Below are 281,512 nucleotides of genomic sequence, written 5' to 3'. Positions count from 1 at the left end.
TAGTAAGTAGCTTTGCCAAATACGTGAGCTTTCAGAAGGGACTATTACCTTTCACGACTATTGGCTGTTATAGATTGGGTACAACTTCATTGGTTAATTTTCAGGTTAAATTTAATTATTGATCTATCCAGTTAACTTCTAACCAGATATTAGACATTAACATTAATTTTATTTCCCTTTAGTAGCTAACACATTTATTTGGACTGAGGTTATTCATTCCGGCAAGTGCTTATCTTTTTTAAATGCTGGGACTTGCTCTTGGTGGAACTAGGATACATTCTCTGTTGGCATATGATGTAGTCCAGGCTACTTGAGAGAAACTGAGGTAGCAGGATTCAGCAGTTAAGACCAGCCTGGCCAACATAACGAGACCACGTCTAATACAGTAACAACAGAAAAAGGCTGAACTAAAGAAAATGTGGCAGCGGAGATGGCTCCCTGGGTAAGGGGCAGGGGAAAGGTACAGCAAGAGGCCCACTGGTTTGCTGGCCATTAGCCTAGCCTCAAACCCCCAAGTTCTAGGTTCTCAAGGGAATTAACGCAGACAGCGAAAAGACTCTGAGTGTGGACATGGGCATATCCATACTCACGTGTACACATGTGCTCTATCTTTCTCAAACAAAATGGAAATAGGGTTGGTTAGGGCAGTGGTGGCACACACCTTTAATCCTAGCACTCGGGAAGCAGAGGCAGGTGGATCTCTGAGTTCGAGGCCAGCCTGGTCTATAAGAGCTAGTTCCAGGACAAGCTCCAAAGCAACAGAGAAACCCTGTCTCGAACCCCTGCCCCACCCCCCAAAAATATTAATTTTGGCTCATAGTTCTGAAAGTTCAGGACTGATGAATTTGCCTAGTGTGCTGAGCTCAAATCAGGTATAATATTTTTTAATTGATACTGAGCTCTACTTTTTTCTCTGCTCTCCTCCCTGCCTCTCACCTCCCCCTTTCAATCCTCCCCCAAGGTACCCATGCTCCCAATTTACTCAGGAGATATTGTCTTTTTCTACTTCCCATCTAGATTAGATCTATGTAAGTCTCTCAGTGTTCTCATTGTTGTCTAAGTTCTCTGGGATTGTGGTTTGTAGGCTGGCTTTCTTTGCTTTATGTTTAAAAACCACTTATGAGTGAGTACATGTGATAATTGTCTTTCTGGGTCTGGGTTACCTCACTCAAAATGTTTTCTAGCTCCATCCACTTTCCTGCAAAATTCAAGCTGTCATTTTTTTCTGCTGTGTAGTACTCCATTGTGTAAATGTACCACATTTTCCTTATCCATTCATTCTTTGGTCGAGGGACATTTAGGTTGTTTCCAGGTTCTGGCTATGACAAACAATGCTGCTATGAACATAGTTGTGCACATGTCCTTGTGCACGATTGAGTGTCCTTTGGATATATACCCAAAAGTGGTATTACTGGGTCTTAAGGAAGGTTGTTTCCTAATTTTCTGAGAAATCGCCAACTGACATCCAAAGGGGTTGTACCAGCTTGCATTCCCAACAGCAGTGCATAAGTGTTTCCTTTTCCCCACAACCTCTCTAGCATAAGTTGTCATCAGTGTTTTTGATCTTGGCCATTCTTACAGGTGTAAGATGGAATCTCAGAGTTGTTTTTATTTGCATTTCTCTGATGACTAAGGATGTTGAACATTTCCTTAAATGTCTTTCAGCCATTTTAGATTACTCTGTTGAGGTCTGTACTCCATTTTTTTTATTGGATTATGTGTTCTTTTGGTGTCTAATTTCTTGAGTTCTTTGTATATTTTGGAGATCAGACTTCTGTCTGATGTGAAGATCTTTTCCCATTCTGTAGGCTGTCGTTTTGTCTTGTTAACCATGTCCTTTGCTTTCCAGAAGCTTTTCAGTTTCAGGAGGTCCCATTTATTAATTGTTTCTCTCAGTGTCTGTGCTGCTGGGGTTATATTTAGGAAGTGGTTCCGTGTGCCAATGCGTTCAAGTGTACTCCCCCCTTTCTCTTCTATAAGGTTCAGTGTGGCTGGCTTTATATTGAGTTCTTTGATTAATTTGGACTTGAGTTTTGTGCATGGTGATAGATATGGGTCTATTTTTCATTCTTCTACATGTTGATGTCCAGTTATTCCAGCAGCACTTGTTAAATATGCTTTCTTTTTTCCATTTGATATTTTTTTCTTCTTTATCAAAGATCAGGTGTTCAAAGATGTGTGGATTGATATCTGGGTCTTCTATTCGGTTCCTTTGGTCTTCTTGTCTGTTCTTATGCCAATACCAGGCTGTTTTCAGTACTGTAGCTCTGTAGTAGAGTTTGAAATCAGGGATTTTGATGCCTCCAGAAGTTCTTTTAATTGTACAGGATTGTTTTGGCTATCGTGGGTTTTTTGCTTTTCCAAATGAACTTCTTTCAAAGTTTTTGAAGAATTTTGCTGGGATTTTGATGGGCATTGCGTTGAATCATGTATAATATTGATAGAGGCAACAAGCATGATTTGTGTGTGCTTTTGTGTGTGTGTGTGTGTGTGTGTGTGTGTGTTTGGTCACACTTGTCGTTAGGAAGCTGCCAAGATTCAGTGGGAACTTCATTTTGATGACCTTATTTTAGATACCCTCCAAAGGCCCAGCTGTAAACACAGTAAATTAAGTTCCCATCCTAGTAGCTCACATTGGGGATTGCATTTTAAGTCTTGAATATTTGAGAAATATTTACACCATTTCTAAACCATGGCATGAGAGAACATCCTAGGAGAAGGCAACAGCAGAGGCCTTTGTATAAGAATGTGTGTGGAATATTCAAGAACAAGCAAGGAGGCCAGTAGCCAGAGTGAGAGGAAGCAGAGATTAAGGAGCTCAGGATGAGCAGGAGCCAAGGCCACTGAGATTGACATTTCCCTTTAGCTGGGAGCCCAGTGGAGAATAGTGAGGTAGAGCGTGATCTGACCTCCAGGGGGCGCTCTGATTGCATGGCAAAAATGCGCCGCAGCTTTCACAGATGTGGCTAACCCTGTGAAATCCACTGTATTTTGCAAGTGGAATTGCCAAGACTTGTCAATAGATTATATATATAGTATGAGAAAATTCCAAGAAAACACAACCTCAGTTTCTTCAAAACACAGAATTGTTTTTGGAATGTGATTGCATGCTCCTCCCAGGTGTAGCAGATAGGAGTGAGTTTACTTCGGATTACTCATTATTGCTTGCGTTGTTATTCAATTAAATGCTTAAGCCATCCTTTATATTGCCTCTTTAGAGTGGTCCTCAGCCTTCCTAATGTTGCAGTCCTTTAACATGGTTCTTCATGTTGTGTCCCAACCATAAAATTACTTTCATTGCTACTTCATAACTAGTTTTGCTGCTGTTATGAAATGTGGTATAAAAATCTGTGTTTTCCAATGGTCTTAGGCAACCACTGTGAAAGTGGTCGTTTGACACACAAAGGGTCTTGACTCACAGGTTGAGAATTGCTGCTTTATAGAAAACCATGTTTTTGCCATGTGTGGCTTGTCCTTGTATACAGCTGAACTCAAGAGAACTTTACTTAGGTGACCTCTCTTAACCCTCAGAGTATAAACTGTCTGCTGCTCTGAATAAAGCTGGCTATTGTGTGAGACTTTAGTACACCTCATTTATTGGCTCCATTCTCCCAGGTCCCACCACCTCTAGAGCAATGGCAATTATGAAATGACAATTACCACAATCAAGTTAACATATCCAGAAATCCTTACAAAATTAAATCACATAAAGCAGAGTGGATTCTCAACAAAATTAAAAAGCTATCATGATATATGTAACTCCCCAAAATCCTCTATAACAAAATCAGTTTTCTCTAAGTCCAAAGTCATCCTCACGTTGGCCATGGATGAGAGATGGTGTGAGCAAGCAAGGCCACACTGAGGCTGGTGAGTGCACAGAAGCCCTGAGAAGACTGAAGAGCATCTCTGAAAAGAGTCATCTGTGTCCTGTGGTAAAGTCGACTTGTGCTTCATCATGTGTGGGACTGACTCATCCTTAAACTGGACATTCCTTACCTCCATCAAATATGCCTTCCATGCTGTGACTTTTACACAGATCAGTGTTTCTTTCCCCGCCCTTCCGGTTGACTTTGGCAGTGAAGGATTCTCGGTGTGAACTTGAGTGAGGCTCTAGTCTTTAGACAGGAGGACGGACAAGGCCTGCTTTCATAGCTCCTAAGTTTAGTGATGGGCATGTAGGTTTTCAGTTATCAGCCTGATGCAGTTTAGGAGTAGACTTGTATATAATAGTTAGGTTCTGCTTAGGTCTTGCTAGCAACCCAGGCTGGACTCAACCTCTTGATCTTACTGTCTTAGTCTCTTAAGTACTGGGTACACCATGCTTGTTTAGAGTGAAATGTATTAGAAAATTGAGTTTTGAGACCCGACAGTAATCTTCGGCTGCATCCTTCACTTCTGAATGACAGGAGAGAAGGGTACTACCCACCTCCAATGAACAATCAAGTATTTGGACTGAGGGTGCCTTTCCTTCACAGCATTAATCACCCTCAGATCCTCTTCATCCAGGAGCCAACTGAGCATCCCGAGCCTGGTGAGGCTGGGCAGACGGGACACACACTGACTCAGAGCCTTGACAGTGGTGGCCTGAACTTGGATGCGTTCTGGAAAATGCCGGGAAATATCCAGGTTTTGCAAGTTTGGCAGGTTGTCCAGGACTTGAAAGAAATTTCTGTACCCTTCCTCTGTGATCTTGTGATTCATTGAAAGATCTAAGTTTTCAAGTTTCTGGAGACCTCCGCTGGTTGCTCCCTTGGCTGGAAAGAGAGCAAACCAAAATATTTATGAAGACTAAATGCCAAGGACTTGGATAAAGTTTACAAAGTTAGCTGGGCGGTGGTGGCGCACTCCTTTAATCCCAGCACTCGGGAGGCAGAGGCGGGCGGATCCCTGTGAGTTCAAGGCCAGCCTGGTCTACAAGAGCTAGTTCTGGGACAGGAACCAAAAGCTACAGGAGAAACCCTGTCTCGAAAAATCCAAAAAACAAAAAAAAAGTTTACAAAGTTATTACCCACCTATCTCCCCCCGCCAAGATCCTACTACATAGCCCTGGCTGGCCTAGAACTTATTTGAGGCTGGTCTAGAACTCACTTATGTAGATGAGTCAGGTCTAGAACTCACTTATGTAGATGAGTCTGGTCTAGAACTCACTTATGTAGATGAGTCTGGTCTAGAACTCACGCAGATGAGTCTGGTCTAGAACTCACTTATGTAGATGAGTCAGGTCTAGAACTCACTTATGTAGATGAAGCTGGTCTAGAACTCACTTATGTATATGAGGCTGGCCTAGAACTCACATCTGCCTACCTCTGCCTTCTAACATCTGGGATTAAAGGCATGCGCTAAAATGCTTGACTTTAAATATGTTTTAAAGATCATTCTTTGAAAACCCTAAAGAGATGCTTGGTTGATTCAGGAGGAAGCAGAAACCAGGAAGTCGAGCATGGAGTTTTGGCTGTTAGGGCAATGTGGACTGCTCTTCTGGTCTCACAGAAGGACATATGTCAGGGCAATGTGGACTTCTCTTCTGGTCTCACAGAGGACGTAGGTCAGGGCTATGCAGGCTTCTCTTCTGGTCTCACAGAGGACATAGGTCAGGGCAGGGCACGCCTATGGAACAGGTTATAGAATAGGAGACTGAGAAACTGTGCCAACAGTGTCTCCCTTTCTGCAGAGAAGGGAAGGTGACAGTCCTAAAAGCTTGTCCTTTGACTGTAACTGCTCTTCGGTTTGCCCAAATGACTTCCTGGTTACTTAGAGTTCTGTAGAAAATGCAAGACAGGGTAAGGTCTCAACCCGAGTCCGTGACTGGGAGTGGGGACCTAGCACTGCTTTTGCTTCAGTTTTAATTGTCAGAGCAAGACTCTGCTCCCTGCTCTGTTCATTGACTTTTTTTTTTTTCGAGACAGGGTTTCTCTGTAGCTTTAGTGCCTGTCCCGGAACTAGCTCTTGTAGACCAGCCTGGCCTCGACCTCCCAGAGTGCTGGGATTAAAGGTGTGTGTCACCACCGCCCAGCTCATTGACTTTTTTAGACAGGCTCTCACTATGGAGCTCTGGCTGGTAAGGAACTCACTGTGTAGACCAGGCTGGCCGTGCACTTCTACAGAGCTCTACCTGCCTCTGCCTCCTGAGTGCCGAGACTACAGGTGTGTGCCTCTCTAACACACTCCTGAAGTGCACCCCAGTAGAACCTCTCCTTTCTTCTCCAGTCTGTTTTAGAACTCCTGCCTCTCACTCCTGACACTTCTGGGCTGTTTGTTTGTTTTCTTTTTTGAGACAGGGTTTCTCTGTGTAGCTTTGGAGCCTCTCCTGGAACTTGTCCTGTAGACCAAGCTGGCCTCAAACTCACAGAGATCCACCTGCCTCTGCCTCCCGAGTGCTGGGATTAAAGGTATGAGCCACCACTGTCGGGCTTCTAGGCTTAGTTTTAAAAGTTCTTCAAATGGACCTGGTTCCGGGACACAAGTGATTTTACTATTCAAAAATGTCCCAGTGCCTCCTCTCCCAACCATGCCCCCCCACCATCTTATTTAAGGTCTTAGCAGTAACCTCACATCCACAGACCTCCCTGGCCCCAAATCAGGTTCTGCTGTATGCAGAAGGAAACAATGAAGGATAATTTGGCCAATGTATTGACTAAAACCAACAAAAAGCTGTCCAGCCTCAGATTCCATCAGTTCCACAGGCCCCCAGCTGGGCACAGCTGCTGTTTCAGTTGGCTTGGTGGCCATGACTATGTCCAAGTGCAGTCACTTTGGGGTTCGGACTTCAACCTATGGACTTTGGGAAGACAAAATAAAGTTTATGTTGACTGCCACAAAGCATAGGTTCTAGCTCTGGCTTCTCTGGATACTGAAGCAGGAGGATCAGGAGTTCTAGGCCAGCCTGGGCTATATAGTGAGACTCTGTTAGAGAGAGATAAAAAACAAATCTTAAGAACTACTGAGCTGGGAAAAAGACCCCTCATGGATAAGGACATCATATCATGAAAACACTGAGAACTGGCACTAAACAAACAATGCAGGCAGAAACCCAAGTGAGAGTGACTTCAGAACAGAATGTGCTGGGAAAGACTTGAAAAGATAACGGCAAAAGCCATTTCCATGTCGTTGAAAGGGGAGAAAAGTCGTGCCCAGCTGACCCAGAGTAAAAGAAATGGTAACAGAGCCCTTCAGGCAGAAGGACAAGGACCCTGGCGAATGGGAGCGTGGTAGGCTCAGGAGCAACAGCAGCCGTGAATCAGTCCATTGCAGCAGACACGGAGGTGGGACGGCCACCGCAAGTTTGTTACCAGTCTGGGCTACTACATAGGATCCCCTGTCTCAAAACAACAATAAATAATAAACAAATAATGAATGAATAAGCCTATCTAGTTTGAGAATACTAAAGCCAGAACTATTTAAAATACTGGTTGAAGAGTTAAAATGACTATAGAAACTGAAAAAAATGACATGCAAAAAGATAGAAGATGAGTATAGGTATTTTTATTTGTGTGTGTGTGTGTTTCCGTCCGCACGCCACAACATGTATGTGAAGGTTGGAGACCAATCTTGGATAGTCAGTTTCCTTCATGTGGGATCAAACTTAGGTCTTCAGGCGTGGCCTTTTACCTGCTAAGCCATCTTGACAACCCAGATAAATGGAACTTAAATATTCCATGGACACCTCCCAGACTTATAAAGTAGTAAAATATTCATTTGTATATTAATTTATATTATTAAAATTGCAAATTTTTATATCTGAGAATGCACTAAAAGAGGAAACTGTGGAGCTGGAGCTACGAAGGCCACAGCAAGCCCTGAGATCGGAAGCAGGACGATGGCTATCAATGCAAAGCCGACTTAAAGTTACATATAAGTTTGAAACCAGCCTGGGTTGCAGAAATAGACCCTACCTCATTACCCCCAGAGTAAAAGAAAATGTGTAATGAATAAATTAATAAATATAGGAAGCAAAAAAGCAGAAAAGAACACATATCCTATGGAATAAATAAAGAAACCAATACCAAATCAAAATACAAATGCCTGCCATTCTCTGGGGAGGCTGAAATAAGAGGATCACAAGTTCAGGGCTATTGAGGGCTACATAACAAGGTAAAGACCAGACTGGACCTATCAGTCAACAGTCACTGTCTCAAAAAAAAAAAGTAAATATTCAACTATAGTCACAAATATATTCAATGTAAATTACAGGATTAATGAATTGAAATTTTTACCCTTGGTTTTTTGAGACAAGGTTTCCCTGTGTGTAGTTCTGACTGTCTTGGAACTCTCTCTGTAGACCAGTCTGGCCTCGAACTCACAGATATTCTCCTGCCTTTGCCTCCCAAGTGCTGGGATCAAAGGTGTGTGCCACCACTCCAGGCTGGATTGGAATTTTATTTTAAAATTTCTGTATGCGTGGGGGGTGTCGGGGGTGTGTCTGATGCTCATGTACGTGTGGGTGTTTGTGGGGACCAGAAGTTAATTGATAGATGTTGTCTCAGTTACTCTCCAGCCTACTTTTTAAGACCGGTCTTTTTATTTTTTATTGTTTTTATTGAGCTTTATAATTTTCTCCGCTCCCTTCCCTCCCCCCACCTTCTATCTTCTCCCATGGTCCCCATGCTCCCAATTTACTCAGGAGATCTTGTCTTTTTCTACTTCCCATGTAGATTAGATCCATGTGTGTCTCTCTTAGGGTCCTCTTTGTTGTCTAGGTTCTCTGATCTATGGCCATACCACCCTGAACGCACCCAATCTCATCCACCAGAGAGTCTTTTGCTGAACCTGGAGCTAAAAACTCCCTTGGATTGTCTGGCTAGTAAGTGCTATGGACTCTCCTGTCCTCAGCTCCCTAGCGCCCCCTCCTGGGAGTTTGTTGCATGTCTCACTGAGCACTCCATACGGGAACTGGAGTCACCTTACAAACAGGCATCTCTGCAACCTCAGATTTGCATCGTTTATTATTTTGGTAACTGTGGGTTTGAGACAGGGTCTCCTGCAGCACATGCAGGGCCTTAGATCACAGTCTAGGCAAGGATCAAGAGCTGGATGATGATGGTCCTCTCACCTCTACCTCTCGAGTGCGGCCATTACAGGTGTGCGCCACGATAACCACTATGCCTGTTTGTATGTTGTACTAGGGCTCAGGCCCAGGGCTTCATGCAAGAGCTTTACCAACAGAACTCCTTCCTAGATTCAACCTGTAAAATCTAACTATGGAACCATAGAAGAGACTCACTTTAAATTTAGGTGCATAGATTTAAAAGCAGGAAAAAGACATGGACACCCATGCTAATATACAGGAAGTGGGAGTAAGGCAGGAGTCGCCACCACAAGTAAAAAGCTGGTCTACCAGGAAGATCTCACAGCCCTGCATGGGTTGTGCACCCAGCTTGGAGACAGAAAGACAAACTAGAACTATAAGGAAGGTAGAGATTGGCAGAGATCCATTAATATATCTTTAGGGACTAAACCTAGGCTTCTGGCATTGGCGGTGGTCTGTGTTCCAGTCCTGGTTTAATTGTACTCGGATAGCAAAATTTCTAAGACTGAACTGGAGAATCTTGTTCAGCTCTTCACTGCAGACTCTTACAGCTTTCTATACATATTGGAAATACATACCTAATAAAAAGAGTATCTTGCCAGGTTTGTGAAACACCATACAGATTTGTGGGGGCTGTGGTGAAGCATAGGACACTGACCTAGCATGCATGAGTGAGCCCTAGCACTGGAAAAGCAAACCCACAGACTGGATGGCTTCTCTAGCTGCCCCAAAGAGGCTGTCGGCCTGCCCAGTCTGACTGGGATGAACCCAAACCGTGCAGAAGGATAGGAGAGGCAGCAGCGTGAGAGCGGAAGTGAGGAAGGACACTGGACTGTGGGAGTCGGGTGTTCTCATAGACACTTGCAGCAGGCAGCTCAGCGATGATGCTGGCCTTTGCCCAAGAGGAAACCTTTGAAACTCACCGATTTCCATCACACTGTCGTCATCCAAGGTCTCCACGAAGTAAAGAACTCGGAGACGCTGAAGCTGCAGACACTGCAGGACAATCCGTCTGGCCACTTGCTGGATCCCGTCCCCAGTGGGAAGGAGCAGTTCCTCCAGGTTCCTGAGAGAACCCAGAGCCTGGGCTGAGGGAGAAACCACAAAGCCATCCTCAGCAGCTGTCCCATCGTGAGCAGCTATGACCTGGACGTTTGCAGCCTAGGAGCCCCACCCTCCTGGTCACTTCCTTTCCACGGAAAAGAGAAGGGGTCAGCACACAGCTGTTCCTGCTGCTCTTTGCAGCTGGCTTCTCCGTCCTCCCTAACCTGTCTCTCAGCACAAGTCCAGGCTGTCTCTCCATTCTACTTCCTTTCTCACAACCAGGCTTCCTTTGGTCTCAGGTCACACCACTGACTCCACAAGGCCTCCACCCCAGACCCTTCTTCACCATCCCACCTCCCGCCACCACCCTAGTGATTGCACACTGAGAAGACCCACACTGGGCATTAAAACATGGTCCACCACCATGGCAGCCTTCCTTCCCTCTTGCTTAGCAGGACACTGTATGTCACATGATCACTTACTCTACTCCTGAGGCCCCACAGAAACTATTTTTGAAAACTTTCTATCATGGACCAATGTTCTAGATTTATCTTTGGCTTTTCCTGTTTCAGTTCTTGAATGAATCACGTCTCTACAGAACTCCGATTCTTTTAAGACTGGGTATTTAGAAATCAAGTCAGGCGGGGCTGGAGAGATGGCTCAGAGGTTAAGAGCCCTGGTTGCTCTTCCAGAGGTCCTGAGTTCAATTCTCAGCAACCACATGGTGGCTCACAACCATCTGTAATGAGATCTAGTGCCCTCTTCTGGCCTCCAGTTGTACTGCAGACAGAGCACTATATACATAATAAATAAAATAAATCTTTTTTTTAAAAGAAAGCCAGGTGGTGGTGGCGCACACCTTTAATTCCAGCGACACCCTGTTCTACAAGAGCTAGTTTCAGGACAGGCTCCAAAACCACAGAGAAACCCTGTCTCAAAAAAGCCAAAAGAAAGAAAGAAAGAAAAAAAGAAACCGAGTCCAGGGATTTGGCAGGGACAGAGTGACACAGTCAGTGCTTGATTAGCATGCTTGAGACCCTGGATTCCATCCCCACATCCTTGACCTGCACACAGGCACACAGTCACAAACGTACTCAATAACTGAGCCTTGTCTTTACACTATTGTTTCTATAAAAGCAAGCATGGTAGCCAGCAGCTCTCCCGAGCCCGAGACACCTATGAAAACTCAGGGACTTTCTTGTTCTTGCCATATCTGCTTAGAGCAGCAAATCTGGTTATACAATTTCAGTTCCCATATGTACTAATAGCACTTATATCAGTATGCATGACATAAGATTCATCAGTTGGGTTGAATGCTTTGTTTTGGGCTTTTAAAAGACAGCTCAGGCTGGCTTGGAACTAATAATCCCCCTACCTCAATCTCCTAGTGATGGGATCACGGGCATGTGCCACCACTCCCAGGTTGTAAGTGCTCTTTCTCAAATGGGTTACTTAAGCCATCTACTCACTGAAAGAAATGATCCTAGCTCTGTGTATGGAAAACAGAAAAGAAGTGAGCAGCTGAGCACTGGTGTCTTTTACTAGTAAAGCACATTCTGGTCTCTCGCGTGACAATCCCAAGAGATTCCTGTGTAGAGAAACCTAGATTTCTATATACATATATGGACGTATGTTTATGAGCTAACAAACTGAGTCTGCACCAATATTTCCAACTTGTGATTCTTTCTTTCTGACATTTAAAAAACAACTTAAATTACATATGTGTGTATTTATCGTGTGTGTGTGTGTGTGTGTGTGTGTGTGTGTGTGTGTGTGTGGCATGGTATGGGTTTAGGGGTTTAGAGGCAGGGGACAGCTTGCAGAAGTGGAATCTTTCTCCTTCCATCATATGGGTCCCAGGGATCCAACTCAGGTTGTCAACCTTGGAGCCAAGTTTCTCCTTGCTGGCACCTCCCGTGCATTTTTCCTGAAAAAAATCTATATTTTTGGCAGAGCTCTCTGAGGAAAATTCTCAACTTCACTTTGCAACAATATTTATGCACTCATTTTTAAAAAAATAAAAATAATTTGCTTCATTAAGGATTCATTCCAAGCTGGGTACCGGAAGCCAAATACTTGTGTCCTTCTGTCTGGGCTAACCAGCCTCCTATTTTAATGTTTGTAAATTATTACAAATAATAATTTGTAATATTTGGGGAAGCTCTCATTATAGCCAGCGTGCAGTCAACCTGTGACACATGACAGTAACCTGATGTTGTCGCTGCTGCTTTACCACACCCGACTACCAGCACCTCCAAAACCGAAGAAAACACACATCAGCTGCCTCCACAGAAGGGAAGAGAAAGGGGTCAGGCCCTCCTTATGCACACTAAAGTCTGGGAGCGCTGTGAAGACAGAGCTGTCTACCCCATACCACCATTGTCTCCCTGCTCATGTTTGCCAGCGAAGCACATTACTTTTCTAAATGATTTTTTTAACTCAAAAAAGTTTATAATCTCTCTACACTTATCATTTTGCTCAGTATGATTTATTACAGATTACTTTTTTTTGAACTAAACAGAAGTCTTAGTATGTATTCTGAAACCATTGGAACAAACAGGATATAGAATATTTGGAGAGGGACAGATGAATTGGCATAGAGGTCATGGTCAATTTCTCTCCTAAGAAGTCAGTGACTCTAAGGAGTCAATAGTGATATTGAGCATCATTATGGTGTCCTCCTAAGGACCAGCACGGCTGGTACAGCTGACCCTCTGTATCAGCAGATTCCACCAACCACTGGTTCAATTTTTAAAAATTGTGTCTGTGGCAAACATGTACAGATATTTTTCCCTCATCATTATTCCCAGAACAACACAGAGTAACACCTGTTTACATAGCATTTACATGGCATTAGGCACTGTAAGCAGTTGAGAGATGTTTTACAGTATATGGAGGATATGTGGGGTTATGGCTAAAAAGGCACCATTTTATACCACAGAGTGAAGGATCTTCTAGTGTTTACATTAGCAGAGGTCCTGGACCCAGCTGCCGTGGATGTCAAGGGACACAGCTCACTTTGTCATGAGTTCACTGAAGGAGGACGAGGAGGGAGGATAAAGAACACATTAAGAAACACTGTTTTATAAACTTACCAAACTTTTCTGATGTTTCCTTATCTGGAAATTGTTGGCATTTAAGATCCAATATCTTCAGTGAAACAAATTTTGGCAAAATAGTGACTAGGAAAGGGAAAATAAATTTAGTTAGTTCAGATACGTTTTCTGTGATATGGAGGAATACTTTGGAAATAAGAGTATCTCAAAGTGATGAAGGTGACATGATATTCCAATTGAATTACTATGACTAGGCACAGGGAATGTTTACATTGTAGACACAGATCATTGCTGGGAAAGCCTCACTGAAGTCAGTGCTGTCATGGTTTCTGTGACATCAGTTGCATCTGAACTCTAGAGTATTTAATGACTTTGTACACAAGAGTACCTGAAGTCAACACTGTATCGTTCTTACCAAATGGCATGGTTTCAAAGCATTGTCTAGAAAACTCAATCTCTCTGAGTTTCTTGCAGGAAGCAAGCGCAGTCACGAGAGATTCAAAATCCGAAATGAAAGTATCTTTCAGACGGAAAACATGAAGATTTGGAGAGTTCTGAATCAATTTAACTGGAAAAGATGAAGGAGTTTCAGAAATTAGAGAAGGTTACAAATTCCTATCCAATCTGGCCTCCCAATCCATAATCTCCAGCCACACCAATTAAACAGGCAGTGATGCAGTGATCTAGTGCTCAGGCCACGGTGGGCGTGTGCTCAGCTTCTGCAGCTGACTGGAGAGCAGATGACCTGGGCAAGTTCCTGGCCCTCTCTGGATTCGTTTTCTCCTCTCCATATTTCACCTGCAGCATCAGCACCCTGATGTCTCTGTGTTTGCACACTGCCCTGACAGAGCAGGAATTCTTCTCAGAGGAATGAAAAAGAGAGGACAACTCTGAAGCACAACTTAAAAATATTTTTTAATGTAATAATTTGGTGTGTGTGTATGCACACGCATGCACGCATGGAAAGACACAAAAGTGCCGTAACCCACAAGCAGTTGCCAGAGGACAACTTTGGGAAAAAGCTCTTCTATCCTTTTGCTAAGGGATCCCAGAGACCCCACTTCTTATTGAGCTTGGCAGCAAGCACCCATTGACCCAACTTGTTGGACAGATTTTTGTTTTTTGGCTTCTTGGTTGGTTTTGTTTCTGTGGGTCATGTTGCCCTGGAAATCATCACATGGCTAGGCTGTCGCTGAAGTTGTGACAGTCCTGCAGCAGCCTCCCAAGTGCTGTGATGACAGGCATGCGCCACCAAGCCCCGCCTCAACCGCTATTGGCCTGCTTGTCAGCTCCAGGTTTATATTTCTTTAGTCTTCAGTGAACAGAGTTTACTAAATGAAGGATCTGAGGGTGCCTGAGTCACTTGCTAAATGCCGTGTTCTAGAAAGATGGCTGCACAGCTGCCCACCCACAGGAGGCTGGGATGGAGGGAAATGGAGAAAAGGTCCAGGTGGCCGTAGTTCAGATTTCCTTTTCCTCAGCAGGCAGATCTGCAAGTGCCACTAAAAACAACAGCAAAAGGAAAGAACCCCACAAACTGCCGCGGAGAGGAAGTGTGTTGGGAGTTTAAAGCTCAGGCCGTGGACTCAAATCTTCTCCTTTGAGGAAGCATTTTCTCAGCTGGACAAACCTGAGCAGTGGCTGACCTCAATTTCCCAGCTGAAAACCGGCAACAATCATTGTGCTTTCTTTCACAAGGGGATGAAGGGTGAGTTAGCATTTATGAAGAGCTCAGGGCAGTCACAGTCATGTCAAGAACTCAGGGTTACAAATGATTGTCTGCCCTCTTCCTGAGGAAGAGCGCTGTTCCTACACCTTCCCAAGGACGTGGTTCATGCTGGCAGGCCCACAGATGTTTTAACTAATGATGATCTAGTTATTTTTTAATAATTTATTTTTTTATTTAATGTTTATTGGTGTTTTGCAGGTATTTCTGTCTGTGTGAGGGTGTCAGAAGCACTGAAACTGGAATCACAAGCAGGTTGAAGCTGCCATGTGGGTGACGGGAATTGAATCAGGTCTAATAGAAGAGCAATTAGTGTTCTTACCCACGGTGCCATCTCTCCATCCCAACTAATTATGATTTAATGATTCTAACAATTATCAGCTAAGAAGCTTTTCCAGCTGAAACATGATCTTGGGAGATCCAGGCACCATCCTTACCCAGTTTGGAGATGTCAGACTCTGTGGAAGTCTGGATGCATAACTTCTCTATGTGGTGGAGGCTTGGGAAATCTCCAGGGATGACTGAAAGCACATCTGGTTTGCCAGTTAGACTCACTGACAATTCCTTCAGGTTCGGGAACCTGTCCAAGTTAGCGAAGAGCAGGTCTGGAAAGCAACACATTGTTTGTAAGCAGAGAATGCTTGTCGGTTACCCAGACCCAAATAATAACACAGAAACTATATTAATTACAACACTGTTTGGCCTATTAACTCAGGCTTCTTATTAACTAACTCTTACATCTTAAATTAACTCATTTCTATAAATCTATGTATTTTCACAAGGTTGTGGCCTACCGGCAGGAGTCTTTCCCTTTTAGCAGCTACATGGCATCTTCTTGACTCCACCTACTCTCTCTCTCTATCTCTTCCAGCCTGGCTATATTCTGCCCTGTCATAGGCCAAAGCAGCTTTATTCATTATCCAATAAAAGCAACACATATACGGAAGGACATTCCACATCAATAGTTTCCATCACTCAAGAATCCCAAGTGAGAGTTCTCAAGTGTGCTTTGATCATTAAATGTTTTCAGAACAAACCTTCCCAGAGGTCCTAACATCTTTTTAGAAAGCACACCCACGAAGATCCTGCCATCAGCAGCATCTGCAGATCATAGAGCATAGGGGGAGCCCTGTGTTGCTCACTAGACTCACAAAATAAATAAGACATCTTGTTGGAGGCATAGCATGAAGTATCTTGCTCCCAGAGATCTCCAGAGAAACCAGGAATGTTAAGCACACAGGACTGTCTTTCTAATGGGAAGGGTGTAAAACCTTCTTTCATTCAGAAATCTGGGAACTGGAAGTGATTAATAGCCTGATTGTCTGTGTCATCTGTTGGGCCAGGCCATATCAAGCTCCTATAGCCAAGACTGGAAGTGGATAGTATTCTAAATGACCCAGTTGCCAGAGGTTCCCCCAACCTTCCACAACCAGGACCAGAGGTAGCTAATAGCCCAAATGACCTCTATGCTATCCCTATGACTGAGACCAGGCCAGACCCTTAGGCCCTTAAGCTAGTACTGGTAGCCCATCTCCACAATCCATCATTTAGGAAGAAATGACATGTACCCTAAGTTGAGTTTCAATGTAATTATGCTTTTGTGTGCAGTGGGGATTGTATTATACCAGAAAACTTTTTTTTTTGCCAAATTATAGTTGGGAATAAACTGCCTGTTATTAGACTCCTGAAGTCTGATCCATGCCGATGGGGTTTTCATTCTTATCTCTTTTCATAGTCAACTTCCCTGTATGGCACCTGGAGGGATCCCTTCAACACCTCCCCAGCCACTAGTGTGAGAACAAATGGCTTTGCACAAGAAAAAGGACACAGCTAGATTCTTTTTTTTCTTTTTTTTTTTTTTTGGTTATTTTCGAGACAGGGTTTCTCTGTAGCTTTGGTTCCTGTCCTGGAACTAGCTCTTGTAGACCAGGCTGGCCTCGAACTCACAGAGATCCGCCTGCCTCTGCCTCCCGAGTGCTGGGATTAAAGGCGTGCGCCACCACCGCCCGGGCCACAGGTAGATTCTTGCTTCCAACTCATAAAAGATAACTCAGAACAAATTAATGACAAATATAAGAGCGAACATCAACGTCTGGGCAGGTAGGAGAGCTGACCTGTGGTCATGCAGGAGAGCCAACCTTGTAAGTGGTGGTGTGGGTGAACTAGCCCTGATGTTATAAACATGGGAGAACTAGCCCCATTTCTCATCTGGCAGAACAGCCTTACAGCTTCCCAGGCCCAGATCCAGGGCTAGAACTTGGGCAGCCCAACATCCACCCCATCTATGACCTGCTAGAGCACATGAAGGAAGTTGACTTGCAGACCTTAAGTTGTAGGATCTCCATGACACAGGACAACAGCAGGACACCCAGGAAGAGTCCTAGTAAAGACCTGGTATCCGAGGTACAGTAGAAACCAGAGGCCTCAAACAAGACTGCTGGGGAACAATCTTTGTACACTGCAAATATGAATTGCTCTTATTGTTAATGAAAAGCTGATTGGTTGATAGCTAAGCAGGATTTTGGGGGCAGAGAGAATGCTGGAAAGAAGAAGGGTAGAGTCAAAGGAGTCACCAGCCAGATGCAGAGGGAACAGGATATATACAAAATGAGGCAATCAACAATGAGCCATGTGGTAGCATGTGATTGATTGAAATGGGTTAATTTAAGTTGTAAGAGCTAGTTAATAACATGCCTAAGCTATCGGCTGAACATTTATAATTAATGAGTCTCTGGGTGGTTATTTGGGAGCAGCTGAGCAGTTACAGAGAAATTCCGCCTACACCAGACCAATGACTTTCTTTAATGAACACCTGCAAGTAAAGATATATGGACAGGCGGATCTCTGTGAGTTCGAGACCAGCCTGGTCTACAAGAGCTAGTTCCAGGACAGGCTCCAAAGCCACAGAGAAACCCTGTCTTGAAAAACCAAAAAAAAAAAGATATATGGACAAAGGGGTTGACAGTGTGTCTTACTGTGTCACACCGCAGTGTGTCACACACAATCATGACAAGATTTTTAAATTTTCTGTTTTTTTTTTCTTTTTTCTCCTAAATGTTTTTTTTTTTTATATATATTCATGGGGACGGGAGTACAGGGTGGAAGGCAGATGTGAGGGGATGGGGAAATGACTGGGATCAAAAATTAATTTAAAAAAACCATAGAACTCTTAGAAGCAAACAGGTAATGTAGGGTAAAAGGGCCAGTCAAAGAAACCTACCTTGACCCTGAACCCAGAGCCAGTGAAAGAAACACACCCTGTCCCTGTTACCCAGAGCCAGTGCCATTCTAGGGATGAAACCCAAGGCCTTGCATCTGTAGGCAAGTGTTCTCCCATTGAGATACTTCCCTTGTAAAATAGAGTTTAATATTCACAATACATAAAGAACTCCTATAACAGAATAATTTTGAAAGGATCTCATTCTATTGCCCAAGTTAGTCAAGAACTCACTTTCAGAGCTAGCCTCAGACCATGGCAATCTTCCTGTCTCAGCCTTTGGAGTGTCAAGATCAAAAGAACAACCCAAATCTTTTGAGGCAATTTTTTTTTAAATTACAAAGAATTTAAATAGACATCTCTAAAACTAAAAATAAAAGATCACTATGAGCTATTGAAAATATAGTCAGTCTCATTCAGTCATAGGATAATGTTGACTTATTAGAATATGTTCCTGATTCGTACAGCAAAGCAAAGGAAAAATGAGGCTAGGGCAGAGAACATGGGGACTTGCACACGGCAGGTGGCAGGGTAAATGGTGTAGCCATGAAACACACTTGGGAATTTCCTCAAAAGGTTAAATGCAAGGAAGATGTGGTGGCTCACAGATGGAACACTGGTGGCTGGGGGTGCGGAGGGAAGAAAAGTTTCATGAGTTTAAGGCCAGCTGGTGTTACATTGTGAGTTCCAAGAATAGCCTAGGCTATAGAGGAAGACCTTGTCTCAAAACACAAGACTAGCCATATAAACAGGCAATTCTACCACTGGAATATACCCAAGACAACTGAGATGTTTTTAACCCAAATGATCATTATTCCACATAATACCCAGGAAATGGAAACGACCAGGGTTCATCAATGGCTGTGAGGAGAAGCAGAATGGAACACACGCAATGACACACCCACATGCCCACACCCAGTGGAATGTTATTGACTACAGAAGTCCTGACCCTCTTCTCGTCCCGAGTGCTCAGACTGCACATGTATCACCACGCTCAGCTCATGCAGGGCCGCCGATTGAACACAGGGCTCTGTGCATGATAAGGAAGCACCCTACTGACCAAGTGACATGCCAGCCCTGTCTTGTCTCTCTTTTACACAAGGCAAGCAATGTCCTTTTTGAATCTATGGGATGATATTTATTATCAGAATCAAAAATAGTTTTATTTTCACAGAGACCAGATATTGGAGCATGCCTGTAATCTGGCATTCAAGACTTTGCAGTACAAGGCTCAGGCAGTTCACGGTAATGATCAAGGACACAACGAATTCACAGCTAGTCTACGCTATATGAGACCTTCTCCTACGCAGGAGTAGGGTGTGGCGCAGGGATATGACTCCAAGAGAAAAAGTACTTGTTCTAAGTCTGCCAGCCTCACATGGTGGATGGGAAGATGGCAATCCTGCACTTGTCCCTTCACCTCCAGATACATGCTGTGGCATAGTCATGTACCGATGTACACATTTGCAAACACACACACACAGGCACCTTGCACAATTAAAAAATGTAAAACACAGATATAGACAAGCAAAGCATTCCAAAGCATGTAACAGATAGTTAAAAACAAAAGATTGGATTCGTTATGATTATAAAAAAATTTAAAAACCAAGCATTATCAAAACTCATAAGTACTTATAAACAATTTTAATAAAAGGTAAAGTCTGTACTGAAAACTATTATGTATTACTTAAAGGAAGACACAACTAAGAGGAGAAATTTTTGCCTGGTTGGTTTCTGTCAACTTGAAATAAGCTAGAATTATCTAGGAAGAGGAGCCTCAGTTTAGAAAATGACCCCATCAAGTTCCCTGTGGGCCAGTCTGTAAGGTATCATCTTGAATAATGACAGTTGAGGGAGGGCCCAGCTTAGTGGGGACAGTACCCCTGGGCTGGTGGGCCAGAGCTGAATAAGAAGTCAGCTGTAGAAGCAGCCACAGAACGAAGCCAGCATGCAACATGTCTCCCTGGTCTCTTCTCTGCCTCCAGTTTCCTGCCTGAGTTCCTGTCATGGCAGCCTTCAGTGATGGACTATGAGAACTGGGAGTTGTAAGGTGGGAAAACCCTTGCCTCCTGCAAGCGGCTTCTGGTCAAAATGTTTGAGATAGCAACAGAAACCTAAGTAAGGCTTTATTGTTCCCACTATTGAATTCCTTTTTGTGGAGAAGCTAAAAAGCCTCCTACTTTGATAGCCAAGGAAGAGATGATTCTCCAGCCTCATCTCACAAAGAGTGCACCATTTACTAATAATGAGTGATTTAAACACCTGTAAAAGCCCCTCAAGCAACGTAATATTGATGTCAGTGTTAAGCCAACTCTGCTGGAATTATGTTAAACCCATCCTATGATTCAGGGCCTTTCACTGATTTATACACTGCCCCGAACAGTGAAAGTGATCAGATCTCTTCTCTCAAGACACGTTTATGACCTTGTGCCTGAGAAGCTTCATTCATCTAAAACTCAGAACGAGAAAACACAGTGTCAGCCAGAATGGGTGTGTGACACTCAGTGTTACCTGGTAACTGGTTTGTTCCTGAGACCTCAAGAGACTGCAGGGCAGGCAGGGTAAGAAGCAGCTCCTGTTCTGCTGCGCTGAGCTCCAGTCCACACATGGAGCACTTGGTGACAGAGGACTTCTGCAGCTCCAGAGCAGGGCGGATGCTTTCAAGAAAGCCATTGCTGTGGTTCAAATGGAGTTCGATATTCTGTGATGCTGAGAAGACTTCCATTAGGAACTGGAGCAGTGCTTGGTCTGCGGGATCCATGTTGGCCACTGCAACTTCCAGCCTAGGGATCTTGTACTGCTTGGGTGACAGTTTCCAATAGCCAGCACTGATGTTGGGTGGAGCCTGGTGTTGGATATCCACATAGTTCTTTATTATCGCCTCTTTTTCAGCTAAATTTTTCTCACATTCACTCATTGGTTGAAAGGCAGAGGCATAGTCCTCATCAATAGTTGGTGGCTGTACTTTGGCAAAACATTTTTCCATGAGTGAAAAATCTATTGCCCTTACCCTGTTATTTCCACTTATGGAGACCTCAATACTCTTCAGTAACAGTAGACTTTCTGGGTAGTCCCGAAAGTACTGAAAATTCAGACAATTCAAAGCCAGTGTTCTCCCTCGAAGGAATTGCAAAATAAATGGAGAACATGCAGCGACCGCCTTGCTTTCATAAGCAAAGTTTAGAGCAACGCTCAATAAATTTTCTGATATGAAGGAAAAGAAAGACTCAGGAAATAACTGCCACAATCCCCTAATCAACTCTATCCTTTCAGAAGTTTCTGGATGGAGCTTCCTGTAATCCTCATCTTCAGACATGTTCTCCAGCGACTCTTTATCATCCACCAACTGAAGCAAGTGAGACACAACCATTGGCGCTGCCTTTGATGAAGGGTGGCTGGAGACATACTTCCAAAAATTGTTGTAGACACCCATAGCCTTCAAGGGTGAGTTAATCTGTCTCAAATAATCAAGTCCCAGATCTTGGTCTTCCTTTCTTTCTGAACTCAGGAGTTCAGTCAGCCTCATGGCAGCAAGAAATTCTTGGAACAAAGGACTTAGGAACCGATAGACTGGGCTCAGTCTCTGGGCTGTGAATTTACTCATCAGGCAGGTGGTCAGATCTTCATCTTCATCAACTCCTGCTTCTGTGAGGTCCTCACTACTGAACTCAATGCAAGATGAGAAAAGCCCTCTCAAGGCCAGCTGACCACACGAGGACACAGTGGCCTTGAGAGGCTCAGGCGTAGCCTCGTGCTGTAAGGAAAGGTATTTCATATAGAACTTGAAAACTGCCACATCGTGTAAGGACTGGTCAGAAGGATTTTGAAACCAGTCAGTACAGACTGCTGCCACGAAGAGGGGGGTTTTGTGAATTCCCTGCAAATCCACATTCTTTCCAAAGTAATTTATAAACTTTCGCACACGGATTATATTATGTGAGAAGAACTTCCTTAGTACAAAGACAGTATTATAGAAAGGAAACTCTTGGATCTCTAGGATTGTATCTAGGTATGGGCGAATGGCCCTGGCCCTGTTTGTATGGACAGCGATCAATAGGCAGGTTCGTGACAAGTAGTTTTTTGTAATCAGTGTTTGTATGGCTTGGGGCAGTGAGTCCATCCCATGGTAGTCATCCAACAGGAACAGCACCTGCTGCCTTAGCTGCTGTATACTGCTGCTCAGGCACACGTCACTTATGCATCCTCCTGCCTCAAGGAGTTGGGCGCTGATGATGTCGGCCAGCCCCTGGTCTGGTCTGGTGGACCTCAGGGAGATGTAGAAGACCAGCTGGAACCTGTTCAGCAGGGGACAGCATCCTGATGCCCAGAGGAAAGCTGTTTTCTTCAGGAAGGTTGTCTTCCCACTGCTGGTCTCCCCCTCCACACACATGACAGAGCTGAGATTGGTAAAGACCTCAGGAAGCATCATGGCCTCTTGCACTGGCCTGCTGATGTGCTTTGAGACGATGGACAGATCACACCCAAGCAAGTGGTCAGTGCCTAGGCTGGAACACACCTCTGGCAAATCCATGTGGCGGAAAGTGGCTTTGGTGTAGGCTCCTCTCAGCTGCTCACTCAGACTCTTTGCCTCTTGAAACCACTGGGCTTCCCTGCGATCCAGGTCTGTGGAGAGGAAGGAGGCACAGCGGAAAACACATTGAAGTCTGACAATCTTTTTTTTTTCTTTTTGAGGCATGTCTTCCCAGTGTATCCCTGGCTGTCCTGGAACTAGCTCTGTAGACCAGGCTGGCCTCAAACTCAGAAATCTGCCTGCATATACCTCCCAAGTGATGAGATTAAGGAATATGCCACAATGCCTATCAAAGTCTGGCAATCCTGATGCAATGATATTAGCTCTGCTAATTTGATCCTGCCTGTCTGCTGTGGATGGACCGCCCATGAGCTGTCATTGGTATTATATCAGACCTATTCCCAGTACCAAAATGTGGGATCATGTGTCAAGGCCCTATTTGACCTGGGGACTTAGACATAATGTGTACTTATTGGGAACTCCGAATTATTGGCATTCTAATTTCCCATTTAAGATCTCAGGAAACCAGGGCTTGCTGCACAAAGCCTTTAACGCTGCCTGGTTGGGACCTGACACAAGGACTGTGTCATTAGTCCTTAATTCTCAAGATGTCACAGGAATGCTGACACGCTCTCCTCCACAGTACTCTCTATGTCTGTACTCTCTTCTCTAGAGCTCCCTGGACAATCACAAATACACTTTCCTCTCAAATTCCTAGGTACAAACACAAACAATCCCATGCTGCTTTCCAGTGCTCACCGGCCATGGTGGAGTGAACTGCCGCTGGGTCCCCATGATTGCTTTCCCCTGTGCTGTCCTTTGAATGAGAATCCATCATTAAATCAAAACTGGGTCTTAAATCAAGATTGGATATTGATAACATAATCAATATTATCAACCAAATTGATAATACAATCAATCAAAACCCAACATCTTCTAAACACAGCCTACACTCAGTGCTGACTGAAGGAAGAGTGCTCCAGATATGAAAGAGTTAATCTCACACGTCTGCAAGAGTGTGTTCCTAGATGGTGCATGCATGGGATATACATCCTCTCTATGGGTGAGTGCTATGGGGGTAATCAAAATTGTAGCGTCTAGAACAAGAATGGTCCCACTAAAATAATTAAGTGTTGCCTGTATCCTTTGTCATTAGCAACTGCATGTTTCATATCAACGCTGGGAAGCAGAAAGGTTATCATACACACACACACACACACACACACACACATACACACACACATACACACACACACACACTTTTTTTGGAGTTTTGTTTCGTATTTAAAGAGTCTCATGTGGTATAGTTGGTTCTGGAATTCCATATGTTGCCAAGGGTAGCGCTGAACTCTTCATCCTCCTTCTTCAGCTTCCCAAATCTTGTATTATAATCATGTGCCTCTCACACCCCAGGCTTCATTGTCCTTTTTTTTTCATTTTCTGGGACTCCAAACATGCCTCTCCATTCTCAGTTTTGTTCCGTGTTGAAGATTGTGTGTGTGTGTGTGTGTGTGTGTGTGTGTGTGTGGGTGGGTGAACATTTAACTGAGCTACATCCCCTGCACTTGTAGTACCATTTTCAAATTTCCAAATATAAGATCTTTATTAAGTGAACCTGAAATCGCTCTGCTGTTTGTTTTCCTCTTCTCTTCTTCTGTTATTTTGTTGGTGTTTGTTTTGTTTTTTGAGGTGGTGTCTTATACTGTTGTCCAGGCTAATGTTGAATGCCTGACAATTCTCCTGCCTCAGATCCCAGATTGCTGTCTTACAGACATGCACCACCATGCTCAGCTTTGTTTTCTTTCTGTGGGATGAGAAACCGCGTACTCATTACGACAATGTGAGGTGGTTTGTGTCAGCAAAGAACTGACAGTATCAGAGAAGCATCTGGGGTCAGACCATCATTTGACTTCATGATTTTGATGAGCATTTGAATGTGTTAAAGAAACATGTCTGGAAATGGTCGGAGAGCTGGCTGAGAGGATTGGAGCGCTGCCCACAGAGCCCGAGGTCGCCAGTTCGAGTCCCAGGTAAGTGAATACTGTACTGTGTGTCTGTCTGTGTCTCTGTGCTGTGTGTGACTGTAACTGTGTATGAATGTCTCTGTGCTGTGTGTGAATGACGTCTGCGTGCATAATTAATTCGAAAAAAAAAGTTTAGCCAGGCGATGGTGGCGCACGCCTTTAATCCCAGCACTCGGAAAGCGGGCGGATCTCTGTGAGTTCGAGACCAGCCTAGACCTAGTTCCAGGACAGGCTCCAAAGCCACAGAGAAACCCTGTCTCGAAAAACCAAAAAAAAAAAAAAAAAAAAAAAAAACCAAAAAAAAAATGTCTGGAGACCAGGGATACAGCTCACACATAGATTCCTTGCCTAGCTCACACAAGACCTTGAGTTTGATCTCTTGAATTGCAGCAAAGAACAAAAGTTAAATAGGTATGGTGCCACACAATTGTAATTCCAGCATTTGGAAGGTTGAGGCAGGAGGATTATAAGTTCACAGCCAGTCTTGGATTTGAACACAGTAAGTTCAAAGTCAGTTTAGGTTACACAGGGAGAACTTGTCCCAAAATAATTGCAACTAAACAAAATAAAACTTGCCTGCGAATCCCAAGAGAAGTTAAAAAGTCAAGCCTACTGCCTTCCAATGATCACAGGGGGGGCAGTTAGTCTGGATGTTAACAGAAGTAAGAATTTCTAAAAGAATTTCAACAACAGACTTCTCATAGGAGAAGGGGTTGGCTGTGCGTTTCACGAAGCTAGCTAGTGTGTGTCCCTTGTCCACCCGAAGTTCCCGTGTGCATTTATCACCTGCTAGTGCTTATTAAATAGCTGTAGAATTTATTTAATTATGATACATTTACAATTGGCAATTGCTCATCAAAACAGTGTTCAATCATGGGATCATACTCTGCCGATTCTGAGAAGGGGCGGGGTCTATTACCATGGCTTCCAGAAGTGCACAGTGGCTCTGAAGGGCTGGACTCATTTCTGCAGAGGACTTCAGGTTTTGGAGAAAGACACAGCTAAATAGAGGAGATAAGAGTCATAAAACAATTCCATGCAATTAAGTGCTTGTATTAAGATTTTAAGAAACATGAAGATCCGTGGCCAAGAATGAAGAGGAAAACTAACATTTTCAGTGACTCTCTCAGTGTTGGGTCACATGAGACATTCACACTGTGACTTTCAATAACACGATGAAAGTGGTTTGTAAAGTAATGGTATGGATAGCCAGGGAAAGTGTTGTGATGGGTACACAGTTAATGCCTGTCCATGAATCCAGCTAAAGTGAGCTTGAAAAATAAAAAAAACAGTAACCCAGCACTGTGGGAGTAGAGGCATGAGGATCACTGGGGCTTGCTGGATGCTAGCTAGCTCACGTTCAGTGAGAGACCCTGTCTCAGGGGAACAAGATGGGGCTTAAAGAAGAGGAAGCTTGCAGAGGGTGATGGCGCACACGTTTAAATCCAGCATTCCAGAAGCAGAGACAAGCAGATCTTTGAGCTTAAGACCAGCCTGGTCTACAGAGTGAGTTCCAGGACAGTCAGGGCTACACAGAGAACCCTGCCTCAAAAAAAAAATTAGGGGTTGGGGTGTTCCATGTCTCCCTTTGTTCTCTATGTAGTATGCACAATGTATATACTTGCACATACTCATAAACACACATTAACAGAATAAACAAAGTAAAAATAAATAGAAAATTTAAAGAGTAAATTCTATACATTCACATAAAGGACAACAAATGACAGAAAATTATCTAAACAAAATATGCAATTTAGAGTTTAGATAATAATAATTTATTACTGTTATCAATCATTGTCAAACTGTTAAAAAAACCCACAAGATTCAAGTCTACCAACTACATAAAATTCATGTTAACTATAAAAATGTAGATATCACATGGTTAAACATGTTTCTTAAAAGTTTACTACCCGGGGCTTAGAAGATAGCACAGTGGGCACATTCTTTCTTTTTTTAAAATATTTATTTATTTATTATGTACACAATATTCTGTCTGTGTGTGTCTGCAGACCAGAAGAGGGCAGCAGACCTCATTACAGATGGTTGTGAGCCACCATGTGGTGGGCACATACTTTCTAGACAGCCGTGGGGACCTCGGTTCAGATCTCCAGCACCTATGTAAAAGCTAGGCATTGAGGAGAATGCCTTTAATATTAGAGCTGGAGACGGAGGGACAGGAAGATCCCAGGGGTTAGAAGCCAGTCTAATTGGCAAGCTTCAGGTTTATGAGAAACCCTTTCTCACAAAGTAAGTCGGACTGAACTAGATGCTAAGCCCCACTGCTGAATACACAATAAACTTTCAGGATAGAGGGAAATCAAGCAGAATTTATTTCATATTTCCTCCCTGTTGCCTCCCTTCCATAGCACGGGAAGAGGCTTTGCAGTCAGCTGGGGAGAAAGGCCACCACTGGTATCATCCGTTAGCAAACCCTGCATGCGATAACATCATCATGCCAGGCAAGGTGCGTCCCATGGTGAATGTGATGTGAAGGTTGGGGGGCAAGCAACCGGTTTTGGTTTGAATTTGAGCTTGTTTCCCAGGAGAGAATCCATGCTGGCACTCTCAACCTGGCCAAGCTGGGTGCGGTGGTGCAGCCCTGTAATCTCAGCTCTTGGGTGGCACAGAAAGACAGATCTCTGAGATCTACAGGCCAGACTGATCTACATAGCAAGTTCAGGCCAGCTAGGGCTACCTAGTGAGACCCTATCTCAAAAAGAATAAGGAAACAAAAACCCTAAACTAAACCTGGCCAAAAGCACATGGCCCAGGAAGTCACTAAAGTCTTAGTGTGTTTGTGGGGGGAAATGGGTGGGGCTACCAATGTTGTCTGGTTAAATCAAATTTTCTTCTAAATATTTATGTTCATATACACAGATGGGTGTGATTTTCAGCCTTAAATAAATAAGCTTTTCTCTGCAGTGCTAATGTGGAATTCCCCTCTGTAGGCTGTGAATATGTTTTATTACTATTGGTTAAAAAAGAATCTGCTTTGGCCTATGACAGGGCAGAATAGAGCTAGGTGAGAAAACTAAACTGAATGCATGGAGAAAGAAGACAGAGTCAGCAGATGCCATGTTACCGACAAAGAAGTAACATGTCGACACCAGTAAGCCAAAGCCTAGTGGCAATACAGGGATTAATAGAAATGGGTTAATATAAGATATAAGAGCTAGCTAGGAATATACCTAAGCCATTGGCCCCAAAGCTAGAGCGAAAAAACTAAAAAAGGCCAATGAAAGAAGCACAGTTTGACCCCCAAACTGGAGCCAACTCAGTCCCAGGCTATCTGAACACAAAACCAAGCAACGCCTGAGTAGGAAAACCAACCAGTCCCTGAACAGGAAACTAACAAGTCCCTGAAAACAAAATATTTCACCTTGACCCTGAACCCTGAGCTAGTCAAAGAAATACATCCTGGATCTGAAACCTGAGCCAGTGGAAAAAACTTTAGCCCTGAACCCAGAACCAAAGAAACACACCCTTACTCTAATACTGGAGTCAAAGAAACACACTTTGGCCCTAGAACCAGAGTTAGTGAAAGAAATATGTCTTAGTCCTGAAAATAGAGTCAAATGGCTAAAAAAGCGCCAGCGAAAGAAACACGGTTTGGCCCTGAAACCAGAAGCAACTCTGCCCCTGCCCAACTAAACCAACCGATCCCTGATCAGGAAAACTAATGAATTCCTAAGCAGAAAAATCTTCTTCCTGGGAAAACTCCACCCTAAGAAGCCCTGTATACACCCCTCTGCAAGTTCATTTCTGGTTGTCCTTTTCCGCCCTGGCAGAGGCACCCACCATCCTGAATTCCTTCTTCCCTAATAAATCTCTTAAAAGGGTTTGGGTGAAGATCTTTTGCTGGTGCGGAGAAGAACCTTTGCTGAGATGCTCCCTTAGGGAGCTGAGTAGAAAAAGAAGAACCTTGCTGAGAAGCTTCCCTTGGGTGGGGGAGGGGGCTGAGCAAAAAAAAAAAAAAGAAGAAGAACCTTTGCCAAGATGTTCCCTTAGCAAGTCTGAGGAGAGAGAGAGAGAGAGAGAGAGAGAGAGAGAGAGAGAGAGAGAGAGAGAGCAGAAGAAACAGTTCATCTTCTGGGAAACCCCCTCAGGAGTGGAGCAAGAACAGTAAGGTGTTGTCAGAGCCGGAGGAGATTGCTACATTTCTCCAGTGGGTTCCCTATAGCAGAGCAAAGCAGACGTAACATCTTGGGCCTGAACAGAGCAGAACAGAAGAAATGGATCGTTCTGTTCTGATGTTCCCTAAGGGGAACAGAGTAGAGCTCCGCTGTACTGGCTTTCTCATGGAGAGGAGCAGGATTGCTACCCCCTGCAGGGAGACCACGCCCCGCCACACTTCAGCTCCAGGTATAGTCTGACTTCATGACAAGCCAGGATACCTTTCCCTCCAGAGCTGTCCCTTCACAGTTCCGGGTATAGCCTGACTTTCCAATGAATCAGGATACCTCTCCCTCCATATATCTCCCTACAACACTTGAAAAAAACAAAACTCTCTTGATAGTCTAGAGCAAGTTCTAAATACAACTAGATTGCCTCCCAATTTACCATCACAGGGATTAAAAAGAAGGTCCCTATGTTCCCAACAATTTAGTACATTCTACATCAAAAGAAAAAAGAAAAAAAGTGGGGTCTGAAAAAATGGCTCAGTGCAAGAACATTTGCTGCTCATGCAGAGGACCAGGTTTGGTTCCCAACACCCATATCAGATAGATCACAACCTCCAGCAACTCTAATTCTAGGGGATCCAATGCCTTCTTTGACCTCTGTGCATGTAAGTAGTGCACAGATATACATGCAGGCAAAACATCCATGCACATAAAAGCAAATATTTTAAAAATAAGTAAAAGAAAAAGGGAAATGTGTTTGAGCATCTTCTAATTTCAAAATTAGATGGAAATCATCATTTATTTATTTATTTATTTATTTATGTTGAGGATAGGTCTTGTTAAGTAGCTCTGGGTTGGTCCCCAAACATGTGATTTCAGAAGGAAGGGGACTATGGGGAGCTAGAGGGAGATAACAGGGTAATTGGAGGATGATGTTTAATGTGATTGCAATACACTGTGTGTGTATATACGTAAAAGTCATAATGTATGTATATGAAAATGCCATTATTTTATATAATTAACATACAGTAATAAAATATTTTAAAGAATTTGGGATATTATTCCTATTCAATTTAAAGGCTAAATAATTGTTTAAAACTTTACATTTAAGTTGGGCGGGGAGGTGGTGCATGGCTTTAATCCCAGCACTTGGGAGGCAGAGTCAAGCATATCTCTGTGAGTATGGGGTTTGCCTGATATGTAGAGTGAATTCCAGGACCGCTAGGGCTACATAGCGAAACCCCGTTTCAAAAAACTCAAACTAAAAAAAAGCTTTACACTTAAAAGTTAAATAATTAGACTTACATATTTCTAATGCAAAAACAATTTAGTGTAATTTCAGGTATGCATTCAATGCACACAGGACACAACTGTGCAAATGAACAAAGGCTGCAGAGACATAACACTGTTACAGATTTTCATGCCTTCAAAATGATACCATAGCAAAAGATCTTATTTCTCAATTACAAGTGTTTGGTTTTTAAAATAGATTGATTTTACACAATTCATAGTAAAGCATTTAATATAAAACAAAGCTATTTTTTCTTTTTTCAACTTTCTGAGCCTACGATTCCAAGTGTCTGCCACTGTGTCCAGAAATACTCACTTTTCAATCTGTATATCTTGATATTTATCTCTGAAAATTCTAATTACTGAGTTAAAACAACAAATTTTGTTTTGCAATTAAACATTTCTAGAGTTATTTATGTGTAGAAAAGAAATAAAAAAACTTTAAAATTGATAGAAAAGGGGACAAGAGTAGCTCAATAGGAAAGGGATTGCCTAGTGTGCCCAAATCATTGGTTCCATCCCCAACACTGGGAAAAGAAAACAACTCGGAATATCCTAGACAATAGCAATAGAAACCCCTAAAGGATTATAGAAGGAGAAGAATAGGAAAACTAGTTTACAACAAAAATAAACAGAAAAGTGGGGAATTGTCAGACACGTTGGTACCTCTCTTTAGTGCCAACACTTGGGAAGCTGAGGCAGGAGGATCATTGGGTTCCATTCCTACTATGCTAGATAGCATTTCTACAATAGTCTGGACTACATAGAGAGATCCTGTCTTTAGAAGTGTGTATATGAACGCAACCAAAACCGATATCTAACTACGATGAGAAAAAAAGGTATTCTGGAAGGGTGTCATGGGAGGAAAGAGATGAAGATCTGAGCATGAATCCTTCACAACAGGAACCAGAGGAGTGTCCAGAGACTATCCACAGGAAAATTATAGACAAGGAGGGAATTCAAGGTCAATAGAATTCATCTTGCTCACTTGGGAAAAAACTTGGTGTGATCTTCTAATGGGTTGTCACCTTCTTCCCAATTACACATACACCCTTCACAGGAAAAACACCGGACAGTGTCTTTTTTGCCTAGAACAAGGGAATATGGTCAGTTCAACAGCACATACACCTGTCAACTCTCAAGCACATAGCTTCAGATTTCTCTAGTGAAATCCCAATTGCATCTCCAATTGGATTGTGTGGCAAAGTCATGCACAGGTCACCAGGGGGCAAAGCTCACACAGGACTTTGGTCCTTCAACGGGTGGTGGTCAGCAGCAGTCACTGAATGCTCCTGAGTATAATGTGCTTTGATGAACACCCTCTCCCAAATCAGCCATCCTGAGAGATTTGCCAACAGAATCTGAAACAGAAGCTCCAAGAGAGCCAAGATTTCTGTCTGATTTGGACACTAATGACTTTCACAGACATTGGCAATCAATAAGTATTTGTTTAATGAATTAGTCAGAAAGAATATACTAGTAGCTGGGGATAAGATAGAAGAACAAATGTAAAAGCCTCTATGTAAGCTAGATTATGAAGAATCACTTGTCTCTTCTCACATTATTGGGCTGTGTGATAAAGCTTTTGTACACTGTAAAGATTTGTCACTCATATTGGTTTAATAAAACACTGATTGGCCAGTAGCCAGGCAAGAAGTATAGGTGAGGCAACCACACTAAGAGAATTCTGGGAAGAGGAGAGGCAGAGAGGCAGTCATCAATCAGATGCAGAAGAAACAAGATGAGAATGCCTTACTGAGGAAAGGTACCAAGCCACATGATTAAACATAAATAAGAATTAGGGGCTAATTTAATAGGTAGGAGGTAGTTAGTAACAAGCCTGAGTAATAGACCAAACCATTTATAATTAATATAAGCCTCTGCATTTTTTGGGAGGACTGAATGGTTGTGGGACAGGCAGGACAAAAACTTTCATCTACAAATGGCTCCCAAAATGGGGCAAGAATTTCCACATAAAGCCGGAGAAAGATTAACAAAAAGAATTCTAGACAGACAAGAACAGAGTCAAGCACAGCTTCTTGGTAACCATATTTTCTCTAGTAGGCTCTGTTTGCTAGAGACAATCAGAAGTATAGCTCCTTTAAGAGAGGCTTCCTGACTCAGCTTTAGTAGCAAACACCTTGCAGCTCTTTTAAGAGGTCCTGCCACTAAACAATTCGATGGTGTTTTGAGCTGGCAGCATGCTTCTTGGTGGTAGCAGGGACCTACAGAGCTGTGGCAATAAACATAGCTCCTGCCAGTACCTCCATCATGAAGCTAGACTCTCAGAAAACTAAGGAATGTGGTGGAACCTAAAGAAGAAAAAAATAGCTATCCAAAAATAATCACCAAACAAAGTAAAATCTGATTAATGACACCACTTAAATTTGTAAAATCTCACTACCTGAACATACATGCCTCCTTACTTCTCAATATAAGGGCAGTCCCAACTCAAAAATCATAGCTGGCTTTGGAGTTGGACTGTGATTCTCTCCTTCTCTAAATCCAAGCATGTTGTTAAAAGAAAAACTCACTTTCTGTCTCATATTAGGAGAGACACCTGGTGTGAGACAGAAGAAAAAAATCTAGGGACTGATGTTATCAAACTCTGCTTTCACAAATTCTGCTTACTTTTTGTCTTTGTGGTGCCTTTCTTTGAATACAGGTCTCTCAAAATTCAAAATTCAAACTTTCCACTTGATATAAATAATGTTTAAGTTTACCACATTGAATAATAAATTTACCTACAATAATCTCTGAAGTCTCCAGGAAAAAGATGGGGCCCTACAATAATGATGAAACCTGGTTTATATAATGTCATTCTGCTGATAGCACCACTTAAAGATCAGTTTTGGACTAAAAACTGCTCAGAATAATTTTGAGGTGGCTAGCTGAGATGATCCAGCCTCAAAGACTATTCTAGCCAGGACTTGAGACAAACCCTGCACTTTCCCATTACACATAGACTGAACCAAAAAAAAAAAATGATACAACTATCTCTCCCAGGACTTGACAATTAACCCCAATTTTTCTTTTCAGGATCTGCTAAAGATGCCATCACCCCCAGACAGCAGGAAGTAAATTTAAGAATACGATGCCCACATTTCCAAGAGGTGGGGTGGTAGTTTTTTGCTTATTCAATGGATTATGGATATTTGTCATTGTTTAGGGTGGTTGGTTATAAGTTATTATTGGTAATGATCAGGAAAACAGCTAAACAAAGAAAATTATATTCAAGGTCCTTTTTTTGACAAGATAAAAAGAGGATATATGTGGGAGCCCACTTGTGACTCAGTTTCCATCTAGAGTCATTTGTGACTTCAAAGTTATTTGAGTTCAAGCTTTCTTGCTCTGCCTGCTCCAGTATCCTCGAGAGCTGTTAGAAAACTCTGATTAAGCCCATGGGAAAGAATATTTTGCCAATGAGAGAAGAAGACACTATCTAGTAGAAAGAATACTGCTGACGCCAAACCTTAGGGCACATCCAGATAAAAGAAACTGCTTGCTCAAGGACAGGAATTGTCTGTGGTTAGATGCTGACTGGCTGTGCTTGGCTTTGTTCTGTTTTTGGATATAAGCAGACTCTGAAATAAACTCAGGGTTGTCCAGAGTAAACTGGAAGTCCTCCGAATCCATCCTAGGTTTTCTGTCTCAATTTCTCTCAATCTTTAGCTTCAGCACCCCCTTCCAGGAGCCCTGGCTGACTTTCTTGGAGCAGGCTTTGACAGATGTAGATAGGATAGGATAAAAGGATAGATTATGGAGACTACTCAGAGAGAAAAAAGGGAGGATATAGATATGATAAAATAAAAAGGTAGATTATTGAATCTACTTTTAAAAAGCAACTACTAGTTCTAAATATTTTACATTGGATTGAACTTTGTATATTGTATACAAATTTTGTATATTGATACAAAGTTGAGATTAATTTTGCTAAATCATACTAGATATGGTTCTAATCTTGTTAAATATTTTTTACCTAGACAGCTCATCAACAATGCAAGGCAAATTTCTAGTCTTTGAAAGTTATCATTACCAACTGTTTCAGATAATAAGGAGATTCCGGTTAGTAATTAGTTACCTAATATAACTGAACCTGTAGTCACATTAGGTATGTTTTCAAGGTCAAACAAAGTTATGTTTTAGATAGACAGGTCATCTTCAAACACTTCAGAGATCTACAGAATATGGCACTTAAGATGTTTTAATAACATAGGCTCTTTTTTATAAGACTGAGTCATGTCTGCTCCTGGCAGCACCAATCTACTTCAGAGAAGATAATGGGCATCAAAGAAATTCCACATGGAGCTTACTTTCTTTGTGGCAAAAGTAAATCACTGGGCAAGACCATTGCCAGCATGACATCCGTGAGACTCGAGGAAGGCAGGCAAGGAGAGACGAAGGGTTAAGACCATGTGACAAGACCAGCTGTGCCAGTGGAATATGGCTGTTAGCTGAAGCAGTGGAGAGGCCACAAGTTCAGAGGCTGAGCTACAGAAAACTGAAGGTCCATGGGCTCCCAAAGAGATCCATGACAAATGTCGAAGCATAGAGAGAGAGATACAAGAACAGGATTAGAGAATGTGGTGATGCAAACACTGACTAAGGCGGCAGAGATGCTCAGCACTAGGGCACTTGCTGCTCTTGCAGAGGAGATGGCTTTGGTTCCAGCAGCCACATGATGCCTCACAGCCATTGTGACTCCAGTTCCACAGGACTCAACCCCCTCCCCTGTCTGCCTCTGAGGGCACCACACAGGCATGTGCATATGTACACACAGGCAATCACTCTTACACATAAACTTACAAATAAAAAGAAAGCTGGCTCACCTGTGTAGAAAAGGCCTGCTCTGACCAGAGCTTCAACAGCCACAGGTGACGTGTGGGGCCAGTCCTTGAAAGTGTCCAGCCTTAGCTCCTCATTAGCGAAGACACTGTCATTGCAGTAAGCTTGGGAAAACAGATGCAGGTGAGCGCAACTGGATTGATCACAAAGTTCAGGTTAGCGGCATGTGTAGCTGGAATGATCTGATGTGCTGTGCTCACGTCAGAATAAAGGAGGGAGGTTAGAAAAATACAAGGAAGAAAAGACCCAAGAGCGAGCACGTCAGAGCTGCTGGAGCAGAGTGGCGAAGGCTGGGGCATTCCATCCATTCTATTCCTGTCTCTGTGTGACCCATGTGCCAAAATGTAACTTAAGATGGTCTCTTGGTCATCTTGCATCAGGACAGAACAAAAGTGAGAGGAGATTTGTTTCCAGAGTCAGTGTCAGGATTTGAGAAAGGCAATTTCCCCTGGGGCTCCTGAAAAACGGTCATTCTGATGGCTTGCTCTTTGAGATGACCACACTGCAGTCTCCATTAGACTTTCTGCCTCATCCTGGCCTCTGAACCATTACAAGTCTTCTCCATGCTGTGAGGACTTGAAAATTAAATTGCCCTTAACTTGGTTCTGACAAATTTCTCAAGATGAAAGCTTGCCTGTGTTCACACTTAATCCTAGGATTAGGGTTTTGTTATTGATTTTGCTGCTTTACGTACTTCATTGGGGAAGCACATCACACTTAGATTTAATAAAGAAAAAGATCTTTACAGTTTAGAAACCTTTTATTTTACTTTTGACTTCTATTAAGACACAAGGTTATAGGGAGTAGGTCCCACTGCTTTCTTAGTGCCCACACTGTGGGTTCTCTGGTAGGAGCAGGTTGGCACTTCGGACTTTCTTTGGCTTCCTTCTTTATCTGATTGTTTCCTTCCCTATATCAGGAAGCTAACTGAGGACTCACAGTTCTGTGTGTGTTCATGTGTGTGCAGGGACATGCACATGTACAGTTCACACTGGGAAAGTCAGAGGACACCCTTCACTAGTTTTCCCTTGTTAGGGAGGGTTTGTCATTCCCTGGCTAGGTTGTCCAACCCCAGAATTCCAAGTGTTTCTCCTTCCCAGCCCTGGGATTACAAATGCACAACAGTGACACCTGGCTTTTGTCACATGGGTTCTAGAGACAGAACAGAAATCCTTTTGTTTGCATGGAAAGCAGTCTGCACACATTGCTCTGGCCTTTCCCCTTATAGTTCTTAACGTGCACTCAAGAAATACTCAGGAAATTACTTCCCAGTAATCATAACTTTAAGTTGCTTAACAGTGGCAAGAGCATGCCGGGTAACAAAGTAGACTACTTAAGTTTTGCTATGGAAACTTTCATGAGCGGCCTCTTTTTGAACAGCCCATTCCCTATGCCTACAATATCACCATTCTTGTAGACTCTTGCATATGTGGCCAAAGGAACAGCTCTGCTTTCTAAAGGCCTAGAAATAAACATTGGCTGCCTTTATTTTTCCTTTGTGTTTGACATTTTAGCATGTTACTGGACAATGGAGGTTCCAGCCAGAGGATGTTTTGTGTGGTGTGTGTGGGGGGGAGGGTTGTGCACGTGTGTGTACGTGTGTGAGTATGTTTCATACACTTATGCATCTATACGAAATGTGTGCCTGGGGCCCCAGGTGACCAGAAGAGGTTGTAAGATCCTGTCCAGATGGAGTTAGAGCCTGTTGTAATTTGCTACCATGTAGGTGCTTTGGACTGAACCTGACTCCTCTGCAAGAACAGCAAAAACTCTGAAGAGCTGAGACATCTTCAGCTCCATGTTTATGGGGTGGGGAGCACCATGTTTTGCTATGTTTAGCCTAAGCTTGTGATTATTTCTTACTCAATTTTTTTCTTCTGGGATTTCAAGCATGGATCTCTACACTGGCGCTAACCTTGGAATGTATTCCTCTCAGTTTTGTGAGTCAGGATGTCATGTATCCTACACTGGCCTCTAATCCAATATCATTGTCAAGCCTGGACTTGAGCTCCTCTCTCCCCTTCCAAGAGCAGGGATCACAGGACTGAGCCACAAAACTCAGTTGACCATAGAATTCTTGCTATATTATGATTGTTTCCATCTTGTCCACTGCCCTTGTCCCCGTGTCCCTGAATTTTCTGGGACTGAACTCAGAGCATGTCCTAACTGCTATACAGATGCTCTGTAACTGAGCTAAAACCCTAACACTAGGTCTTGTTTTCTTTGGTTGCTGGAGTGGAAACAAAGGACCTTGCTCAAGGTAGCCAAGTGACTAATGTCCTCAGATCTGTCACCTCATCTCAGTGTGAATGTTTCTCAGTTTCCTAACAGTGCACTGGGCCAATTAAGAATGCTTTTGGGACTGTGGCTGTAGTTTAGTTTGCAGAGCGTTCTCTCAGCATTCAGGAAGACCTCGGTGGGTTCCCTCCCCAGCACCCGAGAACTCTGTCTCAGCACGCAACAAGAAGAGGTCAAAGGTCAAGATTATTTGAGTTTGAGGCCAGTCTGGGATAGGAAAGATTCTGAAAAATGCTTCCAAAACATTTTATCCAAGATTTTAGTTGTTTGAAGGGAAACATCACTTACAGCACAGACCATACTATGTTAACTATGGTTACCTACAATAAACACTAAGCTACTCAGTGGTAGCCATGGTGTATAGATGTTTGCCACTAAAGGTGAACCTCCTAATTAACTCCTGGACACCTCCTGGTTGAAGGAGAGAACCAACTCCTGTAAATTTTTGTCTTATTTTTGCACCTTCACACATGGGACCCACTAAGTAATTAACTGAACATAAGTTTTTAAAAATTTTACTTTTAAAGATTTATTTACTTTTATTTTGATGTAGGTGTTTTGTCTGCATGTTTGACAGCACCACTTGTGTGCAGTGTCCATGGAGGTCAGAGGAGGGCATTGGATTCTCTGTAACTGGACTTAGAGAGTTGTGAGCTGCCATATGGGTGCTGGGAATCTAACCCAAGTTCTTTATGAGAGCAGCAAGTGAGCTTGAGCCCAGAACCATCTTTCCCACCCATAAAGTAAAAACAAAACCAATCCAGTCATTACATAGCAGGGAATCACTCATGAAAGTAATTGTTAAAGCAAGTTGATGAGGATTGGAGAGATGGCTCAGTGGCAAACAACACTTACTGCTCTTCCAGAGGACCCAGGTTCAATTCCCAGCACCCACATCACAAATGTTCCCAAATGCATGGAACTCCAGCTCCAAGGGATATGACATCCTCGTCTGGCTTCCAAAATCACCTACAAACATGTGCACACACAGACATGGGGGAGAACAGGGCATAAAAAAGGAAATAAACAAGCAAAGCATTTAGAAAGTGCCTGAGGTTTTACCTGACACCATAGGCAATTCTCTTCTGACCCAGGAATTCAGAAAATGTTCTCCCTGAGGGAAAGAAATTCAGGTTACTAACTGATTTATAAAATAGACGTCTGTCTGTGAGCTGCAACTGAAGGACTCCCCCGCCCCCAAGCACTAAAGCGACATTTCACTAGAGCAGCGGAAGTGTTGGCAAAGCAGACCTTTAGTCCGATTTCTGTTGATCTCGGGAATTTTATGCAGTACAGACAGCAGCGAATGTTTACCTGTGCAAATGGGAGCTTTCTCGGGGTCACTCTCAACAGACACGCAGCTCAGCAACAGAACTGCAGTCACACACACAGATGCATTTGGCTCAGGGGGAACTGCGCCATGGGAAGGAAGCTCTCCTCAAAAGGACCTTTCCAACTGGGCAACTCTCCCTCTGAGAAAACTGCGCCCAGACTCTCAGCCCTGCTCTCTGCAGACACAGCCTCTGGGTCATCAGCCATTCCATTCTCCTTTGGCTTCTGTGTGGGCTAAGTTTCCCACCGCTTACCACTAGGAAGTCCCTACTAATGTAGACCCTAGACAACCAGGGGCGGGAGCCAGCTCTGAGAGCCCTGCTGTCACCAGGTACTAGGACAGAAGACTGGGTCGGGCATCCAGACAGAAGCAGCAGAAGGAAGCGAGGGCAGTGGGCTCAGTCAGTGAAGGACGATGAAGGACCCAACGGCAGCCTGAAAATTCACATATACATGGTTCCAGCTGAGCAAGAGAAGATTTTTCATCTCCACTGTGCAGATAAGATGCGGGAGCTTGAATCCATGAAAAAATTAAACTCCTCAATGACTCCACACCAGTGGGAAGAGTTTGCTGCTGTGAATTACCGTAACATGGACAAATCCCTCGTAGCTTTTAATATACTGGGCAATTTCCTCCGAGGATTTCTTACTTCGAAGAAATTCACACCTAAAACATAATTAAAGTTATCTCAATACTATGATGAACATTTTCTGTATTACAATAAATATTTGCTAAAATCCTATCAAATTGTTGAATTTGATCTTTTAATAAAACTGCCAAAATTTTTCCTCACAGCTTCCTCAGGAGGATTAACATCATGCTGCTAGAAACATTTAAATCATATTACTGATAAGATATATAAATATTTGAAATAAAACCTGTGTCAGTTAGTCTTTTGTCAACTTGACACAAGCTGGAGTCATCTGGGAAGAGGGAGCCACGGTTGGGAAAATCCCTCTATCAGATTAGCCTGTAGTCCAGTCTGGGCATTTTCTCAATTAATGAGAGACGTGGGAAGACCCAGTCCACTGTGGGCAGTGCCACCCTGGGCAGGGGTCCTGAGAAGCATAAGAAAAGCAGCTGGGCATGAGCCTGGGAGCAAGGCAGTAAGCAGTGCTCTTTCATGGCGTCTGTCTGTCCCTGCTTTTGTTCTTGCCCTGATGTCCCTCCACGGTGGATGGTAATCTGGACATGTAAGCCAAATGAACCCCTTCCCTCTCAGGCTGCTTTGGGTCATGGCCCAGCAGAGATCAACAGCAACAGAAAGAAAACAATAGGAAACCTTCATCTTGTTTTAATTTTCTTTCAACACAGGCTCTCCTTCTGTTGCGGTGGTGATGTCATGCTCAAGCACAGCCTGGACTGCAGGCCTACACTGCTGCAGCCGCTGTTCTCTTCTTGAAACAAATAGGCAAGAGAATCAACGATAGTGATTCTCAGTCAGTAGAGTGTGGGGCGCGCGCGCGCACACACACACACACACACACACACACAATGTAAAGAATCCCAAGGGCTGGAAGAAGCAGAGCCTCTGAACACTTACTAAGATATTTAATGGCATTAGGTATTGAAGCTCATCTTTTTAGGAGTCATAATGACACTGTGGTTCTTTTCTCTTTATTAGTCATGATTTAAAGGCATATGCTAAAAGAATAACAAATGGAACCATGCGTTAGCTGGAACGTGCTTTGACATAACCTTATCAGCACTATTCCCAGCAGATGGCAGGAAAGACACAGGATAAATTTGATTCGAGTAGGCCGGGGCAGGTGCTCTCTACTTTGCGAGATAACATGATGAAAGTCTGGAAACTAGGTACAGGAATGAACCTGTATGTTGCACAATCAAAAACAATAGACATAAAAAAACACCACTGAACGCATTATGAAAAATAACTAAAATATGTTCCTTCCCTAAGTAGGGTGAAAGACCACTGTAATTACAAATACTCCGAATCTCTGAAATAAAATACACCTGTTTTCCCTCCTTTGGCACTGCTGTGTGGTCACCTAGGCATCTGGTCTCCTTGTAATTTTTTTTTTTAAACCAGAAAATGGCCTTGAACTCCTGATTCTATCGCCTCTACCCTGGTCATGCTGGGATTACAGGTGTGTGCCACCTTGTCCAGCTAGTGTTTTCTTCGTGTATGTTCCGCAGTAAATGAAACCACTTGCAATATCTTAAACAGTGTTATTATTTTCCTTTATTTATTTATTACTTATTATTTCCATTTCCACCCCTTTGCAATTCACTCATTTGTTAGTTAAGGGAAATCATGTAACTGCTACTTGATGAAACATATTGTAGTATTGGGGACAATAAAACAACATTTAGCCAGGCGATGGTGGCACATGCCTTTAATCCCAGCACTCAGGAGGCTGAAGCAGGTGGATCTCTGTGAATTTGAGGCCTTCCTGGTCTACAGAGTGAGATACAGGACAGTCAGGACTACTCAGAGAAACCCTGTTTGGGTAGAAACAAAACCAAACATTTAGTAACGGCTGGAAGGGAATGGAGAGCATGCACGTCATACTTGCAGAGACGTGAGTTCAGCACCTAGCACCCACTTCTTATGGCCACCTGGAACTGCAGCTCTAAGGTTCTAAGGTGGCCTCCATGGGCACCTGTACTAACTTGTACATACACACCGTCCCCTGAATAATTAAAAACAAAATGCTGGACCTGGAAAGATGCCTTGGTAGGTAAAATACCTCAGCATAACCACAAAAGTGTGATATTGAATCTGTATTGACTCTGTAAATTCAGGACCCAGTCCACCATGTCTCTAACCCTAACCCTGGAGGAATGGAGTCAGGCAGATCCCAGGTTGCCTATCTCAAAATATAAGGCAGAGAATGATGGAGGGCAGGAACCTATACGAACATTGACCTCCCCACAGACATGGATGAATACACATCCATACACTATATACCAACACACCACACACATAAACTCACTCTATACACACCAACACACATCACAGAAAGTATAAAAATGAAAGAATGATAAAGCGAAAATAACATAAAAGAGAAAGAACCATTTAAGTTCATGTGATTTAAAGTTTTCACTATGTGAGCAGATCTTCCTTGTTTGAAAAATTCTGCGATGATCCCGTTTTAGATATGAGAAACATCAGAACTCGTGTGGTACTCCAACAATGTTGGTCTTTTCTCTCTAGGCTCATCTTGCTAAAAACAAACAAACAAACAAATGAAACCAAACCAAAAATAAAAACTGAAAATACAAATGAAGTGTTTGCTTACTTGGGGAACCACTTGGCATGCTCCTTCCAAGGATCGTCTCCTTCTTCCCAGTTTCCCAAGCATCCAGCGCAGGAGAAACACTGCACGGTGTCCCGTTTACCTACAATGCAGTGACGTGTTCTGACTGGCCAGCAATGGCACCAGGTGCGACCTTGGAGCTGATCATATTATAGCAGAACAGACAGACCCCAGCATGCCTGTTCTTCCATGACCCCTCAGGCTGGATCCCTGTCCACAGTCCCACTGCCCTAAATGACCCCCTCTGAGTTCTGGACCTCCGTCCCCAGCATGGCTTTCCTCCATATACACTACCCTCACACGATGGCTTCGCAGACAGAAGCCACTCTTTAGCTTTCAGGATCAAAGGGATGGAGATGCTAGGATTTGCTAAAATGATGCCATTAGAAGGCCTAAGTGTCACGTTTGCTGCATTGTTTCTATGGAAACAGGAACATTTCATTAGTTCTTTGAACCTCAGTGAAGTCACCTGTGAAATGTGGGAAAGGACAAACTGGTTGAATTATAATTAGTGCTCAATCCATGCACAGCTTACATAAGTGGGTCCCCAGCACACCACAGACGCTGCTATAACGTCATCCACATCTCTCCTAACACCTGGTGTGTGGCTAAGGCATTTCAAAGTGCAGTGTTGTCAAAGGCAGCTTGCCTCTGGATGGGGGTTAAACAAGTACAAAGAGCATCCTTCCAAAACTAAAGAAATGAAATAAATCAAGGAAATACACAATTAATAGTATTCGTGAAACTAGAGGACAGTGGGACTGGTCTATCTCATGATCCATTTTCAGCACCTTATGAATTGAACTAAGGTTTTCTGCAGTCTATTTAGCTTTGTTTTCAATTGCTGGCACTAAGCAATGGCTAAGTTAGCCCTCTTGTAATGAGCTACACCCTCAACTTCAGGTTCATAGTTTCTCAGGCCCGCATTTACAGAAAAGATCCTTGTGTTTTACACATATTTGGCAAGATAATAGTGCTACACTAAAAGTAAATTAAAGAGAGAGGAAAACTATTAAAGTGGATGTTTAATTAACCAGATCTCCTCTGCCACAATTAACAAATAAGGAATGATTAACAAGAGGTAGTGGAAGAAGAGGAGGATGGGAAGGAGCAAGAGTAGTCGGAGAAGGTAGAGGAAGAGCAGAGGAGGAGGAAGAAGGAGAAGAAGAAGAAGAAAAGAGGAATGAAGGGATGGAGAGATGGCTCAGTGGTTAAGAGGGCTCTTGTAGGGGACTGGAGTTGGGTTCCCCGCACCAACTTCAGACAGTTCACAATCACTGGAATCCACTCTTCCCAAGGGTCTGATGTTCTTCTCTGGACCCTACGGACCCCTCCACTCACAAGTGAAAATCCCCCACCCCCTCACACAAGTACATATTTTTTTTTTTAGAAAAATGGAAACTAAACTTCATATTTTACAGAAACACATCACACAATGGGATCCAGTTACCTGTAAAGACGAAGCCAGCTGCTGAGAGCACACGTGGCGATGTCCCATGGGCATAGAACGGCCAGTTCTCAAAGGACTCCAGTCTGGCCTCCTCTTCTTGGTACCTTGCTTTGCCGCCCCTCAGTTTCTCTGGACTTTTCACCCTTATGTCATACTTGCCAATGTTCCCAACATCTTTGCCCAAAAGGAACGCACATTCAGGACGCAATTTCTTGTGGCTTTCTATGGGAAGATTCCTGAGTCTGGTGCAAAAGAGGATTAAGCTACAGCAGAAGCACTGAACCCCAAGTTTCACCCCAGTATAGTAAAACCCAGCAGCTGCCATCTCCTGTGGCGTCCATGATCTGAATGTGTCATAGGTCACGAAAGTCTTTAATCGTTTGGCTTCACTGCGCATTTGTGGGTTAAAACCTTTCTTCATTTTCATTCGTAATGCATGGTCTTCTTCTTGTTGTCTTTTTAAGACCTGAAGTGCATCCACACCCAGAAGAGCAGATAACTCGGAGGCCGATTCATCATCGAATTCACAAATCCTCTCCTCAAAGGCTTCTCCCTGGGTGGCCATTTCTAATGGAGAAAGGAAAGCAGATGATTGGTGTCTGTGATATATTTATTATAAAGTGTGTGTCTCAGGGCTAGAGAGACAGCTCAATGATAGAGTGGCTTGCCACAAGCCCAGTGAGTTCAGCTGGCTCCCCTGCAACCTTCATGGTAAGTAGAGGCAAACAACTCTTATGAGCTGACCTTTGCAAAGCAGGTAACCTAGGCCAAAGTAGGTCTGAGGCAACAAATCCCACAGGAGTGGAACTGAACCAGCTACCTAGGCTGGAGTGGCCCTGAGAAAGCAAGCTCCATGGGAGCAGGAGCGGATCCAGTCCAGGGACATTTTGTGGATCAGGACTGAGCCAGCAACCTCGGCCAGAGCAGACCTGAGACAACAAACTCCACAGGAATAGGTACAAGGAAGCAACCACTGAGTGAGTGAGCCAGAGCCAGAGACTGCTGAAGGTCTGGATGTGAATTTGCAACCTCCGAGAGAGTAGACCTAAGCCGGGACCCCTGTGGGTCTGGGCATGAATCTAGGACCTCCAATGAACTAGGCCTGAGCCAGGACCTTTGTGGGTCCGGGTGTTGGTCTGGGACATTAAAGAGAACAGGCAGGATCCCAAAACCTCTGCACGTCCAAGGGTGAGCCTGGGATTTCTGATGGAGTAAGCCTGAGCTAGGTCCTCTGCATCTGAGCGCACCCAAGCCAGGGAACTCTGAGGGAGTAGACTGAAGCCAGAGTCCTTTACAGAACCAATCCCAAGCCAGGGACCTCTGCAGGAATAAATCCAGTCCAGGGATATTTACAGAAACAGGTCTGAGCCAAAAACCTAGGCTAGAACAGGCCTGAGACAACTCCAAGGGAACAGAGTAAAGCCTGGGAGTGCTGAGGGACCTCCATGAACTGTGGCACTAACTGTACCATAAGGAACAGCCATCTGAGCCTTGGATTCACTGGCACCTAGAAGATTAATCAACAGAATCACAAACAGCCCAAACTATACCTATTAGAGGAAAAGATGAGTAGAAAAGGTAAGAACATATGCAACACCACAAATAGCAACATGACACTAGTAAAACCTAAAGACCCTACAACTGCAAGACTTGAACAACCAAATATAGATGAAGCAGAAGAAAATGACCTAAAAATTAACTTCAGGAGAATGATTGAATCTCTTAAAGAGGAAATGAGAAATTCCTTTAAAGAAATCGAGGAAAAGACAAACAAAAAATTGAAAGACATCAGCAAATCCTTTAAAGGAAACCAAGAAAAAGCAATTATACATATGAAAGAAAGTATCCAAGACTTGAAAACTGAAATAGAGACAATAAAAAACATAAGCTGAGGGAATTATAGAGACTGAAATCATGAGAAAATGATCAGGAATCACAAATGTGAGCATGAACAGCAGAATACAAGAGATGGAAGAGAGAATCTCAAACACTGAAGATATAATAGAGGAAACAGACTCATCAGTTAAAGAAAATGTTAAATTTAACAAAGGCTTACCCCAAAATATCAAGAAAATATTGGACACCATGTAGAGGCCAAACCTAAGAATAATAGGTATAGAAGAAGGAGAAGAAGTTCAAATCAAAAGCACAGAAAATATATTTAACAAAACCATAGAAGAAAACTTTCCCCACCTAAAGAAAGATATGCCTATGAAGATTCAAGATGCTTACAGAACACCAAACAAACTGGATCAAAAAAAGTCCCCTCGCCAAATAATAATTAAAGCACTAAACATACAGAATAAAGAAAGAATATTAAAAGCTGCAAAGGAAAAAGGCCAAGTAACATATAAAGGCAGACCTATCATAATTACATCTGACTTCTCATTGAAGACAATGAAATCAAAAGATCATGGTGAAGTGTTATGTAGACATTCAGAGACCACGGATGCCAGCCCAGACTACTATACCCAGCAAAACTGTCAATCACCATAGAAGGACAAAACAAGATATTCCATGATAAAACCAGATGTAACCAATACCTATCCAGAAACTCAGCCCTACAGAAAACACTAGAAGGAAAACTCCAACCCAAGGAAGTTGGCTATATCAACAAAATCACAGACAATTGATGGTCTCATAGCAGGAAATCCCAAAAAAGAGAAAACCACACAAATTAACATTACCAACAATGAAAACTAAATTAACAGGAGATAGCAATCACTGGTCATAAATATCCTTAATATAAGTGGACTCAACTCACCTCTAAAAAGGCACAGGCTTACAGATTTGCTGTGAAAACAGAATCCATCCTTTTTCTACATACAAGAAATATACCTCTGGGGCTGGCGGGATGGCTCAGTGGTTAAGAGCACAGATTGCTCTTCCAGAGGACCGGGGTTCAATTCCCAGCACCCACATGGCAGCTTGCAGCTGTCTGTAACTCCAGTTCCAGAGAATCTGACATCATTATACCAATGTACATGAAATAAGGTTAAATAAAGTTGTTGTTTTTTTTTAAAAAAAAAAAAGAAATACACCTCAACCTCAAAGACAGACATCATCTCAGAGTAAAGGATTGGGAAAAAATATTCCAATAATATGGCCCTAAGAAACAAGCTGGTATAGCTATCCTAATATCTAACAAAATAGACTTCAAGCTAAAATCAATCAAAAGAGATGAAGGACATTTCATGTAAGTCACAGGAAAAATCCATCAAGAGGAAATCTTAATACTGAACAGCTATGCCCCGAATACAAGGGCACCCTCATATGTAAAAGAAACGCTTCTAAAGCTTAAGTAACACATTAAACCCCACACACTAATAGTGGTAGACTTCAACACTCCACTCTCACCACTGGACAGGTCAGTCAGACAAAAAAAGGAGAGAAATAAGGGAACTAACAGATGTTATGACTCAAATGGACTTAACAGACATCTATAGAATATTCCATCCAAATATAAAAGAATATACTTTCTTCTCAGCACCTCATGGAACCTTCTCAAAAATTGACCACATACTCAGTAACAAAAAAACTCAACAAATACAAAAAAAAAATGGAATAATGATGGAGGAAGGTCATTGGCTAATAAAGAAACTGCCTTGGTCCATTTGATTGGCCAGCCGTTAGGTGGAGTAAACAGAATAGAATGCTGGGAAGAAGGGAAGTGAGGTCAGATGCCCTGCCGCTCCAGTCCAGGGCAGACGCGATGAAGCTCCGACCCAGGATGGATGTAGGCTAGAATCTTCCTGGTAAGCGCACCTTGGGGTGCTACACACATTATTAGAAATGGGCTAGTCCAGGTGCAAGAGTTAGCCGAGAAGAGGCTAGATATAATGGGCCAAGCAGTGTTTAAAAGAATACAATTTGTGTGTTGTTATTTCGGGGCATAAGCTAGCTAGGCAGCCAGGAGCTGGGCTGTGGGAAGAGGCCCGCAGCTCCTTCAACAGAATAACCCCATGTATCTTATCAGATCATCATGCTTTAAAACTAGAAATCAACAGCAATACTAATTCCAGAAAACTCACAAACACATGGAAATTAAACAATGCTCACATGAATCATCAATGGGTCAAGGAAGAAATAAAGAAAGAAATTAAAGACTTCCTAAAATTCAATGAAAATGACCACACAACATACCAAAATTTTTGGGATACAATGAAAGCAGTGTTAATAGGAAAGTTCATAGCACTAAAGCCTACACAAAGAAGCTGGAAAAATCCCACACTAGTGAATTAACAGAATATTTGAAAATTTTAGAACAAAAAGAAGCAAACTCACCCAAGAGAATTAGACGGCAGGAAATAATCAAATTGAGAGCTGAAATCAACGAAATAGAAACAAGGAAAATACAAAGAATCAATGAGACAAAGAATTGGTTCTCGAGAAAAATCAACAAAATAGAGAAAACTTTATCCAAACTAACTAAAAGGCACAAAGAGAATATACAAAATAACAAAACCAGAAATTAAAAGTGGGACATAACAGACATGGAGGAAATACAGAGAATCATCAGATCATATTTCAAAAGTCTGTACTTCACAAAATTGGAAAACTTAAAGGAAATGAACAACTTTCTGGATAAATACCACTTACCAAAATTAAATCAAGACCAGATAGGCAAATTAAGCACACCTATAACTGATAAAGAAATAGAAACAGTCTTCAGAAGTCTCCCAACCAAAAAAAAAGCCCAGTTCCAGATGGTTTGAGCTCAGAATTCTACAAGATTTTCAAAGAAGAAATAATACCAATACTCCTCTAATTGTTCCACACAATAAAAACAGAAGGAACATTGTCAAACTCTTTTTATGAAGCTACAATTACCCTGATAGCCAAACCACATAAAGACATTAATAAGAAAGAGAATTGCAGACCAATCTCACTCATGAACATTGATGCAAAAATACTAAATAAAATACTGACAAATTGAATCCAAGAACACATCAGAACCATCATCCACCATGATCAGAAATGCAGGGATGGTTCAACATATGAAAATTTGTCAACATAATTTACCATATAAACAAAAAGAAAAATAAAAACCACATGATCATCTCATTAGATGCTGAAAAAGCTTATGATAAAGTACAACATCCCTTCATGATAAAGGTCTTGGAGAGAGCAGGAATATAAGGAACATACCTAAACATAATAAAGGTAACATACAGCAAGACAACAGTCAACGTCAAACTAAATGGAGAGAAACTCCCAGCAATTCCACTGAAATCAGGACAAGACAATGTTGTCCACTCTCTCCATATCTATTCAATATAGTCCTTGAGGTCCTAGCTAGAGCAATAAGACAACAAAAGGAGACCAAGAGGATATAAATTGGAAAAGAAGAAGACAAACTCTCACTATTTATGGATGATATGATAGTTTATATAAGCAATACCAAAAATTCTACCAAGGAACTTCTATCACTCATAAACACTCCTCAGTAATGTAGCAGGATACAAGATTAATTTAAAAAAATCAGTAGCCCTCTTGTACACAGATGATAAATGTGCTGAGAAAGAAATCAGAGAAACATCACCCTTCACAATTGCCACAAATAGGATAAAATATCTCAGAGTAACTCATAAAATATCTCAGAGTAAGCAAACAAGTAGAAGACTTGTCTGATAAGAACTTTAAATCTTTGAAGAGAGAAATTGAAGAAGACACCAGAAAGTAGAAAGATCTCCCATTCTCTTGGGTATGTAGAATTAACATAGTAACAATGGCAATCTTATCAAAACAATCTACAGTTTCAATGCAATGCCCAGCAAAATCCCAGCAAAATTCTTCACAGACCTTGAAAGAACAGTACTCAATTTCATATGGAAAAGCAAAAACCCAGGATAGCCAAAACAATCCTGTACAATAAAAGAACTTCTGGAGGCATCACAATCCCCGACTTCAAACTCTACTACAGAGCTTAGTACTGAATATAGTCTGGTATTTGCATAAGAACAGACAGGAGGACCAATGGAACTGAATCAATTAATAAATGGGACCTCCTGAAACTGAAAAGCTTCTGGAAAGCAAAGGACATAGTCAACAAGACAAAATGACAGCCTACAGAATGGGAAAATATCTTCACTAACCCCACATCAGACAAAGATATACAAAAAATATACAAAGAATTGAAGAAATTGGTCACCAAAAGAACAAATAATCCATTTTAAAAAATGGAGTACAGACCTAAACAGAGAACTCTCAACAGAGGAATCGAAAATGGCTAAAAGACACTTAAGGAAATGCTCAACATCCTTAATCATCAGAGAAATGCAAATGAAAACAACTCTGAGATTCCATCTTACACCTGTAAGAATGGCCAAAATAAAAAACACCGATGACAACTTATGCTGGAGAGGTTGTGGGGGAAAAGAGAACATTCTTGTGTTGCTGTTGGGAATGCAAGCTGGTACAACCCTTTTGGATGTCAGTGTGGTGATTTCTCAGAAAATTAAAAAAAAAAAAACCTTCCTCAAGACCCAGTAATACCACTTTTGGGTATATATCCAAAGGATGCTCAATCGTGCCGCAAGGACATGTGCACAACTATGTTCATAGCAACATCGTTCACCATAGCCAGAATCTGGAAACAACCTAAATGTCCCTCAACCGAAGAATGGATGAGGGAAATGTAGTACTTTTACACAATGGAGTACTACACAGTAGAAAAAATGATATCTTGAATTTTGCAGGCAAATGGATGGATCTAAAAAACAACATTTTGAGTGAGGTAACCCAGACCCAGAAAGACAATTATCACATGTACTCACTCATGAGTGACTTTTAAACATAAATCAAAGAAAACCACCCCACAAACCACAATCCCAGAGGACCTAGACAACAATGAGGACCCTAAGAGAGACATACATGGATCTAATCTACATGGGAAGTAGAAAAAGCCAAGATCTCTAGAGTAAATTGGGAGTATTGGGACCTTGGCAGAGGGTTGAAGGGGAGAGGAGAGGCAGGGAGAAGAACAGAGAAAAATTTAGAACTCAACAATCAATAAAAATATCAATAAAAGTAAAAAATAAAAAATAAAGAGAAAAAAATCCAACCTCATCACTAGAAATGTTCTGCAGGGGTCCTTCTGGAGTTCTGTCAGTCCTCAGGACACTTGACAATGTGACTCAACAACTGTGATTTTACAGTTGTCTCTGGATAGCCCCACCCCCTTACAGTCTGCCTGGGGATCATGAGACAAAGTTCATGTTCTTTTCTATAGACACAATTGCTCAACTCTTGCATCCTGTTCCTTTTCTTTAGAAGGAACTGGCCAAGACTTGGCAGCCCACGGCTTTGCTTAGTTGCTTTCATTTTCACTAGCACAACCTGTACTTACCGTTACTGTTGCTAGGATAAAACTCCGTGATAAAGAAGCTCACAGAAAATACGGTTTGTTCTGGCTTACAGTTGAAGATACATTTCCACCGTGGCACAGGAGACTTGGTGTCAGGAGCAGGAAGCCAGCCGATCACAAAGCATCAACAGCAAGGAAGCAGAGAAAATGACTGGGAAATGGCACCAGGCTATAAAGTCTCAAGGCCTGTCCTTAGTGACCCACTTCCTCCACCAGGCTCCGCCTCTTAAAGGTTCCAAAATCTTACCAACTAGCAGCCCAGCAGGAAGCCAAATGCTCAAACACGTGAGCTGCTCATAGGAGACTTTTTGCATTCAGACCACAGCATCACCAGACACAGCGTCCTCCCCTAACATCTGTGTGAATACCTCTTCCCACACTCTCCTCCTTGTCTTCTTTCTTTTTAATTTTCTAAAATGATTTTACTGATCATGTGTCTGTGCACATGGACTATTTTTTGATCTATCCTAGGAAGCCACCAGGATCCAATGGAATTTTCACCTTAATGACTTAATTCTAATCACCTTACTTAGATCCTGTTATGTCCAAGTTATTGGTCCTCCAATAAATTCACAAATCCCAGGTCCCGATGCAAATGACATGAGAGTTTTCAATTATATAACTTGAGTTTGGACTACTCCACCATACCAACACAGTGGGTGACGGAAGTGCAGTGGCGAGCCCAGGGAAGGGGCGAACTCTTAAATGGGGAAAGCCTTAATCAGGGGAGTTTATGTCCAGTTGTCTTGGGATTGGGTAAGGAGGGCATAAAGTAAGGTAGTGTCTGAAACCATTGGTCAATTGGGTCATTGGGTATGAAGACCCTAACAAAGAGCCATTAATAACTGACAAGGTATGTTCAAGGACATGATGCCTCCTAGGGACATCTGGACTTCGTTAAATTTTATGGCTCTGCTCCCTGGCTTCTTAATTGACTATTTTCAGGGTATCTGTTCAAATTCTGCTATCACAGCACATTTTTGAAGCTGAAATCGGCCCCTCTGCTCATTATATGACTTAAGATGAAGCCCTTTCTTTAAAATGGAGTTTGCAAAGTCAGGTCCTCACAATCGTACCTCAAAACACAATAAAATTCCCACTCCTTGACTGACTCTTACAACAAGTATTCCATTTCAACAGGACCCTTTGCAGAACACTCAAACCACAGTGGGATGGATAATCTTGGTTCTCAACTTGACCACATCTGGAATCAAGTAAAATGCAAGCTCTGGGCTTTTCTGTGAAGGATTTTCTTGATCAGGTTATCTGAAGCAGAAAGACTCGTCGTAAAGGGGGCAGTACTCTCTGGTGGCAGCACAAGATAAAAGAACATGGAAGAAGGAAGCTGCTTTTCGCTTGAGCCCTCACTCTCTCTGGCAAGTTCATCTATCCTATTGCCACCATGGCATTCCTTCACTGGTACTAGAGCCAACTTCTTCATCATTAAAATGTAGCCTGAAGAGCAGCAACTCTCCAGGATCCTCCAGGACTCCAGGGCCAGACTGGGGCTGCTGAGACATCCAGCCTTGGAGACTGAACAACTACCAGATTTTTGATCTCATGGTGTAAGACAGCCAGATCAGTCATCCCAGCAAGGGAGCTGAGTCCTGAATGGGACGTCCCTCCGAGTGCCTTCCCCTGTGCTACCCAGGCTCAGGAAGGATGTGCAGAGGAGGCAGAAAGAATGTGACAGGAATGATGGGGAGGAGAGCTGTGGGGTGAAAACTGCTGGGCTTGACGTGACCATTGCACCCATGACTCACGCCATTTGTGGTTAACTGTACAAGATGGACACAATCAATCCAGACAAAATTCCCTCATGGGTAAATGAAGTCTTCTCCAGGCCCCATTCCTTACTGAAGAGCTATGAGCAGTTGACAGCTGCAGGAGGAGGAAGAATCATTCTTTTTTTTCTTCAAAGGTGTGAGCACTCAAGCTCCAGTGGAGGTGAAAATGGAAACGCCCATTGGGAAGAGGTGGAGTGAAGAGTCTGAGAATAAGAACACAGAAACGTAGATTCCAGAAATAAGAATGTAATAAACATCAGGGGAATGGGAGCAGGCTGTCAGCAGCTTTCTCAGCATTTAAGGATCAACTGTTAACAGTGGGCTACTGTGCTTTACAACTGATAGCTCTGCCTGCAAAGCTGAAGCAGCCTCTGCAAACTCAGGTCCAGCTTTTAGATAACCCCCGCCACTCATGACCAGCAATGGATGTGCGCTGAGTTAACTTTTACATGATGGGTCTACCTGACTTTTTGGTTGTGCATTTTTCTATAGCCTTCCCTGCTATGTGAAGCTGGCAGTATCAGGGGAGTGCAGAGCTTTGGTAAAGAGCTCTTTGGTAAAGAGCTCCACCATCAGGGAGCCCCAGGGAAAAACAGTGGACTAATTACAAACATTAGTTTAGTTGAAAATCTCTGTAAATGGAAATTGTAAGAAAATGCAATTTGTATCTGAGTTTTACCTCAAGATTGTAAAAATTCCTTTGTTTATGCTTAATGCTTGTTGCTTCTTGCTATAAGAAGGGGGAGTTCAGAAACTGTCCATTGTCATAGCCTTACAAGTCCATCTCTGGCTGTGGTCTCAGCTAGCTGGTAAGATTTTTGTGCTCTATGGAGATTTGTTTTTTTTTTTTTAATTTTTAATTTTTTTTTTTACTGGAATAGAGTTTGCTTCTGGTTTAATAGACTTTGGTGGTCTGTCCCTCATCTTTGTGCAGCCCTGTAGACCCAACAGATAGGAATGGAGTTCTGGAGCTGTGTCTTGTTTAGAGTTGGAAATGGGGACGTAGAGACTGAGAACATAAAGCCATTCAGGTAGATGAGGTCTTCCAGGAAGTGCACTTACACAGTCAGGGGAACTCAGACCCCAGTGGTTAGAAGAGAAACAGCAGAGGGCTGAGCTGGAGCTCTCTGAGGGAAACCAGGAGAGATGCCCTAAGGGCAGATGAAGCAGGTGTTTCACAGAGGCAGTGATGAGCCCATCCCTAGCTCAATGCTGGTGACAGGACAGGCTGGATGAAGACTGCAGCCCAGGCACTGGCTGTACCAATGTGGAGGTCACTGGTGATAAAGAAGGAGCTGCTATGGTGGGACGGGGGAGTTAAAGCTTGGAGGGGGGAACTCAAATGAAAATCATTTACAGTTGAAGAACTCTTCCAAGAAAATTGGTTCTCTGGGTTTCTGTTTTTGTTTATTTGTTTTGTTTTTATTTTCCTTCAGGTGAGCTTTTAATGTTGATATAGGTGTTGGGATTGTGAACCCTGCTGACATTGCATTGATTGTACATTTTATTTATTTATTTGTTGTTTCATTGTTTGGTTGGTTGGTTTTTACTGGTTTCTTTAAAAAAATTCTTTGCAAGTGTTTTCCTCAACTTTCATTTATTCTCTGTGGATTTCACAATATACATCCGGATCCCACTTATCTCCCAGTGCCCTCGCTTCTGCCATCTACCCATGCAGCCTCCCCCCCAAAACAAAAACCAAACCAAAAAAAAAAAAATGGGAGAAGAATCTTGTCATGGAAGCTGTGGTGTGGCCCAGTGAGCCACAGTTTTCCCTTCAGTCCATTCATCTTCACTTGTAAGAGTTCCTTGCTCTGAATCATTGGTCTGGTTTGAGGTCTCTGGCTTCTGCTACACTATCAACAACAACATTCTCCCTGGGGCTCCTCTTGGATATCCTGTTGTTCTGTGTTGTGGGGATCCTGTAGTTTTGGATCTGTACGTCTGTCCCCTTCACGTGCTCCAACAGCTCATAGAGTGGTGGATGTTGGGGTAGGCTAACTCAAAGTCCTGCTTCTGGGCCTGGTAGCTGGGTTGATCACCCTGCCAGCTTTCCCTCGTCTCCACTACCCAGGTGAGCTCTCCAGCATTGCCTTGGCTAGCTCACCCAATGCATCCTGCAGGAATGGGTGTTGCCAGTTTTACTGCCCTCAGGTCTCCAGACCTGGCCCACTCACACGGACACCACTAGGGCCAGCTCTACTGTTTTGTCCAGGTGACTCGCAGGGGCCTCTCTCTGACTTCTACAAGGAGCATGGTGGGGGTGGGGCGGGGTGATCAGCTCTCCTGTGTGCTGTATCTGGTGCGCTGCAGGGCTAGTTCTCCCACTCTTGTGACCCTGGGGTCAGCTCTCTCGCAGGTAGCAAAAGGCAGAGTGATAAGGTCATTTTTCACTCACATATGCCACTACACGGCAGACAGGGACGGGGTTGGGCCATCTCTCCTGCTCTCATGCCCTCAGAGTCAGCTTGCCTGCATCCCTGACAATCCGTCTGCTCTAGTGTACTGCCCAGGTGAGATGCATACCTGTGCTGAGAGGTGGGGCCAGCACTCCTGCTTCAGTACCCAGCTACAGGCGGGACCATCCATCCCAGGGCCAGTGGAGGGTGGGGCTAGTTCAGTGCAGCCCTCAGATTTCTACAGGTGTGGTCTCTTTGAGCAATGGACATCATCACAGACCCCAACTGTAGTAGGACCATGGACCCAGACATGGCCCTTGGCAGCAGCTTGAGCCCAGACATCACCATGGACCCGGTGGCAGCACAGGGCACCCAGATCAGTGTGGCCCTGATGGCAACATGGCCTTCTGATACCAACATGGTCCAGGTGGCTGACCAGATTCTGGGTATCTGAAGAGCCCTCAGTGGTAGCAGGATCCATGGACATCACCTCAGGTACATAGTGAAGCCCTGTCTCAAAATGACAGAAAGGAAAAAGAAAGAAAAACTTAAGGCTATTACAATACATGTAAAACTCTCAAAAGCTTCAAGAACAAAATCAGTTTTCTCTGGGTCAGTTTCTTCCTCATGTTGGCCATGGATGAGAGATGGTGTGAGCAAGCATGGCCACACGGCGGCTGGTGAGTGCACAGAAGCCCTGCAAGCACCGAAGAGCATCTCTGGAAAGGTCTTCTACTTCTGAATGAAAACAAAATCCTAAGGACTTCAATAATGGTGACACGTTATTGGTACCACTCCCACACCACGACGACGAAAGTGGGACATTCTGAACACAATGTCTTAGAGACTGTTCTTAGCCAGCACTAAAGAGCTGCTTGGTTGACAGGGAACCACCCGGTCAAACCACAAGCAGTTTGGAGGAAGCAGAGCTCGGGAAGCTGAGCACAGAGCTTTGGCTGTCAGGGCAATGCAGGCTTCTCTTCTGGTCTCACAGAGGACATAGGTCAGGGCAATGCGGGCTTCTCTTCTGGTCTCACAGAGGACATAGGTCAGGGCAATGTGGGCTTCTCTTCTGGTCTCACAGAGGACATAGGTCAGGGCAATGCGGGCTTCTCTTCTGGTCTCACAGAGGACATAGGTCAGGGCAGGCCACAACTATGGAACAGGTTACAGCATAGGGGACTGTGTGTGGATGCCTCCTCCCACACTCTCCTCCTGGTCATCTTCTTTCTTTCCTGAAAAATGATTATAAATCTTGGTGTGTGTGTCTGTGTGTGTGTGTGTGTGTGTGTGTGTGTGTGTATACATGTCTTAGTGTGAGCTGCTATTGCTCTCATGAAAGACCATGACCTAAGCAACTTGGGGAGGAAAGGGGTTCTTTCTCTCACAGTTCCCTGTTCATCATGAAAAGCAGTGAAGGTGGGTGTTGCAGTTTAGAGGCAGTGAATGAACCACAATGTATAACAAACACACGTGGTGTGTTATTGATAGGGGGTGAAAAGGAGTCCATAGGGAGGCCTGCATGGAAAAGGAAGTGGTGTAGAGTGAGGAGTGGGCAGAGCCTGCTTTTAAAAGGGGGCCTTGATGCATTCAGACAGAGACTTCTGTAGTCATGCAGTACATGAGCATAGATTACATAGTGACTTACAGTCTTAGGGTCCTGGACTAGTAAGGGATTTGCCTGACTACTGACAACACACACACAGCCAGAGGACCCTGGGGCTGGCTAAGCATTTGCCTGAGTCCTGACAACACACGTGCAGCCACAGGACCCTGGGACTGGCTAGGCATTTGCCTGAGTCCTGACAATACATGCATAGCCACAGGACCCTGGGACTGGCGAGGCATTTGCCTGAGTCCTGAAAACACATGTGCAGCCACAGGACCCTGGGGCTGGCTAGGTATTTGCCTGAGTACTGACAACACAGGCACAGCCATAGGACCCTGGGGCTGGCTAGGCATTTGCCTGAATACTAACAACACACATGCAGCCACAGGACCCTGGGGCTGGTTAGGCATTTGCCTGAGCACGGACAACACATGCACAGCCATAGGACCCTGGGGCTGGCTAGACTTTTGCCTGAGTCCTGACAACACAGGCACAGCCATAGGACCCTGGGGCTGGCTAGACTTTTGCCTGAATACTGACACACATGTGTAGTGTAATTATTCAGCCACAAATAAGGATGTACTTCCGTGTTCTAAAGGCAAGCATGTACAGACAGGCCCTCGAGCACAGAGATGCCTGAATGTTACAAGGCCCAGCATGACCCACGCATGTGCGTGTGTGGTTCCATCCACATATGACTCTGCTAAACCCTTGTATGCAAGCATGAGTCTGTCATATGCATATGACATAGTCACACCAACCCCCTGGGCTCGGGTACTAGGCACCTTTAAAAGCTGGGCACGCCATCTTTCTTTCTCTCTTTTTGCACACCAATTCCTCAGGCCTATATGCACCCCATCTAATAAACTCTTAAGCAGGTTTGTTGTGTGTTACGTGTTTCCTTCTTCTTGGAATTTCATTGGTGCCATGACACTTTAGAGACTGTCCCACCCTAAGCCCCTTTCCCGGGGTCAGGATCCAGAACCACTGATTTTCTTCACAACAACCACATGCTCCATATGCCTGAGCACAATTTCTCCCCACAACACCTTCTTCAGTTGTTGAGTTTCCCCATTCTGGTCATCTTAATGGTTTCTTCGAACCTGAGGAATTGACCTTTGAGCTCCAGCAATCTTCTGGTATTTCTAGAAACTGGGGAAATGCCCCAACCATAGTCTTTAAGGCTAAGGTTGTGCCTTTCGCTGACATTCATCTCTGCATTGCTTCCTTTAGTTGAAATTGTGTTTGGAATGGCCCAGGGCCAATCCATCAGTGATTGGGGGCCCAGGGTCCTTCAGATTCTTCCTTCTCTTTTTTCTTGCTCTTTTCTTTTTTTCCCTCGCCGTAAAAGGCCACTGGAGCAGCCTCTGGGTCTCTGGGTCCCAAGTCGCCCCAACCAGATCCAGCCAGGCCTTAACGTCCCTCTTGTTTCTAGTGGATGCCCTCCCATGGTTCTTGTGACAGTCACACACTAGTTCACACCCCACTCACAGTCGAGAGACTGTGCGCCTTGTGGTATTGTTGTTTCGTGGGTTTTCACAGTTTCAGCTATGGGTATCAAGCCATCCAATCATTCCAGCCTCCCCCCCTGGGATGCCTGTTAGTGGCCCTGAAACCCCAGGCCTTAACTCCCTGCCTTCAGATTCCCACACTTGTCCATATTTGTTCAAATAAATGGCCTTGTTACACTTTAGATGGCAATCTAAAGTGGCCACCTAACAGCACCCTTGAGCCCGATATTTTATGGGAGCTTTCTAACTATTGTCAGCACACAGGCAAATCCAAAGAGCTTCCTTACATCCCAGCCTTTTACTATTTAGGCTCTAAACCTAAGCCCTCTGTCCTTGCAAGTTGTTTGCCTGCTCACATGTTGCTGGCTATGCCATCTGTACCTGAAGAACACTCCACTCCCATTCTGTACCCAGCTAATGAAGCCCTGCCTTTTCGACCTCAGCAGGCAGCCACCCCTATCTTTCCAGTTCCTACTCCTCTCCCTTTAGCTCCAGCTGCTGCTCCTTCCACCCTAGTTCCTACTCCTGCCCCTTTAGCCCCTATCACTGCTCCTTGAGCCCCAGCTTCTACCCCTGTCCCTTTAGCTCCTACTCCTGTTCCTATGCCAGTTCCTTTAGCTACTGTTCCAAACCCCGCTAAGGAATCCACATCTTTGCGACCTCAACAGGCAGATACTTCCACTCCTTTACTTCCTGCTGCCTTGGTACCTCCTCTGCTTGCTCTTCAGGTCTCTCCCCCACCTCCCACTACCTGCTCCGGCAGCTGAATCATTCTTCCTATCAGATGTTTGGCCTCAGCAGTCGCCTACCACTGGCACCCACCTTTACCCTTACGCTCGCATTTTGCTATGGAACCCAACCCTAACCAAGCCAAGCCCGAAACAGTTCTCCCATTTTGAGAGGTGGCTGGCGTAGATGGATTGATCAGGGTACACGATGCCTTCTCACTCTTAAAACTCTCCCAAATAGAACAAAAACTGGGGTACTATACATCTAATGCTACCACTTTCATAAAACAATTCCAATATATTACCCAGTCTTATAATCTCACCTTTCATGACATCTATATGATCTCATCTAATAACCTACTTCCTGAAGAGCGCAGGGGAGTTTGGGAGCAGGCCAGACTATATGCAGATGAGATTCAGGAAACTCTTGCAATCCACCCTCCAAGGGCAGAGACGGTCCCAGAGCAAGAGCCTCACTGGGACTGTAATACTCTGGGCAGGATTTTAGCTAGGGACCAGTCTTTGACTTGCCTCCTGGCAGGTCTCTGTAAGGCTGCCCTCAAGCCAGTAAACTATACTAAGCTCTCAGAGAGCATTCAAGATAAGAAGGAAAATCCTGCATTTTTGGAACACCTCACAAAAGCTCTGTTACATCATACTAATTTATATCCAGAAGCCACGGAAGGTAGACAGTTACTCATGACTGATTTTTTAATTCAGTGCTATTCTGACATTAGGGCTAAACTTAGATGTTTGGAGAAAGGCCCTTGACCCCACAGGCAGAAGTTTTAGAGCTGGCTTTTGATGTGTACCATGCAAGGAATGCCAAATTCCACAACCACTGTCACATGCTGAGCATGGCCTCCCAAATGGCTGAGGTGATAGAGCATCCAATCTGTGCTGTCTATTGTATACGGTAACTCAAACAGGGCCCTGTTCCCTTAAGATCCAGAGGGCACCAAGATCATCCACTCTTCCTCTAGTTCCAGAAAAATAAAAGACTCATCCTGACTCAACTTGCCTGTGCCAAAACTCCATACACTCTCCCTCTTCCTCTTTCTCCTATTTGCTTTACCAACTTCTCTGTATCTCCAATGTCATTCTTAAATTTTCAGTTAACCACTCAGCTGTTATACAGGGACCATCATTAAACACAGAGCCAGAGGTACAAGGACTGTCAAAAGTCCAGGTGGTAAGGAACAATAATGAGTTCGCAGTCCCAAACTCCAAAGAAACTCTTGAAACAGACTTTAACATAACAGGTTTATCACTGACTGCAGCAGTGTTTCCTGGATGTTAAGGTAATACCATGATGCTAAAGGATTTACTTCAGGTAAAACATTAAAGGGTCTAATAATTATCCTTTTCAATAATTTCCTCCTTCTTTCCCCATCTTCCATTCTATCATCATAATCATAAACTTTTAATATGTCTAAAATTTATTTCTTTTCAAATATTTTTTTTCTTAAGCACCAGGGAGTCAATTGGACCTACCTAAACGGACCAGACTCACCCAGAATAAGTATCATTTAATTCTTCCCTTATCATTCCTGGTCTCGGAAACCCCTGTGAAATATCCCCCCCACCACCTATCTTCCACCTTGCGACTCTCCTCTCTTAGTCACCAGGATCTAAAATTTTTCCAGACATAATTTTCTGCCTTTCCAGCATCTTGCGAGTCCAAGCTGCCAGACAGCCAGTTCCTCAGAGCCCAGAAAATACAACAGTAATCAGCCACCCCAGGATGTGGTCATGCATCTCAACTCCCTGACACCCACAAAATCAGCATGAAACAGTCACAAGACACCTTATGACGCCACATTCCCACCCATTATGACCCCCAAAGCCCCAATTTTTTGTAATAAACAAAAGGGTGAAATGTAATGATTCAGGGGAAAATAAGGCTGCACTTCCGGGTTCTAAGGGTGAGCACATGCAGACGGGCCCTTGGGTGTGGAGTTGCCTGAATGTGAAAGGGGCCTGGGTGATCCATGTGCACGCACGTGTGGTTCCATCCATGTATGACTCAGCTAAATCCTTGTGCACATGTGTAAGCCTGTCATCTGCTTATGACGTAATCACGCCAACTCCCTATACAGATGCACTAGGCAGCTTTTAAAAGCTCGACGTGCCATCTTCCTCTCTCTCTGCACACTGATACCAAAGGCCTGTATGCACCTCCTCTAATAAACTCCTAGGCAGGTTTGTTGTGTGTTCCATGTTTCCTTCTTACTCACACCCACGTAATTTCATGTAGCCACAGGACCCTGGGGCTGGCTAGGCATTTGCCTGAGTCCTGAGAACACATGCGTAATCACAGGACCCTGAGGCTGGCTAGGCATTTGCCTGAGTCCTGACAATACATGCATGAGTCCTGACAACATATGTACAGTCACAGGACCCTGAGGCTGGCTAGGCATTTGCCTGAGTCCTGAGAACACATGTGTAATCACAGGACCCTGGGGGTGGCTAGGCATTTGCCTGAGTCCTGACAACACATGCGTAGTCACAGGACCCTGGGGCTGGCTAGGCATTTGCCTGAGTCCTGACAACACATGCGTAGTCACAGGACCCTGGGGCTGGCTAGGCATTTGCCTGAGTCCTGACAACACATACGTAGTCGCAGGACCCTGGCACTGGCTAGGTATTAGCCTGAGTACTGTCAACACATGTGAGATTGCCAGAATCCCCCTCAACCCTGACACACTTGCACACTGTGTGTGGTGGGGGACAGGAAATCAGAGGTGGGAAGAAGAAGGGGCCCTTGATGAAGGACAATAGTGGAGGTGGCAGATACCAGCAGGATACTAATATACATTGAAACATCATGAGATTCATTATTTTATATACTAGCTGAAGAGATTATGATTTTAAACTGGGCTGTTAACAGCTGGATACAAGATGGAAAGAACATCAAAAGACACAGCTCCTTAAACACAGAAGTCAGCAGGGCCTGGTGGAACCTGATCATCTGACCATGGTGGCTTCTGGTAAGAAAAGTGACCTTTGAGGTCTAGACAGATAATCTGAGTTCACATGCCAGAGCTGCTGCTAGTAACAGCTAGAAGCCTTACTAATGCCAACATTCACTAAAGTATCCCCAGGAGAAGAAAGTGTGTACCTGGGCCCCCAGAGTTCATGCTTCCTTAAAATGCAGCCCTCGTGTGGCACAGTGTGGGTTCAAAGTACAGACTCGCAAGGCTGCCTGGTTACTCTTTAACCCCATTGTCTGGGTTTATCCATTTGTAAAATGGAAGTAACATACCCGACTTGTCTGGCCTGTTAGAGATGCTGTGCCCAATGAGTGTTGTGACAGACATTGACCTCCGCAAAGGTCATGCTGAAGAACTACAGGATCAGTTACCAAATGCAAACAAGTCACGGGACAGTCTCGTAATGCTTTAAGTAAGCTTAGAACTTTTGTGTAGGGGGTCTTGTTTCTAGTTCTCCTGGACAGCAGGAAGCCTGGGGGTTGGGCTGGCGGGGCAGTGAGGGTGGCCAGGGTCCACACTAGTTCCCTAGGCCCTAGTCAGGTGGGGAGAGAAGCTGCGAGATTACCTTATTTGGGGCCTTCGGGTTTGCATCTGTGTGAAATAGCTGATGGAAGTGAGGCAGAGGAAACTGATGTCTCCTGCACAGACCCAGTTAATCCTCTCTCTTATCCTTCTTTTCACTTTCCCTTTTCCAGGAGTGCCTGGACCCCAAAGGGGACAGAAATCTCCTTGGAGACACTGTTCATTCAGCCCATGCTGCCCTTTGGCTTCTTTCCTTCTTTCCTTCCTTCCTTCCTTCCTTCCTTCCTTCCTTCTTTCCTTCCTTCCTTCTCTTCCATGTAGTATCCACCTTCCAAAATTTGTTGATATTCTATGTGTTGATGATCATTTTTTCTGATTTCTTAATTTTTATGGGTTAGCACATACAAAAATTACCTTAATAGTGTCATATAATATTTGCAAATAATAACTTAAATGTACTTAGAGTGTATTCAGAAAAATAAATCTATTCACAATATTTCTTGGCATCAAGTGAGTGAGTGTCCACATCAATTTTCCAGTTCTCTATGAATACCAACAAGTGTTTCAAGTGTTAGTTAAATTGTGGTAGTACTCAGAGATAGTTTATGCTAAATGACTGTTCCAAATGAACTTCTACCTGCTGGCTTCTACTTTGCAGGTAACTTGGAGTCATTTTCTGAAGTGTTTCTCTGACATCTGTCCCTTTCCCGGGGTAAACCATGACTCCCTAATCTTTCTATCATAAAGTAAAAAGTCTGGATTCAAATATTCAAACCATATAAGGAATGCCTTATTTGTTTTTTGTTCAGTTATTTATAGTTATTCTAATGTTAATTTTTAAAAGGTTTATTTTTCATTAAAAATTTGCCCAATATATTTTTTTTATCATACTCTTCCTTTCTGCCAACTCCTCCTAGAGCTTTCACCCCACCTACTCGGCCAACTTCATATTCTTTCTCTCTCAAAAACAAAACACAAACAACAAAAAACAAAAATCAAACAACATAAATCAATAAGACAAAAATTACCAAAACAAAAAGCACATACACACAAAGAGAGAGAAATACAAACACACACACACACACACACACACACACAAATGAAGTCTTTTGTGTTGGTCAACTTCCTCCTGGGAATGGGGCATATCCTGGAGGGTGGTTGATATTGCCAGTCACACTCCATTGGAGAAAACTGATTCTCTCTTTCCCAGCAGGTACCAATTGCAAATAGCTCCTGGGTCAAAGGTGGAAGTTTGTGTCTATTCCGCATTTTCTGTGCTGGGATTTTGACTGGTTTGGACTTTGGCATGTCTTCTGCATACTGTCACAGACTCTGTGAATTTGCATCCTGTTTCCTTGGAGTCATCCATGACCTCTGACTCTTACAATCATTCGACCTTTTCCTCTGCATAAATTCCTGAGTCTTGAGAAGAGGGGATTGATGAAGACCTCCCATTTAGGACTGAGTGCTCCAAAGTCTGCATTCTCTGCATGCTGTCCAGTTGTGTGTCTGTGTGTTAATCACGATCTGCTGAAAGAAGCTTCTTTAATGAGGATTGAGCTATGCCCTGATCTATGATATAGCAGTATGTCATTAGTACTCATTTTATTGCTTTAGTATAATAACAGAATTAGGTTTTGGTTTTCCCCTAGACCAGTGGTTCTCAACCTTCCTAATGCTGCAAGCCCTTAATACAGTTCTTCATGTTGGGGTGACCACCAACTATAAAATTATTTTCATTGCTATATCATAACTGTAATTTTCTGTTGTTATGAATCATAATGTAAATATCTAATGTTTTCAATGTGACTCATTTGAAAGGGTCATTTGACCCCCAAAAGGTCATGACCCACAGGTTGAGAAGTGCTGCCCTAGATCCATGACCTGTCTATTCTCAGGTTCCAGGTCACTTTAGTAGTATCAGCTGTGGGTTCCATCTCCTAGAGTGGTCCTTAAATCCAATTTTTGAAGTAATTGTTACTTCATAACATTTTTGCCACAATTGCACCAGTGTATCTTTTGGAAAAGTCACTATTATAGGTAGCAGAGCTTATAGCTGGGTGATATTCATGATCACTTTGCTCCCCCAGTCTCACACAGAGGCCTTCTAGCACTATGAATAATAGTCAGTAGGAGTGAAGCTTCTAGTTAGGTACTTGGTAGACTTCTCCATGTTCAATGACATAGTTAAGTGTTGTCTTCAGCAATAGAGCCTTCTGTTAGGTTGTGGAGAATAACTAATGGTTTTGACAATAGCCTGTGGTGTTGTAGGACTGTCTATGGGACCCCTTTGTCCAAAGAATCAATAGCTGCAACCCATTCCTGGCCCTGGTTTTACTTGTTGGCATATGATATCTAGCTGGGGCATTGTATCCCCCATTATATGCTGACTCCGTTTAAATTCCTTTTATTTATGTATATATTGTGGCAAATTTCTTAGTCACTGTTCTATTGCTGTAATGAGTCACCGTGATCAAGGCAACTTTTATAAAACAAAACATTCAATTACAGCCTTGCATATGGTTTCAGAGGCTTAGTCCATTATCATCACAACAGGGGGCATGGTGGCAGGCAGGCAGGCAGGCAGGCAGACAATGGTGCTGGAGAGGTAGTTGAGATCTACATCCTGATCCTTAGGCAGGCGGGGTGAGAGGGAGAGACAGACAGTCACACAGACACATAGATTGGACCTGGCATGGCTTCTGGAAACTCAAAGCCCTCCCCCAGTGACATACTTTCTCTAAAAGGTCACACCTCCTAATCCTTCTCAAATAGTGTCACTCTCTGTTGACTAAACATTCAAATATATGACCCTATAGGGATCATTCTTATTCAAATCATCACAGAAAGCTTCTATAGTAGTAGGTTCCCACAAGGCCTTTGGAGTTGATTCTCCCTCCTTCTATTCCCTCCTTTACCCTGCGTTCTCATTTCCTTCCCCATTTAATCCTCTTATTCTTCTTTCCCCATTTATCTCTTTATAACACTGTATTCTATTTTCCCTCCCTTGGAAGAATCCCACCTCTCCCCTAGTCCCTGACTAGGCCCCTAACCTCTGCAATTATGTGGATTGAAGCACACCTATCTAAAGTTTAAAAACTAACACCCACATATACGGGAATGCATGCAGCACTTGTCTATTGAGTGAATTACCTCACCCAGGATGATTGTTTCTAGTTCCATCCATTTACCTGCACATCTCAAATTTGTGAGAAAGTGTCCCACGTTACCTCGGCTATCCTCAAGCTCACTGTGTTAGTCAGAGATAATCTTGAACTTTTGATCCCTTGGCTTCTACCTCCTGAGTGCTAGAATTGCTGGCATGTGCCTCCTTTCCTGGTTTTGGGGGATTGAATTTAAGTGTTCGTTCATGTTAGTCAGTCTACCAACTGAGCTATATCCCTAGGGCTTTGTTGTTCATTTCTCACCAGTGCAGGGAATGAAACCTGAGGTTCCCACATGCCAGACAACTATTTGATTATAGAACTGCATCTCCAGGCCCGATTTTTACTATTCTGTTTAAAATATCCTAGTTATTAAGCCAAGAATCATTACAATCTGGGGAGAGCAGATGATTGGAGAAATAAAGAGGCAAATGGCAACAGTCCTGGAGAAAGCAGTTCCTGAAACGTGAACATAAGCAGGATTGTAGGAGAGGGTTACAGATATTGTACCAGCTTGAAAGAGTTGGGTAGTGGGTTGAGGAGATGGCTTAGGCTGAAAACTGCTTGCTACACAAACATGAGGACCTGGCTTTGGATTCCAGAACCCACATAGAAGAAAGGGGAGGGTAGCATGCCAATGATTTGGCACTAGGAAGGTGAGGCAGGCTGAACTGTGGAGCTTCTTGGTCAAGAAGTTCAAGTGAAATGGTGACCTCCAGGTTAGTGAGACACCTTGTCTTGTAAAATGGATGAAAAGTGATTAAAGACTAGGGATTCAAGAGAAACCTGAGGTCTATATCAAATTTAAGTTCTCTCATGGCTCATTTTTGTTATTAGCTTCCACACCTGGAATAAATTAAAACCCAAGCTATTGGATGTGCCTAAGAGAGAGCTTCTTGATTGATTCATTTGGAGTGGGAAGACCCACCCTAAATTCAGATCATTTGAGATCAGAAGACTCACCCTAAATCGGGGTCACACCTTCTGGTAGCAGCCCACATAAAAGGACATGGAAGAGGATCCTTTTCCTTTTGCCTTCCTGCCCTAATGCTCATTGGCAAGTTAACCTAGCCAGCCTCAGAGTCTATCGCTACCTATGTGTTGTCAGGTCTCAGGCAAATTCCTAGCCAGCCCCAGGGTCCTATGGTTGCACATGTGTTGTCAGTACTCAGGCAAATGCTTAGCCAGCTCCAGGGTCTTATGGCTACCTCTGTGTTGTCAGGACTCAGGCAAATTCCTAGCCAGACCCAGGGTCATGAGTCTACACATGTGTTGTCAGAACTCATTAAAGGACTTAGCCAGCCTCAGGGTCCTTGGCTACACATGTGTTGTCAGGACTCAGGCAAATGCCTACCCAGCACCAGGGTCCTAAGGCTAGCTATGTGTTGTCGGGAATCAGGCAAAAACCTAGCAAGCCCCAGGATCCTATGGCTACACATATGTTTTCAGTACTCAGGCAAATTCCTAGCCAACTCAAAGGTCCTATATCTACGTATGTGTTGTCAGTACTCAGGCAAATGTTTAGCCAGGCCCAGGGTCCTAAGGCTACCAATGTGTTATCAAATTGGGCAAACACCTAGCAGGCCCAGGGTCCTATGGCTACACAGGTGTTTTCAGTACTCAGGCAAATGCCTAGCCAGCCCCAGGGTCCTATATCTACATATGTTTTGTCTGAACTCAGACAAATGTTTAGCCATCCCCAGGGTCCTAAGGCTACCTATGTGTTGTCAGGAATCAGGCAACTGTCTAGACATCCCAAGGGTCCTATGGATACCTATGTGTGTTAGGAATTAGACAAATGCCTAGCTAGCCCCAGGGTCCTATGGCTATACATGTGTTCTCAATACTCACACAAATTCTTAGCCAGCCCCAGTGTCCTATGGCTATACATATGTTGTCAATATTCAGGCAAATACTTAGCCAGCCATAGGGCATTATAGTTACTTATGTGCTATAAGTACTCAGGCAAAGTCCTAGCCAGCCCCAGGGTCCTATGGCTAACTATATGTTTCAGGACTCTGGTAAATACCTAGCCAGCCCAAGGGTAATATATCTACGTATGTGTGGCAGGACTCAGGCAAATGTTTAACCAGCCCCAGGATCCTATGGCTACACATGTGTTTTCAGTACTCAGGCAATTGCCTAGCTAACCCTAGCATTCTATGGCTATGTATGTGTTATCACAAATCAGGCAAAGGTCTAGCCAGGACCAGGGTGCTATAGCTATACATGTGTTGTCAGGAATCAGGCAAATGCCTAGCCAGCCCCAGGGTCCTATTGAAAGACCTCTGGAGTGAAGAGACTCTCATTCAAGTCTTGGGATAACAGGACTCCCAGGAACTCAGGAGAGACCATCCTTGCTGTAATCACAAGAGGTTTATTGACAGAACAGGTACCAGTGCCCTGGGGTCGAAACTCATTTCTCATGCAGGGATAGAGACTTCAACCCGAGTAGCTGGAGAAGGGGTATTTACGGGAAGAAACCACAACCCAGTAATCCAAAGAGGGTAGGGAGGGCATCACTGGAAAATTCAGAAAATACCAGTGATCATTACAAGGGGGTAACTCCCGGTTTCTCAAGATTATTCTCAAGATTATAATCTAACTTTATCTTCAGCTAGTGCTGGAAACAGAGTCACTGAACCAGCTAACCTAGATTTATGGCTCTATTTTTTCTGCTAGATTATTGGCTCTATTTTTCCTGCTAGAGGAGTCTGGATTTATTGAGGTCTTTCACTATATCTATGTATGTGTTGTCAGAACTCAGGCAAATGTTTAGACAGTCCCAGGGTCCTATAGCTACACATGTGTTGTCAAGACTCGGGAAAATACCTAGTCATCCCCAGGGTCCTATGGCTACACATGTGTTGCCAGGACTCAGGCAAATACCTAGCCATCCCCAGGGTCCTATGGCTACACATGTGTTATCAGGACACAGGCAAATTCCTAGCCAGTCCCAGAATCCTGTGGCTACATGTGTTGTCAGGACTCAGGCAAATACCTAGCCAGCCCCAGTGTCCTGGCTACACATGAGTTATCAAGACTCAGGTAAATGCTTAGAAAGTGTCAGGGTCCTTTAGCTAAACATCTGTTGTCGGTACTCAGGCAAATGCCTAGCCAACCCTGGGGTTCTTGGCTAACTATGCATTATCAGGAAGCAGGCAAATGCCCAGCCAGCCCCAGGGACCTATGGCTATGCATGTGTTTTCAGGACTCAGGCAAATACCTTGCCAGCCCCAGGGTCCTATGACTGCACAGGTGTTGTCAGTACTCAGGCAAATGCTTAGCCATCCCCAGGATCCTATGACTACATATGTGTTTTCAGGAAATAGGAAAATGTCTAGCTAGCCCCAGGGTTCTGTGACTGTACATGTGTTGTCAGTGCTAAGGCTATTGCTTAACCAGCCCCAGGGTCCTGTGAGTGTGCATGTTTTTTCAGGACTCAGGCAAAACCCTAGCCAGCTCCAGGGTCCTGTGGCTGCACATGTGATGTCAGTACTCAGGCAAATGCCTAGCCAGCCTTTGGACCCTGTTGCTACATGAAATTACATATGCACGAGTGAGAAGGACACATGGAACACGCAACAATCCCACATAGGAGTTTATTAGAGGGGGTATGTTATGTACAGGCCTGAGGAATCAGTGTTCAGAGAGAGAGAGAGAAAGATGGCACATCCAGCTTTTAAAACATGCTAGCACAGGTGAACAGGGTCTTGAGCGACTATGTCATATGCAGAATGACAGGCTCTCGCATGAGTGTAAGGGTTTAGCTGAGTCATACATGGATGGAATCACACATGTGTGCATGTGTTTCACATGGGGCCCTTTCACATTCAGGTATATCCATGACTGAGGTCCTGTCTGCATGTGCTTGCCTTTAGAACCTGGAAGTATGCCTTATTTTTGGCTAAATAATTACATTCCACCCTTTTGTTTATTACAAAAATTTTCAGGTTTGGGGGTCTTAATGGGTGGGAGTGGGGCATCATAAGGTCTCTCGTGACTGCTTCATGCTGAGTTTCTGGGCTTTGTTGCTGATTTTGTGGGTGTCGGGGAGTTGAGATGCTTGACCATGTCTTGGGGTAGCTGATTACTATTGTATTTTTCCAGGCTGTGAGGAACTGGCTGGCTGGCAGCTTGGATCTTGCAAAAACTGGAAAGGCAGAAAATTATTTCTGGAAAAAGTTTTATATCCTGGTGACTAAGAGAGAGAGTCCCAAGATGAAAGATAGAGGGAGGAATCTTTCGGGGGGAGAACAGAATTTCACAGGGGTTCCTGAGACCAGGAATGATAAGGGAAGAATTAAATGATACTTACTTTGGGGAAGTCTGGTCCATTTAGGTATGTCCAATTGACTCCCTGGAGCTTATGAAAAAAAATCTATGTAAAGAAATAAATTTTAGACATATTAAAAGTTTAATATTACGATGATAGAATGAAAGATGGGGGAAAGAAGAAGGAAATTATTGAAAAGGATAATTATTAGACCCTTTAATGTTTTACCTGAAGGGAATCTTAAAGCACTAGTTTTCCTTTAGCATCATGGAAACACTGCTGTAGTCAGGGATAAAACTGTTATGTTAAAGTCTGTTTCAAGAGTTTCTTTGGAGTTTTAGCGTGCGAACTCATTATTGTTCCTTACCACCTGGGCTTTTGACAGTTCTTGTACCTCTGGCTCTATGTTTAATGATGGTCCCTGTATAACAGCTGAGTGGTTAACTGAAAATTTAAGAATGACATTGGAGATATGGAGAAGTTGGTAAAGCATATAGGAGAAAGAGAAAGAGGGAGAGTGTATGGAGTTTTTGGCACAGGAGAGTTGAGTAAGGATGAGACTTTTTTTTTGTTCTGGAACTGGAGAAAGAGTGGCTGATCTTGGTGCCCTTGGAACTTAAGGGAACAGGGCCCTGTTTGAGTTACCATATACGAGGGAGTATCTTGAGCTGGAGGGGTAAAAGGTTTAAGATGGGACAGGTGAATCCAATGAGGAAGTCCCTTGAGCTTGGCAGCAGTAGGAGGTACAAGAATTACTTAAAAGGGGCCCTCCCATTTAGGGGAAAGGAGTGAGGGGCATTGGTCTGGGGAAGAGAATAGTTCCTGATCCTTAATTTTAATAAGCGGCAGGTCTGAATTGGCACATGGTTGAGGTAATTAGTAGTCACTAAAATCCCATAATATGAGCAAAGATTGGATAACAGCAGAGTAAGCAGATGACCAGGAAGGAGAGAGGTTTTAGGTGAGAGGCCAGGGGTTAAAACTGGTTGCCCATACATGAATTCAAAGGGCAAGAAGGAAAGGGGGCTTTTGGGAAGGGCCCTAAGCCTTAGAAGGGCCAGAGGCAAAACTTTTACCCAGTCGAGATGATACTCCTGTGACATTTTAACAAGAACATTTTTTAGTTTGTTCTACCTTGCATGAAGACTGAGGGTGGTATGGGATATGAAAATGTCAGGGAATGTTAAGAGCTTTAGACAAATTTTGAAAAATCTGGGAAGTAAACTCTGGGCCATTATCCAACTAAAGAGAGGTTGTGATTCCAAACTGGGGGATGATTTCTCAGAGAAGAACATCAGAAACTATCTGGATCCTCTTATTAGGGGTGGGAAACGCATCAATCAACCCAGAAATATTGTCCATCAAAACCAGGAGATATTTAGCTCTTCAGACTGTGGGCATATGAGTTAAAACCAGCTGCCAGTCAGATCCTGAAAGGGAGCCTCTGGCCTGGTGGGTGGGAAAGGGGAAGCTATGATATTTTGTCTTCGATCTGACGTTCAAGAGATTTTAGAAGAGGCAGTGATAGCTTTTAGGAACTCTAGTCCTCAGGGGTGTGTTGGTTGTAGGTGAGCCTTGAGGAAAGGAAATAGAGCTTTGCTATTAGGATGATAGAGCTGTTGTAGGTAAGAGAGAATTTGCTGGGTATCAAGTGGTGTCTGTGAGAATGTGGGCTGTACTGTATGAACCACCTGAGGTGACTGAGGTAGGGTTGGGCTCTGGAATGTTGCTGATCTAGCTGCTTGTTAACCCAGTTTTTTCCCTTGGAAATAATGGAACTTCAGTCTGATGAGACCAACAGTGAATAAATCCTGTAGCTTTGGGGAGATGGGAGGCTTTTAATGTAACCTGGGTTACTTATGGGTTCTCCTTTTGTTGTAAGAATCCTATTCTCCTTCCAGAAGGGTGTGGGACAGGAGGTTATAAAAGGCATATTTGGAGTCTGTGTAAACAATTAAAGAGTATCCCTTTGCTAACTGGAAGGTGCAGGTAAGAGCTAGTAACTCAGCCTGCTGATTAGTGGTATGGGCAGGGAGTGCCTGTATCTGCCTGTATCTGATACTGTGGCATAGCCTGCTCTATGGGTCCTATCACATAAAAAGGATGTGCTAACTGTGCACCAGGTATAAGTGGCCTGGGACAGTTTGCCCTCCTGTATATGTGAGGGGTGGAGCAGTAGATCCTCTAAGGTCTCTAGGCAGGAGTGAGATGAGGAATAATTAATGCTAGGTTGAGGTAGGAGATTTGAGACATTATGGGATGGGCAGCATAAGAAAGTGAGTGTGGCATCTTCTACTAGTGCCACCTGGAGGGAAAGAAGACAGGAAAGGGCTAAGGTTTGGAAACCATTGTAAGTTAAGTATGGGACACATAATGGTGGGAGAAGACTGTGATCAGCAACCAAAAGTTCTTTGACTCACGAACAAGAATCTCAATGGCCACTAAAGCACATATGCACAGTGCCCAGCCCTGTGTGGTGAGGTCCATCTTCTCTGACAGGCATGCTACAGGTACAAAAGAGGGTCCCAGCTGATGTCCTAGGAGCCCAAATGCATATCTCTCCTTCTCCCTTACATAGAGGGAGAAAGGATGAGTTAAATCTGGGAGATGAAGAGCTGGGGCCTGGATAAGGGCTTGCTGGAGTCTCTGCAAGGGTTTAGTAATGGGATGGAGAAGGGGCTCATGCAGAAAGCCAAGAGCTGCCTTGTTTAAGGGGTGGGCAAGGAGAGAAAAAGAAGGGCTCAGAAATGCAGAAAGACAGCTATTCCTAGAAATGATAAAACCTCTTCTTTTGTGGAAGGAACTACTAGATATTGAATTAGCTTTGTTTCTGTCTAGGATAATAGCTTTTAGGTTTGGGGTAATAGTCAATGCAAAGTAAATGACCTGAGGAGTAGACAGTTGGGCCATAGAAGGTGAGATTCTATAGTTCCTTTTGGACATAAATTTAAAAGAGCAGAGGTACCAGTTATGCTGATCTCCAATGATGGACTGCAAAGTAAAATATCGTCCACATACTGTATGAGTTTAGACTGAGGGAGAGACAGAAGCCAAGTCTGACCAAACAGGGTGTGGGCTTTCCTAGAATCCCTAGGGAAGTACATCCAGGTGAGCTGTGTGGCGACGTGAACTTCAGGGTCAGTCCAGGTGAAAGCAAAGAAGTTTTGAGATTGAGAATGGAGATTAATAGAGAGAAAAGCATCCTTGAGTTCTAAAACTAAAAGTCAGAGGTTCCTGGAGGATGATCCTGTAGTGTAAGGGTTAGACACACAGGATGAAGAGGAACCACTGCAGTGATAATGAGTCAGAGGTTTTAAACAAGGATATAGGTTCCATTAGTTTTTTTAAAAGCAAGTATAGGTGTATTAAAGGGGGTCACAATAGTATTTTTTGTACAAGGTCACAGAAAATACACTAAGCCCCTAAGGCTCTGGAGAGAGAGGGTGTACTGAGGCTTGGGTAATGTACTTAGTAGGACCTTGTAATTGGATAACAGTGGAAGAATGGGGTTTTGCTCTTCATGTGTTGTCAGGATTTAGGCAAATGCCTAGAAAGGCCCAGGGTATTATGGCTACCTATGTGTTGTCAAGACTCAGGTAAATGCCTAACCAACCCCAGGGTCTTATGGGTACACTGTGTAGTCATGACTCAGACAAATGCTAAGCCATTGCCAGGGTCCTGTGGCTGCACATGTGTTGTAAGGAGTCAAAAAATACCTAGCTAGCCCAAGGGTCCATGGCTACCTATGTGTTGTCATGAATCAGCCAAATGCCTAGCCAGTCCTAGCATCCTATGCTACACATGTGTTGTCAGGAATCAGCCAAATGCTTAGCAACCCCCAGGGTCTTATGGCTACCTATGAATTGTCAGGACTCAGGGAAATTCCTAGCCAACACCAGGGTCCTTTGACTACAACGGTATTGTCAATACTCAGGCAAATGCTTAGCCAGTCATAGGGTCTTATGGCTGCCTATGTGTTGTCAGGACCTATGGACATGCCTACCCAGCTCCAGGGTCCTATATCTATGTATGTTTTGTTAGAACTAAAACAAGTGTTTAGGCAGCCCATGAGTCCTTTGGCTACCTATGTGTTATCAGGAATCAGGCAAATGCCTAGCCAGCACCAGGGTCCTATGGCTACACTGGTGTTTTCAGTACTCAGGTAAATACCTAATCAGCCTCAAGGTCCTATGGCTACATATGTTTTGTCAGAACTCAGGCAAATGTTTAACAAGTCCCAGGGTTCTATGACTACCTATGTGTTAGCAGGAATCAGGCAAACACCTAACCAGCCTCAGGGTTTTATAGCTACATATGGGTTGTCAGTACTAAGGTAAATGCTTAGCCAGCTCCAGGGTCCTATATCTATGTATGTGTTATCAGGACTCAGGTAAATGTTCAGCCAGCCCCTATAGTCCTATGGATATACATGTGTTATCAGGATACAGGCAAACAATTAGCAGGCCCCAGGGTCCTATGGATATATAGGTGTTTTCAGTATTCAGGTAAATGCCTAGCCAGCCACAGGGTCCTGTATCTACGTATGTTTTGTAGAACTCAGGCAAATGTTGAAAAAGCCCCAGGGTCATAAGACTACCTATGTGTTGTCAGAAACGAGGCAACTGCCTAGCCAGTCAATGGGTCCTATGGCTACCTATGTGTTGTCAGGAAGCAGGCAACTGCCTAGCCAACCCCAGGGTCCTATGTCTACCTATGTGTTATACTGGAATCAGGCAAACACCTAGCCATCTCAAGGTTTTATGGCTATACTTGGGTTGTCAATACTCAGGCAAATGCTTAGCCAGCCCCAGAATACTACATCTATGTATGTGTTGTCAGGACTCAGGGAAATGTTCAGCCAGCCCCTAAGGTCCTATGGCTACACATGAGTTGTCAAGACTCAGGCAAATGCCTATCCAGCCCAGGGTCCTATATCTCCGTAGGTTTTGTTAGAACTAAAGCAAGTGTTTAGCCCAAGGGTCCTTTGGCTACCAATGTATTATCAGGAATCAGGCAAATGACTAGTGAGCCCCAGTGTCCTATGGCTACACTGGTGTTTTCAGTACTAAAGGTAAATGCCTAGCCAGCCCCAGGGACCTATATCTATGTATGTTTTGTTAGAACTCACGCAAACGTTTAACAAGTCACAGGATCCTATGACTACCTATGTGTTGTCAGAACTCAGGCAAATGCCTAGACATCCCCAGGGTCCTATGTCTACATATGTGTTGTCAGAACTCAGGCAAATGTTTAGCCAGCCCCAGGGTCCTCTGGCTACCTATGTGTTTTCAGGATTCAGGCAAACAGCTAGCCAGCCTCAGGGTCCTAAAGCTACCAATGTGTTATCGGGAATCAGGCAAACAGCTAGCCAGACTCAGGTCTTTATGTCTACACATGATTTGTCAGTCCTCAGGCAAATGCTTAGCCAGCCCCAAGATCCTATATCTATGTATGTGTTGTTAGAACTCAGGCAAATGTTCAGCCAGCCCCAGGGTCCTCTGGCTACCTATGTGTATTCAGGATGCAGGCAAATGCCTAGCCATCTCAGGGTTTTAAGGCTATACTTGGGTTGTCAATACCCAGGCAAATGCTTAGTCAGCCCCAGGGTACTCCATCTATGTATGTTTTGTCAGGACTCAGGGAAATGTTCAGCCAGCCCCTAAGGTCCTATGGCTACACATGTGTTATGAGAACCTAGGCAAATGCTTAGCCAGCTCCAGGGTCCTCAGGCTACCTATGTGTTGTCAGGACTCAGATAATGCCTAGCCAGACCCAAGTGTCCTGTGGCCACATATGTATTGTCAGGATTAGAGAAATGCCTATCCGGTCCCTGGGTTCTAGGACTACTCATGTGTTGTCAGGAATCAGGCCAATGCCTAGAAAGTCCTAGGGTCCTATGTCTACCTATGTGTTGTCAGGACTCAGGCAAATGTACAGCTAGACCATGTGTCCTATGGCTACCTTGTATTTTCAGGACTTGGGCAAATACATAGCCAGCCCCAGAGTTTTATGGCTACACATGTGTAGTCAATATTCATGCAAAATCTTAGCCATCCTCAGGGTCCTATGCCTACATATGTGTTGTCAGAACTCAGGCAAATGTTTAGCCAGCCACAGGGTCCTCTAGCTACCGATGTGTTGTCAGGAATCAGGCAACTGCCTAGCCAGATCCAGGGTTCTAAGGCTACCTATGTGTTATCCTGGAATCAGGCAAACACCTAGCCATCTCAGGGTTTTATGGCTATACTTGGGTTGTCAATACTCAGGCAAATGCTTAGTCAGCCCCAGGGTACTACATCTATGTATGTGTTGTCAGAACTCAGGGAAATGTTCAGCCAGCCCCTAAGGTCCTATGGCTACACATGTGTTGTGAGAACCTAGGCAAATGCTTAGCCAGCTCCAGGGTCCAATGCCTACACATGTGATGTCAATATTCAGGCAAATGCCTACCCAGCCCCAGGGTCCCTATATCTATGTATGTTTTGTTAGAACTAAGGCAAGTGTTTAGCCAGCCCACGGGTCCTTTGGCTACCAATGTGTTACAGAAATCAGGCAAATGCCTAGCCAGTCACAGTGTCCTATGGCTATACAGGTGTTTTCAGTACTAAAGGTAAATGCCTAGCCAGCCCCAGGGACCTATAGCTATGTATGTTTTGTTAGAACTCAGGCAAACGTTTAACAAGTCACAGGGTCCTATGACTACCTATGTGTTGTCAGAACTCAGGCAAATGCCTAGACATCCCCAGGGTCCTATGTCTACATATGTGTTGTCAGAACTCAGGCAAATGTTTAGCCAGCCCCAGGGTCCTCTGGCCACCTATGTGTTTTCAGGATTCAGGCAAACAGCTAGCCAGACTCAGGTCTTTATGTCTACACATGATTTGTCAGTCCTCAGGCAAATGCTTAGCCAGCCCCAAGATCCTATATCTATGTATGTGTTGTTAGGACTCAGGCAAATGTTCAGCCGGCCCCAAGGTCTTCTGCTACCTCTGTGTTTTCAGGATGCAGGCAAATGCCTAGCCAGCTCCAGGGTCCTAAGGCTACTTTTGTGTTATCGGGAATCAGGCTAACAGCTAGCCAGCCTCAGGCTTTATGGCTACACATGGGTTGTCAGTACTCAGGAAAATGCTTAGGCAGCCAACAGGTTCTATGGCTAGGTCTGTGTTGTCAGGAATCAGGCAAATGCCTAACCAGCTCCAGGGTCCTATGACTACCTTTGTGTTGTCAGGACTCAGGCAAATGCCTAGACATACCCATGGTCCTATGTCTACACATGTGTTGTCAATATTCATGCAAAAGCTTAGCCAGCCTCAGGGTCCTGTGGTTACCTATGTGTTGTCAGATCTCAGGCAAATGTTTAGAAAGCCCCAGGGTCCTCTGGCTACCTATGTGTTGTCAGGAATCAGGCAACTGCCTAGCCAGCTCCAGGGTTCTAAGGCTACTTATGTGTTATCCTGGAATCAGGCAAACACCTAGCCATCTCAAGGTTTTATGGCTAAACTTTGGTTGTCAATACTCAGGCAAATGCTTAGTCAGCCCCAGGGTACTATATCTATGTATGTGTTGTCAGAACTCAGGGAAATGTTCAGCCAGCCCCTAAGGTCGTATGGCTACACAAGTGTTGTGAGAACCTAGGCAAATGCTTAGCCAGCTCCAGGGTCCAATGGCTACACATGTGATGTCAATATTCAGGCAAATGCCTACCCAGCCCCAGGGTCCCCATATCTATGTATGTTTTGTTAGAACTCAGGCAAACGTTTAACAAGTCACAGGATCCTATGACTACCTATGTGTTGTCAGAACTCAGGCAAATGCCTAGACATCCCCAGGGTCCTATGTCTACATATGTGTTGTCAGAACTCAGGCAAATGTTTAGCCAGCCCCAGGGTCTTCTGGCTACCTATGTGTTTTCAGGAAGCAGGCAAACAGCTAGCCAGCCTCAGGGTCCTAAGGCTACCAGTGTGTTATCGGGAATCAGGCAAACAGCTAGCCAGAGTCAGGTCTTTATGTCTACACATGATTTGTCAGTCCTCAGGCAAATGCTTAGCCAGCCCCAAGATCATATATCTATGTATGTGTTGTTAGGACTCAGGCAAATGTTCAGCCAGCCCCTGGGTCCTCTGGCTTCCTATGTGTTTTCAGGATGCAGGCAAATGCCTAGCCACCTCCAGGGTCCTAATGTTACCTATGTGTTATCCTGGAATCAGACCAACACCTAGCCATCTCAGGGTTTTATGGTTATACTTGGGTTGTCAATACCCGGGCAAATGCTTAGTCAGCCCCAGGGTACTCCATCTATGTATGTTTTGTCAGGACTCAGGGAAACGTTCAGCCAGCCCCTAAGGTCCTATGGCTACACATGTGTTGTGAGAACCTAGGCAAACGCTTAGCCACCTCCAGGGTCCTAAGGCTACCTATGTGTTGTCAGGACTCAGGCAAATGCCTAGCCAGACCCAAGTGTCCTGTGGCCACATATGTATTGTCAGGATTAGAGAAATGCCTATCCAGCCCCTGGGATCTAGGACTACTCATGTGTTGTCAGGAATCAGGCCAATGCCTAGAAAGCCCTAGGGTCCTATGTCTTCCTATGTGTTGTCAGTACTCAGGCAAATGTTCAGCTAGCCCATGTGTCCTATGGCTACCTTGTATTTTCAGGACTTGGGCAAATACATAGTCAGCCCCAGAGTTTTATGGCTACACATGTGTTGTCAATAGTCAGGCAAATGCTTAGCCAGCCCCAGGGCCTTATAGCTACCTCTGTGTTGTCAGGACTCAGGCAAATGCCTAGCCAGACCCAAGTGTCCTGTGGCCACATATGTATTGTCAGGATTAGAGAAATGCCTATCCAGCCCCTGGGTTCTAGGACTACTCATGTGTTGATGATTGCCTTTGGGTGGGCTACTCAGTCTAGGGGTTTTAACCCACCCGGCAGTCAGTTATTCCAGGGTCCCGGAGAGGCACTACCTGTATGATATGAGCTAGGAGACAGGAAGGAGGCCATGCTAAGTTTGTCAGAGCCTCCGTTTATTAGAGACGGGGTACAACTCTTATAAGGTAAAGAGTTGGGGGATGGGCACAGGGGCCTGGGCTCTTGCCGTGTGGTTCACGTTGGTCACATGGTCCGAGTAGGCAGGAGGTTATCTTTGGTCAGGTCACTGTAGGCCAAGAAGTCACGAGTTGACACACCTAGCTCCCTAGATAGTTTGGAATGTGGGGTGGGTTCAGCTAACAGATAGCTCTCCAACAACAGCCAATTCGGGTGTGGGGTAGTCTCTGTCAATAGAACAATTCGTAACAGAATTAGGGGTGTGGGGTTCTCTGCAAACTCCCCCGGGTGATGGTTCCTGTAATGATTTTAGGAGAAAATTGGCTCCTGACAGATCCCCCTTTCTTTTATAAAGACAGGCAGCTATTAAGTGAAGGGCATCAGGTCAGAGTCCAACCATGGTGTCAGATCTAAAGGAGAAGGGACTGGGACAAGGAGAGACCCTTCTCTCAAATGGTGAAGCAATTTACCTCTCCTGGGAACAGAGGGGTGCCTTATGATTCTTAGGTCGAGTGGGGACCTGGTCTTTATCCCCCTTACCCGTCCTAGGATTCCCAGTATCCTGTCTTAGGTTGGGGGATTTCCTGCCACAAGTCACCCGTCCTTGGAGCTCCTCAAATGAAAGGTATCTAGCGAGATTAAAAGTAAACAGATCACAGGGCGCCCTGTCTTAGGCTATGTGGAGGGCACTCCTCGTGCCTGGCACCATGCCATTGTTGAGCCGGTTTCTACAACCTCTGTATGGTGTGCTGTTCAGGCGAGGGCTCCACACTAACTCCCGTCATTGGGCCCCTGTGTCTATCATTAATGAGAAGACTGTGAGGAGCTCCTCAAACAAAATATAATGATATAATTTTGGGCACCAATAACTCCATCTTCCAGACAAGAAAAAGGGGCGTTTTCCAAACCCAGTATTCACCTTTTAGTCTGGCCTTTGGTACATCCTCCTTCCTAAATGCCTACTCCACATAAAATTACGTGTGCTGCCTGCCAACAATTAGGGCAGTGTAAAAGGGGTCTAAATCTAAAATTTTTAACATATGCATTAAACCCAAACACTTTACAGCGTGTGTCAAACCTTTCCCCACATCTATAAGCAGTTATAAGTATCATTAGATCAAATATAATAAGAGTACAATGACATACATTGTTGTTATTAAATACTACCAGTTCCAGTCTCTGAGCAACAGTGACAGGAACCCTAATCTTCCCCCTTCTTAAGTGAAGAAGGGTTAATATTTTAATTAAAATGAGTTCTGTGTCCCAAAGATTAAAACAGTCTGATGTTTAGTCTGCATCAGAAGCAGCTCAGCATTTGTGCTTCAGGGCAGGTGGGATTCCTGAGTGAGGTGAGCTGGAGTCAGCAACCTGAAGCACAACCTGGCACTTATCTCAGGCTGGTCTCCCTGGACTATCTAGGGGCAGAAATGACACCCTGCAGAGTGGCCTAGCAGCTTCTGTTATCAGGCACTCCTCTCCTTGAGGGCAGGAAAGGCCGGACCAAGGACCTCTCCCCAGTCGCCTCTGGAACTCCTCTGTGGGCATCTGCAGCCTCGACATGAGATCCAGCTTTTATTTTCTTTCTGTGAAAAAAGCATAAACATATCCTTGACCCCAAATATATATAGGTCGGGTGTAGTAATAAAGGCGGCGTGGCTGCATTCCCAGCACCCCGGCTGCCTGCTTGGCTAGCTTATGCCCCGAAATAACAACACACAAACTGTATTCATTTAATCACTGCTTGGCCCATTCTCGTCTAGGCTAATTCTCACATATTAATTTAGCCCATTTCTAATCATCTGTGTATGGCACCCCAAGGTGCGCTTACCAGGAAGATTCTAGCCTATGTCCATCCTGGGTCGGAGCTTCTTAGCATGCGTCTGCCCAGGAGCCAGGAGCATGGCGTCTCTCTCAGGCATCTGCTCCCGAGAGGAAAGCGGTCAAGTCTCTGAGCTCACTTCCTCTTCCTCCCAGCATTTTGTTCTGTTTACTCCTCCCACCTATCCTCTAACCAATAAAATGGGCCAGGGCAGTGCCTTTATTAGCCAATGACCTTCCTCCATCATTTCCCCTTTTTCGGTTTAAAAAAACAAAAAAAAAAAAAAAAAAAAAAAAAACCTTGGGGTGCTACACACAGATGATTAGAAATGGGCTAAATTAATATGTGAGAATTAGCCTAGAAGAGAATGGGCCAAGCAGTAATTAAATGAATACAGTTTGTGTGTTGTTATTTTGGGGCATAAGCTAGCCAAGCAGGCGGCCGGGGTGCTGGGGACGCAGCTCCGCTGCTCTTATTACTAGGGTCGGGTTTTTTCATAATGCATTGTAAGGGCTTTTCCACCTAGCCCTAGCAAAGGTTAGCTTGGTGTTATCAAGCCAGATCCGTTTGTATCAGGATCTGTTTGCAACTTTTTATGAGTTGCTTTCAAGGAGCCTTGTTACGCTCCACAATTTTTTTTTAACCATATATGCACTTCTTCCATTGGAAGAGCCATTTGTAAAATTTAGCATAAAATCCTTTAAGGGATTTTTTGCTATAACATTAGTAAAATATAGTTGTGTGAATTGTAGCAATGATCTGGGAAAAGATTATTGTTTTTGCCTTTGAATTGAGCAAAGACAATTGTCCAGGAATTAATTTTAAAATTATCAATGAATCTATTGTTTAGTATAGAAACATTGATCATAGTCAATATTTTGTCAAACCATTTTTCAGATTTTTTCCTACTCCTTTTGTATCAGACAGGCTACTGTTTTAAATTAAGAGTTTAATATCTTAACTGGCAAAACTGAGAAGGTTTAGCCATAAACAGCATTTTTTATAAAACTGTTGTAGAATAAGTTTTATATGTAATATACATACTTGCCATAGCTGAATTATAATTAATATACTGTATTTGTTGATTATTGTATACTTCACCTGTTGATTTATATTTTACCTGCTTGAGTACCTGTTAGGCAGCTTTCTTTAAGCTCTCTATTGGAAACTCTCTTTTTGTAAGAATTTTACCTAGCGGCTCAAGGTCTCACATAAGAATATTATAACTAGAGCTTTAACCATTGTATATCTAATTAAAAGTTTGTAAGCTCTCCTCCTCTTAAGTTTTAAGTCTGCCTTGCAGATAGGAAAATGGAAAAAGGAAGAATTTTAACTAATAATTTATGCCTCATTAGACACCAACATGTAGAAGAATGAAAATAGATCTACATCCATCTCCATGTACAAAACTTAAGTTTAAATGAGCCAAAGGCCTCAGTATATAAAAATTATGTTGAACCTCAGAGAAAAATTTTTGAAGTACATTTTGCCATGTCTCAAACACAGTCTTAGTGGCATAAACATTTGGAGAAACCATAAATCTCCTGAATTGAGAAACTTTTGTATAACAAGGCTATATAGTGGGAAAAGATCTTTACTTATCATAAATCCATTCCAAAAATATATGAAGAACTCAGGAAATTAGTTATTAAAAATTTAATCCAAAAAATTTGTTACAGACCTAAACTGAAAACTCTCAGCAGATGAGCTTAAAAATGATTGAGAGACATTTAAAAAATGTTCAGACATAACAACCTTTAGCCCTCAGAGAAATGCAAACCAAAACTCTGAGATTTTACCTTATCCTTGTAGAAATGACCAAGAGTAAAAATTATTGGTAACAACTTATGCCTAAGAAAATGTGGGTAAAGAAAAAACTTTATTGCTGGAAGTGTAAACTGGTGCTAGAAGTGCATACTGGCACAGCCACCCCTGGATCATACCTAGTATTAAAAATCCTGGATGAATCCAGACTCTCCCAGCAGGAAGAAAAAAATCTAGGACTAGCCGCTTCAGCGACCCTGCCCTAGGAACCAGCTGAAGACAAGGCCAGACTGCAATCCTGATAACAATCCTGATAAACAGTGAGTCTCCCCAGTGAGATTATCATTGTACTGTTTTAGGAACTAGCCCAAGAGAAAGCCAGACCATATCTTGAGAATAATCTTGGGAAACAGGGAGTTTCCCCCTGCAGGTACTACTGTTTTAGGAACTAGCTGATTACGACCTTGGGAGTGGTCCTGAGAGGCAGGGAGTTCCCTTGTGACCACCATTGGATTTTTGGAATTTATGACTCTCCCTGACCACTGGGCTATGGCCCATTTCCTCAAAAATTCTTTCTCCTGGTCACTCGGGGTCGAACTCCTCCCCCGCCAACCAAGGGCACGTGCATGCGACCTCAGCAAGGAGGGTCTCTGGTGAGCCATGCAGGGGCCCACGCCATCCCGAGACACGAGTGAGAGTCTCCCCAGCACTGAGGGACCCTCATTTTGTCTATTTTTTAAAATTAGGCAAATATCCACCTCAAAACTTAGCAATACCCCTTTTGGGCCTAAATACAAAGTTGTTTAACCATAAGACCATGTGCTCAGCCTTGCTTAGAGCAGAGTTACTTTTTCATAGCCAGAATTTGAAAATCCAAATGTACCTCTTTTACATCTAGGATAAATGAGACATTATCCTTTTAAATATCCATGAATACCACAAAATATCTTGGAGTAACTCCAAGCAAGCAGGACAGAAGTTTGAGTCCCGTCATCTCTGCCTGTGAAGGTGGAAATGTTTTTTTTATTTTTAAGCATTATCACTTATTAGAGTATAACTCTGGCCCTTGATAAATTTAGAGGCCCAAGTCTCAGCAGGCCACCCTGAAGCCACACCTGGCCGCAGGAAAGGACCTCAAGCTGAAACAATAAGACATGAGCGGGCCGTACAAACAGAAAAACTTGTATAAGAACTTTAAATCTTGAAAGATCCCCTACTTTCTTGGGAAAACAGAAGAAACACAGCAAAAATGACAATTTCACTGAAAGCAGTTTACAGATTCAGTGTAATGTCCATTAAAAATTATAGCAACATTCCTCACAGAACTCACATATAGATTTTATGTAAATGTTCATTAAAATTATAGCAAAACTTTTCACAGAACTCGAAAGGACAATATAGAATTCAAAAGAACAATCCTCAACCTTATATGAAAGAAATAAAAACTCAGGATAGCCTAAACAATTCTAAAAATCCTCTGAATATATCACAATCTTTGATTTTAAAACTTTTCTACAGAAACACAGTACTAAAATTAATCTACCTTAGATATAAACTTATACACCTACAAACTAAAGATTTTTGACCAAGAAGCAAGATTTCTAAAATGGAAAAGAAGCATATTTACTGTCTTAAATGAAGCTGCAGCTTTTTGAGTCTAGATTCCTTTTTAGCAAACCTGCCTGTCAGCTTTCGCTCCATATGGCAGGGGGTTAAAGACATAGGCACTCTAGCCCTAGCAGCCAGCCTGCTTGGCAGGCATAGCTGTGTGGATTGTACCCTAACTTCTTGCATCTCGAGGGACTCCCTTTTGAGTCCACAAGCAAACACATAAGGCAAACACATAAATCTCTGTTTTTGACTCTTACTCCTCTCTCCCTGAGTGATTGATTAAATTCCTGTATGAATTTCTCTTCCTTTGAAAGTCTCATATCTTTTTGGACGACAGTGATCCTGCGCCTACCTCATTCTGCAGATCTGTCCGAGTTCTACAGCCGCAGAATCTTCTTTTTTCTTCTTGTTGTCCCGGGACGGCGCGTTGTCGTCCGATAGTTGACCGTGCTCCGAGTCACTGGTTCAGGTGCCACTGTTGATTGCCTTTGGGTGGGCTACTCAGTCTAGGGGTTGTAACCCACCCGGCAGTCAGTTATTCCAGGGTCCTGGAGAGGCACTACCTGTAAGATATGAGCTAGGAGACAGGAAGGAGGCCATGCTAAGTTTGTCAGAGCCTCCGTTTATTAGAGACGGGGTACAACTTTTAGAGGATAAAGAGTTGGGGGATGGGCACAGGGGCCTGGGCTCTTGCCGCGTGGTTCACGTTGGTCACATGGTCCGAGTTGGTCATGTAGGCAGGAGGTTATCTTTGGTCAGGTCACTGTAGGCCAAGAAGTCACGAGTTGACACACCTAGCTCCCTAGATAGTTTGGAATGTGGGGTGGGTTCAGCTAACAGATAGCTCTCCAACAACAGACAATTTGGGTGTGGGGTAGTCTCTGTCAATAAAACAATTCTTAACAGAATTAGGGGTGTGGGGTTCTCTGCAAACTCCCCAGGGTGATGGTTCCTGTAATGATTTTAGGAGAAAATTGACTCCTGACAATGTGTTGTCAGGAATCAGGCCAATGCCTAGAAAGTCCTAGGGTCCTATGTCTACCTATGTGTTGTCAGGACTCAGGCAAATGTTCAGCTAGACCATGTGTCCTATGGCTACCTTGTATTTTCAGGACTTGGGCAAATACATAGCCAGCCCCAGAGTTTTATGGCTACACATGTGTTGTCAATATTCAGGCAAATGCTTAGCCAGCCACAGGGCCTTATAGCTACCTCTGTGTTGTCAGGACTCAGGAAAATTCCTAGCCAGCCTCAGAGTCCTTTGGCTACACATGTGTTGACAGGACACAGCCAAATGTTTAGCCAGTCCCAAATGTCCTATGGCTACATATGTGTGTCAATACTCAATCAAAGGCCTAGCCAACCCAAGGTCCTATGGCTATACATGTTTTGTCAGCACTCAGGCAAATGCCTAGACATCCCCATGGTCCTATGTCTACACATGTGTTGTCAATATTCAGGCAAATGCTTATCCAGCCCCAGGGTCCTGTGGCTACAAAAGTATGGTCAACACTCAGGCAAATGCTTAGCCAACCATAGGGTCTTATGGCTACCTAGGAGTTGTCAGAACCTATGAAAATGCCTAGCCAGCCACAGAGTCATATAGCTACCGATATGTTGTCAAGACTTAGGCAAATGCCTAGCCCGACCCAGAGTCACGAGTATTCACATATTTTGTCAGGATTCATTCAAGGTCTTAGCCAGCCTAAGGGTCCTATGGCTATGCATGTGTTGTTAAGATTCAGGCAAATGACTACCCAGCCCCAGATTCCCTAAATCTACGTATGTTTTGTTAGAACTAAGGCAAGTGTTTAGCCAGCCCACAGGTCATTTGGCTTCCAATGTGTTATCAGGAATCAGGCAAATGCAAAGACAGCCCAAGGGACCTATATTTACGTATGTTTTGTTAGAACTCAGGAAAGCGTTTAACAAGTCACAGAATACTATGACTACCTATGTGTTGTCAGGACTCAGGCAAATGCCTAGACATCCCCAGGGTCCTATGTCTACACATATGTTGTCAATATTCAAGCAATGCTTAGCCAGCCTCAGGGTCCTATGGTTACCTATGTGTTGTCAGAACTCAGGCAAATGTTTAGCCAGCCCCAGAGTCCTCTGGCTACCTATGTGTTTTCAGGATGCAGGCAAATACCTAGACATCCCCAGGGTCCTAAGGGACCTATGTGTTATCGGGAATCAGGCAAACAGCTAGCCAGCCTCGGGCTTTATGGCTACACATGGGTTGTCAGTACTCAGGCAAATGCTTAGCCAGCCCACAGGTTCTACGGCTACGTCTGTGTTGTCAGGAATCAGGCAAATGCCTAACCAGCTCCAGGGTCCTAAGACTACCTTTGTGTTGTCAGGACTCAGGCAACTGCCTAGATATCCCCAGGGTCCTATGTCTACACATTTGTTGTCAATATTCATGCAAAAGCTTAGCCAGCCTCAGGGTCGTATGGTTACCTATGTGTTGTCAGAACTCAGGCAAATGTTTAGCCAGCCACAGGGTCCTCTGGCTAACTAAGTGTTTTCAGGATGCAGGCAAATGCTTAGCCAGCTCCAGGGTCCTATGGTTACACATGTGATGTCAATATTCAGGCAAATGACTACCCAGCCCCAGGGTACCCATATCTATGTATGTTTTGTTAGAACTAAGGCAAGTGTTGAGCCAGCCCACGGGTCCTTTGGCTACCAATGTGTTACAGAAATCAGGCAAATGCCTAGCCAGTCACAGTGCGCTATGGCTATACAGGCGTTTTCAGTACTAAAGGTAAATGCCTAGTCAGGCCTAGTGACCTATATCTATGTATGTTTTGTTAGAACTCAGGCAAAGGTTTAAGAAGTCACAGGGTCCTATGACTACCTATGTTTTGTCAGGATGCAGGCAAATGCCTAGACATCCCCAGGGTCCTATGTCTACATATGTGTTGTCAGAACTGAGGCAAATGTTTAGCCAGCCCCAGGGTCCTCTGGCTACCTATGAGTTTTCAGGATTCAGGCAAACAGCTAGCCAGCCTCAGGGTCCAAAGGCTACAAATGTGTTATCGGAAATCAGGCAAACAGCTAGCCAGCTTCAGGTCTTTATGTCTACACATGATTTGTCAGTCCTCAGGCAAATGCTTAGCCAGCCCCAAGATCTTGTATCTATGTATGTGTTGTTAGGTTTCAGGCAAATGTTTAGCCAGCCCCAGGGTCCTCTGGCTATCTATGTGTTTTCAGGATGCAGGCAAATGCCTAACCAGCTTCAGGGTCCTAAGGTTACCTACCTGTTATCCTGGAATCAGGCAAACACCTAGCCATCTCAAGGTTTTATGGCTATACTTGGGTTGTCAATACCCGGGCAAATGCTTAGTCAGCCCCAGGGTACTCCATCTATGTATGTTTTGTCAGGACTCAGGGAAATGTTCAGCCAGCCCCTACGGTCCTATGGCTACACATGTGTTGTGAGAACCTAAGCAAATGCTTAGCCAGCTGCAGGGTCCTAAGGCTACCTATGTGAAGTCAGGACTCAGGCAAATGCCTAGCCAGACCCAAGTGACCTGTGGCCACATATGTATTGTCAGGATTAGAGAAATGCCTATCCAGTCCCTGGGTTCTAAGACTACTCATGTGTTGTCAGGAATCAGGCCAATGCCTAGAAAGCCCTTGGGTCCTATCTCTACCAATGTGTTGTCAGGACTAAGGCAAATGTTCAGCTAGCCCATGTGTCCTATGGCTACCTTGTATTTTCAGGACTTGGGCAAATACATAGCCAGCACCAGAGTTTTATGGCTACACATGTGTTGTCAATATTCAGGCAAATGCTTAGCCAGTCCCAGGTTCCTGTGGCTACAAATGTATTGTCAACACTCAGGCAAATGCTTAGCCAACCATAGGGTCTTATGGCTACCTATGTGTTGTCAGAACCTATGAAAATGCCTAGCCAGCCCCAGAGTCATATAGCTACCTATATGTTGTCAAGACTTAGGCAAATGCCTAGCCAGACCCAGCGTCACGAGTCTTCACATATTTTGTCAGGATTCATTTAAGGTCTTAGCCAGCCTAAGGGTCCTATGGCTATGCATGTGTTGCCAAGACTCAGGCAAATGCCTACCCAGCCCCCTGGATCCCTATATCTACGTATGTTTTGTTAGAACTAAGGCAAGTGTTTAGCCCGCCCACAGGTCCTTTGCCTACCAATGTGTTATTAGGAATCAGGCAAATGCCTAGCCAACCTCAGGGTCCTATATCTATGTATGTTTTGTTAGAACTCAGGAAAACGTTTAACAAGTCACAGGGTCCTATGACTACCTATGTGTTGTCAGGACTCAGGCAAATGCCTAGACATCCCCAGGGTCCTATGTGTGCACATTGTTGTCAATATTCAGGCAAATGCTTAGCCAGCCTCAGGGTCCTATGGTTACCTATGTGTTGTCAGAACTCAGGCAAATGTTTAGCCAGCCCCAGGGTCCTCTGGCTACCTATGTGTTTTCAGGATGCAGGCAAATGCCTAGCCAGCGCCAGGGTCCTAAGGCTACCTATGTGTTATCGGGAATCAGGCAAACAGCTAGCCAGTCTCGGGCTTTATGGCTACACATGGATTGTCAGTACTCAGGCAAATGCTTAGCCAGCCCACAGGTTCTGTGGCTACGTCTGTGTTGTCAGGAATCAGGCAAATGCCGAACCAGCTCCAAGGTCCTATGACTACCTTTGTGTTGTCAGGACTCAGGAAAATGCCTAGACATCCCCAGGGTCCTATGTCTACACATGTGTTGTCAATATTCATGCAAAAGCTTAGCCAGCCTCAGGGTCCTATGGTTACCTATGTGTTGTCAGAACTCAGGCAAATGTTTAGCCAGCCCCAGGGTCCTCTGACTACCTATGTGTTTTCAGGATGCAGGCAAATGCCTAGCCAGCTCCAGGGTTCTACGGCTACCTATGTGTTATAGGGAATCGGGAAAACAGCTCTCGAGCCTCAATGTTTTATGGCTACACATGGGTTGTAAGTACTCAGGCAAATGCTTAGCCAGCCCCAAGATACTTTATCTATGTATGTGTTGTTAGGACTCAGGCAAATGTTTAGCCAGCCCCCAGGGTCCTCTGGCTATCTATGTGTTTTCAGGATGCAGGCAAATGCCTAACCAGCTTCAGGGTCCTAAGGTTACCTACCTGTTATCCTGGAATCAGGCAAACACCTAGCCATCTCAGGGTTTTATGGTTATACTTGGGTTGTCAATACCCGGGCAAATGCTTAGTCAGCCCCAGGGTACTCCATCTATGTATGTTTTGTCAGGACTCAGGGAAATGTTCAGCCAGCCCCTAAGGTCCTATGGCTACACATGTTTTGTGAGAACCTAAGCAAATGCTTAGCCAGCTCCAGGGTCCTAAGGCTACCTATGTGATGTCAGGACTCAGGCAAATGCCTAGCCATACCCAAGTGTCCTGTGGCCACATATGTATTGTCAGGATTAGAGAAATGCCTATCCAGCCCCTGGGTTCTAGGACTACTCATGTGTTGTCAGGAATCAGGCCAATGCCTAGAAAGTCCTAGGGTCCTATGTCTACCTATGTGTTGTCAGGACTCAGACAAATGTTCAGCTAGCCCATGTGTCCTATGGCTACCTTGTATTTTCAGGACTTGGGCAAATACATAGCCAGCCCCAGAGTTTTATGGCTACACATGTGTTGTCAATATTCATGCAAATGCTTAGCCAGCCACAGGGCCTTATAGCTACCTCTGTGTTGTCAGGACTCAGGAAATTCCTAGCCAGCCTCAGAGTCCTTTGGCTACACATGTGTTGACAGGACACAGCCAAATGTTTAGCCAGTCCCAAATGTCCTATGGCTACATATTTGTTGTCAATACTCAATCAAAGGCCTAGCCAACCCAAGGTCCTATGGCTATACATGTTTTGTCAGCACTCAGGCAAATGCCTAGACATCCCCAGGGTCCTATGGCTACACATGTGTTGTCAATATTCAGGCAAATGCTTAGCCAGTCCCAGGTTCCTGTGGCTACAAATGTATTGTCAACACTCAGGCAAATGCTTAGCCAACCATAGGGTCTTATGGCTACCTATGTGTTGTCAGAACCTATGAAAATGCCTAGCCAGCCCCAGAGTCATATAGCTACCTATACGTTGTCAAGACATAGGCAAATGCCTAACCAGACCCAGCGTCACGAGTCTTCACATATTTTGTCAGGATTCATTTAAGGTCTTAGCCAGCCTAAGGGTCCTATGGCTATGCATGTGTTGTCAAGACTCAGGCAAATGCCTACCCAGCCCCCTGGATCCTTATATCTACGTATGTTTTGTTAGAACTAAGGCAAGTGTTTAGCCCGCCCACAGGTCCTTTGCCTACCAATGTGTTATTAGGAATCAGGCAAATGCCTAGCCAACCCCAGGGTCCTATATCTATGTATGTTTTGTTAGAACTCAGGAAAACGTTTAACAAGTCACAGGGTCCTATGACTACCTATGTGTTGTCAGGACTCAGGCAAATGCCTAGACATCCCCAGGGTCCTATGTGTGCACATTGTTGTCAATATTCAGGCAAATGCTTAGCCAGCCTCAGGGTCCTATGGTTACCTATGTGTTGTCAGAACTCAGGCAAATGTTTAGCCAGCTCCAGGGTCCTCTGGCTACCTATGTGTTTTCAGGATGCAGGCAAATGCCTAGCCAGCGCCAGGGTCCTAAGGCTACCTATGTGTTATCGGGAATCAGGCAAACAGCTAGCCAGTCTCGGGCTTTATGGCTACACATGGATTGTCAGTACTCAGGCAAATGCTTAGCCAGCCCACAGGTTCTGTGGCTACGTCTGTGTTGTCAGGAATCAGGCAAATGCCGAACCAGCTCCAAGGTCCTATGACTACCTTTGTGTTGTCAGGACTCAGGCAAATGCCTAGACATCCCAGGGTCCTATGTCTACACATGTGTTGTCAATATTCATGCAAAAGCTTAGCCAGCCTCAGGGTCCTATGGTTACCTATGTGTTGTCAGAACTCAGGCAAATGTTTAGCCAGCCCCAGGGTCCTCTGACTACCTATGTGTTTTCAGGATGCAGGCAAATGCCTAGCCAGCTCCAGGGTTCTACGGCTACCTATGTGTTATAGGGAATCGGGAAAACAGCTCTCGAGCCTCAATGTTTTATGGCTACACATGGGTTGTAAGTACTCAGGCAAATGCTTAGCCAGCCCCAAGATACTTTATCTATGTATGTGTTGTTAGGACTCAGGCAAATGTTTAGCCAGCCCCAGGGTCCTCTGGCTATCTATGTGTTTTCAGGATGCAGGCAAATGCCTAACCAGCTTCAGGGTCCTAAGGTTACCTACCTGTTATCCTGGAATCAGGCAAACACCTAGCCATCTCAGGGTTTTATGGTTATACTTGGGTTGTCAATACCCGGGCAAATGCTTAGTCAGCCCCAGGGTACTCCATCTATGTATGTTTTGTCAGGACTCAGGGAAATGTTCAGCCAGCCCCTAAGGTCCTATGGCTACACATGTTTTGTGAGAACCTAAGCAAATGCTTAGCCAGCTCCAGGGTCCTAAGGCTACCTATGTGATGTCAGGACTCAGGCAAATGCCTAGCCATACCCAAGTGTCCTGTGGCCACATATGTATTGTCAGGATTAGAGAAATGCCTATCCAGCCCCTGGGTTCTAGGACTACTCATGTGTTGTCAGGAATCAGGCCAATGCCTAGAAAGTCCTAGGGTCCTATGTCTACCTATGTGTTGTCAGGACTCAGACAAATGTTCAGCTAGCCCATGTGTCCTATGGCTACCTTGTATTTTCAGGACTTGGGCAAATACATAGCCAGCCCCAGAGTTTTATGGCTACACATGTGTTGTCAATATTCATGCAAATGCTTAGCCAGCCACAGGGCCTTATAGCTACCTCTGTGTTGTCAGGACTCAGGAAAATTCCTAGCCAGCCTCAGAGTCCTTTGGCTACACATGTGTTGACAGGACACAGCCAAATGTTTAGCCAGTCCCAAATGTCCTATGGCTACATATTTGTTGTCAATACTCAATCAAAGGCCTAGCCAACCCAAGGTCCTATGGCTATACATGTTTTGTCAGCACTCAGGCAAATGCCTAGACATCCCCAGGGTCCTATGGCTACACATGTGTTGTCAATATTCAGGCAAATGCTTAGCCAGTCCCAGGTTCCTGTGGCTACAAATGTATTGTCAACACTCAGGCAAATGCTTAGCCAACCATAGGGTCTTATGGCTACCTATGTGTTGTCAGAACCTATGAAAATGCCTAGCCAGCCCCAGAGTCATATAGCTACCTATACGTTGTCAAGACATAGGCAAATGCCTAACCAGACCCAGCGTCACGAGTCTTCACATATTTTGTCAGGATTCATTTAAGGTCTTAGCCAGCCTAAGGGTCCTATGGCTATGCATGTGTTGTCAAGACTCAGGCAAATGCCTACCCAGCCCCCTGGATCCTTATATCTACGTATGTTTTGTTAGAACTAAGGCAAGTGTTTAGCCCGCCCACAGGTCCTTTGCCTACCAATGTGTTATTAGGAATCAGGCAAATGCCTAGCCAACCCCAGGGTCCTATATCTATGTATGTTTTGTTAGAACTCAGGAAAACGTTTAACAAGTCACAGGGTCCTATGACTACCTATGTGTTGTCAGGACTCAGGCAAATGCCTAGACATCCCCAGGGTCCTATGTGTGCACATTGTTGTCAATATTCAGGCAAATGCTTAGCCAGCCTCAGGGTCCTATGGTTACCTATGTGTTGTCAGAACTCAGGCAAATGTTTAGCCAGCCCCAGGGTCCTCTGGCTACCTATGTGTTATCGGGAATCAGGCAAACAGCTAGCCAGTCTCGGGCTTTATGGCTACACATGGATTGTCAGTACTCAGGCAAATGCTTAGCCAGCCCACAGGTTCTGTGGCTACGTCTGTGTTGTCAGGAATCAGGCAAATGCCGAACCAGCTCCAAGGTCCTATGACTACCTTTGTGTTGTCAGGACTCAGGCAAATGCCTAGACATCCCAGGGTCCTATGTCTACACATGTGTTGTCAATATTCATGCAAAAGCTTAGCCAGCCTCAGGGTCCTATGGTTACCTATGTGTTGTCAGAACTCAGGCAAATGTTTAGCCAGCCCCAGGGTCCTCTGACTACCTATGTGTTTTCAGGATGCAGGCAAATGCCTAGCCAGCTCCAGGGTTCTACGGCTACCTATGTGTTATAGGGAATCGGGAAAACAGCTCTCGAGCCTCAATGTTTTATGGCTACACATGGGTTGTAAGTACTCAGGCAAATGCTTAGCCAGCCCCAAGATACTTTATCTATGTATGTGTTGTTAGGACTCAGGCAAATGTTTAGCCAGCCCCAGGGTCCTCTGGCTATCTATGTGTTTTCAGGATGCAGGCAAATGCCTAACCAGCTTCAGGGTCCTAAGGTTACCTACCTGTTATCCTGGAATCAGGCAAACACCTAGCCATCTCAGGGTTTTATGGTTATACTTGGGTTGTCAATACCCGGGCAAATGCTTAGTCAGCCCCAGGGTACTCCATCTATGTATGTTTTGTCAGGACTCAGGGAAATGTTCAGCCAGCCCCTAAGGTCCTATGGCTACACATGTTTTGTGAGAACCTAAGCAAATGCTTAGCCAGCTCCAGGGTCCTAAGGCTACCTATGTGATGTCAGGACTCAGGCAAATGCCTAGCCATACCCAAGTGTCCTGTGGCCACATATGTATTGTCAGGATTAGAGAAATGCCTATCCAGCCCCTGGGTTCTAGGACTACTCATGTGTTGTCAGGAATCAGGCCAATGCCTAGAAAGTCCTAGGGTCCTATGTCTACCTATGTGTTGTCAGGACTCAGACAAATGTTCAGCTAGCCCATGTGTCCTATGGCTACCTTGTATATTCAGGACTTGGGCAAATACATAGCCAGCCCCAGAGTTTTATGGCTACACATGTGTTGTCAATATTCATGCAAATGCTTAGCCAGCCACAGGGCCTTATAGCTACCTCTGTGTTGTCAGGACTCAGGAAAATTCCTAGCCAGCCTCAGAGTCCTTTGGCTACACATGTGTTGACAGGACACAGCCAAATGTTTAGCCAGTCCCAAATGTCCTATGGCTACATATTTGTTGTCAATACTCAATCAAAGGCCTAGCCAACCCAAGGTCCTATGGCTATACATGTTTTGTCAGCACTCAGGCAAATGCCTAGACATCCCCAGGGTCCTATGGCTACACATGTGTTGTCAATATTCAGGCAAATGCTTAGCCAGTCCCAGGTTCCTGTGGCTACAAATGTATTGTCAACACTCAGGCAAATGCTTAGCCAACCATAGGGTCTTATGGCTACCTATGTGTTGTCAGAACCTATGAAAATGCCTAGCCAGCCCCAGAGTCATATAGCTACCTATACGTTGTCAAGACATAGGCAAATGCCTAACCAGACCCAGCGTCACGAGTCTTCACATATTTTGTCAGGATTCATTTAAGGTCTTAGCCAGCCTAAGGGTCCTATGGCTATGCATGTGTTGTCAAGACTCAGGCAAATGCCTACCCAGCCCCCTGGATCCTTATATCTACGTATGTTTTGTTAGAACTAAGGCAAGTGTTTAGCCTGCCCACAGGTCCTTTGCCTACCAATGTGTTATTAGGAATCAGGCAAATGCCTAGCCAACCCCAGGGTCCTATATCTATGTATGTTTTGTTAGAACTCAGGAAAACGTTTAACAAGTCACAGGGTCCTATGACTACCTATGTGTTGTCAGGACTCAGGCAAATGCCTAGACATCCCCAGGGTCCTATGTGTGCACATTGTTGTCAATATTCAGGCAAATGCTTAGCCAGCCTCAGGGTCCTATGGTTACCTATGTGTTGTCAGAACTCAGGCAAATGTTTAGCCAGCCCCAGGGTCCTCTGGCTACCTATGTGTTATCGGGAATCAGGCAAACAGCTAGCCAGTCTCGGGCTTTATGGCTACACATGGATTGTCAGTACTCAGGCAAATGCTTAGCCAGCCCACAGGTTCTGTGGCTACGTCTGTGTTGTCAGGAATCAGGCAAATGCCGAACCAGCTCCAAGGTCCTATGACTACCTTTGTGTTGTCAGGACTCAGGCAAATGCCTAGACATCCCAGGGTCCTATGTCTACACATGTGTTGTCAATATTCATGCAAAAGCTTAGCCAGCCTCAGGGTCCTATGGTTACCTATGTGTTGTCAGAACTCAGGCAAATGTTTAGCCAGCCCCAGGGTCCTCTGACTACCTATGTGTTTTCAGGATGCAGGCAAATGCCTAGCCAGCTCCAGGGTTCTACGGCTACCTATGTGTTATAGGGAATCGGGAAAACAGCTCTCGAGCCTCAATGTTTTATGGCTACACATGGGTTGTAAGTACTCAGGCAAATGCTTAGCCAGCCCCAAGATACTTTATCTATGTATGTGTTGTTAGGACTCAGGCAAATGTTTAGCCAGCCCCAGGGTCCTCTGGCTATCTATGTGTTTTCAGGATGCAGGCAAATGCCTAACCAGCTTCAGGGTCCTAAGGTTACCTACCTGTTATCCTGGAATCAGGCAAACACCTAGCCATCTCAGGGTTTTATGGTTATACTTGGGTTGTCAATACCCGGGCAAATGCTTAGTCAGCCCCAGGGTACTCCATCTATGTATGTTTTGTCAGGACTCAGGGAAATGTTCAGCCAGCCCCTAAGGTCCTATGGCTACACATGTTTTGTGAGAACCTAAGCAAATGCTTAGCCAGCTCCAGGGTCCTAAGGCTACCTATGTGATGTCAGGACTCAGGCAAATGCCTAGCCATACCCAAGTGTCCTGTGGCCACATATGTATTGTCAGGATTAGAGAAATGCCTATCCAGCCCCTGGGTTCTAGGACTACTCATGTGTTGTCAGGAATCAGGCCAATGCCTAGAAAGTCCTAGGGTCCTATGTCTACCTATGTGTTGTCAGGACTCAGACAAATGTTCAGCTAGCCCATGTGTCCTATGGCTACCTTGTATTTTCAGGACTTGGGCAAATACATAGCCAGCCCCAGAGTTTTATGGCTACACATGTGTTGTCAATATTCATGCAAATGCTTAGCCAGCCACAGGGCCTTATAGCTACCTCTGTGTTGTCAGGACTCAGGAAAATTCCTAGCCAGCCTCAGAGTCCTTTGGCTACACATGTGTTGACAGGACACAGCCAAATGTTTAGCCAGTCCCAAATGTCCTATGGCTACATATTTGTTGTCAATACTCAATCAAAGGCCTAGCCAACCCAAGGTCCTATGGCTATACATGTTTTGTCAGCACTCAGGCAAATGCCTAGACATCCCCAGGGTCCTATGGCTACACATGTGTTGTCAATATTCAGGCAAATGCTTAGCCAGTCCCAGGTTCCTGTGGCTACAAATGTATTGTCAACACTCAGGCAAATGCTTAGCCAACCATAGGGTCTTATGGCTACCTATGTGTTGTCAGAACCTATGAAAATGCCTAGCCAGCCCCAGAGTCATATAGCTACCTATACGTTGTCAAGACATAGGCAAATGCCTAACCAGACCCAGCGTCACGAGTCTTCACATATTTTGTCAGGATTCATTTAAGGTCTTAGCCAGCCTAAGGGTCCTATGGCTATGCATGTGTTGTCAAGACTCAGGCAAATGCCTACCCAGCCCCCTGGATCCTTATATCTACGTATGTTTTGTTAGAACTAAGGCAAGTGTTTAGCCCGCCCACAGGTCCTTTGCCTACCAATGTGTTATTAGGAATCAGGCAAATGCCTAGCCAACCCCAGGGTCCTATATCTATGTATGTTTTGTTAGAACTCAGGAAAACGTTTAACAAGTCACAGGGTCCTATGACTACCTATGTGTTGTCAGGACTCAGGCAAATGCCTAGACATCCCCAGGGTCCTATGTGTGCACATTGTTGTCAATATTCAGGCAAATGCTTAGCCAGCCTCAGGGTCCTATGGTTACCTATGTGTTGTCAGAACTCAGGCAAATGTTTAGCCAGCCCCAGGGTCCTCTGGCTACCTATGTGTTTTCAGGATGCAGGCAAATGCCTAGCCAGCGCCAGGGTCCTAAGGCTACCTATGTGTTATCGGGAATCAGGCAAACAGCTAGCCAGTCTCGGGCTTTATGGCTACACATGGATTGTCAGTACTCAGGCAAATGCTTAGCCAGCCCACAGGTTCTGTGGCTACGTCTGTGTTGTCAGGAATCAGGCAAATGCCGAACCAGCTCCAAGGTCCTATGACTACCTTTGTGTTGTCAGGACTCAGGCAAATGCCTAGACATCCCAGGGTCCTATGTCTACACATGTGTTGTCAATATTCATGCAAAAGCTTAGCCAGCCTCAGGGTCCTATGGTTACCTATGTGTTGTCAGAACTCAGGCAAATGTTTAGCCAGCCCCAGGGTCCTCTGACTACCTATGTGTTTTCAGGATGCAGGCAAATGCCTAGCCAGCTCCAGGGTTCTACGGCTACCTATGTGTTATAGGGAATCGGGAAAACAGCTCTCGAGCCTCAATGTTTTATGGCTACACATGGGTTGTAAGTACTCAGGCAAATGCTTAGCCAGCCCCAAGATACTTTATCTATGTATGTGTTGTTAGGACTCAGGCAAATGTTTAGCCAGCCCCAGGGTCCTCTGGCTATCTATGTGTTTTCAGGATGCAGGCAAATGCCTAACCAGCTTCAGGGTCCTAAGGTTACCTACCTGTTATCCTGGAATCAGGCAAACACCTAGCCATCTCAGGGTTTTATGGTTATACTTGGGTTGTCAATACCCGGGCAAATGCTTAGTCAGCCCCAGGGTACTCCATCTATGTATGTTTTGTCAGGACTCAGGGAAATGTTCAGCCAGCCCCTAAGGTCCTATGGCTACACATGTTTTGTGAGAACCTAAGCAAATGCTTAGCCAGCTCCAGGGTCCTAAGGCTACCTATGTGATGTCAGGACTCAGGCAAATGCCTAGCCATACCCAAGTGTCCTGTGGCCACATATGTATTGTCAGGATTAGAGAAATGCCTATCCAGCCCCTGGGTTCTAGGACTACTCATGTGTTGTCAGGAATCAGGCCAATGCCTAGAAAGTCCTAGGGTCCTATGTCTACCTATGTGTTGTCAGGACTCAGACAAATGTTCAGCTAGCCCATGTGTCCTATGGCTACCTTGTATTTTCAGGACTTGGGCAAATACATAGCCAGCCCCAGAGTTTTATGGCTACACATGTGTTGTCAATATTCATGCAAATGCTTAGCCAGCCACAGGGCCTTATAGCTACCTCTGTGTTGTCAGGACTCAGGAAAATTCCTAGCCAGCCTCAGAGTCCTTTGGCTACACATGTGTTGACAGGACACAGCCAAATGTTTAGCCAGTCCCAAATGTCCTATGGCTACATATTTGTTGTCAATACTCAATCAAAGGCCTAGCCAACCCAAGGTCCTATGGCTATACATGTTTTGTCAGCACTCAGGCAAATGCCTAGACATCCCCAGGGTCCTATGGCTACACATGTGTTGTCAATATTCAGGCAAATGCTTAGCCAGTCCCAGGTTCCTGTGGCTGCAAATGTATTGTCAACACTCAGGCAAATGCTTAGCCAACCATAGGGTCTTATGGCTACCTATGTGTTGTCAGAACCTATGAAAATGCCTAGCCAGCCCCAGAGTCATATAGCTACCTATATGTTGTCAAGACTTAGGCAAATGCCTAGCCAGACCCAGCGTCACGAGTCTTCACATATTTTGTCAGGATTCATTTAAGGTCTTAGCCAGCCTAAGGGTCCTATGGCTATGCATGTGTTGTCAAGACTCAGGCAAATGCCTACCCAGCCCCCTGGATCCCTATATCTACGTATGTTTTGATAGAACTAAGGCAAGTGTTTAGCCCGCCCACAGGTCCTTTGCCTACCAATGTGTTATTAGGAATCAGGCAAATGCCTAGCCAACCCCAGGGTCCTATATCTATGTATGTTTTGTTAGAACTCAGGAAAACGTTTAACAAGTCACAGGGTCCTATGACTACCTATGTGTTGTCAGGACTCAGGCAAATGCCTAGACATCCCCAGGGTCCTATGTGTGCACATTGTTGTCAATATTCAGGCAAATGCTTAGCCAGCCTCAGGGTCCTATGGTTACCTATGTGTTGTCAGAACTCAGGCAAATGTTTAGCCAGCCCCAGGGTCCTCTGGCTACCTATGTGTTTTCAGGATGCAGGCAAATGCCTAGCCAGCGCCAGGGTCCTAAGGCTACCTATGTGTTATCGGGAATCAGGCAAACAGCTAGCCAGTCTCGGGCTTTATGGCTACACATGGATTGTCAGTACTCAGGCAAATGCTTAGCCAGCCCACAGGTTCTGTGGCTACGTCTGTGTTGTCAGGAATCAGGCAAATGCCGAACCAGCTCCAAGGTCCTATGACTACCTTTGTGTTGTCAGGACTCAGGCAAATGCCTAGACATCCCCAGGGTCCTATGTCTACACATGTGTTGTCAATATTCATGCAAAAGCTTAGCCAGCCTCAGGGTCCTATGGTTACCTATGTGTTGTCAGAACTCAGGCAAATGTTTAGCCAGCCCCAGGGTCCTCTGACTACCTATGTGTTTTCAGGATGCAGGCAAATGCCTAGCCAGCTCCAGGGTTCTACGGCTACCTATGTGTTATAGGGAATCGGGAAAACAGCTCTCGAGCCTCAATGTTTTATGGCTACACATGGGTTGTAAGTACTCAGGCAAATGCTTAGCCAGCCCCAAGATACTTTATCTATGTATGTGTTGTTAGGACTCAGGCAAATGTTTAGCCAGCCCCAGGGTCCTCTGGCTATCTATGTGTTTTCAGGATGCAGGCAAATGCCTAACCAGCTTCAGGGTCCTAAGGTTACCTACCTGTTATCCTGGAATCAGGCAAACACCTAGCCATCTCAGGGTTTTATGGTTATACTTGGGTTGTCAATACCCGGGCAAATGCTTAGTCAGCCCCAGGGTACTCCATCTATGTATGTTTTGTCAGGACTCAGGGAAATGTTCAGCCAGCCCCTAAGGTCCTATGGCTACACATGTTTTGTGAGAACCTAAGCAAATGCTTAGCCAGCTCCAGGGTCCCAAGGCTACCTATGTGATGTCAGGACTCAGGCAAATGCCTAGCCATACCCAAGTGTCCTGTGGCCACATATGTATTGTCAGGATTAGAGAAATGCCTATCCAGCCCCTGGGTTCTAGGACTACTCATGTGTTGTCAGGAATCAGGCCAATGCCTAGAAAGTCCTAGGGTCCTATGTCTACCTATGTGTTGTCAGGACTCAGACAAATGTTCAGCTAGCCCATGTGTCCTATGGCTACCTTGTATTTTCAGGACTTGGGCAAATACATAGCCAGCCCCAGAGTTTTATGGCTACACATGTGTTGTCAATATTCATGCAAATGCTTAGCCAGCCACAGGGCCTTATAGCTACCTCTGTGTTGTCAGGACTCAGGAAAATTCCTAGCCAGCCTCAGAGTCCTTTGGCTACACATGTGTTGACAGGACACAGCCAAATGTTTAGCCAGTCCCAAATGTCCTATGGCTACATATTTGTTGTCAATACTCAATCAAAGGCCTAGCCAACCCAAGGTCCTATGGCTATACATGTTTTGTCAGCACTCAGGCAAATGCCTAGACATCCCCAGGGTCCTATGGCTACACATGTGTTGTCAATATTCAGGCAAATGCTTAGCCAGTCCCAGGTTCCTGTGGCTGCAAATGTATTGTCAACACTCAGGCAAATGCTTAGCCAACCATAGGGTCTTATGGCTACCTATGTGTTGTCAGAACCTATGAAAATGCCTAGCCAGCCCCAGAGTCATATAGCTACCTATATGTTGTCAAGACTTAGGCAAATGCCTAGCCAGACCCAGCGTCACGAGTCTTCACATATTTTGTCAGGATTCATTTAAGGTCTTAGCCAGCCTAAGGGTCCTATGGCTATGCATGTGTTGTCAAGACTCAGGCAAATGCCTACCCAGCCCCCTGGATCCCTATATCTACGTATGTTTTGATAGAACTAAGGCAAGTGTTTAGCCCGCCCACAGGTCCTTTGCCTACCAATGTGTTATTAGGAATCAGGCAAATGCCTAGCCAACCCCAGGGTCCTATATCTATGTATGTTTTGTTAGAACTCAGGAAAACGTTTAACAAGTCACAGGGTCCTATGACTACCTATGTGTTGTCAGGACTCAGGCAAATGCCTAGACATCCCCAGGGTCCTATGTGTGCACATTGTTGTCAATATTCAGGCAAATGCTTAGCCAGCCTCAGGGTCCTATGGTTACCTATGTGTTGTCAGAACTCAGGCAAATGTTTAGCCAGCCCCAGGGTCCTCTGGCTACCTATGTGTTTTCAGGATGCAGGCAAATGCCTAGCCAGCGCCAGGGTCCTAAGGCTACCTATGTGTTATAGGGAATCGGGAAAACAGCTCTCGAGCCTCAATGTTTTATGGCTACACATGGGTTGTAAGTACTCAGGCAAATGCTTAGCCAGCCCCAAGATACTTTATCTATGTATGTGTTGTTAGGACTCAGGCAAATGTTTAGCCAGCCCCAGGGTCCTCTGGCTATCTATGTGTTTTCAGGATGCAGGCAAATGCCTAACCAGCTTCAGGGTCCTAAGGTTACCTACCTGTTATCCTGGAATCAGGCAAACACCTAGCCATCTCAGGGTTTTATGGTTATACTTGGGTTGTCAATACCCGGGCAAATGCTTAGTCAGCCCCAGGGTACTCCATCTATGTATGTTTTGTCAGGACTCAGGGAAATGTTCAGCCAGCCCCTAAGGTCCTATGGCTACACATGTTTTGTGAGAACCTAAGCAAATGCTTAGCCAGCTCCAGGGTCCTAAGGCTACCTATGTGATGTCAGGACTCAGGCAAATGCCTAGCCATACCCAAGTGTCCTGTGGCCACATATGTATTGTCAGGATTAGAGAAATGCCTATCCAGCCCCTGGGTTCTAGGACTACTCATGTGTTGTCAGGAATCAGGCCAATGCCTAGAAAGTCCTAGGGTCCTATGTCTACCTATGTGTTGTCAGGACTCAGACAAATGTTCAGCTAGCCCATGTGTCCTATGGCTACCTTGTATTTTCAGGACTTGGGCAAATACATAGCCAGCCCCAGAGTTTTATGGCTACACATGTGTTGTCAATATTCATGCAAATGCTTAGCCAGCCACAGGGCCTTATAGCTACCTCTGTGTTGTCAGGACTCAGGAAAATTCCTAGCCAGCCTCAGAGTCCTTTGGCTACACATGTGTTGACAGGACACAGCCAAATGTTTAGCCAGTCCCAAATGTCCTATGGCTACATATTTGTTGTCAATACTCAATCAAAGGCCTAGCCAACCCAAGGTCCTATGGCTATACATGTTTTGTCAGCACTCAGGCAAATGCCTAGACATCCCCAGGGTCCTATGGCTACACATGTGTTGTCAATATTCAGGCAAATGCTTAGCCAGTCCCAGGTTCCTGTGGCTGCAAATGTATTGTCAACACTCAGGCAAATGCTTAGCCAACCATAGGGTCTTATGGCTACCTATGTGTTGTCAGAACCTATGAAAATGCCTAGCCAGCCCCAGAGTCATATAGCTACCTATATGTTGTCAAGACTTAGGCAAATGCCTAGCCAGACCCAGCGTCACGAGTCTTCACATATTTTGTCAGGATTCATTTAAGGTCTTAGCCAGCCTAAGGGTCCTATGGCTATGCATGTGTTGTCAAGACTCAGGCAAATGCCTACCCAGCCCCCTGGATCCCTATATCTACGTATGTTTTGATAGAACTAAGGCAAGTGTTTAGCCCGCCCACAGGTCCTTTGCCTACCAATGTGTTATTAGGAATCAGGCAAATGCCTAGCCAACCCCAGGGTCCTATATCTATGTATGTTTTGTTAGAACTCAGGAAAACGTTTAACAAGTCACAGGGTCCTATGACTACCTATGTGTTGTCAGGACTCAGGCAAATGCCTAGACATCCCCAGGGTCCTATGTGTGCACATTGTTGTCAATATTCAGGCAAATGCTTAGCCAGCCTCAGGGTCCTATGGTTACCTATGTGTTGTCAGAACTCAGGCAAATGTTTAGCCAGCCCCAGGGTCCTCTGGCTACCTATGTGTTTTCAGGATGCAGGCAAATGCCTAGCCAGCGCCAGGGTCCTAAGGCTACCTATGTGTTATAGGGAATCGGGAAAACAGCTCTCGAGCCTCAATGTTTTATGGCTACACATGGGTTGTAAGTACTCAGGCAAATGCTTAGCCAGCCCCAAGATACTTTATCTATGTATGTGTTGTTAGGACTCAGGCAAATGTTTAGCCAGCCCCAGGGTCCTCTGGCTATCTATGTGTTTTCAGGATGCAGGCAAATGCCTAACCAGCTTCAGGGTCCTAAGGTTACCTACCTGTTATCCTGGAATCAGGCAAACACCTAGCCATCTCAGGGTTTTATGGTTATACTTGGGTTGTCAATACCCGGGCAAATGCTTAGTCAGCCCCAGGGTACTCCATCTATGTATGTTTTGTCAGGACTCAGGGAAATGTTCAGCCAGCCCCTAAGGTCCTATGGCTACACATGTTTTGTGAGAACCTAAGCAAATGCTTAGCCAGCTCCAGGGTCCTAAGGCTACCTATGTGATGTCAGGACTCAGGCAAATGCCTAGCCATACCCAAGTGTCCTGTGGCCACATATGTATTGTCAGGATTAGAGAAATGCCTATCCAGCCCCTGGGTTCTAGGACTACTCATGTGTTGTCAGGAATCAGGCCAATGCCTAGAAAGTCCTAGGGTCCTATGTCTACCTATGTGTTGTCAGGACTCAGACAAATGTTCAGCTAGCCCATGTGTCCTATGGCTACCTTGTATTTTCAGGACTTGGGCAAATACATAGCCAGCCCCAGAGTTTTATGGCTACACATGTGTTGTCAATATTCATGCAAATGCTTAGCCAGCCACAGGGCCTTATAGCTACCTCTGTGTTGTCAGGACTCAGGAAAATTCCTAGCCAGCCTCAGAGTCCTTTGGCTACACATGTGTTGACAGGACACAGCCAAATGTTTAGCCAGTCCCAAATGTCCTATGGCTACATATTTGTTGTCAATACTCAATCAAAGGCCTAGCCAACCCAAGGTCCTATGGCTATACATGTTTTGTCAGCACTCAGGCAAATGCCTAGACATCCCCAGGGTCCTATGGCTACACATGTGTTGTCAATATTCAGGCAAATGCTTAGCCAGTCCCAGGTTCCTGTGGCTGCAAATGTATTGTCAACACTCAGGCAAATGCTTAGCCAACCATAGGGTCTTATGGCTACCTATGTGTTGTCAGAACCTATGAAAATGCCTAGCCAGCCCCAGAGTCATATAGCTACCTATATGTTGTCAAGACTTAGGCAAATGCCTAGCCAGACCCAGCGTCACGAGTCTTCACATATTTTGTCAGGATTCATTTAAGGTCTTAGCCAGCCTAAGGGTCCTATGGCTATGCATGTGTTGTCAAGACTCAGGCAAATGCCTACCCAGCCCCCTGGATCCCTATATCTACGTATGTTTTGATAGAACTAAGGCAAGTGTTTAGCCCGCCCACAGGTCCTTTGCCTACCAATGTGTTATTAGGAATCAGGCAAATGCCTAGCCAACCCCAGGGTCCTATATCTATGTATGTTTTGTTAGAACTCAGGAAAACGTTTAACAAGTCACAGGGTCCTATGACTACCTATGTGTTGTCAGGACTCAGGCAAATGCCTAGACATCCCCAGGGTCCTATGTGTGCACATTGTTGTCAATATTCAGGCAAATGCTTAGCCAGCCTCAGGGTCCTATGGTTACCTATGTGTTGTCAGAACTCAGGCAAATGTTTAGCCAGCCCCAGGGTCCTCTGGCTACCTATGTGTTTTCAGGATGCAGGCAAATGCCTAGCCAGCGCCAGGGTCCTAAGGCTACCTATGTGTTATAGGGAATCGGGAAAACAGCTCTCGAGCCTCAATGTTTTATGGCTACACATGGGTTGTAAGTACTCAGGCAAATGCTTAGCCAGCCCCAAGATACTTTATCTATGTATGTGTTGTTAGGACTCAGGCAAATGTTTAGCCAGCCCCAGGGTCCTCTGGCTATCTATGTGTTTTCAGGATGCAGGCAAATGCCTAACCAGCTTCAGGGTCCTAAGGTTACCTACCTGTTATCCTGGAATCAGGCAAACACCTAGCCATCTCAGGGTTTTATGGTTATACTTGGGTTGTCAATACCCGGGCAAATGCTTAGTCAGCCCCAGGGTACTCCATCTATGTATGTTTTGTCAGGACTCAGGGAAATGTTCAGCCAGCCCCTAAGGTCCTATGGCTACACATGTTTTGTGAGAACCTAAGCAAATGCTTAGCCAGCTCCAGGGTCCTAAGGCTACCTATGTGATGTCAGGACTCAGGCAAATGCCTAGCCATACCCAAGTGTCCTGTGGCCACATATGTATTGTCAGGATTAGAGAAATGCCTATCCAGCCCCTGGGTTCTAGGACTACTCATGTGTTGTCAGGAATCAGGCCAATGCCTAGAAAGTCCTAGGGTCCTATGTCTACCTATGTGTTGTCAGGACTCAGACAAATGTTCAGCTAGCCCATGTGTCCTATGGCTACCTTGTATTTTCAGGACTTGGGCAAATACATAGCCAGCCCCAGAGTTTTATGGCTACACATGTGTTGTCAATATTCATGCAAATGCTTAGCCAGCCACAGGGCCTTATAGCTACCTCTGTGTTGTCAGGACTCAGGAAAATTCCTAGCCAGCCTCAGAGTCCTTTGGCTACACATGTGTTGACAGGACACAGCCAAATGTTTAGCCAGTCCCAAATGTCCTATGGCTACATATTTGTTGTCAATACTCAATCAAAGGCCTAGCCAACCCAAGGTCCTATGGCTATACATGTTTTGTCAGCACTCAGGCAAATGCCTAGACATCCCCAGGGTCCTATGGCTACACATGTGTTGTCAATATTCAGGCAAATGCTTAGCCAGTCCCAGGTTCCTGTGGCTGCAAATGTATTGTCAACACTCAGGCAAATGCTTAGCCAACCATAGGGTCTTATGGCTACCTATGTGTTGTCAGAACCTATGAAAATGCCTAGCCAGCCCCAGAGTCATATAGCTACCTATATGTTGTCAAGACTTAGGCAAATGCCTAGCCAGACCCAGCGTCACGAGTCTTCACATATTTTGTCAGGATTCATTTAAGGTCTTAGCCAGCCTAAGGGTCCTATGGCTATGCATGTGTTGTCAAGACTCAGGCAAATGCCTACCCAGCCCCCTGGATCCCTATATCTACGTATGTTTTGATAGAACTAAGGCAAGTGTTTAGCCCGCCCACAGGTCCTTTGCCTACCAATGTGTTATTAGGAATCAGGCAAATGCCTAGCCAACCCCAGGGTCCTATATCTATGTATGTTTTGTTAGAACTCAGGAAAACGTTTAACAAGTCACAGGGTCCTATGACTACCTATGTGTTGTCAGGACTCAGGCAAATGCCTAGACATCCCCAGGGTCCTATGTGTGCACATTGTTGTCAATATTCAGGCAAATGCTTAGCCAGCCTCAGGGTCCTATGGTTACCTATGTGTTGTCAGAACTCAGGCAAATGTTTAGCCAGCCCCAGGGTCCTCTGGCTACCTATGTGTTTTCAGGATGCAGGCAAATGCCTAGCCAGCGCCAGGGTCCTAAGGCTACCTATGTGTTATAGGGAATCGGGAAAACAGCTCTCGAGCCTCAATGTTTTATGGCTACACATGGGTTGTAAGTACTCAGGCAAATGCTTAGCCAGCCCCAAGATACTTTATCTATGTATGTGTTGTTAGGACTCAGGCAAATGTTTAGCCAGCCCCAGGGTCCTCTGGCTATCTATGTGTTTTCAGGATGCAGGCAAATGCCTAACCAGCTTCAGGGTCCTAAGGTTACCTACCTGTTATCCTGGAATCAGGCAAACACCTAGCCATCTCAGGGTTTTATGGTTATACTTGGGTTGTCAATACCCGGGCAAATGCTTAGTCAGCCCCAGGGTACTCCATCTATGTATGTTTTGTCAGGACTCAGGGAAATGTTCAGCCAGCCCCTAAGGTCCTATGGCTACACATGTTTTGTGAGAACCTAAGCAAATGCTTAGCCAGCTCCAGGGTCCTAAGGCTACCTATGTGATGTCAGGACTCAGGCAAATGCCTAGCCATACCCAAGTGTCCTGTGGCCACATATGTATTGTCAGGATTAGAGAAATGCCTATCCAGCCCCTGGGTTCTAGGACTACTCATGTGTTGTCAGGAATCAGGCCAATGCCTAGAAAGTCCTAGGGTCCTATGTCTACCTATGTGTTGTCAGGACTCAGACAAATGTTCAGCTAGCCCATGTGTCCTATGGCTACCTTGTATTTTCAGGACTTGGGCAAATACATAGCCAGCCCCAGAGTTTTATGGCTACACATGTGTTGTCAATATTCATGCAAATGCTTAGCCAGCCACAGGGCCTTATAGCTACCTCTGTGTTGTCAGGACTCAGGAAAATTCCTAGCCAGCCTCAGAGTCCTTTGGCTACACATGTGTTGACAGGACACAGCCAAATGTTTAGCCAGTCCCAAATGTCCTATGGCTACATATTTGTTGTCAATACTCAATCAAAGGCCTAGCCAACCCAAGGTCCTATGGCTATACATGTTTTGTCAGCACTCAGGCAAATGCCTAGACATCCCCAGGGTCCTATGGCTACACATGTGTTGTCAATATTCAGGCAAATGCTTAGCCAGTCCCAGGTTCCTGTGGCTGCAAATGTATTGTCAACACTCAGGCAAATGCTTAGCCAACCATAGGGTCTTATGGCTACCTATGTGTTGTCAGAACCTATGAAAATGCCTAGCCAGCCCCAGAGTCATATAGCTACCTATATGTTGTCAAGACTTAGGCAAATGCCTAGCCAGACCCAGCGTCACGAGTCTTCACATATTTTGTCAGGATTCATTTAAGGTCTTAGCCAGCCTAAGGGTCCTATGGCTATGCATGTGTTGTCAAGACTCAGGCAAATGCCTACCCAGCCCCCTGGATCCCTATATCTACGTATGTTTTGATAGAACTAAGGCAAGTGTTTAGCCCGCCCACAGGTCCTTTGCCTACCAATGTGTTATTAGGAATCAGGCAAATGCCTAGCCAACCCCAGGGTCCTATATCTATGTATGTTTTGTTAGAACTCAGGAAAACGTTTAACAAGTCACAGGGTCCTATGACTACCTATGTGTTGTCAGGACTCAGGCAAATGCCTAGACATCCCCAGGGTCCTATGTGTGCACATTGTTGTCAATATTCAGGCAAATGCTTAGCCAGCCTCAGGGTCCTATGGTTACCTATGTGTTGTCAGAACTCAGGCAAATGTTTAGCCAGCCCCAGGGTCCTCTGGCTACCTATGTGTTTTCAGGATGCAGGCAAATGCCTAGCCAGCGCCAGGGTCCTAAGGCTACCTATGTGTTATAGGGAATCGGGAAAACAGCTCTCGAGCCTCAATGTTTTATGGCTACACATGGGTTGTAAGTACTCAGGCAAATGCTTAGCCAGCCCCAAGATACTTTATCTATGTATGTGTTGTTAGGACTCAGGCAAATGTTTAGCCAGCCCCAGGGTCCTCTGGCTATCTATGTGTTTTCAGGATGCAGGCAAATGCCTAACCAGCTTCAGGGTCCTAAGGTTACCTACCTGTTATCCTGGAATCAGGCAAACACCTAGCCATCTCAGGGTTTTATGGTTATACTTGGGTTGTCAATACCCGGGCAAATGCTTAGTCAGCCCCAGGGTACTCCATCTATGTATGTTTTGTCAGGACTCAGGGAAATGTTCAGCCAGCCCCTAAGGTCCTATGGCTACACATGTTTTGTGAGAACCTAAGCAAATGCTTAGCCAGCTCCAGGGTCCTAAGGCTACCTATGTGATGTCAGGACTCAGGCAAATGCCTAGCCATACCCAAGTGTCCTGTGGCCACATATGTATTGTCAGGATTAGAGAAATGCCTATCCAGCCCCTGGGTTCTAGGACTACTCATGTGTTGTCAGGAATCAGGCCAATGCCTAGAAAGTCCTAGGGTCCTATGTCTACCTATGTGTTGTCAGGACTCAGACAAATGTTCAGCTAGCCCATGTGTCCTATGGCTACCTTGTATTTTCAGGACTTGGGCAAATACATAGCCAGCCCCAGAGTTTTATGGCTACACATGTGTTGTCAATATTCATGCAAATGCTTAGCCAGCCACAGGGCCTTATAGCTACCTCTGTGTTGTCAGGACTCAGGAAAATTCCTAGCCAGCCTCAGAGTCCTTTGGCTACACATGTGTTGACAGGACACAGCCAAATGTTTAGCCAGTCCCAAATGTCCTATGGCTACATATTTGTTGTCAATACTCAATCAAAGGCCTAGCCAACCCAAGGTCCTATGGCTATACATGTTTTGTCAGCACTCAGGCAAATGCCTAGACATCCCCAGGGTCCTATGGCTACACATGTGTTGTCAATATTCAGGCAAATGCTTAGCCAGTCCCAGGTTCCTGTGGCTGCAAATGTATTGTCAACACTCAGGCAAATGCTTAGCCAACCATAGGGTCTTATGGCTACCTATGTGTTGTCAGAACCTATGAAAATGCCTAGCCAGCCCCAGAGTCATATAGCTACCTATATGTTGTCAAGACTTAGGCAAATGCCTAGCCAGACCCAGCGTCACGAGTCTTCACATATTTTGTCAGGATTCATTTAAGGTCTTAGCCAGCCTAAGGGTCCTATGGCTATGCATGTGTTGTCAAGACTCAGGCAAATGCCTACCCAGCCCCCTGGATCCCTATATCTACGTATGTTTTGATAGAACTAAGGCAAGTGTTTAGCCCGCCCACAGGTCCTTTGCCTACCAATGTGTTATTAGGAATCAGGCAAATGCCTAGCCAACCCCAGGGTCCTATATCTATGTATGTTTTGTTAGAACTCAGGAAAACGTTTAACAAGTCACAGGGTCCTATGACTACCTATGTGTTGTCAGGACTCAGGCAAATGCCTAGACATCCCCAGGGTCCTATGTGTGCACATTGTTGTCAATATTCAGGCAAATGCTTAGCCAGCCTCAGGGTCCTATGGTTACCTATGTGTTGTCAGAACTCAGGCAAATGTTTAGCCAGCCCCAGGGTCCTCTGGCTACCTATGTGTTTTCAGGATGCAGGCAAATGCCTAGCCAGCGCCAGGGTCCTAAGGCTACCTATGTGTTATAGGGAATCGGGAAAACAGCTCTCGAGCCTCAATGTTTTATGGCTACACATGGGTTGTAAGTACTCAGGCAAATGCTTAGCCAGCCCCAAGATACTTTATCTATGTATGTGTTGTTAGGACTCAGGCAAATGTTTAGCCAGCCCCAGGGTCCTCTGGCTATCTATGTGTTTTCAGGATGCAGGCAAATGCCTAACCAGCTTCAGGGTCCTAAGGTTACCTACCTGTTATCCTGGAATCAGGCAAACACCTAGCCATCTCAGGGTTTTATGGTTATACTTGGGTTGTCAATACCCGGGCAAATGCTTAGTCAGCCCCAGGGTACTCCATCTATGTATGTTTTGTCAGGACTCAGGGAAATGTTCAGCCAGCCCCTAAGGTCCTATGGCTACACATGTTTTGTGAGAACCTAAGCAAATGCTTAGCCAGCTCCAGGGTCCTAAGGCTACCTATGTGATGTCAGGACTCAGGCAAATGCCTAGCCATACCCAAGTGTCCTGTGGCCACATATGTATTGTCAGGATTAGAGAAATGCCTATCCAGCCCCTGGGTTCTAGGACTACTCATGTGTTGTCAGGAATCAGGCCAATGCCTAGAAAGTCCTAGGGTCCTATGTCTACCTATGTGTTGTCAGGACTCAGACAAATGTTCAGCTAGCCCATGTGTCCTATGGCTACCTTGTATTTTCAGGACTTGGGCAAATACATAGCCAGCCCCAGAGTTTTATGGCTACACATGTGTTGTCAATATTCATGCAAATGCTTAGCCAGCCACAGGGCCTTATAGCTACCTCTGTGTTGTCAGGACTCAGGAAAATTCCTAGCCAGCCTCAGAGTCCTTTGGCTACACATGTGTTGACAGGACACAGCCAAATGTTTAGCCAGTCCCAAATGTCCTATGGCTACATATTTGTTGTCAATACTCAATCAAAGGCCTAGCCAACCCAAGGTCCTATGGCTATACATGTTTTGTCAGCACTCAGGCAAATGCCTAGACATCCCCAGGGTCCTATGGCTACACATGTGTTGTCAATATTCAGGCAAATGCTTAGCCAGTCCCAGGTTCCTGTGGCTGCAAATGTATTGTCAACACTCAGGCAAATGCTTAGCCAACCATAGGGTCTTATGGCTACCTATGTGTTGTCAGAACCTATGAAAATGCCTAGCCAGCCCCAGAGTCATATAGCTACCTATATGTTGTCAAGACTTAGGCAAATGCCTAGCCAGACCCAGCGTCACGAGTCTTCACATATTTTGTCAGGATTCATTTAAGGTCTTAGCCAGCCTAAGGGTCCTATGGCTATGCATGTGTTGTCAAGACTCAGGCAAATGCCTACCCAGCCCCCTGGATCCCTATATCTACGTATGTTTTGATAGAACTAAGGCAAGTGTTTAGCCCGCCCACAGGTCCTTTGCCTACCAATGTGTTATTAGGAATCAGGCAAATGCCTAGCCAACCCCAGGGTCCTATATCTATGTATGTTTTGTTAGAACTCAGGAAAACGTTTAACAAGTCACAGGGTCCTATGACTACCTATGTGTTGTCAGGACTCAGGCAAATGCCTAGACATCCCCAGGGTCCTATGTGTGCACATTGTTGTCAATATTCAGGCAAATGCTTAGCCAGCCTCAGGGTCCTATGGTTACCTATGTGTTGTCAGAACTCAGGCAAATGTTTAGCCAGCCCCAGGGTCCTCTGGCTACCTATGTGTTTTCAGGATGCAGGCAAATGCCTAGCCAGCGCCAGGGTCCTAAGGCTACCTATGTGTTATAGGGAATCGGGAAAACAGCTCTCGAGCCTCAATGTTTTATGGCTACACATGGGTTGTAAGTACTCAGGCAAATGCTTAGCCAGCCCCAAGATACTTTATCTATGTATGTGTTGTTAGGACTCAGGCAAATGTTTAGCCAGCCCCAGGGTCCTCTGGCTATCTATGTGTTTTCAGGATGCAGGCAAATGCCTAACCAGCTTCAGGGTCCTAAGGTTACCTACCTGTTATCCTGGAATCAGGCAAACACCTAGCCATCTCAGGGTTTTATGGTTATACTTGGGTTGTCAATACCCGGGCAAATGCTTAGTCAGCCCCAGGGTACTCCATCTATGTATGTTTTGTCAGGACTCAGGGAAATGTTCAGCCAGCCCCTAAGGTCCTATGGCTACACATGTTTTGTGAGAACCTAAGCAAATGCTTAGCCAGCTCCAGGGTCCTAAGGCTACCTATGTGATGTCAGGACTCAGGCAAATGCCTAGCCATACCCAAGTGTCCTGTGGCCACATATGTATTGTCAGGATTAGAGAAATGCCTATCCAGCCCCTGGGTTCTAGGACTACTCATGTGTTGTCAGGAATCAGGCCAATGCCTAGAAAGTCCTAGGGTCCTATGTCTACCTATGTGTTGTCAGGACTCAGACAAATGTTCAGCTAGCCCATGTGTCCTATGGCTACCTTGTATTTTCAGGACTTGGGCAAATACATAGCCAGCCCCAGAGTTTTATGGCTACACATGTGTTGTCAATATTCATGCAAATGCTTAGCCAGCCACAGGGCCTTATAGCTACCTCTGTGTTGTCAGGACTCAGGAAAATTCCTAGCCAGCCTCAGAGTCCTTTGGCTACACATGTGTTGACAGGACACAGCCAAATGTTTAGCCAGTCCCAAATGTCCTATGGCTACATATTTGTTGTCAATACTCAATCAAAGGCCTAGCCAACCCAAGGTCCTATGGCTATACATGTTTTGTCAGCACTCAGGCAAATGCCTAGACATCCCCAGGGTCCTATGGCTACACATGTGTTGTCAATATTCAGGCAAATGCTTAGCCAGTCCCAGGTTCCTGTGGCTGCAAATGTATTGTCAACACTCAGGCAAATGCTTAGCCAACCATAGGGTCTTATGGCTACCTATGTGTTGTCAGAACCTATGAAAATGCCTAGCCAGCCCCAGAGTCATATAGCTACCTATATGTTGTCAAGACTTAGGCAAATGCCTAGCCAGACCCAGCGTCACGAGTCTTCACATATTTTGTCAGGATTCATTTAAGGTCTTAGCCAGCCTAAGGGTCCTATGGCTATGCATGTGTTGTCAAGACTCAGGCAAATGCCTACCCAGCCCCCTGGATCCCTATATCTACGTATGTTTTGATAGAACTAAGGCAAGTGTTTAGCCCGCCCACAGGTCCTTTGCCTACCAATGTGTTATTAGGAATCAGGCAAATGCCTAGCCAACCCCAGGGTCCTATATCTATGTATGTTTTGTTAGAACTCAGGAAAACGTTTAACAAGTCACAGGGTCCTATGACTACCTATGTGTTGTCAGGACTCAGGCAAATGCCTAGACATCCCCAGGGTCCTATGTGTGCACATTGTTGTCAATATTCAGGCAAATGCTTAGCCAGCCTCAGGGTCCTATGGTTACCTATGTGTTGTCAGAACTCAGGCAAATGTTTAGCCAGCCCCAGGGTCCTCTGGCTACCTATGTGTTTTCAGGATGCAGGCAAATGCCTAGCCAGCGCCAGGGTCCTAAGGCTACCTATGTGTTATAGGGAATCGGGAAAACAGCTCTCGAGCCTCAATGTTTTATGGCTACACATGGGTTGTAAGTACTCAGGCAAATGCTTAGCCAGCCCCAAGATACTTTATCTATGTATGTGTTGTTAGGACTCAGGCAAATGTTTAGCCAGCCCCAGGGTCCTCTGGCTATCTATGTGTTTTCAGGATGCAGGCAAATGCCTAACCAGCTTCAGGGTCCTAAGGTTACCTACCTGTTATCCTGGAATCAGGCAAACACCTAGCCATCTCAGGGTTTTATGGTTATACTTGGGTTGTCAATACCCGGGCAAATGCTTAGTCAGCCCCAGGGTACTCCATCTATGTATGTTTTGTCAGGACTCAGGGAAATGTTCAGCCAGCCCCTAAGGTCCTATGGCTACACATGTTTTGTGAGAACCTAAGCAAATGCTTAGCCAGCTCCAGGGTCCTAAGGCTACCTATGTGATGTCAGGACTCAGGCAAATGCCTAGCCATACCCAAGTGTCCTGTGGCCACATATGTATTGTCAGGATTAGAGAAATGCCTATCCAGCCCCTGGGTTCTAGGACTACTCATGTGTTGTCAGGAATCAGGCCAATGCCTAGAAAGTCCTAGGGTCCTATGTCTACCTATGTGTTGTCAGGACTCAGACAAATGTTCAGCTAGCCCATGTGTCCTATGGCTACCTTGTATTTTCAGGACTTGGGCAAATACATAGCCAGCCCCAGAGTTTTATGGCTACACATGTGTTGTCAATATTCATGCAAATGCTTAGCCAGCCACAGGGCCTTATAGCTACCTCTGTGTTGTCAGGACTCAGGAAAATTCCTAGCCAGCCTCAGAGTCCTTTGGCTACACATGTGTTGACAGGACACAGCCAAATGTTTAGCCAGTCCCAAATGTCCTATGGCTACATATTTGTTGTCAATACTCAATCAAAGGCCTAGCCAACCCAAGGTCCTATGGCTATACATGTTTTGTCAGCACTCAGGCAAATGCCTAGACATCCCCAGGGTCCTATGGCTACACATGTGTTGTCAATATTCAGGCAAATGCTTAGCCAGTCCCAGGTTCCTGTGGCTGCAAATGTATTGTCAACACTCAGGCAAATGCTTAGCCAACCATAGGGTCTTATGGCTACCTATGTGTTGTCAGAACCTATGAAAATGCCTAGCCAGCCCCAGAGTCATATAGCTACCTATATGTTGTCAAGACTTAGGCAAATGCCTAGCCAGACCCAGCGTCACGAGTCTTCACATATTTTGTCAGGATTCATTTAAGGTCTTAGCCAGCCTAAGGGTCCTATGGCTATGCATGTGTTGTCAAGACTCAGGCAAATGCCTACCCAGCCCCCTGGATCCCTATATCTACGTATGTTTTGATAGAACTAAGGCAAGTGTTTAGCCCGCCCACAGGTCCTTTGCCTACCAATGTGTTATTAGGAATCAGGCAAATGCCTAGCCAACCCCAGGGTCCTATATCTATGTATGTTTTGTTAGAACTCAGGAAAACGTTTAACAAGTCACAGGGTCCTATGACTACCTATGTGTTGTCAGGACTCAGGCAAATGCCTAGACATCCCCAGGGTCCTATGTGTGCACATTGTTGTCAATATTCAGGCAAATGCTTAGCCAGCCTCAGGGTCCTATGGTTACCTATGTGTTGTCAGAACTCAGGCAAATGTTTAGCCAGCCCCAGGGTCCTCTGGCTACCTATGTGTTTTCAGGATGCAGGCAAATGCCTAGCCAGCGCCAGGGTCCTAAGGCTACCTATGTGTTATAGGGAATCAGGCAAACAGCTAGCCAGTCTCGGGCTTTATGGCTACACATGGATTGTCAGTACTCAGGCAAATGCTTAGCCAGCCCACAGGTTCTGTGGCTACGTCTGTGTTGTCAGGAATCAGGCAAATGCCGAACCAGCTCCAAGGTCCTATGACTACCTTTGTGTTGTCAGGACTCAGGCAAATGCCTAGACATCCCCAGGGTCCTATGTCTACACATGTGTTGTCAATATTCATGCAAAAGCTTAGCCAGCCTCAGGGTCCTATGGTTACCTATGTGTTGTCAGAACTCAAGCAAATGTTTAGCCAGCCCCAGGGTCCTCTGACTACCTATGTGTTTTCAGGATGCAGGCAAATGCCTAGCCAGCTCCAGGGTTCTACGGCTACCTATGTGTTATAGGGAATCGGGAAAACAGCTCTCGAGCCTCAATGTTTTATGGCTACACATGGGTTGTAAGTACTCAGGCAAATGCTTAGCCAGCCCCAAGATACTTTATCTATGTATGTGTTGTTAGGACTCAGGCAAATGTTTAGCCAGCCCCAGGGTCCTCTGGCTATCTATGTGTTTTCAGGATGCAGGCAAATGCCTAACCAGCTTCAGGGTCCTAAGGTTACCTACCTGTTATCCTGGAATCAGGCAAACACCTAGCCATCTCAGGGTTTTATGGTTATACTTGGGTTGTCAATACCCGGGCAAATGCTTAGTCAGCCCCAGGGTACTCCATCTATGTATGTTTTGTCAGGACTCAGGGAAATGTTCAGCCAGCCCCTAAGGTCCTATGGCTACACATGTTTTGTGAGAACCTAAGCAAATGCTTAGCCAGCTCCAGGGTCCTAAGGCTACCTATGTGATGTCAGGACTCAGGCAAATGCCTAGCCATACCCAAGTGTCCTGTGGCCACATATGTATTGTCAGGATTAGAGAAATGCCTATCCAGCCCCTGGGTTCTAGGACTACTCATGTGTTGTCAGGAATCAGGCCAATGCCTAGAAAGTCCTAGGGTCCTATGTCTACCTATGTGTTGTCAGGACTCAGACAAATGTTCAGCTAGCCCATGTGTCCTATGGCTACCTTGTATTTTCAGGACTTGGGCAAATACATAGCCAGCCCCAGAGTTTTATGGCTACACATGTGTTGTCAATATTCATGCAAATGCTTAGCCAGCCACAGGGCCTTATAGCTACCTCTGTGTTGTCAGGACTCAGGAAAATTCCTAGCCAGCCTCAGAGTCCTTTGGCTACACATGTGTTGACAGGACACAGCCAAATGTTTAGCCAGTCCCAAATGTCCTATGGCTACATATTTGTTGTCAATACTCAATCAAAGGCCTAGCCAACCCAAGGTCCTATGGCTATACATGTTTTGTCAGCACTCAGGCAAATGCCTAGACATCCCCAGGGTCCTATGGCTACACATGTGTTGTCAATATTCAGGCAAATGCTTAGCCAGTCCCAGGTTCCTGTGGCTGCAAATGTATTGTCAACACTCAGGCAAATGCTTAGCCAACCATAGGGTCTTATGGCTACCTATGTGTTGTCAGAACCTATGAAAATGCCTAGCCAGCCCCAGAGTCATATAGCTACCTATATGTTGTCAAGACTTAGGCAAATGCCTAGCCAGACCCAGCGTCACGAGTCTTCACATATTTTGTCAGGATTCATTTAAGGTCTTAGCCAGCCTAAGGGTCCTATGGCTATGCATGTGTTGTCAAGACTCAGGCAAATGCCTACCCAGCCCCCTGGATCCCTATATCTACGTATGTTTTGATAGAACTAAGGCAAGTGTTTAGCCCGCCCACAGGTCCTTTGCCTACCAATGTGTTATTAGGAATCAGGCAAATGCCTAGCCAACCCCAGGGTCCTATATCTATGTATGTTTTGTTAGAACTCAGGAAAACGTTTAACAAGTCACAGGGTCCTATGACTACCTATGTGTTGTCAGGACTCAGGCAAATGCCTAGACATCCCCAGGGTCCTATGTGTGCACATTGTTGTCAATATTCAGGCAAATGCTTAGCCAGCCTCAGGGTCCTATGGTTACCTATGTGTTGTCAGAACTCAGGCAAATGTTTAGCCAGCCCCAGGGTCCTCTGGCTACCTATGTGTTTTCAGGATGCAGGCAAATGCCTAGCCAGCGCCAGGGTCCTAAGGCTACCTATGTGTTATCGGGAATCAGGCAAACAGCTAGCCAGTCTCGGGCTTTATGGCTACACATGGATTGTCAGTACTCAGGCAAATGCTTAGCCAGCCCACAGGTTCTGTGGCTACGTCTGTGTTGTCAGGAATCAGGCAAATGCTGAACCAGCTCCAAGGTCCTATGACTACCTTTGTGTTGTCAGGACTCAGGCAAATGCCTAGACATCCCCAGGGTCCTATGTCTACACATGTGTTGTCAATATTCATGCAAAAGCTTAGCCAGCCTCAGGGTCCTATGGTTACCTATGTGTTGTCAGAACTCAGGCAAATGTTTAGCCAGCCCCAGGGTCCTCTGACTACCTATGTGTTTTCAGGATGCAGGCAAATGCCTAGCCAGCTCCAGGGTTCTACGGCTACCTATGTGTTATAGGGAATCGGGAAAACAGCTCTCGAGCCTCAATGTTTTATGGCTACACATGGGTTGTAAGTACTCAGGCAAATGCTTAGCCAGCCCCAAGATACTTTATCTATGTATGTGTTGTTAGGACTCAGGCAAATGTTTAGCCAGCCCCAGGGTCCTCTGGCTATCTATGTGTTTTCAGGATGCAGGCAAATGCCTAACCAGCTTCAGGGTCCTAAGGTTACCTACCTGTTATCCTGGAATCAGGCAAACACCTAGCCATCTCAGGGTTTTATGGTTATACTTGGGTTGTCAATACCCGGGCAAATGCTTAGTCAGCCCCAGGGTACTCCATCTATGTATGTTTTGTCAGGACTCAGGGAAATGTTCAGCCAGCCCCTAAGGTCCTATGGCTACACATGTTTTGTGAGAACCTAAGCAAATGCTTAGCCAGCTCCAGGGTCCTAAGGCTACCTATGTGATGTCAGGACTCAGGCAAATGCCTAGCCATACCCAAGTGTCCTGTGGCCACATATGTATTGTCAGGATTAGAGAAATGCCTATCCAGCCCCTGGGTTCTAGGACTACTCATGTGTTGTCAGGAATCAGGCCAATGCCTAGAAAGTCCTAGGGTCCTATGTCTACCTATGTGTTGTCAGGACTCAGACAAATGTTCAGCTAGCCCATGTGTCCTATGGCTACCTTGTATTTTCAGGACTTGGGCAAATACATAGCCAGCCCCAGAGTTTTATGGCTACACATGTGTTGTCAATATTCATGCAAATGCTTAGCCAGCCACAGGGCCTTATAGCTACCTCTGTGTTGTCAGGACTCAGGAAAATTCCTAGCCAGCCTCAGAGTCCTTTGGCTACACATGTGTTGACAGGACACAGCCAAATGTTTAGCCAGTCCCAAATGTCCTATGGCTACATATTTGTTGTCAATACTCAATCAAAGGCCTAGCCAACCCAAGGTCCTATGGCTATACATGTTTTGTCAGCACTCAGGCAAATGCCTAGACATCCCCAGGGTCCTATGGCTACACATGTGTTGTCAATATTCAGGCAAATGCTTAGCCAGTCCCAGGTTCCTGTGGCTGCAAATGTATTGTCAACACTCAGGCAAATGCTTAGCCAACCATAGGGTCTTATGGCTACCTATGTGTTGTCAGAACCTATGAAAATGCCTAGCCAGCCCCAGAGTCATATAGCTACCTATATGTTGTCAAGACTTAGGCAAATGCCTAGCCAGACCCAGCGTCACGAGTCTTCACATATTTTGTCAGGATTCATTTAAGGTCTTAGCCAGCCTAAGGGTCCTATGGCTATGCATGTGTTGTCAAGACTCAGGCAAATGCCTACCCAGCCCCCTGGATCCCTATATCTACGTATGTTTTGATAGAACTAAGGCAAGTGTTTAGCCCGCCCACAGGTCCTTTGCCTACCAATGTGTTATTAGGAATCAGGCAAATGCCTAGCCAACCCCAGGGTCCTATATCTATGTATGTTTTGTTAGAACTCAGGAAAACGTTTAACAAGTCACAGGGTCCTATGACTACCTATGTGTTGTCAGGACTCAGGCAAATGCCTAGACATCCCCAGGGTCCTATGTGTGCACATTGTTGTCAATATTCAGGCAAATGCTTAGCCAGCCTCAGGGTCCTATGGTTACCTATGTGTTGTCAGAACTCAGGCAAATGTTTAGCCAGCCCCAGGGTCCTCTGGCTACCTATGTGTTTTCAGGATGCAGGCAAATGCCTAGCCAGCGCCAGGGTCCTAAGGCTACCTATGTGTTATCGGGAATCAGGCAAACAGCTAGCCAGTCTCGGGCTTTATGGCTACACATGGATTGTCAGTACTCAGGCAAATGCTTAGCCAGCCCACAGGTTCTGTGGCTACGTCTGTGTTGTCAGGAATCAGGCAAATGCCGAACCAGCTCCAAGGTCCTATGACTACCTTTGTGTTGTCAGGACTCAGGCAAATGCCTAGACATCCCCAGGGTCCTATGTCTACACATGTGTTGTCAATATTCATGCAAAAGCTTAGCCAGCCTCAGGGTCCTATGGTTACCTATGTGTTGTCAGAACTCAGGCAAATGTTTAGCCAGCCCCAGGGTCCTCTGACTACCTATGTGTTTTCAGGATGCAGGCAAATGCCTAGCCAGCTCCAGGGTTCTACGGCTACCTATGTGTTATAGGGAATCGGGAAAACAGCTCTCGAGCCTCAATGTTTTATGGCTACACATGGGTTGTAAGTACTCAGGCAAATGCTTAGCCAGCCCCAAGATACTTTATCTATGTATGTGTTGTTAGGACTCAGGCAAATGTTTAGCCAGCCCCAGGGTCCTCTGGCTATCTATGTGTTTTCAGGATGCAGGCAAATGCCTAACCAGCTTCAGGGTCCTAAGGTTACCTACCTGTTATCCTGGAATCAGGCAAACACCTAGCCATCTCAGGGTTTTATGGTTATACTTGGGTTGTCAATACCCGGGCAAATGCTTAGTCAGCCCCAGGGTACTCCATCTATGTATGTTTTGTCAGGACTCAGGGAAATGTTCAGCCAGCCCCTAAGGTCCTATGGCTACACATGTTTTGTGAGAACCTAAGCAAATGCTTAGCCAGCTCCAGGGTCCTAAGGCTACCTATGTGATGTCAGGACTCAGGCAAATGCCTAGCCATACCCAAGTGTCCTGTGGCCACATATGTATTGTCAGGATTAGAGAAATGCCTATCCAGCCCCTGGGTTCTAGGACTACTCATGTGTTGTCAGGAATCAGGCCAATGCCTAGAAAGTCCTAGGGTCCTATGTCTACCTATGTGTTGTCAGGACTCAGACAAATGTTCAGCTAGCCCATGTGTCCTATGGCTACCTTGTATTTTCAGGACTTGGGCAAATACATAGCCAGCCCCAGAGTTTTATGGCTACACATGTGTTGTCAATATTCATGCAAATGCTTAGCCAGCCACAGGGCCTTATAGCTACCTCTGTGTTGTCAGGACTCAGGAAAATTCCTAGCCAGCCTCAGAGTCCTTTGGCTACACATGTGTTGACAGGACACAGCCAAATGTTTAGCCAGTCCCAAATGTCCTATGGCTACATATTTGTTGTCAATACTCAATCAAAGGCCTAGCCAACCCAAGGTCCTATGGCTATACATGTTTTGTCAGCACTCAGGCAAATGCCTAGACATCCCCAGGGTCCTATGGCTACACATGTGTTGTCAATATTCAGGCAAATGCTTAGCCAGTCCCAGGTTCCTGTGGCTGCAAATGTATTGTCAACACTCAGGCAAATGCTTAGCCAACCATAGGGTCTTATGGCTACCTATGTGTTGTCAGAACCTATGAAAATGCCTAGCCAGCCCCAGAGTCATATAGCTACCTATATGTTGTCAAGACTTAGGCAAATGCCTAGCCAGACCCAGCGTCACGAGTCTTCACATATTTTGTCAGGATTCATTTAAGGTCTTAGCCAGCCTAAGGGTCCTATGGCTATGCATGTGTTGTCAAGACTCAGGCAAATGCCTACCCAGCCCCCTGGATCCCTATATCTACGTATGTTTTGATAGAACTAAGGCAAGTGTTTAGCCCGCCCACAGGTCCTTTGCCTACCAATGTGTTATTAGGAATCAGGCAAATGCCTAGCCAACCCCAGGGTCCTATATCTATGTATGTTTTGTTAGAACTCAGGAAAACGTTTAACAAGTCACAGGGTCCTATGACTACCTATGTGTTGTCAGGACTCAGGCAAATGCGTAGACATCACCAGGGTCCTATGTGTGCACATTGTTGTCAATATTCAGGCAAATGCTTAGCCAGCCTCAGGGTCCTATGGTTACCTATGTGTTGTCAGAACTCAGGCAAATGTTTAGCCAGCCCCAGGGTCCTCTGGCTACCTATGTGTTTTCAGGATGCAGGCAAATGCCTAGCCAGCGCCAGGGTCCTAAGGCTACCTATGTGTTATCGGGAATCAGGCAAACAGCTAGCCAGTCTCGGGCTTTATGGCTACACATGGATTGTCAGTACTCAGGCAAATGCTTAGCCAGCCCACAGGTTCTGTGGCTACGTCTGTGTTGTCAGGAATCAGGCAAATGCCGAACCAGCTCCAAGGTCCTATGACTACCTTTGTGTTGTCAGGACTCAGGCAAATGCCTAGACATCCCCAGGGTCCTATGTCTACACATGTGTTGTCAATATTCATGCAAAAGCTTAGCCAGCCTCAGGGTCCTATGGTTACCTATGTGTTGTCAGAACTCAGGCAAATGTTTAGCCAGCCCCAGGGTCCTCTGACTACCTATGTGTTTTCAGGATGCAGGCAAATGCCTAGCCAGCTCCAGGGTTCTACGGCTACCTATGTGTTATAGGGAATCGGGAAAACAGCTCTCGAGCCTCAATGTTTTATGGCTACACATGGGTTGTAAGTACTCAGGCAAATGCTTAGCCAGCCCCAAGATACTTTATCTATGTATGTGTTGTTAGGACTCAGGCAAATGTTTAGCCAGCCCCAGGGTCCTCTGGCTATCTATGTGTTTTCAGGATGCAGGCAAATGCCTAACCAGCTTCAGGGTCCTAAGGTTACCTACCTGTTATCCTGGAATCAGGCAAACACCTAGCCATCTCAGGGTTTTATGGTTATACTTGGGTTGTCAATACCCGGGCAAATGCTTAGTCAGCCCCAGGGTACTCCATCTATGTATGTTTTGTCAGGACTCAGGGAAATATTCAGCCAGCCCCTAAGGTCCTATGGCTACACATGTTTTGTGAGAACCTAAGCAAATGCTTAGCCAGCTCCAGGGTCCTAAGGCTACCTATGTGATGTCAGGACTCAGGCAAATGCCTAGCCATACCCAAGTGTCCTGTGGCCACATATGTATTGTCAGGATTAGAGAAATGCCTATCCAGCCCCTGGGTTCTAGGACTACTCATGTGTTGTCAGGAATCAGGCCAATGCCTAGAAAGTCCTAGGGTCCTATGTCTACCTATGTGTTGTCAGGACTCAGACAAATGTTCAGCTAGCCCATGTGTCCTATGGCTACCTTGTATTTTCAGGACTTGGGCAAATACATAGCCAGCCCCAGAGTTTTATGGCTACACATGTGTTGTCAATATTCATGCAAATGCTTAGCCAGCCACAGGGCCTTATAGCTACCTCTGTGTTGTCAGGACTCAGGAAAATTCCTAGCCAGCCTCAGAGTCCTTTGGCTACACATGTGTTGACAGGACACAGCCAAATGTTTAGCCAGTCCCAAATGTCCTATGGCTACATATTTGTTGTCAATACTCAATCAAAGGCCTAGCCAACCCAAGGTCCTATGGCTATACATGTTTTGTCAGCACTCAGGCAAATGCCTAGACATCCCCAGGGTCCTATGGCTACACATGTGTTGTCAATATTCAGGCAAATGCTTAGCCAGTCCCAGGTTCCTGTGGCTGCAAATGTATTGTCAACACTCAGGCAAATGCTTAGCCAACCATAGGGTCTTATGGCTACCTATGTGTTGTCAGAACCTATGAAAATGCCTAGCCAGCCCCAGAGTCATATAGCTACCTATATGTTGTCAAGACTTAGGCAAATGCCTAGCCAGACCCAGCGTCACGAGTCTTCACATATTTTGTCAGGATTCATTTAAGGTCTTAGCCAGCCTAAGGGTCCTATGGCTATGCATGTGTTGTCAAGACTCAGGCAAATGCCTACCCAGCCCCCTGGATCCCTATATCTACGTATGTTTTGATAGAACTAAGGCAAGTGTTTAGCCCGCCCACAGGTCCTTTGCCTACCAATGTGTTATTAGGAATCAGGCAAATGCCTAGCCAACCCCAGGGTCCTATATCTATGTATGTTTTGTTAGAACTCAGGAAAACGTTTAACAAGTCACAGGGTCCTATGACTACCTATGTGTTGTCAGGACTCAGGCAAATGCCTAGACATCCCCAGGGTCCTATGTGTGCACATTGTTGTCAATATTCAGGCAAATGCTTAGCCAGCCTCAGGGTCCTATGGTTACCTATGTGTTGTCAGAACTCAGGCAAATGTTTAGCCAGCCCCAGGGTCCTCTGGCTACCTATGTGTTTTCAGGATGCAGGCAAATGCCTAGCCAGCGCCAGGGTCCTAAGGCTACCTATGTGTTATCGGGAATCAGGCAAACAGCTAGCCAGTCTCGGGCTTTATGGCTACACATGGATTGTCAGTACTCAGGCAAATGCTTAGCCAGCCCACAGGTTCTGTGGCTACGTCTGTGTTGTCAGGAATCAGGCAAATGCCGAACCAGCTCCAAGGTCCTATGACTACCTTTGTGTTGTCAGGACTCAGGCAAATGCCTAGACATCCCCAGGGTCCTATGTCTACACATGTGTTGTCAATATTCATGCAAAAGCTTAGCCAGCCTCAGGGTCCTATGGTTACCTATGTGTTGTCAGAACTCAGGCAAATGTTTAGCCAGCCCCAGGGTCCTCTGACTACCTATGTGTTTTCAGGATGCAGGCAAATGCCTAGCCAGCTCCAGGGTTCTACGGCTACCTATGTGTTATAGGGAATCGGGAAAACAGCTCTCGAGCCTCAATGTTTTATGGCTACACATGGGTTGTAAGTACTCAGGCAAATGCTTAGCCAGCCCCAAGATACTTTATCTATGTATGTGTTGTTAGGACTCAGGCAAATGTTTAGCCAGCCCCAGGGTCCTCTGGCTATCTATGTGTTTTCAGGATGCAGGCAAATGCCTAACCAGCTTCAGGGTCCTAAGGTTACCTACCTGTTATCCTGGAATCAGGCAAACACCTAGCCATCTCAGGGTTTTATGGTTATACTTGGGTTGTCAATACCCGGGCAAATGCTTAGTCAGCCCCAGGGTACTCCATCTATGTATGTTTTGTCAGGACTCAGGGAAATGTTCAGCCAGCCCCTAAGGTCCTATGGCTACACATGTTTTGTGAGAACCTAAGCAAATGCTTAGCCAGCTCCAGGGTCCTAAGGCTACCTATGTGATGTCAGGACTCAGGCAAATGCCTAGCCATACCCAAGTGTCCTGTGGCCACATATGTATTGTCAGGATTAGAGAAATGCCTATCCAGCCCCTGGGTTCTAGGACTACTCATGTGTTGTCAGGAATCAGGCCAATGCCTAGAAAGTCCTAGGGTCCTATGTCTACCTATGTGTTGTCAGGACTCAGACAAATGTTCAGCTAGCCCATGTGTCCTATGGCTACCTTGTATTTTCAGGACTTGGGCAAATACATAGCCAGCCCCAGAGTTTTATGGCTACACATGTGTTGTCAATATTCATGCAAATGCTTAGCCAGCCACAGGGCCTTATAGCTACCTCTGTGTTGTCAGGACTCAGGAAAATTCCTAGCCAGCCTCAGAGTCCTTTGGCTACACATGTGTTGACAGGACACAGCCAAATGTTTAGCCAGTCCCAAATGTCCTATGGCTACATATTTGTTGTCAATACTCAATCAAAGGCCTAGCCAACCCAAGGTCCTATGGCTATACATGTTTTGTCAGCACTCAGGCAAATGCCTAGACATCCCCAGGGTCCTATGGCTACACATGTGTTGTCAATATTCAGGCAAATGCTTAGCCAGTCCCAGGTTCCTGTGGCTGCAAATGTATTGTCAACACTCAGGCAAATGCTTAGCCAACCATAGGGTCTTATGGCTACCTATGTGTTGTCAGAACCTATGAAAATGCCTAGCCAGCCCCAGAGTCATATAGCTACCTATATGTTGTCAAGACTTAGGCAAATGCCTAGCCAGACCCAGCGTCACGAGTCTTCACATATTTTGTCAGGATTCATTTAAGGTCTTAGCCAGCCTAAGGGTCCTATGGCTATGCATGTGTTGTCAAGACTCAGGCAAATGCCTACCCAGCCCCCTGGATCCCTATATCTACGTATGTTTTGATAGAACTAAGGCAAGTGTTTAGCCCGCCCACAGGTCCTTTGCCTACCAATGTGTTATTAGGAATCAGGCAAATGCCTAGCCAACCCCAGGGTCCTATATCTATGTATGTTTTGTTAGAACTCAGGAAAACGTTTAACAAGTCACAGGGTCCTATGACTACCTATGTGTTGTCAGGACTCAGGCAAATGCCTAGACATCCCCAGGGTCCTATGTGTGCACATTGTTGTCAATATTCAGGCAAATGCTTAGCCAGCCTCAGGGTCCTATGGTTACCTATGTGTTGTCAGAACTCAGGCAAATGTTTAGCCAGCCCCAGGGTCCTCTGGCTACCTATGTGTTTTCAGGATGCAGGCAAATGCCTAGCCAGCGCCAGGGTCCTAAGGCTACCTATGTGTTATCGGGAATCAGGCAAACAGCTAGCCAGTCTCGGGCTTTATGGCTACACATGGATTGTCAGTACTCAGGCAAATGCTTAGCCAGCCCACAGGTTCTGTGGCTACGTCTGTGTTGTCAGGAATCAGGCAAATGCCGAACCAGCTCCAAGGTCCTATGACTACCTTTGTGTTGTCAGGACTCAGGCAAATGCCTAGACATCCCCAGGGTCCTATGTCTACACATGTGTTGTCAATATTCATGCAAAAGCTTAGCCAGCCTCAGGGTCCTATGGTTACCTATGTGTTGTCAGAACTCAGGCAAATGTTTAGCCAGCCCCAGGGTCCTCTGACTACCTATGTGTTTTCAGGATGCAGGCAAATGCCTAGCCAGCTCCAGGGTTCTACGGCTACCTATGTGTTATAGGGAATCGGGAAAACAGCTCTCGAGCCTCAATGTTTTATGGCTACACATGGGTTGTAAGTACTCAGGCAAATGCTTAGCCAGCCCCAAGATACTTTATCTATGTATGTGTTGTTAGGACTCAGGCAAATGTTTAGCCAGCCCCAGGGTCCTCTGGCTATCTATGTGTTTTCAGGATGCAGGCAAATGCCTAACCAGCTTCAGGGTCCTAAGGTTACCTACCTGTTATCCTGGAATCAGGCAAACACCTAGCCATCTCAGGGTTTTATGGTTATACTTGGGTTGTCAATACCCGGGCAAATGCTTAGTCAGCCCCAGGGTACTCCATCTATGTATGTTTTGTCAGGACTCAGGGAAATGTTCAGCCAGCCCCTAAGGTCCTATGGCTACACATGTTTTGTGAGAACCTAAGCAAATGCTTAGCCAGCTCCAGGGTCCTAAGGCTACCTATGTGATGTCAGGACTCAGGCAAATGCCTAGCCATACCCAAGTGTCCTGTGGCCACATATGTATTGTCAGGATTAGAGAAATGCCTATCCAGCCCCTGGGTTCTAGGACTACTCATGTGTTGTCAGGAATCAGGCCAATGCCCAGAAAGTCCTAGGGTCCTATGTCTACCTATGTGTTGTCAGGACTCAGACAAATGTTCAGCTAGCCCATGTGTCCTATGGCTACCTTGTATTTTCAGGACTTGGGCAAATACATAGCCAGCCCCAGAGTTTTATGGCTACACATGTGTTGTCAATATTCATGCAAATGCTTAGCCAGCCACAGGGCCTTATAGCTACCTCTGTGTTGTCAGGACTCAGGAAAATTCCTAGCCAGCCTCAGAGTCCTTTGGCTACACATGTGTTGACAGGACACAGCCAAATGTTTAGCCAGTCCCAAATGTCCTATGGCTACATATTTGTTGTCAATACTCAATCAAAGGCCTAGCCAACCCAAGGTCCTATGGCTATACATGTTTTGTCAGCACTCAGGCAAATGCCTAGACATCCCCAGGGTCCTATGGCTACACATGTGTTGTCAATATTCAGGCAAATGCTTAGCCAGTCCCAGGTTCCTGTGGCTGCAAATGTATTGTCAACACTCAGGCAAATGCTTAGCCAACCATAGGGTCTTATGGCTACCTATGTGTTGTCAGAACCTATGAAAATGCCTAGCCAGCCCCAGAGTCATATAGCTACCTATATGTTGTCAAGACTTAGGCAAATGCCTAGCCAGACCCAGCGTCACGAGTCTTCACATATTTTGTCAGGATTCATTTAAGGTCTTAGCCAGCCTAAGGGTCCTATGGCTATGCATGTGTTGTCAAGACTCAGGCAAATGCCTACCCAGCCCCCTGGATCCCTATATCTACGTATGTTTTGATAGAACTAAGGCAAGTGTTTAGCCCGCCCACAGGTCCTTTGCCTACCAATGTGTTATTAGGAATCAGGCAAATGCCTAGCCAACCCCAGGGTCCTATATCTATGTATGTTTTGTTAGAACTCAGGAAAACGTTTAACAAGTCACAGGGTCCTATGACTACCTATGTGTTGTCAGGACTCAGGCAAATGCCTAGACATCCCCAGGGTCCTATGTGTGCACATTGTTGTCAATATTCAGGCAAATGCTTAGCCAGCCTCAGGGTCCTATGGTTACCTATGTGTTGTCAGAACTCAGGCAAATGTTTAGCCAGCCCCAGGGTCCTCTGGCTACCTATGTGTTTTCAGGATGCAGGCAAATGCCTAGCCAGCGCCAGGGTCCTAAGGCTACCTATGTGTTATCGGGAATCAGGCAAACAGCTAGCCAGTCTCGGGCTTTATGGCTACACATGGATTGTCAGTACTCAGGCAAATGCTTAGCCAGCCCACAGGTTCTGTGGCTACGTCTGTGTTGTCAGGAATCAGGCAAATGCCGAACCAGCTCCAAGGTCCTATGACTACCTTTGTGTTGTCAGGACTCAGGCAAATGCCTAGACATCCCCAGGGTCCTATGTCTACACATGTGTTGTCAATATTCATGCAAAAGCTTAGCCAGCCTCAGGGTCCTATGGTTACCTATGTGTTGTCAGAACTCAGGCAAATGTTTAGCCAGCCCCAGGGTCCTCTGACTACCTATGTGTTTTCAGGATGCAGGCAAATGCCTAGCCAGCTCCAGGGTTCTACGGCTACCTATGTGTTATAGGGAATCGGGAAAACAGCTCTCGAGCCTCAATGTTTTATGGCTACACATGGGTTGTAAGTACTCAGGCAAATGCTTAGCCAGCCCCAAGATACTTTATCTATGTATGTGTTGTTAGGACTCAGGCAAATGTTTAGCCAGCCCCAGGGTCCTCTGGCTATCTATGTGTTTTCAGGATGCAGGCAAATGCCTAACCAGCTTCAGGGTCCTAAGGTTACCTACCTGTTATCCTGGAATCAGGCAAACACCTAGCCATCTCAGGGTTTTATGGTTATACTTGGGTTGTCAATACCCGGGCAAATGCTTAGTCAGCCCCAGGGTACTCCATCTATGTATGTTTTGTCAGGACTCAGGGAAATGTTCAGCCAGCCCCTAAGGTCCTATGGCTACACATGTTTTGTGAGAACCTAAGCAAATGCTTAGCCAGCTCCAGGGTCCTAAGGCTACCTATGTGATGTCAGGACTCAGGCAAATGCCTAGCCATACCCAAGTGTCCTGTGGCCACATATGTATTGTCAGGATTAGAGAAATGCCTATCCAGCCCCTGGGTTCTAGGACTACTCATGTGTTGTCAGGAATCAGGCCAATGCCCAGAAAGTCCTAGGGTCCTATGTCTACCTATGTGTTGTCAGGACTCAGACAAATGTTCAGCTAGCCCATGTGTCCTATGGCTACCTTGTATTTTCAGGACTTGGGCAAATACATAGCCAGCCCCAGAGTTTTATGGCTACACATGTGTTGTCAATATTCATGCAAATGCTTAGCCAGCCACAGGGCCTTATAGCTACCTCTGTGTTGTCAGGACTCAGGAAAATTCCTAGCCAGCCTCAGAGTCCTTTGGCTACACATGTGTTGACAGGACACAGCCAAATGTTTAGCCAGTCCCAAATGTCCTATGGCTACATATTTGTTGTCAATACTCAATCAAAGGCCTAGCCAACCCAAGGTCCTATGGCTATACATGTTTTGTCAGCACTCAGGCAAATGCCTAGACATCCCCAGGGTCCTATGGCTACACATGTGTTGTCAATATTCAGGCAAATGCTTAGCCAGTCCCAGGTTCCTGTGGCTGCAAATGTATTGTCAACACTCAGGCAAATGCTTAGCCAACCATAGGGTCTTATGGCTACCTATGTGTTGTCAGAACCTATGAAAATGCCTAGCCAGCCCCAGAGTCATATAGCTACCTATATGTTGTCAAGACTTAGGCAAATGCCTAGCCAGACCCAGCGTCACGAGTCTTCACATATTTTGTCAGGATTCATTTAAGGTCTTAGCCAGCCTAAGGGTCCTATGGCTATGCATGTGTTGTCAAGACTCAGGCAAATGCCTACCCAGCCCCCTGGATCCCTATATCTACGTATGTTTTGATAGAACTAAGGCAAGTGTTTAGCCCGCCCACAGGTCCTTTGCCTACCAATGTGTTATTAGGAATCAGGCAAATGCCTAGCCAACCCCAGGGTCCTATATCTATGTATGTTTTGTTAGAACTCAGGAAAACGTTTAACAAGTCACAGGGTCCTATGACTACCTATGTGTTGTCAGGACTCAGGCAAATGCCTAGACATCCCCAGGGTCCTATGTGTGCACATTGTTGTCAATATTCAGGCAAATGCTTAGCCAGCCTCAGGGTCCTATGGTTACCTATGTGTTGTCAGAACTCAGGCAAATGTTTAGCCAGCCCCAGGGTCCTCTGGCTACCTATGTGTTTTCAGGATGCAGGCAAATGCCTAGCCAGCGCCAGGGTCCTAAGGCTACCTATGTGTTATCGGGAATCAGGCAAACAGCTAGCCAGTCTCGGGCTTTATGGCTACACATGGATTGTCAGTACTCAGGCAAATGCTTAGCCAGCCCACAGGTTCTGTGGCTACGTCTGTGTTGTCAGGAATCAGGCAAATGCCGAACCAGCTCCAAGGTCCTATGACTACCTTTGTGTTGTCAGGACTCAGGCAAATGCCTAGACATCCCCAGGGTCCTATGTCTACACATGTGTTGTCAATATTCATGCAAAAGCTTAGCCAGCCTCAGGGTCCTATGGTTACCTATGTGTTGTCAGAACTCAGGCAAATGTTTAGCCAGCCCCAGGGTCCTCTGACTACCTATGTGTTTTCAGGATGCAGGCAAATGCCTAGCCAGCTCCAGGGTTCTACGGCTACCTATGTGTTATAGGGAATCGGGAAAACAGCTCTCGAGCCTCAATGTTTTATGGCTACACATGGGTTGTAAGTACTCAGGCAAATGCTTAGCCAGCCCCAAGATACTTTATCTATGTATGTGTTGTTAGGACTCAGGCAAATGTTTAGCCAGCCCCAGGGTCCTCTGGCTATCTATGTGTTTTCAGGATGCAGGCAAATGCCTAACCAGCTTCAGGGTCCTAAGGTTACCTACCTGTTATCCTGGAATCAGGCAAACACCTAGCCATCTCAGGGTTTTATGGTTATACTTGGGTTGTCAATACCCGGGCAAATGCTTAGTCAGCCCCAGGGTACTCCATCTATGTATGTTTTGTCAGGACTCAGGGAAATGTTCAGCCAGCCCCTAAGGTCCTATGGCTACACATGTTTTGTGAGAACCTAAGCAAATGCTTAGCCAGCTCCAGGGTCCTAAGGCTACCTATGTGATGTCAGGACTCAGGCAAATGCCTAGCCATACCCAAGTGTCCTGTGGCCACATATGTATTGTCAGGATTAGAGAAATGCCTATCCAGCCCCTGGGTTCTAGGACTACTCATGTGTTGTCAGGAATCAGGCCAATGCCCAGAAAGTCCTAGGGTCCTATGTCTACCTATGTGTTGTCAGGACTCAGACAAATGTTCAGCTAGCCCATGTGTCCTATGGCTACCTTGTATTTTCAGGACTTGGGCAAATACATAGCCAGCCCCAGAGTTTTATGGCTACACATGTGTTGTCAATATTCATGCAAATGCTTAGCCAGCCACAGGGCCTTATAGCTACCTCTGTGTTGTCAGGACTCAGGAAAATTCCTAGCCAGCCTCAGAGTCCTTTGGCTACACATGTGTTGACAGGACACAGCCAAATGTTTAGCCAGTCCCAAATGTCCTATGGCTACATATTTGTTGTCAATACTCAATCAAAGGCCTAGCCAACCCAAGGTCCTATGGCTATACATGTTTTGTCAGCACTCAGGCAAATGCCTAGACATCCCCAGGGTCCTATGGCTACACATGTGTTGTCAATATTCAGGCAAATGCTTAGCCAGTCCCAGGTTCCTGTGGCTGCAAATGTATTGTCAACACTCAGGCAAATGCTTAGCCAACCATAGGGTCTTATGGCTACCTATGTGTTGTCAGAACCTATGAAAATGCCTAGCCAGCCCCAGAGTCATATAGCTACCTATATGTTGTCAAGACTTAGGCAAATGCCTAGCCAGACCCAGCGTCACGAGTCTTCACATATTTTGTCAGGATTCATTTAAGGTCTTAGCCAGCCTAAGGGTCCTATGGCTATGCATGTGTTGTCAAGACTCAGGCAAATGCCTACCCAGCCCCCTGGATCCCTATATCTACGTATGTTTTGATAGAACTAAGGCAAGTGTTTAGCCCGCCCACAGGTCCTTTGCCTACCAATGTGTTATTAGGAATCAGGCAAATGCCTAGCCAACCCCAGGGTCCTATATCTATGTATGTTTTGTTAGAACTCAGGAAAACGTTTAACAAGTCACAGGGTCCTATGACTACCTATGTGTTGTCAGGACTCAGGCAAATGCCTAGACATCCCCAGGGTCCTATGTGTGCACATTGTTGTCAATATTCAGGCAAATGCTTAGCCAGCCTCAGGGTCCTATGGTTACCTATGTGTTGTCAGAACTCAGGCAAATGTTTAGCCAGCCCCAGGGTCCTCTGGCTACCTATGTGTTTTCAGGATGCAGGCAAATGCCTAGCCAGCGCCAGGGTCCTAAGGCTACCTATGTGTTATCGGGAATCAGGCAAACAGCTAGCCAGTCTCGGGCTTTATGGCTACACATGGATTGTCAGTACTCAGGCAAATGCTTAGCCAGCCCACAGGTTCTGTGGCTACGTCTGTGTTGTCAGGAATCAGGCAAATGCCGAACCAGCTCCAAGGTCCTATGACTACCTTTGTGTTGTCAGGACTCAGGCAAATGCCTAGACATCCCCAGGGTCCTATGTCTACACATGTGTTGTCAATATTCATGCAAAAGCTTAGCCAGCCTCAGGGTCCTATGGTTACCTATGTGTTGTCAGAACTCAGGCAAATGTTTAGCCAGCCCCAGGGTCCTCTGACTACCTATGTGTTTTCAGGATGCAGGCAAATGCCTAGCCAGCTCCAGGGTTCTACGGCTACCTATGTGTTATAGGGAATCGGGAAAACAGCTCTCGAGCCTCAATGTTTTATGGCTACACATGGGTTGTAAGTACTCAGGCAAATGCTTAGCCAGCCCCAAGATACTTTATCTATGTATGTGTTGTTAGGACTCAGGCAAATGTTTAGCCAGCCCCAGGGTCCTCTGGCTATCTATGTGTTTTCAGGATGCAGGCAAATGCCTAACCAGCTTCAGGGTCCTAAGGTTACCTACCTGTTATCCTGGAATCAGGCAAACACCTAGCCATCTCAGGGTTTTATGGTTATACTTGGGTTGTCAATACCCGGGCAAATGCTTAGTCAGCCCCAGGGTACTCCATCTATGTATGTTTTGTCAGGACTCAGGGAAATGTTCAGCCAGCCCCTAAGGTCCTATGGCTACACATGTTTTGTGAGAACCTAAGCAAATGCTTAGCCAGCTCCAGGGTCCTAAGGCTACCTATGTGATGTCAGGACTCAGGCAAATGCCTAGCCATACCCAAGTGTCCTGTGGCCACATATGTATTGTCAGGATTAGAGAAATGCCTATCCAGCCCCTGGGTTCTAGGACTACTCATGTGTTGTCAGGAATCAGGCCAATGCCTAGAAAGTCCTAGGGTCCTATGTCTACCTATGTGTTGTCAGGACTCAGACAAATGTTCAGCTAGCCCATGTGTCCTATGGCTACCTTGTATTTTCAGGACTTGGGCAAATACATAGCCAGCCCCAGAGTTTTATGGCTACACATGTGTTGTCAATATTCATGCAAATGCTTAGCCAGCCACAGGGCCTTATAGCTACCTCTGTGTTGTCAGGACTCAGGAAAATTCCTAGCCAGCCTCAGAGTCCTTTGGCTACACATGTGTTGACAGGACACAGCCAAATGTTTAGCCAGTCCCAAATGTCCTATGGCTACATATTTGTTGTCAATACTCAATCAAAGGCCTAGCCAACCCAAGGTCCTATGGCTATACATGTTTTGTCAGCACTCAGGCAAATGCCTAGACATCCCCAGGGTCCTATGGCTACACATGTGTTGTCAATATTCAGGCAAATGCTTAGCCAGTCCCAGGTTCCTGTGGCTACAAATGTATTGTCAACACTCAGGCAAATGCTTAGCCAACCATAGGGTCTTATGGCTACCTATGTGTTGTCAGAACCTATGAAAATGCCTAGCCAGCCCCAGAGTCATATAGCTACCTATATGTTGTCAAGACTTAGGCAAATGCCTAGCCAGACCCAGCGTCACGAGTCTTCACATATTTTGTCAGGATTCATTTAAGGTCTTAGCCAGCCTAAGGGTCCTATGGCTATGCATGTGTTGTCAAGACTCAGGCAAATGCCTACCCAGCCCCCTGGATCCCTATATCTACGTATGTTTTGATAGAACTAAGGCAAGTGTTTAGCCCGCCCACAGGTCCTTTGCCTACCAATGTGTTATTAGGAATCAGGCAAATGCCTAGCCAACCCCAGGGTCCTATATCTATGTATGTTTTGTTAGAACTCAGGAAAACGTTTAACAAGTCACAGGGTCCTATGACTACCTATGTGTTGTCAGGACTCAGGCAAATGCCTAGACATCCCCAGGGTCCTATGTGTGCACATTGTTGTCAATATTCAGGCAAATGCTTAGCCAGCCTCAGGGTCCTATGGTTACCTATGTGTTGTCAGAACTCAGGCAAATGTTTAGCCAGCCCCAGGGTCCTCTGGCTACCTATGTGTTTTCAGGATGCAGGCAAATGCCTAGCCAGCGCCAGGGTCCTAAGGCTACCTATGTGTTATCGGGAATCAGGCAAACAGCTAGCCAGTCTCGGGCTTTATGGCTACACATGGATTGTCAGTACTCAGGCAAATGCTTAGCCAGCCCACAGGTTCTGTGGCTACGTCTGTGTTGTCAGGAATCAGGCAAATGCCGAACCAGCTCCAAGGTCCTATGACTACCTTTGTGTTGTCAGGACTCAGGCAAATGCCTAGACATCCCCAGGGTCCTATGTCTACACATGTGTTGTCAATATTCATGCAAAAGCTTAGCCAGCCTCAGGGTCCTATGGTTACCTATGTGTTGTCAGAACTCAGGCAAATGTTTAGCCAGCCCCAGGGTCCTCTGACTACCTATGTGTTTTCAGGATGCAGGCAAATGCCTAGCCAGCTCCAGGGTTCTATGGCTACCTATGTGTTATAGGGAATCGGGAAAACAGCTCTCGAGCCTCAATGTTTTATGGCTACACATGGGTTGTAAGTACTCAGGCAAATGCTTAGCCAGCCCCAAGATACTTTATCTATGTATGTGTTGTTAGGACTCAGGCAAATGTTTAGCCAGCCCCAGGGTCCTCTGGCTATCTATGTGTTTTCAGGATGCAGGCAAATGCCTAACCAACTTCAGGGTCCTAAGGTTACCTACCTGTTATCCTGGAATCAGGCAAACACCTAGCCATCTCAGGGTTTTATGGTTATACTTGGGTTGTCAATACCCGGGCAAATGCTTAGTCAGCCCCAGGGTACTCCATCTATGTATGTTTTGTCAGGACTCAGGGAAATGTTCAGCCAGCCCCTAAGGTCCTATGGCTACACATGTTTTGTGAGAACCTAAGCAAATGCTTAGCCAGCTCCAGGGTCCTAAGGCTACCTATGTGATGTCAGGACTCAGGCAAATGCCTAGCCATACCCAAGTGTCCTGTGGCCACATATGTATTGTCAGGATTAGAGAAATGCCTATCCAGCCCCTGGGTTCTAGGACTACTCATGTGTTGTCAGGAATCAGGCCAATGCCTAGAAAGTCCTAGGGTCCTATGTCTACCTATGTGTTGTCAGGACTCAGACAAATGTTCAGCTAGCCCATGTGTCCTATGGCTACCTTGTATTTTCAGGACTTGGGCAAATACATAGCCAGCCCCAGAGTTTTATGGCTACACATGTGTTGTCAATATTCATGCAAATGCTTAGCCAGCCACAGGGCCTTATAGCTACCTCTGTGTTGTCAGGACTCAGGAAAATTCCTAGCCAGCCTCAGAGTCCTTTGGCTACACATGTGTTGACAGGACACAGCCAAATGTTTAGCCAGTCCCAAATGTCCTATGGCTACATATTTGTTGTCAATACTCAATCAAAGGCCTAGCCAACCCAAGGTCCTATGGCTATACATGTTTTGTCAGCACTCAGGCAAATGCCTAGACATCCCCAGGGTCCTATGGCTACACATGTGTTGTCAATATTCAGGCAAATGCTTAGCCAGTCCCAGGTTCCTGTGGCTACAAATGTATTGTCAACACTCAGGCAAATGCTTAGCCAACCATAGGGTCTTATGGCTACCTATGTGTTGTCAGAACCTATGAAAATGCCTAGCCAGCCCCAGAGTCATATAGCTACCTATATGTTGTCAAGACTTAGGCAAATGCCTAGCCAGACCCAGCGTCACGAGTCTTCACATATTTTGTCAGGATTCATTTAAGGTCTTAGCCAGCCTAAGGGTCCTATGGCTATGCATGTGTTGTCAAGACTCAGGCAAATGCCTACCCAGCCCCCTGGATCCCTATATCTACGTATGTTTTGATAGAACTAAGGCAAGTGTTTAGCCCGCCCACAGGTCCTTTGCCTACCAATGTGTTATTAGGAATCAGGCAAATGCCTAGCCAACCCCAGGGTCCTATATCTATGTATGTTTTGTTAGAACTCAGGAAAACGTTTAACAAGTCACAGGGTCCTATGACTACCTATGTGTTGTCAGGACTCAGGCAAATGCCTAGACATCCCCAGGGTCCTATGTGTGCACATTGTTGTCAATATTCAGGCAAATGCTTAGCCAGCCTCAGGGTCCTATGGTTACCTATGTGTTGTCAGAACTCAGGCAAATGTTTAGCCAGCCCCAGGGTCCTCTGGCTACCTATGTGTTTTCAGGATGCAGGCAAATGCCTAGCCAGCGCCAGGGTCCTAAGGCTACCTATGTGTTATCGGGAATCAGGCAAACAGCTAGCCAGTCTCGGGCTTTATGGCTACACATGGATTGTCAGTACTCAGGCAAATGCTTAGCCAGCCCACAGGTTCTGTGGCTACGTCTGTGTTGTCAGGAATCAGGCAAATGCCGAACCAGCTCCAAGGTCCTATGACTACCTTTGTGTTGTCAGGACTCAGGCAAATGCCTAGACATCCCCAGGGTCCTATGTCTACACATGTGTTGTCAATATTCATGCAAAAGCTTAGCCAGCCTCAGGGTCCTATGGTTACCTATGTGTTGTCAGAACTCAGGCAAATGTTTAGCCAGCCCCAGGGTCCTCTGACTACCTATGTGTTTTCAGGATGCAGGCAAATGCCTAGCCAGCTCCAGGGTTCTATGGCTACCTATGTGTTATAGGGAATCGGGAAAACAGCTCTCGAGCCTCAATGTTTTATGGCTACACATGGGTTGTAAGTACTCAGGCAAATGCTTAGCCAGCCCCAAGATACTTTATCTATGTATGTGTTGTTAGGACTCAGGCAAATGTTTAGCCAGCCCCAGGGTCCTCTGGCTATCTATGTGTTTTCAGGATGCAGGCAAATGCCTAACCAACTTCAGGGTCCTAAGGTTACCTACCTGTTATCCTGGAATCAGGCAAACACCTAGCCATCTCAGGGTTTTATGGTTATACTTGGGTTGTCAATACCCGGGCAAATGCTTAGTCAGCCCCAGGGTACTCCATCTATGTATGTTTTGTCAGGACTCAGGGAAATGTTCAGCCAGCCCCTAAGGTCCTATGGCTACACATGTTTTGTGAGAACCTAAGCAAATGCTTAGCCAGCTCCAGGGTCCTAAGGCTACCTATGTGATGTCAGGACTCAGGCAAATGCCTAGCCATACCCAAGTGTCCTGTGGCCACATATGTATTGTCAGGATTAGAGAAATGCCTATCCAGCCCCTGGGTTCTAGGACTACTCATGTGTTGTCAGGAATCAGGCCAATGCCTAGAAAGTCCTAGGGTCCTATGTCTACCTATGTGTTGTCAGGACTCAGACAAATGTTCAGCTAGCCCATGTGTCCTATGGCTACCTTGTATTTTCAGGACTTGGGCAAATACATAGCCAGCCCCAGAGTTTTATGGCTACACATGTGTTGTCAATATTCATGCAAATGCTTAGCCAGCCACAGGGCCTTATAGCTACCTCTGTGTTGTCAGGACTCAGGAAAATTCCTAGCCAGCCTCAGAGTCCTTTGGCTACACATGTGTTGACAGGACACAGCCAAATGTTTAGCCAGTCCCAAATGTCCTATGGCTACATATTTGTTGTCAATACTCAATCAAAGGCCTAGCCAACCCAAGGTCCTATGGCTATACATGTTTTGTCAGCACTCAGGCAAATGCCTAGACATCCCCAGGGTCCTATGGCTACACATGTGTTGTCAATATTCAGGCAAATGCTTAGCCAGTCCCAGGTTCCTGTGGCTGCAAATGTATTGTCAACACTCAGGCAAATGCTTAGCCAACCATAGGGTCTTATGGCTACCTATGTGTTGTCAGAACCTATGAAAATGCCTAGCCAGCCCCAGAGTCATATAGCTACCTATATGTTGTCAAGACTTAGGCAAATGCCTAGCCAGACCCAGCGTCACGAGTCTTCACATATTTTGTCAGGATTCATTTAAGGTCTTAGCCAGCCTAAGGGTCCTATGGCTATGCATGTGTTGTCAAGACTCAGGCAAATGCCTACCCAGCCCCCTGGATCCCTATATCTACGTATGTTTTGTTAGAACTAAGGCAAGTGTTTAGCCCGCCCACAGGTCCTTTGCCTACCAATGTGTTATTAGGAATCAGGCAAATGCCTAGCCAACCCCAGGGTCCTATATCTATGTATGTTTTGTTAGAACTCAGGAAAACGTTTAACAAGTCACAGGGTCCTATGACTACCTATGTGTTTTCAGGACTCAGGCAAATGCCTAGACATCCCCAGGGTCCTATGTGTGCACATTGTTGTCAATATTCAGGCAAATGCTTAGCCAGCCTCAGGGTCCTATGGTTACCTATGTGTTGTCAGAACTCAGGCAAATGTTTAGCCAGCCCCAGGGTCCTCTGGCTACCTATGTGTTTTCAGGATGCAGGCAAATGCCTAGCCAGCGCCAGGGTCCTAAGGCTACTATGTGTTATCGGGAATCAGGCAAACAGCTAGCCAGTCTCGGGCTTTATGGCTACACATGGATTGTCAGTACTCAGGCAAATGCTTAGCCAGCCCACAGGTTCTGTGGCTACGTCTGTGTTGTCAGGAATCAGGCAAATGCCGAACCAGCTCCAAGGTCCTATGACTACCTTTGTGTTGTCAGGACTCAGGCAAATGCCTAGACATCCCAGGGTCCTATGTCTACACATGTGTTGTCAATATTCATGCAAAAGCTTAGCCAGCCTCAGGGTCCTATGGTTACCTATGTGTTGTCAGAACTCAGGCAAATGTTTAGCCAGCCCCAGGGTCCTCTGACTACCTATGTGTTTTCAGGATGCAGGCAAATGCCTAGCCAGCTCCAGGGTCCTAAGGCTACCTATGTGTTACCGGGTTTCAGGCAAACAGCTAGCCAGTCTCGGGCTTTATGGCTACACATGGATTGTCAGTACTCAGGCAAATGCTTAGCCAGCCCACAGGTTCTGTGGCTACGTCTGTGTTGTCAGGAATCAGGCAAATGCCGAACCAGCTCCAAGGTCCTATGACTACCTTTGTGTTGTCAGGACTCAGGCAAATGCCTAGACATCCCCAGGGTCCTATGTCTACACATGTGTTGTCAATATTCATGCAAAAGCTTAGCCAGCCTCAGGGTCCTATGGTTACCTATGTGTTGTCAGAACTCAGGCAAATGTTTAGCCAGCCCCAGGGTCCTCTGACTACCTATGTGTTTTCAGGATGCAGGCAAATGCCTAGCCAGCTCCAGGGTTCTACGGCTACCTATGTGTTATAGGGAATCGGGAAAACAGCTCTCGAGCCTCAATGTTTTATGGCTACACATGGGTTGTAAGTACTCAGGCAAATGCTTAGCCAGCCCCAAGATACTTTATCTATGTATGTGTTGTTAGGACTCAGGCAAATGTTTAGCCAGCCCCAGGGTCCTCTGGCTATCTATGTGTTTTCAGGATGCAGGCAAATGCCTAACCAGCTTCAGGGTCCTAAGGTTACCTACCTGTTATCCTGGAATCAGGCAAACACCTAGCCATCTCAGGGTTTTATGGTTATACTTGGGTTGTCAATACCCGGGCAAATGCTTAGTCAGCCCCAGGGTACTCCATCTATGTATGTTTTGTCAGGACTCAGGGAAATGTTCAGCCAGCCCCTAAGGTCCTATGGCTACACATGTTTTGTGAGAACCTAAGCAAATGCTTAGCCAGCTCCAGGGTCCTAAGGCTACCTATGTGATGTCAGGACTCAGGCAAATGCCTAGCCATACCCAAGTGTCCTGTGGCCACATATGTATTGTCAGGATTAGAGAAATGCCTATCCAGCCCCTGGGTTCTAGGACTACTCATGTGTTGTCAGGAATCAGGCCAATGCCTAGAAAGTCCTAGGGTCCTATGTCTACCTATGTGTTGTCAGGACTCAGACAAATGTTCAGCTAGCCCATGTGTCCTATGGCTACCTTGTATTTTCAGGACTTGGGCAAATACATAGCCAGCCCCAGAGTTTTATGGCTACACATGTGTTGTCAATATTCATGCAAATGCTTAGCCAGCCACAGGGCCTTATAGCTACCTCTGTGTTGTCAGGACTCAGGAAAATTCCTAGCCAGCCTCAGAGTCCTTTGGCTACACATGTGTTGACAGGACACAGCCAAATGTTTAGCCAGTCCCAAATGTCCTATGGCTACATATTTGTTGTCAATACTCAATCAAAGGCCTAGCCAACCCAAGGTCCTATGGCTATACATGTTTTGTCAGCACTCAGGCAAATGCCTAGACATCCCCAGGGTCCTATGGCTACACATGTGTTGTCAATATTCAGGCAAATGCTTAGCCAGTCCCAGGTTCCTGTGGCTACAAATGTATTGTCAACACTCAGGCAAATGCTTAGCCAACCATAGGGTCTTATGGCTACCTATGTGTTGTCAGAACCTATGAAAATGCCTAGCCAGCCCCAGAGTCATATAGCTACCTATATGTTGTCAAGACTTAGGCAAATGCCTAGCCAGACCCAGCGTCACGAGTCTTCACATATTTTGTCAGGATTCATTTAAGGTCTTAGCCAGCCTAAGGGTCCTATGGCTATGCATGTGTTGTCAAGACTCAGGCAAATGCGTACCCAGCCCCCTGGATCCCTATATCTACGTATGTTTTGTTAGAACTAAGTCAAGCGTTTAGCCAGCCCACACGTTCTATGGCTACGTCTGTGTTGTCAGGAATCAGGCAAATGCCTAACCAGCTCCAGAGCCCTATGACTACCTTTGTGTTGTCAGGACTCAGGCAAATGCCTAGACATCCCCAGGGTCCTTTTTCTGCACATGTTTTGTCAATATTCATGCAAAAGCTTAGCCAGCCTCAGGGTCCTGTGGTTACCTTTGTGTTGTCAGATCTCAGGCAAATGTTTAGCCAGCCCCAGGGTCCTCTGGCTACCTATGTGTTGTCAGGAATCAGGCAACTGCCTAGCCAGCTCCAGGGTTCTAAGGCTACCTCTGTGTTATCCTGGAATCAGGCAAACACCTAGCCATCTCAAGGTTTTATGGCTATACTTGGGTTGTCAATACCCGGGCAAAGCTTTGTCAGCCCCAGGGTACTCCATCTATGTATGTGTTGTCAGTCCTCAGGGAAATGTTCAGCCAGCCCCTAAGGTCGTATGGCTACACATGTGTTGTGAGAACCTAGGCAAATGCTTAGCCAGCTCCAGGGTCCAATGGCTACACATGTGATGTCAATATTCAGGCAAATGCCTACCCAGCCCCATTGTCCCTATATCTATGTATGTTTTGTTAGAACTAAGGCAAGTGTTTAGCAAGCCCACGGGTCTTTTGGCTACCAATGTGTTACTGAAATCAGGCAAATGCCTAGCCAGTCACAGTGTCCTATGGCTATACAGGTGTTTTCAGTACTAAAGGTAAATGCCTAGCCAGCCCCAGGGACCTATATCTATGTATGTTTTGTTAGAACTCAGGCAAACGTTTAACAAGTCACAGGGTCCTATGACTACCTATGTGTTGTCAGGACTCAGGCAAATGCCTAGACATCCCCAGGGTCCTATGCCTACATATGTGTTGTCAGAACTTAGGCAAATGTTTAGCCAGCCCCAGGGTCCTCTGGCCACTATGTGTTTTCAGGATGCAGGCAAATGCCTAACCACCTTCAGGGTTCTAAGGCTACCTCTGTGTTATAGGGAATCGGGCAAACAGCTAGCCAGCCTCAATGTTTTATGGCTACACATGGGTTGTAAGTACTCAGGCAAATGCTTAGCCAGCCCCAACATCCTATATCTATGTATGTGTTGTCAGGACTCAGGCAAATGTTCAGCCAGCCCCTAAGGTTCTATGGCTACACATGTTTTATCAGGAATCAGGCAAATTCATAGCCAGCCCCATTGTCCTATGGTTACCCAGGTGTTTTCAGTACTAAATGTAAATGCCTAGCCAGTCCCTTGGTCCTACATTTATGTATGTATTGTCAGGAATCAGGCAACTTCTTAACCAGCTCATGGGTTCTATGCCTACGTTTGTCTTGTCAGGAATCAGACAAATGCCTAGCCAGCCCCAGGTCCTATGACTACCTGTGTATTCTCAGGAATCAGGCAACTGCTTAGCCAGCCCCAGGGTCCTTTGGCTACACAGGTGTTTTCAGTACTCACGTAAATGTTTATTCAGCTCTAGGATCCTATGACTGCCTAGGTGTTTTCAGGAATCAGGCAACTGTTCAGCCAGCCCTTAAGGTCCTATGGCTACCTATCTGTTGTCAGGAATCAGGCAAATGCCTTGAAAGCCCTAGGGTCCTATGTCTGCCTATGTGTTGTTAGGATTCAGGCAAATGCTGAGCCAGCACCAGGGACCATTGACTTCCTATGTGTTTTCAGTACTCAGGCAAATGCCTAGCCAACTCAAAAGTGTTATATCTATGTATGTGTTGTCAGAACTCCAGCAAATATTTAGCCAGCCCCAGGGTCCCATGGCAATCTATGTGTTGTCAGGACTCAGGCAAATGCATAGCCAGCCCCAGGGTCCTTTGGCTGCCTATGTGTTGTCAGGACTCGGGCAAGTACCTAGCTAGCTCGAGGGTCCTAAGGCTACCTATGTGTTTTCAGGAATTAGGCAAATGCTTAGCCAGCTCCAGGGTTCTATGGGTACACATATGTTGTCAATACTCAGCAAAGGATTAGCCAGCCAAAAGGTCTTATGGCTACCTACGTGTTGTCAGGCAAATACCTACCCAGCCCCAGGGTCCTATGTGTACCTATGTGTTGTTAGGAATCAGGCAAATGCATAGCCAGCCCCAGGGGCCTATGGCAACACATGTGTTTTCAGAAATCAGGCAAATGCCTATCCAGCCTCAGGGTCCTATATCTACGTATGTTTTGTCAGGATTCAGGCAAACTTTAGCCAGCCCCAGGGTCCTCTGACTACACTTGTGTTATCAGGACTCAGGCAAATGCCTAGCCAGACCCAGGGTCCTGTGGCTGCACATGTGTTGTCAGGACTTAGGCAAATGCCTAGCCAGCCTTTGGGCCCTATTGCTACATGAAATTACACGTGCACGAGTGAAAAGGACACATGGAACATGCAACAATCCCACATAGGAGTTTATTAGAGGGGGTATGTACAGGCCTGAGGAATCAGAGTGCAGAGAGAGAGAGAGAAAGATGGCACATCCAGCTTTTAAAACATGCTAGCGCAGGTGAACAGGGTCTTGAGTGACTATGTCATATGCAGAATGACAGGCTCTTGCATGAGTGTAAGGGTTTAGCTGAGTCATACATGGATGGAATCACACATGTGTGCATGTGTTTCACATGGGGCCCTTTCACATTCAGGTATATCCATGCCTGAGGTCCTGTCTGCATGTGCTTGCCTTTAGAACCTGGAAGTATGCCTTGTTTTTGGCTAAATAATTACATTCCACCCTTTTGTTTATGACAAAAATTTTCAGGTTTGGGGGTCTTAATGGGTGGGAATGGGACATCATAAGGTCTCTCGTGACTGCTTCATGCTGAGTTTCTGGGCTTTGTTGCTGATTTTGTGGGTGTCGGGGAGTTGAGATGCTTGACCATGTCTTGGGGTAGCTGATTACTATTCTATTTTTCCAGGCTGTGAGGAACTGGCTGGCTGGCAGCTTGGATCTCGCAAAAACTGGAAAGGCAGAAAATTATTTCTGGAAAAGTTTTATACCCTGGTGACTAAGAGAGAAGAGTCCCAAGATGAAAGATAGAGGGAGGAATCTTTCGGGGGGAGAACAGAATTTCACAGGGTTCCCGAGACCAGGAATGATAAGGGAAGAATTAAATGATACTTACTTTGGGTAAGTCTGGTCTATTTCCTGATTCATGAAAGAGTCTGTGAGACATTCTGCAGGACACAGCAGATAGTGACTGAACTGCCTTTGAAATTTCCTGCTTCATGGAAATGTCTCTGGATAATATGGGCCTGGAGGCCGAAGATGGATACCCCAACGGTACAGATAAACTTTGGGTGAGTGTCCATGCAGCGAGATGTCTCTGTCATTTCTAGAATCTTCCCGGTAAGCGCACCTTGGGGTGTTACACACATTATTAGAAATGGGCTAGTCCAGGTGCAAGAGTTAGCCGAGAAGAGGCTAGATATAATGGGCCAAGCAGTGTTTAAAAGAATACAGTGTCCGCATAATTATTTTGGGGCAAAGCTAGCCAGGCGACCAGGAGCTGTGGCAGCCAGAATGCAGCCCACAGCTCCTACAACAGAAAAGAAATAAATTTTAGACATATTAAACGTTTATGATTATGATGATAGAATGAAAGATGGGGAAAGAAGGAGGAAATTATTGAAAAGGATAATTATTAGACCCTTTAATGTTTTACCTGAAGGGTATCTTAAAGCACTTGTTTTCCTTTAGCACCATGGAAACACTGCTGTAAGCAGTGAAAAACCTGTTATGTTAAAATCTGTTTCAAGAGTTTCTTTGGAGTTTTGGCCTGCAAACTCATTATCGTTTCTTACCAACTGGGCTTTTGACAGTTCTTGTACCTCTGGCTCTATGTTTAATGATGGTCCCTGTATAACAGCTGAGTGGTTAACTGAAAATTTAAGAATGACATTGGAGATATGAAGAAGTTGGTAAAGCATATAAGAGAAAGAGAAAGAGGGAGAGTGTATGGAGTTTTTGGCACAGGAGAGTTGAGTCAGGATGAGACTTTTATTTTTCTGGAACTGGAGAAAGAGTGGCTGATCTTGGTGCCCTCTGGATCTTAAGGGAACAGGGCCCTGTTTGAGTTACCATATACAAGGGAGTATCTTGAGCTGGAAGAGTAAAGGGTTTAAGATGGGACAGGTGAACCCAATGAGGAAGTCCCTTGAGCTTGGCAGCAGTGGGAGGCACAAGAATTATTTTAAAGGGGCCCTCCCATTTAGGGGAAAGGAGTGAGGGGCATTGGTCTGGGGAAGAGAATAGTTCCTGATCCTTAATTTTAATAAGCGGCAGGTCTGAATTGGCACATGGTTGAGGTAATTAGTAGTCACTAAAATTCCATAATATGAGCAAAGATTGGATAACAGCAGAGTAAGCAGATGATAGGAAGGGGAGAGGTTTTAGATGAAAGGCCAGGAGTTAAAACTGGTTGCCCATACATGAGTTCAAAGGGCAAGAAGGAAAGGGGGCTTTTGGGAAGAGCCCTAAGCCTTAGAAGGGCCAGAGGCAAAACTTTTACCCAGTCGAGATGATACTCCTGTGACATTTTAACAAGAACATTTTTTAAGGAACATTTTTAGTTTGTTCTACCTTTCATGAAGACTGAGGGTGGTATGGGATATGAAAATGTCAGGGAATGTTAAGAGCTTTAGACAAATTTAGGGAAATCTGGGAAGTAAACTCTGGGCCATTATCTGACTACAGAGAGGTTGGGATTACAAACTGGGGGATGATTTCTCAGAGAAGAACATCAGAATATCTGGACCCTCTTATTAGGGATGGGAAACACTTCAATCCACACAGACATGGCATCCATCAAAACCAGGAGATATTTAACTCTTCTGATTATGGGCATATGAGTAAAAAAATCCAGCTGCTAGTCAGATCCTGAAAGGGAGCCTCTGGCCTGGTGGTGAAAAAGGGAAGCTACAATATTTGGTCTTTGGATCTGACTTTCGACATTTTAGAAGAGGCAGTGATAGCTTTTAAGAACTCTAGTCCTCAGGGGTGTGTTGGTTGTAGGTGAGCCTTGAGGAAAGGAAATAGAGCTTTGCTATTAGGATGATAGAGCTGATGTAAGTAGGAGAGAATTTGCTGGGTATCAGGTGGTGTCTGCGAGAATGTGGGCTGTACTGTATGAACCACCTGTGGTGACTGAGGTAGGTTTGGGCTCTGGAATGTTGCTGTTCTAGCTGCTTGGTCAACCCAGTTTTTTCCCTTGGAAATAATGGAACTTCGGTCTGATGAGACCAACAGTGAATAAATCCTATAGCTTTGGGGAGATCGGAGGCTTTTTTTTAACAGGTTTATAATGTAACCTGAGTTACTTATGGATTCTCCTTTTGTCATAAGAAGTCTATGCTTCTTCCAGTAGTCTGCGTGAGACAGGAGGTTATGAAAGGCATATTTGGAGTATGTGTAAACAATTAAAGAGTATCCCTTAGCTAACTGGAAGGTGCGGGTCAAGACTAGTAACTCAGCCTGCTGATTAGTGGTATGGGCGGGGAGTGCCTGTGTCTCTACTACCCGGGTATCTGATACTAGGGCATAGCCTGCCCTATGGGTCCCATCACATAAAAAGGATCTGCCAACTGTGTACCAGGTATAAGTGGCCTGGGACAGTTTACCCTCCTGTATATGTAAAAAGTGGAGCAGTAGACCCTCTAAGGTCTCTAGGCAGAAGTGATATAGGGAATAATTAATGCTAGGTTGAGGTAGGAGATTTGAGATATTAAGGGATGGGCAGCATAAGAAAGTGAGTGTGGCATCTTCTACTAGTGCCAATTGGAGGGAAAGAACACGGGAAAGGGGTAAGGTTTGTAAGCCTTTACAAGTTAAGAGATGGGACACACAGTGGTGGGAGAAGACAGTGGTGGGCAACCCAAAAGTTAGTTTCTTTGACTCACGAACAAGAATCTCAATGGCCAGTAAAGCACATATGCACAGTGCCCAGCCCTGTGTGGTGAGGTCCATCTTCTCTGACAGGCATGCTACAGGTACAAAAGAAGGTCCCAGCTGATGTCCTAGGAGCCCAAATGCATATCTCTCCTTCTCCATTACATAGAGGGAGAAAGGACAAGTTAAATCTGGGAGATGAAGAGCTGGGGCCTGGATAAGGGCTTGCTGGAGTCTCTGCAAGGGTTTAGTAATGGGATGGAGAAGGAGCTCATGCAGAAAGCCAAGAGCTGCCTTGTTTAAGGGGCGGGCAAGGAGAGAAAAAGAAGCATCCAGAAATGCAGGAAGCCAGCTATTAATGAGAATGATAAAACCTCTTCTTTTGTGGAAGGAACTGCAAGGGATTGAATTAGCTTTTTTCTGTTTAGGGTAATAGCTTTTAGGGTTTGGGTAATAGTCAATGCCAAGTAAATGACCTGAGGGGTAGACAGTTGGGCCATAGAATGTGAGATTTTATGGTTCCTTTTGGACAGAAAATTTTAAAAAGCAGAGGTATCAATTTTATTGATATCAAATGATGGACTGCAAAGTAAAATATTATTCACATACTGTCTGACTTTAGACTTGGGGAGATACAGTGAGAGAAGATCAGAAGCCAAAGCCTGACCCAACAGGTAGGGCCTGTCCCGGAATCCCCAGGGAAGGGCAGTCCAGATGAGCTGTGTGGAGACATGGGTGTCAGGGTCAGTCCAGTTGGAGACAAAGATGTTAATTGAGAATGGAGAGGAATAGATAGAAAAGCATCCTTGAGGTCTAGAACTGAGAAGTCAGAGGTTCCTGGAGGAATAGCTGAAGGAAGTGAATGAAGTGTGTAATGGTTAGGCACTGTGGATGAAGAGGAACCACTGCAGAAAGAATGAGTCGGAGGCTTTAAACAAGGCCATAGGTTCTATTAGGTTTTGTAACAGCAATTATAGAAGTGTTAAAGGGAGAAGAGGTGGGTCACAATAGTTTTTTTTTTTTTAACAAGGTCACATATAATACGCTTAAGCCCCTAAGGCTCTGGAGAGAGAGGGTTTACTGAGCTTGGATAATGTACTTAGTAGGACCTTGTAATTGGATAACAGTGGAAGAATGGGGTTAAGCTCTTCATGTGTTGTCAGAACTCAGGCAAATGCCTAGCCAGCCCCAGGAACTTATGGCTACTTATGTGTTGTCAAGACTTAGGCAAATACCTAGCCAACCTCAGGGTCCTATGGCTACACATGTTTTTTCAGGAATCAGGGAAATGCTTAGCCAACCCCAGGGTCCTATGGCTACAATGTGTTGTCAACAGTTAGGCAAATTCCTAGCCAGCCCCAGGGTCCTATGGCTACCTATGTATTATCAGGACTCAGGCAAATGCCTAGCCAGCCCCTACACATGTGTTGTCAGGTCAGGCAAATGCCTGGCCAGACCTAGGGTCCAATGACTACACAATGTTATCAGGAATCAGGCAAATTCTTTGCCAGCCCTAAGTCCTATGGCTACACATGTGTTGTTAGGACTCAGGCAAATGATTAGCCAGCCCCTGAGTCCTATGGCTAACTGTGTATCAGGACTTGGGTAATTACCTAGCCAGGCTCAGTGTCCTATGGCCACACATGTGTTGTCAATAATTAGGCAAATACCTAGCCAGCCCCAAGTTCCTATGGCTACACATATTTTGTCCAGTGTCAGGAAAATGCTTAGCTAACCCCAGGGTCCTATGGCTACACATGTGTTTTCAGGACTCAGGCAAATTCCAAGCCAGCCCCAGGGTCCTAATACTACCTATGTGCTGTCAGAAATCAGGCAAATGCCTAGCCAGCCCATGAGTCCTATGGCTACCTATGTGTTGCCAGGACTTAGGCAAATTCTTAGCCAGCCCTAAGGCCTACGGCTACACATGTGTTGTCAGTACTGAGGCTAATGCATGGCCAGACCCAGGGTCATGAGGGAACACTTGTGTTGTCAGGAATCAGGGAAGGGCTTAGCCAGCACCAGTGTCGTGTGGCTACACCTGTGTTCTCAGGAATCAGGCAAATGCTTATACAGCCCTAGAGTTCTACGGCTACACATATGTTGTCAATATTCAGGCAAATTCCTAGCCTACCCATCGTCCTATAGCTATCTATGTATTGGCAGGAATCAGGCAAATGCCTAGCCAGCCCCAGGGTCCAATGGCTACATGTGTTGCCAATACTCAGGTAAATTCCTAGCCTACCCATCGTCCTATGACTACCTTTGTGTTGTTAGTACTCAGGCAAATTCCTAGCCAGCCCCAGGGTCCTATGTTTATACCCTGTTGTCAACACCCAGGCAAATGCCTATCCAGCCCCATGGTCCTATGTATCTTTATATGTTATCAAAAATCAGGCAAATGCCTAGCCAGCCACAGGGTGCTATGGCTACACATGTGTTGTCAGGAATCAGGCAAATACCTTGACAGCCCCAGGATAATATTGCTACTTATGTGGTATAAGGAATCAGGCAAAAGCCTCGCCAGCCCTAGGGTCCTATGACTACCTAGGTGTTGTCAGGAATCAGGCAAAGACTTAGCCAGCCTTTGTGCCAATGGCTATACATGTGCTGTCAGGACTCAGGCAAATTCTTAGCCAGCCCTAGGATCCTGTGACTACATATGCATTGTCAGGACTCAGGCAAATCCCTACCCAGCCGCAAGTTCCTATGGCTACCTATGTTTTGTCTGAAATCTGGCAAACACCTAGCCAGCCCCAGGGAACTATGGCTACACATGTGTTGTCAGGACTCAGGCAAATGCCTAGCCAGCCCAGGGTCCTATGGCTACACATGAGTCATCAGGAATTAGCCAAATTCCTGTCAAGACCCAGGATCATGAGGTTACACTTATGTTGTCAGGAATCAGGCAAATGCCTAGCCAGCCTCAGGGTCCTATGGCTACACGTTGTTGTCAATACTCAGGCAAATACCTAGCCAGCCCCAGGGTCCTAAGATTACACATGTGTTGTCAATACTCAGGCAAATGGCTAGGCAGCCCCAGGGTCCCATGGTTTCATATGTGTTGTCAGTACTTAGGCAAATTCTTAGCCAGCCCTAGAGTCCTATGGCTATACATGTGTTGTCAGGACTCAGGCAAATTCCTAGCTAGTCCCAGGATCCTATGGCTCCCTATGTGTTATCAGGATTCAGACAAATGCCTAGCCAGCTCCAGGGTCCTATGGCTACACATGTGTTTCAGGACTCAGGCAAATCCTTTAATAGACCCAGGACCCTAGAGCTGAAGGTCACTGTGTAATCTATGCTCATGTACAGAATGACTGCAGAAGTCTCTGTATGCATGCATCAGGGCCTCTTTAAAAGCAGGCTCTGGTCCTTGGGCAGTGGAGGAGAGGGAGCATGAACTGGCCTTGTCCTGTAGTCAGACTGATGATTATCTTGAATATCACCATAGAATCTTCATCCGGCTACAGATCAAGATAGAGACAGAGACCCACATCGGAGCACTGGGCTGACCTCCCAAGGTCCAGTTGAAGAGCAGAAAGAGGGAGAACACGAGCAAGGCAGTCAGGACCGCAAGGGGTTGGTCCACCCACTGAGACAGTGTGCCTGTTCTAATGGGAGCTCATCAAATCCAGCTGGACTGGGACTGAACGAGCATGTGTTCAAACCAGACTCTCTGAATGGGGCTGGCAATGGGGGCTGACTGAGAAGCCATTGATAAATGCACTGGGATTTGATTCTACTGCATGTACTGGCTTTTTGGAATCCTAATTTGTTTGGATGCACACCTTCCTAGGCCTGAAAGGAGTGGGGAGAGCCTTGGACTTCCCATAGGGCAGGGTACCCTGCCCTCTCTTAGGACTAGATGGGGAGGGGGGGAGTGGGAGGGAAATGGGAGGAGGGAAGGAGGTGGAAATTAATTTTGAATGCTATTATTTATAAAGCAAAAAAAAAAAAAGCAGGCTCCGCCCACTCTTCGCTCTCTCTACACCACTTCCTTTTCCCAGGCAGGCCAACCTACCGACCCCTCTTTTCACCCCCTATCAATGACACACCATGTGCGTTTGTTATACATTGTGGTTCATTCACTGCCTCTAAACTGCAACACCCACCCTCACTGCTTTTCATGATGGACAGGGAACTGTGAGAGAAAGAACCCCTTTCCTCCCCAAATTACTTTGATCATGGTGTTTCATCAGAACAATAGTAGCTCACACTAAGACATGTACATACACACACACACACACACACACATACACACACACACACACCCCGAGATTTATAAACATTTTTCAGGAAGAAAGAAAGAAGATGACCAGGAGGGGGTATCCACACACAGACGTTAGGGGAGGACGCTGTGTCTGGTGATGCTGTGGTCTGAATGCAAAAAGTCTCCTATGAGCAGCTCACGTGTTTGAGCATTTGGCTTCCTGCTGGGCTGCTAGTTGGTAAGATTTTGGAACCTTTAAGAGGCGGAGCCTGGTGGAGGAAGTGGGTCACTAGGGACAGGCCTTGAGACTTTATAGCCTGGTGCCACTTCCCATTCATTTTCTCTGCTTCCTTGCTATTGATGCTCTGTGATCGGCTGGTTTCCTGCTCCTGACACCAAGTCTCCTGTGCCACGGTGGAAATGTATCTTCAACTGTAAGACAGAACAAACCGTATTTTCTGTGAGCTTCTTTGTGAAGGTGTTTTATCCCAGCAACAGAAAAAGTAAGTACAGGTTGTGCTGATTGAAAATGAAAGCAACTAAGCAGAGCCATAGGCTTCCAAGTCTTGCCCAGTTCCTTCTAAAGGGAAGGAACAGGATGATAGAGTTGGGCAATTGTGTCTATAGATAAGAGCAAGACCTTTGTTTCATGACCGCAGAGGAGACTGTAAGGGGGTGGGGCTATCCAGAGACAACTGTAAAATCACAGTTATTGAGTCCCAGAGTCGAGTATGTTGAGGACTGACAGAACCCCAGAAGGACCACGCTGTAGGACATTTCACATGCTAGTGACAAGGTTGTACTTTTTCTCTTTTTTTATACTTCCTTATAAAATTGATTTTTATTGAGCTCTACATTTTTCTCTGCTCCCCTTCCTGAATCTCCCTTCTCCTTCAACCCTTTCCCAAGGTCCCCATGTCTGTGATTCTTTTGATTAATCTTCTGGGTGCCAGTGAATCCAAGGCTCAGATAGTTGTTCCTCATGGTACAGTCAGTGCCATGGTTCTAGTTACCCTGTTGGTTACTTTGTGTCCCTGGAGGTCATTCAGCACTTCTGGGTTTTGCTCCACTGCCCTGGAGTTTGCTATCTCAGGCCTGCTCTAGCCTAGGTTGTTGGCTCAGACCTGTTTCTGTAAATGTCCCTGGTCTGGATCTATTCCTACAGAAATGCCTATCTTGGGATTGGTCCTGTAAAGGACTCCAGCTCTGTTCTACTCCCTTGGAGTACCCAGGCTTGGGTACGCCCAGACCCACAGAGGACCTGGCTCAGGCTTACTTCCTCAGAGGTCCCAGACTCATGCTCAGACCCTCTGAGGTTTCTGGTTCCTGCCTTTTCTCTTTGATGTCCCAGACCAACACCCAGACTCCCAGAGGTCCCTGCTCAGGCATACTCCCTAGGAGGTCCCAGATTCATGCCCAGACCAGCAGAGGTCCTGGCTCAGGCCTAGTTCCTCTGAGGTCCTAGACTCACACCCAGACCCACAGGGGTCCTGGCTTAGGTCTACTACCTTGAAAGTCCCAGATTCGATTCCGAACTTTCAGTGGTTTCTGGCTCTGGGTCACTCACTCAGCGGTTGTTCCCTGTAACTGTTCCTGTGGAGTTTGCTATCTCAGGTCTGCTCTGCCCAGGTCGCTGGCTCAGTCCTGGTCCACAAATGTCCCTGGACTGGATCCACTCCACTCCCACGGAGCTTGCTTTCTCATGTGCACTCAAGCCTAGGTAGCTGGTTCAGTCCCACTCCGGTGGAATTTGTTGGCTCAGGCCCACTCCAACCCAAGGTGGATTCATTGCCTCAAGCCCACCTTGGACTTGCATAGGTCTGCTTATGAGAGTCACTTGTCTCCTACTTACCTGGAGGGTTGCAGGGGAGCCAGCTGAACTCACTGGGCTTGTGGCAAGCTGCTCTATTACTGAGCTGTCTCTCTAGCCCTGAGACACACACTTTATAATAAAAATGTCACAGGCACCAATCATCTGCTTTCCTTTCTCCGTTAGAAATGGCCACCCAGGGAGAAGCCTCTGAGGAGAGCATTTCTGAATTCGATGATGATTTTGTCTCCCAGTTATCTGCTCTTCTGGGTGTGGATGCACTTCAGGTCTTAAAAAGACAACAAGAAGAAGACCATGCATTACGAATGAAAATGAAGAAAGGTTTTAACCCACAGATGCGCAATGAAGCCAAACGATTAAAGACTTTCATGACCTATGACACATTCAGATCATGGACGCCACAGGAGATGGCAGCTGCTGGGTTTTACTATACCGGGGTGAAACTTGGGGTTCAGTGCTTCTGCTGTAGCTTAATCCTCTTTTGCACCAGACTCAGGAATCTTCCCATAGAAAACCACAAGAGATGGCGTCCAGAATGCGCATTCCTTTTGGGCAAAGATGTTGGGAACATTGGCAAGTATGACATAAGGGTGAAGAGTCCAGAGAAGCTGAGGGGCGGCAAAGCAAGGTACCAAGAAGAGGAGGCCAGACTGGAGTCCTTTGAGAACTGGCCGTTCTATGCCCATGGGACATCGCCACGTGTGCTCTCAGCAGCTGGCTTCGTCTTTACAGGTAATTAGATCCCATTTTGTGATGTGTTTCTGTAAAATATATAGTTTAGTTTCCATTTTTAAAAAATATCTGTAGTTATGTGAGGAGGTGGGGGATTTTCACTTGTGAGTACAGGAGGCCATAGGGTCCAGAGAAGAACATCAGACCCTGGGAGCAGTGGATTCCAGTGGTTGTGAACTGTCTGAAGTTGGTGCGGGGAACCCAACTCCAGTCCCCTACAAGAGCCCTCTTAACCACTGAGCCATCTCTCCATCCCTTCATTCCTCTTTTCTTCTTTCTCTTCTCCTTCTTCCTCCTCCTCTGCTCTTCCTCTACCTTCTCCGACTACTCTTGCTCCTTCCCATCCTCCTCTTCTTCCACTACCTCTTGTTAATCATTCCTTATTTGTTAATTGTGGCAGAGGAGATCTGGTTAATTAAACATCCACTTTAATAGTTTTCCTCTCTCTTTAATTTACTTTTAGTGTAGCACTATTATCTTGCCAAATATGTGTAAAACACAAGGATCTTTTCTGTAAATGCGGGCCTGAGAAACTATGAACCTGAAGTTGAGGGTGTAGCTCATTACAAGAGGGCTAACTTAGCCATTGCTTAGTGCCAGCAATTGAAAACAAAGCTAAATAGACTGCAGAAAACCTTAGTTCAATTCATAAGGTGCTGAAAATGGACCATGAGATAGACCAGTCCCACTGTCCTCTAGTTTCACGAATACTATTAATTGTGTATTTCCTTGATTTATTTCATTTCTTTAGTTTTGGAAGGATGCTCTTTGTACTTGTTTAACCCCCATCCAGAGGCAAGCTGCCTTTGACAACACTGCACTTTGAAATGCCTTAGCCACACACCAGGTGTTAGGAGAGATGTGGATGACGTTATAGCAGCGTCTGTGGTGTGCTGGGGACCCACTTATGTAAGCTGTGCATGGATTGAGCACTAATTCTATTTCGACTAGTTTGCCCTTCCCACATTTCATAGGTGACTTCACTGAGGTTCAAAGAACTAATGAAATGTTCCTGTTTCCATAGACACAATGCAGCAAACGTGACACTTAGGCCTTCTAATGGCATCATTTTAGCAAATCCTAGCATCTCCATCCCTTTGGTCCTGAAAGCTAAAGAGTAACTTCTGTCTACGAAGCCATCGTGTGAGGGTAGTGTATATGGAGGAAGGCCATGCTGGGGATGGAGGTCCAGAGCTCAGAAGGGGTCATTTAGGGCAGTGCGACTGTGGACAGGGATCCGGCCTGAGGGGTCATGGAAGAACAGGCATTCTGGGGTCTGTCTGTTCTGCTACAATATGATCAGCTCCAAGGTCGTTCCTGGTGCCATTGCTGGCCAGTCAGAACACGTCACTGCATTGTAGGTAAAAGGGACACCGTGCAGTGTTTCTCCTGCGCTGGATGCTTGGGAAACTGGGAAGAAGGAGACGATCCTTGGAAGGAGCATGCCAAGTGGTTCCCCAAGTAAGCAGACAAACACTTCACTTGTATTTTCAGATTTTATTTTTGATTTGTTTGTTTTTAGCAAGAGGAGCCTAGAGAGAAAAGACCAACATTGTTGGAGTACCACATGAGTTCTGATATTTCTCTTATCCAGCATGGGATCATCCCAGAATTTTCAAACAAGGAAGATCTGCTCACATAGTGAAAACTTTAAACCACATGAACTTAAATGGATCTTTCTCTTTTATACTGTTTTTGCCTTATCAGTTTTTACTTTTTATACTTTCTGTGTAGTGTGTTGGTAAATGTAAAGTGTGTTTATGTGTGTGGTGTGTTGGTATGTAGTATATGAATGTGTATTCATCCATGCCTGTGGGGAGGTCACATGTTGGTATAGGTTCCTGCCCTCCATCATTCTCTGCCTTATATTTTGAGATAGGCAACCTGGGATCTGCCTGACTCCATCCCTCCAGGGTTAGGGTTGGAGACATGGTGGACTGGGTCCTGAATTTACAGAATCAACACAGATTCAATTTCAGGCTTTTGTAGTTATGCTGAGGTATTTTAACTACCGAGGCATCTCCCCAGGTTCAGCTTTCGTTTTTAATTATTTGGGGGACGGTGTCTATGTAAAGTTACTACAGGTGTCCATGGAGGGCAGAGGTCTCAGAACACCTTAGAGCTACAGTAAGATGTGGGTGCTGGGCGCTGAACTCACGTCTCCTGCAAGTGTCAAGTGCATGCACTCCGGTCCCTCCCAACCGTTATTAAACATTTGGTTTTGTTTTTCAAAAGATAGGGTTCTCTGTATAGTCCTGACTGTCCTGTATCTCACTCTGTAGACCAGACTGGCCTCAAACTCACAGAGATCTTTCTGTCCCCGAATACTGGGATTAAAATCATGCACCACCATTGCCTGGCTAAATGTTGCTTTATTGTCCCCAATATTACAATATGTCTTGTCAAGTAGCAGTTTCATGATTTCCCTTAACTAACAAGTGAGTGAATCTGCACAGGGGTGGAAGTGCTGTATAAAAGAAGGAAAATAACAGTGTTTAAGATATTATAAGAGGTTTCATTTACTGCAGAACATGCGCAAAGAAAACACTTGCTGGACACGGTGACACTCACCTGTCATCCCTGCACTACAAGGGTGGAGGTGCTAGTATCAGGTGTTCAAGGCCATCTTCTGATTTAAAAAAAAAATGACAAGGAGGACAGATGCCTAGGTCACCACACAGCAGCGCCACGGAAGGGAAACAGGTGTATTTTATTTCAGAGATTCGGAGTTTTTGTAATTGCAGTGGTCTTTCACCCGGCTTAGGAAATGAAAGCATATTTTAATTATTTTTCATAATGTGTTCAGAGGTGCTTTTTGTGTCTATTGTTTTTGTTTGTGCCACATACAGGTTCATTCCTGTACCTAGTTTCCAGACTTTCATCATGTTATCTCGCAAAGTAGAGAGCACCTGCCCCTGTCTGCTCAAATCAAATTTCACCTGTGTCTTTCCTGCCATCTGCTCGGAAGAGTGATGATAAGGTTATGTCAAAGCACGTTCCAGCTAACGCATGGTTCCATTTGTTATTCTTTTAGCATATGCCTTTAAATCATGACTAATAAAGAGAAAAGAACCACAGTGTCATTATTCCCAAAAAGATGAGCTTTAATACCTAATGCCATTAAATATCTTAGTCAGTGTTTACAGGCCCTTCTCCTTCCAGCCCTTGGGATTCTTTACATTGATTTAGTGTGTGTGTGTGTGTGTGTGTGTGTGTGTGTGTGTGTGTGCCCCACACTCTACTGACTGAGAATCACTATCGTTGATTCTCTTGCCTATTTGTTTCAAGAAGAGAACAGCGGCTGCAGCAGTGTAGGCCTGCAATCCAGGCTGTGCTTGAGCATGACATCACCACCGCAACAGAGGGAGAGCCTGTGTTGAAAGAAAATTAAAACAAGATGAAGGTTTCCTATTGTTTTCTTTCTGTTGCTGTTGATCTCTGCTGGGCCATGACCCAAAGCAGCCTGAGAGGGAAGGGGTTTATTTGGCTTACATGTCCAGATTACCATCCACCGTGGAGGGACATCAGGGCAAGAACAAAAGCAGGGACAGACAGACGCCATGAAAGAGCACCGCTAACTGTCTTGCTCCCAGGCTCATGCCCAGCTGCCTTTCTTATGCTTCTCAGGACCCCTGCCCAGGGTGGCACTGCCCACAGTGGACTGAGTCTTCCCACGTCTCTCATTAATTGAGAAAATGCCCAGACTGGACTACAGGCTAATCTGATAGAGGGATTTTCCCAACCGTGGCTCCCTCTTCCCAGATGACTCCAGCTTGTGTCAAGTTGACAAAAGACTAACTGGCACAGGTTTTATTTCAAATATTTATATATCTTATCAGTAATATGATTTAAATGTTTCTAGCAGCATGATGTTAATCCTCCTGAGGAAGCTGTGAGGAAAAATTTTGGCAGTTTTATTAAAAGATCAAATTCAACAATTTGATAGGATTTTAGCAAATATTTATTGTAATACAGAAAATGTTCATCATAGTATTGAGATAACTTTAATTATGTTTTAGGTGTGAATTTCTTCGAAGTAAGAAATCCTCGGAGGAAATTGCCCAGTATATTAAAAGCTACGAGGGATTTGTCCATGTTACGGTAATTCACAGCAACAAACTCTTCCCAGTGGTGTGGATTCATTAAGGAGTTTAATTTTTTTCATGGATTCAAGCTCCCGCATCTCATCTGCACAGTGGAGATGAAAAATCTTCTCTTGCTCAGCTGGAACCATGTATATGTGAATTTTCAGGCTGCCTTTGGGTACTTCAGCTGCTTCCTTCCTCCTCCCCCACTGAGCTGGCTGCCCTTGCTTCCTTCTGCTGCTTCTGTCTGGATGCCCGACCCAGTCTTCTGTCCTAGTACCTGGTGACAGCAGGGCTCTCAGAGCTGGCTCCCACCCCTGGTTGTCTAGGGTCTACACTAGTAGGGACTTCCCAGTGGTAAGCGGTGAGAAACTTAGCCCACACAGAAGCCAAAGGAGAATGGAATGGCTGATGACCCAGAGGCTGTGTCTGCAGAGAGCAGGGCTGAGAGTCTGGGCGCAGTTTTCTCAGAGGGAGAGTTGCCCAGTTTCCAACTTCTGAAGGTCCTTCTGAGGGGAGCTTCCTTCCCATGGCGCAGTTCCCCCTGAGCCAAATGCATCTGTGTGTGTGACTGCAGTTCTGTTGCTGAGCTGCGTGTCTGTTGAGAGTGACCCCGAGAAAGCTCCCATTTGCACAGGTAAACATTCGCTGCTGTCTGTACTGCATAAAATTCCCGAGATCAACAGAAATCGGACTAAAGGTCTGCTTTGCCAACACTTCCGCTGCTCTAGTGAAATGTCGCTTTAGTGCTGGGGGGCAGGGGAGTCCTTCAGTTGCAGCTCACAGACAGACGTCTATTTTATAAATCAGTCAGTAACCTGAATTTCTTTCCCTCAGGGAGAACATTTTCTGAATTCCTGGGTCAGAAGAGAATTGCCTATGGTGTCAGGTAAAACCTCAGGCGCATTCAATAAGCTTTGCTTGTTTCTTTCCTTTTTGTGCCTCCCTCCTCCATATCTGCCTCCAGGTCTCTCTGTGTGTACCACATGTATGTAGGTGATTTTGGAAGCCAGATGAGGATGTCAGATCCCTTGGAGCTGGAGTTACATGCACTTGTAAACAGCCTGATGTGGGTGCTGGGAATTGAACCTGGGTCCTCTGGAAGAGCAGTAAGTGTTATGTACCACTGAGCCATCTCTCCATTCCTCATCAACTTGCTTTAACAGTTACTTTCATAAGTGATTTCCCTATTATGGAATGACTGGATTGGTTTTGTTTTTACTTTATGGGTGGGAAAGATGGTTCTGGGCTCAAGCTCACTTGCTGCTCTCATAAAGAACTTGGGTTAGATTCCCAGTACCCATATGGCAGCTCACAACTCTCTAAGTCCAGTTACAGAGAATCCAATGCCCTCCTCTGACCTCCATGGACACTGCACACAAGTGGTGCTGTCAAACATGCAGACAAAACACATACATCAAAATAAAAGTAAATAAATCTTTAAAAGTAAAATTTTTAAAAACTTATGTTCAGTTAATTACTTAGTGGGTCCCATGTGTGAAGGTGCAAAAATAAGACAAAAATTTACAGGAGTTGGTTCTCTCCTTCAACCAGGAGGTGTCCAGGAGTTAATTAGGAGGTTCACCTTTAGTGGCAAACATCTATACACCATGGCTACCACTGAGTAGCTTAGTGTTTATTGTAGGTAACCATAGTTAACATAGTATGGTCTGTGCTGTAAGTGATGTTTCCCTTCAAACAACTAAAATCTTGGATAAAATGTTTTGGAAGCATTTTTCAGAATCTTTCCTATCCCAGACTGGCCTCAAACTCAGATAATCTTGACCTTCAACCTCTTCCTGTCGAGTGCTGAGACAGAGTTCTCGGGTGCTGGGGAGGGAACCCACCAAGGTCTTCCTGGATGCTGAGAGAACGCTCTGCAAACTGAACCCAAAAGCATTCTTAATTGGCCCAGAGCACTGTTAGGAAACTGAGAAACATTCACACTGAGATGAGGTGACAGATCTGAGGACATTAGTCACTTGGCTACCTTGAGCAAGGTCCTTTGTTTCCACTCCAGCACCCAAAGAAAACATGACCTAGTGTGTTAGGGTTTTAGCTCAGTTACAGAGCATCTGCATAGCAGTTAGGACTATGCTCTGAGTACAGTCTCAGCAAATTCAGGGACATGGGGACAACAGCAGTGGACAGGATGGAAACAATCATAATACAGCAAGAATTCTATGGTCAACTGAGTGTGGTTGCTCAGTCCTGTGATCCCTGCTCTTGGAAGGGGAGAGAGGAGCTCAAGTCCAGGCTTGACAATGATATTGGATTAGAGGCCAGTGTAGGCTACATGACATCCTGACTCACAAAACTGAGAGGAATACATTCCAAGGTTAGCGCCAGTGTAGAGATCCATGCTTGAAATCCCAGAAGTAAGAATACTGAGACAAAAATATCATAAGTTGAAGGATAGTTTAGCTTAGTCTTCATAGCAAAACATGGGGCTCCCCGCCCCATAAACATGGAGCTGAAGATGTCTCAGTTCTTCAGATTATTTGCTCTTCTTGCAGAGGAGTCAGGTTCAATCCAAAGCACTTACATGGTAGCAAATTACAAGAGGCTCTAACTCCATCTGGAAGGGATCTTACAACCTCTTCTTATCATCTGGGACCCCAGGTACACATGTGGTACAGATACATACATGTAGGAAACATATATACACACGTGCATGTGCGCACAACCCCCCCCCCACACACACACACCACAACATTCTCTGGGAGGAACCTCCATTATCCAGTAACATGCTAAAATGTCAAACACAAAGGAAAAATAAAGGCAACCAATGTTTGTTCTAGGCCTTTAGAAAGCAGAGCTGTTCCTTTGGCCACATATGCGAGAGCCTACAAGAATGGTGATATTGTAGGCATAGGGAATGGGCTGTTCAAAACGAGGCCATTCATGAAAGTTTCCATAGCAAAACTGGAGTTGTCTACAGTGTTACCCAGCATGCTCTTGCCACTGTTAAACAAGCAACTTAAGGTTATGATTACTGGGAAGAAATTTACTGAGTATATTGTGCACGTTAAGAACTATAAGGGGAAAGGCCAGAGCAATGTGTGCAGACTGCTTTCCATGCAAACAAAAGGATTCCTGTTCTGTCTCTAGAACCCATGTGACAAAAGCCAGGTGTCACTGTTGTGCATTTGTAATCCCAGGGCTGGGAAGCAGAGACACTTAGAATTCAGGGATTGGACAACCTAGCCAGGGAAAGACAAACTCTCCCTAACAAGGGAAAACTAGTGAAGGGTGTCCTCTGACTTTCCCAGTGTGAACTGTACATGTGCATGTACCTGCACACACATGAACACATACAGAACTGTGAGTCCTCAGTTAGCTTCCTGATATAGGGAAGGAAACAATCAGATAAAGAAGGAAGCCAAAGAAAGTCCGAAGTGCCAACCTGCTCCTACCAGAGAACCCACGATGTGGGCACTAAGAAAGCAGCGGGATCTCCTCCCTATGACCGTGTGTCTTAATAGAAGTCAAAAGTAAAATAAAAGGTTTCTAAATTGTAAAGATCTTTTTCTTTATTAAATCTAAGTGTGATGTGCTTCCCCAATGAAGTATGTAAAGCAGCAAAATCAATAACAAAACCCTAATCCTAGGATTAAGTGTGAACACAGGCAAGCTTTCATCTTGAGAAATTTGTCAGAACCAAGTTTAAGGCAACTTAATTTCCAAGTCCTCACAGCATGGAGAAGACTTGTAACGGTTCAAAGTAAGAAAAAGACATGTAACGGTTCAGAAGCCAGGATGAGGCAGAAATCTAATGGAGACCCACAGTGTGGTCATCTCTGTAGTAATAAGGGCGGCAGGGCTGCATCCCTGGCACCCGGCCGCCCCCACGGCTAGCTTTATTCAAAATAATTACACGGAAACTGTATTCTTTTAATCACTGCTTGGCCCATTTCTATCTAGCCTCTTCTAGGCTAATTCTCATATATTAATTTGGCCCATTTCTAATCATCTGTGTTGCACCCCCAGGTGCGCTTACCGGGAAGATTCTAGCCTATGTCCATCCTGGGTCGGAGCTTCATAGCATGCATCTGCCCAGGAGCCAGGAGCATGATGTCTCTCTGAGGCGTCTGCTCCCGAGAGGAGAGCTGTCGAATCTGAGCTCACTTCCTCTTCCTCCCAGCGTTCTGTTCTGTTTACTCCTCCCACCTATCTTCTAACCAAGAAAATGGGCCAAGGCATTTCCTTTATTAGCCAATGACCTTCCTCCATCACATCTCAAAGAGCAAGCCATCACAATGACCGTTTTTCAGGAGCCCCAGGGGAAATTGCCTTTCTCAAATCCTGACACTGACTCTGGAAACAGAAATCTCCTCTCACTTTTGTTCTGTCCTGATGCAAGATGACCAAGAGACCATCTTTTTTTTTTTTTTTTTTTTTTTTTTTTTTTTTTTTTTTTTAATTTTTCGAGACAGGGTTTCTCCGTAGCTTTTGGTTCCTGTCCTGGAACTAGCTCTTGTAGACCAGGCTGGCCTCGAACTCACAGAGATCCGCCTGCCTCTGCCTCCCGAGTGCTGGGATTAAAGGCTTGCGCCACCACCGCCCGGCAAGAGACCATCTTAAGTTACATTTTGGCACATGGATCACACAGAGACAAGAATAGAATGGACGGAATACCCCAGCCTTCGCCACTCTGCTCCAGCAGCTCTGACGTGCTCTCTCTTGGGTCTTTTCTTCCTTGTGTTTTCCTAACCTCCCTCCTTTATTCTGACGTGAGCACAGCACATCAGATCATTCCGGCTACACATACCGCTAACCTGAACTTTGTGATCAATCCAGTTGTGCTCACCTGCATCTGTTTTCCCAAGCTTACTGCAATGACAGTGTCTTCGCTAATGAGGAGCTAAGGCTGGACACTTTCAAGGACTGGCCCCACACGTCACCTGTGGCTGTTGAAGCTCTGGTCAGAGCAGGCCTTTTCTACACAGGTGAGCCAGCTTTGTTTTTCTTTATTTTTAGGTTTATGTGTAAGAGTGATTGCCTGTGTGTACGTATGCCACTTGCCTGTGTGGTGCCCTCATAGGCAGACAGGGGAGGGGGTTGGGTCCTGTGGAACTGGAGTCACAAGTGGCTGTGAGCCATCATGTGGCTGCTGGAACCAAAGCCATCTCCTCTGCAAGAGCAGCAAGTACCCTAGTGCTGAGCATCTCTGCCACCTTAGTCAGTGTTTGCATCACCATATTCTCTAATCCTGCTCTTGTATCTCTCTCTGTGCTTCGACATTTGTCATGGATCTCTTTGGGAGCCCATGGACCTTCAGTTTTCTGTAGCTCAGCCTCTGAACTTGTGGCCTCTCCACTGCTTCAGCTAACAGCCATATTCCACTGGCACAGCTGATCTTCCCCACATGGTCTTTCTTAACCCTTCGTCTCTCCTTGCCTGTCTTCCTCGAGTAGCACGGATGTCATGCTGGCAATGGTCTTGCCCAGTGGTTGACTTTTACCACAAAGAAAGTAAGCTCCATGTGGAGTTTCTTCAATGCCCATTATCTTCTCTGAAGTAGATTGGTGTTGCCAGAAGAAGACATGACTCATTGTCATAAAAAAAAGCCTATTTTATTAAAACATCTTAAGTGCCATATTCTGCAGATCTCTGAAGTGTTTGAAGATGACCTGTCTATCTAAAATATAACTTTGTTTGACCTTGAAAACATTCCTAATGTGACTACAAGTTCGGTTATATTAGGTAATTCATTACTAACCTACATTTCCTTATTATCTGAAAGAATTGATAATAATAACTTTCAAAGAGTAAAAATTTGCCTTACATTGTTGATGAACTGTCTAGGTACAAAAGGTTTAACAAGATTAGAAACATAAGTACAGTATGTTTTAACAAAATTAATCTCAAATGCATCAATATACAAAATTTGTATATAATATACAAAACTTCAATCTAATGTAAAATATTTAAAACAAGCAGTAGGTTTTTAAAAATAGATTCAATAATCTACCTTTTTATTTTATCATATCTATATCCTCCCTTTTTTTTCTGAGTAGTCTCCATAATCTATCCTTTTATCCTATCCTATCTACATCTGTCAAAGCCTGCTCCAAGAAAGTCAGCCAGGGCTCCTGGAAGGGGGTGCTGAGGCTAAAGATTGAGAGAAACTGAGAGAGAAAACCTAGGATGGATTCGGGGGACTTCCAGTTTACTCTGGACAACCCTGAGTTTATTTCAGAGCCTGCTTATATCCAAAAACAGAACACAGCAGAGCACAGCCAGTCAGCATCTAACCACAGACCATTCCTGTCCTTGAGCAAGTAGTTTCTTTTATCTGGATGTGCCCTAAGGTTTGGCATCAGCAGTATTCTTTCTACTAGATAGTGTCTTCTTCTCTCATTGGCAAAATATTCTTTCCCATGGGTTTAATCAGAGTTTTCTCACAGCTCTCGAGGATACTGGAGCAGGCAGAGCAAGAAAGCTTGAACTCAAATAACTTTGAAGTCACAAATGACTCTAGATGGAAACTGAGTCACAAGTGGGCTCCCACATATATCCTCTTTTTATCTTGTCAAAAAAAAGGACCTTGAATATAATTTTCTTTGTTTAGCTTTTTTCCTGATCATTACCAATAATAACTTATAACCAACCACCCTAAACAATGACAAATATCCATAATTTATTGAATGAGCAAAAAACTTCTACCCCACCTCTTGGGAATGTGGGCATAGTATTCTTAAATTTTCTTCCTGCTGCCTGGGGGTGATGACATCTTTAGCAGATCCTGAAAAGAAAAATTGGGGTTAATTGTCAAGTCCTGGGAGAGATAGTTGTATCATTTTTTGGTTCAGTCTATGTGTAATGGGAAAGTGGAGGGCTTGTCTCATCCTGGCTAGAGTAGTCTGTGAGGCTGGATCAGCTCAACTAGCCACCTCAAAATTATTCTGAGCAGTTTTTAGTCCAAAGCTGATCTTTAAGTGGCGCTGAAAGACCCCAGTGGTGGGCAGTCTTTCAGGCTGAGGAGACCCTCCCAAGGAACAGCGAGACCACTCTTCGGATGCAAATAGCAAGAGGCTTTATTCAGTACACAGGTACCTGGGGCGACTTAGTCTCTCGGGAGACAAGCGCGCCGTCAGGTTGGGGCAGTGAATTTTTATAAGGTGGGGAGGCAGAAGCGCGGGTACAGAAGCGAGACGCATAGTTACAGGGTTCTGATTGGGCAATTCAAATAAGGCTCGGGTGCAGTTCTATGGTTTCCAAGAAATCAGACATGCATGCTGACTTGGCCCATCTAAGGCTCAAACTCTTCCTCTGGACCCCAAGTCCCCTGCTGGCAGTCCAGATGGTTGACCATAGATATCTTGCCTGGCTCAACGCCCCTGCCCCTAAGTTGGCCAACGCCCTTATCTCTAAATTGAATTCCCATATCCTAGCTTTTAGTCATATTGCTAAAAGAATTCAAACCTTGTTATGGCTGCTGCTAACTTAATGCTGCTAGGTGGGGGTCTTTCACTAACTATAGGCATCCTGTTTCCCTAAGCAAACGGGATGTTCTTATGAGAGCAGGCCAGCTTTGGGTTCTGGGAGGGGGTGTCCAGAGGGCCTTCTACTTTCCCTGTTTCTAGTTGGCTCCTTATCGCTTGGGGCCAGATGGCTGACTGCCTGGCCTCTCCGCCCTTGTTCTCAAGTCGAACTTCCCTGCTCTAATTTTACTTATGTTGCTCCAAAGTTTAAGCCTTGCAAAATGGCGTTACTGCTGCTTAGTGAGTGGGGGTCTTTCAGCGCTATCAGCTGAATGACATTATGTGAACCAGGTGGCATCGTTATTGTAGAGCCCCATCTTTTTCCTGGAGACTTCAGAGATTATTGTAGGTAAATTTATTGTCCACTGTGGAAAACTTAAACATTATTCATATCAAAAATGGAAAGTTTGAATTTTGAGAGACATGTATTCAAAGAAAGGTACCACAAAGACAAAAATAGGTATGGGAAGAAGGAGAATTTGTAAAAGCAGAGTTTTGATAACTTTAGTCCCTAGATTTTTTTTCTTCTGTCTCACACCAGGTGTCTCTCCTAATATGAGACAGAAAGTGAGTTTTTCTTTTAACAACAGGCTTGGATTTAGAGAAGGAGAGAATCACAGTCCAACTCCAAAGCCAGCTATGATTTTTGAGTGGGGACTGCCCTTATATTGAGAAGTAAGGAGGTATGTATGTTCAGGTAGTGAGACTTAACAAATTTAAGTGGTGTCATCAGTCAGATTTTACTTTGTTTGGTGATTATTTTTGGATAGCTATTTTTTCTTCTTTAGGTTCTACCCTATTTCTTAGATTTCTGAGAGTCTAGCTTCATAATGGAGGTACTGGAAGGAGCCATGTTTATTGCCACAGCTCTGTAGGTCCCTGATACCACCAAGAAGCATGCTGCCAGCTCATCAACACCATTGAATTGTTTAGTGGCAGGACCTCTTAAAAGATCTGCAAGGTGTTTGCTACTAAAGCTGAGTCAGGAAGCCTCTCTTAAAGGAGCCACACTTCTGATTGCCTGTAGCAAACGGAGCCTACTAGAGAAAAAATGGTTACCAAGAAGCTGTACTTGACTCTGTTCTTGTCTGTCTAGAATTCTTTTTGTTAAGCTTTCTCTGGCTTTATGTGGTAATTTATGGGGTAATTCTCACCCCACATTGGGTACCATTTGTAGATGAAAGCTTTTTTGGTTTGGTTTGGTTTGGTTTGGTTTGGTTTGGTTTGGTTTTTCGAGACAGGGTTTCTCTGTAGCTTTGGAGCCTGTCCTGGCACTAGCTCTTGTAGACCAGGCTGGCCTCGAACTCACAGAGATCAGCCTGCCTCTGCCTCCCGAGTGCCGGGATTAAAGGCGTGTGCCACCACCGCCCGGCTTTAGATGAAAGTTTTTGTCCTGCCTGTTCCATAACCTTTCAGTCCCAAAGAAACATACACAGGCTTATATTAATAATAATAATAATAATATATATTATTATATAATATATATATATATATATATATATATATAGTTTGGTCTATTACTCAGGCTTGTTACTAACTACCTCTTACTTCTTAAATTAACCCATAATTCTTATTTATGTTTAATCATGTGGCTTGGTACCTTTTCTCAGTAAAGCATTCTCATCTTATTTCCTGTGTCTTACTGGTGACTGCATCTCTGCCTTTCCTCTTCCCAGAATTCTCTTAGTGTGGTTGCCATACTTATACTTCCTGCCTGGCTACTGACCAATCAATGTTTAATTAAACCAATATGAGTGACAAATCTTTTCAGTGTACAAAAGCTTTATCACACAGCCCAATAATGTGAGAAGAGACAAGTGATTCTTCATAATCTAGCTTGTATAGAGGCTTTTATATTTGTTCTTCTACTTGCCCCCAGCTACAAGTATATTCTTTCTGACTAATTCATTAAACAAATACTTATTGATTGCCAATGTCTGTGAAAGTCACTGGTGTCCAAATCAGACAGAAATCTTGGCTCTCTTGGAGCTTCTGTTTCAGATTCTGATGGCAAATCTTTCAGGATGGCTGATTTGGGAGAGGGTGTTCATCAAAGCACATTATACTCAGGAACATTCAGTGACTGTTGCTGACCACCACCCATTAAAGGACCAAAGTCCTGTGTGAGCTTTGCCCCGGGTGACCTGTGCATGACTTTGCCACACAATCCAATTGGAGATGCAATTGGGATTTTACTAGAGAAATCTAAAGCTATGTGCTTGAGAGTTGACAGGTGTATGTGCTGTTGAACTGACCATATTCCCTTGTTCTAGGCAAAAAAGACACTGTCCGGTGTTTTTCCTGTGAAGGGTGTATGTGTAAATGGGAAGAAGGTGACGACCCATTAGAAGAGCACACCAAGTTTTTTCCCAAGTGAGTAAGATGAATTCTACTGACTTTGAATTCCCTCTTGTCTATAATTTTCCTGTGGATAGTCTCTGGACACTCCTCTGGTTCCTGTTGTAAAGGATTCATGCTCAGATCTTCATCTCTTTCCTCCCATGACACCCTTCCAGAATACCTTTTTTCTCATCGTAGTTAGATATCGGTTTTGGTTGCATTCATATACACACTTCTAAAGACAGGATCTCTCTATGTAGTCCAGACTATTGTAGAAATGCTATCTAGCATAGTAGGAATGGAACCCATGATCCTCCTGCCTCTGCTTCCCAAGTGCTGGCACTAAAGGGTGGTACCATCATGTCTGACAACTCCCCCACTTTTCTGGTTGTTTTTATCAAACTAGTTTTCCTATTCTTCTCCTTCTATAATCCTTTGGGGTTTTCTATTGCTATTGTCTAGGATTTTCCAAGTTTTTTTTCCCAGTGTTGGGGATGGAACCAATGATTTGGGCACACTAGGCAATCCCTTTCCTATTGAGATGCTCTTGTCCTCTTTTCTGTCAATCTTCAAGTTTATTTTTATTTTTTTCCCACACATAAAAAGACTCTGGAAATGTTCAGTTGCAAAACAAAATTTGTTGTTTTCACTAAGTAATTGGACTTTTCAGAGATAAATATCAATATATACAGACTGAAAAGTGAGTATTTCTGCACACAGAGGCAGACACTTGGAATCCTAGGCTCAGAAAGATGAAGGAAGAAAAAATAGCTTTGTTTTATATTAAATTATATTAAATATTTTATTAAATTATGAATTGTGTAAAATCAATCTATTTTTAAAAGCTAGCACTTGTAAATGAGAAATAAAAATCTTTTGCTATGGTATCATTTTGAAGGCATGAAAATCTGTAAGAGTGTTATGTCTCTGCAGCCTTTGTTCAGTTCCACAGTTGTGTCCTGTGTGCATTGAATGCAAACCTGAAATTGCACTAAATTGTCTTTGCATTAGAAATATTTAAGTCTAATTATTTAACTTTTAAATGTAAAGTTTTTTTTTAGTTTAAGTTTTTTGAAACAGGGTTTCTTTGTGTAGCCCTAGCGGTCCTGGAACTCACTCCATATCAGGCTGACCTCATACTCACAGAGATCTGCCTGTCTCTGCCTCCTAAGTGCTGGGATAAAAGGAGTGCACTACCACCTGCCCAACTTAAATGTAAAGTTTTAAACCAATTATTTAGCCTTTAAATTGAATAGGAATAATATCCAAAATTTTTAAAAATAATTTTAAATATTTTGTTAGCATATGTTAATTATATATAAGGGCATTTTCATACACATACATTTTGACTTTTACATATCCATACAGTGCATTACAATCCTGTTCACCATCATTCTCCAATTACCCTCTTATCTCCCTCCTGCTCCCCATAGTCTGCTTCCTTCTAAAATCACATGTTTGGGACCAACCCAGGGCTATGTAACAAGACCTATCCTCAACTTAAAAAAATAAATAGATGGAATATTTCCATCTAATTTTGAAACTAGAAGCTCCTCAAATCATTTCCCTTTTTCTTTTACTTATTTTTAAAATATTTGCTTTTATGTGCATGGATGTTTTGCCTGCATGTATATCTGTGCACTACTTACATGCACAGAGGTCAAAGAAGGCATTGGATCCCCTAGAATTAGAGTTGCTGGAGGTTGTGATCTATCTGATATGGGTGTTGGGAACCAAACCTGGTCCTCTGCATGAGCAGCAAATGTTCTTGCACTGAGCCATTTTTCCAGACCCCACTTTTTTTCTTTTTTCTTTTGATGTAGAATGTACTAAATTGTTGGGAACATAGGGACCTTCTTTTTAATCCCTGTGATGGTAAATTGAGAGGCAATCTAGTTGTATTTAGAACTTGCTCTAGACTATCAAGAGAGTTTTGTTTTTTTCAAGTGTTGTAGGGAGATATATGGAGGGAGAGGTATCCTGATTCATTGGAAAGTCAGGCTATACCCGGACTGTGAAGGGACAGCTCTGGAGGGAAAGGTACCTGGCTTGTCATGAAGTCAGACTATACCTGGAGCTGGAGTGTGGCGGGGCGTGGTCTCCCTGCAGGGGGTAGCAATCCTGCTCCTCTCCACGAGAAAGCCAGTACAGCGGAGCTCTACTCTGTTCCCCGTAGGGAACATCAGAACAGAACGATCCATTTCTTCTGTTCTGTTCTGCTCTGTTCTGGCCCAAGATGTTACGTCTGCTTTGCTCTGCTATAGGGAACCCACTGGAGAAATGTAAAATCTCCTCTTCCTCTGGCAAAAAAGTTATCCACTCTAAAGGGAGTTTCCCAGCAGATGCAACTGTTTCTTATGGGTTTTTGTTTGTTTGTTTTGCTTTGCTTTTTCTCTCTTCTCAGCCTCACTAAGGGAACATCTTGGCAAAGGTTCTTCCTTTTTTTTTTTTTGCTCAGCCCCCTCCCCCACCCAAGGGACGGTCTCAGCAAAGTTCTTCTTTTTCTGCTCAGCTCCCTAAGGGAGCATCTCAGCAAAGGTTCTTCTGCTCTGCACCAGCAAAAGATCTTCACCCAAACTCTTTTAAGGGATTTATTGGGGAAGGAGGAGTCCAGGAGGGTGGATGCTTCTGCCAGGGTAGGAAAGGACAACCCACAAAAGAACTTGCAGAGGGGTGTATACAGGGCTTCTTAGGATGGAGTTTTCCCAGGGAGAAGATTTTTCTGCTCAGGGGTTCATTAGTTTTCCTGATCAGGGATCGGTTGGTTTAGTTTGGCAGGGGCAGAGTTGCTTCTGGTTTCAGGGCCAAACCGTGTTTCTTTCGCTGGCCTTTTTTAGCCTTTTCAAGGATAAGACATATTTCTCTCAGTAACTCTGGTTCTAGAGCTGAGGTGTGTTTCTTTGACTCCAGTTTTAGAGTCAGGGTGTGTTTCTTTGGTTCCGGGTTTAGGGCTAAAGTGGTTTTTCTATTGGCTCAGGTTTCAGATGTATTTCTTTGACTAGTTCAGGGTTCAGGGTCAGGTGCTAGATTTTGTTTTCAGGGACTGGTGGTTTCCTGCTCAGGGATTGGTTGGTTTTCCTACTCAGACATTACTTGGTTTTGTGTTCAGATAGTCTGGGATAGAGTTAGCTCTGGTTTAAGCGTCAAACTGTATTTCTTTCACTGGCCTTTTTTAGTTTTTACACTCTAGCTTTGGGGCCAATGGCTTAGGTATATTCCTAGCTAGCTCTTATATCTTACATTAACCCATTTCTATTAATCCCTGTATTGCCACTAGGTTTGGCTGTGTATGTACAAGTATATGAGCTGTGCATACTACATAGGGAGCAAAGGGAGACATGGAACACCCCAACCCCTATTTTTTTTTTGAGGCAGGGTTCTCTGTGTAGCCCTGACTGTCCTGGAACTCACTCTGTAGACCAGGCTGGTCTTAAGCTCAGAGATCTGCTTGTCTCTGCCTCTGGAGTACTGGATTTAAACGTGTGCGCCATCACCCTCTGCAAGCTTCCTCTTCTTTAAGCCCCATCTTGTTCCCCTGAGACAGGCTCTCTCACTGAACCTGAGCTAGCTAGCATCCAGCAAGCCCCAGTGATCCTCATGCCTCTACTCCCACAGTGCTGGGTTACTGGTTTTTTTTTATTTTTCAAGCTCACTTTACCTGGTTTCATGGTCAAGCATTAACTGTGTACCCATCACAACACTTTCCCTGACTATCCATACCATTACTTTACAAACCACTTTCAGCATGTTATTAAAAGCAACAGTGTGAATGTCTCATATGACCCAACAATGACAGAATTACTGAGAATGTTAGCTTTCTGCTTCATTCTTGGCCACGGATCTTCACGTTTCTTAAAAACCCAACACAAATGCTTACTTGCATGGAACGATTTTATTACTTTTATCTCCTCTGTTTAGCTGTGTCTTTCTCCAAAACATGAAGTCCTCTGCAGAAATGAGTCCAGCCCTTCAGAGCCACTGTGCACTTCCGGAATCCATGGTAATAGACCCCGCCCCTTCTCTTACTCGGCAGAGTATGATGCCGTGATTGAACACTGTTTTGATGAGCAATTGGCAATTGTAAATGTATCATAATTAAATAAATTCTACAGCTATTTAATAAGCACTAGCAAGTGATAAATGCACACGGGAACTTCGGGTGGACAAGGGACACACTAACTAGCTTTGTGAAACACACAGCCAACCCCTTCTCCTATGAGAAGTCTGTTTTGAAATTCTTTTAGAAATTCTTACTTCTGTTAACATCCAGACTAACTGCCCCGCTCTGTGATCACTGGAGGGCAGTAGGTTTGGCTTCTTAACTTCTTTGGGGATTCGCAAGGCAAGTTTTATTTTGTTTGTTTGCAGTTTTGTTAGGGACAGTTTCTTACTGTGTAGCCTAAGCTGACTTTGAACTTACTGTGTTTAAATCCCAGACTGGCTATGAATTTATGATCCTCCTGCCTCAACCTTCCAAATGCTGGAATTACAATTGTATGCCATCATTCCTATTTAACTTTTGTTCTTTTCTGCAATTCAAGAGATCAAACCCAAGGTATTGTGTGAGCTAGGCACGGAATCTGTGTGTGAGCTATATCCCTGGTCTCCAGACATGTTTCTTTAACACATTCAAATGCTCAGCAAAATCATGAAGTCAGACAATGGTCTGACCCAGATGTTTCTCTGATACTGTCAGTTCTTTGCTGACACAAACCACCTCACATTGTCGTAATGAGTACGCGGTTTCTCATCCCACAGAGAGAGAACAAAGCTGGGCATGGTGGTGCATGTCTGTAAGACAGCAATCTGGGATCTGAGGCAGGAGAATTGTCAGGCATTCAACATTAGCCTGGACAACAGTATAAGACACCACCTCAAAAAACAAAACAAACACCAACAAAATAACAGAAGAAGAGTAGAGGAAAACAAAACAGCAGAGCGATTTCAGGTTCACTTAATAAATATCTTATATTTGGAAATTTGAAAATGGAACTAAAAGTGCAGGGGATGTAGCTCAGTTGTTAGATGTTCCCCAACACACACACACACACACACACACACACACACACACACACACACGCAATCTTCATCACTGAACAAAACTGGGAATGGAGAGACATGTTTGGAGTTTCAAAAAAGAAAAAAGAAAAATGACAATGAAGCCTGGGGTGTGGGAGGCACATGATTATGATACCAGGTTTGGGAAACTGAGGAAGGAGGATGAAGAGTTCAGTGCTACCTTGGCAACATATGGAATTCCAGAACCGCCTATACCACATGAGACTCTCTAAATACAAAACAGAACCCCACAAAAGTATGTGTGTGTGTGTATGTGTGTGTGTGTGTGTGTGTGTGTGAGAGAGAGAGAGAGAGAGAGAGAGAGATAACCTTTCTTCTTCCCAGCATTGATATAAAACATGTAGTTGCTAATGACAAAGGATACAGGCAATACTTAATGTTTTTGCAGGACCATTCTTGTTCTAGACGCTACAATTTGGATTACCCCCATAGCACTCACCCATAGAGAAGATGTATATCCCATGCATGCACCATCTAGGAACACACTCTTGCAGACGTGTGAGATTAACTCTTTCATATCTGGAGCACTCTTCCTTCAGTCAGCACCGAGTGTAGGCTGTGTTTAGAAGATGTTGGGTTTTGATTGATTGTATTATCAATGTGGTAGATAATATTGATTATGTTATCAGTGATAACATAATATCCAATCTTGATTTAAGACCCAGTTTTGATTTAATAACAGATTCTCGTTCAAAGGACAGCACAGGGGAAAGCAATCATGGGGACCCAGCGGCAGTTCACTCCACCATAGCCGGTGAGCACTGGAAAGCAGGACGGGATTGTGTGTGTTTGTACCTAGGGATTTAAAAGGAAAGTGTATTTGTGAATGTCCAGGGAGCTCTAGAGAGGAAAGAACAGACACGGAGAGTACTGTGGAGGAGACCGTGTCAGCATTCCTGTGACATCTTGAGAATTAAGGACTAATGACACAGTCCTTGTGTCAGGTCCCAACCAGGCAGCGTTAAAGGCTTTGTGCAGCAAGCCGGTTTCCTGAGATCTTAAATAATAAGTTGCAATGGCAGAGTATTCTTGATAAGCACACATTATGTCTAAGTCCCCAGGTCAAATAGAACACTTGGACACATGGCCTCGTATTCTGATGCTATAAAAAGGTCTGAGAGGATCTAAAGGGAGATCATGGACATTGGAGGAAAGTCCTAATCTGTCCCTAGCAAACAGGCAGAACAATGTAACAGACACCACAGCTTTAGGATCGAGGGATTTGACTGCATCTCCTACAGGGTCTCCCTTCTTCCCTCCACAGATGATGCTCCAAGTGAAGCCCATGGAAGTGAATGTCCATCCAGTGGTTCCTCCCTTCTCTCCACAGACCTGGCTCACAGGGAAGCCCAGTGGTTTCAAGAGGCAAAGAGTCTGAGTGAGCAGCTGAGAGGAGCCTACACCAAAGCCACTTTCCGCCACATGGATTTGCCAGAGGTGTGTTCCAGCCTAGGCACTGACCACTTGCTTGGGTGTGATCTGTCCATCGTCTCAAAGCACATCAGCAGGCCAGTGCAAGAGGCCATGATGCTTCCTGAGGTCTTCACCAACCTCAGCTCTGTCATGTGTGTGGAGGGGGAGACCAGCAGTGGGAAGACAACCTTCCTGAAGAAAACAGCTTTCCTCTGGGCATCAGGATGCTGTCCCCTGCTGAACAGGTTCCAGCTGGTCTTCTACATCTCCCTGAGGTCCACCAGACCAGACCAGGGGCTGGCCGACATCATCAGTGCCCAACTCCTAGAGGCAGGAGGATACGTTAGTGATGTGTGCCTGAGCAGCAGCATCCAGCAGCTAAGGCACCGGGTGCTGTTCCTGTTGGATGACTACCATGGGATGGACTCACTGCCCCAAGCCATACAAACACTGATTACAAAAAACTACTTGTCACGAACCTGCCTATTGATCGCTGTCCATACAAACAGGGCCAGGGCCATCCGCCCATACCTAGACACAATCCTAGAGATCCAAGAGTTTCCCTTATATAATACTGTCTCTGTACTACGGAAGGTCTTCTCATATGATATAACCCGTGTGGAAAAGTTTATGTTATACTTAGGGAGGAATGAAGATTTGCAGGGAATTCACAAAACCCCCCTCTTCGTGGCAGCAGTCTGTACTGACTGGTTTAAAAATCCTTCTGACCAGTCCTTACACGATGTGGCAGTTTTCAAGTTCTATATGAAATACCTTTCCTTACAGCACAAGGCTACGCCTGAGCCTCTCAAGGCCACTGTGTCCTCGTGTGGTCAGCTGGCCTTGAGAGGGCTTTTCTCATCTTGCATTGAGTTCAGTAGTGAGGACCTCACAGAAGCAGGAGTCGATGAAGATGAAGATCTGACCACCTACCTGATGAGTAAATTCACAGCCCAGAGACTGAGCCCAGTCTATCGGTTCCTAAGTCCTTTGTTCCAAGAATTTCTTGCTGCCATGAGGCTGACTGAACTCCTGAGTTCAGAAAGAAAGGAAGACCAAGATCTGGGACTTGACTATTTGAGACAGATTAACTCACCCTTGAAGGCTATGGGTGTCTACAACAATTTTTTGAAGTATGTCTCCAGCCACCCTTCATCAAAGGCAGCGCCAATGGTTGTGTCTCACTTGCTTCAGTTGGTGGATAATAAAGAGTCTCTGGAGAACATGTCTGAAGATGAGGATTATGGGAAGCTCCACCAAAAAACTCCTCAGATGATGAAGTTAATTAAAGAAATGTGGCAGGTATCTCCTGAAGCTTTTTCCTCAATCATCTCAGAACATCTATTGAGCGTTGCTCTAAACATCGCCTATGAAAGCAACACTGTCGCTGCATGTTCTCCAATTATTTTGCAGTTCCTTCGAGGGAGAACACTGGCTTTGAATGTCTTGAATTTCCAGTACTTTGAGGACAACCCAGAGAGCCTGCTACTCTTGAGGAGTGTAAAAGTCTTCATACATGGAAAGAAAATGCCACGCAGACTAGGTTACTCACTCATGGAAAAATGTTTGGAAACGTTACAGCCACCAACAGTAGATGAGGACTACGCTCCTGCCTTTGAACATATGAAGGAATGGGAGAAAAATTTAGCTGAAAATGAAGATAATGTGAGGAATTTCATGAACAGCCAACCTCTGCATCCACCCAACATCAGTGCTGGCTATTGGAAACTGTCACCCAAGCAGTACAAGATCCCTAGGCTGGAAGTTGCAGTGGCCAACATGGATCCCGCAGACCAAGCACTGCTCCAGTTCCTAATGGAAGTCTTCTCAGCATCACAGAATATCGAACTCCTTTTGAACCACAGCAATGGCTTTCTTGAAAGCATCCGCCCTGCTCTGGAGCTGCAGAAGTCCTCTGTCACCAAGTGCTCCATGTGTGGACTGGAGCTCAGCGCAACAGAACAGGAGCTGCTTCTTACCCTGCCTGCCCTGCAGTCTCTTGAGGTCTCAGGAACAAACCAGTTACCAGGTAACCCTGAGTGTCACATACCCATTCTGGCTGGCACTGTGTTTTCTCGTTGTGAGTTTTAGATGAATGAAGCTTCTCAGGCACAAGGTCATAAACGTGTCTTGAGAGAAGAGATCTGATCACTTTCACTGTTCGGGGCAGTGTATAAATCAGTGAAAGGTCCTGAATCACAGGATGGGCTTGAAGTCACTCAGACAAAACTAGGAAAACATTACCATCCCTCTCGTCATCATTCCTCTCCCAAGGTTGTCAATAAGTTTGGATTGCTTGTTATCGGTAAATGATGGTCTGTGGGTAAGACAATAATGTAGAATCGTCTGCACCCTGGCTGCCTGAAGGAGGAGGGGATTTAGCTCTGCAGAGGATTTTTTATACAAGTAAATATTTATGTCTTCTTCTAAGATGGCAGCAGGGATAAACTGTGTGCCAAACGATTCCTCAGAGAAGTGGAACGACCCTTTCACAAGGATCGGTCGCCTAAGATCATCAGACATCTCAGACCTTTGCATTACGGTCCATAACAGCAGCAAAATTACAGTTAGGAAGTAGCAATGAAAATAATTTTATGGTTGGAAGTCAGCACAGCATGAGGAACTGATTTAAAGGGTTGCAGCATTAGGAAGGTCGAGAACCACTGCTCTAAGCAATGTTTGATCTTTTTAATAGACTTTATAATGATTTTTTTATATATTGATTTTATTTTATCATTATTTTTTTGTGTGTGTATGTGTTCATGTGCATGTATGTGGATACCTCAGAGGCCAGAAGAGAATGGCAGATCCTTGGAGCTTTGGTTACAGGCTGTTGTGTGCTGCCTAATGTGGGTGCTAGGAACCTCACTGGGGTCCTCTGCAAAACAAGAGCTCTTGATTGCTGAGCCGTCTTTTCAGCTCCTGGACTTGACTTATCTCTCCTTCAGTTCATTTCCAAGTTTTTATACCACTGTAAATATTTGATTTGTAAATTTTGTAGTCGTTAGTCACAAAGCTTTGATCATCAGCAGCCTGCTATATGCTCTAGTATGCTTTGCTCTCTATCATCCTCTTTTTTCCTTTCTTTTAAGCATAAGTTCTCTATTGGATGTTTGGGAATTTCACAATATGCACCTCAACTTGCTTACCTCCCAGTCCTACCATTTGCCTGCCTCCAAAACAAACCTGTAGTTAGAATTTTGGGGGGCCACCAACCAGCTCCCAAATAATGACACAGAGACTTATTAATTATGAATGCTCAGACTTAGCTTAGACTTGTCCCACTAGGTCTTGTAACTTGATTTAACCTGTTTCTATTCATCTACAATTTACCTGGGGCTTTAACCTTTCTTTCATTCTGTATGTTTTACTTTTCTGTTTCCTCTGTGTCTGACTGGCTGACCCCTTGTGTCTCCCAGTTTTCTCCCTTTGTTTCTTCCTCAAACTGAAATTCCTCCTCCTACTTACTCTCCCTGCCTGGAAATTCTACGTAAACCACCTCCTTCTCTATTAGTCATTGAGCTTTTTACTAGACCAATCAGGTGCCTTAGGTAGGCAAGGTAAATTAGCAATACAACTTTACATAGTTAAATAAATATTCTGTAACACAAACCAAACCAGAACAAAAGAACCACAGAGAAAAACAAAAGACCAAAAGAAAAAAACAAAACTACACCAAAAAAACCTCTTCGCACCTCCATCTTTCCCACCTCTCCAGTACTTCTTCATTTGTCCTGGTGGCATTGGGAGTCATGGTGTCACCATTATATCCTTTTGTCCAATCAGCTTTACTTGCAAATGTTCATTGCTAAGAGTCTGGTTCAAGGTCTCTGGTTTCATCACTGGTTCTGAGTTATATTTTTATATATGTTGAACTCCAATTGTTTTTTTTTTTTTGTTTTTTTTTTGTTTTTTTTTTTTTTTGCATGTGGAAAACCAGTTTGGTCCCACACTCTTGGCTGGGGAGCCCTGATATTTATTTTGTTAGTCTAGAGAACAGCACAGGCATTCCCCTATATATGACCAGCAGATTCAGGATCTTCATGGATGTGCTTCTTAATGTTAAAATCTCTGAGAAGTTTTCTTATGAAATGATCTAAAAATCAAAGCACAATTGAGAACTTCCACTTGGGACTCTTGAGTGACGGGAACTGCGTGCTGCTTTTCAGATCAACTCTTCAGTAACTTGGACAAGTTCCCAAACCTGAAAGAACTCTCTGTGAGACTAACTGGCAAACCAGATGTACTTTCAGTCATCCCTGGAGATTTCCCAAGCCTCCACCACATGGAGAAGTTATGCATCGAAACTTCCACAGAGTCTGATATCTCCAAACTGGGTAAGGATGGTGCCTGGATCTCCCAAGGTCGTGTTTCAGTTGGAAAAGCTACTTAGCTAATAATTGTTAGAATCATTAAATCATCAGTAGCTAAAACATCTGTGGGCCATATAGCATGAACCATGTCCTGGGGAAGGTGTAGGGACAGCGCTCTTCCTCTTGAAGAGGGCAGACAATCATTTGTAACCTCAAGATCTTGACATGTCTGTGACTCTTCTGAGCTCTTCACAAATGCTAACTCACCCTTCATCCCCCCCAATGATTGTTGCTGGTTTTCAACTGGGAAATTGAGGTCAGCGACTGTTCAGGTTTGTCCAGCTGAGAAAATGCTTCCTCAAAGGAGAAGATTTGAGTCCACGGCCTGAGCTTTAAACTCCCAACACACTTCCTCTCCGTGACAGTTTGTGGGGTTCTTTTCTTTTGCTGTTGTTTTAGTGGAATTGCAGATCTGCCTGCTGATCGAGAAGGAAATCTGACATGGAGACACCTGGAACTTTTCTCCATTTCCCTCTATCCCAGCCTCCTGTTGGTGGACAGCTGTGCAGCCTCTTTCTAGGTCAAGGCATTTAGCAAGTGACTCAGGCACCATCAGATCCTTAATTTGAAAAACCCTGAACACTGAGTGCTAAAGAAATGTAAAAATGGGACCAGAGTGAGGCATGGTAGTTCATGCCTGTAGCCCCAGAATTTGGGAGGCTGAGGCAGGAGGATTATCACAACATCAAAGCCAGTTTATTTCTATAAATGGAGTTATTTACAGTCTTCCAGAGAGACAACATTATCTGAAAATAAACAAAAGAAACAAACAAAAATATTTTGTAGGTTGGAAAGATCATTGGCTTGCTGCCAAGCCTGATGACCTCAACCCCACAGATCCATATTGTAGAAGGAAGCAGCCAATTCTCCCACTTTCCCCTGAACTTTGCATATGTGCTGTGGCACATGGGTGACACCCCAAATACCGTATACACGTAGACAAATAAATAAGTTTACATATTTTTTAAGTTGTGCTTCAGAGTTGTCCTCTCTTTTTCATTCCTCTGTGAAGAATTCCTGCTCTGTCAGGGCAGTGTGCAAACACAGAGACATCAGGGTGCTGATGCTGCAGGTGAAATATGGAGAAGAGAAAACTGATCCAGAGAGGGCCAGGAACTTGCCCAGGTCATCTGCTCTCCAGTCAGCTGCAGAAGCTGAGCCCACCGTGGCCTGAGCACTAGATCACTGCGTCACTGCCTGTTTAATTGGTGTGGCTGGGATATGGATTGAGAGGCCAGATTGGATATGAATTTGTAGCCTTCTCTAATTTCTGAAACTCCTTCATCTTTTCCAGTTAAACTGATTCAGAACTCTCCAAATCTTCATGTTTTCCGTCTGAAAGATACTTTCTTTTCGGATTTTGAATCTCTCATGACTGTGCTTGCTTCCTGCAAGAAACTCAGAGAGATTGAATTTTCTGGACAACGCTTTGAAACCATGCCATTTGGTAAGAACGATACAGTGTTGACTTCAGGTACTCCTGTGTACAAAGTCATTAAATACTCTAGAGTTCAGATGCAACTGATGTCACAGAAACCGTGACAGCACTGACTTCAGTGAGGCTTTCCCAGCAGTGAAGTGATCTGTGTCTACAATGTAAACATTCCCTGTGCCTAGTCATCGATAGTAATTCAATCGGAGTATCATATCACCTTTATCACTTTGAGATACTCTTATTTCCACAGTATTCCTCCATGTCACAGGAAATTTATCTGAACTAACTAAATTTAATTTCCCTTTCCTAGTCACTATTTTGCCAAAGTTTGTTTCACTGAAGATATTAAATCTTACATGTCAACAATTTCCAGATAAGGAAACATCAGAAACATTTGGTAAGTTTTTAAAACAGTGTTTCTCTCCTCATCCTCCTTCAGTGAACCCATGACAAAGTGAGCTGTGTCCCTTGACATCCACGGCAGCTGGGTCCAGGACCTCTGCTGATGTTAGCACTAGAAGATGTTTGCCCATGACCCCACATATCCTCCATATATTTTAAACCATCTCTCGACTGCTTACAGTGGCTAATGCCATGTAAATGCTATGTAAACAGGTGTTACTCTTTGTTGTTCTGGGAATAATGATGAGGGAGAAATGTCTGTACACATTGGCACAGACACAATTTTTAAAAATTGAACCAGTGGCTGGTGAAATCTGCTGATACAGAGGGTTTGCTGTACCAGCCATGCTGGTCCTTAGGAGGACACCATGGTGATGCCCAGTATCACCCCCAGATGCCATCACTGTAGGTCCCACACATCCTCACACTTGATCTCATTAAATGCACTGTTCTCAGACTCACTGGCTTCTTAGGAGAGAATGTGGTCATGATCGCACTGTGCCAATTCTTCTGTCCCTCATCCACTCTGAAGGAAGAGGCAATAAGATCTCTGAATTTGAGGCCATCATAGGGTACAGAGCAAGTTAAAATAAAGCCAAGGCCAATCAAAAAAACCTGTTTCAAAAAACCAAAGCAAAGGGGAAAAAAGAAGAAAGAAATGATTTTGAAAATAGTGTTTATGGGAAACGCTCTAAAAGGTTAAAAAGACAAGGTTGCTATGGGAGCAGAGCTCTAGCTTCCCAGCTCTGCTCAGCCTTTACTGTGCATAAGGAGAGCCCGGGTGTCTTCTTGCTTCTTTCTCTCCGTTTCTGTGGAGACAACGTGCGTATGTATGTCTGAACGTGTACATGCTCATGTGTCCCTGCATGTCTTTTGTTGTGGGGACAGTGGATGCATAATTCAATGTGTTCAAATAGCATGGACAGAATCAGGCACCAGAATGACTAATGTGTATCACAGTATTGTGCAATCAGACATGAAGTATGAGAGCCAGGTCTCCTCACTACTGAAGAAAGAATTTACAAGCATTGAAAAAGAGGGTGGGGCGGCCAGACGGCTCAGCTGGTAAATGTGTCACGTCAAGTCCAAGGACCAAAGTTAGATTCCTGGGGCTCACATGGTGGAAGGAGAGAAGCAGCCCCTGTAATTTGTCCTTTGATCCCACAATGCTCTGTGACACGTGGATGCCCATCCACCAAACACAAACCTGACATAAGTAAATGAATATAAACAGAAAAGGGATGGGGGAGGATGAATATCCCAGGGAAAGGCCACACCCCAGGGTGCACCAGACCAGTCAGGAGGCAAGTGTCCAGATTCCTGTCAGTCTGAGAGCCACCCCCATCTCATGAAGGTATGTCCTCCTTTTTAAAATTCATTAGCTTACGTGGGCTGGAGAGACAGCTCGGTGGTTAAGAGTACTTAAGAGCACTGACTGAAATTCCAGAGGATCTGGGGGTTCAATTCCCAGCACCCACATAACATTTCGCAACTGTCTGTATCTCCAGGTCCAGGGGACCCAACACCTCACAGAGGTATACATACAGGCAAAACACCAATGCACATGAGATAAAAATAAAAGAAATAAATTTATTAACCAACCAGGCAGTCGTGGTGAATGCCTTTAATCCCAGTACTTGGGAGGCAATAGTAGGTGAATCTCTGTGAGTTTCAGGCCAGCCTGGTCTACAAAGAGAGTTCCAGGCTAGCCAGGGCTACACAGAGTTGGGGAAAGCCAAAGATTAATCTGGAATATTACTTCATGCCAGAAAGTCTTCTAATTAGTTTCTGTGAGGCCACAGAAGTAGAGACTCAGTGACCACGTGATCTACAGAGTATACACTAAGGGGAATTGGATGAAGGGTGGAAGCTGTCAGAGTAGTGGACCATGCTTTAGTGAGGAGGGTGGATGTCCTCAGAGTGATGGCAGGAGGCAGATGGCAGGGGAACAGGCTGAAGGCGCTGTGCAGCTAGGAGAGTGACCTGCAGTGGAGGCTGCAGTTAAGAAGAGAGAGCAGAAAAGGGGAGACAGCCTGGACTTGTGCTGAGAGACAGGTTAGGGAGGATGGAGGAGCCAGCTGCACAGAGGCAGGAACAGCTGTGTGCTGACCCCTTCTCTTTTCCGTGGAGAGGAAGTGACCAGGAGGGTGGGGCTCCTAGACTGCAGATGTCCAGGTCATAGCTGCTCACGATGGGACAGCTGCTGAGGATGGCTTTGTGGTGTCTCCCTCAGCCCAGGCTCTGGGTTCTCTCAGGAACCTGGAGGAACTGCTCCTTCCCACTGGGGACGGGATCCAGCAAGTGGCCAGACTGATTGTCCGGCAGTGTCTGCAGCTTCAGTGTCTCCGAGTTCTTGCCTTTCACCACACCTTGGATGACGACAGTGTGATGGAAATCGGTGAGTTTCCCCCAGGGAAAGGGTTTCCCCCTGTGTGGAAGCAGTGGCATCATTGGAGCTGTCTGCTGCAAATGTCTAAGATGGGAAGGTCTTCTAAACTCTTCCTCATGTCCACAACCAGTGTTTCCTCTCGTGTCCTCCAGCCTCAAGCCTCAGGTTCACCCTGATTGGACTGGCAAGGTCAACTGCCTTTTTATTTAGAGAGAGGCATAGGAGTCATCCACCTGTGGTTTACTTTCCTAGTGCTCGGAATTGAACCCAGTGCCTCTGTCTCTCTCACACACACACACAGGACCAGTAAATCTGTGTTCTGACACTTGGTGTTTCAGGCACCTGGCAGATGCTGTTAGGCAATTAAACATGGATAATATGTAAACAAAGTGCAACACGCTGGAGTGTAGAACTGGATCCATTTTCCTGCTCACATTGCTGAAAATGTTGTTATCCAGTAAGTGTAGGGTCTACCAGATGATGCCACAGACCTTCCCCAGTGCCCAGACGCCTGATCTGTGTCCATTTTCCATGTGCACCCTCCACTTCCTCCATAGACTGCTGGGGAATATTATTAGAACTGTGTAAATGTGTTAATTTTTGTGCTGCTTTTGTTAACAGTGCAATTACATGTTGCATTTGTTTGTAAATAAAATTAAGCTGGGGTCAGGAGGTTGAGCCAGCCACTAGCTGACAGGAAGTGGCAGGGAGGAACCATGTGTAGCTAGGGTTCTTAAGTGGGGGCCGAGCAGAAGTATGCCTGGTTTTCCAGAAAATGTGAGTTGGGTGAGTTGCTTGCTATTCACTCTTTCTGAGTGTGCAGAATTTTACCTCAACCTTTGAATCCCGAGTTCTGTAGAGGGATAGACATCTAAATAAAGTTTCCTTTAGAGGCCTTGGTAGAGATGGTGCCTGAGGGTACAGAATCCCTGCCTGGCTGTGGCCAGTGCTTCTGAACCAGTTGCCAGTAGCTTCTGAGTTGCAGTTGCCGATTAGGGCAGCGATTGATTAACGGGCAGCCACTGCATTTAATGAAAAACAACAAATGACCGCTTCACTGCTTTCTTTCACCAGAGATTCATTTGCCACGAGACTTTTCATGTTAAGAGGATCCTATGCCATAGGCACTGTCCGTGTTGTCTGAAAATGTGTCTATGTTTTATATTCATAGTAACACATGTGACCAGAGGACGTTTATTTCATTGTGTGTCATTACTCCATTATCTGACCATGTCTGCACTCTATGTGTCCATTCAATGGACACTTGAGTAGTTCCTAGCGATGGTTTCTGTGGATGCTTCTAAGAACATTCTCTTACAATGTACATGTTTAGTTATTTCTAGGGGTGGAATTTCCAAGTTACCTCACATAGATTGATTAAAACCACACTTTTGGTTAGATGTATCACATGCTTGTGATTCAACACTTGGGAGGCTCAAGAATTTCCTGGTTCAAGGTTAGGCTGGGTTCCATGAGACGTTGAGCACAAACAAATAAGCAAAGGAGCCAACCTGTCCTTGGTGTTGTGTCCATTTTCTCCCTCCACAGAGGTTGCTTCACATTCTGGGTGCAGAAGGTGTTGTCCATCCCTTACATTAGACACTGATGATTCTCGTGGGTAAGAGCTTTAGTTGAGGACTGTCTTTAAGATTGACCAGCACCTGAAAGAAAAAGACATAATTAGGAAAAAGATATTTTGCCCCTTTTTTATACGGATTTCAGAAAGCTAGGAGACCCCCACCAAACCTAATGGAGGCTTGGTTGGTAGGCAATGCTCTAGGAATTCTGGGAAGAAAAGCTTGTTGTCTTAAGGTGAACCTATCCTCCTAAGTGTGGTCTCCTGGCCCCCACATGATTAACCCTCAAAGGAGGAGCTAAGGACATTCTCCCCTTGAGGTAGCTTCCATTCCTTCATTCATTCATAGTTGACCCCAGAGGGTGTGTCTAAGTCTCCACCTGAGGTAGCTTCCATTCCTTCTGTCATAGTTGACCCCAGAGGGTGTGTCTAAGTCTCCAGCTGTGGACTGGAGATTCAGCGCAGCAGTACTCATTTAGATTGTGTGAGGTCCTGAGTTCAATCCCAACTACCACAAAAAGTCATTCAATCAATTAATCAATCAGTTAATCAATTAAACTCTGCTACCTTGTCTACCTTCCTTACAGTTCTAGTTTGACTTATATCTATAAGCTTGGTGCACAGTGTTAAGAAAAAATAACAAAAAAGTCAGCTCTGCCAGCACAAAGAAGTCCAATTTGTTCAAATCAAAATGTCCATTGTTTTATTAGATATGGCGCTCTTGGGTGGCTGAGCGCATGACGGGAAGACAGGACACGGGGGAGCCCATGCAAACTCGGAACTACGTGTTTCACCTCTAGGAGCCCACTTAAATACCCTGTTTAGTGCTGTCTAAGAACAGTCTCTAAGACATCGTGTTCAGAATGTCCCACGTTTTTCATTGTGGGTGTGGGAATGGTACCAATAACGTGTCACCATTATTGAAGTCCTTAGGATTTTGTTTTCATGAATATTTTGTTTTCCAGCCAAGGGAGCGACCAGCGGAGCTTTCCAGAAACTTGAGAACTTAGACCTTTCAGTGAATCACAAGATCACAGAGGAAGGGTACAGAAATTTCTTTCAAACCCTGGACAACCTGCCAAACTTGCAGGTGCTGAACATCTGCAGGAGTCTCCCAGAACGCATCCAAGTTCAGGCTACCACTGTCAAGGCTCTGAGTCAGTGTGTGTCCCGACTGCCCAGCCTCACCAGGCTGGAGATGCTCAGTTGGCTCCTGGATGAAGAGGATCTGAGGGTGATTAATGCTGTGAAGGAAAGGCACCCTCAGTCCAAACGCTTGACTGTCCTCTGGAAATGGATAGTGCCCTTCTCTCCTGTCATCCAGAAGTAGCAGATGGAGCTGAAGGCTACTGGCAGTTCTAAATACCTAATTTCCTAATACATTTTACTCTTGTTGAGTATGGTGGTACACACCTGTACTATCATCTGATGTGGGATTCCCCTCTGTATGCTGTGAATATGTTTTATTATCAATGGTTAATAAAGAAGCTGCTTCCAGCCTATTGCAGTGCAGAATTGAGCAAGGCGGGAACTCTAAGCAGAGATAGAGAAGAAAAGAAGGCAGAGTCAGAGAGACACCATGTAGCTGCAGAAGGAAACAGATACCTAGGAACCTTACCAGGAAAACTACAGTCCCTGTAGTAAAATACAAAATAATTGCAAATGGTCTCTGAGTAGTCAATAGGGCTTTTCTGAAGTTCTTATTTAGAGTTCTGGCCAGAACATTGTAAGAAAGTGCACCATGTAAGCTAATCAAGTTGGAACTATTTTGAGCAGCTGCTGCCCAAAACCAGTCTTATAGTAGCACTATCAGCATCATGATATCATATCAACCAGGTGGAGTCGTTATTGTGGGGTCCCATCTTCTTTCTGGAAACTTCAAAGATTATGGCAGGAAAATATATTGGTCATAATGGAAAACTTAAACATTATTCATATAGACATATATTCAATGAAAGATACAATATAGACAAAATAGGTATAGAGAAAAGTAAAATTTTTTCTAAAATCATTCTTCTTTCTGTCTCATACTGCAAGGCTCCTGACATGAGTCAGAAACTCTGAATTTTCCTTTTAACAACTTGCTTGGATTTAGAGAAGGATAGTCATTGTCCAATTCCAAAACCAGTTTTTATTTTTAAGTGACTTTAAGTTTTAAGTTACTGGGAATGACTGGACCACATTTGACTTGGGGGCCTGCAAGAGGCCCCTCCAAGGAGTTTCTTGATGATATAGGGTTGCCTTGTCTGCCTTTTGTTTACCTACATTCCTTGTTTCAGTGTCAGCCTTTGCCATATCTCCTACATATTCCAGAAAGTTGAGACCATCTAATCTTACCATTCCCAGAGGAGACCTTATTTCTAGTAATTCCTTGACTAAAATCCCTTCTCAGATGTCCTATTCCACAACAATTATAACTTTTGGCAATTTGGTGTCTCTTCATGCCATTGGAAATTGCTTCTCCTACCCAAGCCTCAGTACTGTAGTCAAATGTCTCAACATTCATTGTATGCAGGATCCATTCATCTATTGGTGCTGATCTGACCTTTACAGGCCCAAGTATCTTTTTCATTCTATGTTGGCATTTTCAAAAGCCAGAGAGTCAATATGTACATATCTAGCTTCTGGGTTGGTTACTCCTACTTATAGAGCCTTAGCTAATCTTTTAAAAACATCACCAAAGGGTTCTCTCTGGCCCTGTTTAACCCTGGCATATGATTCATTTCTCTTTTCTAGTTCCTGAATCCTGTCCCAAGAATTTAAAGCTGCTCTGCTTCATAGGGACAAGGTGCGTTTGTCATAGAGAGCCTGGTCCTGTAGGTTTGAGTAATAGCCTTTGCCAGGAATTTGATCTTGGGAAGCCTTAAGTCCATTTGCTTTTCCCTGTATTCTAAAATTGTTGCCTCTTCTTGCCAATTGCATTTCAATGGCAACTTGGGTCCATCTTCTAGGACTGCTGAGACTAATTGAGGTCAATCATGTGATGTAGCCTTGTTGCTTGAAGCCCATGTATTCAGTATTTCCCCCAACAAATGGAGAGTTAAATCCATAAGATACTATTATTTGCTTAATTTTCTTTAGTTCTCTCATACCTATAGGTTAGTATTTACATTCTTTGAATATTTTAGGGTATTTAGTACCAGACAGCTTCTGAGATGATATTATTGGATAGGCAGCTAAAACCCTGGGTAAGTCATCCTGGGCTCTGGCACATACTGGTGAGGCTAAATCCTGTCCTTGTACCTTCTCTTCCTGCTCATTATTTCTAATAATTTCCTCGTTCGTTTCTAATCTTTTTATCACTGCCTTTTGGAAAGTGTGAATCTCCAGTTCTGTGTGCTATTCCAGTGCTCTCATTGATTCAATTAGCTTCTGGTCCTCATTCTGCACATATGATTCCAAAGTATGAAATTTGTCCAGTAAAGATAATGTCTCATCCATGGACATTATTTGGATTGTGTTCATATTGCCTTCCTGGAGAGATACCTTGTCCATTAACCTATCATAACTTTTCAACCGATTCTGGTTGTTAAATTCAACAGTATGAATACTTTCAGATAATTTATCAGCAACCTTTGACATGGATTGGATTTTGTCAAATTAATTTTATCCTTTTTTTTTTTTTTTTTTTTTTTGGTTTTTTGAGACAGGGTTTCTCTGTGGTTTTGGAGCCTGTCCTGGAACTAGCTCTTGTAGACCAGGCTGGTCTCGAACTCACACAGATCCGCCTGCCTCTGCCTCCCGAGTGCTGGGATTAAAGGCATGCACCACCACCGCCCGGCTCTATCCTTTTCAATAGTATTAATTTTTTCAGCTGGCTGTTCATTATTAGTCTAAAAAGACTGTACCGTTTCTAAAAGTGCCTTATTCTTGGCTCTGTTATCAAACCATTTTCTTAAAGATATAATATGAAAAATAAAGCTAATTCCCAAAATCAAATAGATGGGTGTGTAAGGAAAATCACATAAGCCTTGCAGAATATAATCCATAGTGTAAGCAAAATTGTTACTAAATTCATGAACGGTAATATTGTCAGTCATCATATAACTTCCAAAATTCAATAATACTTACTTGCCTTAGGCAGTTACAGTGAATTGGGGTAGGCATAATAAGCTTCATTGGCCAGCAGGTGTCGTGGTTGCAGCTGCGTGGCAGAGGGAAGCTGAGTAGAGAAGTGAGCAGTCCTGGCTACTGCTGGCTTCTCAGGAATTGGTCGCACTACCTCACTGGTTCTGCAAAGCATCCTGCTCTGGTTCAGTGTGTACTGTCGCCTACTTAGATGCTGACAAATATGCTTTGTTTAACAAATTAAGAGCAGTTATTAAGGACAATTAAAGTGATTCCATACATGGAGAGAGTTGGTGACCAAAATAAGAAAGAAGCCCAAAGTTTTCTGTCATTTGCAAGCTGTGAACTGTGTGCAGCCAGCAGATGTAACGCTGCGGGATTGCGGCATGAAGAAAAAAAAAAATACCTGGGCGGCAGGAGAGATTGCAGAAGCATGGTGTGAGAGGGGCAATCTGGGTGCTAGCTGAAGAAGTGACAGCCAGTGAGTAGTGAGCCATTGGGCTGGGAAAGTCAGGTTCCTAAGCAGCAGCAGGTGGGACACAAGTGGGTGAAAAATATGCCCAGGCTGGTGAACCGGGAGCATGGAGGGGATTGGGGGGGGGAGTTCCAGTAAGTGGATTTGGCCCCAAGTTGGGCAGCCAGAATGCCTCAGATGGGGGGACCATGAATCAAATAATCCCACACTAGCTCCGAATAGGGTATACTAAGGTTTTCTTTATTAAAAGGGAAACTCACAAATCACAAGGAGGAAACATGAATGGGATCCAACATCCAGGTGTGGCTAGCAGGAAGAGGCTGAGAGGGCAGTCCCACTGACCTTTTGGTATCCAAAGCCATGCCCCACATAGTCCAGATTCTCAAGGCCATTGGCTGAAAGAGGTTCCCCATCAACTCCTCTATGTCTGTTGTTATATCCCCCTTTTCATTTCTGATTTTGTTAATTTGGGTATTGTCCATCTGCCTTTTGATTAGTTTAGATAAAGGTTTGTCTATTTTGTTAATTTTCTTGAGGAGACAACTCTTTGTCTCATTGACTCTTTGTATTATTTTCTTTTGTTCCTATTTTGTAGATTTCAGCTCTTAGTTTGATTATTTCCTGATGTCTAGTCCTCCTGAGTGAGTTTGCTTCTTTTTTGTTCTAGAGCTTTCAGGTGTTCTGTTAATTTGCTAGTGTGGGATTTTTCCAGCTTCTTTATGTGGGCATTGAGTGCTATGAGCTTCCTCTTAGCACTACTTTTATTGTGTCCCATAAGTTTAGGTATGTTGTGCAGTCATTTTTTTTTAATTTTAGGAAATCTTTAATTTCTTTCTTACTTCTCTCTTGATTCATTGGTGATTCATATGAGCATTGTTTAATTTCCACGTGTTTATGGGCTTTCTGAAATTAGTGTTGCAGTTGAATTCTAACTTTAAGCCATGATGATCTGATAACACACAGAGGGTTATTCCAATTCTATCTGTTGATATTTGCTTTGTTATCAAGTATGTGGTCAATATTGGAGATGGATCCATGAGGTGATGAGAAGAAGGTATATTCTTTTGTGTTTGGGTGAGATGTTCTATAGATGTCTGTTAAGCCCATGTGCAGCTTCACATCTGTTAGATCCTTTATTTCTCTGTTAAGTTTATGTCTGGCAGATCTGTCCAGTGGTGAGAGTGGAGTATTGAAGTCTCCCACTATTAGTGTGTAGGGTTTGATGTGTAATTTAAACTTTATTAATGTTTGTTTTACATATGAGGGTACCCTTGTATTTGGGGCATAGATGTTCAGAATTGAGATTTACTCTTGATGGATTTCTCCTGTGATGAATATGAAATGACATTCTTCATCTCTTTAGACTAATTTTAGCTTGAAGTCTATTTTATTAGATATTGGAATAGCTACACCAGCTTGTTTCTTAGGTCCCCTTGATTGGAAAATCCTTTACCAACTCTTTACTCTGAGGCAATGTCTGTCTTTGTAGTTGACTTGTGTTTCTTGTATGGAACAGAAGGATGAATTCTGTTTTCATATCCAGTCTGTTAGCCTGTGTCTTTTTATAGGTGAGTTGAGTCCATTTATAATAAGGCTATTTATATTATTGACCAGTGATTGCTAGTTCCTCTTATTTTGTTGTTGTTGCTGTTACTGTTGTTGGTGGTGGTGGTGGTAGCGATGTTGGGTGTTTCTATTCTTTGGGATTTGCTGGTGTGGGGTTATCTGTTTCCTGTGTTTTTGTGGGTGTAGCTAACTTTCTTGGGTTAGAATTTTCTTTCTAGTACTTCTGTGGGACTGAATTTGTGGATAGGTATTTATTAAATCTGGTTTTGTCCTGGAATCCTGGAATATCTTGTTTTGTCTATGTTGATTGAAAGCTTTGCTGAGTATAGTAGCCTGGACTGGCACCCATTGTCTCTTAGTGGCTGCATAACATGTGACCAGGACCTTCTGGCTTTCATTGTTTCCACTGAGAAGCTGGGTGTAATTCTGATAGGCCTGCCTTTATGTTACTTGGCCTTTTCCTTTGTAGTTCTTTTTTTTTTCCAAGACAAACTGTATCCAGCTTTATTAAAGACACTTTCCATAAACAATCATGGTTTTCCAGGCAGAACATGGGCAGACAATCAGTAACAGAATACAAGAACTTCCAAACTCCCTTCTTGTATCGACTACCAAAATCAGAAAGCCACTATAAAACCTGGTGAGTCTTCATTGGATGCTCTGCAAAGGGGGAGGAGTTTAGAGTGAGGGCTGACATTTCACATCGAGGATGTTGTTTCACAACTCTTCACAAGCCGACCCTGACTTTCAGGAAATGAAATGAAAATGGCAGAATTATCAGTCTGCAGGTCCACAATCTTCTATAAAAGGAATCACTGCGCTTTTGAGGACACTCAATGATATCACTGCAAAGTCCGGATTGCCCAACAGACTGGCAAAACCAATTTTGGGGATCAGGTTCCAACAGGTCTCTGGTCTTAAGGGAGTTAAGTCTATGTTGATGGTACAGGGGGAGGAGGATATAAAAATGAACTGAGTTTTCCCACACAAGGCATGTGTGCCATGGTGGCCACACATGTCAACATGTCCCCAGGACGCCTCTCCTGGGAGCCAAGAGGAGTCTCTCAAAATTATCAGGGAAAGATGTTTTCCATCATGAACCATCATTCATCCAGTTTGGGAGACACTGCTAGTGACACATGTTCCTCCCCACCCAAAACAATGAAGTGTTCTGTGTGCTAACAACATAGCTTTAAAAAAAAAAAAGTAAAACAAAATTCTGCATTTTTATAAAACTTGATAAAAAAATAGTATTTCAAACTGTACAGTCACCAGAAGTACACAGTTATCAAAAACACACACATTTCACCTGGCGTCTCCAGCATCTTCAGCTTTTTTGTGCCTGGTCTGTTTTGGCGTCTCCATTCTCTGCAGGATTATTGGCATCCTTACCAGCATCGGCCTTCCCCTTCTTCCCCTTGGGTACCTTCTCTCCCTTCTTTGCTGGGGCCTTTTTAGGCTTGGGCTCTGGCTTTGGAGGAGCAGGTTTAGCAGACAACCTTGCCGATCTTCTCTGTGGCTCGTCCTTCACCTTGGCTTTATCTCCGTTAGTATCCCCTTCAGCCTTTCTTTTGGGCATGGCGGCGGCGGGGGCGGGGGCGGGGGCGGGTGGGACGTCGGCGCTGAACGTGGGGCTGCAGCGGTGCACGGCTCGGGTCTGTCCGGGGGTCGTTCTCGCTGCTTCCTCACACTCTCCTTTGTATTTCTTAATGTTCTTTCTTTATTCTGTATATTTAGTGTTTTGATTATCTGCCTTTTTTTGGTCCAATCTATTTGGTGTTCTGTAAAATTCTTGTATTTTCATAGGCATGTCCTTCTTTGGGTTGAGAAAGTTTTCTTCGATGATTTTGTTGAAAATATTTTCTGTGCCTTTGAGCAGGACTTCTTCTTCAATTCTTATTATTCTTAAGTTCAGGCTTTTCATGGTGTTCCATATTTCCTGGATGTTTTGTGTTAAGTATCTGTTGGATTTAACATTTTATTTGACAGATGAATTTATTTCTCTATTGTATTTTCAATGCCTGAGAGTCTCTTTTCCATCTCATATTCTGTTGTTTATGCCTGCATCTGTAATACCTGATCATTTACCCAGATTTTTCATTTCCAGATTTTCCTCAATTTGTGTTTTTTCATTGCCTCATTTTCAAGTCTTGAACAATTTCTTTCAGGTGTTTGATTTCCTTTTTCTTTTTTTCTTGGTTTTCCTTAAGGGATTTGTTGATTTCTTCTCCTCTCTCTCTCTCTCTCTCTCTCTCTCTCTCTCTCTCGCTATCTTTTTCTCTGTTTCTTTAAGGGAATTCTTCATTTCCTCTTTAGGGACCTCAGTCATCTTTATAAAGTTATTTTTAAGGTCATTTTCTTCTGTTTCATCTGCATTGGGAAGGTTCAGGTCTTATGTTCTAGAACCAGTTTCTGGTGGTGCTGTATTGCTCTTTATGTTGTTGAGTGTATTCTTACCATCTTGTCTATCCATCTCTTCTTCCAATTGGAACAGGTGGAACCTGTTTTTCAGAGGTTTCCTTTTTTCTACAGTTGGTGTAGTTGGGGACTGTGGCTTCGTTGAATGTTCCTCTAGGAGTAGGCAGAGCAGACCCTTTGGTGATCGTTCCTCCAGGTGCCTATGGGCCCAAGGCTTAGATGGTTGTTCATCCACTGCTGGCCTCATGGCTCACCGTGCCTGTGCTCTCTCTTCTCCTCCCGGGACCCTGGCCTGGCCCGTGTGCTGCTGCTCATGCTTCTTCTGCTTTTGGAATATTGTGGAAGATTTGGGAACTTGGAGCTGGAAAAGTCACTGAGTGTTTAGAGCTTAAGGAGCTGTTGTAGAACTTAGAAAATAAGAATGTTGGGAGACATGCAGATGATGGAGCCTGACTTGTGAAGTTTCAAAGGAAAGCAGACTCTATCGGGATCGTCATGTGATGTGTTACATTAAGAATCTGTGTTTTTTGGTCAGCTATGCTTAACAAAAGAGCAGTACCGCTGAAATGGAACCCTCTGTGCTTCACTGGGACAATGCTGGTCCGTGGGGCTGAAAGAAATCAGTTGTTGGTAAGAGATCAGCACCATTGATGTGAAGTCTACTAAAAAGTATTTCCTCCAGGTCAGCATGCAGAAACTGTCCCAGGAGGGATGAGGCTGCACACCAAGTTGGCAGCAGGCTTGGCAAAGACTATGTAATAGCCTCTCTCACAGTGCTGATTTTGAAGACATGGAATGATCATGGAGAACAATTGAGACCTGGCAATTTGCAGGGGTCCCAGAGTCCCTAAACAGCCACTGGTGAGTGTGTGCCTTCAATTTCAGTGGAGACTCCAGAGTTGAAGAGACAATAGATAGAAGGGAAAGCTTGGTATTGTGTGGGGACAGGAGTCCCCAAAGAGAGATCATTAGTGATGATGACTCTTCAGTACACTGGAGATACCATGATACCTAGAGATGCCAGGGCCATGGCACACCTGCCAAGGACAGTAGTAGGTATAGAGCAGAGCCAGCCTGAGTCTGTCAGATGAGCTATGCATGTTGTGAATGGCAGAGCCAGAGAAATTGGGCTCAGAAATTTGGAGCCCAGAAGATTATGAGTGAATCCCAAAGATTGGACATTGAACCATATATGTTGTTTCATTTTTTCTTTTTTTGTTCTGTTTGTTATTAAATGAATAAAACATACTTGAAATCAATTACTAAAATCATGTGTTAATTATATTATTAAAATAATGGGCTGAAGAGATAGATCAGCTGCTAAAGGTTCAGACTTAGACATAAAGAGGCAGAAGTGTATTCAGTTCCCAGCACCCAGAAGAGCATTGTCTCTTCAGCTTCCTCTTTTAGTCTGAGTGAGGTAGCACATGCTTTTAATCTCAGCACTCAGAATACGGAGGCAGGGGGATCGCTGAGTTTGAGTGCAAACTGGTTGAGTTCCAGGGCAGCCAAACTACATAGACCCTGACTCAAAAAAAAAAACAGTATAAGGAATATTCTGTATAATATAATAAAACCAAAAATTGAACCAAGCACCTTAGAAATTATAAAATTATAACATTCCTACAGTGAAAGCAAACTCAAAATTTTGGGTCTCTAGAAAGTGACAGTAAGAACTCTAATAACACTCCTCACAGATGATAACTAAAACCCCACTTAGTGAGAACTGTGGTCCTGAAATATCTCCTTTAATAAACGATGGGCAAGACTCATGTGACTCATAAGCAGATGCGGTGACTCATATGTGTAATCATAACATTTAAGAGGTTGTGCTGATCCCATAGACATGAGGTCAACAACCACCTTCCACAAATTATGGCCAAATCAAAGGAAGCTTTATAAAGGTCTGTGACGCTCTCCCCTAAGGCTGGGCTCAAAAAAACCAGCCCTGAGCCAGTATTTCAAGTCTCTTTTTAGGGTAAAAGCAGAGAATTGGGGTTCTGTCAGCCAGTGTGGTTACAGAAGCAAAGTGGAGCAGTTAGGAAAATCCCTCTGGGACGGTTGGAATGAAAATGGCCCTCATAAACACATAGAGAGTGGCATGATTGAAAGTGTAACCTTGTTGGAGTAGGTGTGGCCTTGTTGGAGGAAATATGTCACAGGGGGTGGGCTTTGAGGTTTCAGAAGCTCAGCCAGGCCCACTGTCACCCACTCTTCTTGCTGCTGCTGCTGATCCAGGTGTAGAACTCTCAGCTACCTCTCCAGCACCATCTCTGCCTGCATGCCACCATGCTTCCTGTGATGGACAATGAACTAAACTGTAGTGTGATTAATAAAAACCCAAAGACAGGTTTAATTTTACATATTTTGAGTGTAGCATACTTTAATCAATTTCCTTTATTCTTATTTTTTTAAATTATTTATTAATTAAGGATTTCTGCCTCCTCCCCGCCACCGCCTCCCATTTCCCTCCCCCTCCCCCGATCAAGTCCCCCTCCCTCATCAGCTCGAAGAGCAAGACAATAACATGTTAAGTGATTTGGCCAGTTATGAAAAAAATAGCTTAGTTTGGTCTCAAAATCAAAACCCATGCCCATGTATCTCTCTGGTTCTGTATGGTGGCTACAGGATGGCTACGTGATTGCATATCAACTATCAATAGCGCCTTCCAAGTAGAAGCATTATGGATGCCTTTGATTTTCTTCTCAGTGCTTTTCTTTGTATTGTGAGATTTTCATAATTACACACACCACTTTCATAATCTCAAAACATGATTTTTCCTAAAGATGAAAAAAAAACCCAAAGACAGATATTGGGGTTCTACCTGAAGGTCAGGAAAACAAAATAGCCAGCCACTGGCTTTTACCCCTACCTCAGTCCAAAATGGTGATCCTGCCTCCAGGAATCTTTAGAAAGAGACTGTGTCTGAGAGCTGTCTCTTCACGTCTTAAATTCCTCTCTAGCACTGGGATTAAAGGCCTGTACTACTACCACCTGGGCCTGGTTTCTATGGCAACTAGTGTGGCTACCAGGATTAAAGGTGTGTGTCACCACTGCCTGGTCTGTAAGGCTGTCCAGTGGGACTGTTTTACTCTCTGATCTTCAGGCATGCTACAAGTCACAACATTATATAGTAATTGCTCAGCCACCTTTTCACAAGTAACTTATCAGAACCAAGAGATCTGGTAAAGGCTAAACCAAAAAGCAAGGCTTTTTGGTGTTACTGTTTTGTGAATAAATGGCTGTCCTTTGCTGTAGATTTTTTTTTCTGTAGCTGAATTCCCTTTCTGTTACATATTTGGGGATTAATTCCCTAATTCAGAATGTTTTCCACTGCCAAGCCTTGTTCCTCTCTCCTAAGTGAGCACGGAGATCTGCCTTTCTGCAATTATCTTTATCAGCAGGCCATTTGGTCAGTGCTTAGGGTCCAGGCATAGAGCATCCCATCTAAGATAGTCACTGATCTCCAAGGACATAGAATTGCCACCAGCCAAAAGTTACTTTTCTGGTTTTAGCCCACTCAAAAGATTCTTAACTCTTTATGCCCACTTTCAAACCTTAGTTTACTGGTAATTTTAGTTCAGGACTCTCAAGGACAGCAGAAGAGACAATTAACTGCAACCCAGAGAAAGCCAACAACACCCACAATCAAAATGACGGATAACAGCATAGACCAAAATTGACAATTAAATAGACCTATAATGGCTAAGGAAATAGAAACAATCAACAGTCTCCCAAACAAACAAAAAAAAAAAAAGTCCAGGACTAGATGGTTTCAGTGCAGAATTCTACCAGGTTATCAAAGAGGAAGTAATACCAATACTCCTCAAATTGTTCCACACAATATAAGCAGAAAGAACATTGCCAACTCTTTTTATGAGGCTACAGTTACTCAGATACCCAAACCACAGAAAGACACAACTAGGAAACCGAATTACAGACCAATCTTCCTCAAGAACATTGATGCAAAAATACTTAATAAAATATTGGCAAACCAAAACCAAGAACACATCAGAAAAATCTTCCACCATGACCAAGTAGGTTTCATCCCAGAGATGCAGGGATGGTTCAACATACAAAAATCCATCAAGGTAATCCACCATATAAACGAACTGAGAGAGAAAAACCACATGATCATCTTAATAGATGCTGAAAAAGACTTTGAAAAATTCAACACCCCTTCATGAAAAAGGTCTTGGAGGGAGCAGAGATACAAGGAACATACCTAAACATAATAAAGGCAATATAAAGCAAGTCAACAGCCAACATCAAACTAAATTGAGAGAAACTCAAAGTGATCAGACTGAAGTCAGGAACAAGACAAGGTTGTCCACTCTCTCCATATCTATTCAATATAGTACTTTAAGTTCTAGTTAGAGTAGTAAGTCAACAAAAGGAGATTAAGAGGATACAAACTGGAAAAGAAGAAGGTCAAACTTTCATTATTTGCTGATGATATGATAGTATACATAAATGACCCCAAAAATTCTGCCTGGGAACTTCTACAATTCATAAACGCCTTCAGTAATGTACCAGGATACAAAATAAACTTAAAAAAAAAACAGTAGCCCTCCTAAGTACAGATGATAAACAGGTTGAAAAAGAAATCAGAGAAACCTCACCCTTTACAATACCCACAAATAATATAAAATATCTTGGATGTTGTAGTAATAAGAGTGGTGGGGCTGCGTCCCCAGCACCCCGATTGCCTGCTAGTTTATGCCCAAAATAACAACACACAAACTGTATTCATTTAAACACTGCTTGGCCCATTTCTATCTAGCTTCTTCTAGGCTAACTCTCACATCTGGACTAGCCCATTTCTAATATTCTATGTAGCACAGCTAGGTGCGCTTACGGGGAAGATTCTAGCCTACATCCATCTTGGGTTGGAGCTTCATTGCGTGTATCTGCCTCAGAGAGCAGAGCTATGCGTCTTCCCGGAAGAGCGGAGCATGGCCTCTCTGCTCCTGAGAGCAGAGCTGCGAGTCTGAGCTCACTTCCTCTTCCTCCCAACATTCTGTTCTGTTTACTCCACCCACCTATGTTCTAAGCTATGAGCCTAAGCAGTTTGTTTATTACTTAACCAATGAAATCAACAGATTGATATATGACACTCCCACATCAGGGTGTAACTCTAACCAAACAAATGAAAGACCTGTATGACAAGAACTCTAAATCTTTGAAGAAAGAAATCAAAGAAAAGAATCAGAAAATGGAAAGATCTCCCATCTCTTGGATATGTATAATTAACACAGTAAAAATGGCAATCTTATCAAAAGCAATCTACAGATTCATTGCAATACCCATCAAAATCCCAGCAAAATTCTTTGCAGACCTTGAAAGAATATTACTCAATTTCATATAGAAAACCAAAAAAACTCAGGATAGCCAAAAGAATCCAGTACAATAAAGAAACTTCTGGAGGCATCACTATCCCTGACATCAAACTCTACTATAAAGCTATAGTAATGAAAACAGTTTGGTATTGGCATAAAAACAGACAGGATGACCAATGTAATCAAATTGAAGACCCAGATATCAGTCCACAGACCTATGAACATATGATTTTTCAATTAAAATTATAAAATGGAAAAAAGAAAGCATCTTCAACAAATGGTGTTGGCATAACTGGATGTCAACATGTAGAAGAATGCAAATAGATCCATATCTATTGTCATGCACAAAACTCAAGTCCAAATGGATCAAAGACCTCAACATAAAACCAACCACACTGAACCTTACAGAAGAGAAAGAAAGTGGCCTTGAAGACATTGTCACAGGAGATCACTTCCTAAATATAATTCCAGTAGCACAGACACTGAGATAAACAATTAATAAATGGACTTCCTGAAACTGAGAAGCTTCTGTAAAACAAAGGACACAGTCAACAAGACAAAACAGCAGCCTACAGAATGGGAAAAGATCTTCCTCAATACATCTGATAAATAACTGATTTCTAAAATATACAAAGAACTCAAGAAACTAGACATCAAAAGAACTAATAATCTAACAAAAAATAGAATATATATCTAAACAGAGAACTCTCAACTGAGGAATCTCAAATGGCCAAAAGACATTTAAGGAAATGCTCAACATCCTTAGCCATCAGAGAAATGCAAATATCATCTTACCATTTTACATCTGTAAGAATGGCCAAAAACCACAAACACCGATGTCAGCTTATGCTGGAGAGGATGTGGAGTAAAGAGAACACTCCTCCACTGCTGGTGAGATCGCAAACTTGTATAATCGCTGTGGGAATCAGTTTGGTGATTTCTCAAAAACTTAGGAATCAATCTACTTCAAGACTTAGCAATACCACTTTTGGAAATATACCCAAAGGATGCTCAATCACACCAAAAGGACATTTGCTCAACTATGTTCATAACAGCATTATTCGTAATAACCAGAACCTGGAAACAACCCAGATGTCCCTCAACTGAAGAATGAATAAGGAAAATGTGGTAAATTTATAAAATAAAGTACTAACTACTGAGTGATAAAAAAAAAAATACCTTGAAATTTGCAGGCAAAGGAACAGAACTAAAAAAAAAAAAAAATACTGAGTGAGGTAACCCAGACTCAGAAAGACAAATATAATATGTACTCACTCATAAATGGCTTCACACATAGCAAAGAATAACCAGCCTACAATCCACCACCCCAGAGAATCTAGACAACCAAAAAGACCCTAGAAGGGGCAAAAATGGATCCACCAAGGAAGAAGAAAAAGACAAGATCTCCCGAGTAAATTGGGACTGTGGGAGCAGGGGGAAGGGGAGAGGAGAGGAATGAAGAGGAGTAGGGGAAAATGTATAACTCAATTGAAAAGAATAAATAAAAAAATATTCTGGCAGCATAGTCCAAAGTTGTAAAAAGCCACATGGCCAAGTCCATCACATCAAGATTCCACCCCAACCAAGTTCTGTTCTAGTTTGTTTTTTTATTGTTGCAGTAATAAACCCTATAACTAAAAGGAATTTAGGGAGGGAAAGGGTTTATATATTTCAGTTTACCGTTCCATATAACAATCCATCACTGAGGGAAGTCAAGGAACTCAAAGTAGGAGCCTGGCAGAAACTGAAGCATGGACCATGGAGGAATGCTATTTACTAGCTTGTTCCCCTTCTGGCTCATGCTTAGCTGACTTTTTATGCAGCAATGGCCCACCTGCCTAAGGGTGGTACCACCCATACTAAGATAGGAGCTCCCACATTGTCTTGGTTAGGATTTCTATAGCTGCGAAGAGACACCATGACCATAGAAGCTCTTATAAGGAAAAACATTTAATTTGAGGGATTTGCTTACTTACAATTCAGAGGTTCAGACCATTATCATCATGGTGGGACATGGTGGTATGCAGGCAGACATAGAGCTGGAGAAAAAGCTAAGAGTTCTACATCTTGATCGAGGACAACAGAAAGTGAATTGGGACACTGTTCATATGAGACCTCAAAACCTAATGCACAGTGACAGACTTCTTCCAACAACTCCATACCTATTATAACAAAGTCACACCTTCTAATAGAGCCACTCCCTATGGGCGTCAATTACATCAAACTGCCACACACATCAATCACAAACCAAGAAAATTTCTCACAGACATGGACACAAGCCAATCCTGCTGTGGGATAAAGCACTTGTACACTGTGAAGATTTGTTACTCATATTGGTTTAATAAAACATTGATTGGCCAGTAGTCAGGCAGGAAGTATAGGTGGGGACATTAGATTAGGAGAATTCTGGGAAGAGGAAAGGCAGAGAGTCAGTCACCAGTCAGATGCAGAGGAAGCAAGATGAGAATGCCTTACTGAGAAAAGGTACCAAGCCACATGGCTAAACATAGAAAAGAATTATGGGTTAATTTAAGTTTTAAGATCTAGTTAATAAAATAAGCCTGAACTAACAGTACAAACAGTTTGTAATCAATATAAGCCTCGGGGTGTTTCTTTGGGACTAAATGGCTGCGGGACCAGGCAGGACAGAAGCTTCTGTCTACAAATCCCACAATTGAGACTTCATTAGATGACCAGAGGCTGTCTCAATCTGAGAGGTGAAAGCATTAAGGACACTTGATGGTTTCTAAAGAAAATAGGGGACTCTCAGAAGTTGGCACAGTGGGCAAAATTCTTGTTGCACAAGCATGAGGACTAGAGTCCAGATCCCCAGCACCCACATAAGAAGTTAGATGTGATCACATGTATGTGTCACGAGAACTTGGGACTGGAACAGTCAGAGAGAGAGAGAACTCCAGATTCAGACAAAGATTCTATCTCATAGAAACAAGGCAGGTGTGTGTGTGTGTGTGTGTGTGTGTGTGTGTGTGTGTGTGTTTGGTATGTTTTAGCAAGCCACTGATATTCATTTACCCTAATGGTATTTTCCTAATAACCTTCCAAAAGGTCCACCTCTAAACACAATAGATTAAGTTCCCACTCCTAGAATCTCATAATGGCATTACATGTCAACACATGAACCTGTGGGGAACACAAACTGTATCTAAATATAGCAAGGGAGAAATTTCTAAGAAAGGGAGAGGACCGCTACAAAAATCATTGGACAAGAATATATATGGAATATTCAGGAAGAACAAGGAAGCCAGTGTATTTAGGCTAAGAGGATAAATTAAGGAGACAGCACAAAGGAAGGTCAAGGTTCAGGCCTTATGTAGCCCACTGTTGAGCTGACAGCGTTTACTTTAAGCTGAGCTTCCAGTGAAGAATAGTAAGGCAGAGGGAGAACATGATCTGACTTCAAAAGTGGAGCATTTGACAGCATGGTGAAAATACGCCACTGCTTTCAGAAAAGGAGGCAGGTCAACCAGACAGAATCTGCTGGGTGTTCGTTTGTTTTGGAGACAGGGTCTCACTATGTAGTCTTGGCTAGTATGGAGCTCACCATGTAGACCAGGCTGGCCTCTAATACACAAATGGACACTTGTCTCTGCCTCCCAAGGGCTGGAATTAAAGGTGTGAGACATCACTGCCCTGATAGATCAGATTATTTTGCAAGTAATTGCCAGGATTTGTCACTAGCTTAGATATGGACTAAGAAAGAGAAAAGCTAAGGACAAGTTCAAGGGTTTCCCTAAGCAACACGAGGAGTCAAGAGGGAGTTTCAAAGATGGAAGTGCACAATGAGAGTACTGCAGTGAAGGGGAAGGTTAGGGTTAGCTTTGCATATGTGAAATCTGTGATGCCTAATAGGGTTATATGGTAGAGTTCAGGACTAGAGCTGGAGATAGAGGAGGTAGTGCAGGCATGGAACTTAAAGCCACTCAGCTTGAGGAGGTCTCCCAGGAAGTGCACTTACACAGAGTCAGGAGAACTCAGATTCTCCTAGTAGATTGAAGAAAAACAGCATAGGGCTGAATAGGAGCTCTCTGAGGAGGGAACCAGGAGTGATGCTCTAAGAGCAGATGACACAAGTGGTTCCTAGAGGTCAGTAGTGAGCGCCATCAGAGTTACTAGCAATGAAGTAGAATAACAGAATATTAATTATTAATTACTGATTTGTCGATCTCATTAGTGAAAGCACTGCTTATACAGCTTATTGTCGAGCATAACTTCACCTTGCCACCTGGAAAGAATTACCTGCCATTTCTGTCTTCTCACTGGACTATGATGTAATGTCTAAACATTTCTGACTACAAACGTATCAACTGTCAAATCAGATAATAAACAAGACAATATACATGTTCCTATATAGATAGGCTATCTAGGGCTGTTTCTATAGAGTTAGGCTGTCTGGAGAGCTGGGAGACAAATACAAGTCCTCTGTGAAAACAACAAGTCTTCTTAACCACCCAGCCATCTCTCAAGTCCCAAATTTTTATTTTAAGCATGAAAATAACACATTGAATTGTAAAATAATAATAGCACAGAAATGGGTAGAATTAAAAGTAAGAATACTTCCCAAATCACTACCCAGATATAACCAAAGCTTTAAAAATATATAAAGCTGTTTGTAAATAATATTTGTCCAGGTTTATTGAGCTATAACAGATAAATTAAAAGCACATGGTATTTAAGTTGAACCAATGCAAGTATAGACATGAGATTCTTATAAACATAAAATGATAAATCACTATCATAGTCAAGTTAACAGACCCATGAAATCCTTAATGTATTTATAACTATTGTTTTAAAAATCCCAATATTCAGGAAGCAAAGACAGGCAGAGTTCTGTGAGTTCCAGGTAGACCTGGTCTATGTATTCAGTTCCATGTCATTGAAAGTTACATAGTGAAACCCTGTCTCAAAACAACAAAAAGAAAAAAGAAAGAAAAACTTAAGGCCACTACAGTACATGCAAAACACTCAAAAGTCTCTGGAACAAACGCAGTTTTCTCTAGGTCCAAAGTCATCCTCACGTTGGCCATGGATGAGAGATGGTGTGAGCAAGCAAGGCCACACCGAGGCTGGTGAGTGCACAGAAGCCCTGAGAAGAGTGAAGAGCATCTCTGAAAAGAGTCGTCTTGTGCTTCATCGTGTGTGGGACTGACTCATCCTTAAACTGGACATTCCTTACCTCCATCAAATACTCCATCCACATAGTGACTTTTACACAGATCATGTTCCTTTCCCCATCCTTTCTTGTTGACCTTGACAATGTACAATTCTAGGAATGAACTTGACTAGCTCTAGTCTTTAGACAGGAGGACTATACAAGGATTGCCAAGGTCTGCTTGTCATAGCTCAGTGGGGCCCTCAGACTTTCAATAGACAGGAGGACCATGCAAGGACTGCGCATCATAGTGCATCATATGTTCAGTGATGAGTATGAAGCTTTAAAAAAATATCAGCCTACACATCTAATGAATAACATTTAATATGATAGTTATGCCTTTGGATTTGAGACAGGATCTTCCTGTATAACCAAGGCTGGCCTGAATCTCTTGATTCTCCCACCTCAGTCTCCCAAAAAGTGAAAGTAGGTGGAGGCTGTTCATTCCTGGCCACCCAGACCCAAAATAATCGCACAGAAACTATATTAATTACAGCACTGCTTAGCCAATCACTTAAGCATATTGCTAGCTGGCTCTTATATCTGAAATTAACCCATTTCCATTATTTTGTATTTTACTACAGGGACTGTAGTTTTCCTAGTAAGGTTCCTAGGCATCTGTTTCCTTCTGCAGCTATATGGTGTCTCTCTGACTCTGCCTTCTTTTCTCCTCTATCTCTGCTTAGAGTTCCTGCCTTGCTCTATTCTGCACTGCAATAGGCTGGAAGCAGCTTCTTTATTAACCAATGGTAATAAAACATATTCACAGCATACAGAGGGGAATCCCACATCAGATGATAGTACAGGTGTGTACCACCATACTCAACAAGAGTAAAATGTATTAGGAAATTAGGTATTTAGAACTGCCAGTAGCCTTCAGCTCCATCTGCTACTTCTGGATGACAGGAGAGAAGGGCACTATCCATTTCCAGAGGACAATCAAGCGTTTGGACTGAGGGTGCCTTTCCTTCACAGCATTAATCACCCTCAGATCCTCTTTATCCAGGAGCCAACTGAGCATCTCCAGCCTGGTGAGGCTGGGCAGTCGGGACACACACTGACTCAGAGCCTTGACAGTGGTGGCCTGAACTTGGATGCGTTCTGGGAGACTCCTGCAGATGCTCAGAACTTTCAAGTTTGGCAGGTTGTTCAGGGTTTGAAAGAAATTTCTGTACCCTTCCTCTGTGATCTTGTGATTCATTGAAAGATTTAAGTTCTCAAGTTTCTGGAAAGCTCCGCTGGTCGCTCCCTTGGCTGGAAAACAACATTCATGAAAACAAAATCCTAAGGACTTCAATAATGGTGACACGTTATTGGTACCATTCCCACACCACGACGACGAAAGTGGGACATTCTGAACACAATGTCTTAGAGACTGTTCTTAGACAGCACTAAAGAGCTGCTTGGTTGACAGGGAACCACCCGGTCAAACCACAAGCAGTTTGGAGGAAGCAGAGCTCGGGAAGCTGAGCACAGAGCTTTGGCTGTCAGGGCAATGCAGGCTTCTCTTCTGGTCTCACAGAGGACATAGGTCAGGGCAATATGCGCTTCTCTTCTGGTCTCACAGAGGACATAGGTCAGGGCAGGGCACGGCTATTGAACAGGTTACAGCATAGGGGACTGAGAAATTATGCCAACAGTGTCTCCCTTTCTGCAGAGCAGGGAAGGTGACAATCCTAAAAGCTGTCTTCTCACTGGCTACTTCCATGCCTTCCACCAATGCCCAGAAGGGACTCCCTGGTTACTGAGAGCACGAGCTCTGAAGGAAATGGAACCAGACACATGGTGAGTTCTCAGTTGCCATGAATCTGAGCCTCTGGAGTGAAGATCTAGTCCAGCTGCTACCCACTTCCCCCTAATAAAGGAAGGTTAGGAAAGACTTCACCCAGAATCATGTGGGAGCTTGATTTGAAGACATAGGCCCTGAGAAAGTGTTTCCATTGTGTCATGAATAGGGATCTTCTGTGGTAGTCAGGAGTTATTCCCCACTCCCTGAATGAAGACTCTTCCAGAAGGACTAGAGGAAAGCTCGGGCCGCCCCCATCCATGGCCTGTTGTCCCCTGGTTTCCTTTATTCTCCATATTGCACTGTACACTTATCTGATTCTATGGTGTGTAAGTGATGTCTCCTAGCTGTGAATTTAAACACTGTCCAGGAGTAACCTGTCAGCTGTCCCTCAAAAGATGGACACCGTTGCCACAGTGAGATGATCAGCAGGTAAAGCACCTTCTGGGCAAACTGATGACCTGAGTTTGATCTGTAGAACCAAGAAATCTGACCTCTATATACCTGCCACAGCACATTCTCTCTCTCTCTCTCTCTCTCTCTCTCTCTCTCTCTCTCTCTCTCTCTCCCTCCCTCCCTCCCTCTCTCTCCCTTTCCCTCCCTACCTCCTGTCTCAATAGGGAAACAAACAAGCAAACAAATAAACAATGGTTTTAAGAGTCTTATTAAGGTAAGCATTTTTTTTAAAAAAAAATTATCTCTAGGGATGGTAGTGTATACGTTAATCCCAGCACTCAGGAGGCAGAAGCAAGCAGATCTCTGTGAGTTTAAGGTTAGCCTAGTCTACAAAGAGAGTACCAGGATAACCAAAGTTACAGAGAAAAATCTGTCTCAAAAATAATTTCTAATTTTATGTTTATGGATATTTTGCCTGTAGCCCATGTTAAGGGCACCACGACATGCCTATTGTCCTCAGAGGTCAGAAGAGGGCGACAGATCCCTGGAGCTGGAGTTACAGGTGGCTGTGAGCAGCAGCTGCATGGGTGCTGAGAATCAAACCCAAGTCCTCCAGAAGATCAGTCAGAGCTCTTAACTGCTGAACCATATGTCCAGCTCCAAAAATTAAGTGTTTCATATTAGGTTAAACAGATACTTATTGACTTCCTACCATGTGTGCCAGGCAACCAGTGCTGGGTTCTGGGAGGGAAAGGAATTATTGATTCCCAAATCTATGTGAGATTCAATTGCTACAAAGGTTTTGACATAACATACTGGAAAAAAGATTTTAAAAAATAGCAATTTAGGGGCTGGAGAGATGGCTCAGAGTTAAGAGCACTGATTGTTCTTCCAGAGGTTCTGAGTTCAATTCCCAGCAACCACATGGTGGCTCACAGCCATCTGTAATGATATCTGATGTCCTCATCTGGCCAGCAAGCATACAGACAAACAGAACACTGTATACATAATAAATAAAATAAATCTTTAAAAAATAGCAATTTATATTAAACAGTGATGAAAGAAGCTATAAAATCCAATGTTGTGCAAATCTGTTTGTTTGTTTATTTGTTTGTTTGTTTTTTCAAGACAGGGTTTCTCTGTAACTTTAGAACCTGTCCTGGAACTAGCTCTTGTAGACCAGGCTGGCCTCAAACTCACAGAGATCTGCCTGCCTCTGCCTCCCGAGTGCTGGGATTAAAGGTGTGTTCCTCCACTGCCCGGCTTAATGTTGTACAAATCTTAAGGAGAGAAAAATGCAGCTTTTATGAAAAGGTCTTAAGTCCAACACACACACACACACACACACACACACACACACACACACCCTCCCCCAGTGGTTATTTTGTACACAGGGTGTCTTGCAGCCAGGGTGACTTTGAACTCTTGGTCTTTTTCCTCAGCCTCCCCAGAACTGGGATTCCAGACATAATCACTTGCACGCCAGGCTAAATTATTTTGTTTTCATTTCAGACAGGGTCTCACTATGCTGCCTTGGATATCCTGGAACTTGCTGTGTAGATCAGGTTGTTAATATGGGACAGAAAAAAATTAAGAACTATTTTATTACCACTAATCTCATAATATTTTGGTTTGATTTTGAATTTTTAACAGCTTTTTTAGGCATAAATATTATCTCAATATTTATAAGATTAGTATATAGGTACTTAAAGTTTTTGTCATGATGTTAACAGTTATGTAGAGGACTAACTAACTCTAGAAAAAGGCTTCATTTAGCTTCCTCTGCTTGACTTCAGATGAGTCTCTATCAGTTTTCTGCAGTGAACCATGACCACACCTAACAGTGACCTTTGAAGTCTCCAAATGAGGATGGGGCCCCACAACGATGATTCCTCCAGGACTATGATAACACTGCTAAGTTGAAAAACACCACCTAAAGATCAGCTTTGGACTACAAACTGTGCTCAGAACAATTTCAACGTGGCTAGCTGAGATGATCCAGCCTCACACACTACTCTAGCCAGGACTTGAGACACCCTGCACTTTCCCATTATGCAGGGACTGGACAACAAATGTTACAACTATCTCTTCCAGGACTTGACAATTATCCCAAATTTTTCTTTTCAGGATCCCCTAAAGATGCCCTTGCCCCCAGACAGCAGGAAGTAAATTTAAAAACACCATGCCCAGATTCCCAAGAGGTGGTGTGGGTAGTTTTTGGTCTTTTATTAGGTTATGGATATTTTTCATTGTTTAGGGAAACTGGCTACAAGTTGTTATTGGTAAAGGTCAGGAAAAAAAGTTGAAAAAAGGAAATTAGATTCAAAGTTCTTGCTTTAAAGAGAAAAGGTGGATATAGATATGATAGAATAAACAAGTAGGCTACTGAATCTACTCTAAAAAGAAAAAAGGGAAGATGTGGATATAAAATAAAAAGGTACATTATTGAATCTACTCTTAAAAGCAACTACTAGTTTTAAATGTTTTACATTGGCTTGTACTTTTGTAGACTATATATATACATTTTGTGTATTTGTCAGGGACTATGGGCCCTAAGACCCTGAACTTTCTATAACCCCTTGCCTGCTGGAGTAAACAACTTGTTTTCCTATGCTTGCAGCTGCTCTGAACAAGAGACCCTCATGAGTTCCTGATAACTGGGATGTGGTTTCTGGTGGGCTTGCAGCTGAAAAATCCTGGGAGCTAGGGCGTGGCCATTAGTCAAGGAGAGCCCTATATAAGCTGCCCTGAGACACAATAAAATTAGCATTCTTGTTTGAGGAGTGACCCGTGTCTCTGTGTGTTTTTTAATCCCCAGACCCTTGCCCAGTCGCAGTTCCAGGTGATGTAGGTGCCATATATATTGAAACAAATTTGAGATTAATTTTGTTAGAACATACATACATACATTGATAGTTGTAGTATAGTAATATAGTATTATAGTTGTTAGAACTATACATACATTTCTATTCTTGTCCGTGGTATTGTACATATACAAGTCATTTAACAATGTGATACAAATTTCTAGTCCTTGAAAATTATTACTACCAACTGCTTAGGATAATAAGGAGATGTAGTTTAGTAGGTAATTGCCTATTACAATTTAACTTGTAGTCACATTAGGTAAGCTTTCAAGGTCAAACAAAAATATGTTTTAGATAGACAGGTCATCTTCAAACACTTCAAAGATCTACAGATTATGGCATTTACACTGTTCTAATAACAAAGACTCTTTTTTATGATTATGAGATACACCTGTTCCCGGCAGCACCAATGTACTTCAGAGAAGATGATGGGCATCAAAGAAATTCCACATGGAGTTTACTTTATCTTTTTTTGATTGTTTGTTTTCTGTTTGTTGAGACAAGGTGTTTGTTTTCTGTTTGTTGAGACAAGGTTTCTCTATAGCTTTGGAAGTGTGTCCTGGAACCAGCTCTTGTAGATCAGGCTGGCCTTGAACTCACAGAGATTCGCCTGTCTCTGCCTCTTGAGCACTAGAATTAAAGGCGTGCACAACCACCACCCAGCTATGGAGTTTACTTATTTTCTTTTTTTTTAAGTATTTATTTTTTTTATTTATGTATATGGTGTTGTATCTGCATGGACACCTGAAGGCCAGAAGAAGGCATCAGATATCACCATAGATGATTGTGAGTCACCATGTGGTTGCTGGAAATTGAACTCAGAACTTCTGGTAGAACAGACAGTGCTCTTAACCACTGAGCCAGCTCTCCAGCCCCTAGAGTTTATTTTCTTAGTGCAAAAGTAGGTCACTGGGCAAGAAAGTGCCCTTACCTTGACCAGCTGAGGGTATGCTGTCCTAACTATGCAAGCAGGGCATAAAAGAAAATGATAGCCAAATATTATCAAGACAAGGCTAGACAGCCCTTCAGAATATCCTGCTTCACAGAAAAGTCTGTTGAATATTCTATGCCTGTAGGCCAAAGATGGATGCCCCAATATTGCAGAGGAACTCTGGGTGACTGTCTAGACAGCCATATGTTTCTACCATTTCTCACATTTTTCTGGAAGTCGCTTGCTTGCACTTCCTGCTTACTCAGTTAATAGTATTTCCTTTTCAGGTCGCTGAGGTAGTTGAAGACTAGATAATTAAAGTTTTCCTTGCTTACCAGACTCAGAAAACAATCTCACCAGAGAGGTGTAAAGTGTAAAAGATTAAGAGACATAAAAGATAATTCGATGGTGTAAATTTGAATAGAAAGTGAATTAGGTACAAACTTCTAGACTTATCAAGATAGGATACATATGGAGTATTTTCTCTCAATTTATCAAATGCAAATGGACTAGACATTGCTGATATATTTATTGCCTATCTATTATATAAAGTTTTTATAATTCTTGTATATACTCTTTCTTATATTAATTATAGCCTTCTTTTCTATTTCAGACAAAAGTGGAAATATAGTGGTATATTACTTGTGTTTTGATGAATAAAACTTGCCTGAAGATTAGAGGGCAAAGCAGACAGACTAGTCAGCCATACAGGCCAGGCAGTAGTGGCACACACCTTTAGTCCCAGCAGCACACTAGTTAGCCACAGAGGCTGGCGGCAGTGGTACATGCCTTTAATCCCAGCACTAGAGAGGAATGTGAGATGGGAGGAGACAGGTCTCAGGCTCAGTCTCTGTCTAGGATTCATGGAGACAGGACCACCCATTTTGTTCTGAGGTAGAAGTAAGAGCCAGTGGCTGGAATCTTTGCTTTTCTGATCTTCAGTTAGAACCCCAATATCTGTCTCTGGGTTTTATTATTAGTGCTACCATGATTCCTGGGAGCACACAGAGATCTGCCTTCCTCTCCAGTGCTGGGACTGAACTAATACAATACTGCTTTCTGCCTGGACTGGATTTTCAAAATCTAACCACCTAACTGTACGGGAAACATACCTTCAATGGTCAGGGCTAGATAGGGGAAAAGTAAAAGGAAGTAGAAAGACATGAAAAGGATGCAGGACACCCATGCTAATACACAGGAATGAGAGTAAGGCAGGAGTCGCCATCACAAGTAAAGAGCTGGTCTACCAGGAAGATCTCACAGCCCTGCATGTGCTGTGCTCCCAGCTTGGAGACAGAAGTACAAACTAGAACTAGAAGGAAGGTAGACAAGGTAGCAGAGTTTAATTGATTAACTGATTGGTTGATTGAATGACTTTTTGTGGTAGTTGATATTGAACTCAGGACCTCACAAAATCTAAATGAGTACTGCTGCGCTGAATCTCCAGCCCCACAGCCTGAGAATTAGACACACCCTCTGGGGTCAACTATGACAGAAAGAATGGAAGCTACCTCAGATGGAGAATGCTCTTAGCTCCTCCTTTGAGGGTTAATCGTGTGGGGCAGGTAAGGGACCTGGCTAGGAGACCACACTTAGGAGGATAGGTTCACCTTAAGACAACGAGCTTTTCTTCCCAGAATTCCTAGAGCATTGTCTACCAGCCAAGCCTCCATTAGGTTTGGTGGGGTCTTCCTAGCTTTCTGAAATCCACATCAAAAAGGGGCAAAATTTCTTTCTCCTAGTTCTGTCTTTTTCTTTCAGGTGCTGGTCAATCTGAAAAACACTCCTCAACTAAAGCTTTGGGTTTTTGTACCCACAAGAATCATCAGTATTGAATGTAAGGAATGGACAAGATCTTCTGCACCCAGAATGTGAAGCAACCTCTGTGGAGGGAGAAAATGGACACAATACCACAGAAATCTTTGCTCCTTTGATTATTTGTTTGTGCTCAACGTCTCATGGAACCCAGCCTAACCTTGAACCAGGAAATTCTTGAGCCTCCCAAGTGTTGAATCACAAGCATGTGATACATCTAACCAAAAGTTTGGTTTTAAATAATCTATGTCCTGAGTTCCTTGCTCGTGCTCCGTCTCCTTCTGCTCCTGATTTGGACCTTGAGATTTCTGTCCGGTGCTCCCGTGTGGGTCTCTGTCTCTGTCTCCTTTCATCGCCTGATGAAGGTTAATATTCCTGAGGATGCCTATGTGTTTGTCTTTGGACGAGACCTGGATAGAGGTGGGCAGTCCTTGGGCTTCCCACAGGTCAGGGAACCCTGATTGCTCTTCGAGCAGATGGGGGGGGGGGGGACTTGATCGGGGGAGGGGGAGGGAAATGGGAAGCGGTTGTGGGGACGAGGCAGAAATCCTTAATAAATAAATAAATTTAAAAAATAAATAAATAAATAAATAATCTATGTGAGGTAACTCAGAAATTCCACCCCTAGAAATGACTAAATACATACATTGTATGAGAATGTTCTTAGAAACAGTCCACAGAAACCATCGCTAGGAACTACTCAAGTGTCCATTGAATGGACACATAGAGTGCAGACATGGTCAGATAATGGAGTAATGACACACAGTGAAATAAACGTACTCTGGTCACATGTGTTACTATGAATGTAAAGCACAGACACATTTTCAGACAACACAGAGGGCGCCTATGGCATAGGATCCTCTTAACATGAAAAGTCTCATGGCAAATGAATCTCTGGTGAAGAAGAGCAATGCAGGGGTCATCTGTAGAGGAAGTGGAGGGCACAGTGGAGAATGAACATGGACTGAGCATCTGGGCACGGGTGCAGGTCTGGGTCAGCATCTGGCTGATCTACAGTCACTTGTATAACATTTTCAGCAATGTGAACAGGAAAATTGATCCAGTTCTACGCTCCAGCGTGTTGCACTTTGTTTACATATTATCAATATTTAGTTGACCAACAGAGGATCTGCCAGGTGTCTGAAACACCAGGTGTCAGAACACAGATTTATTGGTCGTGTGTGTGTGTGTGTGTGTGTGTGTGTGTCACTGAGTTCAATTCCGAGCACTAGGAAAGTAAACCACAGGCTTCTATACCCCCTCAAAAAAGAGAGGTTGTCAACCTTGCCAGTCCAATCAGGGTGAACCTGAGCCTGGAGGACACGAGAGGAAACACTGGTTGTGGACATGAGGAAGAGTTTAGAAGACTTTCCCATCCTAGATATTTGCAGCAGACAGCTCCAATGATGCCACTGCTTCCACACAGGGGAAACCCTTTCCCGGGGGGAAACTCACCGATTTCCATCACACTGTCGTCATCCAAGGTGTGGTGAAAGGCAAGAACTCGGAGACACTGAAGCTGCAGACACTGCTGGACAATCAGTCTGGCCACTTGCTGGATCCCGTCCCCAGTGGGAAGGAGCAGTTCCTCCAGGTTCCTGAGAGAACCCAGAGCCTGGGCTGAGGGAGACACCACAAAGCCATCCTCAGCAGCTGTCCCATCGTGAGCAGCTATGACCTGGACATCTGCAGTCTAGGAGCCCCACCCTCCTGGTCACTTCCTCTCCACGGAAAAGAGAAGGGGTCAGCACACAGCTGTTCCTGCCTCTCTGCAGCTGGCTCCTCCATCCTCCCTAACCTGTCTCTCAGCACAAGTCCAGGCTGTCTCCCCTTTTCTGCTCTCTCTTCTTAACTGCAGCCTCCACTGCAGGTCACTCTCCTAGCTGCACAGCGCCTTCAGCCTGTTCCCCTGCCATCTGCCTCCTGCCATCACTCTGAGGACATCCACCCTCCTCACTAAAGCATGGTCCACTATTCTGACAGCTTCCACCCCTCATCCAATTCCCCTTAGCGTATTCTCTGTAGATCACGTGGTCACTGAGTCTCTACTTCTGTGGCCTCACAGAAACTAATTAGAAGACTTTCTGGCATGAAGTAATATTCCAGATTAATCTTTGGCTTTCCCCAACTCTGTGTAGCCCTGGCTAGCCTGGAACTCTCTTTGTAGACCAGGCTGGCCTGAAACTCACAAAGATTCACCTACCATTGCCTCTCAAATACTGGGATTAAAGGCATTCACCACGACTGCCTGGTTGGTTAATAAATTTATTTCTTTTATTTTTATCTCATGTGCATTGGTGTTTTCCTGTATATATGTCTCTGTGAGGTGTTGGGTCCCCTGGACCTGGAGATACAGACAGTTGCGAAATGTTATATGGGTGCTGGGAATTGAACCCCCAGATCCTCTGGAATTTCAGTCAGTGCTCTTAAGTGCTCTTAACCACTGAGCCATCTCTCCAGCCCACACAAGGCAATGAATTTTAAAAAGGAGGACATACCTTCATGAGATGGGGACGGCTCTCAGACTGGCACAGAAATCTGTACACTTGCCTCCTCCTGACTGGGTCTGGTGCACCCTGGGGTGTGGCCTTTCCCTGGGATATTCATCCTCCCCCATCCCTTTTCTGTTTATATTCATTTACTTATGTAAGGCTTGTGTTTGGTGGATTGGCACCCACATGTCACAGAGCATTGTGGGGTCAAAGAACAATTTACAGGGGCTGCTTCTCTCCTTCCACCATGTGAGCCCCAGGGATCTAACTTTGGTTGTTAGACTTGACATGACATGTGTGGGACCCACAGTGACGGTATCTGGGGGTGATACTGAGCATCACCATGGTGTCCTCCTAAGGACCAGCATGGCTGATACAGCGAACCCTCTGTATCAGCAGATTCCACCAACCACTGATTCAATTTTGAAAAATTGTGTCTGTGCCAATGTGTACAGACATTTCCCCCTCATCATTATTCCCAGAACAACACAGAGTAACACCTGTTTATATAGCATTTACATTGCATTAGCTACTATAAGCAGTCGAGAGATGGATTAATGTATATGGAGGATATGTGGAGTCATGAGCAAACACTGCACCATTTTATACCACAGAGTGGAGGATCTTCTAGTGCTTACATCAGCAGAGGTCCTGGACCCAGCTGCCATGGATGTCAGGGGACACAGCTCACTTTGTTGTGGGTTCACTGAAGAAGGATGAGGAGAGGAGGATAAAGAACACATTAAGAAACACTTTTATAAACTTACCAAACTTTTCTGATGTTTCCTTATCTGGAAATTGTTGACATGTAAGATTTAATATCTTCAGTGAAACAAACTTTGGCAAAATAGTGACTAGGAAAGGGAAAATAAATTTAGTTAGTTCAGATATGTTCTGCGACATGGAGGAATACTGTGGAAATAAGAGTATCTCAAAGTGATGAAGGTAATATGATATTCCGGTTGAATTACTATGACTAGGCACAGGGAATGTTTACATTGTAGACACAGATCACTTCACTGCTGGGAAAGCCTCACTGAAGTCAGTGCTATCATGGTTTCTGTGACATCAGTTGCATCTGAACTCTAGAGTATTTAATGACTTTGTACACAGGAGTACCTGAAGTCAACACTGTATCGTTCTTACCAAATGGCATGGTTTCAAAGCGTTGTCCAGAAAACTCAATCTCTCTGAGTTTCTTGCAGGAGGCAAGCGCAGTCATGAGAGACTCAAAATCCAAAAAGAAAGTATCTTTCAGACGGAAAACATGAAGATTTGGAGAGTTCTGAATCAATTTAACTGGAAAAGATGAAGGAGTTTCAGAAATTAGAGAAGGTTACAAATTCATATCCAATCTGGCCTCTCAATCCATATCCCAGCCACACCAATTAAACAGGCAGTGACGCAGTGATCTAGTGCTCAGGACACGGTGGGCGTGTGCTCAGCTTCTGTAGCTGACTAGAGAGCAGATGACCTGGGCAAGTTCCTGGCCCTCTCTGGATCAGTTTTCTCTTCTCCATATTTCACCTGCAGCATCAGCACCCTGATGTCTCTGTGTTTGCACACTGCCCTGACAGAGCAGGAATTCTTCACAGAAGAATGAAAAAGAGAGGACAACTCTGAAGCACAACTTAAAAAATATGTAAACTTATTTATTTGTCTACGTGTATACGGTATTTGGGGTGTCACCCATGTGCCACAGCACATATGCAAAGTTCAGGGGAAAGTGGGAGAATTGGCTGCTTCCTTCCACAATATGGATCCTTGGGGTTGAGGTCATCAGACTTGGCAGCAAGTACCTTTTCTGCTGATCGATCTTCCCAACCTACAAAATATTTTTGTTTGTTTCTTTTGTTTATTTTCAGATAAGGTCTCAAATTGTATCTCTGGTAGACTGGAAATAACTTTATTTATAGAAATAAACTGGCTTTGATGTTGTGATAATCCTCCTGCCTCAGCCTCCCAAATTCTGGGGCTACAGGCATGAACTACCATGCCTCACTCTGGTCCCATTTTTACATTTCTTTAGCACTCAGTGTTCAGGGTTTTCCAAATTAAGGATCTGATGGTGCCTGAGTCACTTGCTAAATGCCATGTTCTAGAAAGATGGCTGTACAGCTGTCCACCAACAGAAGCCTGGGGTGGAGGGAAATGGAGAAAAGGTTTAGGTGGCCCCATGTCAGATTTCCTTCTCCCTCAGCAGGCAGATCTGCAATTCCACTAAAACAACAGCAAAAGAAAAGAACCCCACAAACTGCCATGGAGAGGAAGTGTGTTGGGAGTTTAAAGCTCAGGCCGTGGACTCAAATCTTTTCCTTTGAGGAAGCATTTTCTCAGCTGAACAAACCTGAGCTGTCTCTGACCTCAATTTCCCAGCTAAAAACCAGCAACAATCATTGGGGGGGATGAAGGGTGAGTTAGCATTTGTGAAGAGCTCAGAAGAGTCACAGACATGTCAAGATCTTGAGGTTACAAATGATTGTCTGCCCTCTTCAAGAGGAAGAGCGCTGTTCCTACACCTTCCCCAGGACATGGTTCATGCTGTATGGCCCACAGATGTTTTAGCTACTGATGATTTAATGATTCTAACAATTATTAGCTAAGTAGCTTTTCCAGCTGAAACACGACCTTGGGAGATCCAGGCACCATCCTTACCCAGTTTGGAGATGTCAGACTCTGTGGAAGTTTCGATGCATAACTTCTCCATGTGGTGGAGACTTGGGAAATCTCCAGGGATGACTGAAAGCACATCTGGTTTGCCAGTTAGTCTCACAGAGAGTTCTTTCAGGTTTGGGAACTTGTCCAAGTTACTGAAGAGTTGATCTGGAAAGCAGCACGCAGTTCCCATCACTCAAGAGTCCCAAGTGGGAGTTCCAACTGTGCTTTGATTTTTAGATCATTTCATAAGACCTCTCAGAGATTTTAACATTAAGAAGCACATCCATGAAGATCCTGAATCTGCTGGTCATATATAGGGGAATGCCTGTGCTGCTCTCTGGACTCACAAAATAAATAACAGAGCTCTCCAACCAACCGTGTGGGACCAACTGGTTTTGCACATGCAAAAGAATACAGCTGGACTCCAATATATATATAAATGTAACTCAGAACCTCTCTACCAAACCTTTTTATGCTGCATATCTTTTTCCAAGGTCAAGTACCAGATAAATCTGACATCTCCCTTCCACTCACCCACAACACCCTAGATCTAGCCTGGGTTCCACATCCAAATCGTGGCCCTAGTCTAGCCACTCCTGCCTATGGCACTACCAACATGTAGGCTTATGCTGTGACCCACTCTGCCTTCTTCCCTGCCCCCAACCTTCAAGCCACTCACACACCACATCCAACCTCTCTATCAGGCCAGGCCCTACACATCCTCCTCGAGGTTCTAGCTAGGTGAGTTTGCCTGATGCTCGCATCGTCACACCTACCCCAACTCTTGCATACACTCCCAACTCCAGTCTTGGACCAGACAGAGCATCTTTCGTACCAACCCAGTCCTGGATCCACATGAGCCATATCCAACCAACATCAGGCTCAATTCAATCCACACATCCTGTCGTTTTCCCTACCTGCTCTATTTATATCAGACACAAAACTAACAAAAGACAGTTCATCGCAAAGATATGGACACTGAAAGATCAAGACAGTAGTCTCCGACTGCCAAATCTACCATCCTGTAGAAATGTCTGTCAATAAGATTGTCCTGGATGAACCCCAGGACGCAGAAGTTAGAAGAACAACTATAAACTTCACCAAGAAGTTTATGGAGAATTTGAGAAGTTTTAAAGATGATATTTTTTATGATGTCACCTCTTAAAAATGACATAGCTCAGTCATCTTAATAAGAAAGAGCATAAACACCTGAGTGATACCTAAGAAAACAGAAACATAAGGCTAAGAGAATAATGAGGATAATCCAGGATTTGAAAAATAAAATTCACAGGCTCCAAAACCACGGAGAAACCCTGTCTCGAAAAACCAAAAAAAAAAAAAAGAAAAAGAAAATTCAATAAAGAGGAACACTGATGAGAACTCAAGTTAAAATGTATATGAAATTGAAAAACACAATAACTGAACTAGAAAACTCAATGGAAAGACTTACAAGTAAAATGAATCAAGCAGAACTTATAATTTGATGGTTTGAAGATGAAGTAAAGATCTAGATGAAAGAAGCTAAGAATATGTGGAGAAAATAAAAACAGAAAAGAAACATATAGGAAATGTGGGACACCAAGAAAAGACCAACCTTTTTAATTTTAGGATCAGAGGAGAGAGAAGAATTCCAGGTGAATGGTATAGATCAGCTCTCCAACAAGATCACAGAAGGAAACTTCCCCAGCTAAGAGAAGATGCAAGAATCACAGAGAACACCAAATATAGAGAACCAGAAAAGAAACTCTTCATGGCATAACATAATTAAAACATTAAGTATAGGACTGGAGAGATGGCTCAGCGGTTAAGAGCATTGCCTGCTCTTCCAAAGGTCCTGAGTTCAATTCCCAGCAACCACATGGTGGCTCACAACCATCTGTAATGAGGTCTGGTGCCCTCTTCTGGCCTGTAGGCATACACACAGAAAGACTATTGTATACATAATAAATAAATAAATAAATATTTAAAAAAACATTAAGTATACATAGCCAGGAGGTGGTGGTGCACACCTTTAATCCCAGCACCTGGGAGGCAGAGTCAGGCAGATCTTTGTGAGTTTGAGACCAGCCTGGTCTACAAAGTGAGTTCCAGGACAACCAGAACTGTTACATAGAGAAACCCTGTCTCGAAAAATAAAACAAAAATGAAAAAAAATGTTAAATATACAGAAAATAAGAGATTATATTGAAAGCATCAAGAGAAAAAACACAAGTCACATATAAAGGTAGACCCATAAGAATAACAGTTGATTTCTCATTGGAAGTTTTAGATGGCAGAAGATCCTGGAGCAATGATTCCCAAGTCTTAAAAAACCACATCCAACCTAGACTAGTGAGCAAAACTGATGTGGGATTTTCCTCTGTGTGCTGTGAGTAGCATTACTGAATAAAAAAAAAAAACCCTGCCTTGGTCTGCTGATAGGGCAGAACTTAGGTAGGCAGGGAGGAATGGACTGAATGCTGGGAGAAGGAAGAGTGGAGTCAGAGAGAGACACCATGGATCCTCCACCTGAGACAGACACTGGGAACATTACCTGGTAAGATACTGCCACATGGCAATATACAGATTAATAGAAATGGGTTAAATTAAAATGTAAGAGTTAGCCAATAAGAAGCTAGAGCTAATGGGCTAACCAGTGATTTAAAACATATAGTTTCTGTGTGATTATTTCGGTTCTGGGTGGCTGGACCGAACAAGCAGCTCCTTGCAGCACAAAACTATCTGCTGTAGTTGAGTAGGAAAACATTTTCCATGATATAAGCACCCTAAAAATTATAACCAACAAACTAGACCTAAAAAGAACAAGGAGGCAATAATTTCAGGTAGAAGACGGGGATGAGCACAGCTAAGAACATGGAAAGAAACTTGAAGATACAATTACTAAACTACAAAGTACAACTGAGAACACAAACAACACCAGAACACAACAACACAGTGACTGAGGTCAACACAACACTTCGATAATAACTTCAACACACACTTCAATTTTTAATGGCCCAATTCCCCAATCGAATGATGCAGGCTGACTGAATGGGTCAAGAAATAAAATCCTGTAGGGCGGTGGTGGTGAACACTTTTCATTCCAGCTCTCAGGAGTCAGAGGCAGACTGATCTTTGTGAGTTCAAGGCCAGCCTGTCTACAGAGTGAGTTCATGAGAGCCAGGGCTACACAGAGTAACCCTGTCTCAAAAAATCAAAGTAGTAGTATCCATTATCATAATAATTCATCTACCTGTTGCCTATCAGTAAGTCAGCTTTAAAGATAGGAATTGATATAGAGTAAAAGTATGGAAAATAGTACTCAAATTAAATGAAAACTCATAAGGCTTCAACCCTACACAAAGAACTACAGAAAACTAAGGGATGTCAGTAATGGGAGAAATAGTTTTCTCTAGAGAAGAACACGTCAATTGGTTATCTAATACCAATTAATATCTGAGCCAACGTCTGTGGCTCCTGTTGCAACCAAGGGCCATGTAGATTTCCAGGGTCTGGGCGGGTGTTTGTGTCTGAGGAATGAGTTGCCACCAGGAACATGTGAGTCTGGGTGGTCTGTGCTGGCACCTAGTGTCATGGTGACATGCAGACATGAGCTGCTGCTAAGGACCATGTCTGGGTCAGTGGTCCTTCTACAGTAAGGGTCTGTGTTGAAGTCTGTGGCCTACATTGCCACCAAGGACCGTGTGAATGCCCGAGGTCAGTCAGCCACCTGAGTCCATGTCAGTGGCCGAGGGACATGCTGCAGCTGGGGACAGGCAGATCTGAGTGGGCTGAGCTGCTACCTGATGCCATGGTAATATCTGGGCCAGGGTTGCAGCTGGAGGCTATGTCTAGGTTCATGGCCCTACTTCAGCTAAGGTCAGTGTTGATGTACAAGGTTCCTGTTACCATCAAAGGCCACATGGATGCCCAAGATCTAGGGCCAAACTTGTGTCCAAGGGCGACACATGCCCTGGGGCCATGCTAAAATGAGTGGCCCGGGGCTCAGAGGTTAAGAGCACTAACTGCTCTTCCAGAGGTCCTGAGTTCAATTCCCAGCAACCATGTGGTGGCTCACAGCCATCTGTAATGAGATCTGGTGCCCTCTTCTGGCATGCAAGCATACATGGAAGAAATGTTGTATACATAATAAATAAAGAAATATTTTTAAAAATAAATAAATAAGACCAGGCTGCTGCCAAAATTCATGTCTGGGTCCCTGGTCCCACCACAGTCAGGGTGTTTTGCCACCAAAGTTACATGAAAACCTGGGGTTAGGGCTGCAACCTATGGCCTTGTTGGTGTCCAGGAGCCATTCCACCGCCAGAGCCATCCTGAACTGAGTGCCCTGTGCTTCTACCCAGAGCCCAGATGTGGTGCGGGCCCAAGCTCCTGCCGAGAACCATGTCTGGGTCTGTGTTGATGTCTGTGGCCCATGTAGCCTCATAGAGCCATTGGGATCATGCATGATGGAATCACAGGGCCATGCTGAGCTGACCTTGCCCTTTGCTGGCCCCGGGATAGCGGGTGCTGTCCTCACCAGATGCTGCAGCAAGAAAGCTGGCTTAACCCTCATGGGAGAGCTGGCCTCTGCAGAGATGGCCACAGCACTCAAGTAAGGCAGGGGAGAGCTGACCCTGATGGCATGGGCATGGGGAGCTGGCTCCTTTCCTCACCTGAGGTGGTCACTCCCAGCTGGTCACCTGGACTGACCGGCTCAACTACTACCCAGACTCACCTAGGGTTGGCCCACCCTAACATCTACCCCTGCTGGAGCTTGTGAAGGGAATGGTCCTATGTAGTGATAACCACAGGCTCTCCATGACTCAAGGCAGCTGCGGGATATCTGAGAGGAGTTGTTAGTGAGGAACCAGTGGTGATGGTATACCAGAAACCAGAGGCCTTGGATCAGACTCGTAGCAATGAACATTTGCAAGTAAAGCTGATTGGACAAAAGGATATAATGGTGACATCGTGGCTCCCAATGCCACCAGGACAAATGAAGAAGTACTGGAGAGGTGGGAAAGATGGAGGAGTAAAGAGGGTTTTTTGGTGTAGTTTTGGTTTTTTCTTTGGTTTTTGTTTTGTTTTGTTTTTGTTTTTCTCTGTGGTTCATTTATTTTGGTTTGGTTTGTGTTGCAAAGTATTTGTTTAACTATGTAAAGATGTGTTGCATTGGTTTAACTATGTAAAGTTGTACTGCTAATTTACCTTGCCTGCCTAAGGCACCTGATTGGTCTAGTAAAAAGCTCAATGGCCAATAGAGAGGGAGGTGATTTAGGCAGAATTTCCAGGCAGGAAGAGTAAGTAGGAGGAGGAATTTCAGTTTGAGGAAGAAACAAAGGGAAAAACCTGGGAGACACAAGGGGTCAGCCAGTCAGACACAGAGGAAACAGAAAAGTAAAACATACAGAATGAAAGAAAGGTTAAAGCCCCAGGTAAATTGTAGATGAATAGAAACAGGTTAAATCAAGTTACAAGACCTAGTGGGACAAGTCTAAGCTAAGTCTGAGCATTCATAATTAATAAGTCTCTGTGTCATTATTTGGGAGCTGGTTGGTGGCCCCCCCAAAATTCTAACTACAGGTTTGTTTTGGAGGCAGGCAAATGGTAGGACTGGGAGGTAAGCAAGTTGAGGTGCATATTGTGAAATTCCCAAACATCCAATAGAGAACTTATGCTTAAAAGAAAGGAAAAAAGAGGATGATAGAGAGCAAAGCATACTAGAGCATATAGCAGGCTGCTGATGATCAAAGCTTTGTGACTAACGACTACAAAATTTACAAATCAAATATTTACAGTGGTATAAAAACTTGGAAATGAACTGAAGGAGAGATAAGTCAAGTCCAGGAGCTGAAAAGACGGCTCAGCAATCAAGAGCTCTTGTTTTGCAGAGGACCCCAGTGAGGTTCCTAGCACCCACATTAGGCAGCACACAACAGCCTGTAACCAAAGCTCCAAGGATCTGCCATTCTCTTCTGGCCTCTGAGGTATCCACATACATGCACATGAACACATACACACAAAAAAAAATAATGATAAAATAAAATCAATATATAAAAAAATCATTATAAAGTCTATTAAAAAGATCAAACATTGCTCAGAGCAGGGGTTCTCGACCTTCCTAATGCTGCAACCCTTTAAATCAGTTCTTCATGTTGTGCTGACTTCCAACCATAAAATTATTTTCATTGCTACTTCCTAACTGTAATTTTGCTGCTGTTATGGACCGTAATGCAAAGGTCTGAGATGTCTGATGATCTTAGGCGACCGATCCTTGTGAAAGGGTCGTTCCACTTCTCTGAGGAATCGTTCGGCACACAGTTTATCCCTGCTGCCATCTTAGAAGAAGACATAAATATTTACTTGTGTAAAAAAATCCTCTGCAGAGCTAAATCCCCTCCTCCTTCAGGCAGCCAGGGTGCAGACGATTCTACATTATTGTCTTACCCACAGACCATCATTTACCGATAACAAGCAATCCAAACTTATTAACAACCTTGGGAGAGGAATGATGACGAGAGGGATGGTAATGTTTTCCTAGTTTTGTCTGAGTGACTTCAAGCCCATCCTGTGATTCAGGACCTTTCACTGATTTATACACTGCCCCGAACAGTGAAAGTGATCAGATCTCTTCTCTCAAGACACATTTATGACCTTGTGCCTGAGAAGCTTCATTCATCTAAAACTCACAACGAGAAAACACAGTGCCAGCCAGAATGGGTATGTGACACTCAGGGTTACCTGGTAACTGGTTTGTTCCTGAGACCTCAAGAGACTGCAGGGCAGGCAGGGTAAGAAGCAGCTCCTGTTCTGCTGCGCTGAGCTCCAGTCCACACATGGAGCACTTGGTGACAGAGGACTTCTGCAGCTCCAGAGCAGGGCGGATGCTTTCAAGAAAGCCATTGCTGTGGTTCAAAAGGAGTTCGATATTCTGTGATGCTGAGAAGACTTCCATTAGGAACTGGAGCAGTGCTTGGTCTGCGGGATCCATGTTGGCCACTGCAACTTCCAGCCTAGGGATCTTGTACTGCTTGGGTGACAGTTTCCAATAGCCAGCACTGATGTTGGGTGGATGCAGAGGTTGGCTGTTCATGAAATTCCTCACATTATCTTCATTTTCAGCTAAATTTTTCTCCCATTCCTTCATATGTTCAAAGGCAGGAGCGTAGTCCTCATCTACTGTTGGTAGCTGTAATGATTCAAAACATTTTTCCATGACTGAGTAACTAAAGACTCTTGGTGGCATTTTATGTCCATTTATGGAGACGTTTACACACCTCAACAGTAGCAGGCTCTCTGGGTTGTCCTCAAAGTACTGGAAATTCAGGACATTCAAAGCCAGTGTTCTCCCTCGAAGGAACTGTGAAATAATTGGAGAACATGCAGCGACAGTGTTGCTTTCATAAGCAATGTTTAGAGCAACGCTCAATAGATGTTCTGAGATGAATGAGGAAAAAGCTTCAGGAGATAACTGCCACATTTCTTTAATTAACTTCATCATCTGAAGAGTTTTTTGGTGGAGCTTCCCATAATGCTCATTTTTAGACATGTTCTCCAGCGACTCTTTATCATCCACCAACTGAAGCAAGTGAGACACAACCATTGGCGCTGCCTTTGATGCAGGGTGGCTGGAGACATACTTCAAAAAATTGTTGTAGACACCCATAGCCTTCAAGGGTGAGTTAATCTGTCTCAAATAATCAAGTCCCAGATCTTGGTCTTCCTTTCTTTCTGAACTCAGGAGTTCAGTCAGCCTCATGGCAGCAAGAAATTCTTGGAACAAAGGACTTAGGAACCGATAGACTGGGCTCAGTCTCTGGGCTGTGAATTTACTCATCAGGCAGGTGGTCAGATCTTCATCTTCATCGACTCCTGCTTCTGTGAGGTCCTCACTACTGAACTCAAAGCAAGATGAGAAAAGCCCTCGCAAGGCCAGCTGACCACACGAGGACACAGTGGCCTTGAGAGGCTCAGGCGTAGCCTTGTGCTGTGAGGAAAGGTATTTCATATAGAACTTGAAAACTGCCACATCATGTAAGGACTGGTCAGAAGGATTTTTAAACCAGTCAGTACAGACTGCTGCCACGAAGAGGGGGGTTTTGTGAATTCCCTGCAAATCCACATTCATTCCAAAGTATACCATTAACTTTTCCACACGGGTTATATCATGTGAGCAGAACTTCCTTAGTACAGAGACAGTATTATAGAAAGGAAACTCTTGGATCTCTAGGATTGTGTCTAGGTATGGGCGGATGGCCCTGGCCCTGTTTGTATGGACAGTGATCAATAGGCAGGTTCGTGACAAGTAGTTTTTTGTAATCAGTGTTTGTATGGCTTGGGGCAGTGAGTCCATCCCACGGTAGTCATCCAACAGGAACAGCACCCGGTGCCTTAGCTGCTGGATGCTGCTGCTCAGGCACACGTCACTAACGTATCCTCCTGCCTCTAGGAGTTGGGCATTGATGATGTCGGCCAGCCCCTGGTCTGGTCTGGTGGACCTCAGGGAGATGTAGAAGACCAGCTGGAACCTGTTCAGCAGGGGACAGCATCCTGATGCCCAGAGGAAAGCTGTTTTCTTCAGGAAGGTTGTCTTCCCACTGCCGGTCTCCCCCTCCACACACATGACAGAGCTGAAGTTGGTGAAGACCTCAGGAAGCATCATGGCCTCTTGCACTGGCCTGCTGATGTGCTTTGAGACGATGGACAGATCACACCCAAGCAAGTGGTCAGTGCCTAAGCTGGAACACACCTCTGGCAAATCCATGTGGCGGAAAGTGGCTTTGGTGTAGGCTCCTCTCAGCTGCTCACTCAGACTCTTTGCCTCTTGAAACCACTGGGCTTCCCTGTGAGCCAGGTCTGTGGAGAGAAGGGAGGAACCACTGGATGGACATTCACTTCCATGGGCTTCACTTGGAGCATCATCTGTGGAGGGAAGAAGGGAGACCCTGTAGGAGATGCAGTCAAATCCCTCGATCCTAAAGCTGTGGTGTCTGTTACATTGTTCTGCCTGTTTGCTAGGGACAGATTAGGACTTTCCTCCAATGTCCATGATCTCCCTTTAGATCCTCTCAGACCTTTTCATATCATCAGAATGTGGGATCATGTGTCCAAGTGTTCTATTTGACCTGGGGACTTAGACATAATGTGTGCTTATCAAGAATACTCTGCCATTCCAACTTCCCATTGAAGATCTCAGGAAACCGGCTTGCTGCTTAAGACCTTTAACGCTGCCTGGTTGGGACCTGACACAAGGACTGTGTCATTAGTCCTTAATTCTCAAGATGTCACAGGAATGCTGACACGCTCTCCTCCACAGTACTCTCCGTGTCTGTTCTTTCCTCTCTAGAGCTCCCTGGACATTCACAAATACACTTTCCTTTTAAATCCCTAGGTACAAACACACACAATCCCATGTTGCTTTCCAGTGCTTACCGGCTATGGTGGAGTGAACTGCCGCTGGGTCCCCATGATCGCTTTCCCCTGTGCTGTCCTTTGAACGAGAATCCGTTATTAAATCAAAACTGGGTCTTAAATCAAGATTGGATATTATGTTATCACTGATAACATAATCAATATTATCAACCAAATTGATAATACAATCAATCAAAACCCAACATCTTCTAAACACAGCCTACACTCGGTGCTGACTGAAGGAAGAGTGCTCCAGATATGAAAGAGTTAATCTCACACGTCTGCAAGAGTGTGTTCCTAGATGGTGCATGCATAGGATATACATCCTCTCTATGGGTGATTGCTATGGGGGTAATCAAAATTGTAGCGTCTAGAACAAGAATGGTCCTGCAAAAAGCATTGTATATGGGCTCCATCCTTGGTTACTAGCAACTACATATGTAATACCACATACTAGGGTAGAGAAAAGTTATTATGTATGCATGCACACACACACAGTTTTTTGTGTTCTCTTTTTGAGAAAAGGTTTGACATAGGCTGCAGTGATCCTCCTCTATTTCCCAAGTGCTGGGATTAAATGCATGAATCATAACACCTGGCTTCAATGTCTTGCTTTTTATTTTTGTTTCTGTTTTTCAAACATAGACTTGTTTAACTTAGACTGGCCTCAAACTTAGTTGTGTTGACCAGGACTTTGAACATCTGATCCCCCTGCCTCTACCTCCCACTGCTATGACTCCAGGTATTCTACCACATCCAGTTCGATCAGTGCTGAGGATACACAGGACTTCGTGTATACTGGGCTAACATTTTGCCAGTTGAGCTACATCTTCAGTGACTTCAATGTCATTTTAAAATTACAAATACAAGACATTAGTCAATTGACCCAAGTTGTTTTTCCTTTTGTTTTGATTTCCCTCCCCTGTTTGGTTATTTTTAATAAGGAGACTCATAGTTAAGGGTGGCCTTAAACTTATAGCTAGCCTTGTGCCTCAGTCTCCAGAGTTCCTGTTTGCAGGCACGGGGCATCATGCCAAGCTTTAGTTCTTCTGGGGAGTGACATCCATAGTCTACTGCCTTACCACCTCCAGGTGAGGACATGTGTGTGACTACTCAGTTGGTAGTTTGCATCCCTGAGTAATGTCGGGTTCAAACTATTATCTAGATTACAATTTTGCTACACATTGCTTTTGTTAAGGAAACACATCTACAGGTCAGCGATGTAGGTCAGTTACAGAGTCCTTGCCTGCATTTGAACTACAAAAAATAAAGCAAGACAATAATAAAAACTCAGCTATGTATGTTGGCACACAAGCTTACAGTCCTGTCACTTGGAAAGGTAGTGTTAGGTGCGTCTTCTGTTCACTGTGAAGTCCCATATGCAGCTATCAGATCATAGTTGCTTAGTAAAGATTTGTAGAATTTATTTAACCCTATACTGACAATGGGCAATTGCTGTTCAAAACAGCGTTCAACTACAGGATCAAGAACTGCCAAGTCTGAGAAGGGGTGGGGTCCATTACCATGGCTTTCAGAAGTGCAGAGTCGCTCTGAAAGGCTGGAATCACTTCAGTAGAGGACTTTAGGTTTTGCAGAAAGACACAGCTAAGCAGAGGAGAAAAAAGTCAAAAAATAGTTCCATGCAAGTAAGCATTTGTATTGAGTTTTTAACACAGGGACAAAAATAAGAATGAAATGGAAAGCTAACATTTTCTGTGACTCTTTCAGTGGTTATCATATAAGACTTTCACAGCTGGGTAGTGGTGGCTAACAACTTTAACCCCAGCACTAGGGAGGCAGAGGTAGACTGTGAGTTCAAGGTAGTCTGTCTACAGAGTGAGTTCCAGGACAGCCAGGATGACACAGAGAAACCCTGTCTTAAACAAAATAATAATAATAATATACTTTTGAAAGACCCCAGCTTAGCTGCTGTAACGCCATTTTGCAAGGCTTTAAAACAAACAAGTAAAGTTCAGGGTAAGGTCAGTACTCCTAGGCAGCCAAACAGGATATCTGCGGTCAGATATCTGGCCTAGGGGGGCAACGAAGAGTTCTGGGGAAGACCCCATATGCCCTAGATAGAGCCTAGTCAGCTATAATCAGATGTTTGTGTCCCCAGCCAAGAGCCAGGGGGTTTGTCCTCAAGTAAACCCCTGGCCACATTTGAAAGGACCAATGGGATCCCTGTAACCATGCGTCTGCTTCTGTATGCCTGCTTCTGCCACCCGTTTCCATATAAAAGACCTCCTGCCTAGCCTGAGGGCTCGCAAGTCTTCTGAATAGACTCTGGCAAGTCTTCTGAATAGACTCTGCCACCCTCAGGTACCTGTGTACTCTCAATAAAAAAACCTCTTGCCGGTTGCAGCCAGTGGTCTCGGACTGTTCCTTGGGTCTAGGGGTCTCCTTCTGAGGGAAGGTCCTCCCTGAGGGTCTTTCACTTTGACTTTCCACAACTTAGTGCATGTGGCTCGTAAGTGATGGTGAGAATATATGGAGCACAGGGTGGGGGAGTGCATATAGTTAATGTCTGTCTATACAAACAGATAAAATGAACATAGAGACCCAAAACTAGTAGCCTGCACTGTCAAATGGCTTGGCCCTGGAAACCTAACTGGGGTAACACAGGGGGGAAGAAATGACACAGATACAGAAGAGCTGGGAGCTGGTGGGTGTGCTCACTCTGGTGAGCCCCTACTCAACTCAGAAACTCAGTCCCTTTACTATATACAACATGGGGAAGAGGAGGAGGGTTAGCTAGTCTCTGTAGGAGGTCTCTAAAGGAAAGCAGCCTTGGGCTGTAAACATCAGATAGGAGGAAGCATCAGTGGATGCACTCTGCACACACTAACACACTGTCAACATCCACACTGCAGGGGAAGGATCTGAGGCACTGAGATGCTTGACATGGCCCTGCAGCTGTCAATAATGTACTTTCACTCCAGATTTCCTGCTCCCCACATAGCACTGATGGACTCTAGCCTAGCTCCAGGTCAATGAGAGACTCAAGAGACAGGGTACAGTGATGGAGGGCATTCCATGACACACACACACACACACACACACACACACTAAAATAAATAAATTTCTAAGAGTGAAAAAAAGAGAAAAGCCATCTCTGTGGATAAGCAGGGGACAGAGAGACAACAGAGAAACAAAACCTGGAGACTTATCTCAGCCTGGAATAGGGTCAGAGTGTGGGCCTCTCAGTCACCTCTGCTGTCTTTCCAGGGCTGTGCATCCACTCCCTAGAGGTAGAGTAAGAGCATAGGAACAGTCTTCTGGGTACCTCAGTCTCGAAGGTCCTTGTTGCTGTCACTGACAGCTGAGGGGTACCAAAACCAAGTGAGTGAAATAACACACTCCTGAGTGAGTCCAGGGACCTGCCCCCGGCCCAGCCACCACCCCTATCCATGCTCCACGGAGCTCCTCTCTGCAACTGAGAAAGGGAAGGAACTTTCTGGCACCAAAGTCCTTGTTGAAAGGTTGAGAGACCGGGAAAATACAGCAGTCTCTCACTGAGCAGACCACTCACTACTCTCAGCAAGTGAGTGGAAGCAAATTAGCAGCATCGGGAAAATAATCAAGAACTTAATGATGTTGCAAGACGTCAACCACAGTCACGCTAGCTGTGAGAATCCAGCAAGAGGACAAAGAGCTGACATTTTTGGAAGAACACCAGTCTGCACTGAAACTAAGAATGAGCAAGTACCTGAAACAAAAGTTTATAGAGTGCTGAGGGATAGAAAAATGATGACCGAGATGTGATACTGCAGTCAGAAGAGCCACAGTCAAGGTTAGCCTAGCACATCTCAACAACAGCAGGCGGCTCTTCCGTGGTACATCTCTGCACATCCTTAAAGCACTTCCACGGGCACTGGAGAGGAAGCACTTGGAAACAAATGGGAAAGAGTTACAAGCAAGTGTTGACAAGATCACTGAGATGGCAGCAACAATGAGAAAAACCATTGAAACTGACGAGAAGCAGGGTTGCAAAGAACAGAGGTGAATATTTAACTCCAAGAAACAGATACCTTTTGTTGCTCTATGTGAATCTTGTCTGAGAGCTTCCCAAGATACAAAGGTTGGGAGAGAAACCCTTTACCAAGACTGTGCTTGGCATTGTATTTTTAGAAGCTTCATCAGGTTGTTTTGAGCATATGAGATCAACTGGCATAATTGTAAATATTGAGAAAAATAAAAATGCCCTGGGTGAAGGGGAAGTACTTCAGTCCATCAAGGCTGGAGACCCCTGCAGCTGCAAAAGGCTAAGTTCATTCTCAAAGTGTCTCTGAGCCTTCTTTCGACGGACTTGCTTGAGCCCACGCCTGTACCACAACACCCACAATACAATGTCAAGTTGAAAAGTTTCAGAGCAGTGTAAGCTTATCTATGTTAGTAGGAATGTGCATCAGTACAACTAAGATTCCATACTTTCTTCTGTGTCTTCGAGAAAGACATATGAGCATTAGAAAATACATAGGCGAATATCCACAGGGCAACACTCAAAATAGCCCAAGCATTAAATCAACAGCACGAATAAGTTATTGTAAGCTATGTGCCAAAAAACAAGTGAACTAAAAACGTGTTCATACTTCTAAGCTAGTCTGAGAAACAATGTGAAACAAAACAAGCCAACCTCTAAAGAATCATGCCCTATGCTTCCATTTATTTGAGCATCACAAACAGGCAAGCCAGTACTACAGGGTGGACATTATAGCCACATCCATCTGGCCTCCAGGAGAGAGCCAGCAGGAAGCAGTACAGAACCTACAAGTCTCTTCCACTCAGCCTCTGCTGTCCCCTAGCCACACCCACACCAGGAACCTGACTGTGCTGCTTTGCTTGCCTAAAACACCTGATTGGTCTAATAAAGAGCTGAATGGCCTATAGCAAGGCAGGAGAAAGAAATAGGCAAGGCTGCCAGGCAGAGAGAATAAATAGGAGAAATCTAGCAGAGGAGTGAAAAAAGGAAAAGGAGAGGAAGATGCCATTGGGCCAGCCACACAGCCAGCCACAGAGTAAAAAGGAAAGAAAGAAAGAAAATAGAACAAATAAAGGTAAAAATCCAAGAGGCAAAACATAGTTAAAGAGAAATGAAAACAGGATAATTTATTTGAGTTAGAAAAGCTGACTAGAAACAAGCCAAGCTAAGGCCAGGTATTCATAAGTAAGACTAAGTCTCCATGTACTTATTTGGGTGCTGTCTGGTGGGCCCCCAAAGATTTAAAAAAATCCACTAAACATAGGAAACAGAGAGGACTAACTGGAAGTATAGCAGGGCTATACACACTCAAAGCACACTTCCAGTGGCTTATTTCTTCCAGTGTGGATCCTCTACCTAAAAGTTCTATAACCTTCCCAAGCAATGCCACAAACTAGGGACTCGGGGTTCCGATATATGAGCTATGGCAGACATTTCTCATCTAAACCACCACAAACGTACATGAAAATATTCTGGGTACTAACATAAAGACAGTTGGTAATTTAAAATAAAAAAGAGGCAGAAGAAACAAAAAAAATTTCACATAAAGATGGAGTTGATAGACTTTTTTTTTTTTAGAAAAAGCTCTAAATGAAACTAGACTGCATCCTAACTTATCAGCACAAGGATTAAGAAGGCCCTGTCTTCCCAATTTACTATCTACTACACACAAGTAAAAAGAAAAAAGTGAGCCTTGCTCTCAAGCATCTTCAAACTCACAATGAGAATAAAACAGTCTTAGTTAAGGAAGTTTAGATGGGATCTCACTATGGAGTCCCAGCTGGCCTCCAACACATGCTCCCAAGAGGAGGAGTTAATGGGAGTGAAAGGAAGACAAGTGAGGGTAACAGGGGGATGGTGGTAAACATAACTGAACTACACTGTATACATGTATAAAAATGTCAAAATTAAACCCATTATTACTTAAAACTAATATATAGTAATAGCCTTTAGAAGAATATGTCTAAGGGTTTGTCCTACTATCACCATTCTATCTCACAAACAGAGCGTTGTCTTTAAAAGTTAAACAAAACTTAAATTCTTCTAGCATCAAAATAATGTAGTGCAACTTTACTTATGCTTTCGATGTCCAAAGGGCACCTGTGGAACAGAACAGAACAGCGGGCTTCCATGCGGCTACGCTCTCCAAGCCTGCAAAGGCTGCCATACCAAAAGACATCTTCAACTGTGCTTTTCTGTATTCACTTGCTTGACTTTAAAAATAAAGTGGTTTTAAAGTCACTCGTACTAAATGATTTCATATGAAAGAAAACCACACAGTGTCTTCTCTGAGAACTAGGACTGCGGGTGTGCACCACTGTCCAGTCAAAACACTCACATTTAACTCTGCACATACTGGTATTTAGTTCTGAAAAAATTCAAGATAATTACTTAGTAAAAATAACAAATTTCTTCTTGCAACTGAACATTTCTAGAGAGTTTTTTATGTGTAGAAAATGAGTAAAAATAAACTTGAAGCACAGAAAGGGGATGAGAGTCGCCCAATTTACTGGTTCCATTCCCAGCATTGGGAAAAAAAAAATTTTTTTAAAAAAAGAAATATTATGTGTGAAATCTTAGATATTGGAAATAGGAAATTCTAAAAGCTTCTAGGAGGGGGAAAGTAGTTTCTAATCAAAGGAATCAAAACAGTATGAAACTGCCACGCACATCCTGGACACTCATCACTTTAGAGGCTGATGAAGGAAGTCATGACTTCAAATTCAACTGGGCTGCATAGACAGTTTGGAATGGTATGAGCTATATAGCAAGATCCCGTCTTTAAAAGCATATATATTGCCATGTGGTGGTGGCACACGCCTTTAATCCCAGCACTCGGGAGGCAGAGGAAGGCAGATCTCAGTGAGTTCGAGGCAAGCCTGGTCTACAAGAGCTAGTTCCAGGACAGGCTCCAAAGCAGCACGGAGAAGAAACTCTGTCTTGAAAAACCAATATATATATATATATATATATATCCAGTAAAAACCAAGTCTAACTATGAGAGGAAAGCTAGACAGGGAAGATGTCATGGGAGGAAGGACATGAAGATAAAGTATGTGTCCTTCATAGTGGGAACCGGAAGATGGGCAGAGACTATCCACAGAGAAAGCAGGTTTGAGAGCAGTGACGGAATAACCGCTGAAGTACATTCAAAGTTATGGGAATTCATCCTGCTCACTTGGGATAAAATCTGGTGTGATCTTCTAATGGGTCGTCACCTTCCTCCCATTTCCACATATATGCACCACAGGAGAAACACTGGACCATGTCCCTTATGCCTAGAAGTAAGAAAATGTGGTCAGTGTGTTACTCCAACACATGCGTATCAACTCACACGCAGATAATAACTCAAGATCTTGAGAGTAAAACCCTATTTACATCCCCAATTGAATTGTGTGGCAAAGTCATGCATGGGTCATGGGGGGCAACAGTTCACAGGGGACTCTCGGTCCTCCAATGGGGTGGCCAGCAACAGTCACTGAATGCTCCTGTGCACTGTGTATTTTGACCATCTCAGCCCTGTCATTCTAAGAGATTTTCAAAGAACAGAAGCTCCGTGGGAGTAGAGATTTCTGTCTGATTTGGACAATGATGACATGGTGGACTCTCACAGACAGGCAATCAATAAGAAAGAAGACACGTGAGGAACGGAGGTGGAGAAACACAGGAGCAAGCTTAGGGGCTCTCTGTAAGTGAGATCGTGAAGAATTCCTTGTCTCTTCCCACGTTGTTTCCAGGTCTAGTTCACTAAAAATAGGAGCACGTTGCCCATGAGACCTGATGAAGGCTGGCAAGAGGAGACGCAATAAAGAAGGGACAAAGGGTTAAGACTGTGAGGTAAAAAGACCGTTCGTGCCAGTGGAACACGTCTGTTAGGTAAAGTGTCTCCACAATTCACATTCTGAACTGCTCTGACAACCACACAGTACTACGTTACCACAGTGACAGAGCCACACAAAACTCCATCTCAACTCAGGAGTGCACCTGGTAGGAGGAACATTAGCAAGATAACCAGGGAGGGCATCGTATCTTTTCCTTCCTCTCCTTGTACTTTAGGCAGTGACCCAGCTGAGGGGAATGAGTTTCGTCTATTACCAAGTGGAGCTTCTGAGGGGCAGCAGCAAAAGAGAGATGAGGAACTTGTGGAAGATCCTTCATAGGTTGAAACTAAGGAAATGAATTTTGTTTCTCCTGTGAGCACTATATGGTAAAAAGTGATCCACACCCTACTTTCTCCCATTCTTCCTTAGCAACAGATGGACACAAATACTGACTCACCTGTGTAGAAAAGGCCTGCTCTGACCAGATCTTCAACAGCCACGGGTGATTCTTGGGGCCAGTCCTTAAAAGTGTCCAGCCTTAGCTCTTCATTAGCAAAGACACTATCATTGCAGTAAGCTTGGGAGTTGTGGGGAGAGAGAAAAAAACAGATGTATATGAGACCAGCATTTGAAAAGTTCAAGTTAGCTGTGTGAGTAGATGGAATGATCTGATGTACTGTGCTTGCATCAAAATAATTGAGAGTGGTTAGAAAAGCACAAAAGAATAAAAGATACAATCCAAGAATAACTAAGAAAAATATTTTTACAGTCTATATGTCTTCATTTTATTTTACTTTTTACTTCTATCGAACCATGGAATAATAGGGAATAGCTCCCTAGGACCACGATGTGTGTTCTCTGGGAGGAGCAGGTTGGCACTTCAGTTTCTCTTTGGCTTCCTTCCTCTGATCATTTTCCATCACTCATTTCAAGGAGCATATTCAGCTCTTAGTTTCTCTCTCCTCTTCCTCCTCTACCTCCCCCCCCCACTGACATGTGTATGTATGTGTTCCATGTGTGTACAGGTACCTGTATGTGTGTGGGCACATGTGCATTGTGGGCACATACAAGGAGACCAGAAGACAACGTTCACTGTTATTTTTCAATACTCCCCCCCCCCTTTTTTTTGAGAAAGTCCCTCATTTGCCTTGAACTCACTAAGCCAACTAGGTTATCTGGCTATGGATATCTAAGGATGGACATGCCTGCCTCCCAGTGCTGAGATCACAAGCCCATACTGCCACACATTGCTTTTTCACATGGATTCTGGAGATAGAGCCCGGGTCTTTGTTCTCTAAAGACCTTTGTTCTCTAAAGGTACTCCCAACCCTTATTAGTTTGTTTTGTTTGTGGTTTTTGAAAACAGGGTCTTACTATGTAGCTTTGGCTAGCCTGGAATTCAATATGTAGACCAGGCTGGCCTTGAGCACACGGAAATGTGCCTGTCTCTGCCTCCTACATGCTGGGATTAGGTGTGTGCCATTATACCCAGGCCTTACTAGCTCTTAAAATGCTCAATACATATATTCTTTTGGCAAAAAAAACCCTGCCCTTTGGGTCAACCAGATATGGCTGGACTTAGCTGCTCTTTTCTTCCTCTTGGACGTGGGTCAACCAGATATGATGACCTGACTGAACTTTTTTTTTAATATATAGGTCAACCAGTTAGTTGTCTTTTTATTGAACATGGAAGTTGACCAGTTGACTCTGTGGAATTTGTTTCTAAAGCTTTTAAATGGAGGTTGACCAGCTGGCCTCTTAAATTTTTCTTCTTTAATAAGAACAGGGCTGGTGGTGTAATTTATTGAATTTTTATTTTAAAATTTTTAAAAATTTCTTATTTAAATAAGGATGGGGTAGGCAGTATAATTTATTTTTTTCTTTTAGTGATTTTTTTAATATATACTAATATTGTATACAGGTTGACCTATAGTTGGTTGTCTTTTTATTGAACACAGAGGTTGATCAGTTGGCTCTGTAGATTTTTTTTTCTAAAAGCTTTAGATGGAGGTCAATTAGTCATCCTTTTAATTTTTTTATTTATTAAGAATGGGACAGCTGGTAAAATTTGCTTGTCTTTGGGTTTTGTGTGTGTGTGTGTGTGTGTGTGTGTATGTGTGTGTGTGTGTGTGCTGCTTTTTTCCTAAAGAAGCAGGGGAAAATAAATGACCAGGGAGCTGCCTTTTTGTATGTATGCATATTTATTTGTTCATTTATTTATTGTTGTTATTTTTCTTTTCTCTCTTTTAGTGTTGTTTAAGAAAGAACGGGGACAAAAAACACAATCAGGGAGTCAACCAACTTGCCTCATTTATTTATTTGTTTGTTTATTATTGTTTGTTTGCTTGCTTGTTTTAGAATGTAGGTTGATTATTTTCTTCTTTCTCCTTTCCTTCCTTCCTTCCTTCCTTCCTCCCTCCTTCCCTCCCTCCCTCCTTCCCCCCTTCTCTTCCTCCCTCCCTCCCTCCCTCCCTCTCTTCCTCCCTCCCTACCTCCCTCCCTTTCTTCTTCCTTTCCTTCCTTCAGCCCCGCCTGGCTGTCCTGGAAACAGAACTGGTTAAAACCAGACTGGCTTTCAACTCACTTGCTGAAAGGAAAGAAACAAGCAAAGCATTTAGAAAGTGCCTGAGGTTTTACCTGACACCATAGGTAATTCTCTTCTGACCCAGGAATTCAGAAAATGTTCTCCCTGAAGGAAAAAAATTCAGATTACTAACTGATTTATAAAATAGACGTCTGTCTGTGAGCTGCAACTGAAGGACTCCCCTGCCCCCCAGCACTAAAGCGACATTTCACTAGAGCAGCGGAAGTGTTGGCAAAGCAGACCTTTAGTCCGATTTCTGTTGATCTCGGGAATTTTATGCAGTACAGACAGCAGCGAATGTTTACCTGTGCAAATGGGAGCTTTCTCGGGGTCACTCTCAACAGACACGCAGCTCAGCAACAGAACTGCAGTCACACACACAGATGCATTTGGCTCAGGGGGAACTGCGCCATGGGAAGGAAGCTCCCCTCAGAAGGACCTTTCCAACTGGGCAACTCTCCCTCTGAGAAAACTGCGCCCAGACTCTCAGCCCTGCTCTCTGCAGACACAGCCTCTGGGTCATCAGCCATTCCATTCTCCTTTGGCTTCTGTGTGGGCTAAGTTTCTCACCGCTTACCACTGGGAAGTCCCTACTAGTGTAGACCCTAGACAACCAGGGGCGGGAGCCAGCTCTGAGAGCCCTGCTGTCACCAGGTACTAGGACAGAAGACTGGGTCGGGCACCTAGATGGGGGCAGCAAAAAGAAACTGGGGAAGTGGGCTCAGTCAGAGAGAAGACGGAGAAAGTAGCAGAAGCCACCCAAAGTCTGCCTGAAAAACCACGTCTACATGGTTGCAGCTTAGCAAGACTTTTGCGTCTCCACTCTGCGGATGAGATGTAGGAGCATGAAATCTATGAAAAAATAAAACTCCTCAATGACTCCACACCAGTGGGAAGAGTTTGCTGCTGTGAATTACCGTAACATGGACAAATCCCTCGTAGCTTTTAATATACTGGGCAATTTCCTCTGAGGATTTCTTACTTCGAAGAAATTCACACCTATAATTAAAATACATCCCAATAAATAGAGGTGTTCTCAAACACAATGAGCATTTGATAAAACCTATAAAACCACTGGACTTTATACATCAGTAAAACTGTTAAAAAAAAAAAAAAAAAAAGCCTTGCCCCAATAGTAGGCACAAGTCCTGCCCAGACCCAAACCAGATGGGGCCCCGGACTCAGAGGGCATATAGACACAGAGTCTGACTCTTAATCAAGAAGCTGTTTGCAAGGCCGGGCGGTGGTGGCGCATGCCTTTAATCCCAGCACTCGGGAGGCAGAGGCAGGCGGATCTCTGTGAGTTCGAGACCAGCCTGGTCTACAAGAGCTAGTTCCAGGACAGGCTCCAAAACCACAGAGAAACCCTGTCTCGAAAAACCAAAAAAAAAAAAAAAAAAAAAAAGAAGCTGTTTGCAAATGATCCCTGCTGATGAAGGGAAATCGGTTTCCTCCAGTGAAGTGTCACTGGGTATAACAACCACACTCCAGGACAGGCCCCAGGCCCAGGAAGAGATGGCCAACACAAAATAAACTCCATATTATTTTTATGGGCATCCCTTTCATTTGGGGGTTTTGTTTGGTTGTCTTACTTGTTATTTATTTATTTTGGTTTCCGTGTGTGTGTGTGTGTGTGTGTGTGTGTGTGTGTCTGTGCTGAAACACAGAAAACATAAAGTTGGCTGAGCAGTGTGGGTGGTGAATTGGGGAAGATCTGGGAAGAACTGGAGAGTTGAGGGGGGCATAATTAAAATATATTGTTAGAAAATTCACTCCAACGTTTCTCATGAGAAGCACCACTGTTTTTTATTTATATGAGTGACAACACATGTGGTTATTCACAACTGAATCTTCAGATCACTTTTATTTTTATTTTATAATGGGGCGTCCCTGTGTGGCCCAGGCTGGTGATAACCTCCTGGCCTGAAGCAATCTTCAGCCTCAGGAGCAGCTTCAGCTGTAAGCACACACCACAGCACTGTGGTGTAAAAAAAAAAAAAAGCATCAGAGAGACTGGCACAGAGACAGAGTGGGGAGAACTCGGCCTTTCTGAGGGGATAAGCCTAGTTCCCATGGCAGATCAGTCACTAATAGTAAAGAGAAAATATGAAAATTCGTTGTACCATATTTCACCTACTAAACAAAAAGACCATGATAATTTTTTTAAAGTAACAGGTATTAACCTTTTAATTTTGACTTTTTACAAAGTATATTGAACAGCTTCCTGCAAGGCATTCCTTTTCCATAAAAACTAAGCTACTTTGAAGACTAAACAGTATTGCTCTAACTGACAAGAACGTTTCTTTCTGATGGTGTGGTGAGGAGTGGGCTGAGAGCTCTTTCATCAATGGGATGCTGAAATGCCCTGGTCCCTTCTAATCACATAAGAAGATGAACTCAATCACATGACTCAAAAGGTCACATGATTCGATGTCTGTGGTGGCCAGGGATTCTGGCTCCACTTCTCCTCCCTCTCCATGCATTCTTCTGGGCCTGAATGCAGCCCGTGTAGCACACAGCACCTGGGGTGGACTATAGTGAACTGAGGTTATTGGTCCTTTTACAAATATTATAATAAGCCAACTTGCTTTTAAAACATTTCAGTACTTTTTTTTCTCTTGAGATAGGGTCTTATATGGGACAGGCTTGCCTTAGGCTCTCTGGATAGCAAAGATAAAAACCCTGAGTTCCTGCTCCTCTTGCCTCCATCTCACAAGGCCTGGGGTTACAGGCATGTGCCTACACTCCCACCTCAACATTACTTTCTCAAATGGTATTTTAAAAAAAAATTGCAATTGCCAGACATGTTGACACAAATTACAATCCCAGAACTTGGGAGTCGGAGAAAGGAGAATCGTGAGTTTGATGCCAGTCTGAGATATATAGCAAGTCCATGTTTCAAAACTTAAAATTATACTAAAATCAAAAAGAAAATATTCAGATATTTTGCCAATATTTCATAAAAGAAGTGATCAAGCCAGTGTTCAAAACTGAAGTCTAAGAAGCTAAGGATAAATGAAACAACAAGAAATTTAGAGGCTGAGTTCTGAAGCCAGCCCTGTGCTCATGCTGACAGACAGACAGGACAGCAGTTACTGCACGTAACGTGTGGTAGACTTATGCAAGGCCTACGGCTACAGATTATTGTCTGCATTTTACATTCATCTAAGAGGGCAGTGCTTCATTTCAGGACTGGAGTCAGGCAGCCTGCATGTGCAAGCCTGCCTCTATCTGGCACTTCTTGTGTGAGCAAGCCTCACTCCTTCAAGCTGTGGGGCCAGCCCCTGGACTGTCTCTCTTCTTATGTGGGTCATGTTCCCTCTGCACAATCTGAAGACCACTGTCCACTGCAATAACAAAACCTTGAATCTTGGACACAAACCTTTTTTTCTCTTGTGGCACTGGGATGTGGGCAACCTAGGTATCTGGTCCTCTCGTTCTTTTAGCAGAGGGTGGTTTTGAACTCCTAATTCTCGAGTTTCCACCTTCCTCGAGCTGGGATTACAAGTGTGAGCACTGCATCCAGCAAGCATTTTCATTCGGTACATATTCTGCAGTATGTGAAACTGCTTACAACGCTTTAAACATTCTTACTTTCTTTCATTTATGCACCATTTCCACCCCTGCATAGAGTAACTTATTTATTAGTTAAGGTAAATCCAGGAAGTGCTTCTTGACAAGACATTATCTTAGTATTTGGTGATGTGACTGGAGAGAGGGCTCAGACATTAAGAGCACTAATTACTCTTCCAGAGGTCCTGAGTTCAATTCCCAGCAACCACATGGTGGCTCACAACCATCTGTAATGAGATTTGGTGCCTTCTTCTGGCATGAAGGCAGACATGCAGGCAGAATACTATATACACAATAAATAAATAAAAATAAATAAACAAATGTAAATTTTAAAGTATACAGAGGAGGAAGATAAAATTTATTATTTAAAAAATATTTATTTATTTATTATGTATACAATATTCTGTCTGTGTGTATGCCTGCAGGCCAGAAGAGGGCACCAAACTCCATTAGAGATGGTTGTGAGCCACCATGTGGTTGCTGGGAATTGAACACAGGACCTTTGGAAGAACAGGCAATGCTCTTAACCTCTGAGCCATCTCTCCAGCCTGGAAGATAAAATTTAAAGTGGCAGATGTGCAATTATAAAAAAAATTCATGGGCTGGAGAGATGGCTCAGCAGTTAAGAGCACTGCCTGCTCTTCTAAAGGTCCTGAGTTCAATTCCCTGCAACCACATGGTGGCTCACAACCATCTGTAATGAGGTCTGGTGCCCTCTTCTGGCCTGCAGGCACACACACTGACAGAAGATTGTATACATAATAAATAAATAAATACTTAAAAAAAAATTCATGGTGACCTAGAGTTTGAATCCCTGGTACACACACCAAGGTGAACAAGTATGGTCACACATAACTTTAACCCTAGCCATGCAAAAGCAGAGACAGGCAGGTCCTAGAGGATCACTTGCTAGCTAGTATAGCCAATCTATGAGCTCAGTTCAATGATTCTGTCTCAAGCAAGGTACAGAGTGAGAGGGAAGACAGGCTAGGTCAACCTGTGGTCCATATATGTGCCCACACTTACACTATATACACATGCAACAAATCAAACCAAAAAAAATGTTTTAAAATGAAAGCGAAATAAATTGGGGGTGGGGGTTGATACAGGGTTTCTCTGTATAAAAGCCTTGGCCGTCTTGGAACTCACTCTGTATACCTGGATGACCTCAAAGTCACAGAGACCCACCTATAAGTTCGTGTGATTCAAACTTATCACTGTGACCAGCTCTTCCTTGCCTGAAAAATTCTGGGTGATCCTATACTGAACAGGAGAAAGATTAGAACTCAAGGGACTACTCCAACAATGTGCCTCTTTGTCTCTAATTTATTTTGCTCTTTTAAAAAATTGAAATTTTAATCATAAAATATTTGTTCACTTACTTGGGGAACCACTTGGCATGCTCCTTCCAAGGATCGTCTCCTTCTTCCCAGTTTCCCAAGCATCCAGCGCAGGAGAAACACTGCACGGTGTCCCTTTTACCTACAATTCAGTGACATGTTCTGACTGGCCAGCAATAACACCAGAGGTGTCTTAGAGATGATCATATTGTACCGAAACAAGATGGACTCCTCATGACCTCTCAGGCTGAATCTACATTCAGAATCCCACTGCCGTAAATGACCCCCTCTGAACATGGGACCTCCACCCTCTAGCCATGGTCTTCTGACATAGGCGTACCCCAGGGCCCTGCACATGCTAGCTAAGGAGTCTGGCACCAAGCTACACCCTCAAGCCAGCAATATTTTCTAATGTCCACATTTAAAGAAAAGTAACCTTTTATTTTATACATATATGGTGTAGGAGGTCCTTCTGTTTGTATGTTGCTTTCACTAGTTAATTAATAAAGAAACTGCTTGGCCTGATAGGGCAGAACTTAGGTAGGTAGAGAAGACAGAACTGCATTCTGGGAGGAAGAAAGCAGAGAGGGAGAGAGCCACCATGGAGACACCAGGTCAGACATGCTGAATCTTTCCCGGTAAGCCACGACCTTGTAGTGAACACAGATTAATAGAAATGGGTTAAATCAAGATGTGAGAGTTAGCCAATAAGAGACTAGAGATAGTGAACCAAGAAGTAATTTAATTAATACATTTCTGTGTGATTATTTCAGGGGTTAAGCTAGCCGGTTGGCAGGAAGAACAAGCAACCCGCTTCTCCTTAAACACATATAGAGCAAGTTAGTGATTCTATACTAGTTGTTGAATTTTAATAAAATAGGTTTATACCTGATACAACGTTAACAATTGACAAATATTGCAAATAAAAACATGAAACTGAACTTTATATTTATATAAACACATCACACAATGGAATCCAGTTACCTGTAAAGACGAAGCCAGCTGCTGAGAGCACACGTGGCGATGTCCCATGGGCATAGAACGGCCAGTTCTCAAAGGACTCTAGTCTGGCCTCCTCTTCTTGGTATCTTGCTTTGCTGCCCCTCAGCTTCTCTGGACTCTTCACCCTTATGTCATACTTGCCAATGTTCCCAACATCTTTGCCCAAAAGGAACGCACATTCTGGACGCCATCTTTGGTGGTTTTCTATGGGAGTTTTCCTTAGGCTGGTACCAAAGAGGATTAAACTACAGCAGAAGCACTGAACACCATGCTTCACCCCGGTATAGTAAAACCCAGCGGCTGCCATCTCCTGTGGCGTCCATGAACTGAATGTGTCATAGGTCACAAAAGTCTTTAATCGTTTGGCTTCATTGTGCATCTGTGAGTTAAAACCTTTCTTCATTTTCTTTCGTAACTTATGCTCTTCTTCTTCTTGACTCCTTACAAGCTGACCCACGTCCATATCAAGAAGAGCAGAGAGCTCAGGGAGAAAATTGTAATCAAACTCAGAAACTCGCTCCTCAGAGGCCTCCAGGGGAGCAGCCATTTTCTAAAAGGAAAGGGAAAGCAGATGGTGATGACAAGGATGGTTTTTAGTATAAAAAGCTTGAATTCAGGGTCCATGAAGTGGCTCAGTGGGTAAGACACATGTAGTCAATCCCTGGACCCACATGGTAGAAGGAGAACTGACTCCCACAGGTTGTCCTCTGACCTCCATCCACATGGACACAGCGATACACATACTCATGCCCCTGCCCCACACAACCAAATAAAAGAAATAAAAAATTTAAATACAGATCATGTTCTCAGCTTTTAAAGAAGGCAGAATATATTGAAGAAATACCTGGATTGTCAAAACGAAAGGAAAGTTATTTGGGAAATTATAAAACATCAGTATTCATCTGTTTACTCAAGAAATAATCGCTGTCTACTTGTGTGCCACGAGGACCAGCGATGAACAAGACAAACAGACCTGGTTCCATTTATAAAGGCTTCTTCTTCTTCTTCCTTTTTTTTTTTTGCTTGTTATTTTGGATTAGAATCATGTCATGTACCCCATGCCAGCCTAGAACTTGAGGCAGGCATTATAGGATATTGTTTAGCCATAGACCCTGTTTGGTTTAGGTTATGCACATTTTCCTCTTGCAATAACCTATATATATACTACACACACCCCTCCTTCAGACTCAAGCCTGGTGTGGGAAGTCCTATATATGTGCTGCTTTTACTGGTTAATGAATAAAGAAGCTGCTTTTGGCCAATGGCTTAACAGAATATAGTCAGGTTGGAAAAGATATATAAAGAAGGCAGAGTTGTGAGACACCATGGAGCCACCAGAGGAAAAAGACACAAGCTATAGCTGAAACTTTGCTGGTAGGCCACGATCCTCGTGGAAAAATATAAAATAATAGAAATGGGTTAACCAAAGACAAAAGAGCTAGCTAGCAATACGCTTAAGTGATTGGCCAAGCAGTGACTAAGCAGCCGGGTACACCAGCCTGCAGTGGACTACTCTCATCTCTAAAGCACTTGGCAATAATCAAGTTTAGACAATCTCTAATCAAGTGTATCAACAATGTATTAGGAAGGAAGAATGAACAGGTTGATCTTGCCTGAACTGGTTTGGGGCATGTGCAAGGAAGTAAAACATTTATGCAAATTATGCTTAATTAGTATGCATAAGAAGAAAGTCAGATGCATTATGGGAAGGACATGCTCAGGAACTAAAGGCGTGGTTAGTTTAAGCCTTTCAGCCAAAATAGAGAACTATTCTCACTACCAGTGACCAAACCCGGTCCTTTTCTTCAGCCCTATGAACGAAAGCCTCCAAACGCTGATCAGGGCCCTTCAGCACTCTCGTCCGCACGGCCATTTGTCGATCTGACAGTGTATCCCTCTCTAAATCTGTATAACATCACTTTGCTCTGGACAGTTATTTTGCTTCTTTTAAAAATTCGTGAGCCCTTATTTTCAGTTGTTTGAATAAGAGGCCAAGAGCCTCTTGGAACACAACCCAGACAACCTCAGTTTCCAGAATGCTGTACAGGTTTGCATCACCAAGACCAGTGCCAAACGTTAATTATGAAATCATTTTTGTGACATGGGCATTTATTTACAATGCATGTCAGAAAAAATATATACATTATTCCATAGGCTGGTACCGGCAGTTTCATAAAATTACTCAGTTCTTTGAAACTGTTGTGTGTTGTGAGCACAGTTTTCGGGTTTCGTGCTCTGCATCTAAACTCTGTTAAGCCCAAAGAGGACCCCAAAATGATAATGTTAGCATCAACATCCTAACCCAGGTAGGTAAACTGAAGGTCACTGAGTAAACAGAAGCTAAACTCAGCTTTCCTCAAGAATCTCAAAAGGCAAGTTTCTGTTTACCAGGAAACCACTACTTCCCTATCCACCTGCCCCCAACAGTCAGCTCTCTGAGACAAAGGCATCTAGTTCCTGATAACCCAAATGGCCTGCACGAACTCCTAGGCTGCTCTGGCCCACACCTCTCCTCTCATTACAACCTGTCCGCTTAAAATTGACAAGGCTTTCCCCAGGATGCTATTCTCTGCCCTCCAAGGGAATACCTGGCAGTTTGCTTTCCCAAATCAACTTTTCTTTCTCCCATGAGTGGTCCATTTCGGTGGCTTGACTGCGCCCTGGCTTACAAACTCCAGATGCCCCACTGTTGCAGGTGAGGATCTGAGTCTGGTAGGCAGCCACTAGGATTCAGGGCTCTTATACCACTTTACCATGGCTGTGTATAGAGCACATGGATAGTTACATGAAGGAGATAGTTTATTACAGGAGAGATTCTGACCAGCTACGAATGATGTCAGGCCTGATCGTGACCCGGATCCAAGAGAGGAAAGGGATAGATCTGCATGACATTTCACAAAATTTTGTACAGTATTTGCTTTTCCCAGTGTTCTTACAAAGCTAGCTCTTCTTGAGCATGCTCCCTTGGTGGAATGAAGCCCAGGTGGGTAAGGGCTTCCAGTCCTTCACTGCTGATCTTAATCTTTGGTGTTACAAGGAGGCTGCTAGTTCATTTCGTGACCGCCCAGACTTCTGAAATAATCACACAGAAACTGTATTATTTAAATCACTGCTTGGCCCATTAGCTCTAGCTTCTTATTGGCTAACTCTTACATATTAATTTAATCCATTTCTAGGAATCTGTGTATTGCCAAGAAGCCATGGCTTACCAGGTCAAGTTCTGGTGTCCGTCTTTAGTGGGGCTACATGGCTTCTCTCTGACTCAGCCCTTCTTTCTCCCAGCATTCACTTTAGTTTTCTCCACCTAGCTCTTTCCGCCCTGCTCTGCTATGGGCTCAAAGCAGTCAGTATTTTATTAACCAATGGTATTCACAGCATACAGAGGGGAATCCCACATCACTTTGGAGCCTCTTCCTCACCCTATTCCCTATTCTTCTGACTCAGGTACATAATTATTGTTATAAGTGCTACAGAATTTATTTTATGAACTATTTTTCTCTTAGCTAAAAGTTACATTGTACCATGAGCAAATATAAATCTGCAATGTACTGGGGTGGTTTTTGGGGATTGAAGTCAGGTTCTCTATTTTGGCTACCAGGCTTGGATTAACCAAGCCCTGAGCTCTTTCAGTGTCTAGGTTGGGTATTAGAGATTGAGCCCAATGCTTTTTGCATACTAGGCTAGAACACACACACACACACACACACACACACACACACACTCATGAGTTACCTCGGCCAGCACAGCCATGAATGTCACAGAGACATAGAAAGTAGAAAGGTGAGCAATAGTAGATGGAGACACAAGACTCTGGGTTCCCTTCAAGAGTAAACTGTTTTTATTTCCCCACTACCTACTTATACATTGTCTAGCTAGTTGCTAGAGACAGCATTGCAACCAGGACTTGTGTATTTTTTACTCCCTTATCTGAGTTCTTCCTTTTATATTTCCTTGCCCTTGTGACACTGTGATCTTATCCAAAGATTAGAATATTTATATTACTGTCTCCTACTTTAAGAGCTAATCCAACAGGCTTGTCAGTTACCCAACCAAGAGACCACTCCCCAGGAAATCTGATTCACCTGAAGATATGCTAAGAAAATGAAGGGACAGTTATCTCCTCAAAGGATAACGTTATTTACGGATCTTCCGTCATGTCTTTCTGCTAAGCCTCCCCAGTTTTCTCAGTTCTAATTCAAAAGCTCGATGGTTACAAGCACTGATGTTCTTCCAGAGGACCTGGGTTCCATTCCCGGAATCCACGTGACCACTCCCAATGGTCTAACTCCAGATTCAGGGGGATTTATCGCCCTCTTCTGGCCTCCATGGGCACCAGGCTCACAACTGGTTGCATAGGCATGCATACGTAAAAACAAATAATAAATAAAATTCTTTAAACATGTAACTTTTCCTTTTTCTTCCTATTATTCTTTGGATATTGAGCTAAGGCCTAAGCAGGGGCTTCTGCTGCTTTAGAGTTTGCATTTGTGGAGGTCTCAGCCCATGCAGCTGCTTACCGAAATCCAGTGCTGAATTTGTCTGAGCTCTAGGGTCCTAACTCAAAAGCATAACTTTCTCTCCTTTTCTCCATTTCTCTCCTTCTGCCAGTTGCCATATTTATAGCTTGCTGCCCCATTGTTTTCCTCTGAAACTCTAACAAATGATCCCTGAGCTTCCTTCTGATTCTATAAATGTTTTAATTCGCAAGACTCAAGAACCCAAAAAGGGAAACCTTGATTTTCCCTTAACACTTTTTGTGTGAGCATAGTTGTGATTTCTGAACGTGGGCACACCTGCACCACAGTGTTCCTGTGCAGGTCAGACAACAACTTTTGGAAGCTGTTTTCTCCTACCTCCCTCCACAGTGGGATCCAGGAACTGAACTCGGGTTTGCAAGGCAATCTCTTTTCTGTGCAGTGCTTTTGGTTTTGTTTGTTTTGCTGGTGTTGTTTAATTCAGTAACACTTCTCAATGGCTAATTACAGCAGATCATTTAGACCACTGCCATTTTTCTCTTCATAAACAAACATTCCAATATGCAAAACAAAACCTTTTCTCCAAGCTTTAACATTGCCTCAGAATAAAGTCCTGAAATCAGAATTGCTGAGTCAGCCGCACGCATAGTTTTAAGGATTCTGGTGGATGTCTGGCTAGTGGTCACCTGAGATTCTTTACCTTCAGAAGAGTCAGGGTCCTGCTTCTTCCTCAGGTAGCTCCCTGCAATGGGACTTCACATAGCAGAATTTCGTGTCTCTCTGTAACAGGAAGAAAAGTCTGATTACAAACTGAGAACTGATTTCGCATGGGAAAAGATCTGTCAGCAGTTTTGATGACTCCGAGTCCAATATCTCAGTGGCCATCCGGGGTGGCAGTCATGGTCTTTGACAAGAGGCTCCAGCATACCCACAAGTATGTGACTGATACTTCCTTGGAACTAAGGTTGTGCGGCTCCATCAAAACCCACCAGAGCCTGTTATCATTCAAACCACACATTAATTCACTCCTTTTCTCCAGACACCTGCCCATCCAACCCCAGTAACTTTGAGAACTGAAGTTTACCAAAAAATTCAAACATGACACAAAATTTCTCCAGGAATCAAAAAACCTAGCCAAGTTTTGTTCAACTTTATCTCTATCTGGTATCTAGTATATTAGTTTTGTAAATTGGGGTTATTAAGAATAATCCAAGTAAATCCTAAAATTTTATCATTTTAGGTCTTGTTTTTCTCCTGTAACTAGCCCCTCCTAGTGGTTATTTTATTAACTGCAACTTTCAGTTCAATCTTAGATAATTCGGATTCATGTATATAATGAAGCAGTGCTTCCCCGTTGAATCAAATTGAAACTTTCCATCACTAGTTTGTAAGAGTAAGCAAGAGAATTTAAATATCTTCTGTGATAGCCAGTTGTAGTGGTGCACACCTTTATTCCCAACCCTTGGGAGCAGAGGTAGGCAGATCTCTGAGTTTGAGACCAGTCTGGTCTACAGAGCAAGTTCCAGGACAGTCAGGGCTGCACAGAGAAAACCTGTCTCAAACCGCCACTCTCCACTCCCCCCCAAAAAGAATACTAAATAAACAAATATACTCTGGGAGCATCTTAAATGTACATTGGCATCCTTCCCCCTTTCCGAGCTTAATTTTTAAGTTCTTGTAAAATAGGAATAAAAAAGAAAGCATGGACCAGCTCCTTAACAGAGCACCAATATCCTTGAGCTTACTGTGTTCTTGCTGTATAGTCTTGGCTAGCCTTGAACGTACGGTAATCTTCCTGCTTCAGTCTCTCAAATGCTAGATATCTTAATGCATTTTTATTACATTTTGAAAGTGTGTGTGTGTGTGTGTGTGTGTGTGTGTGTGTGTGTGTGACAGAGAGAGAGAGAGAGAGAGAGAGAGAGAGAGAGAGAGAGAGAGACTCATGCATGGCAACTGTGTGGAGGTCAGAGAACAACTTGTTCTCTTTCTACCAAGTGTATCCCAGGGATCACACTCAGGTCGTCAGACAGGTGCCTTTACTTGCTGAGCCATGCCTCCTGTGTGCTGGGATTGAAGCCATGCCCACCACAAGGCAGAATACCCTAGGGAGGAACTGCTCTAATTACTTTTTTCTAATTTTTTTCATCTTTTTTTCTAATTCTTTTCTTTCATGATGTAATGAATTCTATGACCAAGAGCCAAAAGCCACTTCAAGAAGGAAAGGTTTATTTTAGTATACAAGTGCAGGTTACAGTCCAATATTGAGGAAAGTCAAGTCAGGAACCTGAAGGCAGGTCTGTTTGCTATTGCACACAACATCACCTCCAAATAAGGAACTCACTTCACAGGCAAATAAGGACAGCATAGACTGACAGTATACTGCCCTAATTGGACAAGCAAGACACAAAAGAAAGTGATTGCCAAACATTGTCAAGACAAGGAGGGACAGCCCTTCAGAATATTCTGCTTCACAGAAAAGTCTGTAAGATAGGATAGGCCTATAGGCCAAAGATAGATGCCCCAATGTTGCAGAGGAACTTAGGGTGACTGTTCAGACAGCCAGCTGTTTCTGTCATTACTCTCTTTTTTTGGAAGTCACTTGCTTGTATTTTCTGCTTATTCAGTTAATATTTTTTTTTCTTGGGTCTCTGAGGGAGTTGAAGACTAGAAAGTTACAGTTTTCCTTGTTTACCAGATGCAGAAAGCAAGTTATGATAGTAAGTAAATTACGTACAAGACTTTGGACTCACCAAGATAGGATAGATAAGGGAGTATTTTCTCTGTATTTGTCAAAAGCAAATGAACTAGACATTGTTGATGTATTTATTGCCTGTATATATTATATATAGTTATTGTACTTATTGTATATAGTTTTTCTTATATTAGTTATAGCCTTCTTTCTTTATTTTAGAAAAAAAGGGATATATAATAGTATTCTTTGTGTTTTAATAAATAAAGCTTGCCTGAAGGTCAGAGGGCAAAGTAGTCACACTAATCAGCCATTTAGGCCAGGGAGTGGTGGCACACACCTTTAATCCCAGGACTCCGGGAGACTGAGGCAGATGAATTTCCGTGAGTTCAAGGCCACTCTGGGCTGCCCAAGATTGAATCTGTCTAAAAGAGAAACAGAGCTCACACAAAGGTGATCCCAGCACTTGGGATCACAGACCTTTAATACCAGCACTAGGGAGGTGGCAACAGGAGAGATATGGCTGGGTGGAGAGAGGAATATAAAGGGGAAAAGACAGGAACTCAGTGGAATGTGAAGTCTGAGGATTCCTGAAGACAGGATCTGGATCTTGTCCCTTAGGTCTGAAGATTTGGTAGAGGTAAAAGGTCTCTCTAGTGGTTGGCTGCTTTGCTTTTCTGATCTTCATGATGAACCCCAATATCTGTCTCTGCATTTTTATTATTTGTTACAATACACTGTGCAGAACGCTGCTTGCTAGCTGGCTCACAGCCCACCTTATAATCAGCTAGCCTTAAATAAATCATGACCACCTGCTTAGGGATGGAACTGCCCGCAGTGGGCCCTCTGACAGTAACAGTCAAGACAATATTCCCAGTCATGGCTACAGGGCAATCTGATCCTTGAATTTCCTCTACTGAGATTCTCCTCTCAGATAATCCTAGGCTGTGTCAAGCTGACCTCCAAAGCCAACCAGGGCAGCAACATATTACTGATGCTTTGCTCTGTGGTTGTCTTGTCAAGCTGCTCTCTGAATATTAATGTTTATTCCCATACATTAGTGCTGCTCTCGGTCTTGGTCAAAGAAGTTCCTTCTGCAGAGGGTAGAAGCCATGTATAGACTCATTGGGTCAAAGTTCTCAGGATGAGTAGCTGAGAATGATCAGCCCTCAATGAGACAGCTATTTCAACCTTACCTTAGGGCTGAGAATGATCACCTCTCAATGAGACAGCTATATCAACCTCACCTTAGGGCTGAGAATGATCAGCCCTCAATGAGACAGCTATTTCAACCTTACCTTAGGGCTGAGAATGATCAGCTCTCAATGAGACAGCTATATCAGCCTCACCTTAGGGCTGAGAATGATCACCTCTCAATGAGACAGCTATATCAGCCTCACCTTAGGGCTGAGAATGATCAGCCCTCAATGAGACAGCTATATCAACCTCACCTTAGGGCTGAGAATGATCAGCCCTCAATGAGACAGCTATATCAACCTTATCTTAGGGCTGAGAATGATCAGCCCTCAATGAGACAGCTATTTCAACCTCACCTTAGGGCTGAGAATGATCAGCCCTCAATGAGACAGCTATATCAACCTTATCTTAGGGAACATCATGGACCAGAGGAGAGAAAGAAAATAAGAGTTAAAAAATGAGGAGGAAAGCTGTAAAATGTTTTCTGAATATGACATGGACATTGAACCCATGAACTCATAGCAACTGTGGTTAACTGCACAAGACCTCATAAGACTAAGTCAGTCAACATTCTTAGCACAGACAGGGAAGTGGCTCATAAGGTCACAACTGAACAGCTTATAGGCAGTTTATGGCGGCTATGGGACAGTCTTTTTTTCCAGAGGTGTGACCAGTTGTAGGTTCCCCACACTCATGCAGACAGCACCAGCTGAACTCAGTTGATTATGGGAAAAAAAGGACACATGAAGATGGGAAAGGGAACTGTATGAGGTCTGTGCATGGCTCTAAGGGGGTGTATGATCAAGATACATTATATGCATGTATACAAACTCAAAAAATAAATTAAAATAAATTTTAAAAGCTTTAAAGAAAATAGCCAAATTTTAAGATTTTAACACACAAAGTCACAGAATATATACAGCCAATAAATTTTTGGAAAGATTTAAAAAGATATAATATATATTTGAGACTCTCAAATAATAATTAAAAAAATTTAAAGAGAATCATCTAGAGAAAAAGATTTCTTCCGGGTTACATCTCAGAGAAGCCTGAACTGGACAACTTTTAAAGTCTTCTGTGTAAACTCTTCAGAAAGGGACTGAGTCTCTCCTAGCTAGCATACCTCTGAAGGCTAGAGTCACAGTACGAATTTGTGGGATAGAGGATGCAAAGTCTCCAGCGGGTAGCACAGCGAAATTCAGGGAAGAAAAGGGGGAAGTCCCTCCCCCTGAGAGGCTCCCTGATCTTTCCCTGGAGAGCCTCATGTGGAGGGAGGGGCACAAGCTAAAATCTCTACAATTCCAGGGAACAGTCATTAATAGCATGGAAACCGTGGTCCCAGAAGCTTGAGGTAGCTGGTAAAATTGTGAGGAAGCAGACAGTGATGAGTCCCTAATTTACTGTGTCTCTTTACATTTACATATCCTGGATATATCACAAGACTAAATTATAATATGTAGTCCTTCTATTTGGTTACATTCACTTAGCGTAATGTTTCCAAGATTCATCCATGCAATATAACATGCATCAGTACTTCACACTCCCTTGTCAAATACTATATTTCTGCATGTCGTATCTTATTTAACCACTCATACTTACCCATGCATTTGATTTGATTATACTGTTTTAGATTTTACGAATAATGCTAGTGTACACATTACTGTTCAAGTGTGGGCATTTTTCACTCTAAAATCTGTAAGTGCATTTTTCATACAGACAATTTAATTGTCCTTTGCTTCTAATTATCAGGTTTAGATATGGCAATATGTTATGTGTCATGGTCTAATCACACCATTAAAGTTTTCTCACTACCTTCCGACTATTTTACACAGATCACTACAAATGCCCTTAGGTCCTCATTTCAAGCCCAAGACCTTCATCACATCACATTCTTTATTGTTTTAGTTCATTTAGAAAGAAATGTACACTGTACATTACTACACTGTAAAGACAGCAGCAGGCATGGCACTCTCAGAACAACTGCCTACTTGGGTATTTTGTTTCTTTGATATGTGCATTTGAGACAGGGACCCAAGGGAGTCCACAACAGTCCTCACCCTCCACATCCTGAATGCTGGGATAATGGGCGTTTCCCACCATGCACCCAATCATAACTGTTGTAAAGAGACTATGGATTCTGTTTTGGTGTCATCAGAAAGTTTCTGCCTGCATGAGGGTATTGGGTATCCTGGAACAGGAGTGGCAGACAGTTATGTGCCATGTGGGTGCTGGGAATTGAACCCTGGTCCTCTGGAAGTTAAGCCAGTGCTCTTAACCACTGAGCCATCTTTCTAGCCCCCCAGAATGTTTCTTTAATTCAACAAGGCTGTAACAAATGAGAGACTTACTATGGTGCTTTGACAATCTGAGGAGTTGGTGGAACAGACTATAAATAGGTGGAACATTGGCATAAATTATCATATTCTGAAATTTCAGAAGTAACTCCATCTCTTTCCTCCTTTTTGGATGTCAAGTCTAATGATTCGCCTGAACACCACCATCCGGTTTACTAGACTTGAGATCTTTCTGTTTCCTTCCTTATGGATGGCATTGACCTTCAGGTCATCATTCCACACAATTCAGAGCAAATGACCAAGTTAGTCTACAGCAGCTTCTCTCATTTACTTCCTCAACAACTGGGTCACATATAAAGTTCATTCTAGAAATGAATCATTACTTAAAGCAAAGGCATAAACTTACAAACACCCCACTAACCATAGACCCTTGCCTGCATTCCCAGCATTTCAATTATCCTAGTTCAATATCTTTTTGTAGGTTGAACAAACTCTCTTTATAACACTTCACATACTCTGCCTTGATCTGTCTTATCTAATTTGAAATTTGTCTACTACCTATATTTCTGCAAAAACTTCAGCAACCTAAAGTTTTTAATTTGTTCCATTTGTTTCTATTTTGTTTTGGGGACAGAGTCCTGTTATAAGCCCAAATCAGCCTCAAAGTTGATATCATCCTGCCTCAGTCTCCTGAGTGTTGGGCTTATGTGTGTGTGCCAAATGATAGACCTTTAAGGTAAAGTTCACCTTTTCATTTAAAGGTACAACTGGCCATCATGTGGAAACTATCACATTTAACAATATTTAATAAGACTTAAAAAAACAAACCACTTATCACTAGTATATAAAATCCCCCAGGAATTATCCTTCTGAAGGACTAGCTTCCTGTTCCTCCTCTTTACAGAAGGAACTGGCCATGACTTGGCAGCTTTGCTTGGTTACTTCATGTTTGCCAGCACAAGCTGCATTATTCCTTTTGCTGGGATAAGATGCCCTGACAGAAGCAACTTAAAAGAGACAAAGTCCATTCCAGCTTACAGTTTGAAGGCATACATTCCATCGAGGCAAGGAAGGTGTGGTAGGAGGAGCACAGGCTTCTGGCCAAATTGCATCCTCAGGAAAGAAGCAGAGAAAATAAGAAGCTGAGCCAGGCTCTAAACCCAGAAGTATTCACTTCCTGCAGTGAGGCTCCGCCTCCTAAAGGTTTCACAAACTACCCAAGCAGCACTGGGAACTGGACGACAATAGTCAAACACATGAGCAGCCTAAAAGGGCTATTTTACAATCATATCACAATAATCAAGAACCAGTAGTCTACACTAACTTCATACATATCTGAACAATTTCCTCTCCCACCTCATCCTTATGCTCCTCTTTCTTTTATTAAAAAGAACATTATTAAAACATTATTAAAAATGTTTTATTAGATATTCCTTATTTTTTGTGTGTTTGTAGTGAGGTACACACATGCCATATAGCAGAGGTCAGATCTCTCCTTCAGCTAGGTAAATCTTGGGGATGGTTATCTCCTGATCTGATTCTTTTGTTTTGGCCCGGAATCCCATAGAAGCCCTTTAATAAGAAACCAAGAAAGTATTTGAGGAACTAGAACTCAAATTGCAAAGTTAGGGAAGCCACCAGTTAAGGCTCTGGATTGCATTAGCGTGCTAGTCAGGACCCCAGAGGAACAGTAAGTCCCATAAAGCGGTATTTCATTTTGAACAGTTTAAGAGTGTCATAGCTTTTTGTGACACTATTCTTTGGGAGACATGAACAAACATTTACTCACCCCAAATAAGGAGCCTCAGACACAGACAAAAGTAAGAATACAAAGTCCTACCTGGGACCAGAGATGATGGTGCACACCTTTAGTCCCAGGACTTGGGAGGCAGAGGCAGGCAGCCTGATCTACAGAACACATTCCAGGCAAGCCAGAGATATATAGTGAATTCTGTCTTTAAAAAAAAAAAAAGAAAGAAAAAGAAAAGTCCAACTTGGTGAACCAGAAAGTTTTACTGGGGTCCTTACAGGAAGATGGGTGAGGAGTTACTTACAGGAACAGAAATGACTCAGAGTTGTATCAACAAAAGCCCATCCCAGCACGTAGACAAAACCAAAACAAGGCAAAGTCCACATAGTTCTGGGAAAGTCTCTAAATTTTTTAACTTTTGTTGTTCCGCTTTCGATTGTTTTATTAGCTGAAGTATGTTAACCCAGAACATGGATTTTATGCTTAAAAACTCATTCTAAAAAAGGCTCAGTGCTACACTGGATGCCTAGCACCCAGTCTAGTTGCTGCCCAGCTAATAAAGACTTTCTACTGACTGAAACCCATGTTCGAGTAGTCTTCTCTGGTGAAGGCCCCCACAACATTTCTGGAGGTTCCACTGAGACCCCAGAGACCAGACTTGGAGATACCAGGGGTCTCAGAATCCCTTGGTGTAAGGAAGAGTACAACGGACAGGAGGCTTCTAGGGGTGTGCAACCTGAAATGTTCCAGATCCCCAGGGTTCCCTTAAATCAGCTGCTGCCTAACCCTTAAGAGGGATCTGACACCTCCAGCCCCCCACCCCCAAAAAAGAGCAAATTAGAAAGTAGCCTTGGTCTGTCACCTCCCAGGGGTTAGTCTGGTTAAGGAGCCTTCCATTTGGACACACAGGAGAGCTCAACACACTGCTGATGCAGTATGCAGGATCTAAGTGAGACGTCCCTGGATGCTGTCTGTTTAGGTGTATGGGTGTGTGGTGGCCACCCGTGGTTGTCTTTACTGTGTCTCTGTTTCTTTCTGTGTATTTCTGTCAGTTTTGTGTTCCTGTATTGACCATTGGCTTTATCTGGTGTGAAAACCCCTGGTTTAACACTTGTGTTACTGGGGACCCAAATCCTTTTGGCTCTGCCAGGTTACCCAGAGAAACCCCAAAAACCCCCACCTGTCCCACTCTGGGAGCAGGAACACTTGCTTGTTTTGTTGCTTGACTCCTGCTCATGGTCAGGGTTGGTCCCTGTGTGGAGGTCAAGAGAGACCGTTCCTCTCATCCAGGGTCCCATGACAGCTAAGCAGAATGCACACAGGAAGAGGGAAATAGTCCCGCCCAGATGAGCATTTCTTCTGCTGTGTTCTGTGCCTGCTCTAAGCAGCCACAGAGAAGGGAGAAAATTTCCCTGGGCTGAGTCTGAAGGAAAAGAGAAGTTCCACTCCTTTCTCTTTTATAAATTTATGTCTCCTTTTAAACCAATGATCTATAAAACCACCATTCTTGTTAAAAAACAACCAAACCAAAAAATGACCCTAGGTTGGGAGGGAAATTGCTGCAGGCAACATGGCCTGAACAAGACAGATTTTTCCTTCTGTCCAACAATGACCAAGGAGATTTTCGCTAGGACCCTTTAGAAGGATTAAGGAAAGCTACTAAAAACATGCGCCACTGCACTGTTTTAGGAAATGAGTATTTCTTTGGAGGGTAAATATGTGAATTCTAAAGTTTTAGACTAGCTCCCATTTCCTGTTTTGTTTGGTTTCTGAGACAAGGTTTTGCTTTGCAGCCCAAGCTGGCATTGAACTTGAGGCAACCCTTGTCTCAGCTTCCCAAGCCCTAGAATTACAGGAGTGTACCGTCTCACCTGGATCATCTTTTACTTCTGTTTACTCTTCCCTACATTTTCAGTGTGTTTGTGTGAATGCACATGTCACATGTGCGGCCAGACGACAATTTGTAGCAACCACTTCCCTAGGCCACCTATGAGGACCCCAGAGGTTGCACTCAGGTCAGTGGCTCAGTGGCCCTTGCCTTAAGCTCTGAGCTTTTTCACCAGCCTTCATCTTATTTGGATGTTAGTAATCTGGTCTTCTTTTTTATTGGTGAATCTACTAAAAATTACAAATTGTGTAGATCTTGTATCTGGACTTCATGATTTCTACTAGTTCCCAGTATTTCCTTTTGCTTACGCTATCTTTACCCACTCAAAATATATATATGACATAAACTACACTGTGATTCTCAATTTTCTGAGAAACCGCCATACTGATTTCCAAAGTAGCTAAACAAGTTTGCACTCCCACCAGCAATGGTGGAGTGTTCCCCTTACTCTGCATTCTCTCCAGCATAAGCTGTCATTGGTGTTTTCATTTGATCTTAGCCATTCTGACTGATGTACCTCACAGTCGTTTTGATTTGCATTTCCCTGATGGCTAAGGATGCTAAGCAGTTTTTTAAGCATCTTTTGTCCATTTGAGATTCTTCTGTTGAGAATTCTGTTTAGATCTGTACCCCATTTTTAATTGGATTATTTGGTATTTTGATGTCTAGTTTCTTGAACTCTTTATATATTTTGAATATCAGTCCTCTGTCTGATATGGGGTTGGTGAAGATCTTTTCCCATTCAGTAGGTTGACGTTTTGTTTTATTGACTGTGTCCTTTGCCTTACAGAAGCTTCTGTTTCAGGAGGTGCCATTCACTTATTGTTGTTCTCAGTGTCTGTGCTACTGGGGTTATATTTAGGAAGTGGTCTCCTGTGCCCATGTGTTCAAGGCTGTGAATGTTACTATATTCTAAAAAAAAAATGTAATTCAAGGAAAAGAAAAATGATCCTAAATGGACCTCAAAGAAAGAAAAAATGAAGAGCCAAGAAAGTGGTAAATTTTTTATTGCATCTTAACAAATGGTAACTGATTAAAAACAAATAGTAATGTTTTGTGAAACAGAAAAAAATGAAATATATAACAACTTATTTGAGGGAAGAATTAGATGAATTAAGATTATTTTGGTCCTTTTATTTCCTGAAGGGAGAGTATGGAACATACTAACTTTAGACTTTTGTACTTTATGATGATCACAAACTCCTGACACCATCTCAGAGTTCCTTGAATCCCTTCTTTTCAGAGTTGTCTATCTTCTACTCCAGGTTTCAGAAAGCTAAAAAAACTAGAAGCCCACGCCATGAGAGGGAGCCCATGCCTAGCACTGGCTGGAGGGCCAGAATCTGGAGGCTGGACAGCCCAGAGACCTAGACAGAACCAAACACAACCGGCCAAAAACAAAAACAAAAACCTAAACAAGTCAATGAAATGATTCCTAATGATATTCTGCTATACTCTTAGATCAGCGCCTAGCCCAGGTGTCATCAGAGAGGCTGCATCCAGCAACTGATGGGAGGAGATGCAGACCCACAGACAAACTTTAAGTGGAGTTCAGGGAACCCCATGGAAGAGGAGAAGAAAGTATGAGCCAGAAGGATCTAGGGCATATGAGAAATGGTCCACAGAATCAACTAAGCAGGACCCAAAGGGGTTCACAGAGACTAAAGCAACAGTTACGGAGCCTGATGGGTTCTGGTTGTGTAGCTCAGCGCTCTTGTGGGACTCCTCCAAGTGGGAGTGGGGCTGTCTCTGACTCTTTCACCAGCTCTGGGGACCTCCTATAGTGGTTGCCTCATTCAGCCTTGACATGAGGGTTTGTGCCTAGTCTCATTGTAACTTGTTATGCTGTGTTCAGTTGATATCCCTGGGAGGCCTGTTCTTTTCTGAAGGGAAACCAAGAAGGGGTGGATCTGGCGGAAAGGAGAGGAACTGAGAAGAGTAGAGGGAGGGAAAACTGCTGTCAGGATGTAATGTATGAGAGAAGAATTAAAATTTAAAAAAGACCTAAATGAAAAAGAACAAAAACTAGCTGCCACAGTCTCTAAAACACTCTGGTGACTTCTTTCTTTCTTTCCTTCTTTCTTTTTGTTTTTTGTTGTTGTTGTTGAGTTTTTTGTTGTTGTTTCATTTTGTTTTTCAAGACAGGTTTATCTATGTAATAGCCCTGGCTGTCCTGGAGCTCACTTTGTAGACCAGGCTGGCCTTGAACTCAGAGAGATCCACCTGCCTCTACCTCCCAAGTGCTGGGTTTACCATGGCCAGCTCTGGTGACTTCAAGAGGAGACATTCAAGGCCTTTTATTTATTTATTTATTTATTTATTTATTAAAGATTTCTGCCTCCTCCCCACCACCGCCTCCCATTTCCCTCCCCCTCCCACATCAAGTCCCCCTCCCTCATCAGCCCGAAGAGCAATCAGGGTTCCCTGCCCTGTGGGAAGTCCAAGGACCACTCACCTCCATCCAGGTCTAGTAAGGTGAGCATCCAAACTGCCTAGGCTCCCACAAAGCCAGTACGTGCAGTAGGATCAAAAACCCATTGCCATTGTTCTTGAGTAAGGCCTTTCTTCTAAGTATGGTAGGAGTAGGGGATAGAGAATACTCTGACAGTGCTAGAGATATGTCTTACAAGTAACTAACAGCTCTGTTGACAAGGAAAAAAGATAGTTACCAGGTTACCTGTAACAGAAATTGGTTCCACAGAAAACAATCAGTAGAGCAAAATGTTCTTCAAGAGGAGCGGGGTACAATTCAAAGAGACACCATGACCAAGGCAACGCTTATAAAGAAAACATTTAATTGGGGCTGGCTTACAGTTCAGAGGTTTAGTCCATTATCATCATGTGGGGGGGGGGGCAGTACATAGGCAGACATTGTGCTGGAGCTCAGAGTCCTTACATCTTGATCCAAAGACAACAGGAAGTGAACTATCTCACTGGAAATGACTCAAGCATATATGAGACCTCAAAGCCCACCTCCACAGTGACACACTTCCTCTAACAAGGCCACACCTACTCAAACAAGGCCACACCTCCTAATAGTGCCACTCCCTTTGGGGGCCATTTTCTTTCAAATCACCACAAATTCCCAGCACCCACATGGCAGTTCACACCTGTCTGTAACTCCAGTTCCAGGGCTTCTGATACTCTCACACAGACAAACATACAGGCAAAACCCAATATAAAACAATATAATATAAAATATAAAACAAAATAAATTTTAAAAAAAGAACCTCTGAGTGGGTGTGCGTGTGGGTGGGTGTGGGGGGGGTGTGTATGTGTGTGCACGCGCTTTTTTTTTTTCTTAAAGAACATCCTCTGGAGCTGGAGAGATGGCTCAGTGATTAAAGCACTTGCTGCTCTTGCTCAGGACCTGGGTTCGGTTCCCAGTACCCACACTGAGCAGTTTACAGATGCCTTTTAACTCCAGTTCCAGGAGATCTGACCCCTCTTCTGACCCCTGTGGGCATCTACACACGTTATGATAAACATAAACTTATGTATACACCCACACAAACATTTAAATAACAATCTAAAAACAAAAATTGAGACTATGACATCAATTTAGTCACTGTAAGTAATTAATATATAATACTGAGTTAAACTGAAAATACGACTCAAAATAAAACAAAATTAATTGAATCTATATGCATATTTTTGATAGAATATAAATAAAAATATTCTTTCATAGAAAACAGTTCATAGCAAAAGTTTCTGAAGTCAGATTCTTTCAAAGTGTTTTCATGCTTTAATTAGAGAATCAATTTATTCAAAGAATCATTTTATTTAAGTTACAAGCTTTCTTAACCCACTCAGTGTGTGTCCTACATGTTGGAATCAAATACCTGCAGGAGTTGGGATCTTATGAATACAGCCAGGACAACAGTGGAGAGAGTCATGAACAAAAACATCACAATCCACACAGAAAACGTTTTGGCACACTGTGCAAACATAGACCTGCAATGAAAAGGAGAAAAGTGAATGAACCAAGCTAGTTTCCAAAAGCTAAGTGCAGCACAGCCAGAGACATGTAAAGCCTTGCTCTCTGCTCTCATCAATCTTCCCTACCCACCTATAGACTGTATTGCTTCCAAGTACTAAATATAACACAGTTTTCTCAAATCCAATACATATTTTCCTCTTAAGTTGGCCCTTAGGAGTAAGGAGCTACTCTGTTTTGAGACCTTAAAGTCTATTCTATTATAGGACAGTCACATTACTTGCTTTTAAATAACAACTTGGGGAAGACACATGAATCTAAAACCAGTACTAGATTTGAAGGCATTTGACAATTAAAATAAAATGAAAAGCACAAAAACTTACTACAGATTGATTATTCTTAGGGAATGAACTCTCAATTACAAAAGCTATATTCCCCTATTAAATCTTTAAGGAATATGGCAAACATCTGGGAGCGAGGGTAGATACACACCTATAATTAAAGCACTTAGGAAGTGGAGGCAGGAAGATAACAAACTCAAAGTCATCCTAGCCTACGAATCAAGGTCCAAGCCAGCCTGGGTTACAAGACCCAATCTCAAAAAAAGCAAAGCACAAAAACAAACACAAGAGTATGTCAAATGAAACACATAAGACATAAAGAAAAAAATGCATTATTTTATCAACATTACATATGGGGATCTTTGCACTTTGGTCTAAGATTTCTAGGGCAACAACACACAGATTCCAAATCACTACACTAAGATGTGTTCTTTAAAACTGACAATGGAGCACCTTCTGGTAACATGACAGCTAGTCCTGAGGAAACTGACCTGGAAGCCTCCTCCCTGAGGCCCAGTTTTCATGGTACCATTAGGATCCATACTTGTTTTCCAAGGAGGAAAGCAACCAACAGTCCTACTCAGCTATGCAAGAATAATCAGCAAGGCACGACAGCCCTAAGGGTGTAATAGTAGCACGCATACTTCAGTAGTAACCAACGGCTCTCTAATTGGATTTAAGGTCCACTCAACAAGAGAGAAATTACGCCTGGTACTAGAAACCTAGTCTACCAGAGTTAGTTAAATCTTGGAGGAGAATCTACAACCACCAGTTTACCAAACTAGCGAAAATACTAATTCTAAATATTTGTCCTTATACCCACAGATAACTGTAGTCCTCATGAAGGAAACATGATGCAGGATGCCCCTCTGTATGCTGTAAATATGTTTTATTACCACTGGTTAAAAAAGAAGCTGCTTTGGCCTATGGCAGGGCAGAATGCAGCTAGACAAGAAATCAAAGCAGAGAGATGGGGAAAAAGAAGGAGGAGTCGTGGAGATGCCAGCAGTCACGGGAGGAGTAAGATCCAGAATGGGGCACATAGTGATGCACAGATTATTAGAAATGGGTTCATTTATATGCAGAGCTAGCCAGTAAGCCTGAACCATTGACCAAATAGTTATAATTAACATTAAGCCTCCAAATGATTATTTTATAAGTGGCTGTGGGGACCAGAGGCAGGAGAGAAACTGGTCCAGTAGAATCGAGAAGGACAGAGAAGTCTCCAGCTATAGAAACTTATCTTTGCAACAGATAGAGACCGTTACAGAAAACCACAACCTATCAAAATGCAGAGTGAGTTATGGAACCCAATCCCACTGATACAATACAACTCCTGCACCTAAGGTTCAGGAATCATTACAAAAGAGAGCATAGAAAGATTCTAAGAGCCAGAAATAGAGAGTATGTTGTGAGATTCTATCTCCTAGAAATGTTAGAGAAGCTACACCCATGAAGTCGCACTAATGTGACTGCCTAAACATTAGCTGAACAAGGACACCAGAAGACATGCTAACACGAACGTAGGCTTTGAATCCCTGCACTGAACAAAAGGGTTTGCATTTTCTTTGTCATTAGTAGCTTTGTTCTCACCAGAACCACTTTAAAAAATCATTTGGCAGTATTAAAATTTATTATTATTATTGCGTGTGAGAGTATAATGTTATGTGAGAGTGTGAGCACATGTGCCAAGCCCATGGGGCATCAACCCAACAACACAAAGAACTATAAGCAACCACGGAACACTGAGAGTGGGAGAAAGTCTTCCCAATGGGCTATCCAGGACTAGTGGTCAGCCCTGAAAACATACACACATAGCATTATACAGACAGAGAAAGTTGTACTGTTCATTTAAAGATGGATGGATGGGATCTGGACTCAGAAAGCAGAGGCCTGCGGATCTCTGTGAGTTGGAGAGCAGTCTGGCCTTCAAAGTGAGTTTTAGAACAGCCAGAGAAATCCTCTCTGGAAAAAAAAAATAACAAAAAAGAAAAACCTTGGCCTCCCAAAAAGCTATTTGGTGTCCTCCACTGCTGGGTCACTGACCTTGCTTCCCAACAAAGGGCCCTGAGACCAGTGGGGCCTATTTATATTATGATGACATAGCCCTACCTGGTGCTACTAGCTGAGATTCCCTCCCTGGGAAAGAATGGACAGCTCAAACCCAGGGGTTGTGGAGGACACCAGAGAGAACAGGCAGGACTCTGGGGTCCACGAAACTTTCTGAGTTGCTCAGACCAAGGCCAGAAGAGGGCACCAGACCTCTTTAAAGATGGTTGTGAGCCACCATGTGGTTGCTGGGAATTGAACTCAGGACCTTTGGAAAAGCAGGCATGCTCTTAACCACTGAGCCATCTCTCCAGCCCCAAGGTTTCTAGAAGTGTTCTCCACCAGGACTGGAACTGAAAGACCTGGATAAATCCAGACCTCGCCAGCAGGATGAAAATAGCCAAAAATCCAAGCAGGAAGAGAAGAATCAAAAATCTAGGATTAGCTGGTTCAGTGACTGTGTTTTAGGAACTAGCTGGAGATAAAGTTAGATTGTAATCTTGAGAATAATCTTGAGAAACAGGGAGTTTCCCCCTTGTGATTTTAGGAATTAGCTGATTATGACCTTGAGTGATCTTGAGAGGCAGGGAGTTGTCCCCTTGTGACTTTCTGCGACGTCCTCCCTGTCCCTATTATTGGGCTGTGGTTTCTTCCTCTAAAAATCCCTTCTCCAGGTCACTCGGGGTCGAACTCTTCCCCTGCATGGGTTATGAGTCTCATCTCATCAATTAAAGCCTCGTATGATTACAAAAAAATAAAATAAAATAAAGATGGATGGATGGATGCAGCTCAAAGCATAAAGCACCACGCAAACCTGAATTTGATCCTCAAAACCCATATGAAAATTGCAGGAGAAAAATGGCTCCCAGAAGTTGTCCTCCAACCTCCACACACGCACTTGGCACATGTGCTCACACTCTCACATATACATTATACTCTCGCACGCAATAATAATAATAAATTTTAATACTGCCAAATGATTTTTTAAAGTGGTTCTGGTGAGAACAAAGCTACTAATGACAAAGAAAATGCAAACCCTTTTTGTTCAGTGCAGGGATTCAAAGCCAGGGCTTCATGCATGATAGGTAGGTGCTCTACCACTGACCTACTCCACTGGTACTAAGGGATATAAAATTTAATGAAAAGAAAAAAGACATTTCTCTTTCTACTTGTTTTCTTTATTATTACTTGTTTATTTTTGAAAAATGGGACTACATTACCCACATTGGTCCTAAACTTCAGACCCTCCTGCCTCAGCCTCCTGAACGAACAGCTATGACATTATGCACTTGCTATTGTACCTATCTGTGAAAGCAAGCAGGGCATGGGAGCACAAGCCTGTGATCTCAGCTCTAAACTCTGCTATGTCTTAAGGGAGAGTTCACTCTGCTGCCCAGGGTGACTTTGAATTCCTAGCTCAAGTATTTCTTGGCCTTACCATCCCAATAGCTGAAATTATAGGCGCATGCCACTGCACCTGGCTCTGTCATCAAAAAAAAGTTTAAAGTATTTTCTTATTAGCACAATGTTTTGTTTATGAACCATAGTTCTAATTTCAAAATAAATTATAATAGATCCTAAAGTATAATACTACAATATTTCTAAACTAAATGTATTTTAGCTTGAAAAACTGAAGCACCAGTATTAAAATCCCCTATAGTAAGTTAGAATGAGAATGACAAAACTATTTAAACTACTTTGTTCCCATTTTAACTCTTTCTACTTATTGTCTTATAGGGAACAACCTGATACAAGCCTGACCTTCACCAATCTATTTCCAACTTATTACAGTGTCATTGTCTCAATATTTCTAATGTATCACTTAATGTTGATAAAGCCAATGAACTTACATGTTGGTCTTTCAATTCCCCCTGACATCCATAACAAAACCTGAAAAAAAAAAAGTTTGACAATCATTACTTGCTCTCACTCATTAAAATAATTTAGTGGGCTGGAGAGGTAGCTCAGTGGTTAAGGGCACTGACTGCTCTTCTAGAGGTCCTGAGTTCAAGTCCCAGTAACCACATGGTGGCTCACAACCATCTATCATGGAATCTGATACCCTCCTCTGGCCTGTAAGCATACAGGCAGACAAAATACCCATATGTTAAAAAATAATAAATAAAATTTAATAAATAAATAAATAAAATGATTTAGCAAAATCTTAGAACCTAGAATCCTTTAATAAGTAATTGTATTTACACGTGACTTTTAAGGAGCATTTTAAGAAGTCAATAGTTCTTTTAACCATATAGTATGGGTTATGGAACTCTTCTTACAGTCTAGCCTGTGTCCCTTGCAGCATACCCAATAAACCCTGTTTATAATTCCTCAGAACAACAAGAAAAATTATACAATATGCCCCAGGTCATCACATAACCCAAAGCTTAGTTATTATTTTCATTATGATTAAATAAGCACATGCTTTCTAAACTAGAATTTTATGAGACTTTGATCCCTACAGAAAATATTTGAATTATTATTTTTCAGTTCTCCAAAATACAGTGAATAGCAGAGAATCCTAGAGGTTACCAAGGAATTTGTTACATATAGTGGATGCCTGTGGCTTTGTTTTCCAGGGCTGGTTGTAAGAGTTAAGAGTTCAGGGGAGGAAGGAAGGGGAGTGCAGAAATATGCATAGCTCAATAAAAACAATTTTAAAAAGCAATTATGCTGGGCAGTGGTGGCATACGCCTTTAATCCCAGCAGAGGCAGGCAAATCTCTGTGAGTTTGAGGCCAGCCTGATCTATAAGAGCTAGTTCCAGGACAGGCTCCAAAGCTACAGAGAAACCCTGTCTCGAAAAACCAAAAAAAAAAAGCAATTATTTACAAAATGTGACCCTACTCATTTGCAAAAAGAAAAAGATCCAGAGACAGTCTTGAATGACTGAGGCTTATGTTTAGCTGACTTTAATTAATTTTAATTTAATGTATCTGTTGTTTAAAATTTGAAAACACACAGCATTTAAACATTAAAAAAAAAAAAAAGAGGTAAGAGTTCTTAGAACTGGGGCTGGTATATACCTCATATACCTCAGCAGTAGACTACAACCTCAGCAGGTACAAGGCCCTAAAATCAATGCATAGCATCAACCCTGCCTACAGGCTCTCAGAATTTATTACAAAACAGCCATATTAGCTGGCAATGCTGGTGCACACCTTTAATCCCAGGACTCAAGAGGCAGAGGCAGAGGCAGGCGGCTCTCCATGAGTTTGGGGTCAGCCTGGTCTACAGAGTGAGTTCTAGGACAGACTCTAAAGCTACAGAGAAACCCTGTCTCAAAAAACCAAAAAAAGAAAAAAGATTAATTTTAATTATGTATATGCACACGTACGGGTATATGTAGGAGAGAACGCGTAGAATCTCCTAGAGCTGGAAGTACAGGCAGCTCCAAGGTGCTGGGAAACCAATCAGGGTCCTCTCCATGAGCAGTACATGCTCCTAAACAATGAGCCATTTTTAGGCCCCACCCCAATCCCCACTCCCCACCAAAACAGTACACATCACTCTCAACTACAATATGGGAGCTTAGGGAAATAAACAGATTTCTAGAAATACAGAGTATTCTACATGTCATTTTCTATATTAGATGTAACTTTGCACAAATTAATATAACATTAGGTGCTAACTGTTTCAAATATTAGTTTACAACTATAACATAAAAATTAATCAAAACTCATATACCTTTCTCCATTATATTCTTCTAGGGAAATTTCTTGAAAAGCATCCAAAGGAAATAAATGATGGTAAGATCGTGCCAAGTGAGGAGCAGACACCAAAGTAAGACCTGATGCATAAAGACAGAAATAATAAGCACAACCTCATTAAGACAGTCGCTGAAAAGTCAAACAACACACTTAGACAAAGTATTTTTATTTTCTTGTGGGGAATCAAATCTAGGGCCTCACACACACTAAGAACCTGACACTATGCTACACACCCAGCACTCAGTATTTTTAGGACCTTGAGTGTTTTTTACCTACAGCCATAAAAAAAGATTCCAGGACAGAATTTGTTCTGTCACTAAATGCAACCCCCCTCTTAGAAAACAATTTGCTTACTTAAAAATGAAAGGTCTTAGAATTATATTAATTCCTCATTCTATTTATATATAGATTATATTAAGAGCCCAAAATTGTCTATTAAGGTGCTTTTAAAAAATATACTTATCAGAAAGAGAATAAGGAAACATTTATAATGATATGTTTATTCTTAGAAGTGGATTACTTCTACTTTCTATGTACAAATTAAATTCATAATAAGCAGGACTCTATGTTTATTTCAGCAGCTATATAGATAGGAAGTTATTCAATACTAATTTATTGAGTGAAAAATAATGGAGTTCTTACCACATATTTTACATTCAACAGGAAGCTCACAGTACTTTGCTCGACACTGTGGGCAGAAATAGCCTCCCAATGTAAGTCCTGGCTCAGTGCTATTATCCAAATGCCTGTGGGAGAAAACAGTTATTTTTAAGAGGTAAAAAAAGCTAAAGAAAGTATGTAACTCAATCCCAGCACTCAGAAGACAAGGCAAGCAGAGAACTGTGAGTTCAAGGCCAGCCTGGTCTAATAGTGAGTTCTAGGCCAGCCAGGGCTACATAATGAGATCAGGTCTTAAAAAATATGTATTAGATAGATAAATGAGTAAAATTTTACTTGAAAACATGTATGTTTCATTGCTCACTAATGCTCGACTTTTTTCTGTCTTTATTTTGAAGTTTCTCTTGCTGCCACTGAATTCATTGTTTTTCCTTTCTCCTGCACTGACTACTCTGTTCATCCCAACCACTGTGCTTTTCTTAAGACTTTATTTTTAATTTTGTGTGAGTGTGGATGTCTGTGAGTGAGTATGTGCACATGAGTACAGATGCCTTCAGAGACCAGAGGTGTTAGATCCCCCAGATCTGGAGCTACCGGCAGCTGTGGCCTGCCTAATGTAGGTAGGTACTAGGAACCAAACTTTGGTCCTGTGTAGGAAAGTTATGTGATCTTAACCACTGAGCCATCTCTTCAGGCCCTCCAATGCACTTTTCATCACAGACATTATATTCCTCATTTCTAGAAGTTTGATTTCATTTCTAGAAGTCTTTTAATACATTGTCAAGTTCTCTTTCGCTTAGAGAATTATAAAGTGTATTTACATTGGCTATTTTAATAGTCATCTCCTAATTCTAGTAAGTGTTCTCCATTCTTTATTTTTTCTTTATCTCTATCTTTTCTCATTATCTCATATTCTCTCTCTAGGGAAATCCCTACCACCACTACCAATTTCCCTGCCTCCTTCCCACCCTCTCATTTATTCCTTCCCTCTCTTCCCAGTTTTCTTTACAACCCAAGCTAGCCAGCCTTAAACTTGCCATGATCCTCCTATCTCATCCCTGAGTGCTGGCTGGCATATGACAATACATCAGCACAGCTGGCTGCCTGGTCACTTCTGCATGCTCTCAGATACTATAAATTGTGCTGTTCTGGGTGCTAACTTTTTTCTCCATTAACATTCAGAGCTTTGTTTTAGAATAAAGTAACTGAGATACTTACCGATCTACTCAAAATTTGTTTTTAGTATCGCTTGTCTGGTCTAGATCAGCCACTAACCTAATGTGACCCCATTACTATGGGCTCTATCAAATGTCCTTTGTGCAGCCTTATGCAGAATAGTTACGCACTTTACCACTTAGCTCTAGCCAACCTTCCTTTCCCTTTTTATTCTGAGAAGAGCCTCCCTAAGTTACCCAAGCACCCACCAAGGTTAATGGTTTTTTTTTTAACTTTCTATTCCCAATACTATTTTTTTATCCTTAGAATAAACAAGTAAATACATTTACTCATATCTGCATTTTTATTTTATTTATTCTTTATGGCTTTTTGACACAGGATCTCATTCTACAGACCAGAGTGACCGCAAACTAAACACTATCACCTTGCCTCAGTCTCCCTGAGTTCTGGAATTACAGGTGTGAGCCAGTATCCCTCCCCACCTTTAATTTAGATGACTGGTAATGTAGTATACATTTCTACCTTGTCTTTGTTTGTCTGTCTGGTTTTTTTTTTTTTGTTTGTTTTTTGAGACAGGGTTTCTCTGTAGCTTTGGAGCCCGTCCTGGAACTCACTCTGAAGACCGGGTTGGTCTTGAACTCACAGAGATCCACCTGTCTCTGCCTCCCGAGTGCTGGGATTAAAGGTGTGCACCACCACCACCCAGCCTTGCCATTTTATTTAGTAATATATCCTGACTATCATAGCATAGACATATACAAGAGGATCATTTCTTTTTTGGGGTTTTTTTTTTTTTTTTTTTTGGTTTTTCGAGACAGGGTTTCTCTGTGGCTTTGGAGCCTGTCCTGGAACTAGCTCTTGTAGACCAGGCTGGTCTCGAACTCAGAGATCCGCCTGCCTCTGCCTCCCGAGTGCTGGGATTAAAGGCGTGCGCCACCACCGCCCGGCGGATCATTTCTTTTTATGGCCATGTACATGTTATTAGTTTATAAAAATCATTGTATTTTAAGACCTTCTATCTAAGCTAAAACTTAGAGGAATAAATTTTGAATGCTAAAATATCATTGACAATTGCTCTCTACTTACGCCATGCTGAAGGATGGTTTTGCATCCTGATCAGACAAAGAAGCAATGGTATGCTGAGGAAATCCTTTATAAATTTAAAAAAAATTAAAGTATTAATTTCTTTTCATGGACAAAGAACAGAATTTTAGAACTATGAATCTAAAAATAGTCCTACTAGAAAATCAACAAAGTTGTATGAAAGCTCTTTCCTACCTCTCAGGATATATTTGCCTATCATAATATGATGAAACTCTAATTCAAAGATATAAGAAAAAGTAGAGAAAAGGGAAACGATCTAGCTATACATATAACCTCACATTCCAAAATGTCTATCTATATTTTAATTTACTAATACTGCATCTAAAAAGAAACAGTTCGCACATTTTATATAGCTCCTAATAGAAATAAATATACTACATGATATAGTTTCTCTTTAAGTACATATTTGTTTTAAATTTTAAATTTTTGAAATTTAAGGGAATAGATATGGAAGAAATTTTAGGAAAAGCAGAAACCAGAAAGATGAGAGCAAGAGAGATCATTACATAAAACTGAAAAATGGATCTACAAATAAAAACAAACGTAAGTTAAGAAAAACTTAAGTTAAGTATGTATGGCATGTATTTAGTATGTAGAAGGCCTGAGGTTTAATCTCCAGCATCACAAAATAGTTAAACAAATGAACAAAAACAGCAAGGGTAGTGCAGTACAACACACCAGTAGTTCCAGCTACTTAGGAGGCGAAGGCAAAAAGATTTCATGAACCCTGGAATTTGAGGCCAGTGTGAACATCATAAAGAGATATTGTTTGCGAGTTTTTGTTTTAAAGTAAGGTCAATTATTTGCATTAGAAGCATGAAGAGAAAGTATTTCAAATAAACTATAAATTAAATAATAACTTTCAAATGGAGTAAAAAAATATATCACTAAATTTAAAAGACTGGCAAACATATCACTGAAAAAAATACTAAATATTTACATCATGAATTATTCTAGGAACTGGAGAGATGATTCAGCAGTTAAGAATACTGGCTGAGGAACTGGGCTCAATTCCCAGCAATTCTGTAACTCCAGTTCCAGGGAATCTGGTACCCTCACACTGATACACATGCAGGCAAAATACCAATGCACATAAAAATAAAAATTATTCTAGGGCTGAAGAGATGGCTCAGTGGTTAAGAGCACTCACTGCTATTCCAAAAGTCCTGAGTTCAATTCCCAGCACCCACATGGTAGCTCACAACTGTCTGGTGCCATCTTCTGATATCCAGATGTATATGCAGATAAAGTACCCATATATATATATTAGCAAATCTACAATAAAATACACTTTACATGAAAAAAAAATTCTAAATGCTTCATCTATATTAACTCAATCTTTCAATCTTTCCAACACACAGTTAAGTATATATTAACATAGTTTACAAAAACAAAAACAACAGAAGAAAAAAAAACCCACAGGAGAAAGAAGTTACTGGTATCACAAATAGCCAAAACTAAGATAGAAAAGCATTTCATTTCACTGGTATTTTAAAAAGGCAAATTAAGCAAGGAGATTCATTTTTAATGTTTAAAAAAATATATGTATACCTTCTAAAAGCATCAATATAACATGTGTTCATTATAATTTTTTTTAGAAAATAAAAGCAAAAAATTCTTATAAATGCCAGGCATAGTGATGTACACCTTTAATCCCAGCACATTGGAGGAAGAAGCAGGTAGATATCAATGGGTTTGAAGCAGGCCAGCCAGGGCTAGCTACATAGAGAAACCCTATCTCGAAAGAAGGAAAGAAAGAAAGAAAGAAAGAAAGAAAGAAAGAAAGGAAGGAAAGAAAAAAAAGCATTAAATGATCATTTTTATGACCAATCATTTCCTGTTTCCTGGGGGAGGGAGAATCAATGAGTAACTGGTGTACTCATTGCAACTTTTGTCTTTGCGGTTTGTATGACATACTTTGATCATATAATAAAGATTTTGTAGCTTATTTAAGAAATTCCTTACCACAAATACTTTTCATTAAATAAAACACCTTTGTACCTTCCTAGCTAAAAAAGGCCAGAAGTGTTTTCGTATGACATGACTATAGGTAACTATCAATTCTCTTCATTTTATAAACACACTTCAGGGGCTGGAGAGATGGCTCAGAGGTTAAGAGCATCGCCTGCTCTTCCAAAGGTCCTGAATTCAATACCCAGCAACCACATGGTGGCTCACAACCATCTGTAATTAGGTCTGGTGCCCTCTTCTGGTCTGCAGACACACATACAGACAGAATATTTTATACATAATAAATAAATATTTCAAAAAAAACCCACACACTTCAGCATGCAATTTTTTATTATAAAGGATTTAAGTAAGAAAAATCTTAAATGTTAAATAGCTTGCACAAATGAAAGCAAAATGCTTAGTTTGAACCAAAGGCAAACACGTAACCAACACAGAAGAAACACGTACCCATACGAATGAGTGAGCATTCGGAGCTTGAGCTGGCAGGAGGAGGGCTAACATGATGTGTTAACAACTCTTTGTAATGGGTTTCATCTAAAATAACATGGTATGTGCCTAACAAACAAAAGCAAAACACAGCAGTTATAAAGACAAGAGCTTCTCTGTCAGTCTAAGGAAGTTTCATCATGTGAAAATATACATTTCATAACCATTTTAAGTAAATTATCATTTAAAAATAATTTAAATAAATCTCTCAATCCAATTCTCTAGGCATAATAGTAACTAAAATTAAAGTCAAGCTATAGTCTTTACAAAGTATTACATAAAGTGAGCTTACTAGTGTTTTGAAAGCTGTAACTCTAAACACTGACCTACTGAAAGTTCCTTGAATTTTAAGTGTTTGTTTAGTAAAATCAATATGCTTAAGATTACAGCTATATTTTCAACTACAGACATAAAATGGTTTCAGTTTAATAGTGCAAAACATCCTACTTAATTAATAAACTTCTTCTTACACAGTAACTATAATTATTGGAGAATGGAGATATATACCACCAGTTTCACGAGCAAGTACAGTGCAAACTCGAACCTCTGCAGACAATCCAATAACAGACACTCTGATTTTAGCTGCCTTCAGGGTCTTCATAAGATCCAGAAAGATGAAATATTTCATAAGAGAAAGAAAAACATTTATGAATAATAACTTTGAAAAATAGTGTTCTGAAAACTAGTGATAAATTCACTACCACACTTTCTTTAGAGTCTGCTTCAGTTGTGGTCCTACCTTGATGAGATCATAAATATTAGACGGATCACAGGTTGTCAGGCTGCTAAAGATGATTAGTACTTCTCTACTTGTATGTCCAGGCATATGTCTACAAAGAGAGGTGAGGATACATTACAATAGATCAAATTATACTAGCTAAAAATTCATCCAAAATGAGGAGTACATATGGTTTATACATCTAAGCTACAAAATAAGGTAATAAATGTTTAAAAAAGTTACAGTCAATTCACGATTATTATTTGGTATCTAATTCTAAATTTCACTGGGCAGTAGAGGCATACTCCTTTAATCCCAGCACTTGGAAGGCAGGGGCAGTTGGATCTCTGAGACCAAGGCCAACCAGGTCTACAGAGTGAGTTCTAGGACAGCTAGGGCTCCACAAAGAAACCCTGTCTCAAAAAAAAAACAAGAAAAAGAAAGAAAAAAAATCTAATTTCAATCTCTCTCTCAACAGAGTCTTACTATATAGTTCAAACTCATAAGCCTCTGGCGTACTGCAGTTACTAGTATCCAATGCCATGCCTAGCCATTCAATTTATTCTTAATTAAATTTTTTTTCAAATTCTTGTATACCACTGTGAATTTTGTTGTATTTTTCTAAATCCATTGCAGATACATGTTAACTGATAAAATACAAATTAAAAATAAGCAACATCAAAATAAACATCATACATGACATTTCAGATTTTTCCTACTTAACTCTTGTTAAAACAGGCTTCACGAAACCCAACACAACTCACAGAAAAAAATTCTGAAACAATTATAAATAATAATATAAACTGGCTACGGTTGTGCATGCCTGTCATCCCAGCACTGGGGAGGTGGAGACAGAAGAATCGGGAGTTCAGGTCATCCTTAGATACACATCAAGCTGGAGGACAGCCTGGGCAACATGGGAAATAGTGTCCTGAGAAAGGAAGGAAGGGGAAGGAGAAGGGAAAGGCGAAGATAAGGAGCAAAAAAGGAAGGAAGAAACAAAGAAAGAAGCCGGGCGATGGTGGCTCACGCCTTTAATCCCAGCACTAGGCAGGCAGAGGCAGGCGGATCTCTGTGAGTTCGAGACCAGCCTGGTCTACAGAGCTAGTTCCAGGACAGGCTCCAAAGCCACAGAGAAACCCTGTCTCGAAAAACAAACAAACAAAAAAAAGAAACAAAAAAAGAAATGGGGCCTAGAGAAATGGCTCAGCAACTACAGGAAGATATGTTCCTGCAAAGGCACAAAGCTCGAGTCTCAGCAGCCATGTTGGGCAGTTCACAAACGCCTGTAACTCCTTTCCAAGGGATCTGACACTCTCTTCTGGCCTGCTGAACTCCTGCACACACACATATACACACACAGACATACAATCAAAAACAGAATAAATAAATTTTAAAATACTGACTTCAGGGTTTGCATAGCCATGCTTAAGGAATTATAGAGAGACGGTTCTCCACTGCAGGTGGTATCAACAGCTTTCTTCAAAGATGCTATGTGTTTCCTTGGGTTTCCTAAAGTAAAATGAAATAACTTTCAATAAAATTCTATATATAAATATAGAAAAGCATGTTGTTTCCAAACTACAAATTTATGATTTTAAAGAACAGAATGCCTTCAATTTCTATCAGTTTGTATTTTTATCAGAGATATCTGGTAGACAGTCTTATTTCATACTGAAAAGAATATATGTGTATATATATATATATATGTATGTATTATTTATTCACATATATTACTATATATTTTGCTATATATAGATATAAAATCTTTATCCATTAGTATACATAAGAGTTACATGAGAAATCAGTCCACTTTTGAATATATGCCAATTTCCTTTTTGCAGTGAAATTACTTTGAGTTGGTTTGCATTTTTGTTTTTGTTTTTTGTTTTTATGTGAATGGCTGTTTTGGCTGCATGTATATCTATGCACCATGTGTGTGCCTAGTGTCCCTACAAACCAGAAGACGACATCACATCTGCAAGAACTGGAGTTACAGATGATTATGGGCCAATGTGGGTGCTAGCAATTGAACTTGGATCCTCTGGAAGAGCAGCCAGTGCTCTTAACTAGTAAGCCATCTCTCTTCCCCCTGGTTTTGCTTCTTATGGTATTGGTATTCAAACCCAGGGCTTTATTTATTAAGCTACATCCCTAACATTCTCTAGGACTATTTAGTAGGGATTATTGTCAACTGATTTCCTGGCACACTTTTGACAAATGTATATTTGATTCCTTGTGGCTAGAGGAAGAACTATTAGTGAAGAAAGTATGCCATCTCCCTTATGTGTACTAACAGAAAACTGAGAACCTAATTTAAGGGATAATATATTTTACAAAAAACAGTGATACAAATTTGTAACAGCATATATAATAAAGGCAAAAGAAACTGCCACTAATTTTTAAATTTTTATTTATTTACTTATGTGTATGACAGTTTCGCCTGCACATGAAAAGGGTGTCAGATCCCCTGGAACTGGAGTAACAGACAGTTGGGAGTCCCTGTGTGAGTGCTAAGAACCAAACCCAGATCCCCTGAAAGAGCAAGTGCTCTGAGCCATTTCTATAGCTATTCATAAATAGCCCAATTCAATTTTTATACTTTTTGCTTTCTTAATTAGACATTTAATTTCAACATTATATGAATTTTATGAATCGCTAACAATTAGGCTATCTTATTATTTTCAGGATAAGGATGTGTATTTCAATGCAATCATCCAACACTTCAGAACTCAATTTGAAACAATTAACAGTAAGTCCCAAGAGTTCAATAAAAGGACAGTAAGTTGTTCACCTAAAATGCAGAGGAAAGTTTCACTTTATCAGTAAGCCACACGGGAAGATTACAGAGTTAGGTAAGACAGTCCTTGAGCCTTGTAAAGATACTTTTATACATACCTGAGAGTTCAGTCAGTTTTTCAGCTCTTTTACTCTTTGTTATAATTATTCCAATCTCAAATGAAAACAAAAAATATTTTAATATAACAAATTATTTCCTCTTCATAAAGAAATACATGAACTATCAATTAGTAACTGCAAAAGAAACACGGAACACACATGAACTTTTTCCTCATGGTGTTTCTGACAATCTGGCTATGAACTGAATACACACTATTAACCCAGCATATGTCTAACCCTGAGCTAGCTTGCTCTTCACTATCAAGTACACCAAAAATAGGTACATGATCTGGTTTCCTTAATACCTCATACAATATATGCCTCATCTTCTTGAAATAAACTATATTTGACAGCAGGGAATCTAGTTTTGAATCCTACCATTTATCTACATACCTGACTAATAGGATTTTGATCAAAATATTCTTCTACAAAGTATTCCAACAACTGTTAAAAGAAAATTAAAAGGAAGTATTATAAAAGGCAAAATAACAACAATAAAGAACATTTCAATATTCTGTAGAATCTATTTATTAAGTAGCACTTCTTTGAAGAAATACAAGGTGTTGGTGAGACAGTGTTTCACTGTGCGCCCCTGGCTAACAGATCTCTGAGTCTGTTCTACAGAACAGACTGGACAGCCAGGACCACACAGAAACTGTCTGGAAAAAAACTAAGTAAATAAGTTAGAATATTGTTAATCTAATCTGTTAAATTGAAAGCACAGATTCAAAAGTCAAAGGAGAATGAAAACCACTTGGGGAGGCAGGGGATAACTAGCCTCAAGAAAGCGGTTCTCAACCTGAGGGTTGCGACCCGTTTGGGGGCAAATGACACTTTCACAGGGGTCACCTAAGACCATTAGGAAAGTTAAGAACCAGTAATTTAGGGAAATAATAAACCAAAGCAATTACTTATTCAAGTCTTTTGTTTTGTTTTTTCGATCTTGTTTTTATTTTGTTTTTCCAGACAGGATTCATCTGTATAGCCCTGGCTGTACTGGAACTCACTCTGGTCTCAAACCAGACCAGGCTGGCCTGCCTCTTGAGTGCTGGGATTAAAGGTGTGTGCCACCAGTGTGAGCCACCACTTCACGGCTTCAAGTCTTTTTTAAAAACAAGTTAATTTTTTATTATCATGGTATGTTTGTATGTGTGTGTGAGTGAGACAAGAGACAGAGAGAGAGAGAAAAAACAAACCACAGTGTACGTGTGGAGGTCAGAGGACAACTTTCTAGAGTTAGTCAGTTTTCTCCTTTCACCATTTTTATTTTATTTTATGTATATGGGTGTTTTGCCTGCATGTATACCTGCACATGACCTGTGTGCCTGACGCCTGTGGAGGTCAAAAAATGGTGCTGGATTCCTGAAACCATAAGTTATGGCCAGTTATGAACTGTCACACTGGCACAGGAAATTGAGCCTGGGTCCTCTGGAAGAGCAACTAGTGGTACTCAGGTTGTCAGTCTTGTACAGCAAACACTTTGGAGCCATCTTCCTGGCTCATATCTTTGTTTTTAAAAAAAAAAAAAAAAAAAAAGTGAGCCGGGCGGTGGTGGCGCGCACCTTTAATCCCAGCACTCGGGAGGCAGAGGCAGAGGGATCTCTGTGAGTTCAAGGCCAGCCTGGTCTACAAGAGCTAGTTCCAGGACAGGAACCAATAAGCAAGGAGAAACCCTGTCTCGAAAAAAAAAAAAAAAAAAAGTGGACTGGAGAGATGGCTCAGTGGTTAAGAACACTGGCTACTCTTACAGAGGACCTGGGTTCAATTTCCAGCACCAACATGTCAGCTTACACCTGTCTGTAACTCCAGGTCCAGAGGATTTGACACACTTATACATGTAGACAAAACACCAATGTACATACAAAATTTTTAAAAATTGTTGGAGAATTCAAAACATATTTATAGACTAGTTCTTGGGGTAAAAAAATACTTTAGAAAATGATCTAGCAGCATTTCTACATAGCTAACATTTATTATTAGTTAGAAAAACAAAGCAAAACAACATTTCCTACATTCTTAAACATATATACATGTGTATGTAAATGCTTTCCCTACACTTAGCACAGATTTAAATGGTTTTACTCTACCTTTAAAGTGCAAGTCAGCCTATTGGGCTTTAAATCTTGATCCTCCATTGTTCTTGAGCCGTCTACTACCACATACAGGTGGCGCATCTACCAAATACAAATGAAATTCCCAAGTACATTTTTGAGAAGAAGCAAAAATATCATTTAATATTCAAATATCCCATATATTTTAAATATATTTTTAAGAAGTAGTTGTTTTACCATTTATTCTATCAAGTCAGAATATTCCTCTGATCCAAACTAGTTCTGCACAAGTCAAGGAAAAAAATCATAACATACCATTCCAAGTCGGACCTGTCCATGATGCTCAAACACTCTGTTAAAATCATAAAAAATAATTCATTTCAACACCACACGCTACCAAAAACCCAATAAAACAACTAATCTGTATCTTTTAGTGAATTATTAAATTTGGAATACACACGGACAGTTTCTGAACACCACTTTCCTGGGGGCAGGGCTAGCTGCTAGTCCTTTACCCTGGTCAACTATGGATGAGCTTCCTACTGAGCACACAGTAAAAGGAAGGGTTAGGGACAGCTGGAGCGAGACAGGAAGGCTTCAGGAATATATCTCCCCTCCTGTAACTCTTTCACAGAAGCATCTCATACCTTTTCCTCTTTGCCTTGAAGAGAATGTCTTCTATTGTGGCTTTAAGTGATCCACTTTCATCTTCTTTAAGAATTTCCCTGTAGTCGATATTTATTGGTTTGAAAAGATAAGCTAAAAGTACTAACCCAAAAAAATTAAAATGTGTAAAAATTTGTATATATAATTTTGTAGCAGTACAATCCACAATAGCCAAAAGCTGGAACAGATCTAAATGTCCATCAAATGCTGAATGTATAAACAAAAATGTAGCAAAACAGTACATGGGATACTATACAGCAATTACAAAGAAACATACACGTGAATGAGCTTTAAAATTTATAGGGGCTGGAGAAATGGCTCAGTGGTTAAGAGCACTGACTGCTCTTCCTGAGGACCCGGGTTCAATTCCCAGCACCCACATGGCAGCTCACAACTGTCTGAAGATCCAGTTGCAGGGGATCTGACACCTTCACACCAATGCACATAAAATAAAGTTAAATAAACCATAAAAGATATTAAAAAAAATTATATAAAATGTACAAGAAAGGTGAGTCTATAGGTCACAGATTCACAGTTGTCTACAGGTGGTGGAAACGCAGTGACTGCGAAGGGACTTTGCTGTGATTAAAATGTTCTAACAGTTTACGGCAGAAGCTACACAAAAGAGATTCTACATGAGGTGCATGTAAACTGAAGCTGAAGGGAAAGTGACAATGTCCACAACATATGACATTTACACTCTACCTACCAGGTTCTCTCGTAGCCTCCTTCCCACCGCTTAGTTCTCTCAGGCTCTTCATCCATGCTTGTATAATGATATGTGCTTATTCAACACTGTAAACAAACAATTGGATCACACGTTTTCTAAAGACAGTTATTACAAAATGATTTAATTATGTGATAGTTAAGGACAAAGTTAAAATATCAGAATATAAGAAAACATTTAGCCAGGTGGTGGTGGTACACGCCTTTAATCCCAGCCCTCAGGAGGCAGAGGCAGGCGGATCTCTGTGAGTTCGAAGTCAGCCTGGTCTACAAGAGCTAGTTCCAGGACAGGCTCCAAAGCTACAGAGAAACCCTGTCTCAAAAAACAAAAACAAAAAAGCAAAAACAAAAAAAATATATTTGAAACATGTAAAAAAATAAAAAACTGTTTCATGAACATGTCACCGGACAAGAATTCTGAGAAATAAGATTAACCATAACCAACAATTATTATAGCTGAGAGACCAATTCATTATTCTTTCTCTCCTTTTTGTAAGCTTGAATTGTCTCAGGACCACATGTTTTAAAATGAAATTTATCCAGGTGGTGGTGGCACACACCTTTAATCCCAGCACTCAGGAGACAAGAAGATCTCTGTGAATTAGAGACCAACCTGGTCTACAAGAGCTAGTTCCAGGCAGCTAGGGCTGTTACACAGAGGAACCCTGTCCCAAAAAACCAGGAAAAAAAAAATCTCAAGCAAAATGAAATTTATCAGCCAGTCAGGGATGGTGTATGCCTTTAATCCCAGACAGAGGCAGGCAGATCTCTGAGTTTGAGGCCAGCCTGTTCTACAGATCCAGTTCCAGGACAACCAGGGCCACACAGAGAAACTGTCTTGGGGCATGGTGGGAGAATAGAAATTTATCGTTTATAAATAGGTAAATGCTATAACTCATAATTCAATGAGACACAAAATTACATATGGAATATGATCTCAACTATTAAAGGAAAAACTATAAAAGGAATTTTTTGATCATTCAATAAGTATTAGTTGGGCACGGTAGTTGGGCCTTTAATCTATTTCAACACTGCACTCCACAGACAGACACACAGATCTATGATTGGGGGGCCAGCCTGCTCTACATAGTAAGTATTACAAATGATTTCATCGGCATGAGAGAATTAACATTAGTTGGACTCCTCTGCTTTTTAGTTTTTTATATATATATATATTCACATTACATCTATTTCCTTATTAATTAAAGACAAAATTGCTGGGGATGATGATAGCGAAAGGGCTGGAAACGCTTTCAGCAAACACGAGAGCCGCCGCGCGCACGGCACCTGGCAAGAATCTGCCTCACCTTACCCTGCCTGGCACGAGGATGACTGACAAGGGCGCTCCCTGCCCGTGTTTCTCAGAAATGACCAGCTCTGGTGCTGGACGCTCGCTCCAGGTCACACGGGCAGAGAGAGGGATGCGGTAAGCGAGAGCCCAGGCAGCGAGACCCTTCCTCGGCCTGCAGCCAGGCTCGGCAGGCGGAAGTTGCCCCCCTGCACACGCCCCTCCCTCCGGCTTCCAGGTCCCCCCGAGGCCAACCCGGGCATCGCACCTCGGTCTTCTCCTCCAGGTCCCTCCGGTCCACACTCCAACCTCCAAAGCTTCGATGCTTCCCGCGCAGGCCCCTAGCTGTGCACTCACGGGCCCAGGGGAGACGACCCTCACCGGAAGCGTCGATAGGGAGCGCTGTCAAAATTCCTCCGCAGCGCGCTGGAGCCACGCAAAACAAAGGTTCCGGAGGCTGCGGGAAGCGGCTGCCAAATGGGGAACTGGGGACGTATGGTGCCCACTAGTTTACTGTGCCGGATCTGGGAGAACAAGGCAAGGGGAATCTTCCAAAGAGAGGCAGCTAAGGAATCACCCAGAACAGGAACGTTTAGCCAGCCGATGGGGAACGCTCTACGGATAAAGGAAACCGCGTGCAGCCTCGGAGGCAGAGGCACATTGGTGTGGTTGAGGGACCGCGCGTGTGAGCACGGGGGCAGCTGAACTTGTAGCTAAAAAACTAGTGTTGGCGCCAAGATTTCTACTGTGGGGTGCATTTCTGCAAACGGTTAAAACGACAAATTCTGGATATGATATGTTATACATCGGTTTAGGGAGTCTGTTTTTAAATTTTAAGTGTGTGGGTGTTTTTGCCTGAATGCATGTCCTGTGCACTATGTACGTGCCTAGTTGGGGCGGGCTACAGAAGATGGCATCGGATCCCATGAAACTGAAGTTACAGGTGTTTGTTATCCGCCATGTGGATGATGGGAATCAAATCCAGACCCTCTGGAAGAGCAACAAGGACTTTTGAAAGCTGAGCCATCTCTCCTGTCATGTCCCCTGACACACACACACACACCGCAAGCGCGCACCTTAAACAAAAAATAGAAGAGGTTCCCCCACACACACACACTACATTTAAAGTATATTTGTAGAAGTAGAACACATTCAGACTTTCCCAA

At 43.7% G+C, this 281,512-nt stretch overlaps 5 protein-coding genes across 8 annotated transcripts; 1 reads left to right on the top strand and 4 right to left on the bottom strand.

The window, feature by feature from the left end:
• Window positions 1-3,417: 3,417 nt before the first annotated feature.
• LOC121455872 (baculoviral IAP repeat-containing protein 1b-like) lies at window positions 3,418-50,759 on the bottom strand. Of its 2 annotated transcripts, none has more exons than XM_041663635.1 (15): window positions 50,659-50,759; window positions 43,242-43,808; window positions 41,774-41,873; window positions 39,095-39,176; window positions 38,240-38,291; window positions 34,864-34,983; window positions 31,023-31,122; window positions 25,543-25,624; window positions 23,359-23,416; window positions 20,580-22,691; window positions 15,289-15,456; window positions 13,541-13,693; window positions 13,165-13,251; window positions 9,949-10,113; window positions 3,418-4,754 (listed from the first exon to the last, which is right to left on the bottom strand). In XM_041663635.1, the coding sequence occupies exons 2-15, from the start codon at window positions 43,804-43,806 to the stop codon at window positions 4,390-4,392; spliced, it is 4,209 nt and encodes a 1,402-aa protein (XP_041519569.1). In that variant the 5' UTR covers window positions 43,807-43,808; window positions 50,659-50,759; the 3' UTR covers window positions 3,418-4,389. The 2 variants fall into 2 exon arrangements, with proteins under 2 accessions (XP_041519569.1, XP_041519568.1); XM_041663634.1 differs by having other exon boundaries at window positions 50,590-50,711.
• A 101,133-nt stretch (window positions 50,760-151,892) lies between these two features.
• LOC121455757 (baculoviral IAP repeat-containing protein 1a-like) lies at window positions 151,893-186,052 on the top strand. The gene is made up of 15 exons (XM_041663430.1): window positions 151,893-152,003; window positions 153,497-154,063; window positions 155,425-155,524; window positions 158,083-158,164; window positions 158,986-159,037; window positions 162,978-163,097; window positions 167,909-168,008; window positions 171,894-171,975; window positions 173,751-173,808; window positions 174,385-176,496; window positions 178,637-178,804; window positions 180,135-180,287; window positions 180,586-180,672; window positions 182,911-183,075; window positions 185,608-186,052. The coding sequence occupies exons 2-15, from the start codon at window positions 153,499-153,501 to the stop codon at window positions 185,970-185,972; spliced, it is 4,209 nt and encodes a 1,402-aa protein (XP_041519364.1). The 5' UTR covers window positions 151,893-152,003; window positions 153,497-153,498; the 3' UTR covers window positions 185,973-186,052.
• Window positions 186,053-191,783: 5,731 nt separating this feature from the next.
• On the bottom strand, window positions 191,784-192,330 carry LOC121455913 (non-histone chromosomal protein HMG-17-like). The gene has a single exon (XM_041663700.1). The coding sequence runs from the start codon at window positions 192,328-192,330 to the stop codon at window positions 192,079-192,081; it is 252 nt and encodes an 83-aa protein (XP_041519634.1). The 3' UTR covers window positions 191,784-192,078.
• Window positions 192,331-203,008: 10,678 nt separating this feature from the next.
• On the bottom strand, window positions 203,009-254,822 carry LOC121455730 (baculoviral IAP repeat-containing protein 1a-like). The gene is made up of 16 exons (XM_041663374.1): window positions 254,811-254,822; window positions 247,491-247,570; window positions 242,298-242,865; window positions 241,356-241,455; window positions 237,318-237,399; window positions 236,454-236,505; window positions 234,274-234,393; window positions 233,174-233,273; window positions 227,537-227,618; window positions 226,035-226,092; window positions 223,344-225,524; window positions 216,618-216,785; window positions 215,109-215,261; window positions 214,730-214,816; window positions 212,926-213,090; window positions 203,009-204,932 (listed from the first exon to the last, which is right to left on the bottom strand). The coding sequence occupies exons 3-16, from the start codon at window positions 242,860-242,862 to the stop codon at window positions 204,568-204,570; spliced, it is 4,278 nt and encodes a 1,425-aa protein (XP_041519308.1). The 5' UTR covers window positions 242,863-242,865; window positions 247,491-247,570; window positions 254,811-254,822; the 3' UTR covers window positions 203,009-204,567.
• A 5,342-nt stretch (window positions 254,823-260,164) lies between these two features.
• On the bottom strand, window positions 260,165-280,738 carry LOC121455748 (general transcription factor IIH subunit 2). Of its 3 annotated transcripts, none has more exons than XM_041663414.1 (16): window positions 280,615-280,738; window positions 279,042-279,127; window positions 278,314-278,391; window positions 277,982-278,018; window positions 277,703-277,789; window positions 276,009-276,059; window positions 275,616-275,670; window positions 274,124-274,229; window positions 272,739-272,829; window positions 272,507-272,594; window positions 271,961-272,068; window positions 269,525-269,588; window positions 267,287-267,390; window positions 266,622-266,724; window positions 264,786-264,825; window positions 260,165-260,562 (listed from the first exon to the last, which is right to left on the bottom strand). In XM_041663414.1, the coding sequence occupies exons 2-16, from the start codon at window positions 279,095-279,097 to the stop codon at window positions 260,443-260,445; spliced, it is 1,188 nt and encodes a 395-aa protein (XP_041519348.1). In that variant the 5' UTR covers window positions 279,098-279,127; window positions 280,615-280,738; the 3' UTR covers window positions 260,165-260,442. The 3 variants fall into 3 exon arrangements, with proteins under 3 accessions (XP_041519348.1, XP_041519350.1, XP_041519349.1); XM_041663416.1 differs by lacking the exon at window positions 280,615-280,738 and adding an exon at window positions 280,366-280,530; XM_041663415.1 differs by lacking the exon at window positions 280,615-280,738 and adding an exon at window positions 280,371-280,530.
• Window positions 280,739-281,512: the final 774 nt, after the last annotated feature.

Source organism: Microtus oregoni, unplaced genomic scaffold (genome assembly GCF_018167655.1).
Source record: "Microtus oregoni isolate MIOR12 unplaced genomic scaffold, Mior012 000014F_ref0000157, whole genome shotgun sequence".
In the NCBI taxonomy this organism is placed as follows: domain Eukaryota; kingdom Metazoa; phylum Chordata; class Mammalia; order Rodentia; family Cricetidae; genus Microtus; species Microtus oregoni.
The sequence above is the reverse complement of the archived record's forward strand: the minus strand, read 5'-3'. Positions and strand labels throughout refer to the sequence as shown.

Excerpts from the sequence above, each read along its gene's own strand:
- LOC121455757 (XM_041663430.1), top strand. The coding sequence starts at position 153,499 with ATGGCCACCCAGGGAGAAGCCTCTGAGGAGAGCATTTCTGAATTCGAT. Across the intron at positions 159,038-162,977 it reads AGAATTGCCTATGGTGTCAG|CTTACTGCAATGACAGTGTC; the intron begins GTAAAACCTCAG and ends TGTTTTCCCAAG. Across the intron at positions 178,805-180,134 it reads GTCTGATATCTCCAAACTGG|TTAAACTGATTCAGAACTCT; the intron begins GTAAGGATGGTG and ends CATCTTTTCCAG.
- LOC121455730 (XM_041663374.1), bottom strand. The coding sequence starts at position 242,862 with ATGGCTGCTCCCCTGGAGGCCTCTGAGGAGCGAGTTTCTGAGTTTGAT. Across the intron at positions 233,274-234,273 it reads AGCAGGCCTTTTCTACACAG|GCATAAGGGACATGGTCCAG; the intron begins GTGAGTCAGTAT and ends TCTTACTTCTAG. Across the intron at positions 226,093-227,536 it reads CTGCACTTCTGAAAGCCATG|GACAGCACAGGGGAAAGCGA; the intron begins GTAATGGACCCC and ends TCTCGTTCAAAG.
- LOC121455913 (XM_041663700.1), bottom strand. The coding sequence starts at position 192,330 with ATGCCCAAAAGAAAGGCTGAAGGGGATACTAACGGAGATAAAGCCAAG.
- LOC121455872 (XM_041663635.1), bottom strand. The coding sequence starts at position 43,806 with ATGGCCACCCAGGGAGAAGCCTTTGAGGAGAGGATTTGTGAATTCGAT. Across the intron at positions 34,984-38,239 it reads AGAATTGCCTATGGTGTCAG|CTTACTGCAATGACAGTGTC; the intron begins GTAAAACCTCAG and ends TGTTTTCCCAAG. Across the intron at positions 31,123-34,863 it reads AGCAGGCCTTTTCTACACAG|GCAAAAAAGACACTGTCCGG; the intron begins GTGAGCCAGCTT and ends CCCTTGTTCTAG.
- LOC121455748 (XM_041663414.1), bottom strand. The coding sequence starts at position 279,097 with ATGGATGAAGAGCCTGAGAGAACTAAGCGGTGGGAAGGAGGCTACGAG. Across the intron at positions 278,019-278,313 it reads TTCAAGGCAAAGAGGAAAAG|AGTGTTTGAGCATCATGGAC; the intron begins GTATGAGATGCT and ends TGATTTTAACAG. Across the intron at positions 272,069-272,506 it reads ACTTGCTCGTGAAACTGGTG|GCACATACCATGTTATTTTA; the intron begins GTATATATCTCC and ends TTTGTTTGTTAG.